Raw genomic sequence first — 288,358 nt, 5'->3', positions numbered from 1 at the left:
CTAGAGGACCACATTCCTAAAATTTCAGTGGCGCTCTGATCTCCACGGCAGCGGCGTCTTTATCTCCACCTTTCGTTTCTTGCGTTCGCATTCAGACGGGCGTTCGCTGCGTCCCCTCCGAAGGCCCAGAGCTGTGGAGGGGGACGTCGTGGGCGTCAGACAACAAAGGGAGCTTAACGTCCAGTCTGGGAGACAAGTCGAGGGAATAAACAAGGGAAAACACACATCCTTGGATTTTCCACCTTTAAATTGGTGCTAGAAGGACATTGACAAAGGACAAGTGAATACATTAAGGGTGGTTATATGGTTAATCCTCCGTGATGGAGGGGTTCATTACACTTTTAATAAAATTATGAAAAGATAAACTGAAATAGTAAGCACGTGAGTTTGCAATAGAGATTGAACTGATTCAAGTCAGAAATTATTTTTGATTTTAAGAAAAAGCTAAATTAATGAAAAGTAATAGCACTTCATAGTTTTCAGAATCCCTTCACATTCTTCATATCGTCTGATTCTAACAACCCTGTGAGGTGATCAGCACAGATATATTGGTCCCCATTTTACAGAAGAGGAAACTGAGGCTCAGAGTGGTACAGCTATTGAGTGGAGGGGTCAGAGCTAGAACTCAGATCAGCTGACAAGTTGCCCAGTGTTTTCTGCCTGCAGCTCATTGGTAATTTTATTGTGGAGTGTGATCTTTTTTAAAAGAATCAAAGCACATCTTAGCTCGCAGTCTGGCTGTAATCCTTCCCTGAGACTGAATCGTGCATCTAAGGGGCTGAGGTCGAGGCAGTTTAGCTCCCTGAAGAAATGAAGTCAGAGCCTGCAGAGAGTGGCCTTTGGGCCTTGGCGTCCAGGGTGACTGAAGCCCTCAGGTGGTTCCCGACAGACCAGGAGAAGCTGCTTCCAGCCCCTCCTCTGGCTTTCTAGGCTGTCAAAGGCACTGCCTCCAAAAAACAGCCTGGTGGTACCCCAAGTTCTGTTGGGCCAATTGCATACACCAGGTGGCTGAGGTGCAGGGGTGTTGGTAACCAGAGGGCAGCTGTAGGGATAATTAATTGGTATGTGTTGTTTCCCCTCTGACTGAGAATGCTTTTTATGTTAACTTCCCTAATATTAAATTGATCTCTATAATCACCGCCAAACAAAGATTGGCAGCATTTTCTTAAGCTCCTGCCCACACACTGTTAAGGGGTTTATGGCCTTGTTTTCCAAAGTTAATTCCCTCTGGGACTGCCCAGGTCCTCCTAATAGGTCCAGGTGAGGTTAGCTTTTATTTACTGTTTATTTCAGAAACTCGGGAGAAAAGCAGAAAAGACTTCAACAGCCACTGGTGAGGGCCCGGGGGAAACAGGGCAAAGCAGGACAAGGGGAGGTTGGGGCTTCCTTTGTGCAGGACATAAAGAGCTAGTCAGGACTATTGTGGGCACGGAGGAGGGTACTCCAAGCAATCAGCTGGGGGGCATTGTTAGGGGCTAATCTACATGTGTATTTCCCAAGAACTCGATTAGGGAAGATGAATGGACTCGGCCATGTCCCTAATTCTTCTAGCAAGAAGCTGCATTTTTCCAGCAGTTATGGCCCTTGCATAACAGCCCTGCTTCAGCAATAGCAAGGAGCCTGGCTTCTGAACCCCACCTCTGTTTAATTCATTAATTCATTGGATGGATCAAAGAAAACTCCCTCCTCCCACCCCCCACCTGCAGGCTGACCTTAGACTCAGCTAAAGCCCTACTAAACTTGGAATGGTTCAGAGAAACACATTTCCAGAAGTGAGGAAGTTGTACAGCTCCTTTATCTTGGATGCACGCAGGAGGTCTCATTCCTGGAAGCTTTCTAGATGAACTGTTTCACTTCCAACACTCTCAAGAGAAATGGACAACTATAGAGTGGGTCCCTGAGCATTAGCTGGGGAAAGGAGGGGATCCCAGTGACTTAAGGCCATTTGGCCACAGCCTCTAGTAATTTCACCTCTCTGCAGTGATTTATGTTTGGGTGAAAAATGTCTATTGACGGGCCTATAGGAAATCACTTCATAAAGTGTATAAAATCAACTTGATTGTTGGCATGAAGGTTATCCCCTTAGCAGGTATATTTTAATCCTGGAACAACTCCACCTGTGGCATATCATACTTGAGGACCAGGTCCTCCCACACTAGCTGATACATGTGCAAGGAAGGCAATTTATCTTTAGTTTTAGCCAGAACAAAACACAACTTATATAATCATTACACATACACACACACAAATACACACACAGTGACGTTCAAATTCAACTGTCAAGAGTTAAGGATATACATGCTAAGAGCTATTATTTATTGAATACTACCTAAATGCTAGCAGGTATATGCCATATTCTTTTGAGTACTTTACATGAATTATCTAATTTAGTTCATATGATAACCGTATGAGGTAGACATTATTATTATCCCCACTTTACAAATGAGGAAACTGAGACACAGAGAGGTTAAGCCACTTGTCCAAGGTCACATAGCTGATTTCAGGTGGAGCCAGGATTTGAACCCAGGTGTTTTATTCAGGAATGCATCCATCTAACCACCACGTGTGTTCCATTATGGTGTGTGTATACACATATGCACTGTTGATTCTCCAGAGGCTATAAGAGAACTAGCAGACAAATTAAAGCAAGAAAATTTAGGAGTCAAAGATAACAGGAACAATATAGTTCAGAGTGATGTGGCAGTGGGAAAGGTATGATGGATAGCTTATAATTTATTAACTCAGTTAAAATGATGACTGATCTACTTACAAAATAAATAAAGTACACCATTCAACTTTCCTAGGCTGTCTCATAAAGTTTAGGGAATTCTTCCTGTTCCCAGAGTTCCAAATCACTCTCAGTAGTTCATGAACAATATATTTTTAAACATCTAAAATACATGTTTAAGTGTCCACCCATGATGCTATGAATTCTCCCCTATATTGCATTATGTATTACATGTCATGAGCAAGTTGCTGACAATAGTTGCAAAAAAAAAAAAAAAAAATCAGTAGCTAAGCTCTCGCTTTAATACTGAAATGTGTTGTCCAGAGACAAAATGCTTGTTCATCTCTCCCTATCAAATTTTCCTAATTTGTGAAATACTTTCCTACTTGAAGCACCATGGAAGGTATATCAGAAAAGTGTTCTTAGAGGTGTTTATAAGAAACCCCATTTTTACAAGTAGGCAACTAATAAGGACTATCTTTGGCCACTTTCATAAATATATGACCTTGGCATGGAGGATAAATACACTTCCTATATATCAGTTGACTACTCAATGTGACAGTCTGAGTATTCTCTAGTATTTTCAAACTAAATTGAAACAAATGTTAATATAAGGATACTGTAATGAATAATAACCCCATCTCATAATTGTGACTAAAATACCATAAACCAATGAAGAGCTGGGCTTCATTTAGGCATTTCTGGCTCAGTTGAGAGCTCTCTCAGATGAGCATGTTGGAAGCAAACATCGCATCTCATCACAAGACGAAACGAAGGGCAGTTGGGAGCTGTTGTTTCCCAGCAATAATACCCTGTTTGAAAGGCTTCCTTTTATGTAAGAATAGAGACCACAGCTCTCTGCCCACCATTCAGCAATTAGCAAGAAGTCTGTCCTCCTTTGGCAGTCTCGTTGGTTCCCAATTACGATATTTTTGGAAACAATAACACTTCACACTAGTCTCCCATTTAGTCTCCTGTGATTTCAGAGGGTCATATGTTGAAGATTTAGAAGGGGAACCTTGGTGATTATCTGTTCTATTCCCTCATTTCCGGCCCCCACTTTTACTTGTTAGATGTGAAAATGTGTGGGCCCAGGGAAACTAAGTGATTTGCCCAAGGGGAGACAGAGTGTTTGTATCAGGGCTTGGACTAGAGGCCAGGCCCGGACTCCCAGGCTGTCCATGGGGCATTCTGGCTTTACCACCACCATGCTGAGCTCTTAGGCTCATACACTCAGATGTCCCATGCTTGTAGTTAGAGCGAGTGTGCCCAAATTCTGGAGGAATGTATTTGTTGTACAAACACAATGAAGTTAGTCCCCCATCATTTACCAACCCAAATATCTTGGTCCTGAGCTTGCTTTTACAACTGATAAAAGTCCAAGTAGCCTCTATGTAAGAGAAAAAATTCCCTGGGCAATAGATTTTTGGGGAGTTTTGGCAAATGAAGGATATTCCTATCCATTGGTGTGCTATTAATAGAAGCAGCTCCCATTGGCTTGTGAGAGCCATTGGTTAGCATCTCTTCCCAGCTCTGAGTTCAGTGTTTCACATCAGCAGCTTGAAATCAGTCATGGTGGGAGTACTTTCACAACAGAAATTAGCAAACACTAAAATTCAGCGCATCTTCCTCTCCACTAATTGTTTCTAAACATTTACTAGCACACCATTCCTCCTACCTTATTAAAGAATGAATACATCTGAAGGTAATTGTTTTTATTATTATTATTATTATTAAAATTAAGCTGGGCATGGTGGCTCACACCTGTAATCCCAGCACTTTGGGAGGCCAAGGCGGGAGGATTGCTTGAGGTCAGGAATTCGAGACCAGCTTGAGCAAGAGCAAGACCCTGTCTCTACAAAAAATAGAAAAATTAGCTGGGCATGGTGGTGCATGCCTGTAGTTCGAGCTACTTGGGAGGCTGAGGCAGGAGGATCGTTTGAGCCCATGAGCTTGAGGTTACAGTGAGCTATGATGGCACCACTGTACTCTAGTGAGAGCGACAAAGCAATACCTGTCTCAAAAAAAAAAAAAAAATCTAAAGAAAAACATGATCTATGGAGTAAGATAAGTCCACTTTTTTGCTAAAAAATGGAAATTTACATCATTGTCTCAGAATATGTAAATAAAAGAGGGAAACTTGGATTACTACCAAAGAAATGAATTTTTTTTGAGTTGTTAGGAGCAAAGCTATATTAAGATAATTCCTCTTTACTTGTTTTCTAATTAAACTAATTGAATTCAGAGTGTCTGGGGGAAGCACTAAAGACATTTATCTTGAGGGGATGATGGTCTTGAAGCTCACCAATCCTCTTAGAGCGCTAAGAACACAAAGCCCTGGAGGACCATTTGCAGCAGCCTCAGCCCAACCCCCACCGGCGTTTAGTGAGCTCCAGTATTCTTCTCTTCTCCTCTTCTTGAAAGGAGAGTTATTAGGGAGTCTATTCCATTCAAAAGCATGTATTGATCACCTGCACGCACCCAGCAAGGCAGTGTTCTATTCTACTAAAAATCCTTTGGCTTCCAGTTGTCCACAACCTCTGGTTTTCTTTCTAGCTCCTTCTCAGTGTCCTCCCTCGTGTCCTTGACCTCTCAAAGCTGGACCGCCCAGCCCAGTCCTGGTCCTGCTTCCTGTCTGTGCCCACTGCCTTGATGCCTCTTCTGCCTCACACGATCAACCGCCTGCCTGTAAGACATCTCCGCTTGCACAAGCACCTCCAGTTTGACATGCTGGGAACAGAACTTCTCCAGAGAATTTCCCTCCTGAACCTGTTCCACCTTCATTTTCCTCATATCTATAAAGGGCTATTTCATCCTTCGTGTTTCTCAGGCCAAAAACCCATACATTTCTCTTTCTCTCATCCAGCCTGTCGGAAAATCTAGTTGGCTCCAGTCTCCAAATATGCACAGATTCTGATGACTTTTCACCACCCCGGCCACCATTATGTCTCTACAGGGTGACTTGTTCCCCTTTGGTCTCTTCTCATTTGAAACACAGTAGACCATGTTAACCATGGTGATAACCCTTGCCCAAGCCTTTGCCGTGGCCCCCGTTTCCCTGAAGTCCTTTCGGTTGCTCTCAAGGCCCTTCAAGATCTGGTTACCCCCGACCTCGCCTCATCCTGCTCTCTTTCTTGCTTGATCAGTTTAAGCCACAAGGCGCTTCTTGCTGCTCCTGGAACATACCTCAGGGGCTATGCACTGGCTGCTTTTTCTGCCTGGAATGCACTTCCCCCAGGTTTTTGCATGGCTAACCACCTCACCTCCTTTCAAGCCTTTGTTCAAGTGTTGCCTTTGTAGGGACCAAGGCCCTTGGCCTACCTAAAGGTTCACTGAAAATCACTGACATAAGGCAGATTAATAAAAGGTATACAAATTTATTTAACGTGTATACACGAGAGCCTTCAGAATGAAGCCCAAACATACAGGGGAAAGTGTCCATTTTTATGCTTGGGTTCAACAGCTAGGCCTGTCTGTCTAGATTCTTCTTGGCCTTTGTGAGCATGCATTCCTTCCTTCTGGGTGTGGGGCAGGACCCTCGCTAGAATGGGGGTCTTATGACTTACAGTCAGACAAGGTAGGTCAGATAATTTCTTTATGGCCAGTTTTTACATAGAATAATTTTAGGTTTTATGGCTGGCTTTCGGGGAAAAGGGGGTTCTGGCTTTTATGACCTGCCTTGGGGAAGAGGGATTCCAGTTTCTGTGACTAGCCTCAGGGGAGAATGGAACTGAAAGGCAGGAAGACAGGAGAAGTCAGAGAAGAACTTTTGCTCCTGAGGCCTTCATTTTGGGGGACTATTTTCTGAGCCTCACACCTCTCAGTGAGGTCTACCCTGATGACCCCATTAACAACTGCACCCGGCCCTACCTGCTCAGAGTCCAGATTGCTTTTCTTTACTCTCTGCCTTAAAAAAAAAAATAGTACTTATCACTTTCTAACATGCTATACTATTTATTCATTTCTTGGATTTGTTGTTTATTGTCTTAATCCTCTACTCCCACTAGACTGTAAGCTCCATAAGAGCAGAGATTTTTGTCTATTTCATTTTTTGTTTTGTTCCATGCATATAAGCCAGAACAGAAGGGCTCTCATTCCTCTGGTGGCCAAGAGTGTTGGTGGCTGACTGCTCTCTGCAGAGTCCCTTCCAGGAATTGCCCTGAGTTGAAGAGTTGTCCCATCCATGGTCACCTCTTCTCCTGTGGTGGCCCATATCCAATGACTGGTCATTGCAGAAGGACAAGAGCCTGGCTATATTCCCTTGATTCGGGACTCTGCAGGGCCATTCCAGCTCCAGAGCTCCTTGAGATGGGCTGAGGCCTCTGTTGTGACTGCATCATAGCTCAGCTTCTCCCTCTGCTCAACCCTGCTTCCTTCTCTCCCGATAATAAGCCTCCTCCACAGAAGCTGAGAATCAAAATTTGTTTCCTGGGGAGTCTGATCTATGACAACTTCTCTTTCAATCCTTTGTTAAGTAAAAGAGAAAGCCATTCTGTTAATGGTCAGTTTGTAACGCTTTACTAAACATCTTTTTTTAACAAAGAGTGGGGGCTCAGACTCAGCCATCAGCCTGCAACGATAACCTGCTAGAGTTGAAAGAAGATTGTTTTGTGCCCATCATATTCAGGTTTAGAGTTACCATTTCATCAGGACATACGGGTTTTCCATTTATCCTAAAAGTCAAATACATTTAATTTAGAAAACAGATTTGATTCAAAGGGGAATATTAACTGTTCTAGAAGACTTACCCCTTTCCTACTTCCTAAACCTCCTCTTTTAACACCTCTGACCACTCTACCATCCTCCCCAACTTGCTCACTGAGCTGCAGCCACATTGGCCTTTTTTCCCCTCTTGAAATCCCCCAAGCTCCTTCCTGCCTCAGGACCTTTGCACTTACTATTCTCTCTGCCTGAAATGCCCTCCCTCACATATTCACATGACCTTTCTTGTCATTTTATTTTTTCCAGAGCACCTACTACTCTCCAAACCTACCTTCTTTGTTAGTCATCTGTTTGTTTACTGCCTGTCTCCCTCATTAGAATCTAAGCTACATGAGAATGGGGACCTTATCTGCTGGATCCCCAGCACCGAGAACATGTGTTACACAGAGTGGTGGCTGATTCAATGAATAACTACAAGGAACTCTTATTTTGCACATGAGGAAACAGCTAAGTAACTTGTCCAATTTCGCACAGCCATTAATTGGCACGAGGATACATTTTTTCATATTCTTATACTCAGACATCTGGAGTTTTTCTAAAATATTAATTATTTCCCATGTGTTTGGAAAATGTCAGAAATGTCAAACTGCTTTGCTTCCCTTCCCAAGTAGTCCGCAGAAATCATTTGATCACTTTCAAAAGGGATTTCAGTCCACTCCAGTCTTGTTAGCATCAGCGTTGGCTGGGGCTTCCTCCACTGCCTTTGAAGTGCGCGTTCATTACACAAGGAGGCAGGGGTTCCCATGCAGCCCATTGCGGTCTTGCACAGAGCCCACACCGTCTTAGGGAATGTCGTTCTTTTTCCAAAGTGGCTCCTGCAACTCTACTGTGGACGATTAGCTTCGGTATACTTTTACGGTTTACTGTGATTTTATGAACATTTGTTTGTTGATTTTTATTGTGCTTTTTCTTCTGACTCCTTAAGCTCTAAAAATGGTGACCCTGTAAGTCCTGACGAATTGAATTAGCCTCTGTTAGCCACCAGATACCTTCAACAGGGTTTTCAAGATGCTCCCCAGAACTGTCTTCATTCACAGGTCAGGAGCTTACCATGCTTACTGCAGGGTGTGTGCATTGTTAAGTTCAATGAATGAGCTTTAAAGAAATACAACTTGAAGATCTTTAAGGGTTTCTGAAATGAGTTAAGAAAATAAGCAAACATCATTTTGTACATATATGTTATCTTTCTATAGTTCCAGAAATTAGACACCATCTAAGAATGATGTCTTTAGTTTATAGATGAAACTGTGAAAATATATGTAATAGTTTTCCAAGAATAGCAGCACTTTAGAGTTGGGTAAAGAAGCTAAACTTTGGAACATGTAAGTTTATTATGCTCGTCTTTCTACTTTTGGTTAGGTTTGAAATTTTTCCATAATAAAAACTTTTTTTAAAAGGCACAAAAATACAAGATTTCTAAATTTGAATTTAATTTGTATGATTTCAAATTTATGAGTACATTCTCCAAGCATAAGTTTTGTGGTTCTCAAAACTGCTCTTTCTAATGTAGAAAAAAACCTAAAAATGGTTCAGTAATTCTACTTTCTGCACTTTCTGGGTATAGACCCAAAATAATTGAAAGAAAGGACTTGAGCAGATATTTGTACATCCGTGTTCACAGCGGCATTATTCTCAATAGCTACAAGCAAACCAAGTGTCTATCAATGGACAAATGGATAAGCAAAACATGTCATGTACATACAGCAGAGTATTATCTGTCCTTAATAAGGAAGGAAATTCCGACACATGCTACAAAACATAAACTTTGAAGACATTATGGTAAGTGAAATAAGCCAGGTACAAAAGGACAAATACTGTATGATTCCACTCATATGAGGTACTTTTAGAGTAGTCAAATTCATAGAGGCAGAAAATACAATGGTAGCTGCCAGGGATTGGGCGCGAAGGAGTAGTGGAGAGTTTAATGGGTACAGAGTTTCAGTTTGGGAAACCAAAAAAGTTCTTGAGATGGATGATGATGATGGTTTCACAACAATATGACTATATTTAATGCCACTGAAGCGTACACTTAAAACAAATGGTTAAAATGGTAGATTTTATGTTGTGTATATTTTGCCACAATTAAAAAATAGTAACAGAACTTCTTAAAAGGCAAAAATTAGAAAAACCGAAAAACCTAGGGAGAGTCTGAGTTCCACTGCAGTGAGTCTTCAAAGTCTGTTTACATTCTTTTTCTTTCTTTCTTCTTCTTCTTCCTTTTTTTTTTTTTTAGACAGAGTCTTACTCTTTTGCCCTGAGTAGAGTGCCATGACATCAGCCTAGCTCACAGCAACCTCAAACTCCTGGGCTCAAGCAATCCTTCCGCCTCAGCCTCCCAAGTAGCTGGGACTATAGTACACACCACGAAGCCTGGCTAATTTTTCTATTTTTAGTAGAGATGGGATCTTGCTTTTGTTCAGGCTGGTCTCGAACTCCTGAGCTCAAGCGATCCTCCCACCTCTGCCTCCCAGAGTGCTAGGTTTACGGGTGTGAGCCACCGCGCCCATCCTTCCTTCCTCCCTTTCTCTCTCTTTTTTTTTTTTTTTTTGTTACATTATGGCCTTGGGGAAGGAATTTCTTGTTGTGGTTTTCTGGGGATTTATGTTGTGATTGTATGGGAATACATTTTATATCTCTAACGTCTTCAGGGAGACATTTGGATGTAACGCCTGGTGATAGTGATTCTGATCAAAGCGTGGATTGGCCATGGATGTGAATAGGAGGGACACAGGAGCCTCCAGTAGCCCCATGTCCATGCCAGTGGAGCATCTGGGTTTAGCATGCACTGCATCTGAAAGTCCACACAAAGCACTCTTCTTGACTTGAACACTTGGGAGCACTAATCTTTTAAAACACTACAAGGATAACAGGATATATATTCTCCCTCCAGAATTCCTTTCATTACACAATATACTTATCTCATTTTAACTTTTATATTTTTACTTGCATTAAGAAATATGAAATTCTTATAGAAATTTGCATTTTTTGTAGGAATGATATTTATATACAGGGCAATGCTTCAAACTTCTAAATGAAAGTTCTCTACATGAACATTAAAATATGAAACATATCTATCCATTATCTGAACTATTGGGCAGAGGAGAAAATGAAAGCTTAAAATGCATAGATAATCTCATACTTCATTCCATCCTTTTGTTTCAGCCTCTCCTCTGATCATACCTTTTTCACCAGAGCTGCCAACAAGTTCATTTCACTCTTGTCATTTAATTAAAAAATATAAAACATTAATTGAGGCCGGGCGCGGTGGCTCACGCCTGTAATCCTAGCACTCTGGGAGGCCGAGGTGGGCGGATCGTTTGAGCTCAGGAGTTCGAGACCAGCCTGAGCAAGAGCGAGACCCCATCTCTACTAAAAATAGAAAGAAATTATATGGACAGCTAAAATATATATATATAAAAAAAAAAATTAGCCGGGCATGGTGGCGCATGCCTGTAGTCCCAGCTACTCGGGAGGCTGAGACAGGAGGATTGCTTGAGCTCAGGAGTTTGAGGTTGCTGTGAGCTAGGCTGATGCCACGGCACTCACTCTAGCCTGGGCAACAGAGTGAGACTCTGTCTCAAAAAAAAAAAAAAAAAAAAAAAAACATTAATTGAGAAAAATTTAAAACATGTAGTAGAGTTGAAAGGATTATAAACACCATGGACCCACCACCTAGATTCTAAAATGAATATTTTTCTATATTGTTTGATCACATCTACTTATTCATTGATCCATCTCTCTATTCATTGACCTATTGTATTTTTTGTGCCTTTTAAAATAAGTTGCAGACTTCAATGCATTTCACCTCCAAATGCATATCATTAGCTAGAGTTCAATATTTTTAAAGAATTCTAGCTTAGTATGTAAGTTTTATATGAAACTGCCAGAACTTTTCCCAACAATGTACAAGAATTTCAATTGTTTTGTATCTTCACCAACACTTGGTGTTGTCAGGCTTCTAAATTTTAACCATTCTAGTGGGTCTGTGGTGATATGTCATTCTGCAGTTGGTTTTAATTTTCATTTCCTGACAATTACATTGAGCACTTTTTCATATTCTTGGCCATTTGCATATCTTCCTTTGTTAAATGTTTGCTCAAATATTTTTCCCTTCTTTGTAAAACTTGTCTTGTAAAATTTACTACTAAGTTGTAAGGGTTTTTTAAAAATATGTATCTGAGATCCCAGTCCTTTGACAGATACACATTTTGCAAATATTTTCTCCTAGTTTGTAGTTTGTATGTGGCTTGGCTATTTTCTTAATGGTGCCTTTTGATAAGCAGGAGTTTTAAATTTTGATAAAAACTAATTTATCAATTTTTGCATTTTTCTGTGCTTTAAGAAAGCTTTGCTTATTCCAAGATTATAAGAATTTTCTCCTGTGTTTCTTTCTAGAAGTTTTACAATTTTAGCTTTATGTTTAAGTATAGGATGTTGGATTTTGACAAATGTCTTCTCTGTTGAAATAAATGAGCATATGAGGTTTCTCTTTTATTGTGTTAAAATGGTGAATTTTATATGAGTTTCCAATGTTAAACCAACCTTGCATTTGTGAGATAAACCTCACTTGTTCATCTTATTTATCCTTTTTCTGTATTACTAAATTTTATTTGCTATTAATTGTTAATGATGCTTTATCTATACCCAACAGGGATATTGACCTGCAATTCTCTTTTTTAATGATTTTTGTCAGGTTTTGGTGTCAGGGTTATACTTGCCTTCTAAAATGACTTAGGAACAAGTCATCAGGCTAATTAACTTCAAACATTGCACCAATATTCTCCCAGGAACTTTCAAGAAGAGCTAAACTTTGCCAAGAACCATACATTCTGGACCTCTAATAATTTATTTGCACATTTTCATAACATGAAACTTCTTGTACAACACATTTGGGAGCTCTGGATATAGAACACGTCAGCCCCTAACTTTTTGGTCTTAATTCCTTTTTCCTCTGATAGAGCAGTCCTTCTGGACAAAATTTGCCTTTAAGCATTATTCATTCTATGAACAGACTCGTTAAAAAGTCGGTATTTTGTCTTGGTTTGGTTGACTCTGGCTAAATAGAGGTAAATATTCTAAGTCTTTCGAATAAGTCCCTTTGCAAGAGCAGATGTTTGGAAAAAGAAATCAGTGTCTTCCTGGAAGCCTGTGGCACCGAATGACAGTGTGATTTATTAGACAGTAGTCCGAGACAGAGAGAGACTGATTTAACTTCTTGATGCTATTTGTCTACCTGTTTTGTTCCTGCTGCTGTTACCAAGTTCAAACAAGGGGAGTTAAGCTCAACTTGCAAATAATAGCCTCCCTCGTTGTCCCTCTGCCTCTAATTTTGCCTCCTCCAAGTCCACTCTTCCTGTGGCCCCATGATCTCCAACGCAAAGGGCTGCTGAAGTCTATTCTCTGTCTCCATTTCTCATCCTTTACCAAATCCCTGCTGCTGCCACTTGGCTGAGAAGTGTCCAAGTGCCAAACTTGATGAGAAGCATGCACAAGGTCAAGGCGCCGGGGGTGAGAGGTGGAGTGACCTTTGGTTGCCCTGGAGCCTGCAGCCTTGGCCCCAGGGGGGACCCTGATTCTCCACATCTCTCTCTGAAGGGACCCGACATCACAGTAATGGTCGGGCAGGGTGAGACCTGCCCTCTCAGGAAGAAAACTGGAGAGCAAACGCCATTTGCTTTTGCTTCTTCTCGGCTGTCCTCAAGATCTTTAAGCAGGTATGAGTTCGGCATCATTATTTACAGCTGAAATTTCATGGTCATACTTATAACTAAAAGGAAAGTATAACTGCAAGGTGCTAGCTAAATGCTCTGCCAGAAACATTTAGAACGATCAAATTGTTGTCTATGTGTTTGCAGAGAGCTTTATCACCGTGGTTTTCCTAGCTGTGTTCACTATGTTAAAATATACAACGCTCGAAACGCTCCACGGGAGAGTGGTCTCTTCTGCCCTGGTTCCCTCCCTCGCCCTCTGCGCCCCTCACATCACAGAACACTTCTGCTCCGCTGTCTGCTTGATTTCCGTGAAGGTGGCCTGGGCTTTTTCTTTTATGGTATCTAAGTCCATATTCTGGAGATTCTGTAACTGCCCAAGAATAGAATCCTTATCTTCCTCCTCTTCTTGGTCTTCATCTACCATTTTCCTGAGATCTTCCGGCACGTCCACATCATCTCCACCCAGCTGGATTTGAGTCTCGTCCATTTCACTCTATGTGAAAAACAAGCACAGAGATAGACAATAACTCTGAAATTAACCAACCAGCCAACTAGATCAATAAATAAAATCTTAAAAGCAGCAAGAAAACCAAGGTCTGTCAAGAATGAATGACATGCATGGCATGCTTGGCTGGTCCTGGTGGCCGTCTCAGAGGCCAGAGCTCCTGTTGGGAGGTCCCTCCTTCTTTGCCCTTTGGGTGGATCAGAACCTTCTAACTCAGTGGTTCTCTAGGCATGGCCCTGGACAAGCAGCATTAGCATCATCTAGGAGCCTGTTAGAAATACAGATTCTCCGGCCCCACCCCATACCTCCTGAATCAAACTCCAGGGGTGGGCCCAGCCATCTGGGTTTTAAGACGTGCTCCCTGTGATGCTGATGCAGGAGAAAGCTGGAGCACCACACCCCAGCTCCGCCTCAGAGCAGCTCTGCAAGTTTTGCAGAGTCTGTCAGCTCTGTGTCGCCAGCCTCACCCTGGAGGGTGGTGTTTGGGTTGCAGTGACTAGACAGTCACTCATCACACTTTAGTGGCAACTTCTGCTTGGCCATTGCTTTTCTTCTCCCTTCCACTAGACGGGGGGGCCCCCGTGGAGGCACAGAACGATGTCAAATTCAACCTTCCACCCTTAGCGCCTGCAGTGGAGTGTGGCACACGATGCATGTTTATTAAGGGAGTCATCGACGACACGGCCCCTACTGGGCGCACTGACAGCCCAGCCTTCTGTGTTGCTGATGCTGTCACCGCAGGCTGGCTTACACATTTTATTTTGTGATTCCAGGCATGACTGTCCCAGAATTTCTTAATGCATGCTGCCTGGTCTCTCAGATTCCTGTACCACTAGGCATAGAGCCTTTTGTTTCATAATGAGGGAGAAGATTCTAAAGAAAAACGTTCTCCAGGAAAGGTTAACAGTAGCTCACGTTCCCAGAGGGCTGCTATCAGGTAATTTCCGGAGGTCAGATTGTCACATGAGGTGAACTGGGTTTCCGGGGTACAGAAGACTAAAAAGAGGGTCAGAAAGGCTGATGTTGGAAACAATCTGTTAGGGCCACCTGAATCTGTTGGGACCAGCCTTGAATTTGTTACCAAAGCTCATGAAAAATCACAGAAGGATAAAATGATCACCTTAGTTTTCATCAGACCACCTTGATTTGATTTCAGAAAGATTTCTGCACGTGCTGACTTCACAGGTGAAGTCAAAGACAACACACCTAAAGGAAGATCTGAATTCCCCTCGCATGGGTAGAAACGATCAGAAAGAAACAGCTGTCTCTGGGTTCCAGGGTAACGTGTAAACTTTATTCTCTGTCTGTGAAGTGGGTTGGAGGGATCGGATGGGTGAGGTCTTTCTAACACGAATGCTTTTGGCCCCCTTCCTTGGAGAGACTGGAGCACGCCTGCCTTTCCCCAGAACTCTCCTCTTTGATTCAGTTCCCCAGACAGAGTGACAGATTTCTGATGCAAAGGAGATCAGTGCCTTTGGGAGGGACAGTCCTCTCCTAGGCCCTCTCTGGAGACCGCAGGGAGGAGAGCCACTCTCAGCGGCTCTCCCTGCATTTGGCCAGGGCCTTGGACCCTTCAAGTACTTAATGGATTAATTAGTTCCTCGTCAAACTGTTGTGGGATTAATTAGTTAGATAATCCCCGGGGGCTCCCAGCCAATCGTGCATTTGCACAACTCCAGCCGGGCCATTCTCGATTCCCGCAAATGCAGGGCGTCTGCCCTCTCTGATGCACCCCGAAATCATATGTAAATGATTTGAACAGACGTTCCTGGGTATTCCAGCACCTCCCCTTTGGTTGGTAGTAAGATCCCTCATATGTCACCAGGTTCAAACCTGGACAGAGTCACTGCTGTGGGCTTGGAGGGACAGGAAGCTGGAGGGGCCACAGGGCAGTGAGCCAGCTAGCCGGTGCTAAGAAAGACCCGACCCACTCATGAGGGCTCTCGGGATGGTGCTCTCCTGCTGCCCGTTTGCAGGAAAACTTCAGCAAGGTCACCTTGTATGGCCCTGCTACCTTTGAAGAAGCTTTGGAATAATTTCCTCCTTCAAGGGTGACTCTGGGGTTCATTTTATCCTCAAGCCACTTGCCCAGGGAGAGGAAAGCAGTGCGATTCCACTTTGGATCACAGAGAGGACCTTAATCGGTCTGACTTCTACCAAAGCAGTTCTCAAAGTAGCTTCTCTGGGCTAACAGCAGCAGCATCTCCCAGGACCTCGCTAGAAATGCACATTCTCAGGCCCTACTCAGACCTACCCATCCAGAAACTCAGGGGTGGGCCCAGGAATCTGTGCTCCAACCAGCCCTCCTGGTGATTCCGGTGCTTGCTAAAGCTCGAGAACCACTGCTAAACATTTCTTGAACACAGGGGCTGTGACTTACTCATCTTTATGTCTCAGAGTCCAGCAGGGCTTCTGGGATGTGGACACAAGGAATGAATGTTTATTGAATGATTCAAGGAGCCTATTTTCAGGGACTATAACAGCCTTATTAACACTTAAATTTGTAAGTCCTCTTTGTTGTGAAGAATTCCTTTTTGATAGCTACTGACTTCTCGTTATACTCCCGTTGGGCGGCACAGCCTAGCGGTGAAGGGCATTGGTTTCAGTCAAATTGCCAAGGGAGAGCGTGAGCTCTACCACCTACCGGACCTGTGGCCTGGGCGCCTTCCACAACTTCTCTGGGCTTTAGTTCCTTATCTATACATTGGGAATTGGATTATTTTCGTTAGAGCTGTGGCAGATTAATTAGGTGATAACTGAATTATTTAGAATCTATTAGGCACGCCCCCGGTGGTAGCTATTCATAGAGATAATAACCTTCAAAGGTGGGCGGAGGAATTGGCTCTGGGGAACCCTGCACGTGGGGCTCAGCCCCGTCCAGAGGTCTTGCTCGCTTTGCACCTCACCTCTGACCTAGCAATGATTCCTCCACGGGCCCGGTTTTCCTAATACGCCGGGCTTAGTCATTCCCTCTTGGCAGTAGGCCCTCAGTTCTAGGAGAAATCTACCTAGCCGGCCCAAGCTGCCCTCACCTCTGGCCAGCCGCCCCTGATATCTGTGGGTGGCAGAGGATGAGTACAGACAGAGGTCCCTGGCTCCCTCACGGCCTGGCCCTCTTGTTTCCCAGACCCTGGCTCCAGCCCTCACTGGTAAGGGCCTTAGTCCTTGTGTGTGGCCCATCCCCCACTCCTCAGGCCTCCCTGCCTGGCCAGCAGCTCAGCCCCTCTCAGGAGCACAGGCCTGCAGGGAAGGCCCGGGCAGCTCCGGATGTATTTAGGCAGGAGATTTGGGGGCCTGAGCAGCCACAGTATGGTCTAAGAGAGGGGTGTGGGCTCCGGGTAGACACGTCCCTTGGCCCTGCAGAGTCCTGCCCCCATGGGAGACTGTGGCTGCAGGAGGGATAACAAGAGCCCTCTCAAGTGTGGGGCCCAGGGCAGGTGGCCTCAGCTGTCCAGGTCTAAAGGCAGCATTGGGTGTGGCCGATGGCTGTGGTCAGAAAGTCCTACACTCATTGTTGTTCTAGAAGGTCATTGCTACTGAGCCTCTGTCAGCAGCACAGTTACTTCAGGTTGGAATCAATTGCCCTGGGCTGCAGCCTGTGCTGGGGACACCTCACAACCAAGGGTAGGACAACCAGACAGGGCCACTGGGTGGCTAAAGCACAAGATGAAGCCCTCTGGAACCAAACCTGGGCCTCTGGCCTCATTCACACTGGGTCCCAACTAACTGCACTACCCCAGACCTAGAATTGGCCAAGTGTTCAACTGTCTCATTTGTAAGAAGTTGCAGCCTTCCCGGACTGTTAGCCTGCAGAGGCAGCCTATGACAGCGCGAAGACTGCAGGATTTAGAGTTGGGAGACCTGAGTTCAAGGCCCAGATCTGTCATTCACCCAATGCATGACCTTGGGCAAGTCACCTTATGTTTCTGAGGCCCAGTGGGAGGGCCGCTCAGAGGATTACTGAGCAGATTGAATGAGACATGTTGTGAAACAGCCTCGTAAGCTTCTCAGCCGTGGACAAATGGTGGCAGTGGTTATTAATATTTTAGAGGAAAAGGGCGGCTCAGTGTCAAGATTGCTGCTGCAAGGACCCCGGGGATGAAGAAAGCACGGACAGTGAAACAGACAGTGGGAGAGTGTCTGCCCTTAAGAGAAAGGCCCGGGACGGAGCAGGCAATTAAGGAGCATAAATGGGATTTATACAGTGGACACTGGGCAGCCTTGTTTCCTCCTTTCCTAATGAACCGCCCTGCTGACAGGACCTTGTCTACAATTCAAACAATGAATGTCTTGTCCAGACTTTCTGCTGCCCATTGACAAATCTTAGGTTGGGGAGACCAGGAATATTTGGACACAGTTCACACTTCAAGGAAAGGCAGCGATGCCTCACTACAACCCCCAAGTACAAGCGCAGCTCCAGCCAGTGTGAAATCAGCATCAGCACAGCCGGAAGCAGCTCGGGGGGACTGGGGGGGGGGGGGGGCGTTGTGGCTGGGTAGGGGCAGGGAGGCCCTGGGCTGAGAACAGTGGCGTGAATGAATGAATGAATGAGCGGACGGAGCCAGCACCTAATTAGGGGACTTATAGGCTACACTTTGTTCTTAGAGGTTCCGTTTCAGAGGTCTCATTTCTAGAAATCTTATCAATTTGGGATATTGTTTAATGCAGTTAAGAGCTAATTAGTTTTATGCTGGCTGACCAGAATCTATTTTAATCTCTTGTTTTTAACCAGACTTACTATCTTCATTGCCAGAGCTGAAGGCCCCATTATTTAAATAGCCCCATATCCTGCCTTTGCCATTCCTTGTGACTGATGCCTGACCTCTCACCAGGGGGCAGGCATGACCTTGGATTTCAGATTTGCCACTCCCTAAACCTTGACAAACCCGGCTTCATCTTTTACCAAACTTGAGATGCAATGATAAATGATCTCAGATGGTTTTATCTTCAAAAAGCTGAGTGTTCACCGCTTGTTTGAATCTAGTCAATCAAGCTTGGTGTATGAGCAAATGCCAGGGTGACTGGTACTAGGCAGATTTCATTCTGGCTTTGGTTTATTTATTTTTTTGTCCACAGGATACCAGACAGCTAGACGAATGGACTTCTTTCACTTTGACGAGCTGTCCTAACATGTGATGTCGATGCATTTGTGAGGGTCGTGGACTTTTAGACGTCAGGCACTTCTGCTTATGAGCAAGGCTGCTGCCCTAAAAAGCTTCCGAGGTGACTCTACTGTGTGGCTGGTGTGGAGAGCCTGGTGTGGCTGTTCCTCATGCTACCCTCTGCTGCTGTTCTTCACCCTTTAGCTAAAGAGCCCTCAGCACACCCGGAGTAGGACAGATGGTGTGGATTTGTCTTCTCAAGTAGCAGGCGTCAGTTTCTAATGTTGATGGAGAGCGTGCGTGCGTTGGGCTCTATGTGGAACCAGAATGTCTAGATAGCAGCTGTGCACACGTCCTTCCTTTATGAAGACATTCCATAGAGACTCAAGAAGCTCCTAAAGGTCACTTATCCAAGCCTCTCATTTACAGATGAGGAAACCGAGGCCCTGAGAGGCGAAGATACTTGCAACAATGTCATTCTGCTTGTTAGGGGACGAGAACCCAGCACGGCTGCCAGAAGGTCTAGTAGGAAAACATGGCCCCTGGGGTCAGATCTGCTTGGAGTCGAATCTTGCTCTGCCATTTACTGGCTGTGTGGCCTTGGGAAGTTGCTTTCCCTCTCTGAGCCAGTGTTCTCATTTGTGAAGGGGAAGTGATATCCACCCATCTTCTGGGCAGTTGTGAGGATTGAGTGAGAAAACTGGTATGGCCAAGTATTGAAGTCCTGCTTCACCAGTGTCCAGCGACTTTCTTCCCGTCCCCACGTTCCCTGTGGACACTCAGTCCATTGCTCTTTCAAGAACATGAGTGGGAAGAGCAGCCAGAACTGGGGCAGGGTGGGAGGGAAGGAAGATATGGTGGCTTCTGGGGCCTCTGATGGCCTCCCTGCCGCCCAGCCACCAGACACAGCTGCTCGGAAGCAGGAGGTTTTGGTGTCTCGGACCCTGCTGGGCAGTCCCAAGAGCTCCTAATCTGAAGGAAGCTGGCAAAGAGGTTCACGGAATCATCTTTATTGTTTTTTAAGAGGCAAATTTTAAGTTCAATTCTAATGGAGTGTTCCATGTGACATGTTTAAAGACAACTCTCTTGATAGGGTTTTTTTCTATATTCATCTTTTAAAAAAATGAACGATGTCCTTAATACAGCAGACAAACACCAGGTGTACCTAAATCATATAGCTCAGCAGGAGCCACGACATTATTTTTCAATGACTAACCTAGATTGACAATTCTGTTAATAGGATTAGGGTTCATTGTGGAACTGTTTTCTCTTATTAATTTGGCTTGACTTACATATACATTTTAAATTGGCTAGGGAGAGGGGCACATTTGCTTCTAGAAAGAATCTTGTGGCTTTATTTAAAACGTATTACTTCCTCTATTTGAAGATGTATGACATTTTAATTATAATACAAAGAAACCTTTGTGTTTTATACAAAATTATAATGTCAAATCCAGACTTGTTCTTTTTATGAAAATTTATTCTATATTACATATGGCAGATAAATTCTTTCTGCTGTTTTTGATACTTTTGTTCTTTGGGGATTTTTTTTTTTCCGTTTCCTTTTTCCCAATAACATTCATTCATTCAGCAAACATTGTGTGTGTGTGTGTGTGTGTGTGTCTGTGTGTGTGTTGTGTGTATGCAACTTTTGTATGTCAGACACCACACTACACATTGAGGACAAAGATTAAAAAGTCAGCCCCTTTTGTTAAGGAGCACATAGTAGGCGCCAATATTCAGGGTTGAAAGATAATGTAGGGGACATGCACTCAAGGTGTTATGGGAATGTGGAAGAGGGTGACCCAATCCAGAATTAGTTAGGAGAGGGAGGTCATAGAGGGTTCTGGAAGAAGTGGCACTAGACCAAAGTCTTACAGAAAGGAAAGGGCCATAGGGAGCAGGGTGCAGGGGACAGAATGGGAGGAAGGTACAGTCTAGGCAGGGAGTGGCAAGAGTCATAGTAAGCCAATTTTTTTTTTGAAACAGGGAGGGAACCGGATCAAATTTGCATTTTGGAAACCTCAGTTTTGAGGGGAAGTCGAAAAGCTATGCAAGAGCTGTTGTAGGAACAGTGGGCAGAGGTGATATTTGCCTTGGGGATGAATTATTCAGGACGTGAATCAGAGTGGCCTGGTGATTTTCTGGGTTTGAGGTTGGAATGGGGAGGGAAGAGTCAAGGGTGAATTCTGGCTGCCCATCTGGGGGACAGGCTGGCCTGGGGAGCCCCCTGTGGAGGGGAAGCCTGCAGGAAGAGCAGGTTCAGGGGGATAATGAGTGAATTGGTTTTGGATATGAGCATGTTCTATGGGTAAGGTGTCTGCGTAAGGTAGATGCAGTTGAGAACTTTCAGGAGAAGGTGTGCGCTGCAGGTACAGGTGTGAGAGTCATCAACATGTAGGTAGTGACAGAAAGCAACAGCAAGATCAGCCATCCAGGGAGAATGTACAGACTTGAGCGAGAAAAAGAGTTCATCAAGGGAGCACCCTGGAATATCCCACAATTTAGGGGCAGACAGGGGAAGGGTAACTCATGAAAAGATGAAGACGAAACAGTTCAAGGAGAACAACAGAAGGGTGATGTCCAGAAGCTAAGGAGAGAAAGCGCTTCAAAGAGGAAGCAACCACGCATGTTAAATGAAAATGACAGAGCTCTCTACTATGTTTCTAGACAGATACTGACGGTCTGAAGGAAGGTGTCAGCAGAGCAGTGGGAACCGGAGCCATTTAAGGGAAGATACCTAGAAAGGCATGTCCACTCAGAAACTGCCATTTGATAGTTGGGAGAGATTTGACTTCCTTTATAAAGGAGAAGCTAGTAGGGAAGGAGAAACTGAAGATATGGGATTGGGAATAATTAGTGGAGTGTGATCCAAATCTAATGTGAGCACCGTGGATTACCTTGGGCATGTTAAGTCCTCTAATGAACTATAATTTGAGAACAAGAGGAAATCAACATAGGCTAATATGGGTCCATGAACATTATAATGACTGGTATAGATATACACATATCTACTGCAGACGACTGCACTTATTTGGTTACCTCTCTGATTACTTAATTAACAACGGTTATCAAAAAACCTCAGTACAACAAATAGTATTATCTTTAACAATTAATAATGAAGCTGGGACTCAAGACCTCTGTTTGTCTAGAGGGCTAAGGGCTAACGTTGTTCCTTTTCAAAGAGTCCAGATTTGCTTTCCCGGTCAGCAATAGAGTGAAACTCTTTTTCATAGGAAATACCAGCCAAATAATTTCTTTAGAAAATAGTGTTCTAATTCCAAAATGTGACACAGTTATCCTCATTAGACCTGACAGCTCCCGGGAAGACATTTTCTCAAATCTGCTCCCCGTTGGGCCCTGGTAAGGGAAGGGTCCCCAACTGAATCCTGCTGTTATGTAACCGCCATGGTGGGGACCCTGGGGAATTGTGAGTGGGGTGCCCTGGGGGTCATCCCTTGTTAGCTGGAGGACGTGTTAAATTCACCCTGTTCCCCATGGACTGTTAATACTCTTACTACAACTGCTTACCCAATATGGCTTTTATGGGACAGCACAAGGCTAGGTAGTTGGCAAACCTCCCAGGGAGGGCAGAGTTATTGGGAGCTCACTAAAGCCTGGTGACCCCTGCTTTCTGCCCAGTGCCATTTTCTTTGTTAGACGGTGTGTTGAGATTTCAAGTCTAACCCCATGAACGAGGCACAATTTAGAAGGGCTGTGGGGAAAATGGGGCACAAAAAAGTACTGGATGAGAATAAGGAAGCTCAAGCCCCCATCTGTCACACTAAGCTTTGTGACCTTTGGCCGTCCCTGCATTTACATGTCTTACCTTACCATTACGTGTTGGGTGCACAGCTATGGTGTGTGCTTTTCTGAATGTAACAAGTAAGTCCAATAAAAGAGAAACACCGTTCAGACACTGGAGTCTAGGAGTCATCCAGGACCCCAGACCTGTTCTAGGGAGAGAACTTAGAGGAGGGGTGGGGAGCCACGGTCGGCATGTTCCTCAGATGACCCCAGATTCCGAGCCCCATGGAGGGAGCCCATGTAATGACTCAGGAACCTAGGAGACAGAAGCCTACAACTCAGATTCCCACTGTGGCGTTCTGGTGGCATTCTGAAGGCTTCCTCTGCATGATCCAAGGAAGACCTCAGCGTTGCCCACTGGTCAGCAACGATCAGCAGCGCCAGCCACGCTGGGTAAGTAGGCTGAATTCAGTAGCATAATGAAAGCCTGGCATTCAAGGCCTGGGAAATGATTATGCCCCATATGCTTCCTTTCCCCAGTCACCTCCTCTCAAGCCCGAATATTCCAATTCCTTCAACTCATCCTCCATTGCTGTCATTTCAAAATCTCTCACCAGCCTGGTTATTGTGGCGACAGCTAATACCGGGTCGTTTGCTAGCTCTCTCTCCCAGTACACCATGGAGGGGGAGGGGAGGGAGGTCCGAAATGCACAATCTGGTCTTTAATAGCAAAATAATGGACTTTTTTTTAAAAAGTCATTTCCAGAACTTTATTTCTGCCCCGCTCTGCTCCTACTGCAGCTCACAGCGTGGGTTCTGCCCGATCCGCCGGGACGCCGGTGGCCATTGCGCCGGGGAACGCGAGGGGGCGCCTGGCGCCGGGGGACCTGGGGACAGCGCAGCAGGCGGTGGCCATTGCGCTCTGGGCTCGCGCCGGGCTCTGGCTGGGGCAGGCGCGGCTGCTCTGCACCTAGGGAGGAGTGTGTCGCTGCCGGAAACCTGTCTGTCCCCCAGAGCCTGTTTCTCGCCACGTGGACTATCAAAGGCCCGCTGCAACCAGAGACTCCTCGGTGGGTGGGGATGGGGGGGGGTGTCGGAAAGTAACACATGACAAATGAGAGCGGAGGGGGCTGAGGAGGCCACAGGGTGCGGCCGGACTGCAAGCGCACCGAGTGTGCAGCGATGGGAGGTTAGCCACATCTGGACTAAGTGGATTATGATTTGGCTGGCTTTTTATTGTATAGTTTCTATTAGGTATTATTTTTATGGAGACCTACACTGGATTAGAATTTCCATGTGCTTTACAAAAAGCAGGCAATTGTATTATTCGTATTTTTGGTATTTTTCACACCATAGGCAAATTCTTGAAACATTGTGTATAGAATCTATTTTTATTTACCAAATGCAACCAAATCTAAAAATGCCGGGGATAGGGGGTGTCTCCAACTGAAAGTAAACTTTGAAATGAACAATGAAGTGTGGAATACTTTCAAATGAAATTCTCATCTATCTGTTTGAATTGTATTTGGAATTTAGGCAGCCGCTCACAGGTGTCGGGTCCAACCATCAGACAACACAGGAGAAGGAAGAAGGTGCTCCCCCAGCTGCTGGGGGTGGCCCTCAGGGACACCTCCCTGAAAAAGTTCGGCAGTGCAGTTTGTCAAAATGTCTTGGGGCAGTTTCAAGCCATGTAGAGTTCAAAACTGCCCTTAAGTCTTTTGGGACAGCTCAACTATTAACAGTAGAAAGAGCAGGCCCCTTGGGGAGAGAGAGAGCTGTGTTCAAATCCTTTTGTGAGTTAAGTGGCTCTTTTTCATGGTTGGGAGGCCTGAGTTCCAATCTTGGTTCTGTTGCTCAGTAGGTGTGGGTTATTGCAAAGCTACTTAACCCTCCTGGGCTACGGTTTCCTCAGGTCTAAAATGAGGCAGTGGTAGAATGAGATTATTAGATGAACTCCAAGGTCTCTTTCAGTGTCCATGAAAAAAATCAGGTGAGATTCTCAAAGATATTATGTACATTTGAAACAGCTACAGAAAAGGGGGGTATGTGAGCATCGGGGAGTCATGCAATGAAAGATACTGGGCTCTGCTGTTAATTTATCAACTTTCTCTCTGTCTCCCCATCCCCCCAGCTGGCTTAGGGAGCAGTAGCTGGAGCAGATACAGTCACTATCATTCTCCAGGGAGGATGTGAATTTGCACATTTCATGGCTATAATTCTTTCCTCTGTCCGTAGTTTCTGTCGGAAAGGCTCTTATCCCAAAGGATGGCTTGGGATAGAGATTTGGGAATTATTTTTTCTCTGAAGAGCATCTAAACTTTGCCCATAAGCCTAAGAGTGTTCACCCTTGAGGATCTGAAAATGAGCAAGACCACCAACTCACCATGAGAAAAGCACCACAAATCTTGAAAAAATCGAAAGTTCAGTCTTCAAGTTCAGGGACCTCAAGTTGTTGCACTGATTACACACAAGTGTGTTTATGGTCCTCAAGACCTCTAGTGGTTATTAGTAAGAAATAAGACGTTTATGCACAGAGATCATAACAGCAATAACAAGAGCTGTCATCTATTGAGCTCTCGTCATTCGTCAGGCATTATACTAGGTCCTTTACATTGTATTATCTCAGACAAAGACCCTATGAAGTTAGGTACTGTTGCCTTCATTTTATAGAGAGGAAACTGAGGCTCAGGTATTTGTGAAAGCCATCTAAAGTTGCACCATGTTACAGAGACAGAGCCATAATTGAAACCCAATTCTTAGATCCCTATAAAAAATAAGTTGTCAAAAATAAATCCTTAGAAAGCCCAACTTTATGGAAGATGCATGCCCAACAAATCATGTATGTGTGTAGTGTGTGTGTGTGTGTGTGTGTGCACAAGTGTATTAAATTTCTGCTTCATCTGAAACAAGATTTGTGGTGCTTTAATCAGATGGAGCCATGGGGGGTGGGGGGGAAAGGGGCTTCAGTCCAGCAACACGAATCTGACTCGGGCTTCCTGCCTAGGGGGAGGCCACATTGCTAGACCGCCCATGACATCCCAGGGTGTTTCAGGAAATTCACCAGACAATGAAAGTAGAAAGGACAGTGTTTAGAACTGCTTCACTCTTCCAAAATACAAGCACAGTGGGAAAAAGTATTAAACCTGAAAGGGGAGTAGAGTAGGAAAAGCAAGGCATTCTTTTCCAAATTCATTGTTTGCAAATGAAAGTGAGTCTGTCCTCTCCTCACTGAGAGCAGAACCTAGGTTCCATGGGAGTCTTAGGGATCAACCTCTCCCACAGGTCAAGGATGTTTAACTCCTTGGTGATTTCAGCAGTGACCTTGCATGGCCAGTGGTCTCTCCCTTGGCCAGTGCTTGTAGTTTCTGAAATCAGCTTTTTTTGCAATCTGCAGAGGACTCATTGAAGGAATTGGTTTAGTGGCACTTTCTAGACCACCCAGACTTGGAGGTGGCTCTCATACTTGGGAGAGGATCATGTGCTTTGGAGGGATCTTTTCTTTGGTGTCTCCAGATGGAAGATGTTCTCTAGGGCATGGTGCATCTTTAGCATATGAAATTGATCAGCCAACCCAGAAGGGGAAGGTGGAGTTGGTTAGAGGATCTTGCAGTCCTGCAGGTAGTAGCGGGCAATGGGGACAGAAGAAATGAGTAGCAAAGTGCTGGGCCCTCTGTCACCACTGCATACAAGCCCTGGAACAGCACATCTGAGCCACATGCCGTAACATGTCAACGCATCCTCCTCCCACCACTAAACCACCTACCCACTCGACCAGAGCCTACAGACAGTCCTCCGCTCAGCCAGCACTGAGATGGACAAGGTGGTGCTAGGTGACAGCATCTCCCAAATTCAGCAATCAATCGTTCCTTTCAAATAGAGGCAGAATATCCCAGAATTTAAGACCCTGGGCTGTGGCTTTCCTGGCTGACTGCCTCTGGCGTGCTTACTTTCTTTATGCCTGCTTCCTCTACAGTAACACGGAGGTGATGACAGAACCTAAATGAACTGCATGCAAAGCACATTGCCTGGCACCTGGAAGGAGCTCGACAAACGTCAGCTGTGATTATTATCCCCACTGTGAATTTATATAGAGAAGTTCTATATTCATTAGATAAATTTATATAAAAATGTCATCTATAGGTATTAACTCCATTTTTGAGCAAAAATAGAAGTTTATAGAGATTAAGTTAAAAACTGGAATCAAATTTTTATGCACTCCTAGTTCAATGCTCTTTTCACTACATCAAACACCTCAATAAAGGTTAACACACACACATATATATCCATGAACATGATTCTTTGCTGATAAACATGCTCTGTCTTGTATTAAATAAGAGACGATTAGATGTTTACTGTGTTCAGTAACAGTCTTACCTTCGGGAGTCTGTACTTTTCTCTGAGATGAACTCTAAGGCACGCCCTCTCTGCTTTTTTTTGTGTAAATGCAGCATCTCTTTCCATCCTAAAAGTTAAAGGGTAAAATCAAGGATCAGAAGGACATAGACAGCTAAGGACGTTCCAACCACCGCTTGCTCAGAGGGGACGGACGCTGAGACATACCTTCTGAGTCCCCGCTGCCAGCAGACACCTAGCAAGTATGGGATTTTCCCCAAGCGCCTGCCTCTCTGTCCATACCCAACATCATAACTCAGTATAGACCCCTAAATCCCAAAGACAACTTGGTTCTGGGAATCTCTTTAGGATGCAAACCAGAAGAGGAGCAGGGTGATTATTCCTAAAGTAGAGCTTCCCGTGGCCTGTATGGCCGAGGCCTATTGCCTCAGAGTCAGCTGGGTGCTCCCTGGGCCTGATCCCAGTCTTGCTGCATTAGAATCCCGCATGCAGGTGAGGAAAATCTACGTTTTTAACAAGCTCCCTGAGTGATTCTTAGGGAAGCTGAAATAGGGTCATAGTACCGAGGACCAGGAGGTGCTTTGGAGGCCCATGCTATTTGGGAATATTCTATAAAGCTGTCTCCCTTCATTGTCCCCGGCTCCACACCCCAGTTTAGACACAGTTCTCCTCCCCCAGTTGGAAGGAGGTATCCCCAAACAAGGTAGGGTAGATTTCCATAATGCCAGACTGGGGTCCTGCTCTGTGGGTGACCTGATTGGATTTGTGATGATGCTGCTTGAAATGGACGTCCTTGCTCGATCCAGACAAAAGCAGACACCTTTGGGGATGTCTGCAAAACTTACAAGAACCACCTTCCTTCCCTGCTGCCACAAAACTGCTTCACTGGTGCCTACAGGTATACACATGGCCCTGCCCTCTGGCTATATTAGGTTGGACCATGCTGGGTAAACGAAATCGCTTCTTTGGGAATTTGGGATTAGGACTGAGAAAGACAGACACTTGCGGTGTGGCTAGAACTGGAACAGGTGAACTTGGAGGCCATTGGCTGTCGTTTTCCACCAGCTCTGTGGTCTGAGTAACAGAGAGAGCAAGCTGGCTGCTGAGAAGGAACAAAGCAGCATGAGCAGGTAGAAGCACCAGAAAGAGACGGAGAAAGAGTGCTCAGGGCTTCTCAGCAGCCTTCTGCTTCCTATAATAGTTTAGGCCTGTGTGAAGCCTGGTGGGATTTCTGCTCATAGATTTAGTGAAGCATCTTCGCAGAAAACATTATTTGCATTAAAATAAAATCCCCTTTTTCATTTTCAGGTGAAAACTGATTTCTATTTCTTTTTTATTTTGAGACACGGTCTCACTCTGTCACCCAGGGTGGAGTGCAGTGGCTCCATCACAGCTCACTGCAGCCTCTGCTTCCTGGGCTCAGGTGATCCTCCTGCCTTAGCCTCCTGAGTAGGTGGGACTACAGGTGCACATCACCACTCCTAGCTAATTTTAAAAAGTTTTTTATAGAGATGAGTGGGGTCTGGCTATGATGCCCAGGCTGGTCTCGAACTCCTGGCTGCAAGCAATCCTCCTGCCTCGTCCATCCTAAAGTGCTGTGATTACAGGCATGAGTCACCAGGCCCGGCGATTTCTATTTCTTGACTACAAACTTCGAAATAATCTTAACCATTACACAAAAGACTGAGAATAAGGAAGAGCTGGGTCTGAAGCAAAGCATCAGATTAAACTACTGGTCACAGGCTCCTGGGCTCAGGTGTTCTCTGAACTCATTTCCATTCACAGAATGTCAGGTCTGGAATAGGCGTGTGGGAGCATTGGGTTCAACCTTCTAGTTTGGCAGAAGTAGAATAAAGCGATCTGTCTATGAGATTAGCAACCTGCGGCATGAACAGGAAGCTGATCTTTATCCCCCCAAATTTTACTATGAAAACTTTCAGACATACAGAAAAGTTGGAAGAATTTTGCAGTGAAATCCATATACCCACCATCCAGATTCTACAATTTGCATCTCACTATATGTTTCATCACATATTTCTCCTTCTATCCATTCATTTATCCATTTTTATTTTTGATGCATTTCAAAGTTGCAGAAATTAGTACTTTCCCCCATACACTTCAACATGTCTATCATTTACTAGTGCAACATGTTTGTTTACAGTTATTTTTTTCTTGTGAAGCAAAATTTGCATGCAATTCAATGCACAAAACTTAAGCATACCATTTGGTGATCCCCCAAATGCACAGCCTTACCAAGCTAAAAACATTACTCTCACCTGGGGAAATTCCCTCCTCCTCATTCCCAATCAATGCCTGCGCCCACACTCCTAGCCAGTCCTAGAAGCAACCAGCATTCTTTTTCTACCATAGTTTGGTTTACTATTTCTAGACATTCATAAATATAAAACCATACACTTCATCTTCTTTTGTGTAAGCCCTTTCACTCAGAGTAAAAACTTTGAGATTCATCCATGTTGTTTTATCAGTAGTTTGTTCCTTGTTATTGCTGGGTAGTATTCTATTGTGTGTACAAATATATCACAGTTTTCCTAGTCATTCTCCTGTTGATGGATCCCTGAACTATTTCCTGCTTTGGGATACAGTGAATGAAGCTGCTATGAATATTGTTGCACTAGTTTCTTTCTGTGGACATAGATTTTCATTTCTCCTAGGTAAATATCCAGACATAGAATTGCTGAGTTCTAGGGTAACTTAGTTGAGTATGTTTAGTTTTATAAGAAATGGGCAGATCTTTTTCCAAAGTGGCTGTAGTATTTTATATCTTAACACCTGGAACAAGAGTTCTAGGGGTTTCACATTTTGGCCAACATTTGATATTTCTGGTCTTTTTAATTTTGGCTATCCTGGTGTGTATGTAGTGGTACCTTAGTATGATTTTAATTTTTTCCATTTCCAAGACAAGTAATGACTTAAGCAGCTTTTTCATGTACTAATTGGCTAACGTATATATCTTTCCAAAGTATTTGTTCAAATCTTTTGCCCATTTTTTTCTTTTATTATTGAATAGTAGTTCTTCATATATACTAGATCCCAGTCCTTTGTCAGATGTATGTTTTACAAATATCTTCTGTGGCTTGCCTATGCATTTTCTTAATGGCATCTTTTAATATACAGAAGTTTTTAATTTAGAGTCTAATTTATCATTTAAAAATTTTATGATGATTGTTTTCTTGGTCATGATAAAGAAACCTTTACCTATTTCCAAGTTGCAAAGATATTCTATGTTTTTTTCTAAAAGCTTTATAATTTTAGCTTTTATGTTTAGGTGTATGATGCATATCAAATTAATTTTTGTGTATAGAGGTAGGGGTCAAAGTTCAATTTTTTTAGTTGTTTCAGCATCATTTGTTGAAAAGACTTTCTTTTCCCTGATTATTTTGGCACCTCTGTGAAAAATCAAATAACTGTATAAACTCCATTGATCCACTTGGTGATCCTAATGCCACGCAGACTCAGCTTCCAGTCCTCCAGAGCCAGTCTACAAATCACTCAGAAAAACTGGTTGCTCTGTTTATAGTCACATGTAGCTCATCTCCCCAAAGCAAAGGGTAAATTCCTGCAGAAGAAAACCCATGTTTTCCATCTCAGTACATTCCTTGCAATGCCAGGCCCATAGTGGGGGTCCAAACAATTATTGAATAAAGCAAAGATCAGAGTCAAGTTACAAATGGTACCGTAGCAGTTATTGAACCATAACTAAGGAAAAGGGGTGTTATAATATAATAGGGAAAAATGGAGGGATAAACAGACTATCATTTTATTTCCTTTCCAAATATTCTATTTAGGTATAGACCTCTTTCAGTGCTCATGGTACAAGTAGTAAAAAAAAAAAAATTTGAACACAGAAGGAAAATAAAAATGAATGTGCGGTAGAGTACATTGTTAAGTAGCTTTTTGTGTATAATTAGTAGAGTCAAATCCGTTACTTTTCTAAAATGATGAGGACAGGTTTAGGAGGCTTTTATTTGCTAATATTCATTTTAATTACTATATATACTATACTATCTGTAACTCTCTCTGCATTTAATTTGTGATGAACCATTTTTGATGCCTCCTTCATGTTGCATTCTAGATGATGAAGCTCTTAAAAACTCAAGCAATGGACTGGAAGTCATCCCCCTTTGCTGTAGGGAAGCAGGCTGCCCCACTGTCCTGTTTTTAGTTCTTAAATTGGGTGATGACATAAATTTATAATATTCTTACACACACACAAAATTGAGTAGTTGGCAATGCAATCTACTGATTGACCGTACCATTTAACCATTTTGAGCTTTGATCTTTCTAGATATAAAATTTTTAAAAATTGGGATATTAATCAGATGCCATATCTGCGATCAGATGTATTGCTTGGACATATTAAGTGGTATTTTGCAGGATTATGTATATAGTCTACATTTCTGACCATTTTCACTAGTCTGCTTGAGCTGAGAACGTTTGGTGTTATTGTTCTACTTCTAGTTATTCACTATACAGTACTTATTTTTCTTTTACAGCTTTTTTTCTTTTACATGCCACAGGCAAAGCCAGCCAATATTCAAGGAATGCTGCTTCTTATGCTCAAGTCTTAGCACCAACATCATTTTCGTAGTGGCATCTACTTTTTTTTTTTTAACTGACTTTAATCTACTGCAGAGCCAAGCATAATACACTCTAGGTAGTTTATAAGCCACAATTTCTTTCAGAAAAATACAATAGACAAGGTTTCCACTAAACGTAGGCTTTGTACTTTCTTAGTTTCCTTCAGGTCGTTAACCTTTTCACCTATAATCATCTTAGCAATAGGACTTAGGCAACTATTATGTAATTGATCATTAGCAAAATAGCCGTGGTGGCAAAAAAGAAATACTTTTCTTTTGAGACATATGATGAACATTTAACCTCTAGATGGATGTTTCAATTCTTAGTTGATTATTAAAAGACTCAAGTTCATTCTACCTTAAACTTTTGAAAATTAGACATAGATTACACTTATTTAAGAATCAGTCTTCAAGTAGTGAAAAACTGTTGGTGGTATTCAGATTCTTCTATACCCACCTAAAATGTTGCTAATATCTTATATATTCTTGTTATATTTTATGTAGCCAGGAGAATGCCCTTATTTTTTGGAGGTAGATGGCTAAAGTATTTAGGGGTAAAGTATCATAACTGTAACTTACTTTGAAAATTATTAGCTATCATCCATTTAATATATCAGCAAATATGGCAAAATGTTAACTGTTGACTTTATGTCATATGTATATATGGGTATTTGTCATACTATTCTATTTTTCTTTATATTTAGAATTTTCATAATAAACAGTCCACAAATCTATTCATACTCTTTGATAAGCCAAATCTTATGACACAGTTGTTATGTTGTGCTTTCTGTTCTTTTTGCACACATAACATCAAGGAGTATACACTGTATGTTCTTTAGGGCCCCCTTCTAGGTATAAAGTCTGAATTCTTACAATTTGAGGACTTTCTACTTGCTAGGAGGGTAAATTTCAGAAAGGCTGTAAAGCTAGTTAGACTCACCAGTTTTCGTTTGAACAATTAAATTGAGGTCAATTAAAACGTGCCTAGACCAGAAAGTGTTAAACCGCTTTAAGAAGGACGTATAGATTCATTAATCGCTTTTCGTTTCCATCCATACATGTAGCATATAGAACAGAGTGGCCGCTGATGCTAGGGGAGGGTTCACTTGAGTGAAACAGCTTTTCTCGGGATACAGGTAAACAGTAAAAGGACAGGTGTCTTGAAAAGCAAAGAGAAATAAATCGGGGAACTGAAGAAGGCATGGCCAGAGCGAATTTCTTTTGCTTTTAAAGGGAAATGAAGTAGCATGTACTCACTTCTCCTCAATCATTTGCTTTTGATATTCCTCATATTCCTCTCTAGTCATCCCTTGAGCTGCGGCAGGATCGGATGTACCTCCTTCTTCTTTCTTTTCTTCAGACCCACCACCAAGTCCTAAATTCTTTATCTGGCTACTTATCATACTTTTCATAAAGAAAGCCATTGTCTCTGCCCCAGAAAAATAAAACCAAAACTCAAATAAAACCTCAAAAAACAAAGCAAACCCAAGAGAAAAACCTCCAAATATTCTCAACAGCAGCAATACGTTTAAGAGCAAAGGACTTTGCACAGCCTCATCTACTCAAGGGCATAATCATAGACAAGAGGGGTTTGTCGGCCGTAAGCTGGATTAAAGTGGTGAACTCCTTAGTATCTAGAGGCAGATGGTTCAGATTATTAAAGCATACAATCAGAGGCAACTGCCTACCTTCTGAATTAATACACTCAGCTAATTTCACAGAGGGGGAAAAAACCCCTTCACATTATCTATCCCTTTCTCCCTACCCATTTCTAAATTTGTAATTATAAGCACAGCAGGGCTTCAAGAGTCCTGTTTCAATTAAATTAATCAGAGCTGACTGATTATATAGCTGTTGTGGAATTTCCAAATTCCAGACCTTGAGTACAACATCCTGTTGAAAAACTGAGTCCAATGACACTTAAAACCCAGAATGCTTCATTAAGCAAAAATAATCCTTTTGATCCACCATTTTATCTCATTGGAGTCTAAGTACTATGTAAGGATTTGCTTTTTGGTTTGCTTGAATTTCATATTGCTTCAATGGTTACCGCGTCTCCCACGTAAATACACAACCAAAAGGCAAGTCCCAGGGGCGAGCTGGTGGGTCCTTCACTTATGTCTGGAAGATTATCTTAGCCTTCTCCTGCATGGAAATGTTACTCGTCTGCATGGAAATGATGTGCTTGATACTTCCGAGACTCTGATCCAGAAGGTAAGACCCTATGCGGGTCAAATCATCAATATGTAACAGGTCACTTTTTCCTCTTAGGTACAGCCCCGCTCCTGGGTGCTGTATTTGCACTCACGGGTATCCGTGGATGAAACTGACAATGTTTTCTAACGCAGAAGATTCTCTACCACTGTGGTTTTCCTCAGGACAAGGGAAGAATTGAGTATGGGTAAGACTTTAATCTATGCTAGTATCTTTCTAATTAAAGCACTCCAGGAGGGGGTGGGGCGGGAGGGAAGAGATGTAAGCCAGTTGTAATTGATGCTTGTTATTTTATCAGAAGGTGGGGCCCTCTCGGGACATAGGTGATTGTCCTCACACTGTATAGAATCATACAATCTGGATTTTTGCCTAAAATGCTTACTTTATATATTTTAAGGTCTGCCTTGTATATTTTAAGGTCTTCCCTTTCACTAACCTATTCTAAAATGCTGCTAAAGTAGTCTCAATACGAAAGACTAGCAGATAATTCAGGGTTAAATGTAAACTTAGTGCTGAGAATGTCCATTAATACTTGGCTCCACTTTAGTTTTTCAGTGGGTTGCTTGGAACTTAACACATTCAAACCATTATCTCTAAATTACCATTTATAATAAACAATATATCATCTCCATTGAGGAGTGTTACTAATTAATATGGTCTTACAGAACTTTTCGGACCATAAAAGCCAGAGCCTTATGTTTCTATTGTTTGTTTTCCAGTTGAACAACAGAAATTCTCCTTTAGAAAATACTAGACAGGTGTTTCATGACATTAAAAAACACCTTTATTTCCCAAAGAAAAGAACTGCTACCTGCTGTAAGCAGTTCCATCGTGCTGGAGAATAAATGGAACTGCTTACAGGTTCTCACCTAAACTACACCATTTCTCAACTTCTGAGCTTTTGTTGCTGTTATTTCATCTGTCTGGAATAAGTTCTCTTCCAGTCCCTCTTATTTGCATGCTAATCAATGCCTACACACAGTCAGCATATGGTTCAGATGACTCCTCCGATTCCCACCCCCCTCCCGCCCCACCCCTTAGACTCAGGATTCCTCAAATATGAGTGTCTGTGCATCAATTCTAAGAAATTCTCATGTTAGACCTTTGAACAGTTCCTCATGATGCTCCTTATTCCTTCTAGAATTCCTGCTACATGTATTAATACATTGAACCTTCTCACTGCCAATTTATTGTATTTTCCACCATTTTAATCTCTGTGCTGCGTTTTGGTAATACTCTTAGATCTATCTTCTAATTCAAAAATTTTTTCAGCCATGTCCAATCTGGTATCCAAATTTAATCCTTCCCTGCATATCTGTTGTCTGGGGTGGTTCTTGGGAATTCCAATTCTTTGATGTTTCAGTGTTCCATTCCTTCCTCATCATTTCTAGTCTTTTATAATCTCTTCTATCATTTTAAGTGTACATATTTGTTATCTTTTTCAGACTGTTCCATTATCTCCGATTTTTGGAGGTGCCAAGTTTCTTATTTTATTGTGCCTATTGTCACTTTTATAGTTTTCTGGTTTGGTTTGTAACTTTCAGAGCTCATTTCAGTTAGGACTGGCTGTTCTGTGGCTGTCTAATGTGCTTTGGTTGTGGAATTATTGCTAATGACAATTTTTCTTTTGCCTTTCTTCTGGGTTTTACCAGATCAGTACCAATTTACATATTGTTTTTGGCTTGGAGAATTCCACACCGTGCAGGTAAAGCATAAGCCTGGGGCTTCAATTTCTTACACGAAATGTGTTCCCCTGCCCAGAGCCCCAGGGAGAAGCTTCCCACACCTTCTCTTGATTTGGTGGGGTATGGGCAAGAGGCCCTTTTAGCCCATTTCCACTGAAGAAACAGCTCTTCCAGGGTCCTTGCTTTTTCCAAGTGTCTCAGTTCAAGCACTCTGGGTTTTCCAGGCCCAAAGCCATGTCCTTATTGCCCCAAATGAAGATGGTAATTGCCAACAATAGTGTCTAGGCAGGGCCTATATATAGTCTAGTTTCCGCCATGCCCTGCCACCAGCAGACTCCCTGTTCAGGTTTCACATTGTTTCCTTTCAAACTATCTGTGTATTTAACTCTTTTATTTTGTCCAGTATTTCTGTGTCTACCAACTTAATCTACTGTTCTTCAAAACCTCTTTAAAGAACTCTCTTTTATGATGCTAACAACCACATGAGATAAGTATTATGAGGAAACTGCAGGTCACCTCTACTAAGTGGCAGAGCCAAGATTCAAACCCAGATTTGTCTGACTCCAAATCCCTAGTCTTTTCTTTTTATACCACATTAACTTTTAGAATTGGAATTACTTGGTTAAATGGTACTTGCCCAAACGATTAAAAGATTTTTTAAACTGCCAGTAATTAGTAATGACTAAGAGTTCCAGCTTAATGACACTTTTTGCCAGCATTTGGTTATTAAAGGTGAAAACATTAAATACATTATTTTAATTAATTTGTATTTTTCATTACCAGCAAGGGTAATAAACATGTATCCATTATCATTTCTATGTTCTCTTGTTATGCTTCCACGTACAGACTGCAGGAGTCAGCCATCTAGGGCAGACAGCATGAAATCTGAGAAATGAAATACTATCACAGATCAGGGCCTACTTGGAAAATAGCTACTTATTACCTAAGATCAATGAAGGAAAAAGCAAATTTACTAAAATATTTCTTTATTTGAATAAGGTCAATGTCATTTCTTGAATTCCAGCTAGCATCAAATAACAATCAGAAAAAAAACTTGACAAAATGTTATCCAATTGAAATTGACAGTGGATAGAAAACCCTTTTAAACTTTAATATCACAAAAGAAATATATTAAACAGGAAACATATAGATCTAAAAAATTCCAAGTGTGGATTTACACTAGATCTCATAAATAAAAAAATCCTCAATAGTTTTTTTCACTATCTCCTTTTGATAACCACATGGACAGAGAAAGATAGTCACATCTTTTTTATTTATTTACTTATTTATTTTGAGACAGGGTCTCGCTCTGTTGCCCAGGCTGGAGTTAGTGGCATGATCGTAGCTCAACTGTGACCTCCAACTGCTAGGCTCAAGTGATCCTCTTGCCTCAGCCTCCCGAGTAGTTGGGACTACAGGCGCACACCACCACACCTGGCTAATTTTTCTTATTTTTTGTTGAGATGGATTCTCGCCTAGGCTGGTCTTGAACTCAGCCTCAATCAATCCTCCCCTCTTGGCCTCCCAAAGTGCTGGGATTATAGGTATGAGCCATCACGCCCAGCCCATATCTTAATATTTACAACTGTTATTTATGTTCTTTACAAAAATTCTATCTCTGCAATGCAGCAGGATAGGCAACCCCTAGTTCAAGTCATTTGTTTTCCCCAAGTTATCAAAAAGTACAACTGTCTGAGATACAATGTCACTATAATCATAATCAGGAAAGCAAAAAGACAACAGGCTTCAAGATGAGAGTTTTCATGGCTTGACCATAAACTGAAGATGATTTTGTAAGTTTAAAAGCCATCACCAAAGTACCAAAAGCTACAGGCAGTAATCTGGATTTAGTTTGCAGCTGCTAACAAACCAAGAGTTTTTCGGTAAAAGGAACATTAAGTAAACTGTAGGTATATAAGAATCAGTGCACATTTGCTAATGTCATTGACAATAAAAATATTATATTATGTTCTCAGCTCAGCTTTAAACCAACAAAACAAACACCTATTTTTTTCCCACTCCTCATTTTAGTGGTTCTCAAACATTAGTGTGCGCAGAATCACCCGAGGTGCCTATGGAACAATAATATCCCAAAGCCCCACCATTAAGTTTTGATTCAGGTGGTCTGAAATGAGGCCCTGGAATCTGTATTCTTAACAAGCATTCCATGATCCAGATGGTGCATGGACCATACTTGGAGAAACACTGATATCTCTTTAATACACAACAAAACATTGTTTATTGTTATTGACTTCAAGGTAAAGTTTCAAGCTGAATAACACATTCAATCAGAACACAAATAGGCACATTAAATAAGGGTATTAGCCATTATGTAATTGCATTTTCTTTTTGAAAGTGGTATCATAAACACATTGACTTACATTAAAATTTTAAAATCAATTTTGTTTGAATCCAAGGCACCTGTAAAATACTTGCTGGTGTGAAAGAAGTGAATAGATCCAATTATACAGAACAATGGAGAAATGAAGGAATCCTGGCAGTGACTGATTTTTTCCACAGAACAAACAGTTTTGTTCAGAAATGAGCTACTGAAAAGTCAATGATATTGAGGAAAACAAACCAAACTTCAAATAATACAATAAACATTCTGTGTGAACTGCTTTACTGGGCAATTTTCAAGCAAATTAAATTACTAAGTAAAAAAGAAAAAAGATTCATGCTCATGCTCTTTTATAATAGCCATCTCCACTTGTATTAGGAATGGTCAGAATGATTCCCCTTGAATTTTAGCCTGAAAAACGTATCCTGCATAGATCTGGTGTTCCTTTAATGTTCAGGCACAAGTGACCATGGACTTTGTAACACTGGATTTGGCAGCCTTTTATCTCAAGAGGATTTCCCAAGTTTCATGGTCTACAACTTAAACGTTCTTCTGAAGGTATTAATTTTTTTTCATGGAATAAGAGTAAATTCTGTGATGATGATGTCTCTGAAATATGAATTTCAAAATGTTAACACTACAAAGGAAAAACAGTGGAGAAGCATTTTCTATGTTGAAGTGACTGAAGTGGATAGAGTAAGTCAAATTAGCATATTCTCTTTCAGTGTTCTAGGATCAATGCCAACATAAAAAGCAATGCAAGACTGTTTGCACACACAGTACTAGAGTTCAGTATTGCTATGAAGCAGAGTTCTTCATAAGGTCTTTGTACAGATTTTTAGGTCACTAGCCCAATCTATAAATGACATTTGAGAGCAAACATAAGAAGGCTTGGAAGAATTTAATAGTATTATTTTATAAAACAGTATTGTTTTGGATTCTATGACAAACAAAAGATAACCACTTCAGCTACAAGAGGTAAGGGAGTATTCTGAAGACAGTAAAAGTCAGTCTACATCAGTCATGAAAACAAAATTAAATCTATATTTTAAAATGTCATTTATAGACTGTTTCTATAATACCTAGAACTATGCACAAGGCCTACATATAAAAACCCTTTCCAGTTTGACATTTCAAGTTAAGTTTACTAACAAGTTCTTCACAGTATTCTCAGTTATGGCATTAAAAGAAAGAAATCAGAAGTTTTGGCTTCAAAAACCTTAAAACAGCTTCTGCTACAACCTCATCGATTTAAAGACTATGCAAATAGTCAGGAAACCCCAGGTTGCATGGAGTAACGTAAACCAGAATGCACTGGTAGGTTTCATCAGCTTAAAATATCCTCAGATCATGCCATTTGAGCTGAAGTTACATGCTGTACAAAATGGTAATTTTCATAATATTGGCCTGACACCGTTGGAATGAAGACATTCAAGAATACAGGCAATCATGAAATGAATACATCACTGGGCAAAATACCCATAAACATCATTATCAGAGGAATGTTTTTCACCTAAATGTTTTTTTTGGGCAAAAACCAGCTCTTAATTTTCTCTAAAATTTCCATTAAAAGTGAAATATACTATTGATTATCAGAGGGAAAAAACACTTCAATTACCATTTTGAAGCCTATTATCCAGATTCTAAAGCTCTCAGACAAAATATTCTTTGATTTCAAAGGGAACTCTACTAAGATTAAAAGACTGCAAACCTGGGTCTTAGATTAGGAAATTCTGACCTCTACAAAAGATTTTAGTTACAAAATAAACATGACGGGAGCTCTTACTTAGACCTCCTATTTTGGGAGGCAGGAAGGCAAGTGTGTTTACATTAAATACAGAGAAACCTCCAATACTGGAGACTTGGGGGTAACACGCATATCCAGGGTTTGCCCCCACTTTCTATTATTTACCCTCTCACTGGTCAACATTCTGTTTGGTGGCTGCATTCTACTGACCAGAAAGTCACAGAAATTTAAACAGATTTATGGACTATGAACAAATTTAAATGTGGTTGCTTTTGCTTTAAGGTTTATTCTTACTGCAAATCAAATGTTTAAACAGTTATTTTATATAAAGTTTAATAATTTAGACTTTGAAACAATTTAAATACTTAAATTCCCTGAAAAAGACAACATGCTGTACATACATACATGGTGCACATTCGTGAAAATGGTGGTCAAAAGAATTTTTTGGCAGCTGCTTCTTGCTGAGTCCTAAGGAAAAAAAAAACACTGAAAGTTCTGCACACTTAACTTTAGAAACAGGATTGCTTAAAATTAAAATATCAATGCCTTTTGAAGTATAAAATACACTAATATAAGCACATATTCTATACATGCACTCCTATGTCAACTGACCTAGACTAGAAATCACATTTGCTCTGTATAAACCTAATTTTATAGGTAAAGTTATACAGATAACTTAGAAATATAGGGAACTGTGTGGAGTATTTCAAATTAAACAGATACAGAAAAATGTTGGGTTAAAGTTTATCAAGACACTTACCTATACATGATATAACCAATGAACAACACTGATTGTACCACTACGAATATAACAAAGTGGATCGTAGATAAACAGGATGGAAATGGCGGTAGTTCTGGGCATTTTGGTTTTTCATTTGATGGCTACAAGAGAAAGAACTTTCTATTACAATTAGATTATAAGTTTGGAAAAAGAAATAAATGGGAAATCTTTATAAACTTTAGATGGTTTACTATATGAACAAGGGTTTTCATTTATTTATCCCCACAAATATCTTCTATCCCTTTAACTTTTACTGACAATTTTTTGAAAGAGCAGTTGACATTGGAAGGCCTCCACCTCTTCACCAGCCAGTCACTCATGCCATCTGGCTCCTCTCTTCATGACTGTAATGATGATTTTAGTGTCCTTGAGGACACTGAGACTAGAGTCACCACAGACCACAATTCCCCCGCACACTCCCAGTTCACACGTGCTGTGCTAACAGGACCTCCTTCACTCTCAAAAGTGTTCCAGGTCAGACATTTTCATGGTTACCCTATCAATGAACTACCTGACAAATACAATGGCTTTTTCTCAGTCCTCATTCTTTCCAATCTCATAGCCTTCAACAGTGCTCATTAATGTTCTGAAAAATGTTTCTTTTCTTATTTATATGAGTATTCCTTTTATTTTTAAGGAGGTAATTAAATACCAGGAATAAAGATTTCATCGAGGTATCCAGACAGAATCGCTTCTAAGATTAGTTGTGCTCAACATGGTTACCTCTACGGGGTAAAGGCCTTCAGTACACATACACTACCACAACATCAACTTGGTCATTGCAACAAAGGCTAAAATTGGGGCAAAATAACCTCAAACAGAACTAACGGAATAGATAATAATGCTTTGGATGAGAGGTCATGGTCAATAAGAAAACTATTAAGCCATGTTTGAAAAAAATGCACATTCAAGGCATTTACATAGAAATGTAGTTAAGAAAGGCAGTGTCCAAAAATATAAAGGAAATAAGACTAGAAATTGAAGACTTAAGTTTTTCCTCTCTACTACTTACTAGCTAATGACCTTGGGAAAGTCAATTTTAACTTAACGTTATTATTAACATATTAATTCAACATATTTCCTAAAGGACATCAGCTGTTTTAGAAAGCTTTTAAAAATATCAAAACTGATAGGAAATATAAGAGATTGAGATTTCTGCTTTTGGTAAGGTAGAGTAGGAAATACGGACCAGCCATATTCTAAATAGATCTTGCAGAAGACAAGTAGCAGAGCTAGAAACAAATCCAATCCAATCTAATCCAAACACACAAAACCTGTCTGAAGGCAAATGAAACTAACAAGATAGCAAGAAATTATCAAATCAGAACCTTGGGGGAAAAAATAGGCCAAAGAAATACGCATGGATCAGAGAAAATATTAAAAGGAAATCAGATAATATTTTTCTTTCTTTCTTTTTTTTTTTTTTTTTGAGATAGGGGTTTCGCTACATTGCCCAGGCTGGTCTCAAACTCCTGGCCTCAAGCAATCTGCCTGCCTCAGCCTCCCCGGTAGCTGGGATTACAGGTCTGAGCCACTGTGCCTGGCTGGAAATATTCTCATTGAACAATAATATAGATACCATGTATACAAAGATCATGGGATAGGAGAAGCAACTCCTTAAAAATGAGCATTAGCATTTACTAAAAGGTTAAAACATTTTCAGTAGAATAATGTAGAATATGAGTTCTTCCTTTCTGATAATTATAAAAGGAGAAGGAAACCAAGTTACCATATTTCGCTGCATGAAGTTATCTATGTCCCTCTTTACTATGTGCAGGTGCTCTTTGATGTCAATGAAGTGCTGCGTTGTCTCATAGCCCCCGGCAGCACCAGGATGCTGTATTCCACTGACCAGTCGGACAGTTTCACTCATGGAATTCCTGAAACAAGGAAATCCCTTTATCCAATGAAATCACTATAAAGATGATTTTTTCAGTTATAGATTTCAAATGGTTACACTTTTTCAAACTCAATACACTAGATCATTTAAAAAAGCAGGTCAAGAAAATAAGTATTTAAAAATTAAATTGTCTTCAAAATTTGAAAATAGTTTATAAAACTACAAAATTATTCCTTTTCTTTTACTAAAGGTCATCTAAAAATAATTACAGACTACTACTAAATAATGTGTGTTAAAACCAATAGTATAAGCGGATACTGAGTAACAATAGATGACACTCTTAATGAAGTTAGTAAGAAATCTTTCTAGGTGTTCAATGTTGTACAGTAAAGGATTAACTCATCAGGCCTAGGATGTCCAAACCCTGCACAGTCCACAGGTTTTCAGAACTGGCCTTGACCAGCCCCTGGAGGATGACCTGTGAGCCCTTGGAATATCCTGCCTGACAAGAGTATCTTTGTATACCTGGGGCCATGGGTCCTTGTCAGCAATTTTATGCAAACGATGTGATTTATGTGAATGTCTGTTTTTGTTTGCCTAGGGTCTTAGGCTTTCACTGTATCAGCTAGACCTCTAGGGGGAATGCAAATTGAGTATTTATTTAAGGTCAGTCACATGGATGCTCCATAACTATGTGACTGACCTCCAACAAAACTCTTGGACACCAAGGCTTGGGTGAGCTTCTCTGGTCTGTAGCACTTTGCATGTGTTGTGACACGTTGCTTTTGGGAGACTAAAGTACTGTTTCTGAGACTTCACTGGGAGAGGATGACTGGAAGCTTGCTCCTGGTGTCTCCTGCACTCCACCCTAAGCAACTCACTTCTTTGCTGATTTTATTCTACATCTATTTTTCATTGTAATAAACCATAACCCTTGAGTTTAACAGCTTTTCGGAGTTCTATGAGTACTTCTAGCAAACCATAGAACCTAAGGGGTCTTGAGGACCCCAAACATTAATGTAATTCTATTCTCCTTGCAGTTCTCTCAGAAAGCTTCTACATACAAACCTGGTGCTTCAACGGGAGCCTAACCAAAGAAGCACCTATTTGTTTCAAACATGAAGCAAAAACTGGTTGTTTGGTATATTGAGGGTTAGCGTGATAATCCCCAATGTGGTATCTTTTTGAAGGAAAATTCTGACCTTATATAACATTTTACCTTATACACTGACTTTAGAATGTAATCTCCATACAACATGTGATTTTACTATTAATATCCAGATGTAAGATAAAGAGCTCTACCATGAGTATGCCCTTTGGATGACTCTGTAAGCATGGTACTAAGAGACTATAAATTTTTTTAACAATGGCAAAAATATAACAGGCTTATTTATTAATAAATAAAATAATAAATATGAATTTCAACTTACCTGAAAATACCAAGTTATTCTACCTAGGAGTACTTAAAAAGCTCTGTAAATGGCAAATAGTTTATGTATTAACATTTATATTATGAATTATCTTCAAGTCTGGGGATTTGTTGGTGAGGGAGGTAAAGTAAGATGGTACTCGCAAAATGTTCACATTCAGCAGCCAACTCATGGGTTTGCATAAGTTCACAGTACTAATCTCTCCACTTCTATGTATCACTAGTAATGAGATATACTGACACCATGAACAGTGATGCACTGCTGTAGTCTTGTCCAAAGGCAGAACCTTCCATCCAATCATGAGTAAATGCCAGACAAATCCAAATCAAAAGGCATCTGATCAAACAAGTGATTAGTGCTCATGCTAAGTGTTAAGGTCATGAAAGATAAGGAAAGATGAACTCTGTCAGATGGCAGAAGTCTAAAGAGAAATAATAACTAAATGCAATGTGTGATCATGGATAGGATTCTGTAACAGAAAAAAGGCCTTGATGGAAAAACTGGTGAAATTTGAATAGATGATTAGTTTAAGTTGATCAAACTATATCAATATTAATTTCACTACAGTTATGTAAGATGTTAACATGAGAGGAAGATGGGTGAGGGATATACAGAAACTTTCTGTACTATTTTTCCAGCTTTGAAGTCTAAAATTGGATCAAAATAAAAAGACTTTTTTAAATGTTATGTTACATGATCCAGGATTCTACTTAATTAGCATCATAAATATTTCAATCATGAGTTCACAATTTGAAGATTTTTTTAAAATGCTGAAGAGTTAAATTGAAGAAATACAAATTTGCAGTTACAAGTTAAGTGCCTTTAATCTCTAGATGTCAGCTATTATTATCTTCTGTTTAATTTAACCCTGTTTAATTTTCTAATTCTAAAGAGCTCAGGACATTCTTGTCAAGGGTTACATCAATTGGGACAGTGCTCTTAAGTTGTGCTTATCATAGACATGTGACACTTGGGCTTGTTTTCTCTGCTCCAGGCATTGAAAGCTGTTAATTATCTGTATAAGTGAATCATTCTCATTAGAAATTTATCACTCAGCATTCCAAGGACACATTATCTCCTCTCTGCTCCTTGTCCAGCTCTCTTAAAGTACAAGATGGAAATGAAAAAGAGGTAGTTATACATATTTCCTTCAAAATGGTTTCATTCTATCAAAACAATTTCCTGCATCAAGTCTGCTTGTATTATAGTCCTACAACGCTACACATGCTTATTCCCCTTGTATTTTTCATGCAATTGTTATATATTACTCCATATCCTTTTTGCATTTCATTAATCTAAGAACACACTTGACTCTGTCAAATAACTATGCAAACCTCTTATTCTTTTTAAAGATGCTAAAAGCATTTTTCCTTTCCCTGCTTCAAACAGTTTAAAAATTTAGACATGTTTGTAGTTTCTAAGTATTAAAGGTTGCTGTATTTATATTCCCCTATTTGTGAAAAGAATCCAGAATGTAATTCTTAACCTCATGCAGGAATCTTACAACAATACAGTGCTTGCACACCTAAAGAAGTCACAAATTTGGGATAAAGATGTCACATAACACTCAGACACTACTGTTATATACTTACTTCATTTCATTTACTTGTCTCAGAATCTCATGCTGAGTTTTCACAACAGTGTCCAGTTCTTGCTGAGTGATCTGGAGGAAAACATGACGACCAGCAAGCTCAGTAACCCACATCCTATGGGCACACAGCTCAGCAGCCTTTCTTTTCTGTTCCCCTCCATCTAAGGCCAGCTAAGACATACCTGCATATTTGGAAAGCTCACCTGCCCATGCTGCCCGGGGGCTCCTGCTCCTCTCTTAGAGATCTCCTCTGTCAGGGAAGAGACATATCTTCTCTGTTCGTCAAGAATCATATCTAACTGCCGGTTCAGTTGCTTGATTTCAAGATGAATACGATTCTGTCCTTCAAAGACTTGTCTTAGCTCACGATCTCCTATACTCTCAAATATTTCATCCGCTGAAGAGGAAATTACAAATTAAAATTATTAGGATCACCTATACATATGTAGTTTTCGAAATACCATAAGTGGCCAAAGTGCCAATATATACCAAAATTAGAACATTATCATCATAGTGGTATAATCTCCCAAATAGTAAACATGCAGATGATTAATTCAATCACAATTCAATTATTATTTGTTTTTGCCATTTCTGGTGATTGAACCACTTGTTATAAATTAGGTCTGATTTTTTTTCATTTAAAATAATTTTTCTCTTTTATATATACTATGTGATTCTATATATATGAATATGCAGAACCAATCTATGGTGATAGAAATCAAAATAGTGACGGCTCTGTGGAGCAGAGGATTGACTTGAAGGAGGCATGAAGGAACTTTCTGGGGTGATAGGATACTAATACAGAACTAATCTGTTCTCTATACTAATCTGGTTACACAGATCAGTGATGGTTAAACAGGTATACACATTTGTCAAAATTCACCAAACTATACTCTTTAACACTTAATACAATCAGCTTTAGAACATGCTCACAAATCACATGTGATGATGTTTAAAACAAATTTGAAAGAAGAATAACATTTATATTTCATTTTTAACTTCATTAAGTCTGAATAATACTGTTGATCATTAAGAGAACTGCATACTACACCCAGTGTTCAAATGCTAGACCCAGGCTTTATTAAGTACAGCTTTGATCATTTATGCTGATGGGGAATGATCCAGGTAAAAAAGCAAGTAAATAATATAAAGTCCCTCTACTTGGCCTTAATATGTTTTATTTTTGACATTAGCACTCTGAAGTTCTTAATTACATTGGCTTAGCCTAGTATTTTATAATTTTCAACCTTTACAGTCCAAGATTCTATTGAGTAGTAAGGGGAGGAGAAATAGCACTTCATATTACTCTCACAATAGTTTTGATAGTTTTCAAGTATTACTCCTATGTTGTAAGGTAACTGTGTGCCACTAAAAGCAGAAAGACCTTCAATGATTTCATTCACCAAATAATTACTGAGCTTCAGTACTAGGTCAGCACTGGTTTGGGTTTTGTTTTGTTTACGGTTAGGAGGCACAGCAGTGAATACAGCAAATAAGATCTCTGTTCTCACAGATCTTCCACTCTAGTGGTTTCCCTGTTCACCCACATAACCATGGTACTCTTTACTTGACACATCATTAAGCCACACTCTTACTGGTAAAAATGCCAATCTCCAGACCCTTAAAGACTAAAGATTTGCTCATAAATTGTTTCCAGAAATTACTGGTAATCTGACAGTTCAGAGAGCAGGGATAAGCCCAGCGGTCCCCAAACTTTTTGGTATCAGGGACTGGTTTCACGGAAGACAATTTTTTCACAAACCGAGGGGGGGTGGTGTTGTGGATGGGGGAGACGTGGTGTGGAGCTCAGGAAGTGATATGTGGCCATTTCCTGACAGGCCACAGACTGGTACTGGGCCTCGGCCCGGGGACTGGGGACCGCAGAGCTGGGCAACATACAGACACAATCATCCATGAGCCACCACCCCTGCTGCTGCCGCACTGCAACTGGCTTCGCCACAACTCACCAGGTTGCCCTTGGAGGTCAGGGTGGCCCTTCTGGAATTCCTCTTTTTTTTTATCCAATTCTTGTTGAAAGTGCTCAAATTCTTCCTGATACTTTTCTTTTTCTTTTTCTGAAATTTCTTTATCTGGTGTAGGCTTTTTTTGGAGTTTATGAATAGATCACAAAAAAGATAAGCAAACCAGTAAGATACCCCAAATATGTTCTTTTTCTCATTATAACTATTCTACCACTAGCTGAAAGGTTAATCAAAAAATGTTATTCCTTATTGATATCATAACCAATTTACTCTTGCTAATTTCCTCTTTTAACTTGTACACGGTCATACAGAAGTAACTGGCAGAAACAGGATCCAAACCTAAGTTAACCTTTCAAATTTCTGGCCACAGGGCAAAACCAGTAAACAGATAAACTTTTTGAAAAAAATGTGTCTACTTACCGGCTCTTTTCCAGGTTCAGTCAACTGGAAAGTCAGAAAAGAAAGGACATCATGGTCATCTACAAATTAAAAAAAAAAAGTCTGAAAAAGTTCCACAAAAGATTATTTTTATAGTTGTAAGTGTATTTTATATTTATTGTTTTAAAAAAACAATAATCAATAATGGAAATAGCAAATATTAGCTCTAATTTGGTAAAGGCAATTGTGTGCTTTGTGAGCTTGGAAACAATTCATCAGAAAGATTTACATTACATGTTTAAGCTGAAAGCAGGGACTCAGCACATCAAACCTCCTAACCCTGAACTAAGATACCAATCCTGGCTAGTCACATCTACAATGCAAGAGCAATTACTTTGAAGTATACAGCAATCTTTATGCTTTCTGCCATTCTTATGGAGATCTAGAGTTGGAGACAGGTTAAAAAAAGAAAATTATAATAATACAGTGTAGATTAGGTAACTTGAGGTAAACCTGTGGGCTAACATTACTGGCCATGCGATCTAGAGAAACTCCTTTCATCGAGGATTTGACAAATTCATCTAAAAATATAGAAAACACAATCTCTCCTCCTTCTCTCCCAGGATTGTAAAGAACAATCCATGTATTTGAAAATACTTAAAACTACAATGTACCATATAAACACAAAATGGTATTAATGCTGAATGACAACTTCATTTATCACTACATGTGGAAAAAAATGGTAACAATCAATGTATTTTTGTTTAAAGTTTAGTCCCCAAATAACATTTCCTCAGCTTGCCAAATTCATTGATATATGATGTGACAACTCTTGGGAGCCTAAAACACTTGGCAATTAACCTTTTATAGCCTCGACTTTAAATATGTCTCCTTCAGTAAATAAATAGCACCCAAACTGATGCTCTAATTACATACTTGTATGTAGCCCCAGCTAATTGCAAACCTGCAGAACAATGTAAATGGAAGATTAGCAGTCTCAACAGAACAAAAGATGGGCCCAGCGGATGAGTGGAAGGTTCCAACTAGTCTTAAAAGGTTAAAAGTAAACAAGTTTACATATTCCTAAAATATACCATTCCCAATAAAACTCAATTCATGAACTTTTAATATTAAAAGATATACCTGCAAGACCTCCAGTTGCAGCAGATATTCCAAAATGTCCTTGTGCAGGGATAATCATGTTTTCCACTTTGGCGCAAAATTCATAATCATTTTTGTCTGGTGTAAAGCCATTATTGATCATTACCTTGAAAGACATACCATAGCCATAACTTTTATAAAAACATTGATAATATGAATTTCCGTTATTCAATTTTATGACCAATATTATTCATTCTTGCTTCATTAATATAAAAATTTTAAATAACTTTACTGTCATTACACAAAATATTTTACTTAAGAAAATGTATTTTGCCCCTCTATGTGTCAAAGGCTTAAAAAGAGAAAATTTTGAAAACTTTCCATGAAAATAGACTATGGCTCACCTTCTCTCCAGAAAATTTAGGGGGTCCATGATTAATCTTTTTGAATGGTTCATACAGAAAAGGGATCAGACTTGCTCTGAAACCCCATTGATAAGAGCTAAAACCAAGAGGTTAAATGTACAATTTTATCTACAGCTGGCTGAGAATGAAACAGATTGCCTTAACAAGTAGTGAGTGCCTATTTATTAAATTAATGGGGTAACTGGACACTCATAGGTTAGCAGAGAGCCAAAATGGCAGAAGTCCTACTGACAAAAAAGGCAGAAAATGGAAAAACTAAAAAGACACGTAAATGTCTAACTCTGCAGAATGTATATGTGAAGTTATGACCCTCATTTCTGAATAGAATCTTGGGATTCTAAGAAAGCACAGGAATCCACCAGACACGTGAATACTTTTCTTATTATTATTCCCAGTCAAGCAGTAGGTTAGCCTCTTCAATACATCTCACTTCTAACAACCCAATCACTAACCCCATCCTAAATAAAAGTCACTGAGATACACAGTGGATGCAAAAGGAGTAGGTCCGTGGCACCAGAGTAAGAGCATTTTTATCACTACTTTCAGAGTGAAAGTTTTGGACAGTGAAGTCACACAGGTGAAATATTATAATACTCTGTCCAAATTTTCAGCAAGAGAATAAAGTAACTATCAATATGAAGAGTTAATCTCTATATAGTATAGGATGAAAACATGTGAACTAAAAATTAGTTTAAAACAATTAATAAGATCACCTATCATTTAGTTTATTTCCTCTAATTAGTAATATTCCTATTTCAGTTTATATCATTTACAACTGGTCCTCTACAGTCTTTCAAATTAGAATCAACAATCAGTAAGACATTTCCCTTTGAGTCTCAAAAAGAAGGTAAGTTAATCACATTCTAATTCTAACACTAAAAACTTTTAGGTGTTTGGTATATTTTTCCTGGAATTCTAACAAATTAAAAATCCATGAGGTGACTTTACTGTCTATTTCTAATTTATTTTTTAAAAAGGTCAAAACATAGTCATTGTGCTATGAGTTAGGACAAATGATAGGACTGCAAGGCCTGGATACAAAATGTCCACTGATTAAGGCCAGTAACACATCTTTATGGGGTCATCAGTAATTTTCCTTATTCACCTTACAGTTCCAACCCATTGTTAAATGCTACAATTGTGTTTGAAACCTCTTGTTTTGACTATGTTTCCTCCACTAACAGCACTTGTTGGTTCCAATTTCCCCTTACATTGCTTCTCACTCTAACGTGGAAACAACTGGGACAAGCTGAGGGTGCAAATATTAATTCAATAAACATTCGAGTACCTAATGTGGGTGTTGTAGCATTTACCACACAGCGTAGTAATGCTAGAAATAAGTCTCCTCCAATAGACTATAAGCTCTCTGGGGAGAGCAATCTTTGTTTTACTCATATTTGTATCCTGAAGGCTTGGAAATGTATATAACATGTGCTATACAGGAGGGTGCTTAAACATTCACTGACTAAATGGAAACCTACTGGCAAAGTTTTACAACAGATGACCACTTACAAAGTGACTCTGAAGCCACTTCTGTTCTCTTAGAGTAATACTGATAAGTACATGAGCAATATGCAAATTTAAATGCATTTAATTTCTATGAAGAATTCAGAACGAAACGCCATACTAGAATATTGTTTATTTGATTAGCTGTAAGTGCACATTACTTACTGTCAATGTTTTCTGGTAATAAATAATCTTTGCCCGGACAGGATAGGGTTTATTACGAAAGTCCCTCTGGCAACTTGCTAAAGCCTGATTAGCACCATCACTATTGTATGAGAGAAAGCAAAACAAGACATTTAGAAAGCTTTTCAATATTTAAAAGTTCAAGAAGATTAAAATAATACCAGCTCTGACAAAGTCTTGAGATATTCCAAGTCATTTATTCAGAAGACACAAAGTTTCTTCTGTCAGAACTCTGGGTAACACTAGAAAACAAAGTTAACCACCCACTAATGGCAGGGGAAAGTTATACTGTTTTACCTTAGACTAGGGCAGTGGATCTCTACCCTAGGGCAGAATCAGAATCACTCACTGAGCTTTCAAAGTGTAGATTCCACCCCAAATCAACAGAAGCAGAACCAAGAGGGGGCCTAGGCACCTGTATTTTAAGTAAACTCCACAGGGAGTTGTGATAAACTAAATGGCAGGAAATAGTAAACAGGAACATGGATAAGTAATTTTTCGTTCAGTTCACTGATTGGTTAAAAAGTAACTCCTCCACAACGAGCATGTGAAAATCAAAACTGTACATACCTAATTCATATATATTATACAGTCGTCCCTCAGTATCCGTAAGGCATTGGTTCCAGGACCCCTGCGGATACCAAAATCCTCGGATGCTGAAGTCCCTTATATAAAATGGTGTAGTATTTGCATATAACCTATGTACATCCGCCCATATACTTTAAATCATTGCTAGATTTAAATGTATAACACCTAATATAATGTAAATGCTATGTGAGTAGTTGTTACATTGTACAGATTTTTTTTCATTACTACTGTTATTGGTTTTTTCCCCAAATACTTTCGATCCATGGTTGGCTGAATCCACGGAAGTGGAACTCACAAATAGAACTGGCTGTTGTAAACACTGAGCAGCTTTGTAAACCACTGAGAGTCTTTAAATAAAGCAATATTAAGCTTGGATAAGGTGGCATAAATTGCTTACTCATCAGTCTGGTCAAGGTTCAACTTTATTTTCCAAAGATCCCTTTTAATAAAGATGAAAATGCATGACTAGTGGCATCACTGAAAGCCAAGAACAGTCTATAAACTTTCAAAACTATTATATACTTTTATGTTAAATAAAAATACATTTTGTGTTTGAAATATGAAGTGGTCAACAGAAAGAACTTTAAAACAGAACCAAATAAAATAAAACCTTTCCACCAAGTTATAAAATACAACTCAAGAAAAATAATAATCTTATTTCAGTTGCAAAGTGTTCAGATCTGATCTATTTTAATATATCTCAGTATATTTCATAAGGTTTCCAAAGAGAAGCTGAAATCAGGAATAATGTAAAAAACACTTACTTTTGATGGTCATAATGGATTTGTCCATTGTTGCCTATAATTACTATAGCAGGATTATTTTTCTAAAAATAAAGAAAATGTATTTGTTTTAATGCCCTTAATCAAAAAATTCTAGATCATTCTTGATGTGCTACAAGGGCTCTTATATATCTAAGATTCCAGGACTCAAAATCTTAAAATAACATGGCCTTGTCATTCAAGGAGTTATTAAAGTTCTCCTTTAAACTGCTGATAATAACCTCTGGATATCAGCACAGAAACAATCAGCTGGAGGCAAGATCTTCAATCTTACAGCTGCTAAACCCCAAGTTAATGTTTCCAATATATAAGTACATTTTGTGCTTAACTGTTTTAGGAGAGATAATCAGGAAAATTGGCCTGATCAAAACCAATGATTAACATGTGAAAAGATATAAATATGTCAGTTAGCAATAGTTGTGCACTCAGATGTTCTCATGACACTAAACTGTTACAGTCTTTTAAACACCATTGGTTTCACCACCTACATCTAAAGACTCATGCTTATCCATCAAAATTACTAAAGGCATATAAGGTGGTAGTGGTAGTGGGGTCACTGTTAAGTTCTCAGAGTCAGGGCTCCATTATGACCTTGGTGTATGAAAAATCGTGTACATGTAACTTTAAACTGATAAACTCCCAGCTATATAAAACTCATTACCATACGTACCATCTAGCTTGGGGAGTTTTCTACTATTAAACTAATGAAAATGTTAAATAAGCTGTATTTCTCAGAGCCTAACTCTGCTGGCAAATATATGAAGGTGGGTAACAGTCCTGACAATAAATATACCTTTCCATCATTGTCAAAAGAATCAAAAAATATTCCAACACCATTCCACATATCAGCTGATCCAAACACAGGGCCCTCCAAGCCTTGATTTTCTGTATACCAAATTGCCTGAAAATACATAATAGGGAACAGTTAGAGGCCAGTAGTATATGCATTTATGTACATTTTCTAAGTTAAAGAAATGATCATACCAGGCCATCAGCTCCAATTCGACCTCTTCCAGTCACTCGAAATGTCACCTCAACTTCCCAGTTCTCAAAGGCCGCCTTTGCCTTTGTCCACACTGACCCTCTTTGGCTTTTTAAAGATGGTGCTACTCGAATTTGATCTGAACTTGGAATAGCATCTAGAACAGAAATCAGGAAAGAAAAGCTTTAAGTTATGATTAGGTAAAACTCAAGAAATCATCTCCAAATTGCTACACATAACTACAGAGGTCAAATTTTAACTTAGTAACCTGTACAATAACTGTCAGGAAAAGGTTCCATGTTGACAGTTTCAACTTTAAAAGTTTAGGGCTAATACCTTCCTTATCTTTTGAACAGTGAAATATCTCTGCAATCAATCAAGCTGCAACCATACACTAAAAACTCCAGGGACAGGGGGCAGGAGGGAAAGAATTATGACTTAAAAGACAAACCTACTATTTGACTATGATAATATTCTTTTTTAAATATCTCAAAAACTTGTATTTTTAAAAACAGTATTTTGGTAAAAATGCATTTTTACCAATTTGCAAATGTTAGAAAGCTCAAACAGTGTGAAACGAACATACCACTAGGAATCAAGAGACTTGTTCCTAGTCTCAGTTCAGCTGTGTGACTTTGGACAAATAATTCTCTTACTCTCTTGGGTTCACCATATGTTCACTTGTAAAATGAAGGGGCTGTGCTCAATCACTTCCATAAATACCCTACAAGTTATATGCAAAATATTGTGCATATATATATTCTTCTAGGGAGAGGGTCAGCTGAATTTCAATTCAATAAGCAATTCTTCAGCTTCAGCAGATTCTCAGAGAAAATAGTAAATCCAAAATGGTGGTTAGCATGTCCAGGCTAGTTTCAAGTTCCTGCTCCCCTATTTACTAGCTGTTTGATCTTAGGCAATTACTCCATTTCTCTAACACGTTCATTGGTATATAAGTGCATATAAATGTTTCAATAAATGTTAGCTATTCTGCCTATTATTGGACTAACACTAGATAATTATTACAGCTCCTATGAAGCCTAAAATTTGAACAATTCCAGCACACTCTCTCGGATATTAACCAGTTCTGACATCCAATCTGGGAAATAAAACAACTGTAACTGTAATAACATTTTACAGGTAGAAAAAACTTGACAAAAATAAAGGTTGAGATATTTTAGTAGGATCAGTCACTGTCTCCACCACTTTCAAACACTCAAAAGGGGCAGGGGGCATCATGGGAAGAATACTAGACAAAGAATCAGAAGAACTAGATTTGGGTTCAATTTTATTGACATTTAGTACATAACCTTTTTCAAAAACCTTAACCTTTCTGAATATCAGTTCTCTCATCTATAAAACAGATAACACCTGCCTTACCTACTAAGGATCAAATCAGAGAATGAACTGAAAGAGAGCTACAAAGGGTTACAAACTTATCACGTTTTGCCCTTACAGACCTAAGGATGTGTACTCAAAGTACAAAAGGACATTAAAGGTAACAAAGACAAACACCATACATTTGGTCTTAATTTGGGGGTGAAGGTAAGTGGCTGTGTTTAAACTAGGTCTTAAATTTCTCGGTTTTAAAATTATTTTACATAATGGATCACAGGGCAATGAAAAGGGGAAAAGTGATCAATGTAGTTAAGAGAACAGTGAGACTAAAAATTACAGTGACAATGAAAGCAAGGGATATTCACAGCAGTGATTCCAGAGTCAGTAGCTAGATAAGTCATGGCTAAAATACTAATCCCATTATTTCAAATTCAGTCTAGCCACACAACTTTAATTCACTAAAGTACATTATCTGACATTTCTGCAGCAGACCAGATTAACTGGTTATGGCTCTCTAAAGAAAGTCAAGGTAACTAATTTGAGTAGTTGATTAATATTCCTAATTTGCTGATGTGGTGTATGTTAAGTGTGAGAAAAAGAGAAAGAACAGGCAGGCAAGGGAGAGGTGCAGAAGTGAAAAAGTATGAATAAATCCAACATCACTAATGAAAAATTCGTCATCATCCAAAAAATAAAAAAAATCCAAAAACTTGTAGTTGTATTATTTACATCACTTTTGTTTATTAAGAACAATGTCACCTTGATAACAAATGCCCAGCAATATACACTTGCTGTATGGGCACATAATAAATAACTGCTGAGTAACAAAGTACTTGCACTGTACTTCAAATACTTGATAACTGGTCATTATGTCAAATTGAAATTTATACCTTTTAATTACAAATTAATTTGAAGGAAATGGCGCTTCCTAAAAGTGTGCTTTCTATTCAGTTATTACTTTCTAGAAATGAAACATTTGTTTGAAGCACTACACAGTCTAAAATGATGTACACAAGCCTTGTATAAATAATTACACATAAAGATAGAATTCAAATTCCCAGAGCTCTCATCTCAGATAAAGGCATTTGCCACTTGTTGCAAAAACTGTATCTATCTGATGGTCACTGAACAGTTTATGACATGCCAAGTGCTACAGCTGATTCCTTAGTCAGCAGTGACACATCAGCACTAAAAAGTGCAGATAAGTTTCCTTTCACATATGCTCTAGCGAATGCTCTCTTATTTGTAAGAGTGCCTAACACGGAGAGTAAATAAAACATGAATCTGCATTCACGGAGAGTGAATAAAACATGAATCCGAGGTTATTTCAATTAAAACACTTTTTTTAAGGGCTTAAGATGTTCTAGTCTCAGGTACGGAAACAATCAATACCAAAAAATATACCCCCTCTCCTCAAGAGTTACATAATGTGTTAATACAGGAGAAAAGATCAAAGACCACACCAAGTCACTGAGAGGCAAATTTAAGGTGGAGTTTCAACAGTTTAGGAATGTCTTCTGACATAAAAAGGCGTAAAAATTACTCTAAGACCAGGATCTATCATCTCTGGAGCCATCAGGTACAAACCGCAGCATTAACCATAGTTAACACCAGACGAAAGAAAGCGGGAGTTGTGGGGAGCCAGAAAAGAAGCAGGGAGGCTGCCGGAACAGGTCTCAGGTTGGGATGGCTGGGGGTGGGGGACATTTTCCTTAGAGACGTGGCGTTAGGGTGAAACGTGATGCCTGGAAGAGAGTTTGAGTGCTTGGAAGTGTAGGAAGTAACAAAATACCTCTAGATCAAACGGAAAGTACCGACGAGATCAAAGAAGAAAAGACAGGAGGGGGGTGACAGTGAGTGGGGGGAAGACTCGGGGCCAGGCGGAGGGAACCTGGCGGGCCAGTGGGGACCCGGAGGAGGGGACTGCCGAGAGGGTCCCCTTCACAGTGCATACAGTTATGCAGCAGCTGGAATGGGACCCTCAGTACTCCAGGGTTTCGGCGAATAGAAGGTGAAGAGGAGACGGAAAGGGAGGAGGGACCCGGGCCCCCAGCGCTCTGCCCCGGCTTACTCCCCGCGTGGGCCCAGAAGGGCACGGTCCCGTCGCTCTGCACCAGGTGCGGTCCCTTGAAGCTGTATTTGTACTCGAAACGGCGATGTGGCTGCGCAGCCGGGGTGCCCACGGCGCCGGGGTCTCCTCCCACGCTGTCGCCCCCGATGAGGCGACTGAGCGACAATAGCAGGGCGCAGAAAAACGGCCGCGCTCTGGCCTGGGGACCCCTACGCCTGGATCCCGCCATCTTGGATTCTGGGACGCGGAGGCCGGCGGGAGAGGGAGGGGCGCAGGAGGCTGCGGACGGCCAACAGGGCGCTCGCTGATTGGTGGAGCCCGGGGGACCCCAAGGGCAAGGGGTGAGCCCCGCCCCCCAGCCTCCGGTATCCAGGAGGCCGCCAGACCCAGAGCATCTGGGAGCCGGGCCACGCGGAGGGGGCGGGTCTGGAGGCGGGGCTTCCCACTTGCCCCGCCTATCCCTCCCTTGGTGGGAGGGGGCTCCAAGTTTCCCTTCCCACGGAGTGCGCGAGCTGCGGCCTGGGGTCTTCTTGCAGCAGGCTTTCTCCTGCCTGTTAAAATACCCCAGAGGCGGATTGGCGAGTTCTAAGACCTGTGGAGCCGGGCCATAATAAAGGTTTGGAGTATTAGAAGAAAGGCATTCTTTTTGATGTGACACCAATTGTTCTGTGGCTGGTTTTCATAAGGTGAACTTTCCAGAACAAGGCACAATCAAGAATACTTATGGTCCCAGCCCACTGGGCTCCACCCACTCGTGCTACAGGTTCAAACTGGGAACCAGCGATCCACGAGGTCTTAGAGCCTTAGGATCTTTTAGTTGGTGTTGAAGAAGGGGGTTCAATGAATTTGTTAGTCAGCCTTCACTTCCCAAAATGTAATTCCGAGGGCGTTCTACATTTTGAAACCTTGGCAATAGTGCATTCAAATGAAACTGAGTTTTGGTGGTTTTGGAGAGAGTAATCATGGGCTCTGGACCAAGGCGTCAATAGAACCTGAACACTTTGAGGTAGGATTGGTCTTTGAGTCAATGAATAAATTTTGCATTTTAAAGGAAAATCTTCCTGCCCTTTCTTAGAAAAAAAATGTCAACATGGTCATCCAGAATTTTGTTTTTCATAAATGTGTCTTGTGACAAATTTTAAAAATCCAAGAAACAGCAGTATGATTTCTATTGTTTTTACACATAGCTCTTTATTTCCTTAGGTCTGTCGTGTGGACTATGAACACCCTACTAGCCTTAAAGACTGAATGTTTGTATTATTTTAACTAATTTTTCATTGACCTCCCAGTTTTCCATCTCCAGTTTCATGAACCATTACTTTGAATTTTTATAGCATTTTTTCTTCAGCACTGAGAGCTTTTCAGTTTGAATTTATCATTTTTACGAGTGTTGAAATTGAGAAACTGGGCCTGGCAAACTGAATTTCTATACCCTTGTCAAAGATCAGCATGGTTTTATTCTAGACAATCCTGTCTGTTTCAAAAGTCTTAGCAACTTTCCATATTTGCTTCAGATATTTAAAAATAAAGATATTAAAATGTTGGACCCTATTGAAGCCCCTTGGCAGGTTCAGTTTAAAAATGGCCACAAACAGCCCTGTGCGGTGACTCACACTTGCAATCCCAGCAACTTACAAGGCTGAGGTGGGAGGATCGGTGGAGCCCAGGAGTTTGAGACCAGCCTGGGCAACATAGTAAGACCTCGTCTCTAAAAAAAATGCAAAACAGCTGAAAGTGGTGGCTCATGCCTATAGTCCCAGCTACTCTGGAGACTGAGGCAGGAGGATCCCTTGAGCCCAGGAGTTTGAGGCTACAATGAGCTATCATGATGCCACTGCACTCTAGCCTGAGTGACAGGTGAGATTCTCATCTCAAAAAAAAAAAAAAAACCAAAGAAAACAAGACTACAAAGTGTATAATTTCACACTGTAAATATTTATCATATGTAACGTGGTAAAGCAATTGGGAACTGTTGATAAAGTCAGTGAGTTAGTTTTTTATTATCTGCTTCTCTAGGCACCCAGGACCCTAAATCATCCTTTCTCGCTGCATAAAAGGCCAGAAACCTACTCCATGCTGAGCTGTTAATGACCTAATATTTTTTTCTCCTCTGCAATTTTGAGTTCATATCTATTACAGGATTTCATTCATAGAGCTGGGATCCAAGCATCCCTGAGGTTTATGCAAGATTTCTTACTTTAAAGAGGTTAGCTCATCTGACGGCATCCTCATCTGTTTTAAATGACGTTCCAATGGGAGTGATTAAGGCCTATAACCAATGTGGGTGATATTAGTGGCCAATATAGAGAACCCAAATCAAATTGGCTTGAGCTCATATAAGTAAAAAAGACTAGAGGGAGGTTAGGCTTCAAGCACAGTTGGATCAAGTCTTTAGCCTCCTTTCCTCTAGGTGTCAGCTTCATCTTCAGGCTCACTCTCTGTTAATAGCAAAACGACTGTAGCACTTCCAGACTTGATATCTTTACCTTACACCATATACACCAAGAGAGCACAGCATTGTCTTAGCATTCCCTGAGAAGTTCTAAGCTTCATGCTTCATGGACTGCTTGATCATGTGCCTTTCCCTAAAATAACCATGGAGGCAGGGTAATAGAATGTGATGACTGACTTGGCCAAAGTTACTCGCTCCTTCCCTTGTTTAAGGTTAGTTTTAGACTTTGTTAACTTCATGGATCTCCAAATACCAACTAGGGGACTACTGGGAAGGAGAGTGAGATAGGCCTGCATTAGGCCCAGTAATGCCGTAAGAAACAACACCAAAGAGGGAAACTAAAGTGTAGCAGGTCTGGCTTTTTATGTTGGTACGTAAATCCTTGAGAGCTGGAGTGGTCCCTCCTCAGCCTGCAGCTCTGGGAATCTGCCCCTGTGAGACCTTCTGGCCAGTGCCATCTTCATTGTCAAAAGGCTGCATAGATTGCTGATGTTCAGGTCCGTGGATGAGGAACTCTGGGGGAACTGGGGAGCTGCACCCATTCATTTGCATTCTCACGTCCCTTGTGTATTCTTTGCACAACCTGTTGGACTGATAGTAAAGTGCAAGTTTTCATTCTCTCTCATCTCTAACCAGCACACTCTCTGTGGCTGGCCTAGCTCCAGGAGGATGATGGGGCTGGATGCTAGGGAGGTAACTAACTACAAGTGGCCACTGCAGTGACAAAATCTCAGTCTAGTTCTTTCCCAATAGAAACTTTGATTCCTTACAGAAACATTCCATGTTTTAAAAATCATTTCCTATCTTTCCTACATAGGCACTGAATGAGTTCAATATTTTAAAACTTCAGAATTAAGTTCAGGTAAATAAAACATTTTCTATTAAGGAAGGGTGGCAAAATATTGGAATAGGTTACACTAAGGGAGGTTACAGACTCTGCTTCTCTGGGAAAAAGTGAAAAATAGAAGAGCATGTTGACAATGATAATCTATTGACACATGGAAAAAATAGAGTAATTCTTAGAAAGCAGTATTCATGTTGATCTTTTATAGCATGAAAATTTCCCACATGACAAGTTGTGGCATAAAGTTCTCTTAACTTTTAATGAGCCTTTTACTATGAGCCAATCTAGGTGCTTTGGCTGCAAAGTTAAACAAGACTTGATTTCAGCTTTCAAGGAGGACACAATCTCGTAGAGACAGACAAATATGCAAACCAAAGTGTGCCTAAGGGGCTGTTGGTGCTCTGATGACAGTGCTCCTCAAAATAGTTCTTGGATCAGATTGATTCAGATCACATGAGAGTGCTTACTTAAAACCCTCCTGGATCCTGGTTCCCAACCCCAGACCCACTAAATCATCTTGGGGTGGGAAAAGGTGTTCAGGGATCTCATAAACAAGCTCCCAGGTGAATCTCTGCACACTGAAATTCAACTATTGGTATAGGATACAGTGAGGGCAGAAAAGGGAGGGAATGATCAATGCTGCCTTGGCAGGGGTGCAAATCAAGAATGGTTTTATCATGAATTTGACATTTGAATTGGGCTTTAAAAAGATGAGCTTGGATTCTAAAGACAGACATGGTCAGGAGGGGCCATCTAGAAAGGGAAACAGTGTGAGCAAAGGTAGTGAGGCAGAAAGAGCATCATCTATTTCTTGGAAGGAACATCACTCTCTCCCTTGTTCCTGGGAATGAGCTGGAGGAGGAGCAGGAAGAGATGATATATCAAAATCTGAGTGCTTACGAACACAAGGATGTACTTCTCATACATGTGACACGTGGATTGCAAGCCAGCCAGGCTCTGCTCCACATCTACCTCCTGGGACTCAAGTAAAGTAGGAGCCAAATGAAGTAGAAGAGCTGCTCAGGCAGAAGGGAGGAGAAAATGGCAGAACCACAGAGTAGCTGTTGCCCGCTGCACACATGTCACTTTTACTGGAAGTCTTTTGGCCAGAAGATGTCACATGACACCAATGGGGCAGGGACATATAATTCTGTCACAGGGAAGAAAGCAAATAGGCGGAATAATAATAATACAATGTCCCACAGGTAGGAGTTAGTAGAAATCACTGAATGAAAGGAAAGGTGTGGCCAGGTGTGGTGGCTCACACCTGTAAGCCTAGCACTCTGGGAGGCCAAGGCAGGAGGATCATTTGAGCTCAGCAGTTTGAGACCAGTCTGAGCAAGAGCAAGACCCTGTCTCTACTAAAATAGAAAAAATTAGCCAGGACTGGTGGCACATGTCTGTCGTCCCAGCTACTTGGGAGGCTGAGGCAGGAGAATCTCTTGAGCCCAGGAGCCTGAGGTGCATTGGTTATGGTGATACAGTGAGACTCGGTCTCAAAAAAAAAAAAAGGAGAGATGTAAACTATCAAAAATTGAATGAGGAGTTCAATAATCTTTAATGTTAGGTTTTAAGGGTGTGATAATGGGATATTTGATTCATTGATTTTTTTTAAATCAGTTGTATCTGCACCGATTAGCCAAAGCAGGCTAAGAAAAAGAAAAGGTGTTTCCCAAAGTGTGCTCCTTAGAACTTGCTAGTTCCAACAGATGCTATGAGGCATTATACTATGGAAACAGGAATTCTGTAAGTAAATAAGTTTACGAGACGTGGATTTTCATAATGCACATTTAAGAGTTAAAAGCTCATAAAAGTTGTATAGTGGTAAAGCCTAATTACATTATTTTATTAACTTTATTTTAACACAATATTTTCCAAGGTTATTTGGTCACATAATTCTTTTTGCATAACACTTCTTATAATAATATGCTGAAGGACTTCTGTCTTGTGGAATGTACTTCAGAAAATGCTGAATGAAACTATTTTAAAACACTGTCAAAGACAACTTCAGTCTTCCTTGGTAACCAGTCCAAGATTTACCAAACTTCCCTCTAAAAGAAATTCACTCTGATGCTAATCTAAGTATATCAGAGCCAACGTCACTTTTCTGGTGCTTCACATATGTAATTAAAATGTGAGCAAATATAAGAAAGTGATTTTCAAAGGACTTCTCGCTAATTTCTACGGAGACGACGGTAGTTCAACAAAACTGTATACACAATAGATGATTAAAGGTGGTACACAGTACCTATACATAAATATGCAAAAACTTGATATGTAATCAGTCAAGCATCCCGACTGAATAGTTTATAGCAATCTGCCAACAACCCCTTCCGAAATCTGAATGATTTGAGGTGTCAAATCATAAATGATGTTTATTTCTAACAAGACTTAGGTCAGTTTCCTAAACACTTTTTGGAAGGATGCATATGAGATTCCAAGGCTGTGAACTATTGTTAGTTTGATGCTTTAATGTTGATAACTCTTTATAATATTTTACATTTTATGGTAGTAGTTTTTTTGTTGTTGTTTTTTACTCCTGAAATGCTACTCAGTAGCTTCATTATAGTCTAGATGACTAAACATCTAGTGATGCTAAATTTATGACCCCTAATGATAATTCTCATTCAATACCTGCATTATTTACATGGTACTTACTTCCAAAAGGCATTTGAAGAGGCATCTCATTAGGTGCATTCTAAGAGTCCCTCTTTTCTGCTAATCTCTCTTTGACGCCTATAAAACGTTAGGGAGGACATGCTAGTGCCCAAACTTTTCTACCCAAAGTGTTTACTTTCTGTTTTTTAATAGTTTCTTCAGTCCCCTTGCTTGTCCCACATTGGTACATGAAACCTTCTAATTGCGTAAATGCGGAGTAAAAACCTGCAATTATGATACAAATATGTGCTTAAATTTAAAGCAGTTCGTTATCAAAGACAAATGGTGCAGGCTCCTGCACCAGAATGAATCTGCTCAATATTGACATAGTGAATTGTCCTGAGAAGATTAAACCACAACTCGAAAAGCAGGCAGAGGGACAGTGAGTGACAGGGGCTTTATGGGGGGGCCGTGCCTCCCGGGGGAGAGTTCATCTTCTTACTCAAAGAGACGCCTTCAGGGATCATGTAACTTGAATTCCCTGTGAATTCAGTGTCATCTTAGCTTGACCAGCTCTGGAAGAACATATTAACCTCCGCTTGTGATTTTCAGAAAACCATTCTAATTTAGCAAGTAATTAAGGGTCACATGTAGGACAAAGAGCTAGATAATCTTGGATTACCCACAGGAAGCTTTGTCTCCAAGGCAACCCCTGATGGAGGGGCTGTTAATGCGAAGGCCAGTCGGTTAATGAACTGGGAAAGGTAACTGGCTCCCAAACCTGTTAGAGCCAGGGAAATGGACATAACAATTATATTGCTATTGAATGATTCAGTGATAGAAAATAAATGCTTCAAAAAGCCAGTGGAGGCAAGACATTTAGAGAAAGGATATAATTGTCACTGCGCTGCCAGACCAAACCTACAGATGTAAAATTAGCCTATTGTGAGTTCAAGCCAGGACAATCTTTATGAATTTTAGCCTAGTTTCCAGCTGAATCCACTGGTTTCAGTGTTGCCCATGACCTAATTACCCCACAACCTGGTTTTTTCTGAGAGGCAGCCTCAGTTACCACGCTAGGCCCAGAGAGTGGCCCAAGGGACATTTGGAAGAGGAGACAAAAGACGTATTGTCCATCAGAGTCTTTGATACCCCATGCTGGACTAAAAACTAAGATAAGCGTGCACAGATAAGCACTTTAAGAGGATTTCAAACAGGTTGGTAGAGGCGGAAGAGAAGAGTACAGGCCACCTAACCAGGGAGATGCTATGATAGGATGAAAAGAAAAACAAAGGCATCCCCATGAGGAAACTTGAGAGGGACAGTGTGGAAAATTCAAGGGCCCTCGCTACTTCCTCAAAGCGTCTCTTGCTCTCTTTTCTCAATGGCCAAATTTAGGTCTTACATTCTCCATAAAACTCTCCAAAACTCCATGAGCATGTATTCCTTTCCTGTCTTTGAGCACTTACTAAACCACATTGCACACTTAACTGTACGTTCTCCTTCCATGTTATTTAACAGTCTCGCATGCCTGGGTTTTGTGTCTTGGCTTGGAAGGGAAGGGGTCATTGTATATTCATTCAGTGCTCTCTAAACATTACTAAGAATGCATCCTGAGGTGGGCAGTGTGCTGGATGCTGGAGATAGATCAGTAAATATGGTGTCTGCCCGCGGGAGCTCACAGACTGGGGGAGGAGGAGGCAGGTAAACCAGCAGAAAAGTGCAAGAAGCTCCGCGAGAGATGTAAGAGCAGCTGGATGTACATGTGGTACAATACGTTCTTGGATATTCAGTAAGAAAGAGAAGCCAGAAATTATGATTTATCACCAAGGCCAACGTGTGACTAAAACACAGGACTAGCAGAAAGGTGTTTAGGAAACACCGGCAGTGAAGATTTTTAGCCCATAATCACCCAATCAAGAAACAGATGAAAAACAGAGGGCGAGGAGCTTCTGGGTTAAGGCAGAAAAGGATAAGAGCAAAGAAAGCATTTGGCAAAGATTCGCTACAAACTCCTACCCAGGGAAATACGACCAGCATGGTGTGTTTTCAGCATCCGACAAGTGCACACCTTTATGAGCTAATTCTCGCATCAGGGCAGATTTGAGGGTGTAGGAAGGAAAGTGATCCAGAACTGCTCAGGTTTAAATTACAGGAAATGAAAAGAGACCATTCGCTTTAAACATGAAACTAAACTAGAAAATGACAGCTTTCACAGTCTTAGGGGACTGGTCTTAAAATTCTCCAAAACAGAGGTATAAAGGCTGAAGGGATCAACAAAAGTTCAGTCATTATTTAGGAAATTATTTTAGGAAATTATTTTAATGATAAAAGAATGAACACCCAATGTTGACAGAAAGTGGAAAAGACAGAAGGAAACCTACCTGATAGAATAAAGCTCAAAGTGCTCTGGGGAGTTGAAACCCAAATGAGACGACCGAAATGAGAAGCAGGCAGAGCCCCAGAGAAGGTCCAGAGAAATTCAGAGTCTTCAGGCCCGACAGTAAAAAGAGAAAATGAGATGCCAACTTTATCCAGGGAAATGGAAAGCACCTCCTGGCATAGGGAAGACACGACAAGACAGAAAAATGTGCCACCTATTCCATGAGGCAAGGAAAGCTCTTAGGACACGCATCTGCAATGCTCACAGAGCTCTGTTTACAAAGGGAAATGGAACTGGCAGAGGGAGAGGGAACATTGTATTTTCCTTTATCTGTAAACAGATACAAAAGCACTGACGGGAAAGGGGATGTGGGAGCAGAAACAATGAATAAGGCAAGTCAAGGTTGACATAAGCTGCAGGAGTTTATCTGAGGACTGTTTAAATGGCCTAGAAGTCTGTGGGAAGGTGCTCCATGCCTAAAATTCTGACAATAATTTATAAATTTTCTCTGGATTAAATTTTAGATGTGCCCGGCCGTATCTGCAAACCATGGAGATGTGCAAGAGGCAAGGCCTGAAACTGCAGTCAACTCACTAATTCATTAAATAAGCATTTATTGTGCACCATATGAACAATATCCAGCTCTGCTCCAAGCCTGAGGGATAGAGTAATGAATGAGAAAGAAGAGGTCTTGGCGGGGAGAGGTAGACAATAAAACTATTAACTAATTTTTGAAAAGAAAGTTTCAATTGGTGATATGCATAAGTGCTGTAAAAACAAACAGAAAGCAGCGAGATGAGATAGAGCCTGACCAGTGGGGTTGGGTGTGGGGAGAACTGGGTACTTTGGGAGCGGGCTCTGGGAAAGCCTCTCTGTAGGGAGACATCTGAGCTGAGGATTGAGGGATAAAGAGGGAGCCACGTGAAGTTCAGGGGGCAGAGAGTCCCAGGCAGAGGGGACAGCAAATACAAAGTCCCAGTGGCGGGAAAGCCATGGCATGTTCGAGGAGCAAAAGAGAAGCCCAGAATGACCGGAACGTGGTTAGAAGGGGGAGAATGGCCTGGAGGAGGCTGGAAGAGTCGGCCTTCTAAACATGGTAAGGAGTGTGGATTGTGTTCTAATCGCGGTGGGCCGACTGGAGGGTTTCAAGCAAGTGGCTGTTTACCAGCCCAGCAGCACCAGCATTCGCTGGCAGCTTGTTAGAGACGCAGCATCTCAGATCCCACTGACTGACTGCATCAGAATCTGTATTTTAATAAGATCCTCAAATGGTGCACGTGTACTTGAAACTTAGAGAAGCACTGCTAGAATCGTATTTGTGCTTTAAAAAGACTCTAAGTTACACCCACTAGGATGGTTATAGTTTTCTTTAAAAAAAGGGAAAATAACATGTGTTGGTGAGGATGTGGAGAAACTGGAACCTTCTCACATTGCTGGCTGCAGCCACTGTGGAAGGAGGTTGGCTGTTCTTCAATAATGTAAACATAGAGTTATGCATTTAGAGCAATTCCACTTCTGGGAATATACCCAGAAGAATTGAAAACAGATGTTCAAAGAAGAACTTGTACATGGATATTCATAGCAGCACTATTCACAATAAATGAAAGGTAGAAGCAACCTACATGTCCATTTACTGATGAAGGGATAAAAAATGTGGTATATCCATACAGTGGAATATTACTCAGACATAAAAGGAATGAAGTACTGATACATGCTACAACATGGGTGAACCTTGGAACATGCTAAGTGAACAAAGCGAGACACATTAGGTCACATGTTGTATGCTTCCATTTATATGAAATATTCAAAATAGGCAAATCCATAGAGACAGAAAGCAGATGGTTGCCCGGGAAGTGGGGAGGAGAGAACAGAGAGTGATTGCTTAATGGCGACAGAGTTTCTTTTTGGGATGATGGAAATGTTCTGGAACTAGATAGTGGTGATGGCCACACCACATTGTCAATGTACTAAATGTCACTAATGGTAAATTTCGTGTTATGTGTATTGTACTATAATTAAAAAAAAAAACAAAACACCACTGTAAAGAGAAAGGACAAAAGACACACCAAATGGTACTTCCCCACCGGCTGTTTTTGTGGGGTGGTTGCCAATCGCATTTTAATTTTGTAACATTTCAGTAATGATCTGGTTACTAAAGCTTTAAAATGCACATATAGTGCTCTGAGAAAACCCCAGGCTAATAAACAAAGTCTGCACCTTGCTGAAAGCTAAAACGAAAATGGACATGGCTGAGTGAGGTCAGAGTTGAGTGGAATGCAGGTCAGCAAGGTCAGGTGGAGGAACTGGACAGTTGCCAAGGGCAGGAAGGTGAAAAAAGGTACAGAGATAAAAACTGAGGAGTCAGGAGCACAGCCAGTGTGGATCCAGAAGGGAGCACTGCAGATGAAAAGTCAATTTTAGTAAATATATTCATATGCTAGTGAATCCCAGATCACATAGAAACAACTGGGTTCCTTTGCCTTTCCATTCAACGTCATTCAGACACATTCTCAAATTGTGCTTCCAACTCTGGGGTTTGTGCCTGGTAACTTGGAAAACAAGGAGAACCATGGATTGGTTAGATTACATATTAACCCCTATGAAGAGAAGTTACTGCTTATTGATTTGTTTTCCCCACCACTTCCTATGTTCCAACCCCATCCAATCTCCTGGTCACCTTCTCTGCTCTGTGTCCTCAGAGGCAGTGGAGAAGAGTGTTCAAGAGTACAAGCTCTGGGTCTAGAGTGGCCCTGAATCATGGCCTCTACCATTTATTGTGTGTGACACAGGGCATGTCACTTAGCCTTTTGTGCCTCTGTTTTCTCATCTGTAGAATGGGGATAAGGATTCAGAATTGTGAGAATTAACTGAGTCAGTACATGGCTTGGAACAATGCTTGGAACATAGGAATTACTCAATTCCATTAGCTGCTTATTATTAATATTAATCAATATTATGATTATCATTACTCTGTTGGGCACTGGGATTGTGGAAAAAGATGTTCTCCCTGTTATGGCAGAGTTCATGTCTGGTGGGGGATCCACTGCAATGCTGCCTAGAAAACCCAAAGGAAGTGAGGGGCACAAGAACGTCCCAGAAGGACTTTAATTCTACCCAGGAGGAAAGCTAAGGTTTCAAAGACCAGGGGACAACTGAGTAGCAGGAGAGGGATGACAATGATTGTAGGCAAAGGGAACAAAATATGTACAAAGATCAAAAGTATGCAAGAGCCTGGCTCCCTGGAGTAACTGATGGGTTTGGTTTTGCTGACACAGGGTGTGAGGGAGGGATCGCTTGCAGATGAGCTGGCAAGGCAGCTCCCTCGGCATCTGGTGATCGCCGGCAACCCCTGGCATTTCTTGGCTTGTGGATTCATCACTCCAACGTCTGCCTCTGTCTTCACATGGCCATCTTCCCTCTGTGTTTCTTGTCTAAATTTCCTTTTATAAGGATACCAGTCATTGACTAAGGTCTACCCTAATCCGGTATGACTCAACTTGATTACATCTGCAAAAACTGTTCCAAATGAGGTCACATTTATAGGTACTGCAGCTTAGGACTTGAACATATCTTTTGGGGAAAACACAATTCAACCCTCAACAGGGCCTGACCAGTTAGAGAAGGGGAGAGCTGCGGCCAGACATATTAATACATTTTACATAGATCTGCGGATGGTTTGAGGTGAGGAACCTGGAGGGCCGTGAGATGGTGGCGGCTTAGTTAGGAGTTTATTGCAAAAGAGCAAGTGAGAACAGCTGAGGCTCGGACAAAGGCCGTGTCTGTGAGAACGCTGAGCCACCAGAAGCACTGGCCAGCCCAGTTGGAAATTTTGGCAAGAACAGTTCACAGGCAGCAGGGAATGTGTTGCACTTCCAAGAGGAGGCGCATGATGTCTGGTTGTGAGCAGCTACTGATCGTCATTCTCTAGATCCATTATTTCATTAGGTTTGAAAAAATGGTGACATTCTAATTCTATCATTTCCTCTTCATTTATAGTGGGATGCTTCTAGAAAAAGAAATTTTGTCTCATTATTTATTTACTTTGACCTATAGTTTCTAAAGACAGGAAAATGCTGCTTTCCTTTTTTTAAAAAAAAAACAAAACCAGTTTTAAACTACAGAGTTGGTTTCTAGGCATCTTGCAAAAGCAACTTTTATGTTTTTGTTGTTGGCTGTCGTTGTTTTTCCTGTTTGTTTGGTATCATTTTGAACTCATGGATTTTAACATATTTGATGTGTTTTAGTCCACTTCAATGATTAGCCTTGATAATGCTCAACTCATTCCAGCACAAGCCTCTTTAAGTTGCCTCCTGAGTCCTGTTAACACAATCCCAGTAATCTTGGTACTTCATTTGCTTTTTTGAACTTTTCCAATATGAGGGGTGAGGATGGATATATTGGGTATTAAATTGCATTTCTTTTATTAGTAATGTGCAAGAGATTTCATATATTTGACTGGGTGTATCACAAGTTTGCAGCTGAGCAGTGCATGGGTAGGTAGCATGCTGTACTCATGCGTGCACTGAATTATACTCTCATCTTGCCATTGGCATGACCTAGAACAAAATCTTAAGCTAAAATGCTAAGATCTTAATTTCTGGCTCATACATGCCCCAGACCTCATATATATTTTTTCAATAGAGCAAATTGAATTATTGTATAACTAAGTTCAATTTAATTTTTGCCCGTGTGAGTTATTTTATCAAATTAATTTGTAAGGCAAAAATATTGTTAGATTACATGTTCTTTGTTATGATTATTTTAAAATATGGTCACTGAACTGATGAAGGCCACATGAATTAACCCTTCTGCTTGCTCTTTCAGAAGCTGCAGCCAACTGGCAAATAGCTTCCCCAGGCTCCTGCTGAAGCATCTGCTAATGCTCCACAGATTACTGTGTCCCCTCCACGCCCACCCCCAGTCACCCTCCATCCTGGGGCTGCTCATTAACTCATTAGAAGCTGCTTTCATAGCAGCTGGGGGAGGTTCTGCCGCCTGCTGACTGTAGCTCAGGCTTTTCCAAGCACCTGCTTCAGTGTCACCTGGAGTCTTTGGTAAATAGAAATGTTCGTCTACCCTGGCATTGCACACTGTGCCCAGGAATCAACATATTCCCTGTGTAAATCTCTGTGTAACGTCTGCTTCGTGCACTGGACAACGAGCTCTCCCAGGGTAGGCCGTGTCAGAGTTTGCTCACCTTCAAATCCCTGGCACTCGGTTCAGGGTACAATACTTTGTAGGCACCTCAATATTTGCTGGATGCTGGTTGCACGGGTGCAGAGTGACTGAGCTACCCAAACACACAGTGATTTTCCTCTTGATGTACAAATTGTCCATGTAAAGATTAAAGAAAGACTCCCCCCTTAATCTGGGGCTGACATGTAGGTCTGGGTGTCATTGGATGTGTGTAAACGTATGTAGATGTATGCAAATATATACAACGGGGGCTGTCCTGTTCTAGTCTAACATACTCAGAAACTTCAGCAGAGGAGGCAGCTGGCAAGTTCCTCATCCTGTGAGTCTGCATCCTATTAGGAAGAACAGCACTGACCTGGTAGGTTGAAGATTTAGAATCTGGTGTAGACTCGGCCACTCTGGGTGACCTGGGCGACTTTGAATCCATCACTTGGTGGTCCGGGGCCAGCACTCCTGTAAGGCTATTTCTGATACTGAGATCTTAAGGTTCTGTCCGTGAGCTGTGTTGTCTCACTGACCTAGAGCCCAGGTGCTAGCGGACTGTCTTCTCAGCCTACGAATGGCATAACCCATGTTCGTTCTAAATATCTCCCCCAAACAAAACTTTGCCTTAGACTTACAATTTTCAAAACCAAATGTTGCTCTCTTGCCTAGCACAATCATTTTAGGACGCTCTCTGCTTCTCAGGTTTCTCTCTCTCACTCTCAGTCACCTTGTGTCAGCTTTAATGACCCCTAACTGTGTGCCAGGCACTGTTCCAAGCACTTGACAGGTGTCTGTGCCAAGGATAAAATGCGATCCACTAGGTTTTGCACATGTCACGTGCTTGTATTTACAGGCTGTCTTGTATCATGTCCATTTCATATTTCTTTGGCTGATTGATATGCTCTAGGGTGGCTGGATTTTACATTAGGCAGCAAGAAAAAGGTAATTTAAGCATTTGGCTACTTAGGTGGGAATGGAAGACAAATTGCAGGGTCACTGCCCTAAAGTAGGTTATAGCGTGTCAGGAAATTAACTTTCAAGAAGTGTTTGACCACAATGTGAGATAATATATAAAGTACTAAATCCCTTGGCATATTTTGTAAATCGCCAGGATACTTTATAAATCCTACCAGAAGTCAGGGAATGGGGAGTTGAATGGGAGCCTGTGTAAGCCCAATGCTTGAAGCTTATCTCTGAATTTCCGTGTTGTCCGGATGCTCCACGCTCCGTGGGTCCTGTTACTCGGTAAGAGCAGACAAGCCCGGTGTGGTGCCCTTGAGAAGATGTTTCTGGAATCCCACTCTTCCACAGCACACCTCTCCTTCCTGCCCCACACTCCATTCTGGTTTCTTTGCTACTTAAAAACAATGAAAGTTACCTTGGATGAAGATATTGAAGTTTTTTTTTTTTTTGATGATAAAATCTCTCATTCGAGAGATTGGAAAACAGCATGAAGGAGAAGCCAAAAACCCCTTCCAGAGCAGAACACACCCAACTCTCACAGTTGCTGTTGCGAGTCAATTCTGTCTTCTTTTCCTGCATGCATATCCCTGGAAGACATTTCCAGCACCGTGTTTCACTCCACGCCTGTGGCCCAGAGAAAGGCCTGAGATCAAGAATCCTCTCCAAGCCAGAAGCAGCAGCAAATCACATCTAAAAGGCTCGAGAAAAACTGTCGTTCTGAGAAGAGCGCCAAAGGTTAGCAGGAGCATGCCTGTCCCCACACAATTTCTTCCTACAACTTTGGAGGGGAGCCAGAGGGAACAAAAAGGCTTTAGCCTGAACTCGGGCGAGATGAGAACCAAAGGGCAGGAACCACTGGACTAACCAGATGCTTCCTACTCTAGCTGCCCTTATGGGCATACTGGAAAGATTTTGAAATAAAACTATCTTGAGCTCAGTTTTCTCTCCCAGCCAACCTTCCCTTTCACCCCTCCCAGAGACCCACAAACCACAGCTTCATTTTTGTCCAGCTACACTACATAAGTTTTCTCTTTTTTCCTCCCTGTCTCATTAACTCCACTCCCTCAGCCTCCCTCGGTTTTTCAATGATTAAAGTAGTGGGCTTTTTAAAAAGGCCTCCAATTAGCACCTCATCAGCTTCAATTAGAGGAGACAAAAGCAGTGTAAAGATAACTCAATGAGAGGGGCGGGCACAACATCATGTAATCACTTAAGACAAGCATTGAGCATTCTCTTTGCGAACCACGCTGGGCCTATTCACCTTTCTTTCTTCCTTTTGGAAGCATTTAAGACTGTTTTGCTGGGAAGCCAGGCCTCCCAGGAGTCTCATAATTCCTCATTCAGGGGCTACCTGTTTACAGCTCACAGAGTCCAAGGACCTAAACAATCCTATATTGTACGCCCGGTGCCTCCTTCAACCCCGGCTCCCTAATGGTGTGTTTCTGTGGCCGGCGGAGTAAGTTAAAGGCTGGCTTTATACTCACAGAGTGTTCTCCTTGTACTGTCTTCTAATTACAAGGGAGGGCAACAATGTATTTTTTTCAATGAGAGTTCTTTGGAGCAGTTAATTTGGTGCCTGTACTAAATGCCCCCAAACATTAATTAGGGTGGAAGGAACCCTAATTTCCTCAGCAGTTTTCCCCTCCACTTACTTCCCTCGTTTTCACATAGGCCTGGATGAGTCTCCATAATGAAATTACCTCATTAATGCCTTTATTCTTCACAGTAACTCATTCAAAACCGACCATTTAGCTTTAATTTAATGCTGTCAAAAGGAAAAAGGTGCATTCATGGCTTTGATTAGCAAAAATTTTCCCCCCTAAGGGGAGGACAGATTTAAATTATGAAGATGGTAAGTAGTGAGTTATAATTGGACACAAGCAGCACTTCAGGAAAGCTTACATGCGTTCAAAGCCCAGGCGGGCCAGGCCGCGGACTATTAACTGTGTCCAGCGCCTTGTTCTCCGTGTTTGAATTGATGGCAACTTAACTATAAAAAAGAAAATGGGGTTTAATTTTTGTTTAATACACAGTGGGGTTCTATTTACCCACAGAGCAATAGCTTTTCAATGAGCTCAGGCTTTGTTCCCTTAATAATTTATTATCCATGCTTTCTAATATGAGTTTTGAAGGGCGCCATGCATGTCATGGTTTCTAGGGAAAAATAAAACCTTAAGTGCACAGATTGAGCAAGTGGGTGGTTGACCTAACACCTCGGTCATGGTAGCCCCTGACAGAGGAGCTCTAACATAGGATTCACAATCGTTGTTAAAGTTACAGTGCTCTGGGGATTTAGCCTTTAAAAAAACAAAAAAAAACTTCTCTTAACATTTTCTCATTTGAGGCAATAATTCTATGAAATAAGACTTAGATATTATGTGCCTGGTGAAAAAGCAGAGGCCCAGGGACTCAAACTCACGATGAGTGGCAAACACAGGACCAGAAGCCACTAGTGTAAGCCTGGGGTAAAGCACAATACTTTGAGTTTTGAGGGCAGAGCTGCTTTTTTGCAACATTCAGAGGGGCAAGTGGGTTTGCATTGGCTTAATCTTAGTCTGTGCATCAAGAAGACAGTTTACATCCCCAGGTAATGCTATCCCAGCTGCAATAACTATAGTAGATGTAAACCGATACAGCACATGGGTCATGGCATGTCAGTGAATCATGAAGGAATGGAATGGGTCTTTCTGAATCCAAAATGGTGTCCAATCGTTGAGCACAAGGAGAGGGAGAGAGAGGGAGAGGGAGAGGGCACCTTACATAAAAGACTGACAGAAGTGTGACTATTTCTAAACCTCAGGCTGGTTCAGGCAAGATACGATTTCCAGTGACAGGGTAAATACAGCAAAAATCAAATAAAACCATATTACTTATTCTTTCAAAACCAGAAACAACCATCCAGGCAGTGTGGAGGCTCAATGGAAAGAGTGTGGACTTGGAGTTGGATCTGCTTTAAAAATCCCACCTCTGCCATGATCAGGTCACCTCAATGTTCTCAGCCTCAGTTTCCTCTTTTGTTCAATGGGGACAGTAAAACCCATACATGAGGATGAAATGAGATACCACATGTACAGAGCAAACATACAAATCATGCCTTGCGAGTTTTAGAGAGTAAGGAAAGGAGGTATTATCAACCATTTATTCAGATATTAAGAATGGCATCAGAATATTCTGTACGTCTCTGAGCATAAAACACTCTATGCATTTCTGAGCAAAGATTATCATATTTTGGCCTCAAACATCAAATACAAGTAGCTCTAACCTTGTTAAAAATATCAGCAACGGGAAACAAATGTATTTTTCTATAAGTCATTGCAACTTTATCAGATATTTAACCTCTTCATCATTGTCAAAGTCAAGCATATTATTTGCAAAATTTTTTTCTTCAAGGCAAAATATCTCCATTAATTAATATAGTCTTAGTCCTTTTAGCAAATAATCCATCATGGCAACATGAGAACCAATATTTTTCTGGCCTTTGGTCGAAATTCGCTGGGCTTGGTCATTGTTGAAAGGGCCCTACGTATATTACTGATCAAGAGTTTTATTTTCTTGACTTAAAAACATGAAAACACATTCTGGTTTTGAATAGCCAGGAAACACTAGACCTCTACCTTTTCAGGGAAAGTTTCTTTTGTGTTGGCTGCTGAATTCCTTTACCTCGGTCAGCAGAGTGACCTGCTTCTTCCCTATTTATAGTTTTAGAGTGTGTGTGTATGTATGTGTGTGTTACTGAAAAAGGCTTGGTTTGTGAACCTTCCTGTCTTCCTGACATGACAAACACTGCAATGTGGACAACACACCCCATTAAATGCAGTATTATATGCAACAAGCTCATTACTGGAAGCCCCTCTCTCCCTTCCTTTATTCCAATGGCACAGTTTTTAGATAGGGCCTTGGGCTTTTGATACTAAGAGAGGAATTTGTGCAGAATCTAGTTATCTATTTCCTCTTAATTTAGAATTTTCTGCTGTTGCAACACTAATATCAATTCACTATTACACCGGTATGATTTAGTCTTAGAAATAGAAACATATTATATTATATGGACAATGTATTCTATATATGATTTCAAATTGCTTGAAGGGCATTGGAAAATAGATGTTGTTATGAGTTGATTTGTGTTCCCCCCAAAAGATATGTTGAAATCCAAACCTCAGTGCCCTGGAATGTGATCTTTTTGGAAATAGGGTTGTTGCAGATGTAATTACAGTAGTTAAAATTAGGTTATAATGGAATAGGGTGAGGCCTTAATCCAATATAATGGTGTCCTTACAAAAAGGGAAAATTTGGAAGAAAGGCAACATTTGGACAGAGGGACAGACATGCATGAAGGGAAGACGATGTGCAGATAGATACATGGGGAGAATTGGAGGGGCGAGGGGTGCAGCTGCAAGGCAAGGCACACCAAAGATTGCTGGCCAGCCACCAGGAGCTAGGAGAGAGGCTTAGAACGGATCCTTCTCTAGCATCTTCTGAGAAAGTATGGCCCTGCCAACATCTTGACTTTGGACTTCTAGCCTCCAGGACTGTGAGAGGATGACCTCTACAGAAAACAGTATGGAGATTTCTCAAAGAAATAAAAGTAGACCTATCATTCAATCCAGCAATCCCACTACTGGGAATTTACCCAAAGGAAAAAAGATTGTTTTATCAAAAAGACAGTTGTACTCAAATGTTTATTGCAGCACAATTCACAATTGCAAAGATGTGGAATCAATCCAAGTGCCCATCAATTTGTGAGTGGATTAACAAAATATTGTATATGTTGGCTGGGCATGGTGGCTCATGCCTGTATTTCTAGCACTCTGGGAGGCTGAGGAGGGAGGATCGCTTGAGGTCAGGAGTTTGAGACCAGCCTGAGCAAGAGCAAGACCGTGTCTCTACTGAAAATAGAAAAAATGAGCTGGGTGTGGTGGCAAGCACGGGTAGTCCCAGCTACTAGGGAGGCCGAGGCAGGAGCATCGCTTGAGCCTGGAATTTGAGGTTGCTGTAAGCTAGGCTGATGCCACGGCACTCTAGCCCAGGCAACAGAGCGAGACTCTGTCTCAAAAACAAACAAACAAAAAAATGTGGTATATGTATACTATGGAATACTATTCAGTCATGAAGAAGGATGAATTAAGGCCTTTTGCAATAATTTGGATGGAACTGGAGACTATTATCCTAAGTGAAGTATCTAAAGAATGGTAAAACAAACTCCACATGTACTCAATATTAAATTGGAACCGATGAGCACACATGTGCATGGAGGGAAGTAAAACTCCATGGAAATCAAGCAGGAGGGATGCGGGGGTGGAGAAGGGGATGGGTGAAAACCTACCTGATGAGTACAATGAATGCTATCTGGGTAATGGGCACACTTACAACCCTGACTCAAGTATGACAAAAGCGATCCATGTACCCAAAAACATTTGTACCCCCATAATATTTTAAAATAATTAAACAAACAAAAAGCAGAAAAAAAGAAATATCCATTTCCTTGGATCCCTTCTCCCCTTTACAGAAAGGGACCTTAAAATCAGTGTAATAGAAGCATGGAAGCAGACAGGTTGTACTCAAAGAGCTATGTGAAAGATGTTTAAAGCATTTTGTAAGTTCTTCAGACAAGTTTGAAATATACAATGTCAGCTGGCACGAGTGTGAGAGCCATGACCTTCATATAAGGCTTCAAGAAACGTAGCTTGGACATTCCCAGTGCTCTTGGATGTGACCTCTTCTAGCTATGCATACCCATGCCACCTTGTTCCTTTAAGCCCAGTGTGCCTTGTATACTACTTATTTGTGTCCACAAATTATCTCATCTTAATGGGCTGTAAGCTCTCAGAGGGCAGGCACCCCTTCTATCCATAGTTTGTTTTTCCTTTTTGGCTCATAATTATCTCACTTGGTATCCTGCCCGCAGTATTCTCATTCCTATCTTTTCTACACTGTTTACACGTCTCCCTTTGCCAATAAGATAGGAACTTCTCAAGGGCAAGTACAAACACACAGGTACAATTTATCACCACTTCCTGCTCTCGGGTGCTGGAAAAATTAATCTACATTTCAAAGCCACTCTTGTTTTTGGCAAAATCCTCCTGGACCTGTGCTGGTTTTCTTCCTTGGGTCAGGGCCAAGAATTTTAACTCTTACTCTGCATGACAGGTTTCCACAAGATAACTGAGCACTAGGTCTGTTGTAGGAGGTCAATAAAGAATCGTTGCATTAAAGAGGATCAGAATATGCTAACCCCAAATATGCCACTTGGGTGTAAGGACTGTTCTGAATTTATGGCAACTTGCTTTTTGCCCTTCCCATTTCTGTCAAAAAGCAGGGCATCAATTTCTCTTTGTAAAGGTAATCAATTGGACAGGTGTCTCACTCTTCCGCAACAGGAAGAAAACTACTCTGAGACAACTCTCATCTCCTGAGATGACTCTTATCTGCATAGCAAACCTTACTAAATGACCCTTAGTTATCATACATTTTTTGTCACCTTTCCATAGTTTAGCATTCTCCCCAAACCCCATATCCTCTTTCCTTTTTCGAGCCTTTCCTCCACACTTTTCCCATCCTTTGTTACGACAGTATAGAACTCCCACGTTTTAGCTACCTCTTTAAGTTATGCATCACTGAGTCCTCCAGCATGTCTGCGCACTGCATGCATAGACTGTTTTTTCTCCTGTTAATCTGCCTTTTGTTATTTTAAATTTGCAGAATGCCAGTCACTGAACATAAGAAAGAAGAAAGTTTTTCTTTCTTTGCAGTATGAATCACAGTTTAGCATATGATAGTTGAAAACTGTGCAATTTTCATAAAGGCCAGTTGGTATATGGAAAGAAATGGCATACAATCAGGGTGGGGGGTGATATTAATCAAGGGCAAGTGTGCTCACAGCTTTATTGTACTTCTTGGGTCCAGGTCTAAACAACAAAAATGGGAATGCCAGCCATCATTTCAAAAAACCATATTCATTTTACAGAGGATAGTTTCCCAATGAATAAATAAAACTGTGAGCCTTCAGGGGTACCCATCTCCTTTGATTCCTGACCCATTTGATTCATATTAGAGTAAGGGCCCATTCTGAAGAACGTGCAGTGTGTAATTGTGCCCTGGAAAAGTACACAATTTCACTTTCTTCACCATGGTTGCACGGAAGGAAAACTGAACACAAACCTCCTTCTAATCTCCCTTTCCTTCCTTGCCGCATCTGGTCAATTCCAAAAAACACCACTAATGACCAGGCTATATCGGCATTACATAGTCAAGTAGCTCATTCAATTTGTTCAAAGGAGCACAGACGTAATCAAGCATTTGGCTGAATGAACAATTCGCACTGAATAGGGCAAATATTTGGATTCAAGTATAGGTCAGCAGCAACCAATTGAAATATTGATAAAGGAAGCCTGTGGGAACTAAATGTACATAAAAGAAAGAAAGGAGGAAAGGAAAAAAGGGAGGTTCTCAAGGGGGGAGGCAGGGCAGAAAGACCACAGGGGGTGATTTGTCTCCTCCACAAGGAGAAGGTAGGTGGCTGGGCTGGGGAGGTCGGAAAAACCCGGGCTGACAGCCTGTTATCCCAGCTGCAGAAAGCAGTCTGTTCACACTGTTTTGTTTGCTTGCAAAGTAGAATTCATAATTTACTGCAAACATACCATGAAACTTTCTAATAGAAACTCCTCTGCCCCTGCCATCCAACTTTGCTGAAAAAGAGAATTAGGCTAAAGTCTCTCTCTCTCTCTCTCTCTTTTTTTAATGTTGTCCTTTTCAAGCATGCAATTTCACCAAGGTTGGTTCTGTTGACTTGAAAACAACTTGAGAGCACTGGAATTCCCTGGTAACCTCCTGGCCTCCACCCCACATCATTCACTCACCCGTGAGGCTCAGCAAATCCAGACCTCTGTCGCCCAAAGTAAATGTTTGCCACACTCACAGCCCATTTATAATGCCTTGCTTTATGGGTGGTTTAATTCTCAAGCATCTACTCTGCATGTGGGCATTAATGTGCCCCAGTGCCACACTCAGCCACATCCTCTTCCTCCTAAAAGAGTCAGAAATCCAAATCTCTGACTTAACCAGAATATTGAGCTTTCTTAGCATTTCCATTTCCATCACCCACAGACTCCTCTGCAGTCCTGCCAATGCCACCAAGGTCTTCCCTGAAAACCCTCAGTGAGCAGTGATTGGGCAAAAACCCTTCTGCTGTCCCCAGTTTTCCCAGGCTTGCTCCTGCCCTTGGAATCGCGGTGGCAGCCATCAGTGAGACATGGCAGCAGCTTGTGCCTCCAGCACTCAGAGTTTGGCTGAACTTGGGGGGTCGTGAACGATCATTTGGCACGCAGGGTTCACTCCTTGGAAATGAAGATTCTGCTGCCAGCATTCCACCTTGAGGACTGCAGTGTCCTTCAGAGAAGAGAGGATCGTGGGCTGTTCTGAACTTGCTCACAATACTCATCCTCAGGGAACATGCAGTCCCTGGGGGACAGTCCCCTGGGCAACAGAAGGCAGAAAGTTTTGTATCACTGTCATAAGAGATATAAGGCTGGAATATATGACAGAGAGACAAGTGACTTACTATGGGAGGACAGTCCCATGGGGAAAGGGCATGTCTTGGAGGGTGAGCAGTATTTGCATATGAGGAGATGGGTGGGAATGGGAAACAAGTATGCATGGGGACAGGAGAGGGGACACAGGCCAAACCAAGGCCTAGACGTGGAGAGTGGTCACCGCTGAAATGAACAGAAGCCAAAATAACATCAGAGCACTCAGATCCTGGGATGCATTCAACCCAGATTTCCTTGGCTCTCACAGCCTTATGAAGAAATTTATCTAAAACATCCTAGCTTCCCTCAATAGGTAAATAAATTTAAAAACAGTGCTTATCTATTAGAAATAAATACTTAAATATGCACAGATTAAATGGTATGTCTGGAGTATGCTTTAAAATATTTCAGGAAAGGAAAAAAAAAAAAAAGATTATGGGGAGACATATGAAACCAGATTGGTAAAATGGTATTTTCGAAGCTGGGTGATGCATACTTTGTGGGTATTTTATACCAGTCTTTCTACTTTTGTGCATTCTGGACAATCAATGTTCATAATGTAAATTTTAAAAAGAATCCACCTATGGGTTTATCATTTATTTATTAATCTAAAATCTTGGAATAAACTTGGTTTTCAGCTTTTATTAATACCATCTCTTAGGAAAGTGTTCCCAAAATATGTTTCCATGACCATCAGCAACACCTGGGAACTTGTAAAAAATAAGTAAATAAATAAAAAAGCAGCTTTCCAGCCTCCTAGCACTGGAATCTCTGGCAAGGGCTCAAGTGTCTGTTTATTTGTTATTATTACTTTTTAAATAGAGATGGGGTCTCATTATGTTGCCCAGGCTAGAGTGCAGTGGCTATTCACAGGTGAAATCATAGTACATTGCAGCCTCGAACTCCTGGCCTCAAGTGATCCTCCCTCCTGAGCTTCCCTAGTAGCTACGACCAGAGGCGCACACCACCATGCCTGGCCATGTCTGTTTTTTTTTTTTTTTTTAAAAAAGCTACTGGTGATTATGATTATTTGATAGCATCAGAGAACCACTGTCTGCCTTCAAGCAATGCATTTCATGAGTTTTCTAGACCCTGGGTAGTCCTAATTTGCCTTTCTGAAGCTTCAAGAGGGGCTCCCTAATCTTGAGATTTGTAGGATAAGTTCATGCTCACCGTAGGGATAACATTCTTTTTATATTTATCAGCCTCCTCTCCTTGCCCTGGGCTTTGTCTTTCCAAATTGCAAAGTCTTAACCTTTCAGCCTTGGCAGTCTCTCTTTCATTACTGCTGTGCACAGAGTCCTGCCCATCTGGACATTCTCCAGCCTCGCTATATGGCATGAGCTGCCATTGCTCACGCATAAGCCATGGATATAGATAAGGATGGGATGATGCTTTATATTTTGAATCTATTCTGCATGGTAATGAGTGTATATTTGTTGTTTTGGACGAAAGCAGTGCATTGACTCAGTTGATCCACCCATTCACAGTACTTACCATGCCAGGAGCTGCCCTGGTGCTAGAGATCCAAAGATGACCACCTTGTCTTCATGGAGATCACAGTGCAGGGGACACATGTGCAGAAGACGCATTATACCACCACACAAAGGGGAAACCGACTGCATGTTTGCCAAATCTCTGTGAGAAATCGTGTCCAGAAATACGCTCGTTTCCTGTCTCAAATGAGGAAAGAGAATTATGATCAGATATTACAATAGCTGATCATTTAAGCTCCAGCAGGGATTTAAAAAAGGGCGATAACATCTCCCCCGCACACTAGGGTGAGCCCATATAGTTCAGGGTGTCAGACAAACTCCTCATTGTTCCCCCTGCATGCATGATAAGTCAAAGAAATAACCTGGATTAGAGGTAGGCTGGTTGAATCAAATGTAAAACAAGGACCTTCAGCAGAGAGCTGAAATGTAATGTAGCGATAGCAGAATATTCCCCAGCAGAGCTTTTGTAGAGAATATTGGGGAAAGCAGAAAAACCCCTTGGTGTCAGTAACCACCTGGAGAACCTGATACTTTTAAGAATTCTACAAGGCAGCTAAAGGTCCTCTCCTGCTCTGTGGCCTTCCCTGACACTCCACACAGTGGTCCTCACCATGCTGCCTCCAGGGGTTGTTTAGGAAGTGTTATGTGTAGGAGGGGTTGTTGTCACAATAATCGGGGAGCCTAGAACATAACTCTGTTTTGCATATAAACACAACTTCTATGGCTTGAACCTGCAATAATTGTGGGTAAAGTAAGGAAAGACCATACTTACATTTGGTTGGAATTTTACTAAGAGTTATTCAATGCAGTGTGTGTACCTGAGTCACCAACACTTAGTCTGTGTGGCTGTCATATTTAAGGTGATTATATGAACAGGCACAAGCATCAGACTACTCATGCCTTCTAGTGCAATTGTGTCTGAGTACATACTGAAATACATATTCATTTATTGTAATGACTTAGCTTTCATTTATTTTTTTATCTTACTGTTGGGACATTAGAGTGATTAAAATATTATGTGTGTAGATAAGTTTTTGTATCTGTGCATTTCATTTTAGGATACTATAGGGGAAAGTTACATAATATTTTCTATGAAGGGGGCATTAGATCTGATAGGGTTGAGAAGTGCTGTTCACATTGAACTTGCAGCCCCCAGCAATTCTGCTATACGGGAATAATATGGAGAATCATTGTATTCTGGAATCTCTCTGCTATGGGCTCTGGCCTGGCCTGCTGTGGTGACTGCTCAAGGGCTGGACGTTCCGCTGTTGTAACACAGGCGTCCTGACCTAATCCTTCTCGTTTGTTGTTGGTCCAGCACTAACCCAGCTTCTTGGCGCCGAGCAGACCAGGTGATGCTTGAATCCTGGACTGTCTGGTGCTGAACTAAAGCTCATATAATTCTGGTGTTGAAAAAGTCCTGTATACAACCTAGGACATCAACTTTCTTCCCCTCAAACAGACCAAACAATGGAGAACCGACACATTCTCCTTGATTCCAAAAGCTAAACAATCATTATTAAATCTCGGTAATTAACAAAGTCTTCCTTAAAGACAGGATATTAATTTGATAAGAACTTGGCCTCTAAAGAAGTGCCTCTGAGGCACGCCCAAGAGGCTGCAGGAAAGCAACAGACACGTGGCGTAACTGTGTCATTGGACTCGCAAGCCGCAGACTTTGAGTCACCTCCAGGCAAGCGAGTGTTGATGCGAAACTTCGGTCCGCGCTGTAACACCGCTGTTGCCGCCGCCTGCAGGCTGTGCCTCACCTGCCTCGCATTCAAGGAGGAACGTAGGTTTGGCCCAAACGAAAGCGAAAGCCGCGTGGGGCAGCTGCCTGCAGCGGGTGTGACTCAGGTCAGCCCGGCTGAAGCTCACTGTGCGATTCAACTGCTCCACCTGCCGAGTCGGCTGGGAAATGCAGACGATGCCAGAGAAGGGAAGAGGGAAAAAAAAAGGAAGGGAAACAAAGATTGCCATGACAACTATTACGGTCCACATATTGAGCTTGTTGTTAATTACATTTATGACTCAGAGCAACCTGTATAAAGAAAATGTTATTCCCATTTCAAAGACAAGAAAACAGACTCGTAGAGGCTGAATCACTTTGCTCACGTTCACACATCTGTTAAGCGGCATGCTTGACTATGCAAGGCCTTCTAACTACGGTAGGGGAAGTGACTAATGGTGTTGATCAGGGACTATGTTGAGTAATTTCATGTTTAATGTCTTATTTAGTACACCCAGCCTTTGAAGTCGGTGCCATCCTGTGTTTTAGAAATGTGGAACCTGAAACTTAGAGACGCTGGGTAACTTATTTGAGGTCCCAAAGGCACTAAATGGCAGGGTTCTCTCTGGTTCCAAAGCTTGGCCCTCACAAAAGGAGAGTTGAGGGTGCACAGAGACAGACAGATAATATCATACTTAGAAATAAGGACCACAGCCTTATATTATTTAATTGTTTTGGATTTACTGCCACTCTCACCACTTTCTGACGAGCAGACATACTCTGCTTTACACAGCACACATAGCTGAGAAAACACGTACATAAGTAGAATCTTGGCAAACTGGACACTCTGTAAAAAACCTAGGGAACTCATGATTGATATAGAGTCTACTGGGAATTGAGTTGTTGCAGAAAATAAATCTTTAATTTAGCTTTTTTTGGTAAAAGATGGGCTTTCATACTTTGCTTGCAATTAAAAAGACAAATTTCACATTCGTTTTCTTTATACAAATACAAAAATTACAGATAAGAATAAAGCCATTTGACCGACTTTCTCAGCACTCCCCAGATGTAAATGGTGTGTATCTGTCTCGATCTTTTTCTATGTGTTTGCTTTTCTATCTTGAAAATATAAATGATTGTATTAAGGGTATCTTCACATAAACAACGCAAAGTCTTCAAATTGCTTTCTCCCCCATTGCCCCCCCACGTTTGACAATATGATTTAGAGTGCTTTCCAATGCAGAGCAGAAAGATCAGCCTATTTTTGAAAGTATTTCATAGAATGGATGTATCATAGTTTACATAATTGATTCCCTGTTAATGGCATTTGGTTTGTTTCTAGGTGTTTTCTTTTTGCTATGATAAACGATATTGTGTAGAACATCTTCGTGCATGCCTCTTAGTGCACACATGTAAGGTTCTTGAAGATAGAAAACATGATAGGAAATTGCCAGATATTAGGGCATTTGCCTTAAAAATATGAAAATATAGAGCCAAATTGCGCTTCCAAAGTGTATGTACTTACCACCAACATGTACCTATCCAATTGCCTTTGTCCACTTACCTGCTCAGCATGTTGTACTTTGGGTGTCCAGACTTTGGGTTAGGGCCTGATCCAATTTCCTCCCTTCCAGTGGTTCCTAGGGTTACTGTAACAAAGTACCACTTGGGCAGCTTAAAGAGCAGAAATTTATCATCTCACAGTTCTGGAGGCCAGAAGTCCACAATCAAGGTGCTGGCAGGGTTTATTCCTTCTGAGCGATGTTCCATGCCTCTTTCCCAGCTTCTGGAGGTTTGCTGGCCATCTCTGGTGTTCCTTGGTATGTAGAAGCATCATGCCGATCTCTGCCTTCATCTTCACATTTCGTTCTCCCTGTTAATGTGTGTGTGTCCAAATTTCTTCCTTTTCATGAGGACAACAGTCATATTGGATTAGGGCCCACCTTAATGACCTCATCTTAAATGAGCTGATTACATCTTCAATAACTGCATATCCAAATGAGGTCATATTCTCATGTCCTGGGGGCTATACTTCATATTAATTTTGGGGGGACACAATTTGATTCATAACACCCTTGTTTTGTCTCAGGCTTTGTTTCCAGGCCACATGTCCACACTGTCGATTAAAATGGAGGTTCCCAGTGACAAGGGACTAGCAGAGATCCAGGGGTAAATGCCAGCTCAAATTTCTCCTTGCCTCTCTGGATTTGGCATCTTTCACCTACAAATAATCTCCTTAGTTTCCCATCAGGTCAACCATGCATTTAAAAAAATGTTTTAAAAAATTTTATCCATTGTGTTAAGGTTCATAAGAAGAGTGGGTTTTTGGAATATTTAGTCCAAAATATACTTGGAAATGGGAACCCTTTTTGATGTAAAATGAATGCAGAAGCCTTACATGACTTCTCCTTGGAAAGAAATAAGAATTTCAAATTATTGGTTTACTGTAACCAACATTTTTGAGTAAATCTGTCAAATATTCCTCATTTTAAAATACCATGAGCTATGAAGGTGATGAAAACTAAACAAAATATAATCCTGGCAGGAACTCTATGTTTAGAAAAAGAAAATATTTAGCAGTACTGTGCATATTGCCTGAACTGGTGAGATGCTAATATAAATTTGGAAATATTAAAAAAGTTTGAAGTAATCCTCTAATAACTCTTTTTCCTACCAAGTAAACTGCAGGGCTCCAGAATGAAGACTATCTGCCCACACATCAGCTCTGACCATAATAACACATTTTCCTTAGTAGTTTGGTTTACTTAAGTAGTTTGATGCTCATAAAGTCTTGATGCATGTGCTAATTTTTCAAGTGGTACATTTTCCAGAGACGATTTTTGTTTGCTTCTGCTAAAACATAGCTTCACAATAACTCAGTTCTCAAATACTAGGAAGGAGAGTCACTGAACCATGCCATTTTTTAAAAATTGATTTTACATGTTTCCACCCATCTCTTTTACAACAGTGTAATAAAATCTTAGCTTCTTCCCCCAAACTCCTCCTTCCCCTCCCAGCCTCATGCCTTGCACTCACCAGGACTGCCCATGTCCCTCCTTGAAAGGATTGGTTTCCTCCCCGTTCTCAATGCTTTGTAAAAGGAGATGCACCCTACAGGATTCTTTTTCTTCAGTTCCACTTTGGGGTACAGTACATTGACCCATGTTAATTATTTTCGTCTGGTCACACTTTTCCCCTAGTCAAAAAGAAGACCGATAAAGGAGCCGCCTACATGTTATTTCTATTTGGAGTCTAATACAGAGGTTCTCAAGGTGTTGTTTATAGAACTTGTTTGAAATGCAAATGTTCCAGCTCTACCCCAGACCTACTAAATCTCAAACTGTGGGGATGGAGTGTGGCAATCTCTCCAGGTGACTCTGACAGGCACACTCAAGTTTGAGGCCCATAGGGCTAAAGTCTCCCTTTTCCATTTTGCTTTTCTTACTAGGCGAGTGTGCAGCTCCTCCTAGATTCCCCCGGAGGTGCTGACAAGCATCATGTCTCTTCTTACAAATGCTGGCGCTGGAGAAAGCATATTCCCAAAGGGAAAGCATGCAAGCATGTAAATTTTAGCATTTAACTGCCTCCTCCTGCAAGATTAGAGTTGTTGGATGGGAAGAAAAGCAAGTCTGAGACCAAGCAGCCATCTAACCCACTCAATGCCCCAAAGAAAGTCATATATCTCTAGTCCTTATCTTTTCAGAATTTATCTCACCAACCCTGGAATCTGTTGAGTGGCAAAGGGTGAGAGGATGATTGACGGTCTCATTTCCATTGAAACACATGATAGAATGTTTGCATCCCATCCCAGAACTGAGGCTGAGTTTTGGAAGGCTTCCTAATTGGGTCCAAGAACTTTGCTAACCTTCCCTTGCAGAGCATTTGTCTGCTGAAAGTTTTATCAGATTGGATTAGGTTTGACTGCATGTTACAGAAAACTCAGAGTGCCAGGAATTCCAGTGGTTAAAAGACATGGAAGTTCCTTTTTCTCTCACATACAGGGCCAGAGGTAGGCAGCCAATGATTGGTGTAATCTCTCCATGATTATCAGGGACCCTGGCTCTATTTTGTTTCTGCTCTGCCATCCTTAACAGGCCAATTCATGGCATAAAATAGTTGCTTGTCCCCTAAACATCACATCCGAATTCCCACCAGCAGGGAGGAGGAAGAGCTTTCTTTAAGGACAGGTTCTGGATGTTAAATATAACATTTTGCTTACATTCATTGACTGGTACCTAGTCACATGACCATTTCTAGTTGCAAGGGAGGCTGAGAAATGGTGTCTCTATTTTGGATGGCCATGAGCTCAGCTACAGACCAGGAATTTTATTACTACGGGAGAAAGCTAGGGACAATTAGCATTCTCCACCACAGAGGTCCAATTTGAAGGGCTATAGGTCACACCTACATTATTCCTGGCTTCCCAGGTCCACCTGAGTCTTTGGCTGAGTTTTGTGGACCAGTTCTTCTGAGAGATTTACCTCCCTTTCTCACTTCTAATTATATTCAACAACTACGATAAATCTTGTGGCTCATTTGTGTAGTGAGCAGGTTTAAAATTGCTTAATAATTCTTTACATTATTCCACGCAACCCACTTTGAAGACTTCTGAGGCTGCAGGTGATTCTCTGAAAGAGAGCACATTGTCACGTCTTTTGGATAGAACACGAAATCACTCTTTGCTGGGTGATACATATGTCCCAGGAATTTGGCATGGATTCCAGCCAACATCAAGTGTGTTCTAGGGAACTGAGGCAGTCCTACTGAAAAGCTCCTATGGTGTATGCCTTAAGCTCAAAAATAACTCAGTGTGAGGCCCTGTAAACTTCCATGTAGTGTCGCAGCACCACACTGTCCCTGAGCAGATCCCTTCTTAAAATGTTTGTGGGTATATTCTAACCACTACTTTTTTCCTGGATGATTATATCTCACAAATATTATGTCTCACACATTTCTCCATTTCTGATGGCAGGTAGCCCGTACTAGAAGTTCTAAAGACAGCTCAGCGATGCGTTCCACTGTTAATGATCACTCAGAAATGGGAGAGTGAGAACAACCAGGAAGTATGAATATGCAGCTTAACTTATGCTGCAGTCACAAGCAACTCCCACAGAAATCCAACTGAAACTGTTTTAGGCAGCAAGGGACGTCACTGGCTCACGTAACTGAAAAGCTCTGGGATAAGTCTGTCTTTGGCGTGTTCCAGGTGCTCAAACCATGTGGCTTATAAACAACAGAAATTTATTTTTCACAGTTCTGGAGGATGGGAAGTCCAAGATCAAGGTGCCAGCAGATTCAGTCTCTGGTGAGACCCACTTTGTGGTTCACAGGCAGATGTTTTCTCATTGTGTCCTCACATGGCGAAAGGACATGGCGGCTCTCTGGGGTCTCTCTTATAAGGGTATTAATCTCATTAGCCAGAGGCCCCACCTCCTAACACAATCATGGGAATTAGAATTTAAATGTGAGTTTTTTGGGGGACATGTATGTTCATAACGCAGCAATAACATCCATCCATGCACCCACCACCCAGCTTTCACAATTATCAACACACATACAATATTATCTATATTCCCACCCATTTCTCCTACCCCATGGGATTATTTTAAAGATGTCACATGATAGACCTCATACTTTTCTTTGAGAAAGTCTTGCTCTGTTGCCCCAGCTAGAGTGCAGTGGCATCATCATAGCTCACTGCAACTTCAAACTCCTGGGCTCAATCCGGGATCCTCCTGCCTCAGCCTCGTGAGTAACCAGGACTACAGATGCACGCCACTACACCTGGCTAATTTTCCTATTTTTCATAGAGACAGGGTCTCACTCTTGCTAAGTCTGGTCTCGAACTTCTGGCCTCAGTCAGGTAATCCTCTCGCCTCGGCCTCCCAAAGTGCTAGGATTACAGGCATGAGCCACTGCACCCAATCATCATCATATTTTAAATGATTATTTTTAAAAGATTCTAAAAATCATAAAATACATATAAAATGTTTTAATGGTGTCACGGACTGACCTCCACAAACTCACACATCAGAATTAGATAAAACCGGCCAAAAAAATCATTTTGTTTGTTTCCTTTCCATCCCTTTATCCACCTTCCCCCAAATGAGTCACCTCAATCAAGAATAATTACAGAGATATTTGGACATCTCCTATGCCAACGGCATAATTTGATTACTGGCCCGAGGTCAAAGAACTGTGAATCTCTGCACACCAATCCACACGTGTATGTATTTCTCCCTCCTATTTAGAAGCCAAATGACCCCAACATTTGGTTTGCCACGCACATTTTTCATTTTTCACTTTCCCCTGGCATTTGAAGGAAATCTTTGCCTATGTCTGGACTTCCTCACATGCATTCCCGGAGGGAACATCAGCTGTGAAATACCAGAATGGTGGCAGCAGAGATGTTTCTTCTGAAAACCCTGAGCAGAGTTCTGACGAATGGTGCTAACGGGGATACGATGCTGTATCTTAAAGAGACAAAGGAACGTGCTTAAAATTTCAGATCCACAGCTTCTCGGGCATTTGAACTGAACCCATGCAGACTTGAAAGATTAAAAAAAGACTATGTATAAATAAAAATAATTAAAGTAAAACCCCAAGTTACTATGAGGTGGACTTGAAAGTACTAGTTAAAAAATGGATCTCCTCTCTCACTGGCTTACTGAAAAGTCTCAATCAGCTGGCGATAGAAAATGTTTTTAACTTTAGTTGAATCCCCCCGTTTTTGGCTTCTTTCATAAAATCAAGCCTGCGGGAGGGATGCCTGGGTACCTCTCTGCAAAATAGGAGTGCGGGGGGGGCAGCACAGGAGCCCCCAGTCCCACCTGACCATGGATGAGACACTGAGGTGGGACTTCGAGTCCAGTAATCAGGGGACGCACAGAGGAAGACTTAGGCACGTTGTTGATCACTCAACAAAGAGTAAAAAAAACCATTCCCCTCCGCACAGATCACAGATTTTATCCTTGGTAGAAAGGCATCTGTGTAGCTGGGAAAACCAGTGTCTTGGGGGCTAATTTCACTTATTTGGAACACACAAATCCAATCTTATCAACCCAAAGACTTTCATCCCACCTCATGTGAATATTTACACACAAAGCATGTGTCGGTCTGGCTGGTGGCTTCGGGTCTCAGCAGCCAACAGCACCATAGAATAAGCCCTGGAAGAAAATGTATTTGGCTGCTGTTCTCGGAAAGCTCTTTTGAAGGGACCTCTTTTTGAAATGTTTTCCAGCTGTTATTTCCTTTCTGAATAATCTGAGCCTAATTCAATTTGTAGCACCTTTCTCTTTTCCAGGTTTTTTTTTTTCACACAGCAAATTACCCACATATGGCTCTCTATGGCCATACATGTGTTCCGCTGGTTCTGGCTGAGATTTTTACTGAATTGCATATAAATGCCCCCAGGAGTACACGGGAGAAGTATTCCTTCTACGTTGCATGGTCCTTCAGTGACACGGCATGATGGCAGTCTAGCGAGATGCTGTGTATTCTCTCCCGAGCACGAGGGGCAGAAGGTCCACAGCCACGTCCAAGGAGAGTCGGGGCAGGTCCAGCACATTACTGTGTTACAGTGTGGGAGACAGAGCCAAGAACGCCCACGGGTTACAGTTTAAAAACAAAACAAACTAACAAAACTTGACTTGGGAAACCGTTCCATCCTCATATATCACAGAAACCATTTATAAAGCAAAATACGACTCCATAGATATGACTTTCCCTCTGGTTTAATCATTTTCCCACCCAGCTCCCATTCCCAGTGTGGTTGGCAGTGATGCTAGAGATGGAAGAGGATAAAAAGCCACAGAAAACAGACGGGAGGAGAAGTGGGAATTCAGAAAATAAGTTGTCACCTCGCTGGGATGGACGAGAATCAGGAGTCCCCGAGTCGCCAGGGAGGGGATGCTGGTGAAAGCGACATCGTGCAGAATAGCTGGTGAATCAAGCTTGGCTGGGTCAGCAGGCTGCATGGACTTCCTTTCTGCCCTCCCATCCCTGGGAACTGGCCTCCAAGTATTATTACAGCAACTCGTGGCAAGGCCAGGGCTCAGGCTGGGGCAGGAGCCAGCAATAGGCGAGGCTTGTGTTCCCTTCAGCAGGCTATCAACTGGATTCCTGTTAAAATGCTAACGGAGAGGCAAGTTTTATTTGGTGGTATTTAAGATGTGCCATTTCCCAGGGAAACTATACTTTTAAACAGTGGCAGGCGTAAAGGATTGAATAACTGAGGTATAACAGCCATATGTGAATTCCTGACTCTTGTCAGAGCTCTCAATTAATCTAATTTTCTCCTGCTCCTGTCTGAAATCCAGAGCAGGTACTTTTGCAGGAGGGATGAGAGTCTTTGCTACTCACAGTGTGGTTCCCGGAACAGCAGCATGGACATCGCCTGGGAGCTTGCTAGAAGGCAAATCTCAGACCCCCCGAATCAGCATCTTCACTGTCAGAAAGTCCTCAAATGATTCATATGCACTAAAAACTTTGAGAAGTACTGATCCAAGCAAGTGGTTTTCAAACTGTGGGCTGCTACCCATTAGTAAGTCAATCATGAAGTTAGTGGTGGTGACCAGGATTTAAAAAAAAAAAAAAAAAAATTGCATAGAGAAAATATGAGGGTACATTCTATGTAGTAAAGGTAAATATTGTGAAATTTCTGTTTCAGTTATATATACTTATGTGTGAGTGATGGGTCATTGTGTAAAACGTATTTTCCCAATGGGTCATCATCAAAAACATTTGAAAACTGCAGATCTTATGACATGGCTGGTTACTTACTTATCAAGGCAGTCTATACTTTATCCTTTAATCAAGGTCACCCATCAGATCAATACTTGCAGCTCATTAACTTAATGCCTGTGCAAAGACACCTGCATTAAAACATGCCCTCACTGATCAACGCCCAAGAACACATATGGGAATAACATTAATCGGGTGTCGGGCAGATGAGGTGGGGGAACCCTGGTAGATACATATATTTCTGTCTCTCCTCCTGACCAGAAGAAGGTATGCTCCACAAGAGGACGGACTTTGTACCATTTACTACTCTGTCCTTGATCCTCAATAAATTTGTGTTGATTGAAGTGAATAAAATAAGAACTTCAGGTTGGGAAAAAAAATACTATTAAAGGAAATAAACAAGGTGATAAAATTCCCTTTTGTACTGTGTATAATGTTCTCCCCCCAAATTCATGTCTACTGGAGCCTCAGAACATGGCCTTATGTGGAAACAGAGTCTTGCAGATATAATTAAATTGAGATGAGGCCATACTGAAGTAGGGTGGCCCCTAATCCAATAACTAATGTCATTATAAGAAGAGCAAGTAGAGACACAGAAGACTCAGAGAACAACTGGAGACCATCGTGTGAAGCCATAGACACAGAGACCCGGGAGGACACAGCACCACGTGATGTGGGAGGTGGGGACGCCAAGAGAGTGGTCAGCCATCGAAAGCTGGTGAGAGGCATGAGAAGGTTTCTCCCTAAGAGCTCCCAGAAGGCTCCAACCCTGCCAGCATATTGATTTCAAACTCAGCCTCCAGAACTGTGAGGGGAATAAACTTTTGTTGTCTCAAGCCACCCAGTTTGTGGTGCTTTGTTACAGCAACTATGAAATGAACATACCCCTCAACCAGTTCCCCAGATCTTATGATCCGTCTGCAGCCAGCCACATATACTTGCAGAGTTCCCTTGTCCTTGTGGACAGCCCCGTGGCTGGGGGCGGCTTCCCCCTTGACCACCCTGGAACCTTGCATCCAGACGTGAGTGAGGCTGGGAACATCTGCACATGCAGCTGAGCTGGGGTGTTTCAAAAGCACAGCAAGCTTTTTCTAAACTTCAGTGTCCTGGTTGGGAAGAAACAAGCCTCAGATTTTGCTGGGAATAAGACCAGAGCATGTGATGTTAGCGACCAACTGCACAGTGAAGAGGCCGTGAGGGCAGGTGTTCACCCAGCTTTCGTTACACGAAGAGGACAGGAAACATTACATATGAAGCAGTCTCCCCTGTCTCCATCACCCACTGCTTCACCCACAGCACTTGTGAGGCTGGTCTCTGTGCGGGGCCCTGGGGTCTTGTGCAGCTGCTGTGGCTGCTCTGTGTGACCGGGGGGTGGGGGAGGTGGGCGCACAGGGGAGCCAAGGGCGGGTCCTGCTGGCACGAGCCTCATGGTTCTTGGAGCACCCAACGCTTTTCCTTCATGGAGCTTATCGCAGTTTGTAATTGCATATTTGTGTGATTAATTTATTTTGTCTGGGAGGATTCTTATCTGTTTTGCCAAAAATCCCCAGGAGGATGGGGATTATGATGTTTTTGCTCCCCATTGTGTCTGCGATGCATAGCACCCTGCCTGGCTTACAGCAGGCGCTCAAACATTGACTAAATGAAAGTGAGATGTACAGACATGCGTTAACTTCAAGACACAAAAGGCATCCTGCTAAGAACTGCTAAAGCCCCTTAGAAGTAACCGTCTCCCTTTTTGTTACATAACTCCATCTTCCCTTAGGGCCTGAGTGGTGAGACTTCTCTTTTTCTTCTCCTTAAACAGAGGACTTCAGCTCCCAACTCCTGGGGCTTCCTTCCCCCAGTCCTATTTAACTTTTTTTTTTTTTTTTTAAGGTAGTCAGTTTCCCCTCACCATCCCCAAAGGACATTTTTTTTTTTAAAAAAAACTGCTTTGACGAGAGGCAAACTGGCCCCTGGGGCTTCTGTCCTTTTTGGGGAAAGCACCACATTAAAAAAAAAAAAAAAAGTATTTTTAGAAACAGGGTCTTGCTATGTTGTCGGGCTGGCTTTGAACTCCAGAGCTCAAGTGATGCTCCTACCTCGGCCTCCTGAGTAGCTGGGGCTACAGGTGTGCAACATTGCGTGCCACTCCCCAACAAAGGAATTTTATGTGAAAGTCTAATCTAAAACAGAAAACCCATTGAAAACGGAGGCACTCTGGGTGCAGTGTTGGGGGTGGAGGGCACAGAAAATCCTCAGGCCTCTCCTTTGTGAGCTCTTGAGGCACCTCCAACAAGCCCCCGAGAGTTCCTGAAGTCCCACGCTTGGGGTCTCAGCTGGGAATTGGGCCTCTGAGACCCAGACTCAGTGGTATTTGAGTCTTCAAACCTTGATTTAGCCTCAAATGCTCAGGCCACACCCAGACCTCAGGAGGTGGCCGACCCAGAATGTAGAGCCAGCTAAGAGAAACGTGCCTCTGTATCTCCTTGCAGTCATCTGGTAAAAAGATGACCTGAAGCACAAAACTGAGTGTCAGGACAAAACACAGTAGAGCCACATAAGAAAAATAACTTTGTTATTAAGCATATACAATCATATCCAAAGCACTTCATAGCATCACATCCGTAACTGTTGGAATATTAATACTAGTTTGACTGTTAAAGGGACCTGGTATAAATAATGAACAACAGAGCTACTCTGATATATGACTAGTCACCGTGAAATAAACACAAACTCATGGCACACATGAAATTCCTCAGGGCACTCGCTTTAGGAATCTAACAAAGGATGCTGAGATCTCCTGGGGAGTAGAATGGTCCTTTTCTATGATTTCCCTAAAAAAGTAACATTTGTGGAAGGAGCATGTAAAGTCCAAGGTTTTATGCTTTAACAATTATGGTCATTGTGTGTTTTTTTTTCCAAATGGAAAATTATTTTTTGACTTGTTGTGAAACATACATGCTGACTGTGCCAGGAAAAATTTCATCTATTTCCCTGAATTCATTATTAATAACTTTAGATGGCTCTATTCTACTAGTTGTTTGGCCTGGGTCCTGCAAATAATTTTCCTTTTCAGGAAGGTTATCTGAAAGATGTTAAGTTTGCAGAATGAGGCTGCTATGGCTGTCTGTGGGACAGAGATGTGGGATGGAGGGAGAGAGGGAGGGGGGTAACACCCAAAATATGATGGGGAAGTTGTTGCCTAAAAGCCCAAGGTGATTCCTGGCCTGGAGAAGCTCTCCTGCGTGTCTGGGAACAGGGCTCCCAGGGCCCACAGTAGTTAGGAGCCTTGGAGAGGGAGCACGACCAGAGCCAAAGTTCTCTTCACCTGGTATTTGGTGGGGTAATACTCCCCCGTCCTTCCCCCGACACCAATGAGCATTTCTTAGTTACCTGTCAGGCTACAGACACATCTGTCTGAGTTTATACAGCAGAAATGACTTTGGCCAATTAATCCTGTGCCAGGTGTTGGGAATTAACTCAGAAGTCAAGAAAAGGTAGCAGCCTAAAACAGAGGCAACTTATGAAGTCCTACTCTAAGTCCTAGCCAGGAGGGTGCACAAAACTGAAGTCAACATTTCTACTAATGGGTCGAGGAAGAGAAACACAAAGGGACTTAGTCAAACTGCAGGAAATTTCACCCAAAGAATGGCTTTCCCATTAAGTTTTAAGCAGAAGTCTTGTTTAGACAGTGAAGCTTAGGTTTTCTATCCACAGCTAAAAAATACATTAGAAATAACAATGCCTTATGCTATCTTACCTTTGAAAAATGAATCTGGGCATACAGAGCACGTATTAGTCTTGTAATAGTCCACGTTTTGAAAATCTGAGGATTGATAATTATTTTCCAAATTGACCTGCTCCAGCAAACTGACATAAAATACAGACTGTTGTGTGATTTTGCTAGAGATTATCATCTAGAATAGTCTCATGAAATCCAGATATTACTACTTTCTTTAACATATTATCCTAGCCTATGACCAAACATGCAGTTGGGTTGCATTTTGTGAGCATTTGACAATGAGATCATATTTCTTGATAGAGTTCACTATCAAGAAAAAGAAAAGGTAATACAACTCCTCATTTTTTTTTTTAAAAAAAAAATCAAAGATGGACTTAATCATCTCTCATAGAGCCTGTGCATAGTGTTTTTTTTTTTTTTTTTTTTTTTAAGCATTCATCCATCCTCACCCTTTAAATACACTGCTCTACCAGCAGGCAAACATTCAAGACATTCCAGATGAGAATCAACAGCTGTTCAGTTCGTCTCTTCATAAACCCGTGGTTGGCGGGGCCCTCTGCTATGAATGTTGAATTCTGGAGAGACTGATGGGGCTGGGGAAGGATGCTAGAAAAAGAGCACTGAGAACGTGTTTGCTTCCACTTTTAAAACGTTAGGGGACAGTCACTGGGGGTTTTGCATAAGTAAGAAAGAGTGGAGCAAAGTGTGTGAGAAAGACACAGCCGTCCGCTGACTGACCCGAGTCCCGCGTTTCTGACGTGACATGAACGAGAAGGAAGGCTGCTGCCAGGTGACACCTGCAATCAGAGCTCCTTCCTGCCACTCTTTACAAAGACTGAAGAGTGACATCAAACATAGCAAGAGTGATTTTCCTTAAGCTTTCACAGTAGGGGAGTTACATGATGGAGATTAAAAGAAGACAGAAAAAAAAAAAAAAAAAAAAGCCAAAGACTTCTCAGAAATATAAAGGGACATCACAGGATGGAAAAATGGGAAACTCCAACATGAGCCAACATGAAGTTCAGTATAAGAGCGAAGGTCTCCTGAAAAGGTAGATAAAAAGCCATTTCGTGTGTCTGGTGAGAAGGCAGAGCTTAAGAAACACGTAAGCTGCCCGTTGAAACCGAGAGGCACCCAGCCCTCTCCCCCGATATTACAAAGGAGCAGATTCTCCTGCTGGTCTCTCGCTCCTGGTGCCTCTGAAGCCAGAGAAAGCCCCGCCAGGAACACGCTTCCCTCTGGGACCCAGAGGTGCTCTCAGAAAATGATCTGACTCAATGGAAGAAATGTACCCTTTTCGAAACTGCTTCTCACACTACTGAGAAAAGGAAATCAAGGAAAAAGCCTAGAAGAACTGGAACTTGGACTAATGAAAGAAAATTAAGGAAAAGTGGGAATCGCAGGAAGGAACTTTCTTCCAAACAAGGAAAACCACTGGCTTCTTTCCCCGCCCCATCCAAGATAACTTTCCATAGTGCATTATTCTCAATATGGTGGCAGGTTGGCTGGCCCTAGACAAGGACTTGTCACACTCAAGGGGGGCATATTTACCTGCTGCTGCCAATCTGGCTTCAGCGGAGTCCCTGCTCAAGGTCCCCCTTCCCGTTGGCCAGCAACCACCTTGCAGCCTCAAGTCCCACCATACAGTGATCCAGCCTGGATCATGGCCTAACGGGACCTTCTGGGCACGTGGTCAGAACCAGGACTTCTGCACCTCTCCCTAAGGGTCAGCCACCCTTATTTAACAAATCATCTGTGGTTTATGAAGAGGCCCCACTCTTTAGATCAAATAGCTTTAAAATGTCCTGGCAAACATGGAGCACGTTGTTCTAATGTGAATCAGGGCATTTCATTCCTTTACTGTTTTCCAAAAAGAGGATTTATTCTTCTCCTAATAGGATACTTACGGATAAGCATGGAATGAACCCTTAATCACCATATTTGAATTTTAAGATGTGGCAACCCGAATGACAGTAAATATATAGCTAATTCTTCTCCATCTTCTCTAATCTCCACTCCTTAATTTTCTCCTTTTTTTAAACCAAATTTGGGAAAACAAGGTTGGATAAAAGGACAGAATATTTAAAATCTACTAGATGGACAAGAAAAAAGAATTATCTACCAAGGTAAAGCTACACGATTGTCCTCCCCACTGCTTTTTAATTGAGGAGCCCTAATTTTGATACTAGAACAGTAACAGTCTATTTTGAACACACATCCATTGTTTTTTTTTGTTTTTAGAAATAGCCTCATGTTTTCTTACAGCTCACCTTGTTGCCATCTTTCCCTTTTTGGTATTCTGCCAAATTTTAAGACACTAAACTCAAATCCAGATGTTCCAGAAAAAATAAGATGTAGAAGAACAGTCCTAACGCGACCCACCCCGACTGACCCTCAGTGAGAAGCACGTGCATCAGCTATTCACTCCCTCATGTCTGCGGTAGGTCTCATGGGAGACTCTGAAAATAGTATTTGGAAAAACAGGAATAGGGAAAAAGTCTGGAAAAGATTAAAGAAATGTATCTTTTCTAGGTCTCCAGTGGTGTTTTTCTTCTCTTTAGATGATTTAACTGCAGGTGAAAATGCTCTTTCTTTCTTTGGCATGAAGATGTTGGGCTGCGCTATGGATAAAAATCTGTGGGGGCCCCCAAGTCTCTTGCCTCTGCTTTTCTTGGGTGGTCTTCTCCAGAGCCCAAGTCCATGGTTTCTGGGAAGCTGGAAAGTTCCTGAGGTAAAGGGAAGTCTTCTGCCGAGGAGTGAGTCCGGAGCCCAAACACCTTGTCCTGCAGCTCCGCGATGTCGTTGCGGATGTCGGCCAGCATAAGCAGCAGGAAGTCGAAAGAACCCGGGGGTCCCTGTGCACACAGGAGGAATCAAAGCTAGGATAGGACAGACAGCAACGGCCTGTTGGGCTCCATGATTTGCTAGTCCTGCTGCTTGCTGACAACTACTGTCCTGGTGACTCTGGGCCCCAGTGGAGTCGACATAAGGAGCTGCAGGGGCTTGGGGGAGCCACCGCAGGGTCTTCTAATCCCCCGTCACAAATGTGAGCTCTGGTGACATATGCACCTCTCCTCCCTCCTACCTCCAGGCTATATCAAACCTGATAGACAAAAAAATACGAGAATCACCCTCCTAGGTTACTTTCTGAAGGAATCTGGAAGATACTTATGCAGGCAGGAGAGTGGTGGTTAAGAGGTTGGGGTTCTGTGGGGTTTGGATCCCATCTCTGCCACTTCCTAGCTGTTTGGACTCGGACATGTTACTTAACTTCTTAGGGTTTCAGTTTCCCCATCTGTAAAACGGGGATAATAATACTTCATAGAGTTTCACAGGGTTCTAAGTGAGGATTTAAATGAGTTAATACCATAAATGTTCAAAAGTGTCCTGTTGTTTTTTAAAAACCAAATTATTAAGATGTTTATCAGATGGCTGACTTTAAGTGTAAACTTAATGAAATTGAGAGTATGTTGTAAAGATGTCAATTTCTTATTAACTTGGAAAAGTCCAAACCAAAGCTTCCTAATTTTTCTATGTATTGAATATCCTTTACCATCATATAGTATTTATTAAGTCTTAATTTCCATGTTGTGCTGTGCTGGGCATGGTAAAAAAAATATGGAAATATGCATGTTCTGGGCCTATCAAAGCATGTAGTAAAATCGTTATCCTCACACCACAACCACTGCTGTCCAGGCTACCACCTTAGAACAGCGGCTTACATGGTAAAGTGCGTAGAGAGGCACAGCACTTTGACATCATTTGACCTTCACGATAACCACCCGAGGCATGGCAGATCGGACTCCACTGCTGGCACTGTGTAGGTGGGGAAATGAATGCCCGGAGACGCTAAGCGACATGCCCAAGGTCAGAAAGTTAACAGGCAGAAGAGTTGAGATGGGAACCCGCACCTCCCACCTCCCGGAGCTCTTGGTCTTTCTTCAGAAATGACCCTGACTGCTTCAGAAGCAGTGGAGTTGCTTGCATTTTCTGTGCTTTTGGATACTAATTTTCATTTTTAATCTCCTAGATCTATGCATATATGCAATTTATTCTCAGGTCCCAAGCAGCCTTGCACATCTTTGCACTTATTGAAGGTGATAGTCACTTGGCCTGGTGGGTCACAGAGGCAGCTAAATTCTCAAGTGTTCAGAGTTATAACTTAATGCCAAAGATTTCTTTTCTCATCCTTTCAGGTGTTTTATGATACACTTGGAAAGAGACTCATGGCATATTGGGATTTTGAACCTTAAGAGAAGACATTGCAAATAAAGATCAGCCATGAAAAAAGAAAAAAAAAAATAACAACAGAAAACAAATTTAAAATAAATCCAAACTAGTTGCTAAGGCTTCTGTGGCTCTTCCTAACCACAGAGTTCAGTTCAGGCTGGCTGAGTAATGGCTGGAAGAGCCTTTTGCTTCTAAGACCAACTTACAGGCTCATCAGAACTGCATCCCTGAGAACATTCCCACTGGAAAGGCAGGACAGACAGTGCTACTTACTGGAGACCCCCGGGGCCCAGGTGCTCCTCTCTCCCCCTAAAAACACAAAGGCCAGGGTTAGCTTTCTGGGCCACATGGATGCCACCACCAAGGTCTCTATTTATGCACCCACTACAACCATTTCCATGCACAAAACAACAAATATTTTCCATAGAAAACACATGTAGGATTGAAGCTGGGATCACTTATTTGAACAGAACTGAACTGCTTGGGGCAGGTGTCTCTCAGTCTGATTTCCCCAGGAGCCATATATTTTCAAACCATATCTGACGAGAGGAATGTCTGTATTTCCAGGCAGCGTGTGGAATAACAACTCTCTACAGTAACTCACACCGACTTCTTTACGAGGCAAATAGCAGGCGGTGCTCAAAGTGAAACTACCCCCTCGCACAGAACTGAACTTCCCCGGCTCTTGAACATCACAAAGAAATGGGAACACACGAAAAACAACCCTATAAAGTAACACTGGTTAAAGAGAAAAACACATGTCACTTTCGCAATGCAGAGGCTTATTTAAAATTTATAGTGGTTGTTTTTCCCAGGAGCAGTTTTGGTGATTGTTTCTGTTTTTAGGGTTGGTTTCATACTTTAAGAAAACGGCTGTTTAGATTTTGTTCCTAGCTTTAGGGAAGAAAGTATATCTGTGCTTCAATTTTTGCTACATACAAAATGGGGATGGTAAACAGTGCTTGTTGAGCTTCCCGGATGTCCATGCAGCAGGTAGAAAGTGAGAAGCTATTGGCTTGCAAGGACCACTCACAAGACGTACCTTAGAACCGTCTCTTCCGGGTGCACCTGGCGGACCCTGCAAGACAAAAGGGTCTGATTTAACAGAAGGCAAAGAGCACGGGACAAAGACACACTTGCCCCAGAACAGTAAGTGGATATCCGATAAGATACTGACCACGGGGCCCCTCCGGCCCTGCTTAATGTGGGACAGATCAGGAGATGGTCCCATGGGTCCCATTGAGCCCCGGGGGCCGGGCTGCCCAGGAGGGCCTGGCATTCCGGGGAAGCCTGGGCTCCCCTTAGGTCCTGGTGAGCCTGTAATCAAAGAACACTTCATTAGCTCACAGTCCCTACGCAAGAAGGACAAAGGGCCCTGGCTGATGAGAGCCCAGGGCCCCTGCAGCTGTTTCCCTTGCACTCTGCCGTCTGCCTTCTGACAGCTCCATTGGGACGTCTCGCGGGCATTTGCAACATTTCACCATGGTCAAAAATGACTTCCCCCATCTTCCTCTCTTTTCATGGGCCAACAGTCACCCATCCACTCAAGCCAGGAACTTGAGGGTCTTCCTGTTTCTACCACCTCCTTATCCAGTGGCCGGTTCCTGTGCATTCTACCTTTTTAACATCTCATAACTGCCTACTCCCTGCCATCCCCTCAATCACAGCAGAGTAGTGGCCACCACGGCAGGGTAGGGGCTACCACAGCTGGACAGCAGCAAGAGTACAGGTCTTAGCATCAGAAAGACTTAGGCTTGAATCTTACATGAGGTACTTGAGTTACGTGAGCCTTAGTTTCTCATCTGTAAAGCTGGTCTAATAAAAATCTTCCTTACAGAGAAGTTGTATTAAATGAGATTTCAGACACACACACACACACACACCCCACTTAGTATAGTATTTCATACACAGTGAGTACTAAAATAAACATGAGGCCTTCCTTATATTTGCTTCATCTCTAGTCTCTTTGCCCCCTCTACCAGTCTTGTTCAATCCTCACCTACTCTTCACATTTATATGTGAACAATAAATCTAAAACAAGTCTTACTATGTAACTATCCAACTTACAACCCTTTGGTGCAAAAGTCTCAAGTCACTGGGGTGGATCAGCAAATTCTCTCTTGCAGACAGACCCTGGGCAAATATATGCTCCTGCTGTGGGAGCAGCAGGGAATGTGCTCCTGCCTGAGACTGGCCACAGATACAAGGCAGGCTGGGAGGTGTGGAGAGTAAGATCTCACCCCAAGGTCTGGATGCATGGATCATGCCTAGGATTGCAGCTGGAGCAAGAGAACAGAAAGGCCCCCTACCTCCACAACTCTGGTATAGAGTAATAAGCAACAGTAATCTACCCTCTCGGGAAGGGCAAGAGCATGAAGAGAGATCTGTGGCCCAGGTGAGCAGGGGCTACTGAAAGCTGAGAGTAGATCACAAACACTGAGAAAAACCCATTGGTATCCAAGGCCCCACTAAGCATAAGGTAACAGTATCCTACCATTGGAGGAATTTGAAAATCTGAAGATTGTGGAACACTAAAGGTAAATACAGTCACAAGAAAACCCAAACCCAGCTCAATTATTCATTAGATTGACACAGCGCCCCATGTCAGTGGCCCAACAAAAGAAGAGGGTGCCCATCTCCAGAACTAGTTACCATGTACCTCAGGTCTCTACTGTTCCTCTGCAAAAGTTGTCTGGCATACAATCCAAAATTTTAAGACACATTAAAAAAAGCAAAATCAAAACAAACAAAAACCACCGTCAGCAGAACCAGACTCAGAGGTGACCCTGATGTTGGAGTTATCAGACAGCGGCTCTAAAATAACAATAATTAATATGTTAAAGGTGTTAGCAGAAAAGATAGATAGCTTGCCTGAACAGATGGGGCATTTCAGCAGAGAGATATAAGAGAAAAAAGTCAAATGGAAATAAAAGACGCAATATTACAGATGGAAAAAGATTTCGATAGGCTTATCGGCAGACTGGTCACAACTGAAGAAAGAATCAGAGAACTTAAATATGACAAGCCAATAGTTATCCAAATGAAACACTAAGTAAAAAGCAAAACAGAACCTCCAGAAGTGGTGGGACAATATCAAACAGCCAAAAATAATTATAATTGAAGTCTGAGGAGGGGGAGAAGAAAACTCTACAGTGGCTCCCTTTGCATACAGAATAAAGTTCAAACTCCTAAGCACAGTACACTAGCTCATTCTCCTCTTCCTCTCCACATACCCTTTTTCACCCTTGCTTTCTTCCTAATCACCCCCAATAAATCTCTATAGAGGGTATCACAAACTCTAGATCAGAATTTCTCCATGCAAAGGTAGGGTCCATTGTAAAAGCTCACTCATCCTCAATCACACACTGCTCCATCAAGGACCCTGGACAGCTCAAACCATGTTAGAAACCAGATGGCAGAATTGGAGAAGCAAGCTGGCAAATCATCTATTAAGAAAAAAACCCCCAGTGGCTCCCCTGTTCCTGCAGCTGTCCTTGTTCTAGACATATGCAGACTAGCCTGTAGGTGACTTCCTCCAGGGGAACAAAGCACGAATATTCTCTTAGAGAAGGTTAGAGAACACTGCTAGAATCACTTTGTAAGGAGAGACCTCAGTCTATCTAGAAGTGAGGCATCTGCCGGAGGAATTTCCACCATGACCCAGAGCACCTCAAACCCAAGGAAGTCAACAAGATGATGAACCAAAGCCCTGGCTCAGTTCTTATTCTCTGTACAGACTGAGAGCCAGGCCTGTGTTTGATGGAAACCAAGAGATTAAGATGTAAGTGGGAAGAATTTACGAGAAGCAAGTAGAACCCAAATCCTTTGGGAAGTACTCTGAGCCTTTGTTCTTGCTGATCTTCCAAACTAAAACCTGCCCACGTCCTTCCTGCTTGGACAAATTCTACTAGTCTTCCATGTCCAGATCAAACCTCAGATCCCCCAACCACCGCAGGCTACCATGATCTCTCCCTTCTCTGGAAGGCAGCCAGATCCCTCCTATAACTAAATATTTTTACCTCCAGTAGCACAGAGGAAGGAAGCCTCTTGGGGGCATGTGGATACTGTTTTACTCTATTTGCCTTTGCTCTGTGTCTCTCATCTTCCCAATTAGAATGTCAGGAAGTTGTTCATAACACCTAGCACACCGCTAAGCAACCATAACCAGGGATAAGACACTCACTGGTTCAGAATCATTTGCTAACACGAATGTCATTTCTTTGGCTGGTGTGAAAAAAAATCAATCTATCTATCTATCTATCTATGGAGGGACTCAATATCAAACACCTCACAACTTTTTTTTTAAAGTTCTCATTATTTATTTCCTGATAAAATGATAGGACATTTGGGATTTTCTTCAAATTATTGAGGGCGAATCTTCAAAACAGTATGCTGACTAAAAGAAACCAGACAAAAAGAATAAATACTAAAAGATTGCATTGATAAGCAATTCTAGAACAGGTAAAACTGCAGTGAAAGAAAGCAGGTCAGTGGCTGCCTAGAGATGGGGGTGAGGAAGTAGACTGATTACAAATGGACACAAGGGACCCTTCTAGGGATGATGGAAATGTTCTATATCTTCTTGATATAGATATAAGTTCGTGGTTACATGGGTGAATACATTTATCAAAACTCACCCAACTGTAATTTAAATTAGTACATTACATATAATTTGTACCTCAATAAAGTTGATTTACAAAAAACATATAGCTAGGTATAAAAATATAGATGAAAGTATGTTAACAAACAATAAGGGAAGGTAGAAAGAAGATTGGGGAATAGCAGAAACAAGGCTGGCCCTGAGTGGTTAGAACTGTTATGAGCCCAGAGGGGTTCATAATACTGCTCTATTTTTGTATTTGTTACAGTTTTTCCAGAATAAAGTTAAAAAATAGTTTTCATTATGTTTCTTTGTTAACTTAAAATGATCTTTAGGAATTTTATCCAGTCCCAGGACAATGACCTTTTTCTCCCAAATTGCTGAGTTATGAGGCTTTTGGGCCCAATTTCCCAAGGCCCTCTCCACGCACAGGTGTGCGGCAGTTCCCTGGACACCTGCATTGGTTCTTCTTGATGGAAGCTGGAGAACACTGTGCAGCCCCCACTAAAAGCGAGCTTTTGGCAGGCCTTTGCTGGGGACTGTCACCCTCCTGTGCCTTTCTCCACACTCACCAGGAGGGCCCTGGCCCCCAGGCAGGCCAGGAGGTCCTGGAAGGTAGGCGTTTGAGGCCAGCACCTTGTCACCAGTGATGTACTTGCCCAGGTCAGCAGCATTGTTGGGGAGCAGGGCAATCTGCAAAGAGAGGAAACCTTGGTCAGAAGCAACAGCTCCACCCCAAGGAGAGTCTCTGCATTTGTGTTGTTTGCAGAAGGTGCAAAGTCTTTTTGGGATATATATACAAGTACACACACATAGGGTCATATATACACTTTTTTTTTTTTTTTTAATTAGGGCTACTTAGAGCCTAAAGGGACTGTGAAGAGCCTCTTTCTAAACCTTGAGGCTTCCTAGTGAAAACAGCTGGCATGAGATCACTCAGCTAGTTAGTGGGGGAACCTAGATAACCTCAGCTAGTTAGTGGGGGAACCTAGCTAGGCTCCAGATGGCCTAGACATCAGAACTAATACTGCCATGATTAACAGGATCTGTTTCGTACTCTCAATTTGTTAACTACTTTATGTCTCAAACATTTATTGGATAGCTAGAATGTGCCAGGCCCCATGGTTGGTTCTGTGGATACAATATGACTGAGACATGGTCTTAAAGAACTCTCAGCCTTGGGAACCAGACATGGTTGACAAGATATGGTGGACAATTCCCCCCCCTCCACCCCACTCAGGGCTGACCTTCAGTACAACTGGGCAATAGTGACTGTGGTGGTTTTAAAACCTGTCCACAAATTCTTGCACACTCCCCCCTTCAAAGGTGGAGATTAGTTTCCCATCCACTGAGCATGGGCTAGACTTGCTTCTCATGAATAAAATGGGAGAGAAGTGATGGTGAGTAGCTCCTGAGACTAGGACGAGGAGGCGCTGAGGCCCTGTCTGGGATCATGCATCCTAGGGAAAGCCTGAGGACTGCACAGATGAATGGCCTTTGCATTCCTTGACGTCAGGTAAATGCTGTGAATCCACGAAAACTTTGGTGAGGACTGAATCCTACAAACATCCATTTCCTCACTGGCAAAAGGGAACAATTTATCCGTCGAAGAGTCCAGGGCATTTGACATGTAGCGTTTTCTATAGTTGGAATTTTGCTGATTGTGTATCTGTTGGGCAGTTCAACATGCCTGCACACATTTTATAACGTGGAGTTGGCCACAGTATGGGACACCTGGTATCTACTTCTCGGGTAATGTTTATTTGGGCACATGTCCTACGTCCTTTTGTGAACAGATGGCATTAGCAGTAGCAAGACGACATTAAAGAATGATCCAAACATGTGCACAGGAGTGGAGGTGAGAAGAATAGGTTTTAGGTCTGCCCTCCTGGGCAATTACTTCACCTGAAAACATCATTTTTCTCACAGGGCTATGGTGCTAATTAAATATTCTGGATATAAAACTGCTTTATAAACCACAAACACATTCTAGAAGATATTTTAAAAAATGAATTGCTCTGCACAATGTTCCTTGAATGTCAGCATTAGCTCAGAATTGCCACAATGCATTTCTAGAAAGAATATGGTATAAGGTAGACCAATTCTAGTCCAACCCAACTGCATGAGAGTTATTGGAGTACTAAGATGACCTCATAGATTTTTATGTGGCTCTACAGCAGGGTCTTTGAGGGTGACAAGTACTGTGACACAAATTTTTCAGCTTCTGAATATTTCTTTTTTCACACATTATAAAAAATATTGTGGGTAGGCTAAGGGAAAGCCCACAAATTGACTGAGCAGCTGAATTTCTGAACAACTTGTGATATTTAGCTCTACTGTTCCTAAAGATCACCCTGGCTAGGAAGAACTTCCCTACAGCTTGTAATTATTTCCAGAGAAGGAAAGTGAACGTAGCTTCATGCCTTGAGACACTGACCAACTGCCTCCCCCAATCCCCAATCCTCTAGCCTATGAAAGGCAAACTTACTTTGTCCACGAATCCTTCTCTGGGTTTGCTCAATAAATATTAATACTAACATCAGTCTAAACTCAACCTAGGGATATCGGTGTGGGATGTGTTTTATTTTTATTTCTGTGTTTATACTGATACACATGCAAGGTTTTCTGCCTGGTTTCCCTGCCAGATCAAAGGTACTTAAGGTTAAATCTATGCTTTAGCTCATGATTGTATGTCAAGTAGATACACATCTTGCTAAAGTTGATCATGTCTTCAATGCACAAAAAAAGTCTACAAAGTCATTTCTCTTCTCAGCCTGCTGATGTGCTTGTTTAACTGGTAGCTGTGGTTTTCATTAGGGGCTGGCTGCATGTTTGCTGAATGTGGAAAAGAGACACTGTCTCATGCTTACCCTTTTGCCCTTCGGAATAGATGGATGCTGAAGTTAAACAGATTAGATACACCTCTTTGATGTACTAAGAGCCTCGAGTGGAAGCAAATAAACAAACCACAAAGTTTATGTTTTATCAGTATAGGAGCAATTTCTGAGTCACTGACAAACTAGCAAAGTGACTGGCCTTAGGTATATAATAAATACTGAGTCCAGGACAATTGTTCAAGAAGTCAGGTTGCCAGATCCACCCTAGGGGCATTACTCACAGCATAACAACATCACTGGAGATCCTATGTGCCACCAGGCACTCAGGGAGCATTTTATGAAGTGCATCAGTCCTCACTTTTGGTGACACAAGGTACCCAAAGGGCTGCCTTCCTAGGTGCAGGGAGCTGAGGCAGGCACGGGCTATAATTTTTAAATGTGAAAAATAAAGCTGCTGCAGAAACTCATCACCAGTTCATGGAAGTTTATAGACAAGATGTTCTCTATAAATAACACACACATGAAATATCAGATAAGATAGAATCACACAGGACCATGTGTCTGCATGTTCATTATCTAAGTAGTCATAATAGTCACAGCCGACTCTCCCTATAGCTTTACCACGTGTCCCTTACCTGGTGCCTATTTTAACCACCACCACCTCAATCCTTGCTGTCATCGTATTTTGTTGCCTTTAGATGGTCAGCTTTCAGGATGGCTGGGCAAAGCATCCCAAGTCCAAACCTCATTGGCATCAGCTGCACGAATGCTCGATGTGGATAATAATTTCCTTGTTATTCCTAAACATTCTTCCACTTTATCTCAGCCAGGCCCCCTTTTGCCACATGTCACTGTGCCCCCCACTCCCATCACCACGTACCTTTTGCTTCAGCTGCAGCACCGTCTGCTTCATCTGGTGGAACTCCTTGCACGTGGCACAGCAAATTCCGGCTTTCACGGCGTTCTCAGACTTCTCCTCGTGCCCTGAGAAAGGAGACGGGCTCGGTTCCATCTGGGAGGCTGGGTAAAGGCCAGGCCCAGAGAGGCACCATCAGGCAGGGGCCGTGGACAGTACAGCCAACGGCAGGACCTGCGCGGGCGAGCCGCTGGCGATTTCACAGTTCTCAGGGCCCAGCCAGCACGCCCCAGGGTCAGGGAAGAGAGAACAGAGGGAGGAGGGCCCTGCTACACTTTGGGCTCAGCTGTTCCTATTTAGACATCTCAGGAAGACTCTGGTCTTCCCCTTTCATGTGTGAAAACGTGCACACAGCCCTTCCATCAGTGCCGTTCCAGGAGACAGGCTCAGTAAATCCAACATGACTTGTACTCCCCTCAACGTTCACACCTCATAAATATCCCCCAAGCTCAAGCCATCAGCCTCCCAAAGCTGGTCTTGATCACCTGCTGATCCGGGTCTTCAGAGGGAGCACTGGGCCGGGTGGGGCTGTGTGGTCGTGGGCTGGGAGCTGACCTCACTGAGACATGAGGCCAGGATGGGAAACGCGCCCGGCACTCTGGACAGCCCCACCCAGGGCCGGCCAGGACAGCGATGGGGAAGGCATCTGGTCCCAAAGCCCTCTTGTAGAAAGAGCGTCGGGCGCTCCTTGGGCTTCATGCAATATCGCTTTTGGCTAAAGGAAAAATGGGCGAAGTAAACGATGCAGCCAAGAATCCAGCCAGTTCTTATCTTTCCAGCACTGGAACAGGGTACACAAGCCTGTGTGCCGGGGGGACTCGACACCGAGGTTGCCTTGCTACTGAGGACCAGGCACAGACTGCCAAGGTCTGTGCCAAAGGTGGCAGCAGTGTGGACCAGGAGCTGTAGGGGCTGTGCATTCTGTTGGGGGGGACAGGACAGTTTGACACCCAGGGAAGGTATAAACTCCCCTTGCTCAGAAGCTTTATGGTGTTGGGGCTGGCATGCTGTTTCTGTGACATAACCACTCCCACCTAGACTGTGGACCAGGGACAGTCAGGTAGTATGTCACCATCCCCTATGCTTCCTGGCCTACATATTTTCCTTCTAGTGTTCCTCTCTTCTGCAAAGCCCTGTCTTCTATTTTACTTGTTAAATCCCACAGGACCCAGATCCAATGCTCCAGGAGGCCCACTCTATCCACACACACACTGCAGTCCTCCGAAACCAGGCAGCGTTTACCATGGGGCCCACTCACAGGATGGGTCTTCCAGGCTTCCCTGGAGAGGGGCTCTTGGTGCACATGCCAGACCGTTCGCCACCGAAGAACTAGACCCCCTTCTTGGTATGTCATAGACGGACACTCAAATGGCCATCTGGCTGTTTTGGAGGGGTGCAGGCATGCAGCGAACCTGCTATTGGAAACTCTGTTGAGAACACTGGAAAGTTATCTGCCAACCGGGCTCCACGGAGGCAGCTGTGCCTAAGTGACTGCTGACATGAAGATGCCTGGCTGTTTTCTGGTCCTTTGTGGAATTAGCAGAACACAGAGAATCAAAAGTGATGTTGTCCAGAAGACTTGAAGCTCCCACTGGCACAGGAGCACACAGCATGGTAGCAGAAGTCTGGTGGAGTCAGATGATCGGAATTAGAATTTTGATGCTGCCACCAAATAGCTTTTAGGTTGGATGAGTCAGCTTCTGTGACTATCTGTTCCTTAAATGGTGGTAACACCTATCACCTGGTGTTGCTGAGCAAAGCCAGTAAGACATGTACGTTCCCAGAACAGTGCCTAGTCTACCACGAGTGAGCCATGCGTGGTACTCATCCTTATCGGCATCATTGTTTATGATTAGGCTCCCTACACAATTAGAGATGAGGGGTAGGGACCTTTGAATAGAGCTCTTTGAAGATAATTAAAGACTCAAGCCTCCTTTGCATGTATAGACCTGGAACACACCATCTACTGTGAATTGGGGTTAATCTACCTTGTACTTTGTCTACAGTAATGTCAGCGTGTGGCTACAATAATCTCACGTGTGCTACATGATCAGTTTATTTAGAAACCCAGGTAGATATATCTGACTGCATTTCTTCAGTTCTCTCAATTAATGCTGTGGTCACACGTCTAGGAGAAACATCTGGTGAGGTTATCGCTCAACATTTTTGCTTCCACTTGTTCAGATTTTAAAGGCGCAATATTATTGATTAGCCACATGGGGGCATGGAGCTCTAATTGTTCCTGAAGTTAAGCAAGAAGCATTAGAAATTACAATGCCTTAGACATATTAGTAACATCTAATAAACTTACAAAAACCAAAGAATGTTCACAACATATTTCATATGGGCAGTGTCCCAGATGAACAAAGTATGTTTGTTTTAAAAAGGTGATCGTGCAGAATTGTGCTCTGGCCGTAATGCTCAACCCTGGTGGCACATTATAATCACCTTGGGGGGCTTTAAAAATCTTACGGATTCTGTTGCACCCCACTCATCTGGGGAGAGCAAGGCAATAGTATCATCATTTTTTTTAAAGCTCCCAAGGTGATTCCAAAGTTGAGAACCACTGATCTATGGATTAGTAGAGCTTGAAAGTTATATGAAACACCTGGCGGTTTCTGACACTTTGAACCATAAGAAGTGATACCGGGGTCATGGTCATGTTATCAGAAAGTAAACAGAAGTTGAAAAATAAAGACCAGCAAGCTAATTACCATGGAGCCAACATTTCCCTCATTTGTCTCCCCATCGGTACTACACAGACTCCCTGGGGTGACTAAACTGGCTCCAGCTACATACTTTCAAAGAGAAACCCCAAATGGCTGCATGCCTGTTAGCCACAGGGCTGTTCCACCAGCCTGTGGGCTGCAATCTTTCAATCCTCAGAGGCCACAGCCCCTCCTCTCCCCCCGGATTCCTAATAACCAGTGGAGGCTGTGTTTGACTTTAAATGTCTGTAACATGACAGACACTGGACAATGCAAAGTTAAAAAATTAAATGAAACTGAGGAGGGGGGAGAAATGATTGTAGATCACATGCAGTTATGCTCAATAATTGTTATCTCATTAAAAAAAATGACCATGATGATCTATCAGGCTTATTCATTAGTCCCAACTGCTTAGCTGCCTCTGATGTTCCAGAATCCAGGGCTCTTTTGGCCCTTTACATTTCTTACTGCTGAGTCAAATTTTAGGTGTTGCAAGGGAAGTTCTCTGCTCCGAGGCTGTTGGGGCTGGGCATGTTTTTGAGTCTCGTTACTCACTTACACGGAGGACAAAGAAGCGAGGCCTGCACAGGAGTCCAGAGCTGGTGAGGCTTGTGTTATTTACACTAAATCCCATCAGATTTTGAAAAAGGTTTGCGAGTCCTCAAAGCTCATATAGTTCAACTTCTTGTCTAAAGATGGGGAAACTGAGGCCCAAAGATTTGCCCAAAGTCACTCAGCTAGTTGATGCTGAACCAGCTTTGGTTACCAGCTCTCCTAACTGCTAAGTCAAGGCACTTGCCACGGCATCACAGCTGTTACAGAAATGACTCCCTCCAGGCCCCCAGCCCCGCTGGGCCACACTGGCCACTTTGCTGGAGGGTGGACGCACTGGCCTTTTTTTTTTTCCAGATCAAATCCAGCCCCCACCTTCTCAGTGGTCCAATCACTTGAGTTATGACTTTAACATTCAGGACATACAATGTTCCTGCCCTTTCTCCCACATAATTTTAATTATATATATGAATTACTTCTCTCAGTCTCTACCCTCAAACATTTGTAGTTACTGGTGTTATGTTTTTCATAATAAAATATAAAACCATCCTCTGTGCATATGCGGTGAGTTCAGTGGAGACTAATTACGGACAAATATTGAGAAATTTTTTTAGAAGGCCACTGCTGGGAGAGTGATGTAGTAGACAGTGGTGTCATCAGGTTTTTTTTTTTTAAAAACTATTTGTAATTGATATATTTAGAGGAGAAGGAAGAGGGACGAGAAAGAAGAGAGGACCCCCAGCCTAGTCTAATCTCTGCAGTGAGTTTTGTATTACAACAAAGCTCAGTGGCATAACCACCAGATGGTTCTTTCTCGATTGAACAGGAGGACATCTCCCAGGAAAGCCACAGTAGGCAGGAATAAACTATCTCAACACTGAAGAGGACAGTGGTTGGAGAATGTAGGAATTACTGCAGCAGATGGAGACTGAGATCAAGGAACAAGTGAACTCAGCATATGAAATCTTACCCTAGTCTCCGCAAATTCCACCCAGCTTCCCTGCCTCCCGCAGACTGCTCTACCCCATCAGGCAAGAGCCCTGTGTGGGTGGGCCCAGGTCCTGTCAGTTCTGTGTCCCTAACACTGCATCTCAACCTGAGCCTCGGCAGTAGGTGTCTTGCTGCTGTTCCTGATGGTTAGGCTGTGGACCGAGTTGCTCATGGCTGCCTTTTATGCCCACATAAATGGCATTTCACCTGTGTATAAATGCGGGCCAAAGAGGCAACCGTACTTGCCAGGCTGGGCAGCCCACAGTGCATGGGCTACCTGGCTCAGAGCATAGCTGGAAATCTGATCCCCAAACGAAAAATTAGGAAGCTGCTTTCTTGTGACTATTAATAATTCTCAAGTAGGCCTAATAGATCAGTGGCTAAAAAGCTGCACCCTATTTTGCAGTGAGTTTCTTCCTTTCAATAAAGGACATATTCTAAGATGTAAGTAGTTACATGTGCCTCCCCCCACCCCCCGCCTTCTCCACCCTGGGACAAAACGCAGTGATTTTAATTTTGAATTAAAAAAGTGGCTTGTAAACGTTACTTTTCTCCAACCCTTATAATCAAAAAGACCACCCTCTGCTTTACGCACACCTCTGTGCAGGCAGGCTCCACATATTTCAGGCTTAATTCATTCAAATGCTCCCAAAACTGCCCAAGCCTCAGCTGCCCCCAGATAGGCATTTTGCATTTCCTTGCTCATGGCTCAGCCCGGTTGCTCCTCAGAACTTCACTTTGTAGTTTTCCCATGCCAGGCAGCTGGTCCCCAGCTGTGTGCTGTCAGCCGCTGGTGGCTGCCTTCCACCCCTGTGGCTACACCCAAGAATCACCACCTCCTGAGTGCCCGGACAGCTCTGGCTTTTTCATTTCCCTGCATTTCTTGGTCCATGTGATTTGCCTGGGAACCCCCTTCCCTCCCGGGGATGGCCCAGGCCCAGCTAACCTCTCCCAACAGCGTTCCAGCCATTTTCCCTTCCCCAGGGAAGTAGAGAGAGAGCTGAGCCAGGAAGATGACGGCAGCTTCCTGCACTGCAAGTGGTGGGCGCAGGAGCCCACAGTCGTGGGGGAGCCAGCCTCGGGACTTTCTCCCCAGGGAACTTGTCCCGCCAACTATTTTTGGTGGAATCCATTTTGCTCTAAAGGTCATCCTGGCTGGAAGGCTCCTGACATTGGTGCATATAGGCTAAAATCCACAATTTTAATGACTAGGCTGGCACGTACAGCTTGGCAGAGAGAGCAGAGCTGCTTCACAAGTGCACGTGGTGAGAGGTTGCCCGTCGAGGCATTCCCTGCAGTGTCGACATCAGTTTTGGGGCTCTCTTTCCCTTTCCCCCTCCCTTTACTTCTCTCCCCCTCATTCCTTTATCCTCCAAACTCAAATAAGGAAGCAACTCAACATTCAGGCCAATCATCTGCCTGAAAGACCAGACATCTCAGTTGAATCTAGTTGACATAATGCGAACAATTTCTCAACTCTGTGCTGAAGTTCCAGCTTTTAGAAGTTTTCCAATTGCTTGTGGACTGATACTTATGCAAAATAAAAAAATGAATTGCTAGAAAAATAAGATGTAAGATAAAAACATAAACTTCTGGATTTAAACAAAATTCCTCTGTCAAAGTGGTATAAAAAATTTCTAAACACTCTCAATTTCTGTTTTTATCCAATCATGAATCTTGCCTGTTCATAGACCATACTTTGAGTAGCACAGATGCAAACTGTTACCTTACATGGAAATGTTTCATATTTATATTTCAGCCTATTTTGAGTGAACACAGCATTTCTGGCCTCTTCTCTGCTCCTACTTTGTACAAACACATGACTAAGCTCTACTGATTTCTCCATGAGCTCAACGTGGTGGAGGGTTTTCCCCCAGTACACACCACTTCCAACCCTAATGCTAACGGACGCCACTCTCCTCTCTCTCTTTAGAAGGAGTTTGAACTTGTATTCTCTTACCCAGGTCTCATCCACCATATGGGCCCCTTCCTGCCCACTGTTCCCTGAGGAACCTAGTTGGGCTCTCAAGTGTCTATATATATGTGTGTTCTATAAGATACATATTATACATGTGCATTATATATTTACACAATTATACATTATAGGCACTTGGGAACCCTATTAAGATATATAACATGTATTAGATTATTTACACTACATTATAAACTTGTATAACATACTTATATAAATATATACTTACATAACATACACTTGTGTAACATATATACTTACATAACATACTTACATGTTTATATAACATAATTATAGATATAGAATTACATAACATACTTAAAGATATATATTCATATAATATGTAAGCCTCCAAATTGATTATATATATTATATAAATGTATATATAACTGGGCAGACAATTATACTTGCCCTACTTACCAGTGTCGTTGGGGTATTTGTCTCCCCTGGTGCACGTCCTCCCATCGTCCTCCAGCATGTAGCCCTCCCGGCACTCGCAGCGGAAGCTGCCCAAGGTGTTGACACAGGTGTGGGCACACAGCGTCTCATTGCTGGTGGCACACTCATCGATATCTGGTTTGAACGAAATGCAGAGAATACTCAGTTTCAGAGAATTCACTTACAACACAACAGACGACACTAGGCTTGGCCCTTCTGTTAATGTCTACAAAGGACACTTTGCCAGAGCTCGATCAGAGAAGCCTGGGACACATGAGGAAGCTGGAAATGAGGGCTACCCATGAAAGCAGCACTTTGGACCGTGTGACTGTGGTTACGGACTGGCCGGTGATGGGGCTCCTGGTCGTGGCTCTGCCACTGCCATGTCACGTGGCTTGGTGCAGGCACTGCCACCTTCAGGGATCCCACTTAGAAAACGATAATGAAGCTGCCCTAGATACTTCACAGGCTTCTCAGAAGAGAGAATGAGACACCCAGTGAACTCACACTTGGGGAAGCAAACGTTATAGAAGCGATTTTTCGCAAGGACCCTAGTGTGCTACGGGTTTTTAAGTTTCCCTTTATGGTTGTAAGTTCCAAACAGCGTGATGGTGGCCCGAGGGTCACTCAGGAATGGCTCCTTCCCAGTTAAGACACAGGATGGTACCTGGGAAAAGATACTTCTAATAAAAGAAAATAGTCATAATGGGTATCACAGGGAGTCTGTCACAGGAAATTTCTGCCTCATCAATGACCCCATCAGATGCCCCAGGAGCTGTGGAAATGAGCCATGAGACCCTCGAGCCAGTCACCACTAGGAGCCCATGTTAACTACACACATCACAGATTTTCTTCCCTGCTGTGTGGGGTGGAAACAAAAACATTTCCCACTCTGGCAAGGGAGGGAGGCCCAACTCCATTTCCTGTTTGCTGGCTGAAGACCCCAGGTGGCAGTCGGGGAGACCGTGGCATGCAGCCCCAGACTGTGTACACGTGCTGGGCAGACAGAGCCCAGCCAGTTCCTGGACAAGCTGCCAATGACCAGCTCTGGCAGGCCCCGAGGGGGCCGACGGGAGGGTGGTCATCTGGACTTTCCCCTGGCAGTATATACTACGTCGTCTACCAAACGGCTGTCACAGCTGAGTCCCCCTCTGTAGTTCCTCCAGGCTGCCTGCTTTTCTCCAGGTGTCCCTGCTCTGAACCTAAGTGCAAAGCTGCCTGTACTGCCCACAGAGACAGAGAGAGAGAGAGAGAGAGAGAGAGAGAGAGACAAGGTTGAAGGAGAGAGAGAGAGAAAGAGATGAAACCCTTAGTAGAATCCAAGTTCTTCTGGTCCCCAAGTCCCCCAGATGAGATGAATAGGGAGTGGTAGCTACCACTAACTGAAACAAGAGCCCCGTGCCTGGGACCTGGGTGGTACAGAATGGCCCATGCTCTCTGCAGAGGCGACCACAGATCCCAGCTCCATTCACCTGGTGTCTAGATCCCATTCCTTGTCAATGTGGGGCACCATTCCCAGATGCTGACGGGGAGAAGCCAGGGTACCTACAGTTAGAACTTCTCTTAAATGGTGCCCCTAGAGCCCCTGCTGGGCAAAGAGGGGCTGCTCATCACAGTTAGGTTATCATGCATTGGGGTCTATCTGCCAGTCTCCCCCGTGCACCCTCCAGCTGATTCTTCACCCTCACCACGCGTAGCAAGCCTCTGAGGCATTCAAGCACATACACATTTCTGGATCCACCCTCAGAGCTGCCATTCACTAGGTCTGGAGGGGAGGCCAGGATTTTTTTTTTAAAAAGCAAGGACTCCCGATGTTTCTCAGACAGATTAGCCACAAGCAGACCACACTTTGAAACGTGTGGTTCCAGGTTTAGCCATAAACCTGCTTCAGAACCTCAGGGAGTACAGGGCTGGAAAGCCCAGTCCATGAGGAGGAAGGAACAGGCTGGTGGCCACTGAGGGGGCCACCTCTGCTCAGCTGAAGCTTGGGGACTCACTCCGAGCCTGTCTGCCACGTGGACACGTCCTTTCTTCCCCAGTCGTCCTCTGTGAGAACGCTCATTCTTGTCTCATGCTTCCTGCGTGCTCACACTCTGGACCACTTACATCCTGTCATCCACAATTCTCGATCACACTTGGAGACGTTCCCTTTCTCTCGCTCTTTATCTCACTGCCACTTAGGATCTGCCTGCTACCAACTCCCTGCGGAATTCCTTGGGCACAGTGTGTTTTAATAATCGTGACGACAGGCAGTGAGCGACCCCTGGGACAGCACAAGCACAACTCCGACAACTATGAGAACGTAAGGGGAGAAATCACACTCGAGCAGCGCCTCTGATCCTCCCGCTGATGAAGCAGGTGCGACAGAGCAGACCCGCGTGGACAAGGCACCCCCTCAGCAGCCGGAAGACACGCGCGTCCCCCACACACCCAGGCAGTACGGCTTCTCCCGCTTCCGGTGTCTCTCGCGGTCGTAGCGGTATCCCGGGTAACAAGTGCACAGCACGCGGCCGAAGTTGTCCGTGCACTGCTGTTCGCAGGGAGCCTCGGCGCACACATCATAGTCTGGAAAAGAAAAGCGCGAGCTCCTATCAACCACGGGAGGCAGCGGGGTAACCGGGCTCTGGCCCAGAACGGACTTTCTGGGCTACGCTCTCGCTCAAGTGCAAGTGCAAAGCATGGACGGCTACGTTTGGAGGAGCGTTAACTCTTTCAGGCTGTGGGGCTCCTTCTAAGAGTACTGCAATGGGTAAATTAACGTGCAGCATCGCAGTGGTTAAAAGCAAACATCATTTGTGATTTTTTTCCCCCTAGTTCACCTCACTGTCCTTTGGCCTTTGTCACTCACCAGAGAGCAAAGATGCTCTAGCTGGCCATGCTCTGCAGCATTCGCGGGGGGGGGGGGGGGGGGGGGGGGGGAGCGGCGGGTATTTTGTCTTTTTCGCCAGCCGTTGTAGTGACAGGGAATTCCTTCCAGTGGCACATTAAAGAAAGGCCAAGCCTGGTATTGGGCATTGGTGTCATAGTGTAGGAGGAAGCGCTGGAAGTCAGGCAGGCTCGGAGAATACAAGAGAGGATTTGCAACAGAAATGTGTGCGTTGTTAGAGAGCTGGTGCTTGTGTGATATTGGAAGTGTACACACTGGGGGCCTGATTCTGTATGCCGAGGAGTTGGGTATGTTCAAAGGCTAGAGAGCTCTTTCCAGCCCTCAGCCTGTGCAAACTGGGACAGACACTCTACTACTCAAAGAATTAAGGCATCTGCTTCTCTCAGTTCTTACGAACTGATATTTAGCGAACCTGTGAAGGGACTTTGGTTCTAAGTCAGTAGGCTCAGGCTCAACACTGACTCCCAGACCAGACCCAGCATCTCATTAATCACTGCATTATATTTTCCCCAGGTGCTGACAGCCAAGCTGTCCTCGGACAGAGTGAGTCTGGGTCTGCTCTGCCACCTAGCAAGGTGAACGGGTAGGATGTCAGCCCCTGATGCAGGCTGGGTTGGTTCTATGAGCACCATGCCATTCCTCACAATGACCTGGGAAGCTGCCGCCCTTGCTAGATGCTCTTTCCCACAACTGTGATTCCTGATTGCTTTACCTGCCTGGTGTTCTGACCAACTCTACAAACTGTTTCTCACTAGATAGGTTTTTCTTAACTAAGCATCACCTCTAGGCAACCAATGCTCTGCGCTCCTTTTTGCTCAAGAGCACGATCTTTGAGTGACTGGCTAGGAGCTTCCCTGTCAGCAGTTGCCATCATTCAGCACAGCTGGGGAGAGGAAGAAACAGGCAGAAAGGCTGTCAAAGGCACTTGCGCTGATTGTGGTGCCCAACAGGGCTTGCTCCAAAACACAGCTGTTCCCTGTCCCCCCACCATTCCTGCTTCCCCATGGTACCACTTCCAGCTCTTCTAGCTGCATCTTTTTATATTTACCTCCACATCCCTAGCCAACTTGCATTGATTCTTCCTTTTATTTTTAAGTACTCTCTGCTGACTTGGAGCATCAGAAGAGATGCATGTAACTTTCTCATTGCCCCTCCACCACTAAGCACACCCACACTTCCTATTCCCTCCATCTGGCTCACATAGTTACGTTGAAATTTTGGTTTGATGATCTTTAGTATTGGCACTATAATGACAATATAAAAGCTATTCTTTACTGAACCTAGAAGCATACTCAAATTACTTACCCTTTCTTGAAGAGCTTTTTGTCTTCCTTGGAATTAAAAGAAATTATCTTCTATATTTTTTGGGTGCCAGTTATTGAGCTTTGTCTCTTAGCTTCAAATACCACCTCCTTTCTTCCATGAGCTACTTTGTGACTTGGACTCTGGAGACCACATTTCTCCTTTGCCAGTTGCTAGCCTATTAGGTACTGCTAACAGGTGGGGGGAGGGGCGGTGCACAGGGAGGGACAGACGATGGAAGAATAAGAAGGAAGATGCCCTTTTCTATTTTGTTTCCTGTGCATGACAGACTTATCTCAGCCTCCCTCCTCCATTTCACTAGCAGTAAATTGTTTCAATAATAGCAGCAAAATCCAGCTTCCCAACACTTGCAGAGTCAGCCTCATTATATCCCATTTCAGGGACACCAGCAGTCTGGTGAAACTGATCATTCATTGCCAGAGACTCCCCCGGTTTTGCAAATCTCTTCTTAAAATGCCCAAACACATGAGACATTTTATCAACTTAATCTCGAGGAAGTTTCCCAGAAACTTCCGACTTGCTCTAATCAGGACTCTGTAAAGTCTGCTGCACGGCTGCCTCTTGGAATGCCCCTTTACCACCATCCCAGGGATTCCCGCCAACTTCCTCTCCTATGTCGGATCCCTGTTTCCTGGATCCCATGTCTCCCTCCTTCTCCTCTGGTTTACTCCCTCACGTTAGTGGAGCATGTCCTCCAGTGGCTATCTGAGAAAGGTCACAAAAGAGGTGAAGGTTTTAAGTCAACCCTTATGATTACTGATACATTGTATACATAATTCTAGGTTGGAAAACTTTACCTGATTTCTGAAGACCTCTTCCATTGTCTTCTAGCTTTCAATGTTGCTATAGATAAGTCTTATGAGATTCTAATTCTTGATCTTTTGCATGACTCATTTTTCCTCTCTGAAAAGTTTTAGGACTTTTTGTCCCTAGTGTACCAAAATTTCACAATGATGTCTTTATGTGGGACTATGTCAATCCTTGGTGAGTCCTTTTTATCTAGGATTCATACTCTTCAATTCTGGAGAATTTTCTTGGATTATATCTTTAACAACTTCCTCTTCATTTCCTCTATGTGGAACCCTTAATTATTTGGATGCTATTAATACATCCCCTGGACTATTCCTCTAATATTCTTATTTTTCATTTTTTGATCTTTTGTACTAGCTCTTGGGAAATTTACTCAGTCTCCTCTTCCAACCCTTTTACTGTCTTCATTTTGTTGTCATGTTTTTAATTTCCAATAATTCTTTATTTCTTCTTTGAATGTTCCATTTTATTAACACCATGTTTTTGTTCCATATACACAGTATCATCTTTATAATCTGAGGTATAAATGGTAATTATTTTGAAGTTTTCTTCTGTGTAGTTTGTGGTTTTGCTAGGGTTCCTTTTTCCTGTATGTTTCTCCTTAAAGGCTTCCCTCTCATGTCCAGTGATCCTTGGATATCTGCTCTAGTTTATTTGTGGAATATTAAAAGGAGCTGCATAGAGCTCTTTGCATATGGTAGATTTTACAAACTCTGGGCTTCACTGGAAATCATTTGGTGGTGCATTCCAATGTCATCTTAAGATTTTTTTTTTCTTGAGTTGTCGAGAACGTCCAGGGAAGACATTTCAAAATCCTTGCCTGAGAGTAAAGTCATTCTGGAACTTAAGTGAAGGCAGAATATTTCATGTGTAGCATTTACAGAATCCCTCCATTTTCAGTATTGGGACCTTACTTTCTTCTCTGGCTGGTCTCCTCCAGTCTCAAAAGCCTCTGATTTCCTCTCTCAGAAAATATACCTTTGGTGTCTTCTGCCTGGTTGTGGAAGAGGCAATACTCTGTCTGTGTGGAGTAGAGGACGTGACCCGGGAGCCCGACATCTTCTCAAACAGACTTTTAGTCAATCCTTTTGTTTTTGACATCACTTTCACCCCTGTTTCTCGTTTATGTTTAGTTTTATTGATTCTTATTTGTTTTGGCATAAACTAGGTTACTGCCTGGTTTTCCCTGATGCTAAGGGTTCACCTTTCCTATTTTGCTAAGCTATTTTTACGACCTCCCCTGTCTGTCCTCCAGCTTCCCAGATCTTGTTGCTATTATCTTCTCTTCCTTGTTCTTTGTCCTTGTGGGTTTTATGCCTTTTGTGAATCTCTTTTTCCCCCTATTTTGTGTGGTTTCTGGAGGAGGCAAGGTTAATAAATTTATTCAATAGTTTTGATGCTTGTTTCCAAGAGCCTATCAGCTTTCAGTTATATAGCTTTTATCTTCACAATTTATTTTCTATCCTCTCTGTGCTATTTCTCTTGGCACCATTCTAACTCAGATCTTTAGAACCTCCCTTGTAAACAGGATCCTCATCCCAAGATTCTTACTCCTTAAATCCATCCTGCAGAACACTGCCAGGCTAACCTTCCCAAATCAGAGTTCTGTGTGTCATCTGTAAACTGTACCCTAATCAACATTAAATATAAATAGTTCACTCTTGAGTTTGAGGTCTGCATTATATCCCTTGAGACTTTTCCAAACTTAAGACTCATCTATGAGTTCTTTACACAAGTAAAGTAAAGTAAAGTAAACTCTCTTTTCCTTCATCGTTTATTATATCTGCACCTTCTTACCTCTGATTTTATAAGGTTTTCACCTGTTCTAATGTCCAACCAACTCCTCCATCCTTACTCTCAGGACTTTATAAATGCTGGTATCCTTTGCAGTGTTTCAAGTGCCAATGGAAATGCCATTCGTGATCTTCAAGAAGCCTTTCATGATCTCAACAGAGTTAGTTTGTCTATCTTATCAACACTCACAGGACTCTACGCCTCTTTTACTCACATGCTCTGCCTTATTTATCAAATGCCTATTCTGTGCCAGGCCCTATTCTAGGAGGCACGTAGCTTTATAGTGCAGAGCGCATGTTCTGGAGCCAACTCTCCCAACTCTGCCACTATCTGTGTTCTTGGGTTCTTTAAGCCCCAGTTTCCTCGCTGGTAACATAAGGATAACACTAACACCCAGTTCATGTTGCTTTCGTGAAGATTAGGCCGAATGATGCAGCAAGCACAGTGCCCCATGCACAGTGACACCCTTCCCTACTCTTCTGTTGCTAGTTCTTTTGATTGTTTGGCACCTGGCAAGGACTGTGTGTGTCCCCTGGAGTCACCAGTACTACTCCCTCCCTTCCCACAGTTTATGCTCAGTAATTACTGAACTAGAACAAGTCAGATCAACCTATCACCTGGCCAATCAAGACATCACTTATAGCAGGTATCGGCAAATTTTTCTGTAAAGGGGCCAGATAACATTTTGGCTTTGCAGATCTCTGTTGCAACTATCCAACTTCACTGCTGTAGTGCGAAAGAAACCAGAGACAATACTTAAATGAATAGCTATGGCTGTGTTTCAACACAATTTCATTTATAGAACCAGGCGGTGGGGCAGATTCAGCCCACAGACCACAGTTCACTGAGCCCTGACTTGAAGCAGTAAACATGAGGCAGTAACATTAAAAAAAAACTGCTGCTTCCATTCATCAGTTAACATATTTGTTTAGAAACTCTCCTCCCCTTTTTGCCTTCTGTGATGGTTAATATTATGTATCAACTTGGCTAGGCCATAGTACCCAGATATGTAATCTTGGGCAAGGTTCACCAGGAGGATGTATATGCTCTGAATCAATGTCCAATACATGGTGTGTTTTCTCCCATCACCAGGATTCACAGGTCCAGGAGTCAAGGGGTAGAAATGGGAGAGGCACCACTCACTGTTACCTCTAGTGATCCACCAGCAAGATTTGTGCTTCCTGTTCCTGTGACTTTATGCTCTGGGGCCTAAAGGTCTTAGTTCTAAAGGGAACAATGTTTCCAACAGGACAGACAACAGTGATCCCATTGAACTGAAAGTTAAAATGCCACCTAGACACTCTGGGCTCCTCACATCTCTCTATCAACCAGCAAAAAAGGCAGTTCCTGTTCTGGCTGGGAGGACTGATCCGAACTGCCAAGGTGAAGTCTATTGCGACTCCAACAATGGAGGTAAGGAAGAGTGTGTGGGGACTAGGAGAAACACCTTAGCGGTTGTCCCTTAGCATCGCCATGCCCTGTGATTAAAGCCAACAGAAAACTGCAACAACCCAATTCAGGCAGAACTAATGTCTCAGATCCTTCAGGAATGAAGGTTTGGGTCACCTTACCAGGTAAAGAACCAACTACAACCAGGCGAGAGGCTTACTGAGGGCAAAGGGAATGCAGCTAGGATAGCAGAAGGTGCTAGTTACAAATACCAGCTGTGACCATGTGACCAGTTACAGAAAAAAAGCACTGTAATTGTCATGAGTATTTCTTCCTTATTTTTTATGAATATATTATTCATAAAATTGTGTGTGTGCAAATCTTGGTTTTCTTCTCTCTTTCATCCCATTATCATGTGTCATAAGATGTACTGACTTTATATCATAGTATTGAAGTATTGTTAACTTGACATCACAGTATTTAAGTTACAGCACATCAAGGACTTTGTATATCTTCTTTTGGGGAAAGGGTTAGTGCATTTTTACCCAGGATAGTTGTCACTTCATGTCAGGTGGACGTATGACCTGTTTATTGTCTTTATTTGGACATTAAGTATAATTTAAGGAGACATATATGGATGCCAAATTAACAAGGTATAGATTCGTGATGGTTAATTTTATGTGACAACTTGACTAGGCTAAAGTATTCAGATATTTGGTTAAACATTCTAGATGTTTCCACAAAGGTATTTTAAAGATGAGATTAGTATTTAAATCAGTAGGCTTTGAGTAAAGCAGATGACGCCCCCCTCCCCGCCCCGCATAGTGTGGGTGGGCCTCATCTAATTAGGTGAAGGTCTTAATTAAAAAAAAAAAAAAAAAAAAAAAAAAGACCTGTCTCCCCCTAAGGCTTGCAGACTTGAATTGCAACTCTTCCCTGGGTCTCTAGCCTGTGGCCCACCCTCAAGATTTTGGCCTTGCACCTCCACAATCTGGTGAGTCAATCCCTTAAAAAAATCTCAACCTCTCACTCAGCCCACTCAATCTCTCCCCCCGCTACCCACCCTATTGGTTCTATTTCTCTGGAGAAACCTACTATGCAATCTTTTCTAAAATCCTGCATTCATATTTTGTATTCTTGGGTGATAGGAACCTTTTAAAACTAAAGATATCTTTAGTTAAACAAACAATCACTGACTCCTTACCGCAGATTGAAACAAATCAACTTTAAAAAGTGTTCTAGTGAAAGGCAATTGAGCAGTTAGTTATGGCAAAGCAATGCCCAGCACTTGTGATCACATTTCATGAAAATACTCAGTTCTAGGTTATGTTAATTACAGGTGCTGTGCTCTCACCTAAGGGTGAGGAAGACTAGTTTTGAGCCTAGACCCTTGAAACCATAATACCTAACATTTAAAGAAACTGTACGTATGTGGTATCCATGTCATGTGTTTTTAAATAGGTCAGACAAGGTCTTTAGTTAGGATCTTACATTGATTGACCTAAACCTGATTTTCTTTGGTATCTGCCAAAATGCAATAAAAAGGATGCAGCTGGTGACTGAGAAAAGCTGCCTATAAAAGAATGTGCAATTATTTTGACTTTTGTGGTTATTTCTACCATGCACTGACCAATGGAATAGGCTGGCAGAGAGAAATTCGGCATAGAGAGACCCAAGGCCACATCAACCAACATGCATGGGGTGATTTTCTAACCTTCCTTCCTATGGCAGCTTTCTCAAAGGTCACAGCTATGCTTTAATAAACTCTCCCATCCTTTCACAGAGCAATAAGCAGAAGGGACTCATCTATTTCTAACTGATAAAAAAAAATTATGCTCTATGAGATAATGCAATAGAATTAGCTTGTCTGGGCTCCAGATCCTCTGCAGAGACTTGGCTTCTTGGACAAGAGCGAAGAAAACTATTTCACATTTCCCACCCATCTCGCCCCACCCCACCGTGGCCCTGAGCACACCGATACCATGATCTTCAAACTGTCCTTAGTGCTTTCTGTGTCAGTGCTCTGTCCAGAACCCTCTGCGGCACTCTTCTTTCTGCTTATCAGCATCCTGGGCAGCCTTTCTTGATAATCTGGACTAAGTCTGCCCTCATGTCTGAGACCACCTCTGATTGCCCTGGTCCTCTGTGCTGTGTGTCTCCTTTGAACACTTGCTTCATTGACTGTCTCTATTGCACATACTGCAGTTATTATTAATAACAGCAGCAGCAATAACAACAGCCACCATTTATCAAGTACTTAATAAGAACCAGCCTCTGTTCCAAGAGCTTGACATGTAGCAAAATTCTTAAAGCAACCATATGTACTAACTCTTGCCTGTAAGAACTAAGGTTTAGAAAGTAACTTTTCCAAGGTCATAGCTAGCAGGACGTGGAAACATGATTAACATGATCCAGGTGTATTTGACTCCATAGGATCCACGTCCTGTCTCGAGTGTATGCACCTTGAGGGCTGGGTCCATGTCTATACCTTCACTCTATACCTTCAGAGCTGGGCTGAGCATTCAGGTAGTGTTTGCTGATGGTTACATAAAGGGGCTGAAAGTTCAGCACATGAAGAAAGAACAGGTGGAGAAAGCAGGTAGAGAGGTGAGGGAGGAGGGTTGTGTTCTAAATTGTATATGAAATGCCATTAGGGAGTTATAGCTTATTAACCATAAAGCATGAAATACTATATAATGACTCAATGTGCGTGCACACATCATGCAATGATTTAGACTGAGCCCGCTACATTTAACGAAATTGGTATAAGAATTTAATGCCAAAAAATAGAATTCTGCACACAGATAACACACCTACATTCCACGTACATCTAGACCTTATAGACTTCTAATGATTATTTGTGAATAAAGTGAGATATCATCTTTTATGTTACATACCTTCTGGGATACATTGTCCAAGAACAAATTTATACCCTTTGCAGCACTTTTTCCTAAGAGGCAAACAAACAAAAAACATTTTAAATGTTGTGTTAAGTTAAAATTAAAATTCTTTCCAGTTATTATTTTTGAATGAAATGATTTGTGCTTAGGAAAAACTAAAGCATAAAGCAAAGTAGGGGTGGAGTATTTTTAAGACAATTTGAGATTAAAAGGAAAAATATTATCAATAATACATGACTATATATCCTCAAACATCAGGATATCCTTTCTGCCACAGAATATAGGAAATCCCTTTGAATCCTATGAAGCAAATTAACTAACTCTGAGACTTCAAAATACTAATTAAAGGACTACAGAATGTAAATAAGACAAGGGCATTTAAGGCTGGCCGGGCCCCTCAATCCACAGGCCAAGAAGTGACATGACTTATTAATTATAACAACTATAATATAATAACTACATATATATAACTATAATAATGGGCTAAGTATAATGTAATGATTGCTAATTATAATGATAATTAGGTAGCCAACTATCATCAAGACTGGGACCCAAGCATTCTGATTCCCATTTGAGTGATTTTTTTTTAATACGTATATCATATAAGGGACGGAAAGGTACCTAAATGACATTAAAAAACAGCAAACACGCAATTTCTAACATAAATATTCAAGATTCCACCTGAGGTAGAGAAACGGTGCCATCAGGTCAAAATTCAAATCTCCACTGGAGGGATTACACCTGGTCTTGGGGTCTTAACTCCTAACAGACTGAGCTTCCTGCAGATATCAGCCATACACTCCAGACAAAACAGAAGAGAAGAGCTGCTTGAAGGCTCCAGAGAGGAAATAAAAGCAGGCAGATCTGGGAGAAGAGCTGAAATTTTGAACAAGGGACTGATACAGGGTGAGTTTTCTGCTCTTAGGGCTTCAGCCAGAAAGCAGATCACAGTAGCCATGTGTTGTGGGGAAGCTAAAACTCTGATAGAAAAATCAGTATTTTTTTGGCCTGAGCAGAGGACAAAGCCTGGGCAACCCTGACCATGAGAAATTGAGGGGAAACCTGGAAAGGAAGGAGCAGAGCTAAAGCACCTAGCTAAGGACAAAAGGGGGTGGCAGGGGGCTTGAGCTGCCCCTGTCACAGGGCAGTTTTCACTTTTAGTTTAACCAAATTAACTGCCGCTAGAAAGAAAACATCCCCACTCTGAATGAATACAGCTAGATGCAGGGTTCTCCACAACATAACATACACAAATGCAACCTGTTCTCAAGAAAGAAGATAACCAATGGTCACACTCTAAGATAACCCACATGTTGGAATTGTCAGACTTTAAAGTAGCTAGTTAACTATGTTCAATGACATAAAGGAAAATACATTTGTAATGAATTAAACAGGAAATCTCAGTGGAGAAACTATTAAAAGAACAAAATGAAAATTCTAGAACTAAAAGATATATCTAAAAAAATAAAAAACCTAATGGACATGTTTAACAGAAGAAAGGAGAGAAAATGAGGAGAGTGCAAGAAAGAACTGGTGAATCTGAAAATACATCAGTGGAAATTATCCAATCTGAGGAAGAGGGATAAAAAAAGAGAAAATGAACAAAGAGTCAGGGACTTGTGGGCCAATATCAAAGGTCTAGGTAGGGTATTGGGAGTTTCAGAAGGAGACGAGAGGATGGAGTAAAAAATATATATTTGAAGAAATGGTGTCTGAAAACTTCCCCAATTTAGTGAAAGACACAAATTTACTGATTAAGGAAGTGTAGCAAACCCCAAACAGGTTAAATGCCCACATGGACAAAATGCCTAGAGACATCCTGGTCACACTGAAATGTGTGACATCCTGGTCACATTTGAAAACTAAAGATAAAAGCCTGTAAGCAGAGGAAAATTACACATTATATACGGGGAAAGGATGATTTTAATGACCAGGGACTTCTCATCGAAAGATTACAGTAACCAGAAGATAGTGCTATGACATCTTTTAAGCGCTAAGAAAGCAAACTCGTTCAGCTCAAAAGCCTATATCCAGCAAAAACATCCTTCAAGAATGAAGGTAAAATAAAAAACATTTCAGATAAAAGAAAACTAAGAATTCATCTCCAGCAGACCTGTACTATACAAAACATGCTAAAGGGAGTTCTTAGGGTCAAAGGGAAATGACACCAGAGGGAAACATGAATCTTTAGGAAGAAACAAATGATAAATATCTGGTGCCATACAAAAGACTTTTTTTGCTCTTAATTTTTTTAAAGCAAAAATGATAGCATTGTCTCACAAGGCTTATAATGCACAGAGATGCAGTAAATCTGACAACTGTAGAAAAAAATGGCAGGGGGTAGATGGACTTGTATGGTTACTAAGTTTGTACGTGTTATGTAAAACAGTACAATACTGACATTTCCACTAGAGGTAACACTCCTTCTGTCTCTCCATGTCTCCTGCTTCCGTTTATTGCTTTTGCCTTCTCTCCCAGCTGGATTCCCTATGAACTTCCCATCACCGCTTTCAAATCATACATGCAAGGACTAGAATTAACTAGGGTTAGAATTTACTAGGGTTTAGTGAATCTGCAAATCTCAAGAATATACCCCAAGATATTTTGGAAAAAAAAATCGGATTCAAGGTTATTCCTATTGAAACATCATTCTCTTTTGTTTTGGGGCATGCTCTCTAGGAAGAAGAGAAACTCAGTTAAATACAGTCTACCAGCTGGCAACCACACATCACCTGCAGCCTGTCACATCACCCGTGGGAACACACCATTTGAATGTTGTACCAGAGAAAGGCGCCCAAACCACTGATTTGGGAAGTTAGGCATTATCTGTGATCATCAAATGGTCAGAACCCTCAACCAGGTTAGATAAGGCCTTCTAAGAATTTTGATACACTTAAATTTATATTTTCCATCACATTTTCATAAAACATAACTTACCACCCTCATTTTTTACTCTTTCAAATTAGTATAATCTAAATAGATTACAGGTTGAGTATCCCTTACCCAAAATGCTTGGGACCAGAAGTGTTTCAGATTTCACATTTTTTTTTTTTCATTCAGCAATATGTGAAGAATACTTACCAGTTAAGCATCCCTTAATCCAAAAACCTAAAATCGGAAATATTCCAATGAGCATTTCCTTTGAAAATGCTTTGGATTTTTGGATCAGGATGTTCAATATGTATTGGTCAAATCAATTTGTGTGCCTGGTCTGCTAGGTCAATTACCATTCTTAGGAGAAATTTTAAGCAATCTCGTCCCAAAATAAAATTTATAAAAACTTTATTAAATCCATAATTCATAAGTTTCATCTATTTAAAAAATTCATAAAATTTTTAAAAATCAGATTTGGTAAGAGAAAATTCTGAAGCCCTGTTGGGTACAGCAAAGCAACTTCATTCCTCCTGCTGCAACATGTCTCACGCGCAGCTCAGCTGTGAGTAGACATCTTACTGCAAAAGCAAAGAAGTGGACGTTACAAAAATAAATAAATAAAAATAAATAAAAAACCCAAACCAACCAGTGGCATTTGTGATGCTCCTGAAACAGACTTGAGTGAAATAGCTAAGGTTTCCCCTTCCCTCATTATTTTCTGCCTGCACTTGTCGTCCTAATATAGATTAATTTGACAGCACATTTTATGTTAGTAGGAAATGATCTATCCATCCATCCACTTTACTAAACAGATGATGCGTGGCAATGCCCAGAGTTTTCTTATTAGGCATAATTTCCCAACATCTACAACTAAATTATAATTTGACATGCCACGAAAAGCCCATGGGGGTATATACATCGATGATGACTGTTTTTAACAGAGGTACAGGATCTATCTTTACATTCCATGAAACTTAAACTCTGCCTAGTTTTCCATGGTTTAAAAAAGTCCAAGCTCCTAACTAGAAAGAAAACTGGCTTAATAGAGTATTAATTAAAATGTTATGGTTGTTACTTACTGTATTACTTGAGGCTGTCCTACAGAATGCTATAAGAGGAAGAGCATTACACTACATGATTTGAAACACAAGTGATTCATGAGAAAGTCAGATAGAGGGGGGAAAACATGTGTTTTTGATACTCAAGTCTACCACCACATTTAAACATTTGTTTCTATTTAAACGCTGCAGCTAAGGTATAACCCTCTGAGCTGTTCAATGGCATTTTAAAGTTCACACAAATGAATACGATCGTTATAATCTCTCTTGCCACATCGAAGACATTAAACTTGGGCACTTTGACCTTTTTGAGCATTTCAAGGGCTTAGGACTGGCCACACGGTAGAGCCAGAAGCAACCTGTTATTTGCCTTTTTATGAAATTAAATGATAATGAAGTGATTTGATAAGCTTTTGAAAGGCTATGGAATGCTGTCAAGAGAAGATCTGAGTTTCAGGATGGGCATGCCTCATTTAAATACCTGCTTAGCTAAGAATTAATTTCTCCTTTGGGTTTTTTCTTAATTGCATAACTGACCCCAGCTTTCTGCTCAAGAGAAACTCCTCAAGAGAAGGAGTTTGAGACTCCAGTGCATTGTTCTGTCGTCCCCAGAGTCCCTGGGAATACATTACTTTGCATGTTAAATACCCATCAATCATAAATCACCATTATAAATAAATAATGAAATACTCCAAAGTATAAAAAACAAACACTGGCTGCACATGTTATATCATTTCAAAGATTGCTGACAATGTAATTTATGTACAATGAAGTTGAGGCAGCCAAAGTGAAATCTTCTTGTTATGCAAGCACGGGCACTTGATAGACCAAACTACCAATACTGCTGTGTGGTTTTTATCTTTAAGAAAAACAAACTAAGATGAGAAAAGCCCATGTGGGTTCCGGGGAGGCCATTGTTCTTAATATGCTTCACGTGTCATAGCTTGGTTTCTCCAGATACAAATACTTTTCTCGTTTCTTGGCAAAAGGAAGTGGTGATCAGATGGTTGTTACTTAGAAAGGGTGACATCTGGTAATCCAGAAAGCCTGTGGAGGTCTCCCTTGGGTGCCCTGGAGTATTAAAGCACATTTAAAAAGTCATAAATAAAAATGGGATGGTGCAGCCAGAAACACACCCCACCAGCCAGGTGTGTGTGTGGGGGGCTTATGGAAGGAAAAACTACATCAGGAAAATGAACATAACAGAGATAGCATCAGACTGTCTGCTGATCGTTATATTAGAGTCTAGAAAAGAAATTTTTTAAACTGGCTACAGAGTTAGAGAACTAGAAAGGATCTTGAAATGTCAAATGAATTAGGAGACAAATATTTAAATACTTGCTGCAATGCAAGGGTAAATTTTCCTAAGATTTACTCGGGGTTTCCCTTGCATAGCTGCCTATTCATGTACCACTAATATTAGATTTTTTTAAAAAAATGAAAGAGGACTGCATTTTTTAGAATATTTTAGAGTTGTTGGTGTTATGTATTGTGGATGGAGCACTGGCTTTGGGGCCCAGCAAATCTGGTTGACAATTTTGGCTGTGACATTTAAAGAGCCAGGATATGACCTGTGACTCTCCTTCAACTTGCTGAGTTTCAGATTCCTCGTGGATATAACATGAATAAATAATACCTTGCTTAAAGAAAGGAGTATTGCCCGGATTACAGATAATATAATGAAGGTGCCCAGCACGGGGCCTGGTTCAGGGGCGGAATAGTGTTCTACCTGCAGCTTTATAAACACAGCAAGGAAATTCATCTTTCTTCTAGTTCCTATTCAATGGCAGACTTCTCTCTTCTTCTAAAAACACAATGGCAGGGGGAAGGGAAGGGAGGGGGAGAAACTTCTGATTTGAAGATGATGGAAAAGTCCTTTTATACCTTTCTTGTTTTACATGTTAACGTCAAGTAACGAAAACAAGAAATGAAAATGCAAACCCTACACTCCATGGATTTAGGAGACTTCCCTGACCCTGAACTACCATATATAAACATGGCAAGTGGATGGAAGGATGGGGAGTGACTCTGAGGAGTGGAGAAACTTCAACCCTAAGCGCCTCTAGAGGAGGTTACTGGGGAGAAGCAAGTCAGCCCCTCCGACAGAACCTCAGCAAGGCTTAGAAACTGGAGGCTCCAGCTAACGAGGAAAGTGGAGGCCCAAAGACAGCAGGATGATCTGGAAGTCTGGTGGGAAACAGGCAGCCCACACCCTTTGCCCACTGATGCAAGAAACAAGAGTTATATTCTTTTGAAAAGCTGTACCCAAGAAGTTGAAGACTCTGGGGCACCAAGCCAGAGAACTGAGTGGAACCTGCCCACCAGTAGAGAATCCCAGTCAGGTGCATAGATTTTCCAAATGTCTTTAAAGAGTCCCTTCAATTTAATATTTCATTCCAGACAGCGAACCCCTTCTGATGACAGCTCCTCAAGGCAAACTAGGCGGTGGCTTCCTCACATCTTCAACTACTCAGTCCTAAATGAAGACATACGGGGCTTAAAAACTGGAAAACCCAACTCGCATAACTTATTTTCATCATTCCAAGCCTACTGAGGCACGCCCGAGAAGGGGGTCCGTGAGAAACTGTTTCCAGGAAATACACAGAAGATGATGGTCCCTCAGGGCTAACTTAAAGGGCTGAGGCTTTAAAAGTGGTCCTCAATTTCTTCATAAAGTCCTTTAGAGACTCATTCCTCTCTTCCTTCTTCCCTTGCCGAAATCTTTATTGAGCTTTGCCTGACTTTGTGAGAGCTACTAGAATTCCTTTTACAATAGATGCCCTGAGAACAGAACTGAATAACTGAATAAAATGACTCACCTCCCATCTGGCTGTGCTTGGTTCCTGCCTGTTAGCCATAAAGAGTGCTCCTTCCAGGCTAATATAACACTATCATGTTTGCTGCAGCGGCCACTAAAAACAAAACCAAACCCCCTAAACCTACCAATAGGTTATTGATTCACATGTAAGCTTGTTAAGACCAAATCTCAGTGACAATATGAAGAGAATCGTAAGGAACATGTTAGGCGTAACTTGCCAGTGTTCACACAATTACTGGTGGTCAAGATCAAAGGAGGAAAATGGCATAGCAGTACCTCGAAAAATTAAACAGAATTACCATATGATCCAGTAATGCCACTACTGGATATGTATGCACAAGAATTGAGAGCAAGGACTCAAACAGGTATTTATACACCAGTGTTCATAGCAGCATTATTCAAAATAGCCAAAAGGTAGAAATAGCCCAAATGTCCATCAGTGGACGAATGGGTAAACAAAATGTGGATATACATACAATGGAATATACAGTTCAGCCTTAAAAAGGAAGGGAATTCTGACGCATGCTACAACCCGGCTCTACCTTGAAGACACTATGCTCAGTGAAATGAGCCAGACGCAAAAGGTCAGATACTGTACGATTCCGCTTATATGCTGCATCTAGAGCAGCTGAAGTCACAGAAACAGAAAATAGAATGTTGGCTGTCAGGGACTGGAGGGAAGAAGGGAGGAAATAGGAAGTTATTGTTTAATAGGTACAGAGCTTCAGTTTGGGAAGATGAAAAAGTTCTGGAGACAGATGGTGTTGATCATTGCAGAACAATGTGAATGCACTTGATGCCACTGAATTGTGCTCTTAATAGTGGCTAAAATGGTGAGAGAGAGACATATAATCTCCACACACAGAAACCACCACCAAATGAGAAAGTCATTCCTCTAATCATTAAAACCCCGATCATGGCATTATCTGGGTTCTAGCTGTTCAGATTACAGGAAAAAAATTAAAAAGTACGTGTGGAAGGTTATTCTTAGATGGGGTTAAGGTAATAACCAGAAGGTACATATTCCAACAAGGCTGTAAGAGACAATTTTGTCATTGAACAAATAGTTATCATATGCTTACTCAAAAGACAGAATAGCTGGAAGTTGGGGCCCTGGCCCTTAGGGATGTACTTCGAGGTTTGAATCCAGGCTCTGCTACTTCCCAGCTGCGGGCTTTAGATAATTGACACTCAGTCCCTCCTCTAACTCAGTTTCCTCAAATGTAGAATGGGAGAGTAAGAGTACCCACCCCACAGGCTTGGGGTGAGAGTTAAATGCATAAGGAACTTCTTACAGTAAGTGCTGGCATACAGCAAGTCCAGTGGAAAGTACACTAAGAGATCTGCTTTTCTGGCTGTGCGCCCACGTGAAGCCCCCCTCCAGGACACTGGGTGCCGCAGAGCTGGGGAGTCGGGAAGCAGGCAGCCCCCGCTGTGGCCGGACTCCCGTCAGGTCTGATTTTAAGCAGCAACCTGGAGTGTCAGGTCCTCACTGATAACAACACAGGGACCCGTGTCTCAACCATCTGTGTGTCCACGTCCAGTCCTGCTCAAAGACGATCTCATCAGCTGTAGAAGTGAAACCCTCTCAAGCTACTGAAGCATTCCCCCATCTTAGGATCAACACGATATCCATCTCAATGATTAAATGCATGCGACCGGGCCTCTGACTGTTTACTGAAAGCAGGCCCAGGAACTCGGAGGCCACGCCAACGCCAGCTCCCGCTGCCAGGCTGAGAACACATGTGGCCGCCTTCGCGTGCTGGCTCTGACGTCCTCTCTCTATCTGCCCGGCGTATCAATGCTTCAGACTCACGGGGTCAAGGTCCTCAGCAGACAGATGGCCAGAGTCCAGAAGGGCTTTGGAAACAAGAACCTTGGATTGATTAACTTCCTCTTTGCAGCTATGTCACTGCTATACACACCAGCTCTCCTCTAACCCATTATTCCCCTCCTTCCCTTCCCTCCCTAAATGAGATTTCTACTTCACCAACTGTCATTACATCTTGTTTGCTTGCTGCCTTTTCCATTTTCCCTACTTCGGATAAGATCAGCTCTGAAATGCAAGGAAAAAAAAAAAAACAAATTGAAAAAGTTAGGTTTGATATTATCTTCATAAAAAGTAAAATTGTATCTATGTATATACTTATATATACCTAAGTAGTGAGACATTTGTTTTTAGTTTAAAAGAGAAAAGATTAGGTTGGGTATTCACCACTGTGTTGACAAGTTGTTCTCTTTATGTGGATGAGATAAAAGATGTTCCTCATGTTCCCTGTGTGTTTTCTGATTTTTCTGTAATGAGCATGAATTGATTTTGTAATGAGAGAAAAAGGAAATAACAACAGAATCATTTTTCTCGGGCTGTTGGTACATTTCTAATGCCAGGCTTGGGAATGGCTTCAAAAACTTCTGGTTTCGAAAACAGTTAAGGAGTCATGTTCATGGCTGTTTAAGCATGACTGCACACCGTCATGGCTGCACACCCATCACGACTCACTCAGCCAACCTAGACACTGCGGATTTTCATTCTGGACAAAGTCGTCATTGTGACCAACTGGGTTTCAACCAAACTGCTTTTGACCAAGTCACCTGGAACCAGTACTTGGTAATCATTAAGAAATTGCTTTAGGAAACTGTGGTATCATTTACTAGGATGTTCATCATTCTTATTTTTTTCACCTCAAGTAACTGGATAGAGGTTTGCTTCAGATAAGGATTTAACAGGACAATTTCCCCCATTTGTAAATCATGTTTAAACCAACAAATCTCTGCTCACTTATTCCCACAGCTGCTAATTTTGGGAAGCACGAATAGCTGTGATTCTTACTCTGGGTCACTGTCCAGAGACCCAGTGTGTGGAGAAATGGAGACTATTCCCTGGGTGCAAATATGGTTCACTGTATGCAACACTGTTGGACACAGCGCCCAAGGTTCTGGGCATTTATTTATTTTGATTCTGTCCTTGACTCTCTAAGCATTCTGGAAATACTTGAATGGTTATTAGTAATGCTACAATAGCACTGATTGAGCAAATCATATCTTCAAGCGTTGCAGTGCACATGATAAACCAACCAATGGAACAGAAGTCATCCCCCATGGTCACCAAGCATTCCTGAGAGTTTCTTGGCTGTTCCTCTGGGGCCCTGTCCTCCCACTTGTGGGTTTTCTCTGCAGTTCAGCGTTGTTTCTTCACTCTTCTCCCCTCTTCAAAGGATGGATCCATTTTCAGGATTTCAACTCTCACCTTTCTGCTCATGACGCCTCAACCGCAAACATGTGGCCACTTTAATTGCCTTCGTTTGCTTGCCTGTATTTTCCAAGTGTTCTATGATTATCAGGTTATTACTTTTGGAATGAGAAAATGTTATATTTTAAAACTAATAGAAAAAAATTAACTTCTCACTGCCAAGGTAGAACAGAAAAGCATTCTTCTTGGAGCCAGAACTCTAAGGCAAATAACCCCACAACTTGTTTTTAAATATTGCCTTCAATTTTTTTTCCTCTGGTATAGACGCCCCAGATTACCCAGAGCAGCTGCATTTTCAGGTCACTTGTGTGGCAGAGACAGCTGTTCTCCTGTATCTACTCTCCCCCTTTTTCTTCTATAGTAACAGAAACCCAAATTACAGCTGTGGACATAGCACCCAGAATAAAGACAACATTTCCCAGCCTCTCCTCCCACCAGGTGGGGTCTGGTGAGTTAGAGTGGCCAAGAGGATGTGAGAGGCTGGGATGTGTGCAACTTCCAGGTGGCGCTCTGAAATGGAAGGGACACGCCTTCCCTTTTCACCTTCCCAGGAGTGGGAGTGTGAACATGGTGGTGGTCGGCCGTCTCCGACAATGTGAGGCCCACACCCCAGTGACAGGTGGGTCCACGTATAAGGAACCTGAGACCATGACACTGCCCAGTCACTGTGCTCACCACTGAGCTAAGGATCCCTGACAGTGTGCATAACAGAAAAAACTTCCATCTTGTTTAAGCTATTATTTTTGGTTGTAGTTATGGGAGCCTAATACACATCCAAAGCCAAGATGATGGAAGGACACAAATCCATGGACGAAAGGCTACTGACACGCGAGGTCAGTGAGCGGACAGAGGCCCAGAGAAGGTGCGGCCTTTGTTTTGCCCCAGTAACAATGGTGCCTGGAGTCCCTGGGCCTTATAACATGCTGATCCCGGACATGGGAATGTTTAGAATCTTCCTTGTAAATTATGCACAGCTAAAGGACGCTCTGCTTTGGCCGGGCTACTGTTCTTCTTTCTACCACACAGCGGGCAGTTCCACCGACACTCAGCCCCCTTTCTCTGCAGTTCACCCTATACAAAAGGCATTTCCAGAGAGATTTCAGACAATTTGTAAATACAATTTGCTCATTCAAATTTTTGCCCGCACCTCAGTCACTTATGAATTAAATGCAGTTGTCATAAAGTAAAGAGTTTCACCTGTGATGACCGAGAAGCTACAAAGTAGCGTCTCCTAGGTTGATTAATCATCATGTGACAGACCTCACTTCTCACATGCACAGAATCCTCCGGATAATGAAATATCATGGGCATTGATTCAGGCCTTAGTCACTGGAGGGAAAAATTCATGCACGGAAAGTAGGATTTCTACTTCTAAATCATCTGCAGATGAGAGCGGGGATCTTCTATTTGTTTTAAATTCTGAACTTTATAAATAATGACCTAATATCACAGGAAAAATTTCCATTCATTAGTTAAAAACTTAAAGTATTAAGTTTGACATAATTCAACACTTAACTGAGAGCTTACTATACGCCAAGATAAGCATTTTCTATAGATTACTTTAAAAAAAAGGTGGTTGTGAGAATTAACAGATAAGAAGATTGAAGTACAGAGTGCTTAAATAGCTTGTTCCAATTAGTAGCTAAGCTGGGACGTGAGCCCAGGCTGCTGGGCTCCAGAAGCCACCTCTTCTCTGAACTGAGTGTCACAGGAGACACAGATGAGTAAGATTTGCAGTCAGTCCTCAAAGACAATCAATGTGGGAGAAACAGATAACGCATCTAGGGATAACACGAGACAGAGCCACAAAAGCAGCGTACAGTGTGTTCTCCCAGCACAGCGGGAAGAGGATTAATATGATATCAGGAGCCACAGAAATACATGCCCACCATAGTTGCCCCTGCCCCAGCAAGATGTATCAGGCCGCACAGACGGGGCACTCATCCTCACTCACCACTATTTTCTGCCTCATGGGACTGAAGAAAATCCAACTTTATTTGGGGTAAATACTACACATTCTGCTGTCTGCAATGGGTAACTCAGGCAGTCCAGGTGAACCGTCCAAGATCCACAGTCCAGGGGCTGCTTGGCAACTTGGACACCCTTCCAGGCTAAGAAGCCGTCCTAGGACATTCATTTTGTATCCCTGCTAAGCAGTGACATAGGCCTCTATGTACAGGAGGCCTGACTGAATCAAAACCATTAACAAATACAAAATGTGGAGACACTGCATGGAATTGTGGTTACAAGTAACTGTTTTAAAGACAAGCAGAGGTGAGTTTAGGACTTGATTCTACCACTCGTTTAATGAAATCATGTTATTAATAATTATATATATAAGCTTACATCTTACAGTGTTTTCTCCTGCAAAATGGAACATCGATATGTGCTTTATACAGGATCTGAACATCAAATGAGATAAAGTTCCTAGTATAGTACATGCTCTATACTCAATGTCCAATAACAGGGAGTAATAATAGCAACAATAGGATATTATTGTTTATTCTTCTGTCTTCCCTCAGTATAAAGTATATGTTAAGTGACTGTAACAGTTACGATGAAGCGCTGTGACATACTGGAGCGCTCAAGACTAAACAGTGCATTAACTCATGCTGAATCAGCAGATGACAACTGAACGCTGACCCTGGGCGAGACACTGATGGAAGCCTTGGGGACATCTGTTATCACTGAGAACACAGGACAGAAGAAGTATTTAACAACATTGTGACCTTTAAAAATAACAAAACAACCAAGACACCAAAAAGCACCCAGTCTACCAACAATTGCCAAAGGACAGAGAATTCTTTGTGGAATGTGATTTAGATGTCACAGGATAAGGCCACGCAGGGCAGAGATAGGGCACATAGCAAAGCATGAAGATGTGATAGTTACCTTGGCCTAAAGACACAGCACCACTGGATATTTCTGTCACATCGGGGTAGACAGAAGTCAGTGCCTTATTAACTAGACTCTCTAGTTACCCAGACATCCCTTGCACCAGAGAGGTTAGTCGCTGTGCCTATGGTCCACCAGCCCTTTCTAAGGAAAGCTGCCCAGCTCGTGTTTCCTTGTGATTGGGTAGCTTGGAAGGTCTGACTTTGCACCATGAGGCCACGCCCCAGGACAAATCAAATGGCTGGACCAGTTGCACACTCTGGGCTCTCCACTACCAAAGGCCAAGAGATCAGGCGAGTCAGCCTCGGCAGTAGCATAGCTGGGGCTACAGCAGTTGAGAAAAGGTCTGGAAGGACCAGAATGACCTGACGTCCCGCGTGAGGGCAGGAAACTGCATGCTGGCACTGGTGAGGTCCCCAAGAGGAGAGAGGCTGTGAGGAAGAGGAGCAGCAGCCACTCCCAGGACCGCCTCACCGTCTGACAGTGTCTCAGCTCTAACCCCAGGCACCCTAATCGCCACTCCCTTTACTCTGGACTCACCTGGCATTTCTGTTCTTTGCAACCAGGGTCCCCCACTACCCCGAGTTATCCTAGCAATATTTAAAAGATCCAATTTTTGGAAATAATAGCATAAAGGCCTTTTGATTTGGGTGTTAATCACAGGTAGGCTTATCCATCAGGGCTGTGTGTTTTATCAAAAGCTCAGATTTCTCTTTCATGGACAGAAGTCATTCACAGACAGTTCAAATGTAAATGTTCTTATTTCCCTGTAGGTACAGCCCTTATCATATTGAGACTTGGATTCCATCAATAACAGTTAAATGTCTAGGTGTTTTATGGCATTTGTGAATTATTTACTCGTAAGCTTAAAAAAAAAGAATCGAAACTTGAGTTTAAACATAAAACCATCTGTAGCAAGCAAAGCAAGCAAAAGATTAAGAAAATATGTTTCATACACATGAGCTTGCCTTAAATAACATGGAAGTTCTAGAGTGCTGGGCAACTTTAGCACATAATTCATTCTTAGTGCCTTGCAGCTTTTTGTCTTCCATTTGGCTTTTTCTGGGGTCTGCTCCCAGCCCGCCCCCAAAAAATCCTTCTGTGGGTTCCATTAGAGAGAAGTGATAAGATTGATAAATAGATGCATTTCTGTTCATGCAGTTGACCATTCCTTTCTGTTGTATTATTAACTGACTCACCTCCCCCAGATCTTTGAAATGCTTTCTAATCTGGTCTCCTGATAAACCCCAAGCCCAAGTGGCTCTTGGAATTTGGAGACGACAGTTTTTCTTCCCTACCCCAACTACGGCATTTAAGATAAAGAGCAAATAGTGCCATGTGACTAAATGATGTATGTAACCTTGAGAACTTGCCGTAGTGATTTCACAGCACTGTGTACCCACACATCCTAAGCACTGTTAGAAAAGTCTAGTGATAAAAGATTCCCTTCATTTAATTCTAGGAAATAGTCAAGTGAGAGGCCACATGGAAGAATGGACACGACAAGAAGATACCACTGTTTTAGGCACTGACGACAAAAAAGATGGCTTTAAACTAAGAGGAGTCATTTCTTGATGGGAATCCCAGACATTGTGGTGGGAGTGATTCTTCTGTGGTGGGGGTGCTTTCAGAAGTCGAATGAATGTCCTCTGGTAAGCACTGTCTTCCCCAGGCAGACTGAGAAGATTGGGGGACCATTCCAGGGCCTGAGCGTGTTTGCGTACAGTGGATGGAGTCCAAGCGTGGGCAAGAAGGTCCTTCTACAGGAGCCACAGTTGCTACAGAAACTTCCCTCTTGGGCTACTATCTTCCTAGGGATTGGCACTCAGAGGACTTTGGACACCCTGGATAAGGCTGTCAGGGGTATATATAATGGAATCAGGGCCACTTCTTCTAAATGGTCCAGTTCTACAACCTAGGGCTAAGTCTTCCAGCAGGGCTGCCTGAGTCAAGAGATAAGTCCCCAGGGAACGTAGCCAGGCTGTCCTGAGGACCACTGAGAGCACATGCAGGTCCAAAGATACCCCATCAGTGCTGGCCAGAGGATGGTCCTCCCCTGAGACTGTGCTGATGGGCTATACGCTGACCAGCCAGACACAGAGCAGAATGCCTTCCCACAGATCCCGGGAGACCAGTCTCCCTCCTTGTGACTCAGCTCTGGGAGACCAATGTCAACAAAATCCCCCACCACCCTTTCTGTAATCACACTGTCACTGAGAAGAAGGCTGTCACAGCAGTGGGAACAAGGTCTTAGGGCTCACTGGTGTCTTTCTGCTGGAGTGAGTGCTAACTCTGGCTGGCCACCATCTCCTGGGTGTCCTCCTAGGAGACACCTCCCAGCAGGGCAGGCCTAGAGACAACAGCTGGCTTCAGCCAGAACCATCAATGACATCCCCTGAAGTCCCCATCCCGCTTTCCTAATGAGGCGGCTCTGCCCAGACCCACAGCTGATACAGCCTGGATGTCAGGCAGGGAGGGCCTTACCCTGGAAGGGCTGCCGTGGCGGGAACAGCACAACAGCAGCAGCAGCGTTTACCGCTCCCTTCCCGCGCACCTGACCTTGTACCATCGTGCCCGTCTGCAGAAAGCAGCCAGGCAGCCAAGGGGAAATTACGTACTCAGGTCCTGCCTGCTCCTCTTCCACAGAGGGCATTGCTCCTGCTGGCAGGTCTATCTTCCTCGTGACAGTGGGGATGTGGAGAAGGTGGGGAAGGGATTTGCTGCTGGTGGTCTCCCGGAGCTGAGTCGCAGGCAAGAAACTGCCACCTTATATGGAATTTCACTAAATCCTCACAACCACCAACATGCAGGTTCTGTGTACGGGGGAAGAAACAGAGTGTCAGACAGTTTAAGAATCTTGCCAAGGTCAGATGGTGAAGGAGGGCGAGACCGAGGATTTCAATCCCCCAAGTATGAAGCAGTGTCTGGCTCAGACAGCCACTCCGTGGAGAGATCTGAAGGAGAGGAAATGCCGGTGTGGACACGGTGATGCCATCCCCAGCACAGCCCGAGTGTGCGGCACAAGTGCCAGGGCTGCTGAGCTGGGCATCAAGGTGACGGTGCTTCTGGGGACCCTGTGCTGGGGCAGCTCCCTCCTCCCCTGGGGACAGCACACCTCCCTTCACCCCCATAGCTGCAGAGGAAGCCTGTGCTTATCGACCTGGAAAGAAAAGTGGATAAAGCCAGTTCATCCTTTCTGAGATGCAGGCCAGGATCATGGGCAGTTAACAAAACTGAGTGAGTCACCACGCTGAAAGTGAGAGTTGAACTGCTATAAAAACCTGATGAGCTGTGTGTGGAAAGGGAAACCCTCAAGTCCTCACCTGCCTGACTGCAAACACACCCAACCTACTCTGCCGGCTTCAGCTCAGCTTCCTCCTCCTCCAGGAAGCCTTCCTCGATTTCCTACCCACCAAAAAGGGAGCTCCACTGCCTGTGAACATCCACGTTTTCACTCTCTGTGCCAGTCTCAGGATATTTAGGAAAAACAAAATCAGTGGTTCTCAAACCCAGCTGTGTACTGGAATCCACTAGAGAAATACTTAAATAGTCAATGAAAAATACCTATGCCCAGGCCCAACCACAGAACAATTAAATCTCTGGGACTGGAACCAGAACTCAGCATTATAGATAGGCAGCCCAGATTGAGAATCTCGGCTGTCATGCCTTGGAAATTGAGCACGCTGCCCTCTTCTCCCATCCTGCTGGGCTGCTCGAGGGCAAGGCCCAGCCGTGGGTGGCGCCCCCTTTAGCCCCAAGTCTAGGATTGCACAGACAGTGCTCGAATGTTTGCAGAGCAACTGCACCCTCGCCCTGAAGTCTAAGTGATCTCCTGGTGGCATATGGGAGCATATTTTGCTTTTTATGTGAGGTAGGAGTCCTATGTGTTCTCCCCTGTTTTGGGCAACCCAAGAACACAACTTCCAAAGAAAATAATCTGCCCCCTTCCGCCCCCCCATTTAACATCCCAAAGGGGGAACAGGCTGTGTTGTTGGTTATCTCCTGCTTTCAATTAAGGCGGCTTCAGCCAGATTCCTTTCTGTGTCTCTAAGGCCCAGGCCTTATAAATGGCACACTTTCAATTATTTATCTAAACAAAGGTGAGCCAGAGGGCAGCACTAAACACTCGCCTGGTGAACTTGAGCCCAACCCTGAGCCCTTGGAATTCTTAAGCTTACATGACTTGGCTTTGTGGATCCAATTTCCTCAAAAAAAAAAAAAAAGGGGGGGGGGGGAAGATGGGCACATATCAGATACAAAGCCATAAATTCCATTTCAGAAACGAAAGGCACGCCAGAGTGGAGCTGTAAGAACGCCGTGCTTGCTGGCTGGTGGCGATGCTGTTGCTAGGCTGCCTAAATCAAACAGTCCCCACTCCCTGGCACGGAGACAGAGCCACTGAATCCCTTCCAGCTTTGTGCTGTCTCTCCCATCAAAGGACGCATGCATCCTATATTGCCAGTAAATAATAGGTTCCCCCACCGCAGTCTGTGGACACAGAGGACAGGCTGTCTCTCATGTGCAAGGACAGGCTTCCTGGCTTGTTGTCAGTCAAGTGTTCTAGACTATATTTCTTCTTTGTGGGGATGAGTTTGTGCCTATTCCCTTGAAGGACCAGCCCGTGATGTGCATATGACACAGCCCGCAGTGATATGGGTACAGCTGGCGGCCATAGAGGGAGCAGTGAGAACTGTCCATCAGGGAATCAAGTTCATGCTCACACACCATCAAGTGTCATCAGCGGTGAAAGAGAAATCTGGGGACAAACCAGCAGAGGTCGGGATACCTAGTGTAATACCAGCAGCAGTTAACAGCAGCTGTTACTTACTGAGTTGGATGCACGTTAGGCATCCAACCATCCTTCTCCCATCCACGTACTAACCAGGCCTGACCCTGCTTAGCTTCCAAGATCAGACAAGATCGGGCGCATTCAGGGTGGAACAGCCATAGATCCATCATCCTTCTGAGTGCTCTGAAATGCAGTACCACAGAGAGGCATCAGCCTTACTTTAGAGATCCGGAAACAGGCTGAGAGGGATTAAGCAACTTGCCAGGTCACACAAGTGACAGGGTTGAGATTTGTGCCCAGATCTGCCTGACTTTAAAGCCTGGGTTCCTAATCATGCTATTCCACAACCTCTTTAGTCCCAGGATTGACACTCGAAAATGCTTCTTTAATCCACCTCTCTTTCTCCCTCCCTGCTACCATCCACCTTAGTTCAGACCTTCAAATTGCTCACTCTCACCAACTTTTAGCTTCTTAATTCATTTTCCTGCCTCTGATCTTGTTCCCTATTCCATCAAGTGCAAATATTTTACAAGATATCTGTTTTATTGCCCTATGTAATATCATTTCTTGGCTCCCACTGTGTCCAAGTCAAGTCCAAATCCTTTGCAAAGCACAAGTGGCCCTTCTCCATCATTTCCCACTGGGATCCAGTCACAGCAAGTGTTCAGGTGTTCCGGACACCCCTCATCCTCACACCTTCCTCTACACCTACGGGCTCAACTCAGAATATCTCCCCTGTAAAACATTTCTGGCTCCTCCCTCAGCACGTGTTTGTTTACATGTTTATCTTTCCACCCAGACTGTGAGCTCCTAGGAGGTGAGAGGCTCATCTTTTTCATCTTTGTTATTTCCCCAGGATTCGGCAAAAGGTAAGTGCTAAACATACCTTACATCACCCACGCACTCACTAATTGAATGAACAAAATCTCAAAGTTAGAAAAAAAATGATCAAAGATCACTGAGTTTTTGACAAGTAAATATACAACATGAAGTCTTAGTGTAATCAATCTTAACAATTCCCATGCTATAGTTTACAGATTTTATGTATCTTTGTAATAATCCCAAAGAAATTAGATTTTGAATATTACATTCTAATTATATGCATGTTTTCTTGACATTGTAGTCTAGATTTATTCCACTCAAAAGTGTTTTCCTCAGTAAAGGTTTGCTACTATTAGTAGTAGTATCTGATCCTAACTTTTCCTTTCCTAGCCCAAATGCAATTTTCTTGATTAATGGAAGACTCTGGTTGACCACTACTGTCCTCACTTGTTTAAATGAAGAGCTTGTGCCTGGATTAAGTTGACTGGCAAGTTAAATTAGGTGTGCCTTAGAAGCACTAGACAGTAGCATTTTATAGGCCGACTCCATGACAAATACTCTCAAGTGTTAACCTGCTGGAGTCTGGGATGTTCTCCCGCCTTCTCCATGTGAAATGCAACTTATCTAAGCTCTTCCCCACACTTCAGAATTTTTCACGATTTCCTCTTCCTCTTTGACACCTTCCCTGTCTGTCAAAGCCACACAGGCACTGACCTCCTCTCCGCCTGAACTTGCTCTCTGTGCCATCCAGACCCTGTCAAGGTCGCAGGAAGCAAATCATAGTGGAGACGATGGCCACAAAAAGCAAAAATCCTGGCCCGCCAGCCCTGCTGTACCACGAATGCATCACAGGGCACTGGGAGGGGGATTCACCTCTCTGAGCCTGTTTCCTTACTGCAAAATGAGGGGGTTAGGCTAGTTGGGCTGGATGGCTTCTAAGCTTCCTTCCACCTCTAAAATTGTAACGAAAAATGCTTGGTATCTTGATAATATTGGAAAGTTCCCTAATGGGGTGGAAAGAGAAGCGGAAAAGTATAGAACTTTGAGCCACATTCCAACCATTAAGACTTGAAAACAATGATCTGGATGTTATGTCCCTCTTCACTTGCCAAAGGACCACACGATGGCATCCACAAATTAAACGTGAAACTAGGAGATGGCCCAGCAGATGACAGTTACCATCACTGAGCCCAATGCCATAGGTTGTGTTAACTGTGCCTCAAAACATCCATCACTATAAAGTTGGGTTATCGCGATTGTACACAAACCCAGAATTACCCACACGGGGAAAAACTACTTAAACATTCCTTTCAGTCATGATCAACCATTGTGAATTCAAGACATAATGCTTTAGAACAGCCACTGCACATCTTCCAACATGTAAAAAACAGATGCTAAAGTTTGATTCCTCCAAGGATGAGCTTTAAATTGCAGGCAATTTGGCAAGAGAAAGGGGAGACTTGGAGATTCAGCAGTTCTCTTACTAAGTTAAACAATTTTATATCTTCTAGAATAATTTATAAAGACATGTTAAAATGAAAACAAAAGTGTCATTCAGTATAAAATATAAGTAGAGTAGAAATGTAGGCTAAAGAGCTTCTACAGTTCAAAACTATTTTTAGAGCTAATTTTCCTGGCAGCTGAGCACAAAAAGGGAGATATAAGTTAGTTCTCACATAGTAAATAGCTTAACTCCTGTACAAACCTATTAATAAAAGGACGATCACCACTCAGAATCCCAATCAGAAATAGAAGTCACACTAAAATTAGAATAATCCAAGAGGGGTTGTTTACAAAGGGATTAAAGTACAAATAGGTGGGCAGGGTGTAGGGGAGGCATCAGGGCAGGTGTGGGGACTCAGGGCTGCCCACAGCAGAGCTGTGTGGGTTGAATAATGTCCTCTCCTGAAAATTCACATCTCCCCAGGAACCTCAGAACGTGATCTTTCTGGGGAGAGGATCTTTCAGAGGTAAATAAGGTAAGGATGGGGATGAATTCCCATTGGGTTTGGTGGACCCTAAGTCCAATGACAATGTCTTTATTAGAGACAAAAAAGGACACATAGAGACACAGAAGGCAGACACGTAAAGGTGGAGGCAGAGCTGGAGTGTTGCATCTACACGCCAAGAAGCGCCAAGGATGGCCATGACCGCCAGAACTTGGGAGAGAGACAAGGGAAAGTTTCTCCCTCAGACTCTCCAGAAGGAATCAACCCTGAGGAATGGGGATTGCAGACTTCCAGTCTCCTGAACTGTAAGAGAAAAAAGTTTTGTTGTTTTAAGTCGCCCATTTCGTGGCCATTTGTTATAGCAGCCAACTAAGACACCGCCCCCCTTCCTAAAGGGAGGAGGGAGGGAGAGGTAACCAAGCCCAAGAGAAGAAAACACCGTGCCGAGCAGACCACCTTTCAGTGGAATGATGACCTTCAATCAAAGGAGAGAGCCAACTGCAGCAGCCTTGCAAGGGAACAGCCAGAGGAACGTGTGTCCCCATCTCTTTCCTCCCTCTCTCCAGTCTCCACCTGGGGGTCACCCGCTGGCTACACCCCACAGGAAGCCAGGGGACCCCACTGCTGTGGCGCACACAGACCAGGCTCCCAGGCAGAGGGCAGGAAGCGGGAGAGTAGAAAGTGCACGTCTGGAGGGACAAACAAGAGACAACCATCACCTGTGGGGCCATAAAGCTGGAAAGCATCAACCTAAATCTTGGCTTCCTATAAAGTGACTATTACTCTCCCCAGAAATTAGAGATGTTGAAGACCTAGTGAGTCTCTTTCTCCTCTACCAGGTCCTCTTCCCCACCACCCTCCTTAGCTGAGCTTTGGTGAACGCAAGCCCCTCTCTCCAGCCCCTCTGCTCCTTCCTCCACGTCTCCACCCTCTCAGCCTTCGGCGTGGCACGTCCGGTCAGCTCCGATTCTCGCGTCAGCACCAGCAGCCCAAACTCTCACGCCAGCCCAACCTCCGTCTTCCAAAGACCCCAGGAAATCTTCACTGAGATGCCTCATAAAACATCTAAAACTCAACCGTATCTTCTTTCTGAAGCCAACATCCCTTTTGAAATTGCTCATCTCATTTCTCTAATCCATCCAGGCTTAAACCCTCCAATTCAGCCTGTTGATTTTAATGTGCTCCTTTCTCCCCATTTCTACAGCTGCCACTGCCTGTGTCCAGGCAGGCTGCATCCATCTACACCTGGGTAACGGCAAACAAGCTCTAAGCTGGCAGTCACATCCCGGGTCCCCAGCTCCTCCAACAGCCAGGGCAGTACTGTGTTCCTCCTATGCCCAGGGTCAATTCCTCAACGATCCCTCTCGCCTGCTTCGTGTTCCTCCTCCTCTGATCCATAACCCTCTCCTGGGTTCCGAGGATCTTCACATTCTGACTCTATTCTGCTTTTCCAACATGCGTCAACAAGAACCTTGCCGTGGTCGGCTGCCTCCTTCGCTGTCCTATCGTCATGCTGAGCTTATGTCCATCCCTTTATCACATGATGAGAGCGGCTTCCTAAACTCCCGATACCAGGGTCCTCCATGAATCCAACTGTAACCGAAGGCATTTGTCAAAACTCTGATCTTCCAACAAGATATGCAGTCAACCCTTCCTCTGTGATTGGCAGTAAATACACACCTGATCATACACCTTTACATCTTTCCCTACATTATTTTCAAGACTTATTTGCAAGTAATGTGTTATGGTAATTGGTGTTTCTCTGGGGCAAGGAAAATACAGCACAGTGACTAAGAGGTTAGGCTTTGCAGTCAATTCCAGGTGATCCATATGTTACCTGTGTGACCTCAGACGAGCTATTTACCTCTTCTCTGTGCCTCAGTTTTCTTGTCTGTTAAATGGCAATTTGAACCTTGTCTCAGTGTCATTGCAGAGGTGAGAAGAGATCATTTATGTCAAATGCTTAGCATAGTGCACGTATAAAGTTAGGCTTTTCATCATATGAAAATGAATGGAAAAGTCATGTAACTTAACTCCAGGCCAGTAAGTGAGTATGGCCCAGATATGAGCAGTCGGTTGCTGGGTTATGTCATATGGTTCCCACTCTCATTCACCGTGTCCTTAAAGCCGACGTTTTTCCTTAGCCATGCTGGGTCTGAGGACAAGCAGAGATAAGCTTCCAGACTGTTTTTTCTCAACAGCCAAACCCCAAATCAGTGTTCCTGCGGTTTGCAAACTGTCCTACGTCCCCAACAGATGCTCTCAGAAACTGGTCACGGTAGGTAGTGGCTATTCACGTTATTTCCACATTTCTCAACACTGACAGTTGCCTCTGGGCACTGCTCAACAGTCAATGTCAAAAGCTAACAAAAGGCCTATGTAAAGATACAAACATGAATGAAAAATTATGTATATGAGTAACTGAAATGGATAGCAATCTAGTCAGATCAAAAATTTTAATAGTATCTATAAGTTAATTGCTATCATTTAACACAAAGCAAAACACGGGGAATTGCATATTTTTGCTTACTGTGCTTTCATAGATGCATGATAAATACTAAGAAAATGCTAACATTTTTGTTTTGAATGTGATTAATACAAGGGGACACAAAAAAAAAAACTTGGTCCTTAACCAGCATTGCTCATAGACACACGCTGAAACAATGAGATCTTGGACACATTTTGGATCTAGCACATTGCTTAAGTCTGCAGCGGCACACCACACCAAAGAACAACTTCAGCGCCTGTGGAGACAAGCCACGTCCTTACAGGAGGGAATCAGAAGACAACTATTTCCTGTGTGCTCTCTACTAACCTTGCTTAAACCCTGCTGGTTTCTTCCCCCTGAAAACTATTTTTAGATGAGAACGATTTATTAAATGTCATTATTAATGAGCTGGGTGAGAAAACAAATAATTATTTAAGAGACTCAACATGTTTTTCAAAGCAACGGAACTGGGATGGCCTCAGGGGAAGATGGGGCAGCAGGGTGACCATGTGCTTTTCCTTGTACAAGGACGCCAGCCTGCGAGAGGCGAGAAGCCAGCCGGAGAATCAGTGGTGGGACAGGTGGCCAGCTCTGCGTTCCGTTAAGGGAACAGGGGAGTGGTCTGCTGGGTGGACAGTTCAGGTGGCAGAGAAAGCCTGTGAACCTGGAGGTGACACAGAAGACAGCCCCTGGTTACCCTGCAAGGTGGCAAAGGCTACGCTCAGAGAAAAAGGGAAAGTCCGGCAAGAGGTTAGACAGCCTTATCTCCCGCAGAGCTTTGTACCCCATGTCAGAGGTAAGGAAACAGAGTCAGCGCTGGAATCCATGACCGACTGGCTCCGAGCCTGTGCTCCTTCCGTCAGGCCACACTGTCTCCCAGGAAGCAGGGAGAGGGCAGGCCCCCACATGCCATGCTTGGGCCATGGGCTGGCAACTGGGGGAACAGGGGACGTGCACAGCCGGCAGCGACAGCAGTAACCATAACAAGAACGGTATCACCACTGTCTTGCGTGAGGCCACGACCTCATGATCCTCTCCAGTGAACTTTCACGTGCCGCACCGCTTGCCTATCCCAAATTTGTGAGATTAGTTTAATAAGCCCCTCAAGGGAGGGACCACTGCTGCATCTTTTACAGCATTTAGCTTTACAAGCCTTCTTGCCAACAGATTTATGTATCCCGTCTTAGAGATGAGGAAACGGGGGCTCAGAGGTGCTGAGGTTCCATCTTTGACAGCACCAGTAGGCTGACACTAGACAGCATGGTTCACGGCGACACTTAATAAGTGCTGACTACTATGCCGGGACGCCTCAATCCACACGTGGCCCTCCCAGTGAGTCACTTGAGAGCGGCTGTCACTCTGCTTTGATCTGGCACTTTGTTTTTGGGCAGCTCAGCCTTCGATGCGGCCAACACCAGCAACCTCACAGGCCAGTCCGACTTGGAAGGCCACCCTGACATTTCCCGCTGGCTCAGACCCCGAGGTTGGAGCCCGGTGCGTGAGGGTAGCCGCTGGCCAGGGCTGTGTTTTCTGTGGAATACAGACTTCCCTTGGGGGATTCAGGCATGTTTTCCTCTGTTTTTCTTCTTCCTTTTCTTTAAATAAAAAAAAAAAAAAGGCTATAACCCTAATCTAAGTGGCATCTGTGACTTTAAAGAACAAACACTTAATCTCTGCCCCAGAGCACCCTTGTCACGACACTGAAGGCCCTTTGGTTTCAATCACTAAAACAGGAAGGAAAACGCACCAGTTTTAGCAGACGTGTTTTTAGTTGTTTTGGCCACAGTTTCTTTGGTTTTTCTGTGGTCATCAATAAGTCTCTATAATTTCAATTTCTAACTCTCTTGATCCTAGCTCAATTGACGCCTGGAATTACAATAACCCGGGGGCCAGGTTCAGACACACATGGTTCTGCTTTTATGTTTGCAAAGCCAAGAAGCAGGAAGCCCTGATATTTATTTTCCTTTTTAAATTTATGCATGTTTAGCTATCTCCAAAGATGATTTCAGGTCGTGTAAAGTAATTCATAAAGTACAAAAGAAGTGTAGGAAGAAAAAGCAGAACCACAGAGAGACCCAGAGCAGAAAATATACAGTTGTCACACCCTATACACTGTCTGTGATGAGCCCACACGGTTGCCCCTGAAGTGTTCTAGCTGGCATCGAAGTCTGCAATTAGCAGCTATGGTTTATTTGAACACCAGTTTATTCAGGAATAAATATGACCCGGTCTTAAAGTCACACCTACTTAACAGATGATTACTACATGCCAGGTATGTGCTAACCACTTTGTCTACATACACGAGGGGGCTACTTAAGCTTGACCTGGAGCTGCGCTTTACCCAGAAATGCTATCATGTCCAAATCCGGGCAATTAAGATTCTCCTCTGCCCGTGTCTTCTCACAGCTACTATGTTCCAAGTTTCTGGGATGAGACACTCAATGGTGCTCTATTTTACCATCGAGCCATAGCTCATCGGGATCGTCAACACAAGTCCTTTTGAGAGACGGCCTACCGTGGACACAATGTGCGATTAAGAGACCAAGGTAATCTTGAATTTTTAAAATTAAATCATAAGAAAAATGATTCTTTGGGAATAAACACTACCTTAAAGATCGTGCTGGGTCTATGTTGCTCTCCTCTAACTCTCATAAAATCATCTTCGGAGGGCGGCAGTAGAGGTGAGAGGCTGAGGTGTCAGGCTATGGGGGTTCAGATCCTACCTCTGCAACTTCCCAGGTATGAATTAGACAAGTTACTCGCCCCAGCCTCAGTTTTCTCATCTGCACAATAGGAACAAGAGCAAGTACTTCACAGGTTGGAGGGGAGAGAGAAGCGGAGAACACAAGGAAAGCTTAAGCATGGTGCTGGCCCTGTCTTCCTGCTCAGTAAACGTTTGTGCTTTCTCTTCTGATTTAACTTCGCAGAACACAATTGCCCTTATTCATAGAAGCCACATTGCCAAGGAAAGGGGACAATGACACAGATTTTTCTTCTTCAGAAGAACCCCTACTTTTTCTCTTGCGAGGAATGCAAATATCTGCAACTCTTCCTAAGGCTGAGGGATGAGAAAGAGCCAGTGAGAATGAGAAGGGCCAGCAAACATGTCAAGTGGCCGATAGCAGCTGCCAGTGTTTGTTATTGCAACCGTGCCCCGTGGATGGACGCGAGTCATTAACATTCCTCTGATGGGGGTAAAACGATCTGCGCTGAAAAGGAGAGCTGGGGTCACCGTGGTTTATCTTTGTTTACCTCCTGTTACGACTCATGCTCAGGGTCTGTTTTTCTTCTCGCATGATCTGGCTCATGACCATGGACCTTCCTGGCTTGCTAACCAAATTTCTGTGTAATCAGTTTTCACGTTGTGACCTGGTTCCTGGGACTCCAGATGCTTTGGAAGCCAGTCAGTCCCCGGCCCTCCTCGGCAGGGCTACAGTGGAATGTGGCAGGAGCGCAGGATAACTTACGAGGTGGCCAGAATATCACAGGAAATGACGAGAAGCATTGGTGAGTGTCTACAATGGCCGTCCACCCCACTACAGGCCAGGGTAGAGTCTGTGTCCAAAACCAACTTTCTTCTGGGTCTTCCTTAGAAAGCAGTGTGACTTTCTTCCCTAACAATATCTCAGGTTCAGATCACCTTGAAATAAACCAAGTACTAATTAAGCTTCTTAGTGCCAGCCAGATTGCCCGAATGCTACTGTTTTCCCTGGCATTCTGCCTCGGATCTGTAAGGTTAAACTAAACAAGACAGAAGCAAACGGAGAATGCACTCTTTTCCTCAAAGCAGGTGGGACAGGTCAGGGCAGATGGACATGTTACTACACAAGTCGTTTAACTTCTATGCTTCTATTCTCTCATTTTTGCAAAAATGGGAGCAGATAAGATTGCTAAACTCTTTTGAGCAGACAAAGCTGAAAGAACAGGGTATAAAATTGGCTTTTATTACTGTGAGCTGATTTACTCATTAACCAACCCATGAACAAGTTGGTTCTTTTATATTGTTGCTATTTGTATGAAATCCTGGGCGTTTTGCATTCTTGGAATATTCAAGTTAGCTATACCCTGGGATTAAAGTTCCCTTTAATTGAGGGAGAAGGACTTTTCACCTGTTTTTACGTGTGTTGACAAAGATAAACCACAGTGATGGCTATTTTGGCTGTTTGAGGTAAAAAAGTGACTTATTAACATAAAAGATTTCATGCCATAGAGGCACTACAAATAACCTACATACACCCCAAACCAAAGCTCACCAGGTCCCCTATAATGCACACCACTATCTTATTTTTGATGTGTCAAGCATCATTGGGCCCTCAAGTCCTCTGGTCACATAGAAGTCCCAGTTTAAGATTGAGAGTGTCCATGAATTGATTTGGTGAAGCCACCTATCAGTTCTATTCCTTTCTTCCCAGACACATTTATAAACTCCGCTTAAAACCAGATGTGCCAAGAGCGAGGAAGCAAAGCAGCAAGTCCTCAGAGCGCCCAGGTTTTCCCCTGGCCATCAGCAGTTAGGCTGGCAGGGGGGTTAGAGCCACAGCCTCTGAAAGTCACGTTCCTTGGGTTTGGAAGACGTCACGAACATTTTCCTGACCATCTGACAGACGTGGTCATGGGGGTTGGAGAGTCCCAAAGATTAAAAGAGGGCTCTGTCACAGTATCAGCGTGTCCAAGACTGCTGGGCACAGGGGCGTGGCACCGCCTATGTCACTGTCCGTGGTTCTGAACCAGCAGGGCATTTCTCTGGGAAGCTGGGGGTGGAGGGAACTTGCGCCCGATACTAGGCCTTTGATCGGTGTCGTGAGAAAGGAGGAGACAGTATGCTGTGTGTTGGGCACAAAACAGTGTTTGTCATCACTTTGTTAGCCTCCACCCCATGGCAGGCACAGTATTCAGTCAGTCTCTACTAAAAATAGAAAGAAATTATATGGACAACTAAAAATATACAGAAAAAATTAGTCAGGCATGGTGGCACATGCCTGTAGCCCCAGCTACTCAGGAGGCTGAGCCCAGTAGTTGGAGGTTGCTGTGAGCTAGGCTGACGCCACGGCACTCTTGCCCAGGCAACAGAGTGAGACTCTGTCTCAAAAAAAAAAAAAAGAAAAAGAAAAAGATATGGAGAATATTTACCCATAATTCCACAACACAATATTAAACTTTTGGTAGTTATCCTTTCACTTTTTAATATACATTTGCTTTTGTAAAAATAGTTTGATATACCATTGAGTATGCTGCTTTTCACTACATTTCATTGCATATGCATTTTATCTTAAAATTGTTAATTTCTGATGGCTGCAAAAAATTCTTTTTCTATCTTTAGACCAAATTTTATTACTATGTCCTATGTTATATTTAACAGGTTTTCATAATCTATAGCCTCATCTTTAAGATTTCCTTGGATTCAGCTTTCTCCCTCTCCCTCCCTCAAAAAAAAGATTTCTTTAGATTCAATTACTTGATTCAGGTTTTTGGATATTTTTAAACCTTTCATATCATGGCAGAAAGTTTAAGTAACTAGAAAAACAGCTAATTCTCCACATTTCACTTTAAAGTAGCAGCACCTGAACTTGATGAACTTTTACCTAAAATTAATAGCTTTTACCAACTATAACCAGGAGAAATGGCTTTGTCAGGGAAGATTTTGATTCTTCCAAAGACATGTTCCACATTAGGTAGGGCGCACACCATTAGCAAATACATGCTGAATATAAACTTTGGCCCATCAACAGACACATTTTTAAGTGGAATTCAGCATAGGCTATGTTTACCTGCTTGGCTTGAGAACTAATCAAGAGCCATTTTAAAGTAAAAGACTTTCGCTAAGTGACTTCTTGGAACATGAGCAAATGAATGTCAAGGTAGCCACAGAGGTAAAGGTGTTGCAATTTTACACACAAACACACCCACAGCAGCTGACAAAACCCACAGAAGGAAACAAAATTGACTAAGATTCAGAATACTGTCTGATTTCATGTTTCTTAACAAGGTATCATCCATCAGAAGCATGTATATCCAATTTTCATGATGATTGAGTCTAGCAGAATTTGGCTAATTGCCAAGATGAGCATCATTTCCTTCTCCAAAACATGTTCTTTCAAAACCTTTAGATCCTGACATACTAAATACAAATATAAATTACTCCAATTTGGTACAATGCCTCTTAACTGCGGCAATGTACTTACTGGGTGTTTAGTTGAAATAGTGATTTTTTTTTTTTTAAAGTTAGAGTTTTGTTGGTTTTCATCAGTCACAAAAGGACCATAAAGCTATTTTTTTGGAATGATATTCTCTGAATGCTGAACGTCTCCAGTTACTCAATCCAGCTGTCCTCAACCCTCAGCCAGAAGTGCAGACTTTATAGTCCTAAGTAGAATCACTAACCCTCGCTGCCAGTAATCTCCTGTGTTGCATTTAAATTCAAATGTTGCTTCATACCAGTCACAATGACTATTTTAAGCAAATAAGAATTTTTACAAAGTTGGAAACCAAGAGCTAAATTCTAAAAAGCATTACGCATACAAAAATCCCCCAACTCTGACACTGAGCTGTACCAGAACTGAGTCATTTCATGATTTTGACACAACTGTGTTTTCAATACAGATTTCCCCGGTTCTTGGTCATGTGACAATGAAGAAATGTATTCATGAGTTATACGGACTTCAGATGAGTCTGGGTGGAACACACCCTTTGTGATTATTTTAATTCTCTTTTCAGGAAGCACTTCCCAAAACACTGGGGTGTCAGCATGGAATTCCAAGAGGACTTTGGGAAAACACATGGCCTTTGGAATCAGCAGTGGATCCAAGGCCTCTTCCATGGAATCGGTTCCTACTTCCCACCCACACATCTCTGGCCGCTCCTGCCAGCCACGGATTTTCTGTCTTCTGTGTTTACCTTGTTTGAAGCTCAGGTGAAAAACCAAATGACTTAAAAAGGAATCAGATATTGCCATTGGCCTTTTCTCCCAAACCACACCAAGACATCGTGCCACTTGATCTGTTTTCGTTTTGTTTTTTGTTTGCTTTTTTAATGTGGAGAAAATGTTACGGAAAATCTGTAGGCTTTGAAGAAAGAAAGTGGTGAGAAATTCTACTTTCAGGAGAGTAAATTCTGTTTTAAAAGGATGAAGTGAACATTTTGAGAAAAAAATTTAAATGCTTTTTTCCTCAATAATAAACTATTATACCATGATTATGTACATTTAGAAAATGTAAAGCATGAATAAATGAGATATTCCATAATCCTACTTCTCATATGTACTGTTTACATTTTGTTGCATCATGCATGTATACATATTAAAATTAAGACTGTTTTTTATACTATTTCTGGCTTTCAGATTATGTTACTAAATATTTTAGGAACACATGACATTTATTGCCTACATTGTATTCTATCAGTGGAATAAACTATGGTTTAACTTTTCTCCTTTATTGAGTATTTGTACAGTTTTGAGTTCTATGCTAATACACGTGATCCTTTCCTAGACATTGTTTACATGAACCTTAGTTATTTCCTTAGTATGTATTCCCAGATAGGACTTAAAGGCTCTTGATTGCCAAAGTACTCTCCAGAAAGTTCTATCAATGACTACTCTCGCCAGCATGATGTAAGAGTGTCCATCCTCCCTCACCTTCATCAGCACGGAGTACTGACTTTTAAAAACTGCCAGTCGAAGAGGTACGTATTGAGATTCATTTTGGTGCGGGAACAGGGGTGGGGAAAAGACACATTCCCAGCTTAGACACACTGCTTGGGCAGAGCCCAGTGGGGGACAAATGACTTCAGTAGAGAAGCCATGTGTGTGTACTGATAAGGACACAATCCTTGAAGTCAGACATTCTGGGTCAAAACCTGGGTCTGTTACTTACTGGCTGGGTGGTCTTAGACAAGTTACTTTATCCTTCCATACTCAATTTCTTCAACTATATAATGGGAATTGCAACAGTACTTATCATAAGGTCTGAAGTTTGAATTGGATAATGCAAGTAAGGTACTTAACACAGTGGCTCACAGCACCTACTCAATAAATAGCAGCTATCATTCTACTACTATGGTTGTTATTAAAATATAAGTTCTAATAATCAATCTTGTAACTAATTAGCATCTGATTGTCAAGGTGATTTCATGTATGTTTATTTCACTTTATTTTGAAGACAATCACGAATAGGAGATCAGCGTTGGATAGTGTTAAAACCCTCTTAGAGATGAAACTGAAGTTAAAATAAGCATCTATGCCACACAAATGGCAGGGCCAGGATAAAGTTTTGTATCCTGGGTCTCTTCCCCTGGGCTTTCTGTGTTGCACAATGTCGCAGGTTTGCACAGGACAGCCTTCTGCATTGGTGATGTGATGTTTTGGTAAACCTCAAAATACGTGCACTTCTAGATGCATATGATTTAAAGAAACTTTTCTGAGACTAAATGAAGTTCTTCACCCGTGAGTAAGGGAACAGCAGTCCTCTTGGCCACAGCAAGCCCTTATGGCCACAAACTCTACAAAAAAAACAAAACAAAACAAAACAAAAACCCTATTTAAAGGCTGTTTATATTTACTTTGCACTTTGTTTTGTGAAATTTGAAAAATAAAAACTTTTTTGTAATAAACATTTGCCAACTTCCCTACATAAACGTAAAAGAAATGTATATAAGTAACCTCTTAAAATTGTGGGTTTTCTAAATTGGTAGCATTTAAATTTCTGAAGTTTTTAGAGCTTAAAATCACATGGAAGCTTTGGGAAGAACTGTGCCCTCCTGGCTAATTTATACCGTCTTGAGCATATAGAGGCTCAGCCTGTGGTTCTCAAACATTAGGATGCATCAGGACCACTTGGGGGGCTCATTAAAACCAAGTGCTGGGCCCTAATCCTAGAGTTTGAGTCAGTGGGTATATAGTAAGAGACAAAAATTTGCATTTCTAAGAGGTTTCCAGGTGATGGTGATGCTGTTCTACTTTGAGAATCACAGCCACCCTTTCTCTTCTTGGCTTCTGTGTGGCTATGATCTGACAGACTGAGATGACTGGGCTAAGTGAGGTCCACTGGCAGGGAAGGGGTAGCAGGAGCCCAAAGAAGAAAGATCCATGGAGAGAGGGAGTCCGGACTCAAGGTGGGTGGTGGCAGCAGCCTGGACTTTCTGCTAATTATGGTTTATGGGTTCTTGATTAACTGGAAAAATGAAAAAAAGATGGTAAGATTTATACCCCTGACTTGTGAAGTAGGCTGTGCCGTTAACAATTCTTCTAATGTTTGCATTGCCTCCAAACCCCCGTGTCATTTTGGGTTGGCCACATCACGGCTCTACTGACACTTTTACACCCTTCTCTCACCTTGAGCCTCACTCTAAAGTTCACTTTCCATTCATTCGCTTTCAATTCCATGGAATCTACAGGACAGGCCCATGGATCTCGGAAATGATATGCTCTTTTGCTAAATTGATACAGTGATCTGCTTCATTTTATATGACCTCAACCATTTTGAGAAAGGCAAAGACATTCAAATATGACCATGTAAAGGTGTTAAAAAACATTAACATAGGTTCTGTAATTCTCTGGAAAATGGGGCACAAGCTATGATTTTTGGCATAAAACAGCAGAACAAAGAATGGCAACACTGATAAACACATACTAAGAAAAGAAAAATAAGTTTCCTTAACCACTTTCCCATTGTTCTAACATAGTTCTCAAAATACCTTATCAATCTAGTACTAGATACTATTGTTGTTACCGAAGAAAACAGATTTCCAAAGTATTTTGACATTATCTTAGTACTGGATCTGTTTTTAAAATTATCTATATTTGTTTTCTTAAACATGGTATTTTAATAGGATGCCTTATGAAAATGAGAAAATGCTTCCATTCGAAGTCAGCTAAGTTATAGCTCTGAATTGAGGGGTTCAAAACTGTTAAAGTAAAATACTAAAAACCCAGTTGGAGTGTCCTCTACAGAGGGCTGTCTTCTAAAACACATCTGAGTACGCAGTGTTCTTCCAACATAACAAGGGATCACAGGGTGAGCTGAATGATCTGATATCCCCCAAATCAACTTGTTGGCCATGAAATTACTGAACAAAATGAACTCCCAACATTAAGAAGAAATGACTCAGACACCGGAAGTACTGCCCCATCAGTGCCCCGAAGAGTGTGAAAGACAAGAAGAGACACATTCAAAATAACAACAAAACCATGTTTACTTTCAACCACATGTGATCTTTTCCCCTCTTCTCTCTCTCCAACAATCTCATGGGCTATCAAATCAGGCTTATTAGAATAAAAGAAAAACCAACTCAAGAGAGAACAGCAAAAAAAAAAAAAAATTTCATCCTCAGGAACAAAAAAAGTTATTAAAGACCTACTACATACTTAAGGAACGCTCTATAAGACAAGAAGGTGGTGCCCTCAAATGGCTACTCATTCAAGGACCCAACACACACACCATAAATTAAATAGGAGCCACTCAAGTTAGTATATAGCCAGTACAGTAGCGGAAAGCCTAAAAATGTTGCAGGCTTTCTGATAATAGGGAGATAACAGGGGCAGTAGCCAAGGAAGATTTACTGGAAGACATGGGATTAGAACTGGGTCTTGAATAATCAGTCAATTAGCCAAATGGATGACATTTCAGGAACAGAAAGTGGGTGAGCCAAGAAGTAAGTTCAGGTCTGTACAAAGTACGCCCAGAGCTTGGCTAGGGAAGGTTCATGCAGAAGAGAGGTGGAAGATATGACTAGACAGGTAGGGGCTGGGGTGCCCATGGTAGAACCACCTTTAGTACAACACTTAGGAAAGTTTGACACAGTATGTATATAGTAGTGTTAGTACTGGCAGTTAATACTCATTTTTCTTTTCTTTTAAAAATAACACTTCCATTATCACTCATGCTTTACGCTTTACCTTAGATCCACAGAACTTGTTCATCTTATAACTGAAAGATTGGACCTTTCGATCAACATTTCCCCATTTTCCCCATGCCTCAGCCCCTGACAACCACTGTGACAACCACTGTTCTATATGTGTTCGACTTTTTTAAATCCCACATAAGTGAAATCATACAGTATTTGTCTCATATTTAATTTAGCATAATGTCCTCTAGGTTTATCCATGTTGTCACGAATGGTGGGATTTCCTTTTTCATGGCTGATTAGAATTCCATTGTGTACATACAGACCACATTCTTATCCATTCACATGTCAACAGAAACTTAGCTTCTGTATCTTTTTTTTTTTTTTTTTTTTTTGAGACAGAGTCTTGCTTTGTTGCCCGGGCTAGAGTGAGTGCCGTGGCGTCAGCCTAGCTCACAGCAACCTCAAACTCCTGGGCTTAAGCGATCCTCCTGCCTCAGCCTCCCGAGTAGCTGGGACTACAGGCATGCGCCACTATGCCTGGTTAATTTTTTTTTTTTCTATGTATATTTTAGTTGGCCAGATAATTTCTTTCTATTTTTAGTAGAGATGGGGGTCTCGCTCTTGCTTAGGCTGGTCTCGAACTCCTGACCTTGAGCGATCCACCCGCCTCGGCCTCCCAGAGTGCTAGGATTACAGGCGTGAGCCACCGCGCCCGGCCAGCTTCTGTATCTTGACTATGGCAAATGATGCCGCAATGAACACAGGAGTGCAGATGTGAGATACTGATTTCATTTCGTTTGGATATACACCCAGAAGTAGGATTGCTGGGTAATATGGTAGTTTTATTTTTAACTTCTTGAAGAGCCTCTATACTGTTTTTCATAATGGCTGTACCAATTTACATTGCCACCAACAGTATACAAGAGTCCCCCTTTTTCCATATCCTTATGAACTCTTGTCTCCTTCCTTCTTGATAATAGGTGTGGGATAGTATCTCATGGTGGTTTTGATTTGCATTTCTGATTGCACTCATTTTCTTCATCATTAAAATTCTGTTTTGTCCTAAATAGGTCCCCAGAAATTAGTAAGTTAAATGAAGTGAGATACAAGCCTAACGAGAACCCTAAGGACAATGCAGTATAATGAAAAGAACACTGGAGTTCAAGTTAGGACTTGTAAGTTTCAGCCCCAGCTGTGTCACTGTTTGCACTCATGACTTGGGACAACTCACTCTGGCTCTCTGTTCACTGATTTCTTCATTAAGGAAATGTAGAGTCAGACATATGACCCCAAGGTCTTTCCCTTACAGTGTAACATGCAGGATTTCGTGAAATAGTAATACTTACCTCACAGGGTTTTTGTGAGGATAAAATGACTTAAAGCACGTCAAATACTTATCACAATACCTGACACATAATCATCACTCAAAAATGCCAACTGCTTTTGATGTAATATTTTAGCACTTGGTTGCTTCACACAATTATGTGACTCAACACAGAATTCAGTAGACTATTTGTCCATTTTGGGATCTGAGTAATAAACTCTAATGGTTAGGAGTCCCCCTAGAAAAAGTTCATGATAATACATGTCTCGTTTTAAAACTAGAGGATATTTTGCTTTACACATTCCAAGGTTTCCTTGTTATCACCTAACACCTGAGAAAAGTCCACGCATGTGAAACACTTCGAAGCCTGCCTGGAGCGTAGCAAGCACCAGAGTGCGTGCTACTATCCCGCGTGGTCACTGCTCAGACAGACGGCCCCACAGTTCATCATGGACGTGCTGCCTGTCTACAACAGAGACATGACATTTGATGGATCTTTGTGTTCTAACTGAAATGCAAACTACAAACACAAAACTCAGTGCCTTGGGAAGAAACTGAGGAAAGTAGGAAGGGCCCAGGACATCGTTCCTCTGAAGACCTCCACAGTCCTCAGCCTCCAGAATCATCATCCTTCCGAGAGTATTTTTAAAATACATACAAAAACACATATGCTGGGGGAAACGTATAGGTCATTCGTTCACTTAACTCTAGGGGATGCATTTATTCCACCAATAGGTACTGTGCCACGTGGTGAAATACCGAGAGTAAGAGAGTTCTGCCCACTAATGATGGGGTGGGGGAGGGGCTCAGGGAAAAAGGCACAGAAACAATCACTGCGCAGCCCAGCCCAGCCTGGCTTCGTAAAGGGACCCAGTGAAAGTGTCATCACTTCTCACCTTGGCCCCCCAAATGAGCATGTGGCGCAGTAGTTGAGCTCTCAACACCTATTTTCTTACAATGTCCATGTCTACCGAACACCAAATACACTCACGATCATCTACGTATCTCTTCATTTAACGTTCTTACGTTATCTTTTTATGTGGAGAGTGTCTGGAAGGCAGGATCTGGGTCAACAAACAAGGTTAGCCACACATTAATTTCATTCCTTCCCACGATGGCAGCAGGCAGTGTGGACCTGTCCCAACAGCCTGTCCCACCAGCCTGTCCCAACCAAACTGCTGGCCAGGAAAGCTGGTGGTGTTATGCTATCAAGACCAGTTTGGGCCAGAAAAACGTAGGAATTAGCATTCACTGACCATCAATAACTTGCCTCACATTTTCTCAGATGTTGTCTCCTGTCATCCTTAAAATCCTGCAATGGTACCCACTCCACAGACTGAAGAAACATTCTCCCAGATGTTACGGTTAATTTAAAACTGGATTCATTGTAACCTAGCCAGGAGTGGGAGGGAGGGAGTTTGTCGATCTGTCCGATTTCAAAGTTTAATGTTCTTTCCACCCTGTTGAAGCCACCTTAGAACCATTAGATAAGATTATCTAGGCCTTGTCCATTTTCACCAAATCCCATCAGTGGTTCACTAGACGGCTGCATCTGCAAGCTCCTGCCTGGCAGGTCACCAGGGCCACAGGCTTTAGAACACTTCAGGGAAGGTGGAGGGTGAGGAACCAGAACCAGAAGGTCAACATAAAAGGGAAGTATTGCATTGGGTTATTTCCTTTTCACAACATTTTGAAACCTTGATCCTAAGTTTTCTTCCCCCTCCCCAAGCTATTCTTGGCCTTCATTCCACTATATTTAACATATGCTCGAACAAAATTTTTAGAGACAAAACAAAGATTACAACTAGAAATTACATTTATTCGGAACACAGTGAGTTCAAAACTGAGTGCTAGAATTCTGTTAGGCTAAAATGAAATGCCAGTGATACCAGAAGAACATGCAAACAATTTTCCACCACTTCAGATTATGAGTATTTATCTTTTGAAATAGAAAATAAAAACTGAAACATAAACCAAGGTAAACTTTGTTAGAAAACTTAATAGCTTAACTAGGTTCTCCCATACAAGACCAATTACAAAAAGATTATAAAGAGAACACTATATCCTCATATTTTGGGTCCATACTTTTTAAATTTTATATGCACACATGCATATACATGAATATACTAACTTTAATTGAGTATGGATAACTCTTGTAAAGAAATGTTAGCAATATGGAAAGAAAATAATCTAAGTAGTTGTTTTTAACTTTATTCATACTTAAAGCATTTTATAGTGAAACATAAAATAGAAACCAGCATAAAGCCATATATTCATTGTAACATGTTTATTAAGAAAAACTCCGTGGGCTGGAGTGGTGGCTCACACCTGTAATCCCAGCACTTTCAGAGGCCAAGGCAGGAGGATCAGTTGAGGCCAGGAATTTGAGACCAGCCTGGGCAACATAGTGACACTTTATCTCTATAAAAAATAGAAAAAATTAGCTGGGTACAGTGGCACACATCTGTAGCCCCAGCTGCTCAAGAGGCTGAAGCAGAAGGAGTGCTCGAGCCCGGGAGTTTGAGGCTGCAGTGAGCTAGGATGATGCCACTGCACTTCTAGCCTGGGCAACAAAGCAAGACCCTGTCAAAAAAAAAAAAAAAAAAAAAACACCAAAAAAATCCCACACTGTATAAATATCAAAGGTTAAAAATACAGCCCTTTATCAGCACCCTAAAATTCTCCCCATACCATCTGTCCATTTACAATTGTTATTTTAGAACATAAGATTAGATTACTTTGATTGTAATGTCCAAGTTATTCAGGTGTTCCGATACATATATATGAATGTTATATTCAAATACATACATATTGGCAAAACCACATTTATCCATTTACATAGATAAGTCACAACCGCACTTCATTATGGCAATCACCAAGTATTTCCACTACCACATGCCCTGTGCATCCACAGGCCGTGGATGATCCATTTCATTGGGAGATTCCAAACAAAATTTGGTTTGGAGAATCATCGTAACCACCTTGTCCCTCCTTTTAAAAACTGTGATTCCTACTTCATAACCTACACATGGAAGGGATTCCTAAATACTGGCTGATGGTAAACTAATGTGTGACTATTATCATCTTAGAAACAGTCTGGCTAGTTTGGCTGGCCTCACATTCCTAAAGGTCTACCAACTTAAAGATAACACACTTGCAACATTAGTAAAATGCAAAAGATTCATACAGTATGAAGGAAACCAGAGTATCACACGCTTGTAACATTAGTGTCATGCACTGAAATCTTTGCTACAATTTTAGAAATTCAGATTCAAAATAAGAACCATCTGTTACAGAGTGAATCCCTAACCTGTGAGCCCCTGAGGTTTCACTGAGCTTTACTTAGTCTTGTGCTTAACTAAACACACATGCTTGAAGATAAGTGGGATGTGCTGAAAAGCATGACAATGGAAATCATCCATACACCTAGCCAGCCAGACCTTGGGATTGTAATATTACACAGCGACCCTACGTCTGGATTTCATCCTCAGTCTGAGGGGCCTTCCACGTCCAATATCTCCCCTACTTTGGGGTGAATTGCTCTAAAGCAGCAACTGTCAATGTATGGTCCCCTAGCACCAGCACCACCTGGGAACTTGTTAGAAATGCAAAAATTTTACCTCTACTCCAAGACCTATGGGATCAGGAACCCTGGAGGTGGGGCTGGCACTTTACATTTTAATAAGCTCTTCAGGAGACTCTGATGCCCACTAACACCTGAGAACCACGGCTATGGCAAATGGGGCTCTAGTTTGGTACCAGAAACCTCCCCATACTCCCTCGGGAAATGCCTCCCAACAGATCTTCTGGCCCCAGATCTGGAGCTGTATAACCTGGAGCTCACAGCATGTCCATATTCTCAGAGTCTCCAAATTGACCATGTCCACGGAAGTATTAGTTGAGCATAAGTGAGGAGGGAGGGAAGAAAATAATACCTAATGATGCCAAGCCTTAAGAAGGAAAAAAAAACCTCACCACTTGTTTTCCTCCATTTTTATTTCCAAATTTAAAAAGTTATTTCTAATTTTTAGAAGTAAAATGTTATACCAGTTTCTGTATCAGTTTCCCCAAATGATATCTTAAGTCCAAAGACTTACAAAAACTGCACTAAAATTTCTTTGATCTTAGGCGAGCAATTCAGCATGCTGTGGTTTTGCCTTCAGTAATGACGACATTGACAGCGTAAGTAAACCTCGATGCTGGAAAGGTAAACATTGAGGCTGTCAAAGTTGGCAAGTTGAGGCTGGGCTGAAGATTTGACAAGATGGCAATTAACAAAAACTGCAACCTCTTTTCTATAGGTTTTTCCTCGGTAGTAATTATGGAAATTCAAATTAAAAACACAATGAATTATTTCACACCTGGGCAGGCAGAAAGCTAAAAAGCCTGTCGTTACCAAGTGTTAATGAACATACACAGCAACTAGAATTCTTGTGCACTACTGTTATAGGAGAAAATTAGCAACACCACCATGCAGAGCAATATGGCACACTAGTCAAGTTGAAAGTGCATGTATTACACCAGCAGCCTGGCCTTAAGTATCCTGAGGATGGGAACACTGAGAAATTCAAGCACATGAGTCCAAGGGCATTGCAGCACTGATCTGAGTAGCTAAAAACTTTGGAAGCAACCCAAATGTTCATCAACAAGAGAATCAACATGCAAACTGTGGTTTACTTAAACAGAGAAACATTATGTGTATTAACAATGTAAAACACAAAAACGAGCTGTACAAGGATAGGTACAGTAGTGATACCATCTATGTCAAAGGTTACTACTTGAAAAATGATAGTAATTATTGCTAAGAAACACATATATGTATCAGGGTAAGAACATTTATAAGAAATAAGAGAATCCAAATTTGGGATGGCATATCTGTCTTTGAGGAGGAGAAGGAAATGGAGGCTTCGCTTGTGTCTGTAATGTTTTATTTTTTCAGGTGAATATAAAAAGTATTTTTATGATATTCTCTAACATTTGTAAAGGTGTGAAATAATTAAGAAATCATACTAGGCTTTGAATCCAGAGAGAGGAATCTCAATTCTAGCCCTTACCAGTAGCAGCACTTTGATCAGATTAGGCTCTGTAAGTTTCTGTTTTCTCATCTGGTGCACAGCCTGGCACACAGCAGGCACTCAGGACATCTGTGTGTCCCTTCCCTGGGCATCCTGTCTCCCTGCTCTCCCTCTCTTCTGCAACACAACCACCATCTCTAGCTCTTCCTTCTTGTCAACAAAAGACTCCCTCAAATTTTGCAGCATGTACAAGAATCTGGTCCATATTTGGAAATATCCAAGGTAATTAAAAAGAGATTTTACGTATGAAGGAATAGAAGACTGTCTTGGGCTGGAAAAAAAAATGTCAACTTTCCCAGAGAAGCGAAGGTAAGAATAACAAAGTGTCCGGAGCACCGCAACTTTGCAGTTGTCATAAAGCACAAGACAAACAGGAAGAATGACCGCACTTCCATGAAACAAAACTGTATTCAATGGGCATCCTCACTTCTTGACACTAAGTCAAGAAAGTAAAAATATCTTGGCGTTTTTCTTGTTTTTGCTAGCTTGCAAACTAGAAAAAGCCAAGTAATTGTTAGCATACAGCTCCTGGGTGTATCTGGGAGACGTAGGATCCCATCAGCTAAAGACTTAAAACCTGTCTTTTAGGTTGGGGTTTTCCAATAGTTAATCTCATTCAGTTTTATATTAGTTCTGATCCATTTTCAAGACTGCCATTTTCTAACCTTGTGTCTAGAGTTCAAGCTCAGGTTCTGGGGCACTATATGTCATAATTATAGTCTCTGTGGCACGATGCCCGTCAAACCAAGGTGACACACACTCAGAGTGCAGCTGCTAAGTTTCTTACTTTTGCAAGTTAATAAAGTACATAGCATTCCATGTGTCTACTCTAAAGGAATTTGACTAATCCTTCTGTTTAATACAATTTCCATCTCATTCATCAAGTCTGAACACATGATGTACCTTAATAGAATCTGAGTCACAGCTCCACGCCTTCCTAGCTACGTGCCCTTGAGCAAGCCACCTACCCTCTTGTACGGATGCCACTTTCCCCATTTGTAAAATGGAGATAATAGTGCTTACGTCTTGGGGTGTTACAGAAACTAAATGAATTATTTTAAAAAGCTTTGAATAGTACTTGGCACATAGTAAATTCAATATATATTTTTAATGAATATGGTTATAAACAAGCTACGCTGTCAAGACAAGGTGGTATTCAACAAAAGACATCTTGCTTTTCACTAAATGTCCAATAGATAATGAACTTAAAGATTCATGATCCCATAAACCAATGATGTCAAGAATAACATGAGTACATTTGAATCTATTATAGAATAGCTACAGTAAAAGCTATAAAATGGATGAGTTCACTCTCAAAAACTCCATAGTAAATTTCAGCTGTATCCCAAACTTCAAAGAACTTCAAAGAAATGTTCATCTTCGGTTGCCAAAATATACATGCACACTTGTTTTCTCTTAATTTCCATTCCTACATGTCTTTGATAAAGCTATTATTTTTCAGAACTAAGCTACATTAAACATAGTCATAAACAGTTTTGTATCTATTGTCAGGATGTTTTCAAAAGGACCAATGCCAAAAAAGCATGTATCTCAGCTGCTGTCTCCTGAACCTGCCTCTCCTGCCCTCTGCAAAACATACATGTCATATTAAATAAATTCCCAAAAGGACAGTTTAATGGCATTGAAATATTTGTACTTAATTGTGGGCACTAGCCAAAGAGCGTAACATGACACAATCAATGCCTAATGTACAGAGGAACAAGAGAAAAGAGACAAAAATTTGTCCTGTGTTGTAAAAATGCTAGTGACCTATACAAGCAACTTCTTTACTTAAGGATTGGATTAGCCTGATGGAAAAGAATTCAGAAGTCTGCAACAGGTAGACTTCTGTAATAACTAATGATTCTGGCTTACTGATATTTATGTCCTTTCGTAATCCCTTTCCTTGAAGGTAGTGACTTATTTCTAACCAATAGATATGGCAAAGGTGGCAGGAAGTTACTTCTGCGATTAGGTTATGAAAGACTGATCTCCTTCCTGCTGGCTGAACTCTCTCTGTGGCCTTGTGGCTTGCGTGTTCTGATGAAGCATATCGCCATTTAAAGAGGTCCATCTGGCAAGGAATTGAGGGTGGCCAGCCGTGCAAAAGTGAGACCCTTTGTCCAACATCCCACAAGAAACTGAATCCTGCCAACAACCACATCAGCTTAGAAGCAAATCCTTCCCTCAGTTGAACCTTGAAACAACTGTGGCTCAGCCGACATCTTACTATAACCTGTAAGAGACTGAAGTAGAGGACCCAGCTAAGCAGTACCAAAGTCCTCCAAGAGACTAAGATAAGAAACATGTATTGTTTAAAGCTGCTACCATTTGGGGTGTTTTGTTATGCAGCAATAGATAACTAACACAAAGCCCATCAACTAATGATAAAAACCAAGCAAGGCATAAAGCCATTTGCAATATTGTCACCCTAATTTTCTGGGGCTGAATGAATCCCACCTTAGCTTCTAGTTCCCCAAAACTTTATCAGTTTGGAAACTAAAATGAGATAATCCTGTTCTCCCAAAATTTATATTGTCTGAATAGGCTTCAAAACTCACATAACAGTCAACCATAATTTTCAATTTCTTTTAAGTCATATTTCACCAGACTGAGATTTTTGTTAAGCTTCACTTTCTATAGCTTGTATTTGGAATACAATAAGAATCTTTTTGTTTGCTTTTGAAATAAGTCTTTTAATAAACAGGTTTTTTTCCAATGCTGTATGTCCTTGCTACATGGGAAATTCTATACAGTAAATTCTTCCTACCCCCAACCTACAGATTCCTATTTAATGAATCAGTTTGGTTGATGACAAAGACCAGTGCATAATCTTGAACCCTTACGATTTTGAGTTGAGATAAGCCTTTCATTTCCCATGATGAATAAAATAGTGAAAACTAGGAAACATTTATAAGTGATTAGGGTATAACTTAATCCCCTACTACTATCTTTGAGACATTGAATTTATTGTAAGTACTCCTTGACATTTCCCTCCATTGGGGGAAAAAACAGGGAAGGCAGTTGAAAACACAGTTGGACTGCGTTTTTGTTTATTTTGGTATTCTTCATATTGAGTTTAATCCAAAGGAGACAATAGCTCAATTTTCACCTATTATCTGAGAAAATTATATAAAAGACTTAGAGGCAGTACAATTTAGGTCTCTTATAAATAAATTGAAATAATTCAGGGTCAGATATGTTCCAGTGAAGTAGAGCTGTTTCATGCTAAAGTTGGACTGTGGCCAACCTTGGTATTAAGTGTGGGTAGTAACAGGGAAGAGGATGTAGGGAGAAGGTGTTATCATTCCATTTCTTTGTTTGTTTTCTGATTCTTTTTGACTTCCTACAGTTTCAAACTGTAATGGTAAATTTAGTCCTCTTCTTCCCACTGATTTTCTTAACCTGACTGCTTCCACAAATGAACCCAATCTTTCTGTTGCAAGGTTTTTTCCTAAATGAATTCATGCTTGAAAACAAGTGTCAGCAAACTGGCCCTCTGCCTATTTTATTTGGAACACAGCCATGCCCTTCCTTTCCATATCATCTGGCTACTTTCAGGCTAGAGTAGCAGAGTTAAGTAGTAGCAACAGACTCCATGACCCATAAAGCCTAAAAAATTTAGTATCTGGTTTTTACTTAAAAAGTATGCCCATTCCTGTTCTAAAACAATCACAATAGAGACTTTAAGGAACAGATTAGTGTTTGTCCAGCCAGTGCTTTACAATAAGGTATTAGGGCTGCTAGAACAAGATCAAATTAAAGGCTTAGTCCTCTGTTCCCTAGAGGCAGGGCTGAATGTGGAATCACATTAGAATCTTTGCTTCATCCCTTTTCACATGGTAACTTGGGGCACTTCATGTAAGTTTCCTGAGATTTTTTTTTCCTCACTTACACAGTGAGACTAACATCTGACCAATCTGTTAGGGTTGCTATAATGACACGATAGCATTTATATTGGGTGATTTCTAAAGCAGTGGCCCCCAAACTTTTTGGCACCAGGGACTGGCTGGTTTCATGGAAGACAATTTTTCCACGGTGGGCAGGAGGCAGAGAGCAGGCAGTGATGAGAGCAATGGGGAGCGGCTGTAAGTACAGATGAAGCTTAGTCTGCCTGCCACGGCTCACCTCCTGCTGTGCCTCGGGTTCCCAAGTTTCATGGGAGACAAATTTTCCACGGTGGGGGGCGGGGGCGGTAGATGCACGACCTAGTTCCCAACAGGCCACAGTCTGGTACCGGTCCACGACCCAAGGGCTGGGGACCACAGTTCTAAAGCGTTCAACCTTTTTTCCCATTGTTTAGTAGTATGGTAGCTACTATTAAACTCGAATTAAGTACAATTATCTTGAGAGAACTTGTTCACTTTTATGTCAGAGAAGAAAGGAAAATCATGATGAATGTTCTGAAAAGAAACTGAACTTGTACTCCATTCATTTATACAAATTACAAAAATTAAACAAACAAAAATAAAAAAGAAGAAACTGAAAATAAGGACACAAAGGAGGTGAATTTCATAACCATAGGTCAGGCAGGTTTATAACAAACACAGGCAAAAAATTCTACATTAACTAATTTAAATGAAGCTTCGTAATAATGAGATAGAGATACAAGGACCATTTGGCATCATAACAGATTTACAAAGGACAAGCACTTCCAAATATCTTCAACTACCTTCTTGGAGAAGGTCGCTGGCCTGGTGGCTAATTCAGTAAATATGTGGTATCTAGAAGAGGGAGGTAACAGTCCTGGCTGGACGCTGTTGTTCAGATTCTCCGAGACAGGATTCAGTCCCTCGTGTCCACATTTAAGGGTCACTGATGACTGGAACCCTTCAGTGGGGATCAGGCGGGAGAATGAAGAAGCCGCCAAGAAACTGAGCCCCTGGAAGAAGAGCTGAAGGGGAGAGTTCAGAGATGGAAGCCTCAGAATGACACACTGTGTTCCCACGGGTGAAAGGATGTGCTAAGACAGATCACTCTTCTTCCAGCTGCGCTCACTCAACAAGGTCAAGAATTACAGACAAGATACTAGGGGGCAGATTTCTGATTCAAAAACCTTGCATACAATTAGAGTTGTCCTTTTTACAAGAACTGCACTTTCTTGGTGCATTCTGGGTGCCCTATTGCTGGAGATATTCCAGCAGAAACTGAATAATGTCTTGTATGTGCTGCTGTTGAAATCCTTGGGGAATTTAAGGGGTATGTGCATAGGATAAGATCTAACTACTTTTTTAAACGTGACATTTTAGAATTTCTGTGAACATGTCCACATGACTTGAGAAATTGTTTCTCACGCAAAGGCAGAATCGTTTCAATGTAAACCTCAAGCATCACAGAGATGAGAACTTATATAAATTGAAGACAATAGGTTTTAAGAAACCGATGTTTAACAATAATACCTGTAAAGGATAAGAAATGATACTATCAGCTTAATAGGGCTGATAAAGTCATTCTTAATGTTTGATTGCTCCAGCTCATCTGAAAAACTGAATACACCACAAGTAGCAAGCACCGTTTTACAGAATTTATTTAATAGTACTGGGAAACTAGTAGCGTTGCTCACACACATGCGCCAGGCCGAGAAAGTCTAAGAAAGTCCAGGATTGAGAGTGCTCTGCACTGGGGCGTCACCTCCCACACATCCCTTCCTCCCCTCGGCCAGTAATTCCAGCTCACTCCCCTCCTGGCGCCCCCAGGGCCACTGTGGAAGCGCCTCTTGTAACTGAGCCTCCCCTGAAGCTCTCGCCCGCCAACGTGTCTCTTCTCACGGCCACCCTTGGTTTCCCCCCTTACAGCTGAACTCTCGAACCCCGCTAGGGAGGAACACTGATCCCTCCAAGACCCTGCCACGCCCAGGCCACCCAGAAGTGGCCTCTTCCCTCTTTTTAAAAATTCTCTAAAATTTTAAGGAACAAGCCAGCAAGCATAACTAAGATTCTCCTCAGAGTTTTGGTTTCCTTCTCAGGAAGTCCTAGACTGTTCTAGTTGAATCCCAATGGTTTCATACTTCTTACTAAAAATGAACTGGGCAGTTGGTTAAAATGCAGCGTCCAAGGCCCTATCTTTGACTGGCAGGGGCCTAGGATCCTGCACGAAGTACCTGCCCCCAAACCTGATGCAGGTGGCAGGTGATCTGTGCATCGCACCTGGAGAAACCCTGCTACAGAATCTCGAACTCCGGGCCAGGCCTATGCAAACATTCAACATTCTGTCTCTTCGTCCTGTTGTCCCTGGAAGGGGATAGGATGGTTCTCTTTATACATAATTCTACATTCATTCCCAGCACGTACATCTATGATTGAAATGTCACTCAGTTTCCAATCCTAGTGGGCTGCTCCTTTTGCCAAGCGTGTACTCGAAGCCCAAGACAAAGCAAGAGACTTAGCGTATCGGTTTCAATGCAAAGGCAATAGAAAGAGGCAAGCTTCTGGCTTCCGACCAGAAGAAAACTATGGCTCTTTCTCGGTAACCAAGATGAGTATAAGCCAACTTTAAAGGTTCCCTCAGGCCAAGGAAGGGAAAACCATTCTGCAGACCAAGTTAGGAATGGCATTCTTGAGGGAGAGAAATGGGCTGCAACCTTCGTAAGAGCAAACAGCCACGAAGCACAGGCCCTGCAGTCCCAGCATCGGTGCAAGGGCACGGCCAGCTCTTCCTGTGGTTGTGTTCACTGCTCGGTAGCTGGATGTTGTCGCGAGAGCTGTTGGATTACAACTTAGCAATGGGCAGGACGCTCACCCCTGTGAAATAACCAGCCGATGGAAACCAGGCAAAGCATGACATGCTACTCGACAAACAAGAAGAAATTCAACCCACAGCAAAGTTCGGGAAGGCTGGAGGGAGTGAAATCTGAGCAGACAGATGGGGCAGAGAACATTGGAAGATATTTCAGACAAGGTGGCCACCATGAACAAAGGCACAGAAGCAATGACAAAGGATATTGATTTAGAAAATGAACTTGACCAGAATCATGTCTCTATACTGGACCATGAGTATGAAAACATCCGGGACCTTACAAAGTAAACGAGAGGTTTAGATTATTTGGGTTGCAATGAGAAACCCATGAAGATTTTTAAGCAGGAAAACTAAAGTAGGTTAAAATGCACTCAATAATGCAGGCTTATGGTAACGGGAAGAGCGTGGAAGAAAAGATGGCATGCTGCAGGAAAAGACGACGGAATTGGACCAGAAATGGTGAGTTATTAGAAAGGAGAGGGCAGGAGTAGTATAAATAAGACAGCAGTCGTATCTGAAGTTAGAGCTCACCTTGGACAGGATGGCAGAGTTCCTGGTAGAAATTAAAACTCGGAAGGGGATAAGATGAGGGGCTTGGTTTTCAAGATACCAGCTGGGAGGTGACATGTCCAGAAGGCAATACAGAAAGAAGACCAGCTCCAGAGAGAGGACAGGTCTGAAGATTCCGATTAGAGCATCACCAAACACAAGAACAGAGTAACTTAAATTAGCACGAGAAACGAAAGGTGACAGGACCAACATCTCACGGTACTTAAAGGCACTGCTGGGAAATGGATCACACACCTGATAAACATTTCAACACACAGAAAAATATTTGCTTCCAGCTGAAGACAATTCTGGTGTAATAAGTGCTGGTAACACTTCCGGCTATAATTCATGAAATGGGGCCCCGCTGCGTGTGGGCTGTCCAGAAACACGCCAACAGCAACTGTGCTCTAAGGGCTCTAAGGGCTCGCCCTGCTTGGGCTGCTGCGGCGGAAGAGACTGAGATCATCCTGCTCCCGCAGGGAAGGACAACACAACCGAAATACGAACACAGTGGCATCTCCGCCAGGACGTTGAAGGATGTTAACATACTGTAGTTTTATTCTCCCTGTGGTTAGAATGGAGAAATAAACACTCAGTGAAGTTAAGTGCTTTCATGAACTGAAAATGTCTTAGTCACGATGCCATCATGTGATGTCAACTATGTGTGGGGTCAAATGTTCAAGAGTGCTGGAGAGGACTTTGAGTTTATCCAAGACAGTCTCATCTCGTGAATGAGGAAAGGGAGACCCAAGGTCATGGCACTGGTTAGTGGTTTATCTGGGCCACGACTAAGCGCCTTCACTCTCTCAGCTGTCTTTCCTTTAAAAGATGTCCTGCTAGAGCAAGTGGGAACACGCGCTGACATGAAGACAGTAAAATTATATGGATGCTTCCAGATTGCTGTGCTTTCCACTACTCCAATGTCATGAGTTCCATCTAATGGAACACTTAGGAGGAAGGCTTTGATCTTCCCATCTAGGAAGGAGGTGGTGTAGGGTGGACAGAGATTGCAGGGCGTGGCTGGGTCACTGGGATTCCTTTCAGATCGGACAAGGAATGATTACATAAAAAAGAATTGTCACAGCAAATCAAATCATGGACTGAGAAACCATTTGCAGAAACCAAAGAAATATACTTTGCACCGTGAGGCTCTGCATTTCCCTCAGAAATATAGACCACGCTGCGTTTTCCATGTACTTTTTAAGTATAAAATAATCCACACTTCAAAATGGCAACATCCGATTCCAATGTGGCCATGTTCTAGAAATGTAACACTGGTAAAAAGAATGCATCATGGTCAGCACAGATTTTAGCTGAGCCATTCTTATACTACTGTCTCCAAAAGAATTCCAGCAAGGTAAGTCACACTACTCCAGTTGTTTGAAGGAGCAAACAACATAAATGAGCACACCACCAAGGGATACAGAGGAGTCCCAAAAAACAAGTTGAATTAAGAGCATGTAATATTTGATCTCCCCGATTGAGGGTGATTTTAAAAATAAACTCCATGTGGTGCGCCTGGGCCCGGGAAGGTAACTTGTCAATCAGCTGATTAAGCCCTTGGGAACAGCAGGCATCTCACCCCAACAAGCCCCACCGCCTTCTGTCACCTACTGAGCGACTGTCAGGAAGGAGATGATTAGATGATAAGCAAACAGCCCTGACGTCCACAGCGCTGCAGGGATATAGCACCCGGTTGGCAAATTAACTGTCCCCAGCAAAATTTGCAGGCAATCATGTACTTGAATCTCCTGCCGCTGTTCTCCACGTTGGGCAACACTAGCACTGAACTGGATTCTTCTCAAGGGGCCTGGGGGCACCAACGTGGCATAGGTAGCCCACCCGTCTCGCAGTCTGCTCCGCATTATCCTCCCCACGGTGCAGATCAGCAAGCCGAGGCTAGGAAAGGAAGGAACGTGCCCAAGGACAGGTGCCAGCGGGCCGTCTGCCTGCCCTTGGCTTTCTCAGGAGTTCACTGGGCAATGGTGCCAGCAGAAAAGGGGCTTCCAGGAATCATTAAAGCACCTCTCTCTCTGATCCTGTTTGGTGTGTTTACCCCCAGCTTCAGCCTGTTTACACAACAGCGACCTGGAGCAGGACCACAGGCTCTGGGACACAGCCTCTTAGCCGGCAGGTGTCCTCTAATTCAGGCACCGGCCAACTGTGACCCATGAACCCAATTCTGTTTTTATGAATAAAATTTATTAGAACACAGCCAGCCTCATTTGTTTACATATTACCTACGGCTGATTTTGAGCTACAACAACAGAGTTGAGTAGTTGTGACAGACCACACAGCCTGAAAAGCCTAGAATACTTACTGTCTGGGCCTTTAGAGAAAGTTTTCTGGATCCTGTCTGACTGGAGGCTCAGCTCCTCCAAAGGGCCCTCGCCCACGCCCCGAGACCTCACAAGTTTCGGAACACCACCCTCTGCAGCAGACCAACTCACTGGTAGGTCTTCTCCTTCACCAAGTGGATTAGACTAGGGAGCTTTATAGTTCCCCTAAGGAACAGCCTGTACCTCCTACAAGTGATGCCAGCCCAAGCCCTGCGATGTTACACAGCCAGCAGCTGGATCCTGTAAGTACAGACCCCAAAGAGCAGGTGTTTGGGGGAACATTTCCTAACGAATGGAGACAAAAAAAATACAGTCATGCATCACTTAACGACAGGGATGAGTTCTAAGAAATGCATCATTAGGTGATTTTGTCATCATGTGATCCGAGTGCACTTACACAAATCATCTGCTGTGACCGACTAGACACTTAGGCTACACAGTGCAGCTTATTGCTCCCAGGCCACAAACCCGCACAGCATTGTAGCTGCACTGAATACCACAGGCCAGTTACAACACGATGGTAAGTATCTGTGCATCTAAACACAGAAGAGGTACAATAAAAAGACAGTAATGAAGAGAAAGTGGCAAGGCTGTATAGGGCACTTACCGTGCATGGAGCTTGCAGAACTGGAAGTTGCCCTGGGTGAGTCAGCATGTGAATCACCAGTGAATGTGAAGGCCTAGGATGTTATTGTACACTACGTTCATCTTTATCAACACTGTACACTTACGCTACACTAAATTTTAAGTTATTGTACTATGATGTCACAATAGCTACAACAGAAGATTCCGAGTGATGGGGATTTTTTTAGCTATATTATAATCTTACAGGACCCACCATCATATATGCAGTCCATCCTTGACCAAAATGTCATTATGCAGTGCACGGCTGTAAACACTAAAAAAAAATGTCTTCATTACTCCTTATCACCATCTGTTTATAGGAGACAAGTCCTTTAAAAAACTATTCACATTTCCAGTGACTCAGGATGTTTTTATTGGAGCAGTTTTGACATGGACAAGCAAAGGGAATTGAAGTCAGATAGATCTAGTTCTAATCATGACCACCGCCTACTGCCTCGATAACCTGCAGGCAAGTTACTTAGGCTTTTTGATCCTCAGGTTCTTCTCCTGTAATACGGGGACACATATCATGTATCTACTGCTGTGTAACAAGTTACCCCAAAACTCAGTGGCTAAAAACCACCTCCATCCATTGGCCCATCGTTCTCCACTTGGGCTGGGCGCACTCACGTGGCCGTAGTCATTTAGCAGCTGGTGTGAGGCTGGAGGATGTACGACGGCCTCATCGGCACAGCTGGGGCCTGGGTGCTGGCTGCCATCTGGCTTTTCTCTCCACGGGGGCCTCTCCTCATCCAGTTGTCTGCAGCAGCATTCCAAGAGGGGAGGGCAGAAGCTGCAAGGTCTCTTGTGGCACAGGCTCTGGGGCTCAGACACCACTTCTGTCACACTGTGCTGGCAAAGGATGCCACAAGGGATGAAGAAATGGACTCCATCTCTTGATGAAAAGAGCTGCAAAATATTAGGGCCACATTTTTCCCAGGATATTCACGCCTTTGTGCTTATGGCGATTACAGAAGGAAGTAGCACACGCAGAGTGTTTCATTCAGACAGTCAGCTCCTGAACTATCTGGGGCACACAGACAGAACTTCTCTACTCTTCATGCAGTTTTCATCAAGAATCTACGCCTTAACAGAGACATTCCTCCTGCTAATGTGCATCCAGATCGTCGCAGCATCTGGAACCAACCCAGCATCTCCTTATGCCTCAGCTGTCCCAACCATCCACTTGCTCACTTAATATTTAAAAAAAAGTGTACGTCCAAGTTGGCAATAGTTTCAATGTAATTTTTCTATCAGGAAAGCTGCTTTGGAAAGATCACTTTACTATAGGAAGTTGTCTAAAGAAAAGGAAAACACCTGCTCAAATTCATTTATCACTTTGTTAAGTGACAAAGTGAGGAAAAGTGTTGGGAGTATTCCTACTTCCCTCTCCAGTGAAAGGACTGATGCAATCACTTTGGCAAAAGTCACTATACACCTCTGTCCTTGAGATGCATGTTTAGATTTGGTTAAGGGTGGAGTTTCCCCCTTGAACTGAAGCTAACCTTTCTCTGATCTATAGTGTAGCTGTCCCACATGTCCAGACACACAAAGACATAAAACAGCACATTGAGAAGATAAGGTGGAGAGGGGATGGTCATCTGTTCTGATCCCATGGCTACACTCACACCGTCTTTTGCAGACCACCTCCTCCCTGGGTCAGGATATAGCCCCCCTAGCCAAGTGCTCACCACGTGTGTACAATCAGGGGGTCTACCAGCCCACTCCTGACAGCACTAAGACAGCAAACCTCTGGCAAACTTCATGAGACACCATTTTAAGTAGCTCTTGTTCTACTCATCCAAAGCCAAACAGCCTAACTCAGGAAAGAGTCTCTCCCTAACCACGGTCATTACTTTGAGAAGGGACGATTATGTATTAGAGTACAATCAGCGCAACTCAGAATCTCATCCAAGCACAAGCACACGTAACACAGACCTCAGAAGCTAAGGGGATGCTTTTGTCTGGCAAATGAGGAAACTGAAGCGATTCTTACAGGCACGTACAAACAGAGACTGTTACACACACAACTGCTGCACAAGCCAGGCATATGCAACCCAGATGCAGTTGCAGCCCCGCCTTAGAAATCAACAGATGAGGTGCTGGGCCCTAAATGCATAAAACGAAGAGCTAGTGCCTCTCCAACAGCATCGTAAACTCAAGCCATTAAAATCCTTCCTGTTCTTGTGGTGGAGCAAAGAGGAGAAAGTTAGGGGCACAATCCAGCCACAGTGTCACTCCCATTTGGGAAAAGCACCCTTGCAGGCAGCCTCCTGCTACTGAGCCGAAAACTCTGAAAAGACAAGTGGTGCTGAAATGCCACTGCTGTTTCCAGCAACCTTGGTCAGCACAGATTCCGAAACATTCCTCCAACGTTGCCACCCGTGCTATCACTGTGGTGAGCTGGAGGCTGGGGGAAGGACAGTCCCTCTGACTCTAGAAGTGTAAACAAATAAGTTTGAATATTGTAAAGCATGGCCAGTGGTGGCGGAGCTTTCCATTCCCTTCCAGGCTTTGGACAAGGCACTGCCATGGACATCTACCATCTGGAAGGGAACTCTGATTACAATCGACGTCCAGGGAAAATAGAAAAATCAGTGTTCTGTTCAGGTCAGAAGCTTGTATCTGGAGTGAAGGCATCAGGGCAGGGAGCTGGCTCATCATTGTCATGATTTTCTTCTCTTATTTCTGATTTAAAAACCATATGCACCCTACATTACAGTCTCTCTACATTATTGTGTGGCTTACACCTTTTATCCAGCACAGATAAGGGGTTTCTTGATCTCCCCCGTGAGCCAGAGGTCCTCTGAGCAAAACAGCTCTACTGTATTGCCTGTGAAATTCCCACTCCTCCTCTGGTCACTGATCCCAAGAGGCAGGGAGGCCAGAGGACTTGACATAAGAGACCAGGTCTACTGCAGAGCATCAGGTCCAAATGGCTAACCCTTTCAGACTCAAGACTTAGACCTGTCAGATGCCCATGGGCTACTAGAGTTTCTTCTCTTCCTGTTACATGAGAGATTTTTTTACATGAGAAGGTGATGCAAAAGTGTCCCACGGTCCAGCAGGGGGCTGTTCTCATGTCTAGTCACCACCTGGAAATGTACTCAGACAGTCATACCACAGGTCTCCACCGCAGCACTCCACGGTCTGCAGAGAATAAAGCCGTGGGCCTGAACTAAGCCAGGCGCTGGTTTGGGCAGGTGGAGGACGTGATTTCTCAGATTCCTCTGATGTTCATCGTATTCTCCCCTGGACACCTTAATAGACAGACATGTGGGTGTTCTTCATATTTCAGATTGTAAGTTGAAAATGTGACCCATTCTACACTAATGAGGCATACAGTGGTAAATAAGTGATCTCAGAACTTGGAACACTTTTTGAAATGACATTTTAAAAATCCAACAAGAAGAAACATTGATTGCTCAGTACTCAAAGGACTAAGAGTTTAAAACAACATTTGGATTTTTAGCACTTTCTTTTGGGTGGGGGAGCTGAATATGATGACGAATTTTAATAGATACATTTTAGTCAAAGCTGTGAAACTGCCCCATGACCTACATCCTCGGTTTTTGCAGTTATGTCTGCGAACAGGTGGCAGGTTCAGTCTCTGCTCCACAAGTCCCGGTCCAGTGTCAGTGCAAGAATTTGATTGAAGCTCTGACTCAGGCGGGGCAAAGGCAACATGTGTAACCTGAACATCTGTACCCCATAATATATTGAAATAAAAAAAATTTTTTTTTTAAGAATTTGATTCTTGAGCTAGATCCTTGGATTTCCATTTCGGAAAATTAAACAGTGATCTGAAGCAGTCTGTGCAGTTTTCTTAGAAACGGTCATAGCGCCATCATACAGCACAAATCTTCAGTTCCACTCAGAACGTGTGAAAGTTTAACACGAATGCTGCCATGTCACGTAAGGATGCTGGCAACCCCGGAGTCTTCGCAGTGCATAAAGGAAGGTCCCTGTTACAGTTGTGCTTTGGACATGCTGAAGAAACAGACGAACTCCATTTGTCATGAGGTCCTGTCTTGGCAGTAAAACCACAGTTTAGGAGCCTGGGGGTGTCACAGAAAGCGCTGGAGGAAAGCTGTGACGCCTACAGCCTCGATAACAAAACACACTCTCTGCAGATCTCGGGGCTTTCAGCTACTTATGTTCAGGAAACCCTGAGAAGCAGGGTTTCCAGGTCTCAGCTACTCAAGCTCCCAGATCAGCCACAACGTGGGCCCAGGATCTGTCCCTCCTTCCTGGTACCAGCTGCTTCTGCCTGGTTCCCGCGCGAATGGCATCTCAGCAGACCTGCCTGCCATGGCGTTGGGCTGCTTTGGGAAATACATGAAATACAGACGAGGCATCTTGTCCTCAAAGAGCCCCTGAGATGTCAGATCTCAGCAGATCCAAATCCGAGCTGTGGGCAAATCCCCTGGGTGCTCAGGGTCCAGCTGTGTTTTGTCTTCCAGGAGTGATTAAAGTGGGGGGCCGTGATCGAGTGCTGAGTGTGAGCAGGGCTTCGAGCAGCAGGACAGGAGAAAGTGACCTGCAATAACATTCGCTGCCCCAGCATTCTTTCCTGGAGATGATTAATGGAAGCTCTGGGACTGACCTTAATCAGATGTGCTGTAATTACTCACTGAATGTGATCCAGCTGCAGAAGACAAAGGGTCACGCAATATTAAAGGCAGCTGGAAGCAGAGTCCCTGCGGCAGGGTACAAGTGGAAGGGCGGACAATGACCTTATATGTCAGAATTTAATTAAAAGGGCGCCTTTCTGCTCAGACAGCAGCCATTTTTAAGTAGGATGTAACCAGTTCTGAAATTAATAATTATTTGGAGAATCAACACATCATAATAACTCTTCCAACCCACATCAAGATTTTTTTCCCCACTGAAGTGGTCATGTCCAAAGAAAGAGGTATTCCATAAGTCAATTTTATGAATAGCTTAAAATAGCATAAAATAGACAAAGCTGTTTGAATCGCTTATGAGAGTATTTATACATCCTCAGATTCTGCTGCACTCATGCTGTATTGGCTCAGTTAAAATGGACCTATTTTTCAGAATTCCCAGCCCTGCGATGTTCCACGACAGTGCTGGCCACCAGGTGCGTCTCATGTGTGATTTGGAAGGTGCAGCAGCAGGCTGGTTTGCACACTCTCAAGGTCGGTGTAGCTCCTGGGCCTGCAGCTGGGTCCCCAGTTTCTCCAGCTCCACTATATTCTCCTGTAATTTCCCTGCATCCCGGGCCGGTGTGTACAGCTCCCCAGTAAAGGACTCTGGCTTCCTCTGCAGGTCACTGGCAATGTGGAAGTTGGAGCCCAGATGTGGTGGGTGCCAGGCAGAGATACGAGCTTGTCCTTATAGGTTCAAGCTCACCCTTGATTTTCTCCACCTTCATGTTTGTTTTCTTTCCCCAAATGCCAGCCCTGCTTATCTGAGGGTCAGCACCCACAATTGCATAAGGTTAAACCCCCTTATAATGGATCCCTAAACCAGGGATCTAGTACAGGCGTGGTGGATCACACCACACCTGTAATTCCACCATTTGGGGAGGATCACTTGAGGCCAGGAGTTCGAGACCAGCCTGGACAACATAGTGAGACCCTGGCTCTACAAAAAATAGAAAAATTAGCCAGACATGGTGGTACACACCTGTAGTCCCAGCTACTTGGGAGGCGGGAGGATTGCTTGAACTCAAGAGTTTGAGGTTGCTGTGAGCTATTGATGATGCCACCACACTCTAGCCTAAGTGACACAGCAAGATGCTATCTCAAAAATAGGTAAATAAATCCCTCACTACTCAGTTTCTGCTTCTCTAATTCCCTAACTGATACACACACACCTTTATTAAAGTATACATAGATATAAATGGAGCTTTGAGGACCACGTCATTGTCATTACCGCTCCTGCATGTCAAAAACAAGGCACGGTGAGTGTTAGGAAGAGAAACCCTCAAGACTTCCCCGAGGAGGAACTGAAGACGGCATATCATGTTTGGTGATTCAGGTATATCCCTTTCTAAGGGACTTGTAATGCCCCTCTCAACACCACTCCCAATTTGCCAGCTAAAGTCAACATGATCACCTGGTCTATGAAGTCACTAAACTTAATTTTACATAGACATTCAAATCCACTTTGTAATAAGGTATGAAAACAGTTTTCCTCAAGTCAGTGGTCCTGATTACTGGCAGTTTTGCAGCTGAGGTTGCTGATGGTCTGGCTTCAGAAGAACAGGACTCCTCGTACAGTGTTGTTGCTTCATAAAAAGCTACAAAGTTAAAGAATCCAGAGATGAGACTATTTTGAGATCTTTCACAGATTCACTCACGAATTCTTAGGTCTACAAAATACATAGGCAGAGAAGATAGATATGTTCAAGTCAAAGCCATGATTTGTGAACTTATTTATTGACTGCTTTAAGTAATACATACACATAAAATAATAGGTTAAAATAATGAAATTCTATCAAATCATCCACTATCCTCCCTTAGTCATGGTCTCTCATGTCCCTGTGCACATTTACAAACACGCGCTGACTGACGTAGATCAAACACCTGACCCACAGAAAACCAATCCATTGGAAAGCAAGGAACCCATCAGAACCTAGCTTTCTAGAATACTAACCAAGAAATTTAGAGGTGTGAGTCAGGTAGAGTTAAGGAGGAGGGTAGTCCTCTTCCACCATGGACACACTGATGCATTTTCAGACACAAGCAAGAGAACCACCCAGAAGCACAGAGAGAAGCCAAGATGGATGACTTCATGGCTGCAGAGAGACTGAGGCGTAGAAAGTGCAGGCCTGGTGCGTTACATTCCCACGTGACCCGGCCCATTTCCTGCACGCCGTTTCCATGATAGGCTCCTGATCTTTTCCATGATAAAACTGCTTTCTACCTGCGTTATTTTGAGTTTAAGATACATACGTAACCAAATGAACTCTGGGCAGGTGTGTTTCCCCATCCACACGGTAGACTATTTTGCTACCTGTCAGTCCCTGGCTGGTCCCAGCACTGGCCAGAGGGAAGAGTGTCCATTTCACCAGCTACCCACATGCCTCTCACCGAAAATTCCCTGAGAATCCTGCTGTTCCTGTTTCACTAGGCTTTACTCTGAGGGTGTCGAAAGCCACCTGGTGTGTTGTGGCCACACGTCTCCCTCTGCACCATCTTCTGTGGCATTGCCGAGCCTGTGGTCGCGTCTTACATGTTCCAATCCCATCTCGGCACCGTTGCTTCTGCCTCCCTAACTGAGCTGTTATGTCCAAGGAAAGGACAAATTGATTTTATGGATGGCTTAAACTTAAAACAGAAACAAAGCTGTAGGCATGCTTATGATCATATTTACATACGTTCATTCTCTGGTGGATCTGTATCCAGGATCAGGCCAGACTCGGTGGGGGTGGGGTGGGGGGTGGGGACAGTGCCCCCTCAACACCACGCAGTGAGTGAGCACCTAGAACCTCAAAGGACAACTGCAAAGGTGGATGCTCAGGCATGGACGGATCCAGAGATAACTGCCTTGTTTGCAGTATGAAACCTCAACCATGCTTGTCAAGGGGGAGAGAGCATTCAGAGGGAGGTAGAGGACCAATCTGCTACAATAAACACAATCATATGTCTGTTCTTTCCAATAATATTTGTTTGCTCCTTGTGCATTCATGTGGCCACCTGGCCAACCTTCGTAAACAGACTATCAGTAGCAAGCAACCAGGGTGTTTAAAAATGATAGAAAAATATAAAATAAAAATTCTGCCTTATTTTTTCTGTGTATCAGGAAAATATCACCACCCTTTGATTTTGGTTCTGGACATCCTCAGGCTGGTAGCAAAGGGCACCAGAGGCTGAGAAAGGCTGGATCTCACAGGGTGAGGCCTCTGCTGGTGGAAGTTAGCCGACTTCAGGGGATGTCTGGATGCTCAGCTCCATGGGCTTCGATTCCAGTCACCAAGTCCTTGCTGAACGCCTACTAGGAACACAGAATTCTCATGCTACTCAGGACACAGGATGATTAGAGCCCAGTTCTTACCAACACAGCTTGAAATGCAGAAGTCAGTAAAACATGTGCAACAGTTCCACAAAGGTACAAGGGTTGTTCATGATCATAACCCCAAATCACTGGTGACTCCGTGTTCAGGGAAGAGATAGCATTGGCTGGGCAGCCTGGGGTGGGGAATGTGATGGACAGAGGGTTTGAGTAAGTGAAGACGGGGAAGTGAGGTTTCTCAGAGAGGGAGAAGAGCACGAACAGTGGCACAAATGTGGGAATTGTGCTGGATGAGTGGAAAGTTCCAGAAGACTGAACAAGAAGAGGTGTGTGAGCAGCAAAAGCAAGATCTGAGATGGTTAGATGTTCTCCTCAAAGCAATCTGACTCTAGGAGCCACACAATAAAGACATTTGTAACAAACAGCAGGTCAGGTCTTAATTTCCTCTTTACTCTTTTAAAACTTTCCTTTTGAAAATGTTTCATTCTTATTTCAAAGCTTAATACAAAGTTATGCAAAATTCAAACTTTATAGACACATATAATGAATAAAGGGTAAATTCCCCTTTAATCCTATCCAGCAGACAATCACGATCATTTAATATGATTCTCCCACCAATACATAAACGAGATCATAAAAATGAGATATTTTATATACATGTACTCTTCTATGTTCTTTTCACTTAGTATACCTTGAATATTTGCCAATATCAGTATATACAGGCTGTATGGTGTTTCATTGTATGGCCAGATCATGGTCATTAACCTATTTCTACACAGATATATCTGGGTTGTTTCTAACTTCTCTCATTAAATGTGATAATGCTTCCAGCACTTCCTTTGCACCCTTCATAGGGTGTCTGTATTTCACTGATCTCATGGACTCCAGTATGAAGTCTCTGGGACCTGTCTGAAACATCTTTGTGTCCTCCACAGCCCTCAGCACATTTTCCTGGACAGAGGGCGAGTTCAAGTCCAGCAGGTCGAACGAAGGCAGTGAACACTGAGGCCAAATGAGGTTGACTGGGGATAGGAGAAACCAGAGACCATTGAGATAGGCTGAGCATTTGTTAATTCAAGGTCAAAGTGATGAAGGCCTGGGCTAGGTCAGTGATGTTGAAAGTAGAGCACAAAGAATAGATCTAGGAGGGATTCAAAGCTGACAACAGGGGGACTTCAAATGAAATGTTCAAGCAACAGTCACATGAATCACAGCTAAAACCCGTAAACACTATGGCTTAGGAAATCCAGCATGACCACTGTAACAGAACTGAGAACTCAGCTTTGTTGCCTTATTCATGATAGGCTTGGGCAGGTCCCTTCAGGAGAGAGGTGAGGACAATCTGTTGGGGGAGAACTAGCAGTCCATTCTAGAGTTGATCATGTTTATGGTCCCCTTGGGTGGACTCTGAGTATCAAATGTGGGGACGTGGGGAGAGAAGTGAGCAGGAAAGAAGGGCTGGGTCATAGTTCAGGGAAGTCTGTTTGGTTTGGAATAGGATTCCAGCCAGGTGTGCAGGCCTGGGGAGCAAGGTCTGGCTCCTAAGGAGAGTGTCTAAGAAGGGCGGTCAAGGGCTGCGCCAGGGTAGTTACGGTGAGAGCCAGGAACAGGGCTGTCATCAGGCTGGGTGACTCTGGGTGGTGAGGGGCAGGCTGAGCCACAGCGTCTAGAACTCACTCTGTACACCTGACCCTGCACCCGGCTACAGCAGCAAAACTGACTTCTGTCCCACAGAGGCCTATTACATGCCCTGTCAGGCCTAAAAACCAGGATTGGGCAGAGACTGGAGACAGGACCAGCTACACAATTTGCCAGGCCCAGTGCAAGATCAACTTGTGGGATCCCTCATTTAGTAAAAAAAAAAAAAAAAATTAAGAATTTAAGATGGCAACAGCAGAGCATAAAACTAAGCACAGGGCCCTTCTGAGCACTGGGCTCGGTGCAAAAACCCAGACCCTGCGGCTAAGGGGGGGAAATGGGTTGTCACCACTAGATTTGTTTGTCTTAAAACAGCATGAACAGCCTGTTAGCTTCTTCAACAGGTTACTGAATTTTCCAACTTTTCTTCCCAAACAAAACCAAGTGCAAAACCCAACCTTATGCATGAAACAGTCTAAAGTGAAGCTTTTCAGGCTGCTACTTCAGGGCTCCTGTCCACAACACTCTTGCTCCAAGATACACCACCAAGGACCCCTGAGCACTACTGGTGACCTTACAGCCCCAAAAGGTACAGATTTAAGACCACTGCAGTAGGCTCTACTATCCTGCATAACAGACAACAGGATAAGAAAAGCCACATTTGACGCTTGACACTGAAATACCCAGGACACACACTGCAACAGCAACTGTCGCCACTAGGATACCACAGAGGCAGGTCAGCCCATCTTCCAATCCAAGCATAGTTTCCATTGTAGGATGACTACAGGTAAATAAATATACAGTTTCAAATGGCTAGGAGAAGGATTCCAACACAAAGCTAGTTACCCTATCACTATACATTGTATGTATCTAAATATCACTATGTACTTGAGGAATATGTGCAATTATTTGTCCATTAAAAAATTAAATTTAAAAAATATGGTTTCCACATTATTCCACAGAAGTATAGTTTTTCTACCCACAGGGGAACACAGAATGCCTTTTCTAGGCCCATAACCTCCATTTTCATTATTAAAAAGGTCCCAGAATCAGTTACTTGTCTACTTTGATCATCTCTGAGAGGAAATTTCCAGGGGAGAAAAAACACTAATATTGCACAGGTTTGCTTAATAGGCTCATATGCAAAACTGACCAGTCACTCTAAGGAAAATTGTCTCTAGAAATGCTGTAAAAATTTAAGGAAAAAGAGAGAACCTAAGACGATGGAAGTACTGTGTCATTAAACAACTATTAATATAACTTTATTCAATAGCCAGTTAAATACAGGCTCTTTAGGCTTGTTTGGAGAAAGCACTGATAAAGTAGGAAAGAAACGTCTGACCGTCCTGAGAAAGGAACACAGCCGTTCCGTTCTGGTGTACGTTGCCAAGATCGTACTTGCGGACGCTGCTAATCTTATCTGAACATATTAATAAAATCCCTAAATCCTCCTATTAAGAAATACCACCACTGACATCGTGCCTGGCTAACATTTGCTTCCTAAGAAATGCTATCACTATCCACTCCTTACCCCCTACCAAGGGGAAAAAAATGATGGCTGCTTCCTGGAAAGTCTAGCTACTAAAAAATCCCGAAAGCTTCCCAAGACAGTAAGAACGAAGATGAAAGTCAGGCTGAAATGAACAATTAAGATAAACAAAGAACTTTTTAAAGACAAGCTTCACAAAGCTACCATGTTACTATACAAATCATCTTGCAAACTATTTCTTCTTTGTAAGTAAAGAGGTGAGAGAACTAGGTAATTTCTAAGGTTTGTCTTTGTTCTAATGCTCTGGATTTACTGAAAAAGATATTAGATGCATTCTTTCACTTATTCTATCTTATTTCATTAAACATTTCTTGCTCCTGTGCATCTTTGAGGATACAAACTCGTAAGTTAGCTAATGGGGAGATATGGGATGAGGAGAAGCCGTGATTGTCACCATCATTGTTCCTTGACTCCAGCCCAAGACCCACACTATGCTGCCACCCAAGTGGATCATGCTGTAATGCAGCAATTGTATCAGGGGACCAATGCCTCTGCTGGTCCCTCGTGCCACCCCCCCCTTCCATGTGTCACTTTTCAGGGCTGATATTATCTTATGCTCTGCCTAGAAGTGTCTGAAACTTTATTTGGGACTTGCCAACCACGTGACTTTTTGACTATTTACTTATCTACTTAGCAGGGTTTCAAGAGAATCTCTACTAACATAAGCCTTCCAATATCTCCCTTTCTTGAGCATGAAAACCAGGGAGATGGTGGCTAAACTGAAGCGACTCAGAGCTGGTCTTTTAAGAAAACAGGCAGGATCTGGTTAGTTCACCTGCACAGGATAAAAACACCAGTAAGCGGCCCAGCCCTGCAGAATCCCATCGGACGAGCATGTTTCTACTGCCAACTGCTGGCCTCAGCGTCTCAGGAAGGAGTTCCCTGAGCCCACGGGGCCCTACGGACGGGCACCTGCACACCTTTGCTCACCTGTGGAAGGTGAACAGGGTGCGCGCGCTTTGGCAGGCTGCAGTCCCACAGTAAGCAGATTCGCACACAGGACATGGGCAGGACATGAATTCTCTCCAGTGACATCCTCACCAACTAAACCTCCCACTCGCCACCTCCACGCCCACCTGTGTGTGCTCTCACCCACTTTATCCACGAACCTCCGCCATTTACTGGCTGTTTCCCCTCACTTTCAAACTGCTTCCCTTTCAAGCTCCCTCTCTGCAGACAGGTTCATCTCGGGTTGTCTCTGAACAAGGTGTGATTCCACTTTTGCCTTTTATGCGGCATGCAATTCTCCTCCACGCTCACCTGGCTCCTTCCAGCGCCCCTTCTAGAAAGCTGCAGAATCTGCCTCACAGAAAGGTCTGGCTTGGCTGTGCCCCATCGGAAAGATACTAAGCACTTTGCTGCACCAGCTTGCCAGAAGTTCAAGACCCTCTTCAGTTTCTTCATTGCTTCACCTTATGTCAATTTTACTAGCGTTTTATTCTAAAATGGTACATCTGACAATGTAACACCAAAAAGCAGATATTGCTTTCTAAGCATCTACTATAGTTCAGGTGCCAATGAACTGTACATTCGTAGATTTATCTTTTGCATCTATTCACTGATTCCTTTAATTTTTACAATACCACTGCAAGTTAGGTAAGTCCCACTTTACAGATAATAGACTATCAAAGTGACCATGAATTAACTGAAATCACACAGCTAGTAAATAAGAGTCAAAATGAGGCAAAAAGCCCAAATTCTTATTCACAGTATGTTGTAAATAGGTGTTGGGTTTTTTTGGTTTTTTGTTTTTTTTTTTTAAAGTAATTCAGCTCCCTCTTCTTGGGCAGAAATCACTACAAGAATAATGCCAGAGTCTAAACCCCCTTCTCTCATTCTTAGACTAGGCAAGGTCATTTTCTACTTTTTAAAACCTGTTGCTATTCATTTGTTCTGTCATTTAAACAAGTTCTTACTCAACACCTACAGCAAGCTCTAGGTTGTGTCAGGTGTGGTGGGAAACACCAAAGGGCAAAGTAATCATTTCCCTTGCGAGCTCAGGCTCTAACTGGAGGGGGAACTTCCCCTGGATCCCTTGAATGCAGAGTTCAGGGGGAAGCTGTGTGGGGCTGCCCATCCCTGCAATCAAGTGCAACTCCGAAGGGAGAGGGAACAACAGGGTATGCTAGAGGACATCAACCCAAAGGAGGGACAAAATGTTCACTGAGGTCAACAGAGCCACCCTCAGAAAGAGGGACCATTTGCTCCATGCCAGAGGGCTTAGAAAGCCAAGCCTCAAAACCAGTACTTCAACTAGCCATGGGTTTTTGATCAGGGGGAGCCAATGGCGCTTAAGAACAGTGCCTGGCCTGGACTGCTGGCTGTAACATTTCTGGCTTCTTCAAGGCTTTGCATACATTCTTTTGGACTTGTCTTGAGTCCCAGACAGCTGTGAGCAAGACTAGTTATCAGGGTCCCCGAGATCACAGCCGGGAAGGGAGAGTCCTGTGTGACATGGCAAGGGCAGTGACCTCCCAGAAATGAAAGGGAAGTCATCCTCAGGGACATGCTGGGGGACCTCAGGACCTCCCAAGGGCCCAGGCAGCTCATTAACATGATATTAAAAACTGCTCTGTGTGTGAGGCTTTCAGGAAGGACAAAGGGCAGAACTGCTGCTGGGCCGTGGGGAATCTAGGCACACTGGCTCCCAGAGAGCCCCAGGCTGCCCATCCAAGCAGGATGAAAACCAAAGCTTCAGAACCTCTGTCACTCTCTTGGTCCCCTAGCAGCACCCTGGGCCTGGATTCCACAAAGCCAGTCCCTTCATCTGGGAGCCACAGTGCTTCAATTTCATGCTCTATCAAAAGAGTAAGTCAACTGCTGAATTATAACATAGGAGCTTCAGCCGGAAATTCACCCTAGCACTTCTGCTTACAATAATAAGAGCCCCCAAAAGTGCAATGTGCTTTTTTCTTGGCCAGGATTAACTCAGTTCCTTTTAGAGGTCGGCTTGCTAATAGCATCAGGAACAGCTGACACATTTGACACATCATATTATTGCTTTGTATTATTATGTAATCATTCCTTATGTGTTTTTTATTCTTTTTAAGAGATTGTAAGACTTTGATAACCATCATTCTGTCTCTAACTATACAGTAGTCCCACTAAATACTAAAATGAATGGAATCAACAGATGGGTGCAACACAGAATCAGTAGAAATATGTAGGGATTATGAGATCGATTTTACTTCCTAATGTATTTTATCTCTAGTACACATAGAAGAATGGTTCTCTCAACTATGGCCCTGACTTGGGAATTTACTAGAAATGCAAATTCTGAAGCCTCACTCCAGACCTACTGAATCTGAAACCCTAAAGGTAGTGCCCAGCAGTCTGGGATTTTAACAGGCTGGTTACAAACGTCGTCTGGGCACTGAATACAGCTCACTCTTTAGACTACTAGAGATTCCAATCTCGTCTGGTCTCTAAGTCACTGAAGAAACCCAGCGACACCCTACATTCTTTTCAGAAGGATCAAAAGATTGACACCAAAACGGGACTTTGCAGGGGTTGTTTTGGCAGAGGTGGTATCTGGGGAAGAAAACAAAAATGAGAAGAATTTATTACTTGGCATCACGTTGGCATTTGCTGGCATTTTCGTAGTTACTGAGCATGAAAAGAAACCATAAATCCCGTAACAGTGAATGAATGTGTTTTTTCAAAGGTCTTGCAGCATCAAATCAATCCCCTGATCAGCTTGCTATTGAGTGTAATCTAGCCAAGGCAGTATTGTTGTAGCTGTCACATATTTTATGGGTTTTTTCCCTTGCCCTGTGAAGCTGGAACCAATTGTGTATAAAGAGACTAAATAAAAGAGGTCCTGGATTTCCTGTTATTACAGATCAATTTTTTGAGATACTAGGACAATATATGGGTTTTTTGTAACATAATTGAATCCACGTGCAATGGCACAGCATAGACTTTACCACAGATTGATCTGACAATGCTTCCAAATGAAATATTTCAGGGAGGAAAGTCACTACATAATAGTTTTCTTTCTTAACATCCTCTATCATGGTTTCACATCACACTGTGAAAAAAAATGCTTTATGAGTAATGTCAAAACGTGCAGGTCAGTCAGGATAATTTATATTCCTTGGTTGGATTAACCTTATTCCCTTTCAGTCCAGCAAATAGAGATGTATTTGCTGCACATAGAGGCAGGACAATCCACGGCTCTGGGGCAGCCTTCAGTGAGCAGGCAGCTGAAGCTGATCCCAGCACCATCTTCGCAATAATGAACTATGACCTTTCTGAATGTTCGTGCTTCATCCAGGACGCGACGTCTTGAAGATATTGAAAAGTACACTTACATGTGCCTCTGAGATGGTTAATTTTATGTGTCAACCTGGTCAGAATATGGTGTCCAGCTGTTTGGACAAATACTAGTCTAGATGTTCTGCAGACGTGTTTTAAGGTGAGATTAATCTCTAGGATCAGTAGACTTTGGCTACAGTAGCTTAGCTCTAGGAATGTGGGATACGGCTTATTCAAATCAGCTGAGGACTTTAAGAGCAAAGGCTGAGGTTTACAGGATAAGGAATTCTACCTCCATATTCCAACACAAGAATCTGCCTATATTTCCAGCCTTTGGACTCAAGACTGCGACATCAGCTCTTACCTCAATCTCCAGCTTCCCCGCCCCCATAATTGCATGAGCCAATTTCTTAAATGTCTCTCTCTAGATATATTATCCTATTGGTTCTGTTTCTCTGAGGAACCCTGACCAATACATAGCTCCAAAAACCTAACTTTGACTCATACTCTCCATACATTTATACTCTTCTATTCTCACCATTTCAGTTGAAATAACTTGGTCGAAACTGCAGGGGGTGGGGAGGAGAAATCAAGGAACTTCCAAAAGCTATTTTTAAATATGAATGTCACACCTTCACAAGGTAGAAAACGAGGCTACTGCTGTACCATTACTACCAATTAGAATAAGTGCCATAAATACCTGGACTCCTACAGAACTTCGTCTACACTTCCACTGTTTCATTTACTAGGTGATGTCATTCATCATTTACATACCTAGCTTTCCCATTTCATTGCGAGCATCTCAAAGACAGGGAATATCTGAATTTTTTAAAACTTCATGTAATAGGCATTAAATATATTTTTTGCTAGATGAATGGTCAAAATTTCCAAAATAATTACCATTCTAACACTCTTCTGGTCCTTCACAGCTTTTCCCATCTCCAGTTGGACATGCTCTACCTGTGCTACTAGGCACAAATGGAACAGCAGCGGGGACTAAAAAGGCTGCACAGGTGCCAAGTTACTCCTGACTTGCCAGGGCTTAACCCCTGGTTCACACCAGTACCACCTATGCGATCTGATTATAGTAATGTTAGATGGCTTTTCAGGGAGTCTAGATTAGATCAGTGTTTCTGAGACTGGCCGAGGTGCAATGCTTTCAAACAATGTAGAGCATAGTGATTTGCCCAAAGTCTCTTTACTGTAGAACTTCCAGAACCTCAAAATAAACTGAAGATCTGAAATGGAAGCTCACAGGTGCACCATAATGTATCTCCTTATTCAATGAATCACGCTTACAGAAGATGAACTGTCAGTGTTGTGTGTTACCGAAACAGGGCTGTATCTAAAATACCATAGTAGGAATTCTATTGCCCAACAGGGCTTACTAAAAATTGAGTCAAAACCAACTAACAGATTTCACAGACTTCCTCCCAAAAAGTTATTTCATCTTAACTCTACACATAGAATCCACAAAAGTGTACCTTTAAATTTCTATGCTCTATTTTTGCAGAAGAAACAACAAATCAACAGTTTGCTTATTGATGTAACTTTCATAAAATAGATGGACGGTGATATTCCCTATTATACTACAGCCTGGCAAGGTGTTTAACTTTGTTGCATAGGTCTTGAGCCATTCCTGTGTTTGCCTGGGGGTGAGGAGAGACTTTTCAGCTTATACCTCTAGGTAGCTGACTCTTCCTCCCGCTTAAAAGAACATACTCTGTCATAGGTTGAATTGTGTCCCCTGAAAATTCATATGTGAAAGTCCAAAACCCCAGTAACTCAGAATGTAACTTTAGACAATACGGTTGAGGCAGATGTAATTAGTTAAGATGAGGTCAGGCTGGAGTAGGTAGGTCCCTCATCCACTATGACTTGTGTCCTTTTAAAAAGGGGAAATTTGGATGCAGAGACACACACAGAGGGAGAATGGCATGTGAAGGAAGAGATCAGGGAGCGGCTTTTACACACCACGGCACACCACACTTAGCCAGCAAACCTCCAGAAGCCAGGAGAGAGGCATGGAACGGAATCTCCCACACAGCCTCAGAAGGTGCCAACCACCCTGCTGATGCCTTCATCCCAGACTTCCAGCCTCTCCAACTATGAGATACATTTCTCTTGTATGAGCCACCCAGTATGCAGTAATTTGTCACAATGGCCATAGCAAACTAACCCAGACTCCTATCTGCCATAGAATTCACGCAAAACATGCAAAGGGCCAGACAGTACAGACCACAGGGCAAAAGGTGAAAGAGCAGAACAAGGTCAAGGAGAGAGTGCACACCCCCTCCCCCGGGTTATTCACAAAGCCAGCGGCCAGTGTTTGGGAGAACAAACCTAGAGGAATAATGATTACAAATTTTTATAAAAGTGACCTCAGAGACTGAGAATGTTCAACAAATTATAATCAGGATTTTGATACAGAAATGTCTAATTACAGACTAGCACAATGTGATCAATGTTGACAAAGACTAGCAGAATTTGAAAGAGGAGAACGGGAATGAAGACCAGATGCCCCTTGTAGAGTCTCGTATGTGTTATGCTCAAATTAGCTGTTTACTTCTCATCTCGTTCAGGTATCTGTATTTTAACCAATCCTCTAGTTAGTCATTCACGCAGTCCTAAGTTACAGTGGTTAGAGGGAATCGTCTGGAAGACTGGACCCAATCCTCTTTGGCAGCTACAATTCTGGTGCCCAGAGTAGGTGATACTGGGGAGAGTCCCCCTCCTCACACAGGCGGGGCTCTGCAAGATTTCGTAAGTGCATACAGTCAGTAGCTACCACGACAATCTAGACACAGAACAGCTCCGCCACCCTAACCTCCCCAGGGCCCCCTTAGGTGACCCCTTCCCAGCCAGCACAGGCAACCATTGATTTCTTTTCCCTTCCTGTACTTCCTCCTTTGTGAGAATATCACATAAATGGAATCATATAGTCGGGTGGTAGCCTTTATGCAATTCACTGTATTCATTTTGAGATCCAGTCATGTTCTCGTATGTATGCTCGTTCCTTTTCTTTTTTTTTTTTTTTTACTTGCTGAGCAGTATTCCATGGTACGCATATACCACAGCTTTATGTATTTGCCAGATGAAAGGCATTTGTCTTGTTTCCAGTTTTTGGAGATTACAAATAAATCTGCTATAGACACCTGCATGCAGGTTTTTCCTGTGGACACAGGTTTTCATTTCCCTTGGGAAAATACTCAGGAGTGAAATGGCTGGGTCATGTGATGAGTGTATATTTAACTTCATAAGAAAAATGCCAAGATGTGCCATTCAAATGGCTGTTTTTAAAGCAGTGGTTTTTTTTTTATACACAACATGGGCTCCATATTACATTTGACATTCAGGAAAATATTGAAGTCAGTAAATATTTTTGTCAATGAGTGACTTCATTAGAAATATCAATGTTAAATGGGAACGATGCCTAAGACTTATTAAAAACCTAGATATTTATAACTAAGCCAAAAAACAAGTGGAGAAAAGCTGTAGGACAACAGGGGTCCCGAACCTATGGTGAGTTGTATAATTATTTCACTATATAATATTATAACAACAAATAAAGTGAACAACAAATATAATGCGCTTGAATCATCCTGAAACCATCCCCCTTGGAAAAATTGTCTTCCATGAAAACAGTTCCTGAAGCCAAAAAGGTTGGGGACCGCTGCTAGGAGATATAGGCATAAACAAGACCAGAAGCTGCCTCTTTCTGCCTTTATTTTGCTTCTGATTAAATGTGGGACTAAAATCGCTTGTGCTGTCTCCCCTGCAGTGAGTGGATGTGGTGTTGTTACCCTGCCGCACCCTGTCTACTCACTCTGCTACGTGCTGCTCCCTCCGCAGCCTCTGCTTGTGCCAAATGATCACTTCCAAAAGCACAGAGGAGTTGAAATGCATCCAGATGTAAGAATCCATGCGTATCTCACCCAGACTGCACCTTCTCCAAGATCTGTTCACTACTGAACCGAGAATACCAGCAAGTCTGCAGAGTGGGTTTTGCCTACCTGAAAGAGGTTTTTTCTGACTCTTCCCTCATCCCCCCTTCTCTCTAAACTTTACTCCAGTCGTGGATGTGCCTCTACGCTGAGGACAAAAGAAATGCTAGTAGTAAGCCAAAGGCCAGCTGCCTGGCACATAAAAGAAACCCAACACTCTAGCTCCTTCTCAGAAGGGTCCTCGTGTGAACTTGTGTTCATGGTTTGCAGCACGTGTGTGTCTGAGAGTATTTAGCTATCCTGGGTCTGGAAGAAGATGGGAAAGGAAGGGTGAAGTTTGAGAGAAAAGCATGAGCATTAAGTGCACATTTGCGGCCAACACACACTGAGGGAAAGAAGCATTTCCAGGGTCCCCAGACATGGCAGCTCAATCTGGGAGGCTGCTCTAAGTCTGGGGGCAGCAGCTCCAGCTGGAGTTGGTTTTCTCTGCAACAAAAGCAAATCTGGGAGTTCAGCAGGGGTCTGAAGATTAATTTAATAAAAGGAAAGCCCCCTGGAAAGACATGCGGGACCTGCTTAAGCTGCTCTCGATTGACGGCACTTCTGCTATTCCCCAGTTTCTCGTAGCAAAGTCTACTCCAAACATTTTAGATCACATTTGATGAAAATATGCTCAGATTTGTTTGCCAGTGGAAAGAAGTGTTAATAAGAATTTGTGGATTTTTAAGAATCAAGTCCATATACATCTATGAATAAATGAGCACCCAGATATCTAACAGGAGCCTGCATGCGTAGGCAGACACACGCCCCATGTATGTCATTGGGACGACACAAATGCAGCAGTTGTGGTCTTACTGTATTAAATCAATTCTGAACAGGCGTAAATAGAAAACAGGTCAATGACATGATTTGACTGAAATGAACTGGTCACAAAGAGCCGTCTATAGAGCTAAGACAGTTTAAAGAGCCGATAACTTGTTTCTATCATCAGGAACATGAAGACATAGAAGCCACAGTACAAACATGAACGTTTGTCATGATGTCCCGCTTAAGGACAGATTAACTTCAGCCTCACTGACTGAAGTCTAAATCACTGAATCTTAGGATCTCAGAGACAGAACATCAGACAATTTCTTATCCAGCTTCTCTTCAAACACAAGAAGCCCCGTCGACAAAGCCCTGAGTCATCTTTTCTGATGACTGCTATAATTGTGCATTTGACATACACACTTGTCAGCCTCTAGATTTGTTAAAATTAACTAGAAAAACAGAAATACAACAGGAAGATGAAATAAGCAACAGCATACAGTTCCACAGATGTACAAACAGGACACGGATCACACACCTGACAGACGATGCCTAAGAACAGCTATTCTCAACTTCACCTGGACTCTGGAATCATGGGAATCCTCCAAGACCAGATTCCTGGGTCCCAGATCCAGAGATTCTCATTTAAATGCTGCTATGTCCCCTGGGCACTGGGTGCTTAAACAGCTCTTCACTTAACGTGCAGCCAACCTTGTTATTCTGGTTCCAACTGAGGACAATTTTAAGTGAACTTCCCTTTGTAATGCATTAGTCCACATTCATGACCAAAAACAGTTCCACCTCAGAAAACATATGATTCCAGAGGACCCAAGTTATTCCCCACGTGGCTTGTGGTGGCAGCCACCCGTCTGGAACATGCCAACAGCAGGAAACGTTTGGGCTGTTACTACGCTCGTATCCTTGTCAGTGAGACGTGCCCAAGACCGTCCCTGAAGAGCAGCAATCTATTCCTTGTCCAGGGCTTATGTAATTGTCTTAACCAGGTCACAGTGACCTGACTTTCCCGTTACCACACAACTACCAGCGCCAGCCATCTCCACCTTTACCCTTAGAGAAGGGGTGACGTTGAGCACGTGGAAGACGAAAAAATGCTTCTGGGATCTTAATAACATCGTCAGGAAGATTCATCCTGAAGACCCTTTATTTTCTGTCCTTCGGGAGAGCAAATCACATTTGATAAGAATTTGTTTTCTGTGCAAGCCAAACGAGAAAAACTCTATTGAGAGTCTAAGAAGGTAATGCCAGTTGTTGCTCTATCATAGAAAGCCTTAGGGTTTGACACTCTTGGAACAAATCTAGTTCAACATTCGGTGAGATGAGGCAATGGCGTCCCCGAAATGCAAAGTGACTCATCCAAGGTAAGAGCCAGTCGCTGGCCCAGGACGGGGGTGGGGCCTCCTCTCACTGGGTTCCCTGCTTCTACCACTGGACTATTTACTGAGTAAAAATCTTAAAAAGCAAAGAAAGAAAGGGAAGATCCCTGGGGGAAGAAAGGCTCCAGTCCTTGCTGTGACGCCCCGTGTCGTTGAGGGCCTAGCGCACACTGACGGGTCCATTCCACGCTGGCCAGACCGGGGGCCGACTGTGGTTAGTCCACCCCCGCGTGCTTTCCATTAGGAGCCGCCTGTCTCTCCGGTGGACGAGAAAAGGCACTCGAGCTCTGTGCTATTTGCTTTGGTTAGTTTTATTTATTTCCTTTAATTTGAGCAACAGTTGCCAACACATTTGAAATTGAAGTGACAACTTTTCATACTGCTTAACACTGAGAGGAAGCCAAGTAGAGTATATGCTGACAGGAGAAATATAAACTTATCTGACAGGCTTTTTATTTCTTATGGAAAATGTTCAAGGCATTCTCACTCATGTGTCCTCAACGTTCTTGAAAAGCCCCAAAGTAACAGATACCGGATACTGGGAGCAGGAGTTCGCCCAAGGGCAAGTAGCAGCCCCTAGAGCTTGGAAATACCCAGACTCACTGGGTAACGGCACAGTCTTGCCTTCCTGTGCTAGAAATAGCACACGAAGCTAACGTTTTTGATAAACTAGGGAAAAGAGGAACAAAAGGGGGCTTTTCTGGTCCCTCCAAATACACCAGCCACAAGAATACTCTCGACCTCAGTACTCTATTGACATGTGGGGCCAGATACTTCTTTATTGGGGTTGGCGGGGCTGTCCCATGCACTGTAGGCTGTGTAGCCGAATCCCTGGCCTCCGCCCACCAAATGCCAGCAGCATTTAGTTGTGACAACCAAGATCGTCTCAGACGTCATCAAAGCCCCTACCGTCCTGGTTGAGAACACCACATTCAAGTGTCTCACCCACCCATCTGCAGTTCCACGTAGCACCCGGGGTTCTCTCGCCTTGTCTTGTTGCCGATGATACTAACCCTCCTCCTTGTCACACAGGTTAAGTGTGAAGATTGGCAGCTGCCATCTGCCCCTAACACACCTTCCAGGCACAGAGCTCCGGTTCCTCCCACAAAACCTCTGTCGCCACTTGCCTGGCCCGCCTCTGCTCTCATGCTGGGACACTCCTCTTCCTTCTGGAAATCCCTCTCCTCCTTTGGCTTCCCCAGGCTAGATCTTACCCCTTCTTCAAGGTTCAAGTCAAAAACAACTTGTCCCATGAAGCCTTTCTTTACCATCTTTCCCTCTAACTTTGTTATACTTTCTGCTCCACTCACATATTTGTGAAGAACAAAAAAGAAAACTGCATGGTGACTCAAGACTACTCAGGCTCCACTGATTTTTTATTACAGGGTCTTAGATTCTTGGACCTCAGAGGTGATGTTGTCCAAGCCTGAGGCTTTCCTGAGCTGAGCAGGTACCAGCCTTATTGTAATCACCAGACCACCCTGTGAATGCCAAGTACTTGATAAGAAAAAGCTGTGATTTCAGTATGTTTTGTGCAAACAGTCTTTGAGAGTATTTGGAGACTAACTCTCAACAGAAAGGGAGGCAAGAGAGATGCCTGGCTTGAGAAGTTGGGCTCTTCAGCTCAGCAGCACGTGTTCCCTGAAACAGCGAGAGAGGGGGGCAGCAGGGGGTCCCCAAGGCAGCAGGATCAGCCCCCACAGCCCAGGGGTGGCGAGCAGCACCCCCACATCCACACTCCAGGGTCCTTTCCATCCTGTTCTAAACCCATTTCAGGGTTACTTTCTAGTCTGTTCATGAGACAAAGTGAATTCTCTTTTACAACCAGGTAAAAACGAGTACTTTCTTGCTAGCTGTGAAGTGGTTATGTGTTTTCATAAAGGAAAAGAAGCTAACACTGAAGCAGGAGAGTGATCAAATCAAACTTGTCTTTTGGATGGATCTCTCCGGCTACGTACAAAGGCCTTGAGTTTAAGGGTAAAAGAGAATGAGGACACTTATTACCAAAACACTGGTGACTGGATGGGTTCTCCCAAGTAAACATTTTTACTAAATTGAAACTTATGCTTTCCACTCTGATTATAAGCCCGTGGTGGGGAGGAAAACACATGAACAACTTTTCCTAAACGCTATTGAATTAGGATTCTCATGGACGAAAGGGAACTTCAAGGCAATTCTCCACCTGTGCATTTTAATGCTATTTCTGAAATTTCTTCCATCTTTCCACCATAACTTATCTTCTATGGGGTAGAGGGCAAAACTGTCCCCAGATGAGAACCACAGGGAGATGACAATGTGCTCTGTCCTTAGGCTTTAGCTTTTCGTTATCAAACAGCAACGCCCTTCTTTCTAAAGGGCCAAATGACAAGTTTCCCTTGAGACTTACCATTGGAGGAAAAAAGTTTCTCCCCATATGTAACAGCAAAAGGCCTTGCTCCACCACTCTGTGTGTCTTAGACTGTAAGAGATCTTCCCGCACAGAGAGGAAACATTTTTGGTACTAAGTGTCCTCATTGTCTTTTGGACCCCTTAAACTCAAGGCCTTTGTACGTAGCCTGAGAGATCCATTCAAAAGACAAGTTTGATCTGTCATTTTCCTGCTTAAGATCAGCAAGTTAATGGTTTGCTGTTAACGTGAGGCAAAGGATCCAAACTCAACACACACATTCTGCCCTTTCCCTGTCTTGCAAGATGCATTGCAGCCCATGCCCCTCCTGGCGAGCTGAGTTTGAGCTGCACTGGCCTTCTTTAGCTTTGGCAGCACGTCACGTTTCTTCCAGCCACCAGGTCTGGCCCTCCAGAGTCCACCCTGTTTGTTCACCCTTCATCTCTCAACTATCACTTGCTCCAGGAAACCTTCTTCTCTGATGCCCACTCCATGCCCAAAGTACCCAGGTCCTCTGTTATAAACCCTCTCATTCCCACGTAATCTCCTTCATAGTGTTCAACGTGATTTGAAATAACAATGGCAATTTTACACTTACTGGGTGATCGTTTGATTATCTGCCTCTCCACCAAGTCTGTAGGCTCCTGAAAACAAGGACCATGTGTGTGGGGCCACCACTAGACTCTCAAAACTAAGCTCAGGATTTGATGTGCCACAGAAGTTCAGAAAATAATTGGATGAGGAATACTGAATCAAATCCTTTAGGGTTTGCCGAGAACCACAAACTCTAGCATCTTCAGTCAGAGGTAGAAGACTGCCAAGATGTCTTATTTTGTTGAGTATCAGCAAAAATCACTTTTTAGTTATCATAAACCCATGTGGAGGGAAAATTATAAACAGATGAAGATGTCTGGCCCCTAATCCACTCCTCGCCTAGTACTGCATTCCTTATTATGCATGTCACAGACATGCATAATATTAAGTTTGTACAAACAGCTTAAACTACACATGTAGGCATTAATAGTTTTTAAAAATTAAGGCAAGAGAAGCCACTTAGTACAGATGGCACAGTCTATTTAGATGGTTACATTTTTTTTTAATTGCACATGTACTTCAACTACTACGTCTAAACTCACTGCCATGATCTTAAATGCACAGCAAATAAGGTTTTAGATAAAAGGAGTAAATGTCATGTCTTTAAAAGTATTTGCTACAAAGTTGTTATCTAACTGGAGGAATCTCAATATGGGCCTTTTAGTAATAGTTTCACTAGAATTTCATATGCTATTCTACATGTAAAATGGCACACAAAACTAATTTCTTGGGAATGAGAAGTGCTAAATCTGGAGTAACATTCTACTGTAATCATAAGAGGTAAGAGGTTTCTCATCGCATTTATGAGTCCAATAAAGCAGCAGGAAGTTTTAAAAAGAAAAGTCACATGATACTCACTGGGAAGAAGACAATGTAAACTCCTGAATTATCTTCCTTCCATTTCAAACACAGGGAGGCTAGTAGCCTATAAATATTGAGGGGAATCAAATCTACATAAGGCATACTTGAAAACAAGAAAATCTCCACGTCTGGGGACAGAGAGAAAAGTACAATGGTGAGTGGCTGAAGCCTTCTGGTGCATGGGAAGTGGCCCCACTGTGTTTAGGAAATGCCACCAAGTGTGCCCCAACAGCTTGTGTCCCTCGTGTTTTGGGACACAACCAGAACCAAGCTCCCTGGAAGAAGTAATGAGCTAAGAGAAGGCTCACATTAGGCCTAAAATACCTCTGCATCAACTCTTAGGGATGTTCAGAAATGTAATGTTCTCCTGTGGCCAAGGAAGAAAGAGCACCAGCCATGAGAATGAGAACGTGGCCATGGTGCAGCCTGGCGCCCACCTGAACAATGGAGCCCACACTTCAGACGTGTAGGACCCACCCACTGCCGTGCAACCCAACAGCACAGGCTGAGGCAACCAGGAAAACACCCGAGTTCACATAAAATTTATAAAGCTCAACAGGAAACCCAGTAAGACACACTTGACAGACAACAAATGAGAAAATTCATTTGATGCAACCTGATGAAGAAATAAAGCATTCTGAGAAGTACCTAATGTATTCTTTATTCTTAAAGAGAGAAGGAACATTTAACTTCCAGTGAGTGTGGAGCTAGAAAACAAAAGGTAGGTATGAAACAAATCAAATGGAAACCATGAACATGGAAATAAAAGCTTTAAAGAAAAAGAATAGATATTTATTTCCTTAGAAATAGAAACTGGTGAATTTGAAGATGACTTCACTGGCAAATTTTATCAATTGTGGACAAAATAATTCCGACTTTACAGAAAACTCTTACAGAGAATTAAGACATACTTCCAGTTGCTTTATAAACCTTAACAAAGCCTAGCAAAGAAATTATGAGAAAAGAAGCCAATCTCAGTCATGAACATCAATGTTAGATGATGTTAAAGAAAATATTAACATTCTGAACCCAGCAAATAGAATAACATTATGACCAGTCTGGGTTTATTTCAAGAATGGAAGTTTGTTTTAACATTGAAAACAATGAATATAATTTGCCATATTATTAAAGAATAAAAATCATAGTCATTTCAATGGATGCCAAAAACATTTGATAGATTTCACCACTCAAGTATGATAAAATCTTTTTAGCAAACTAGGAACAGAATTTTGTTTTAATCTGATTGTAATAGGACAGAATATGCTATAGGAACAGATGGAATTTTCAGTAGCTTCACATGTAAAAGTTTATTTCTAGCTTACACAAACCCTGCTATGGTCTACAGGCATTTCAGAGTAGCTCTTGTCCAAGAAGTGACCCAGATCTAGGATGGATCAGTCTTACACCTCCTATCATCAACTTCTATGTAGCATTTTTCTGGAAGTCTTAGCTACTGAGTTAGGCAAGAAAAAGAAAAGATGTGATGATTGAAAAACAAAACTACTGCCCAGGTGCGGTGGCTCTCACCTGTAATCCTAGCACTCTGGGAAGCCAAGGTGGGAGGATTGCTTGAGGTCAGGAGTTTGAGACCAACCTGAGCAAAAGCAAGACCCCATCTCTACAAAAAACAATTAGCCAGGTGTAGTGACACTTGCCCAAGAGTTTGAGGTTGCAGTGAGCTCTAATGACACCACTGCACTCTAGCTGGGGCAACAGAGCAAGACTCTGTCTTAAAAAAAAAAAAAAAAAAATCTTTTAATCACAAATAAGATCATAAAACAAAATCCAAAAGACTCTGGAGACCAATTACTAATGAGAAAGCTTATCAAGTTTTCTAGATACAAATTTATACTTGAAATTAATTGTACTTTTTGTAAAGAGGCAACAAACAAAAATAATTTTTTTAAAGGTACTATCTTGAACAGCAAGTAACTAGCAATAAATTGGAAAAAAGAAAATATAAAACTTCTGCAATATGTTGAGAAGGCTAAAAAGAAATTGAGGAGCTCATAATAATGCACTGGAAGACTTGCATTATACAGACATCAGTTCTCAAATTCATCTATAGATGTAATGAAATCCTAATAGATTTTTCTGGTGGAATTTGACATTGATTCTAAAATTTACATAGATCAAAGGGCCAAGAATAGCCAAGATTAACTTTTTTTGAAGTATGACACATATATAGCAAATACTATAATTTGCATTAACCAGAGCATACAGCATTATTTTCTACAAACGTGGAGACCACATAACCACTCAGACTAAGCTGTAAACACATTTCCAACACTCTGTAAAGTTCCCTTATGCCTTTTCCAGATTATAAACCCTGATCAAGAGGCAACCGCTACTGATTTTGACCACTAACGATTAGCTTTGCCTCATTTTGACCCTCATCGTTGGAACTGTGTAGTGTGTACCTCTCTTTGACTGGTTTAAGACACCTACACAACAAGGCAATTTTTCTACCAGAGAGCAAGAAGCTTCTTGGCTCTGGTGTGCCCCGCTTGCTAGGCTAACTCGGCCCATGGCGTCTCTAGCCATGGCGTGTACAACTTCCCCAGTATCTGGTTCCTGCGGTGAACTCTTCTCACAGCACCAAGCCCCTGCACCACCAAGTGACCAGCAATGCTCGGCATTCACCAGCTTTCTGCAGCACACCGCCCACTCCACCTTAAGCAGCTGTGCAGTGGAAAGCCACCTGTGAGACATGTCACATATGCTTCCCCGAGACCTCCTCAGGAGCTTTGCAGCAGACTGCTGCCGGCAAGGAGCCATCCCATGAATAGCTTCCCCAGGAACCCCTTGGGGAGCTTCACAGTGATTTTTAAAGCTGTGGTACTTCCCAATGGATGACCACAAGGGAGAATTTCCAGCAAGTTCTACTGGCACAGCATCTTAGCAGCTTGTCCACTACCCACTTTCCAGCCACAGCAAGGTCTGAAGCTCACCGGTGGGGAGCCCTGGGTACAGAGAAGGAGGAGTGGGTCTCTCTCCATCTGAGCCCTAGGGATAGTGTATCTGCTTCCTGTAGTGTCAATTCACAAACCTATAGGAAATGTATAATTTCCTAGGAAAGTACAGTTTAACATTGACCACATTAGCGATAGAAAGCTTAAACAAACCAATTTCATGTAAGAAAGAGAGAAAGTTACCTCTCACAAAAGCACCAGGTTCATATGGTTTTACTGAGTATCCTACAAAACTGTCAAAGACAGACCAGATAAATCCAATGTTACATAAACACAGTATCACTCTGATAGCACTGGAAAGGAGTATTACAACCACTTTCACAAAATCAGTATTAAACTCCATCAGACAACAATAATCTAATCTCATCAAAAATCTAATGTGCTGTGACCAACTACAACGTACTCCAGGAATGTATGTTTTGTTCAATGGTAGGAAATATAACAATATAACATACCATATTAATAGATCTAGCAAGAAGAACCGTAAGATTTCCATAATGCTAAAAAAAGCCTTCAAAATTCAACACCAATTTCTTGATTAAAAGACATACACCAAGAAAATAGGAATTGGTGGATATATACCTTAGTCCTAAAGTCAGCATCTTATTAAACTTACTTACCTTTCTTAATTAATGGTGAAATGCTAGGGAAATTTCAACTATCATCAGGAACAAAACACGGATGCTATCTCCACTATTATTGAACATTATACTACCTAACATTAACATTCTATTTAGCCAATTCACACAAGATAAATCAAGAAGACGCATAAGAATTAGAAAAGTAAAACTATCTTTACAGGCAAATGATATGATGGCATACCTAAAAAAAGCCAAGAAACAATGAACAAAATATTTCTACAGTAAAAAAATTTAGTAAGGTACCATATATAATAAAATACAATGATAATGCTTGGGAATCATCTTAAGAAATTTGCAAAATCTGTATGAAGAATATTTTAAAACACTCTTGAAAAGCAAAAAAAAAAAAAGTAGACTAAAGACCTCCTTTGTTCTTGGATAGAATGACTCAACATCATGAAGGTGTCAGTTCTCTTTAATTTATAAATTCCAACAAAATTACTAACTCCAATAAAAACATCAACAGACGTTTTGTTTTTTATGAAGCTAGGCATGATGATACCAAACTTCATATGGAAAAACAAACATGCAAGAATAGTTCAGAAAAGACTGAAGAAAAGCCACAGGGGGAACAGTCCTGCCAGGTATTAAAATAAACCCCAAGGTCTTCTTAAATTAAAACAGGGTGGTCCTGCTCGTGAAGATGACAGGGAGACCAACAGATGAGAAAATGCAGTAGACCTAACTACTGTGGAAATTTCACATATGAAATGTGGTATTTCAAGTCACTGGGGCAAAGATGGACTCTTCAATAAGTTGTACTAGGACAAGTGGATAGTCACTTGCGAAAAGATAAAATTAGATCTGGACCTACTCCTTATACAACAAACTTCACGTGGATCCAAGATGTAAATGTAAAAACTTAAACTACAAAAATGCTAGAAGAAAACATGGGGGATTCCTCTACAACCTGGTATAAAAAGCAGCTTTCTAAATATGAGCAAATTCCATACACAATTTTTAAAAAGATTAATGAAGTTGACTACTTAAAAAAACCTTTCCACAGTGAAAAAATACCACAAGTCAAAGGACAAATGAAAAGCTGGGAGAAAATGTTTGTATCACATACCACGAATAAAAGGCTGATATCCCTAATACATTAATAACTACATATATTATATATACACACAAACATATATAAACTCATATTGGAGGGATGCCAAAAGCCCAATAGAAAAATGAACAAAATTCATGGACAATTCATAAGATAGAAAGGATCCTTGAATGCATTAAAAGATGTCCAAGATTATTCATAAGAACAGAAAAGCAAATTAAAGTTATACTGAGATACCATCTCTTATCAGATTGGCAGAAATTAAAGAGCTTAGAAACACTGATGCTAAGGATGTGGAGAAATAAGCACATTCATCCATCGCTGGTGGGCAAACTGGTGTAACCTATGGAGGGGAATCTGGCAATAACTAAACAGACAAAAACCTGCAAATATCCACTTACTTATCTCTTGACCCCAGCAGTCCCACTTTTAGGAATGCACGCTTACAGGTAAAATGAAAATATACATGCACAAGGCTATTCATTGCAGGATTATGTATAATTACAAAATATTGGAAACAAATACACAGGTTGAGCATCCCTAACCCAAAATCCAAAATGCCCCCAAATCTGAAGCTTTTTGAGTGCTGACGTGACACCACAAGTGAAAAGTTCCCACCTGACTTCATGTGACAGGTCACAGTCAAAATGCAGTCAGAACTTTATTTTAGTCACAATTTAAAATATTGTATAAAATTACTTTCAGACTATGTGTTCTATGACACAAATGAATTTCACGTTTAGACATTAGTCCCAGCCCCAAGATCTCTCATATGTATGCAAATTCTCCAAAATCTAAAAACAAAATCTGAAATCTGGTCCCAAGCATGTTAGGTAAGGGACATTCAACCTGTATGTAGAGACAAGTTTAATAAACTATGACATAATATTGTACAGCTGCAAAAAAATAAAGATATTTATAAACTGATATAAAGTGATCTCTAGAATATACTAATAAGCAAAGCACAGAAGAACATATATTGTATGCTAACTTTATTATGTATAAGGAGAGAACTACATACAGATATTACATATGCATCTAATTTATGCAAAAGGAAACACGGGAAGGATAAACTAATGAGACTGACAGGTAGAAATAGAATAAAGGGATTTGAGTGGGGAGTGACACTTCTTAGTATACTTTTTTTGTACAGATTTGCCTCCTGGACCCATGTTAATGCTTCATGAACTCAAAAATCATCTCCATGAGAGTGAGCATACAATCTGCAAAATTCACGCTTTCAGAAACTACAGACCAAATGGCCAGGATCTTTAACAGACAAACTGTAAAGGGGAAAAAAGGGTGGAAGGAAACTGGTAGATTCAAAAAGATTTAGAAGACATTTTGAGTTTAAAATAGGCAAATTCTAGGGGCCAGGGATACACACATGGGCGATAAAACTGAAGAACTGTAAGAAAGTGCTAGTCAGGATAGTGGTTAATTTGGGAGACGTGGAAGGTTTGTGTTTTAGGACATGGTACATGGAGAGAGATCTAAGACTGCTGACAAAGTTATACTTCTTGACCTAGGTGTTAACTACAAAGGTGTCTAACTTACATTAATATTAAGCTGCACAGTTGTTTTGCGTGGCATTCTAGATCTGTTTCATTTTACAGTGAAAAACTATTTGAAAAAGACTAGGTACCTGTCTGTTTCTCAGTTGTCATGCAATGCTCATCTGCAGGCATCCTTGAGTCTTTAGCTCACATTTTTCTGCCACTCAGTACCATTCCGTAACACGCTCCTTCCATTAGATGGTGCGTGATCAGAGAACCAACTCTAATTTTCAGATTAGCTTAAGAAAACAGGGACAGGAGGTTTTAAGTATTGCCAACAACAACTTTTGCGATGCATTCCAGTACCAAGTATAAATTCTCAATTGTGTCTGCTCTCCGCTGTTTTAGATCATCTGCACTGCCATCCTCCTTCAGTAGCACAATGAAAATATAACCCCATTTTCTTAAGGAAAAACTATAAAAAGGTACCATAGTGTTCTTACCATAAGATAAGGCCTGAAATTTTGTTAACTCCCTTGGACACATTTATTATAATCCTGGCTGCAGACAGTTCTGGCGTGAGTTTTCAAGATTCATGATTCGTGCTGACTCTTGAACACTGAAAACATTGTGGGGGGAGAAAAAAGCAAAAATCAAGGCCGTTCACATTGTCCAACTTCTTTCAGTCAGTTGTACAAACTGTAACTGATTAAGTCTGGTACATGAGCTGACAGCCCAATTTATCACTGGAAGCAGCAGCCTCTGGTCTAGAAAAAGGAGCCACATGACTTAGTGGGTACCTACATGGTTACCATTTCCCAAGCGGGGCCCTTCCCATTCCAAAGGCAGTGCCATATTCATTCTCACCTCACTCATTCAAGAACCATGATCCTCTCCCCAAATCCAGGCAGGACTCTGGTCTCCCTCTAAGGTCAAAGTCCCCAGAAGTCTGGATGAAAAGTACAAGAAATGTTTGCTGCACCAGCAACCCAGGGAACATCATAAAAAATACCAAGTTCTCTCCCTTCTGTGGTTCTCGCCACCGCAGAGACCCAAACAAAGGCAAGTTTGATTCCTTATCTTCCTCCTTAAAAGGTAAGATAGCCATTTAAACATGATCCCAATGCCTTCCCTACATCTGTCTTCTACTTCTGTAAATGAAGACCCTACAGATGAGTTGCCAAAAATTGAAGTGTTAAATGCTAAGAAGTACAGAGAGATCCAGTTACAATATTTAAAAGAACATGACAGGACTAGTCAAATATCAGAGAGACAAAACAGGATGGTGGTTGCCAGGGGCTGGGGAGGGAGGGGAAGGGGGAGGTGTTTAATGGGTACAGAGTTTCAGTTTGGGAAGAGGAAACAGTTCTGGAGATGGATGGTGGGGATGGTGGCACAATATTAATGGGCTCAATGCCCACAAACTGCTCACTCAGTGGTTAAAACGGTAAGTTTTATGTTACATATGCTTTTCCACAATCAAAAAAAAAAAGAGAGAGATGAAGGGTATCCTTGGGCAAAACAAAGTTGTTTTGTGAAGTCCATAATCATCTTTTATTTCTGTTTAGAAAGCCTGTGATTTCTTAAAGGGGAAAAGACCTTTAACAAGCCAGCCCGACAGACAGTCATTCCTCTGGGCCGCTCGTCGGCCAGCAGTAAATCTTAACCCGAATCTGCACCTGTGCCGGCCTGGGAGGTGGTGCGATCCCAGAGACGGCCATGAGAGTTTCAGTTCTCAAAGGTGGCTAACCAGGAAGCATAAGGAAGCTGAAGCTTCAGGGTCCTTCTCTTGCACAGGCCTGGCCACTGCCCAGTTTTTTTTTTTCTTAACAAGGACCCACCCCTTCTCCCAGACAATTGTGTAAGCTTCCACAAAATTTAGACCCACCCTTGTGGGCCCCAGCATTACACAGACCGGATTTTGATTCCATCCCTGTTCCTTAACAGGTCAGTTACAAAGCATTGTTTCTTTGCCTCAGTTTCCTCATCTGAGAAATGGTAACAATGGTAATGCCAACTCACTGTGTCATTATAAGAATTAACTACAATAATCCAAGAACATCGCTTAGCCCTCGGCCTGCTCATTATGAATTCTCAATAAATGTCTTCTATTTTTATCACCATCATTACCCGAGTCCCTCTGGAAACCAGGGCAAGTTCTTTCAACCAAAACTATCTTTCCTATTCTCTTGGCTGTGTTGCCTTAAATTCCTACCACTAGTGACTATCATTGACTCTCAAATTTTATGGAATTAAAGAATAACTTCAAAAGATAAATACATATGATACAGTATAATCGATTTGCAAACATTGAACTATTTTTCATGCTTCAGTGTAACTGAACACACTAGTTCTTTGGCAGGGAGAACGAATGTACTGCAAAGATCAGGTCCGTCACATTTAACACCAGCACGGAGGAAGTAAGACCTTACAAAGTGGGTCCCGCAGTGGCAATGCTCCCCATCAGATACCCCAAGGACTCTGCTGCCTCCCAGAAGCGACTGAAATGTCAAATGTGGGTGCAAGACCAACTGTAGACTTCCTGCAAATATTTTTAAAAACTTACAATTTTTAAACTAAAAAAAAATCTGCAAGGTGCTCTACATGGTAGTACCTGTTCCCTAGGACTTTTAATTCTATAACAAATCCCCCCATGAACACTTTGCTTAAAATAAATGGCAAAAGATGTCATACATAAACAAGAGGTGTCATTAGAGCAGCTATCTGCCCTGTAGCTTTTTTCCCATCCCTAAAAAGGAAGCAAAGTTTCCTTTTCAAAAGTAAAGCTCAGGCCAGGCATGGTGGCTCATGCCTATAATCCTAGCACTCTGGGGGGCTGAGGCAGGAGGATCACTTGAGGTCAGGAGTTCAAGATTAGCCTGAGCAAGCGTAAGACCCCATCTCTACTAAAAAACAAAAAATTAGCTGGGTGTGGTGGTGAATACCTGCAGTCTCATCTACTTGGGAGGCTGAGGCAGGAGGATCGCTTGAGCCCAGGAGTGTGAGGTTGCTGTGAGCTAGGCTGATGCCACGGCACTCTAGCCCAGGCAACAGAGTGAGACTCTGTCTCAAAAAAAAAAAAAAAAAAAAAAAGACTTTTAGGTGAAAAAAAAATGGAGCATTTCAGAAGCATGCTAGGTCTGTGGTCCCCAACACCTAGGCTGCAGACCAGTACTGGTCTGTGGCCTATTAGGAACCGGGCTGCACAGCAGGAGGTGAGCAGCAGATGAGAGAGTGAAGCCTCATCTGCATTTACAGCGGCTCCATGTCACTCACCATCCCTAAACATTACTAAAGGAGATAATGTTTGAACCACACTCATACAGTCCCAGGACCAGAAAACTCAATTTGTTAGCTATTATTGCACACAGAAGACTAATAGGACAAAATTGTTAAACTATCCTTGAAAAACTCCAGAGTGTGTATCCACCATAGCCAAAAGCTAGCCATTCGTTCAGAAGACACTGGAATGACCACTGGAAAAAAAAGAATCTGTGACTCCCACAGCCTCAAATATCAGGCACAGAATTTGGTCCCTGAGGCTGGAAACTCTTCTTTAAGTAACTGAAGGAATGAGAGATGCTAAGTGTTGCAAAGATTCATGAATTAATATCAGCGAGGCCGTTCAGGTCCTTGGTGAAAGGTTTTCATAAATAAAGTTTTTATTATTATTATTTCTAAAACAATCATTCCTCTACCCCTGTGGGGCGGCAGAATTTGGCCTTTAGAGATAAAAATGGCTCATCTCTCTGTAAAACATCTGATTTAAATACAGTTTCTGGCCTTCTGCAAGGCGGATAGCGCTCTGTCAGAACCTTTCACATCCTGGGTCATGTTCAAGTTTTTGCTCATCTTTAAGTAATTACAGAATTATCCACTAATTATGTTCCTATGTTGTTATTAAATCCAACAAGAACACAGAATGAAATTAGCATTCTCTTCCTACAAAGTTGTTGTTCTTTCTCCCATCCCAGAAAACGCTCCCTTATCTTTGGTAAAGAAACACATCAATTTTGTTTTAGGAGAAACATCATCTCTTATCCTTGTTAAAATACTGGAGACTGAGCAACTACCAGAGAAGAAAAAGAGAGAAAAAGCAGTTTGTTATTAAGAGGATCAGAGGTAGCACCTAGTGCCCCAGGTGGACATTCTGAAGCTCAGTCCTGGCTTCCTCAGGCTGAAAGGTTTCAGTCCCTTCATGCAAGAGGCATGACTTTGCAGTGCAGCTGTAAGAACAAAGCGGAGAGCCCAACACTCAGTACACGTGATCACTAACACGATCTAGTGCCTTTTTTTTTTTTTTTTTCAAATGGGAAGTTGGAAAGGGTCTCTCCAATTTCTCTTTAGTACTTTATCTCTTCTCAGGCGAGCAAATGAGGAAAGATCCAATGGTGAAAGTAGGCAGAAGAAACTAAAACACTTATCTAACTTGGGCCCCTCTTTACCCCATTAGTCCTTCACTGCTAGGGGGTCACACAAGGCCAGGAGAGTTATGGATAGAGGCCCTACGCCAGCCCATGAGGAACATGCTACTCCTTCTTAGGGCTGGGAGCGGGAGGGCACCTAGAAATACTTACCTAGTAAATAAGCAAAACAAGGGTCTCAAACTGTCCACACTACTGGACAAATAGGACAGCCACATTTTATGATTCCCTGGATGTAAGCTAACACAATAAGTAACTAGCTATAGTCACCTATACTTAAAAGAAGAGCTGATTTCTCTTCATCTACTTTTGTAACAGAAAAATGTTGGTTAAACAAGCAGATATGGGATTCTTAGTAAAGAAAATTTCCACTGAGTTTGCTTCCATAGGCATTTGCTTCGATGTCCAATCTGAACTACTGTCCATAAGGGTAATTGGGTTGCACTAGACCAGGGATGTCTGATTCTTAGGAACTGACCTGTTCACTTTCTAGTTTTGTCAGCTTAGCATTGAAAGTATTTTTAAGATACACGCCCGTCTTTCAAAACATCACTCGCTCTTGGTTAGCTATTGCTCAGACGCTTGATAGGGCCAGATTGGGAGCAAGATGCCCGTTTTCCCCAGTGCCCAGTGTGGCATCTGGCAGCTCCAGACCTGCTCAACCTGCAGATGCAGGCTGGGTTTCCAGGGTCACTGTCGCCTCCACTGTGCTCATCCTGCCCGAGGATGAAGGCAATGTCCTCATGAAAGCAGCAGTGAAAACGTGTTCTGGCCTGACCTGATCTCAAAGGCCAGGAGAAGCGTCCACTGCAGGATCTTCAGCTGCAGTGCAGGAGCTGGTGGACTTACACCAGCAGAGCTTCTGCCCCTCGTAAGGGGAAATGGAGAAAGGAGGAGGAGGAGCCTGGCAGCTATGTGAACTTTGGTCTTTTTCAGAAAACATCTTCTGGAACAAGTTATAGCTAAAAGCTAAACTCTTTAGGAATAAAGCCTAATCACTCCTCCATTTGCCAAAAGCCACTGTGCCAGGCACCTGATTACCAAGTTCTATCCTTAAAGGTAACAGGTGTGTCGGCAGTTGGACTAGGGTAGGTACTGGGGTCTACCCCAGACCAAGGGGAGCATCTCACTCTGCCAGGAAAAGGGCTTTTTGGCAGAGGCATCGCTCAAACTGAGCCTTGAAGACAGAACAGTCCAGGTGGATAACCCTTCCGTTGGCCAGCATCCCCATTCAGTCATTGTGGATTATTAGTAGCTATTTCCCGATTGCCTCATATGCTAAGACTTTGCTGGGAAACCAGGGGCCCTAAAGATGACACAGAGCCTCTCTGACCTCTACACAGCCTGCACAGCTGCCTACCTAGAGCTTGCGGGGGACCCTGCGTCTGCCTCTCACTTCTCCAGAGAAAACATTCCTAGGTGGATAAGACCCCTCATTCCCAGCAAATCCTCAAACCAAGTCTGAAGATGTACTTGGGTTGTTACCGGGGAACGGCCGGAAGAAGGCTCCAGAGCCACGGGGACCGCTCACTTGGGATGACCTATCCTCCCTCTGTCAGTGTTTGGGGGGAAGAGTGAAGGCAGAAGTGAGCTGCTGCAGTGGACGACGGCCCCGGCCAGGCCCCAGCTGGAAATCTGCCACCAGTTAGCATCAGGATGCTGGAACTTCTGCCCGAGCACTTACGGCTCTCAAGCAACCGTGATGAGCTCAACTCCCACCGTGCTTTGGGATTAAACTCCTCCTTACCTCGAAATCTAATGATTGTTATATGAGTATAGTTTTCTTAGCAATATAAGCTTAATTCTTAACTGTCCATTAATTGTTTCAGAAAAATCCTTCGGATGAGGGCAGAGATCACGCTTGTGTACCTTTTGCACACTCCATGACAGAGCTCAGAGGCGTTAGAACCCCCAGAAATTGATTTTTTACTTCCTTATTAAGGAATTCCTCAGATGTGACAGAGGGTCCCAGTGACCCTTTCAGCAAAGCAGAAAGGCATCTGTGACAGAGAAAACATCCACAGGGCAAACCACAGAGTGCACGTGTGACGGGCTGACTTCCTATGTACCTTTTCGCCCTGTTTTTGTTTATAACTCAGTCTCTGTTTCCATTATCTACATACTTAACAAGTCTGTTATGACATCGCATTATAAACTGTCTTCAAATAAAATAGTAAACATAACTTTACTCTACAAAGACAAAATCTGCATGTGGATCCCTGCCCTGGCTGGGCCACGTCTTGGAGCATGTGGAGCATTTACAAATCGAAATCTCCACTGACCACAGGGTGACATAAACAGACGTTGGAGGGATGTCAAGAAACAACAAAAATCATCTCTGGAGGCTGTATTTTAATCTTGGATCTTTTGTTACTCCTGCTATTTTAGAATGAAAAAAACCAGTAAGTCTTTTTATCTGAGAAATCTGACTTCGAGCATGACTGCTTTGTTAATCAAAACGAGTTCAGCTTACATTTGCAACATGAATGCTATTTCTCTCACTTTACATTTTACCACTCTGAATGAAAAGCACACTCATCGCATTAGTCAGATTGATGGGAAAGTGTGGTACTTGCTCTTGAATACAAAGGTTAACCCAGAAGTCTTGTTCGGTACACCTGGGACTGTGTAGTACCCTTGCAATTGCAGATTTAGTTTTCTAATTCTGCATGCTTTTGGCTGACATTTAGATAAGCAAGCACCAATCAGCACTGCAGAAGATGGCCCACAAGTTCATGCATGACATGAAAGCCTTCTCAGACCCCAGAATCTGATAATTGGGGGACCAGCTCCAAAGGATGGATTCTTACAGATTCAGATGAGCTGGACTGCAGACATAACCACCATTTACAATATGGTTGCAGTTGCAGAATCATTGTAAACTTTAAACAATAGACAAAAAATGGGCTATGGGGCACAACTCACTCATTAGTTGGAGATTGATTCTAAAGACCAAACTGTGCGACATCACTATATAGTCTTCTAGATCGGTGGTCCCCAACATTTTTGGCACCAGGGACTAGGTTCATGCAAGACTATTTTTTGCAAGTGACGGGGAGTGGCTGTAAATACAGATGAAGCTTCGCTTGCTTACCTTCCTCTCACCTTCTGCTGTGCCCTACATAACTCCCTTGTGACCATCTGTTTCTCCTAGGCTCAATCGAATCTAATGAAGGAGCCATCTGCACTTGTCATCTTTTTTCCCTGCTTATCCAGTGTTCTCTCATCCATGATCTAGCTTCTACCCCTAACCTTTCACTGACACAGCTCCTGAAGGTCACCAACATCCTCTCTGATGCTAAAACCAATGGGGTTCTCTGAGTTCTTGCCTTACTTGACCTGTCACATTTGGTTCTGTTGACCAATCCCTCTGTCTTCAGGACAGCAATTTTCTCCCTCCTTTTTGTGTCTAATACCCCTCACACTCATTTCTGAACTCCTCTCAGTGTTCTGATGGGTGCTGTCTTCAGCCATCCTCCCGTCTCATGGTACATGCTTCTTCTTGAAGCATCATCTATTTCCTTGGCTTCAACTACCGTTCCTATGCAGTGACCCTCAAAAGTCTGTCTCCAGCTCACAAATCTGTGCCCTGGATTCACAAATGCAGTTGCATACTGGACAGCTCCTCTCACATCTCTTACAGAAGTCTTTAACTTAATAAGACCAAATCTACATCAATCATCTTAACCTCCACCCTCACCACCAGTAAGCTCCTTCTTAGGTATTCCACATGCCAGCGAGAAGTTCCACCACCCACTCAGTACTCAACGCCAGACAAGGGGCATTCTTGGAAACTCCTTTACCTTCAGTTTCCACATCTGACTCACCAAATGCTACAGGTTCTATATTTCTTAAGTCTTTATATTTCTTCCAATCCCTACTGCTACTGTTTAGTCAAGGACTTCATTCTTTAGGCCTAGTTCACTCTAAAAGTATCTTTACCTCAACAGTTTTACCCTCCTCCAATCCATTCTTCATGTGCCATATTTAATTCTGTAAGCCAATATGCAAAAGCATTTTCTATAGAGGGTCTTACTCCTCTAATAAAAAAATAAACCTTACCAAAGCATAAATTTTTCAAATCTTAAAATATACCAGAAAACCTACCCATACAGGCAATGACCCCAGTTATTTCAAGATGATTGGGTGAGTGTTGGCAGACAGCATTTCAATGTGATTGGGCAAGAGAGATCTCCATTTGCTTCTGTATCAATAAATAATGCTCTTCTGACTTCAGCATAGTCATGCGAAGGGATATTATGGAAAAGTGAAAGTGAGTTAAAATTAGATATGTCTATATGGATGTAGCACACAAACCTGATATTAATTTTAAAAGGTCATATAAAAAAACCAAAATATTTCATTTATAAGAAGGTTAAAACTGTGAAAAATACTGTCACTTAGGTGTACACATATAAGTAAAAAAGAAAATATATGGAAATGATAAATATCAAATTTAGGATCGTCGTTAAATCTGGCTGGACTGAGAGGGCTGAAACCAGGCAGGGGTGACCAAGGGCATATGTTAACTTTATTGAAATGTGTCCTATCTTAAGCCGAGTGTTGGCTACAGGGGTATTTATTGTAAGTTTCCTTATACCTTTTTGTATATATTACTTAATACATTGTTTCAAAAGTAATTTCCAAGAAGAGATTTTTATATAAGGACCATTTAACACCATTCTAAGTTCTATCGACCCCTCACCCCTCTCTCTCCTAAACAGCCACCGTGTAGTCATGTGACCGACCGATACACCATTAGAACAGAAAAGGTTGCTGAACTCCAGTAAGAGGAACTCTTAGCCTCAAGCCATATCTGATAGAACAAAGCTTCCAAACAATAAAAGATTTTGGAATCCTCCAGAATATAATGTGTTGCATTCAACCACACCGAGTGTTCATTTTCAGAAGGGCTTTTGTCTCGCACGCCTTGCATAACTGCACTGGTCTGACCTTTCATCGGTGCCTGCAGCCACTTCCTGGGTGGGCTCCAAAGCTCACACTCACCAGCCCCCCAGTGGATGCATGAGCAGAGCCTCAGACAGAGGCCAGAGGTGAAACAGCGTGTTCTCTGCAGAGCCGGTTAGCAACGCCGACACAGCTCCTGCTGTCTCTACCAAAGCCCTGGGGACTCATGGGCTGTCGACGGGAGAGCAGCAAGTGTTCAACGTGGGCACAACCCAAAACCCCTCCTCATGCACAACAGTCAACCTCCGAGACTCCCAAAGCCAAGTGCGCTCAGCTTCCTGAATTGCTTTCCCTGCACAGGACCCCAAGCTTCAGCACAAAGAAAGTGAGGAAATGAAACCGTCTGAATAGCATGCTTATTTTCAAAGGACTGGAAGCTCCACACACCTGAATGGTGTGGAGACAGGATCTCGGCTCTGGCTCTTTTAACGTGAGCACAACGGTTGCAGTTCTGCCCTTTGTGATTTATCAGGCATCGCTTAGCTGCAACGCTTGGCATTTTCACTTGCTTCTGTCAGAGGGCTGGCAAGAGTGCCCGTCAGGACCAGAAAGAGTAGGAAAGGAAAGGCCTCCCGGGACACACGTGCAGGGCAGCCTTCCTTTCTGAGCACCACTCACAAGGCACGGCACAGCAACCACAAGTTTTCAGAAAGTAAAATGAGCATGATTCAAAACTCTCTTTAGGAGTCCACACTTAGGCAAAGCAGAGGATTGCCAAAAAGCCTTTCCATTCATTGAGTGCAGAAAAAAGGCATTCATGACATCAGGCTAAAAGCTTCAAAATAGCCTGAGGCTGGAGCATAAAGTTTGGGTTTATTGATTGAGGTATGTAATCACTGAGAAAACAGATGTCCACCAACTCTCAGGAACAGGGCAAAGTCTACTGTTTGCTGCTTTAAAGCTATTCTATCTGCATGCTTGGAGTCCTGGTTAGAAATGACAGGCTGCGGGGCTCTCCGTGACGACTGGCACCCCCCCCCCCGCCCCCTCTCCCCGGCCAGTAGACATCTCTGCTAAAAGTTCCTGGAATTCACAAGTCTAAGCAGAAAACCTTACACTTCAGAAAACCTGAAGTGTGGGCTTCAAGGATGGTGTTTTTGTCAGCAAGTCTTTGCACACCTTTGAACAGGCTACGTGATTAGGGCAAGTCTCAAGCGTCAAATAAAATCTTAGTTCTTTGGCAGAAGCACTGGTTCTTCACAATTTCTAGGTGTCATGGTGGCAGCTGAGCACAGTGTGCTCTGGAGGGCCCCAACCTCCTACCTCCTCCAGGGCAGCGAAAGGACAAGGACAATTCCAGGGCTATAACAGAGGGCCCATGTGCCCCGCTGCTGCCCCCGCCTCCTCCCCTCTGGCCTGCCTGGGACAGGACCATCCCTAGCTGGAGACTGTGTCATTTTCTTCCCTAGAAAGTAGAAGCTTTGTGGACAGCTTGCTTTGCCAGTGACAATGAATATTTATGCAGCTTTATCATTTGCCAGGCACTGGGCGGCAGATCCTGAGACTTGGACAGCTGAAATCAGTTAGCCAAGATCACACAGCTGATGAGTGATGGAGCCAAGATGTGGCCCAAGGTATTGTGAAGCCTAAGGGCTGTGCTGTGCCGTGGGAGCCATGCCAGGCAGATGATTCTTAAAGTGCACCTCATGCGACTTTCTCTCACCTAAGGTGGCTACAGAAAAGAACTCAAAACAGTCAAGCTCAAGGGTTTGTTGTTTTTTTTTTTTTTTACCCATATCTATTAGATGGCTAGCTGGACCCAAGATATAAAGAATAAAGAATTCCTGGTCTGGCTGGAAGACTTACACACACTGAAAGAATTAGAGACTGCAATGAGAGGGCATATCATTAAGTGCTTAATTGCAAGGTATGGACTTTAAAGGAATTCAAAGACAGAGCTCAAGGAAGCTCTCTGACCAGGGGCTTGAGATGGGGGCGGGGTGGGGGACGGCAAAGACTAGTACTTGGGGGAAATGACTAGATTTAAAATAGGAAGTTCATGGACACAGCTCGTACAGTGCACGTAGTAGGCACTCGATATTTGTAGAGAAGGGAACAAGAACACTGAAAGCACGCAGGCTCTTTTAGGAAAGAGGACCCTCACCAGGGGGACTATTATCAGACATAGGTGACTTTAAAAAAAACCTCACCGCCATGTCCATATTGGGATCAAGAGGAAAGTCTGAAGGTGTCACAAGAGGCTCAGCAACCACAGAGCTCTGCTGTGGTCCCAGAACAAGTCACAGATCCCACGGAACAGGCCGCCCAGCCTCTCCCATCTCGCACGTGCTCGGGGCGTCCCTCCCACCCCAGGACCTGCTTGGGAGCCAGCAGGAGACAAGCTCTCCAGAGCCCTGCAGAGGGCGCAGCCTTCTCATGCCCACGCAGGCTGCGGCGGGGTCTGTGCGGGGGACTCTGTGGTACTGGGCACAGGGAGGGACAGAGATCAAGAGATGACAGATTTGGAAAATGCTTATCCCAAATGAAAAGTTGCCAAAATGGAGATATAAAAGAGGGAGTCAGAGCAAGTCCTGAAAAACGATGGTTCAGTGATCTATGGGAAACTCCAAATACGGTTAATGCAAACTCCAAAGAAGTTTCAGGTTAAGTGTCATTCTCCATAATATTTAGAAAGTTAAGTCAGCTTCAAATGTAGATACTGAGGACATGGGCAGCTAAAGACAGACAGCCTGCCTCCCCGGGGAGGAAGGTTTCCCCGCCTAGAGGGAGGCAGTGCCACCCTGGCTGGAACCGGTCTCTTGGGCAACTCCCTCCGAGGCTTGGCGCCAAACCCATTCCTCAGTCCCGGCTCTTCCACGGGCCGAGTCACCGTCATCCCTCTCCCTCCCAGCACTCGAGTCTGGTGCACAGAAGAGTCTGTTAAGGTTGGACAGGTTCCAGGATTCAACGAGTTGCACTGAGTTTCCCAGAAATGGATTCATAATGTAATAACCAAAGAATTTCACACAATGGCCACAATGTGATCAATGCACTGCCAGACTTAATTTCAAAGCCTACTTGGATGGAGGCTTTTGTTTCTCATCCTAACCCTGCCCCTGACCGACTGTGTAATGTCAGGCGAGGTGGTTCATCACTCTAGGATGCAGCTGCCGGAGCTGTGAAATGGGAAGGATACTGCCTGTCACAAGGTTGCTGTGAAGCTACTGATTTGACCTTGGCCGTACAAATCTAGTGATCGGGTTTCACCCCAGACCAGTTACACCAGGACCTTTGGGACTGGAACCCAAGCATTAGCTGCCATAAACATTGCCCAGGTGATTCAAATTAGCAGACAAAGCAGGCAGCCACTGCACCATACCCGTCTACTATATGACAATGACGGCAATAATGACCAAGATCATCACTGGATGGTGGCTTCGTGTGATCTGGAGGTTGAAAGAATTATTCTGGAATCTTAGGAGCACGAACCATATTTCTTTTGCATTTCCCATCATTACCTGCAAACTTTAGGCACTCGGCAACTCCTTTGATGGCAAATGGAAGTTGGAAATGCTTCCAAATCTTACTCTGAGATCCTTTGTGCAGCAAAAGTGTCTTTGACGATGGCATCTGCATGACCATGGGCCCAGCCTATGGCAAAGCCGTCATCTTAAAACTAGCCTAAAGGTCAGCTTCAGAGAAAGAAAAATGGGAAATATGAGAAAAGTGACTTTACTTAAAATGAAGAAAAATGCAATTTTCCATCGGGGAGGTGACTGCCTGTCTTTGTCCAGCTAAGAGCAGGTCACAGGGCAGGAGGTGGGATGAAAGGCAGACGCAGACACTGCTTGGGGCTACTTTTTCAGAGATTTTCCCTGATTGTTAAAAGCAGTGCCTGTGTGGCCCTGGCTGGCCTTTGACTCAGATTGACACCCTTTCCTGGAGGATTTTACCACACAGCCTTTTAGTTTTAGGCTTAATAAAGCACCTGAATTAGTAGAAACATGCTTCAAGACAGTTCTTCTAACCTGGGGATTAGTAAAGAGAGACGTGAGCTGTATTTATCACATACCTCTGCCTCTGAAAATGCTACTACTGGATCCGCCACCACTGCAGGCTAAAAAGGACAAGGCACAGTGCCTGAACTCATCCAGCCAGCAAGTAACCTCCACGTCATGCCCCATTAATCACACGTTCCATAAATTAACTGATGGATCATGCCACTCACCTCCAACATCTAAGTAAGTGGGTTCATTTGTTCTAACCACACTTGATTATGTTTCAAAGTTCAGTGTCCCCCATAGATAGCTATGGATTAATTTTATATACGAATTGTATGGCAGTGTGCATGCAATTTAAAGGTGTAAAATTTGGAATAGCCACTGTTACTCTCAAAAGTCTAACTGTACAACCTTCAGACATATACATCTAAAATATCCTTAGAAAAGTCCTTCTTTGCAACTCAACCTCGAGGGCCGTTGAAAGGTATCTAGGATGAAAGAGAGTGCTCAGAGTTTATTATGTACGTGTCTGTGGACTACAGAATTTTTTTAATGCTATAGTTTAATTATTTGATTCGAAACTGAGAAACTTTATATAACTATATTTTACCTCATAGTGATGGAGAGAATGAATATCTGCTACCCAGATACTGCATAAAATACAGTCATTGAATTTCAATGTCATGTCAGGATTGCTAAATGTTCATAGTTATAGAATATCTAATAAGTTTTCATACTGGTTTTTGGCACTTAGAAATTAAGACTTTTCTAATATAAAATTATAAAATAGAAAATAACTAGAAAACTTTAGTATGTATTAGGCCCAAGCTATCTGTTTACCTCAAAGGCATAAATGATTTAAATAATGGAAATGAGGCCACCATCATGTATTACATATTTACCTAAATCCAAAAATAAAATTAAGATTCTTGTTTTAATCTCTAGTTACTTGGACTATCATGTGAGGAAGGGTACTAAATATTTTTTTTTCCCAAATTGAAAGCCAGTTTTTGTTTGTGTAAGAGATAGGGTCTCACTATGTTGCCCAGGCTGGAGTGCAATGGATATTCACGGGCATGATCATGGTGCACTGCAGCCTCGAACTCCTGGCCTCAAGCGGTCCTCCTGCCTCAGTCACCCAAGCAGCTGGGACTACAGGTGTGCACCACTGCAGCTATCAGAAAGCCAGTTGTTCCAAATCTACATATTAAATAATTGTTCCTTCTTCATTAGTGTGTGATATCTGCTCTATTATACATTAAAGTCTCAGATGTAAAGTTCTATGATTTATTCTGTTCCACTTAACTGTGCTTTTTGCTTTTTTTGGCCAACAGACTTAATTTTACAGAGTGATTTTAGTGGATTATTATTTTTTTTTAATCTGGTCAGAACAGCCACATCTCATTCTCCTCATTTGGAATTTTCTTCTCATTGGTTTATGGTCCCCAAAGTGAATTTTAGATGTTTTTAAACTCATAGATTTTCTTAAAACTCCCCTTATTTTGTTGAGGGGGAGAGATCCTTAAACTATTCCAGCTGGATTTATATCTAACTCCACTTCTGATGGAACAGTTTTCATGAACTCCTAGTGCCCTGCATCACTGAGGAAAGGAGACCTCAATTCTTTCAACACGAGACAGCCCAGCAGGTGGGGAGTTTATGGCAGAGAGCCGGACAAGAAGGGGCGCGTACTCCCAGTGTTATTATTCCACATTTCTAAGGCTTTGGTCTTCATCCATCACTGGGGGCCAAGGTGGGAGGGGAGGGAGAGACTCACGTGCAGACAAAGAGACACGTACTTTTTCCCCCACATTATGACAGTGTCTCTTGGGGCACCCTCCTAGGTGGCCTAGAAAGTTTTCTCTTCACCTCTGATCTCAATTCTTCTTCATCCCTTACTCTCTTCCAGTGTGCTGGAGAGATCACCCTGGCTAAATATAAGAACACCACTTCTTCTAGGACGGAATTCCTGGGAGCATTTACCTGGTTGAAAGAAAAGGACTTTGGAGCAGGTGAAAAGGGGGCAACTTGCAGGGCCAGAATTCTCCCCACGGCAGCGTAGCCACCACCCTGTAGCTTTCAAAAGAAAAAGCTGAGCCCCTTATTACTTTAGGTGAGTTATTGCTAACCTGCATGGGACTGTATGAATCCTAGGTCAGTTGCCAAACGGAAAGGGTTTCCAGAATAACATCCCTGCACTGGTCAGGGCTGCCCGGGCAACTGGACTTCAGTCTGCTGTAGGGGACACCACGGAGAGTAAAGCAGGTAGGACCACAGGAGGAGGAAGTGACAGAGCCCAGGGGAGTCCAACTTGGCATCTAAAGTCCTGGCAGAGGTGTAACATGCATTGAAGGATCTGAAAGACCACATCTCTCTTAGAGGGGCTTCCCAAGGATTTGGAGCAAGGCAGAGGCTGCCAGGAAATGGTACATCACTCACTGGTGGACCCAGCTATGCATGAAACAGCTAAAAAACCAACCTTGTGCACAAAGACCAAGGAGCTGTAACAGAGGGTGCCTGTTGTAGGCACCCATGCCTGCCCTGAGCGTGTGCAGATGGACATCCAGCAGGCAAGATGAGCTGGCCCCTCATTCCTCTTGGACTTGGGCCTGAACTCATCACGCTCATCTTTCCAGGTATCTCCACTGCCTGATAATCTGCTTTGGGGCCGCTGGAGTCACTGGTTTTGTTTGCAAATCCACTCAGTGTTTGCTCACAGACAGATGAGATCACTGAGCCTTCCCTCCCTTGTATACGAAAGCAGCAGACATATGAATAAATAAACCTAAACAATGATTTCCACGATTTACTATGCATCTACTCATGCCTCACGTTACAAAGGCTGTAACCAAATCCCAAAACCACCCTCCAAGAAACACAGCACTACCCCCATTTCACAGGTGAGCAAAAGGAGGCTCAGAGAGGTGAGACTGACCTTCCCAGACCACACCGTAGCAAATGAACTCAGATATCCCTGACTTGGAGGCCCCTCTACCCTGCTGTCGCTCACACAGCCAGAGCTCCAGATGAAAGGAAGGGGCCACAGCCATGGTCTCTTTATTTTTTGCCTTAATATCAGGAATCAAACTTTGCAATATCAGCTTAACTCCACACGGGAAACCTGCTGCACAGTGATAACAGTAGGCAACTTACAGATGTCACCCCTGGTTACTGAGTCCATGGACTTACCCTCACATCCCATCCAAGTGTGACTCCGGCACTGTCACCCTTCTTTATGCAAAGAAGTCTGCCTGAATGTGTCCCCCAAGACTGTCCTTGCACTGGGTCATTCAAAGTCTGCTTTCCTCAGCATCTTCCCACCTTTCCTGCATCTGCTCCCCAAGTTCTTTCCTCTTCCCTGGTGACCTCCTCCCAAGGGTGGTCCTGCGAGTTGCAGAAGCATTCAACAGGGCCTTTGTTTGCAAGGCCCACATAAGGCTGCCCCCTCCTAAGTCCTGCACAGATGAAATAACGTGCACTGCCCTTTAGACTGACCTGTCCAAACCAGCAGCCTGCCCTTCCAAGTAGAAACTTCTAGTAATTGCATCTCATGTCAACAATCCTACCATTTCTCAGAAACTATGGGAAACTCATCTGTTGGTATTTTCACAGTCTGCAACGTATTCTTCTAAATAGTCTCAGGAGTAGCAACTCTCAGATTTGTTTAGATTTTTGCTAAGAGTCAAACATTATTCAGGGTCAAATCTGATGAAAAAAATGAGTGAAAAAAACAACACTGAGATTTAAAAGGTGGTATGTAAAGGCTATCTATTGTACAGGTCCAACCACATGACATTCTGGAAAAGGCAACACTATGGAATCAGGATAACTATCAGTAGATGTCAGGGCTGGAAGGGAGAGGAGGAGGAACAGAGCACAGGATTCTTAGGACAGGGAAAATGCTCTGGATGACACTGTCGTAGTGGATATGTGCCATGATGCTTGTCCAAAGCCACAGAATGACAACTCCAAGAGTGAACCTTAATGTAAACTATGGGCTCCAGGGGACAATGATGTATCCATGTAGGTTGACTGATTATAACGCTGTATATACCACTCCGGGGGGATGTCGGTAATGGGGGAGGCTGTCCGTGCGTGTGTGGAGTCAGGGGCATGTGGGAAATCTGTTACCTTCCCCTCAATCTTGCTGCAAACCTAAAACTGCTCTAAAAAATAAAACCTTAAAAAAAAGTAGGAGCTACAGGATGAGACGGGCTCACAGTTGTCACTGGTCACTGCTTCTGCCCACCCCCAGTTAACAGCTACCATTCTGTGAGTGTCTATACCAAGTCCTTTGGAAACATTTTTTTCCTACTCTTGAATCAACCAGGTACACTCTACCATTGTCTCCCATTTCAGTAGAGGGAACCGAGGCACGGCGTGTGGTCAGGGCATTGGCCCAGACACAGAATGCTGAGTTGGCAGAGCAAATACTCAAACCGGGCGCTCCTCACCCACCGGCTTACTGTGTGCGCTTGGCCACCCTGCCTCTTACTGAGCAAGGTCCACACGAGGACAGGGTGTTGTGCTGGATAATTACTTGGAAGGAACACATTCACATAACACACAAACCCAGGTAATACAGAAATGGCCATGGGATTGTTTTAAAACTCGAAAAAGTCTCATCCTATACATGGCAAGAAACCCTTGCTACAGAGCCGCCCTTTGGGGGCTGCCCCTACATCTTCAAGCCCAGGCGGTGACGGGAGGGGACATTCTGTTTACAGGTGATCATTTTCTCCACTTTGAAGGATAAATGAGTCCACCAACAGCCCCAAAGAGGGGAGAGTTTGCACTATTGAAAACGTGGCTGGTTTGTTTTTAAGACCGGACACACATGAATTCAAAGGAATGCCTGATTTTGCAATCAAAACACACAAACTGAAAATAGAAGAAAGTCAGTCACGAGCAGCTCCTCACTTTGGGAGAGATGGGCCAAGGCTGTCAAAATGAATTGTGTGGTTTTTATTAAACACGTTCCCCCGTGCACAAAGACCCAGACCGCAAGACCACTAGGAATAACCCATTCCAAATGATCGGGGAGTGACTGAGCTTAGCAGCAGAATCACCTTTCTCTATAAAAAGGAGGGTGGTCTGCCTGGGCCACGGCGCAGGCAGAAATGCAATTTAAGATGATGTGCAGCCACCTGCCTGCTCTGCAGAGCTTCTGGAAAAGCAGTGCTTTTCCACACTAGCTGCTCTTGTGCATTGCAAGGCCCCCAGGCTGGAAGGGAACGTTACTGGCGTTTCCTTCTCAATTGCCAGACCTTCGCATTTCAACCTCAAGTTCCCTCTGGCCTGTGGTATAACCATTCCAAGGCTATGACAGAACGTTTGGGACCCAGCTGCAAACAAGAGCATCTTTAGGGCTGCGATGCACAGACAGGTGGGGGTGGAAGGTAGTGGAGAGGGAACGGAGGTGTCACTACTGAGACATGCAGTAGTGACTTGTAGATTTGTTTTTTAAAGTTCTAAAAATATATTTGCAATTGTTGGAACTACCAATATCTTGTGAACATAACTTTCCAACCTCACTGTACTCCAAGGACTCAGACAACAAAATACAGAGTTAGGCTTCCTGCCGCTGAAGCAGCGGTCACAATGGAGTTTGTGACCACAATACATCCTACCATGGAGGTGGTGCCCACAAAACAGGATGACCCAGGTCCAGGGGGAGCCTCAGCTTCCTGTTAGTACCAGCATGGTTGTTTCAAGTGTGAAGCTTCTTGATACAGCAAGAAAAGTAATAAGAGGAGGTTCGGATGAGCTCAAACTTTCGCCACCGGCCGCTGTGGTGACACTGGTCGGGTGACATGACTATCTCACCAGCTTCATCGGTGTTTACCAAATCTCAGGCATTCCTGTAACCCCCCTGGGCTATTTTTTTCCCCCTCTTTGATTTACTGACCTTAAAAAAAGCAAACATATCACAGATAAAGAAAATAGTAAATCATGATTGTAAGTTGATGGTACTCAACCATGGCTGTACATTGGTATCAACCAGGCAGTTAAAAATTCACACAGCTAAATCTCTGGTGGGTACAGGGGATCCAAGGTATTCATGTCTTTAAAAGCTCCTCAGGTGTTTCTAAGATGCTACCAAGTTCGAACACCAGTGTCATGAATGGAAACCGAACTCCCCTGCTATAAAGAGAAGGCGAGGTCAACACAATGGTATAAAAATTGCCGCCATATACTGATGCCTGCAGGGACTTTGAGATTCACTGCCTCATTCCAAAGGGAGATGTGTTAGGAAAGTATTAAAAACAAGCACCAAACTGGACCTTTACCAAGTAATCAAGGAGACTGATTACCTTCTGAAAAAGGGAACCACTTTCTAACACAGCGTATGTTCAACTAATTGATTGTGCTTGTATGCATCTCTCTCCCCTTTAGAGGATAAATACTATAACCACTGTATTTATGTCTGTTTCATTGGTGAACATATGCCCAGAACACTGCCCAGCATAGAACAAGCTCCATGAAGACTTAAGTGAGGAGGGAGGGGCGAGAGGGAGTCATATCGTATCAACACTTACATTCCAGCAAGTAATCACTTGCTTTTGGTTGAGAAGTCAGGAATAGAAAACAGCGCAATATTCTCAGAGTGGTCTCAGGGAGCCCCAGCTTGGACATTGCTTCCTGAGGAGGAGAACGAGTTCTTAAACATGTGTACGTGCATGTGTGCCTGGCTGTTCCGAACAGCTTGTGAGGGGCAGGGGGAATGGTGCCTTCGGGTGGAGGGGAGGAGGCCATTAGGGCCTACGGAGGATGTGTGTAGGCTGAATCTTCAGGCCAATCACAAACTTCACCCTGGCTCTCTCCCTGCCCAGTTATTAACAAGGCTAAAATAGGAGGGAAAAAAATGAAACAATTTCCAGAAAGGGAGTCTACTTTCTCTTTTGCAATACCACTGACAAAACACATTCTACTGGCATGCCAAGATCCATGAGGAAGCAAAAGTTCTCCAGTCCCCGGGGACCTGTCAGCCAGCTGCCATGTGCACCAAAGCTGTGACAAGCAAGTAAGGCTTTGGCCTCTGCCTCTTGCTCGTGCTGCACCAGGGCTCCCCAAGATAAAAGGGGGCAGCTCGCCAACAAGCTGCTGGCAGGAAGAAGACAAATTTATTATTTGAAAGCCTTTTGGGAAAAAAAGCCATTTAATCTTTCTTCATAAACAGCTCTTTTTATAGCACATTTGTGTTGAGATCATAGCCAAAGTAATTTGAAATATATTTGGTCTCTACTTTCTCATTAAGGTGTTGAAGAGATGTAAGTTTGCTCCAGTTATCTAGTACTGGATAATGAACTACCCCCAAAGTTTAGTGGCTTAGAATTACCACCATTTTAATCACAGCTGATGCTTTTGTGGGTCAGGGATTCAGACAGGGCTCAGCTGGGTGGTTCTTCTGTTTGGTGCGCCTGACAAAGGTCTCATGGTGTCACTCAGCTAGTGCCTGGACTGGAGAATCTAAGCCAGCTCAACTCTAATGTCTGGCACTTTTTTAAGGACAGCTGAAGGCCTGACTCAGCTGGGACTGTCCACCAGAGCACCTACAGTGGCCTCTCCAGCCTGGTGGGCTTATGTTGAGCTTCCTACACCATGGATCTAGACACCAGTATCAAGGGTCCCAACAAACAAGACTGCATGGTCTTTCATGATCTCTCCTCAGAAACTGTGTGGTGTCACTTCTGTTATATCCCATTGGTTGAAGCAGTCATAAGCCCACCCCGATGAAAAGGGAGGGAACACAGATGCCACCTCTCAATGGGAAGAGCTTTGAAGTATTTGAACCTATGTTTTAAAACCACCAACCACAGAGTTGTTACTAGGTTCACCCACACAATGTGTCTGATTTTCTACCCTCTCTCAGGTACCCAGTGGCCTTGAAGTGCTCACTGGGCCCCTTTCCCACCAACTCCTCAATCTCTTGGTCATTAATTATTAAGCCCATTTAGATATCTAGTAGTGTGCAAACACTGGCAGATATCAAAGGAAATGGCACGCTGCCTGTGGTGGGTTGACACACATAATGGCCAAGATCATCAACATCTGTTGTTTTTGCTTGTTCAGCACCCAAAGCCTCCCTGTTTTGAAAAGGGTACATCCATTTGGGGGAGACTGATCTCTTTCCTTCTTTCATTTCACATGATTGGGGTGGGCACGTGACCTAGACTCGGGCGACTGGGCACAACTTACTCTCCTGCCCCACCATGGCCACTGGATCCAGGATTGGCATGCAGCCCAACAAGAGTAAGTCCCAGGACTCTTCCATGATTTGGAGAAGGCATAATGTAAGCATGAGGGGTTGGGGGAGAGGGGAACCAAGTGAAAAGGGAGCACCGAGAAGTAAACCCAGGGGCAGAACCAGGAGAAAAAGTTAAAGAGGCTGAATCCTGATATGGTTTGCAACATGCCCAGGGCCAGCCTACCCCTAGGAATTCCAGTTACGTGAGCCAATAAACTCCCTTTGCTGGCTTTCAACAAGTCCGAGTTGGGTTTCTTTCACTTGCTACTGAGAGTCCTGACTTACGTCCAGTGGACAATGTAACACTGCGAATGGATACACTGCAGAAGATACAAAGGCACTTAGGGAATAAACCTCTAACACTAGACACAAAAGGCCACTGGGACAAGAACCTCGGAACAGTAGAGTCCAGACCGGCAGCCTTCATGTCACACCACGCGGTTTGTAGCCCACTCTACTGTGCGTGAAAGCAGCACAGCTCAAGTCATTTTGCTGCAACTCACTCCAAAATACCCACTTCTCGGCCTCGAATTAAACCAAAGAACGTGGTAACGGAACATGGGCACTAAAAACTTGTAGTTGCCACTTTTTCCCACTAGGTGGCACCGCTGCACCAGGGAGGCAGAAATTTGGGGGTTAACAAGTAAACTGACCAAAATTAAGACCCTTAAACACTAAGCGTTAGTGGTTTGGATGAGGATCTTAGAGCGAGAAGATAACAGGAAATATAAGACACCAAAAACCTGGGACAGCCACTGTTTGTTTAGTACCTACTCTGTATGTAGCACCAGACTGTTTTGTCCTACGGATTCAAACACAATCTGACATGGATATCCATAAAAATTTTAAAATCTCATTAAGGAGCCAAGACCAATCTGCAATAGCTTTAAGGCCCAATACAAGAGAAGGAATAACTAAGCTCTGAATTTTGTGCCATAGGCAAAAAGGCCCGCAGGGATCCCCACAGACTCAGTGTTAGGTCATTCCAAGCCATTCATTCCACTGACGAGGAAACCAAGGCCCTAAAAAGTTGCACAATGACCTCAGGAAAACAAGAGAATTGAGAGTTGGGCAGCCTACCCCTGGGAATTCCAGTTGCATAGGCCAATAAACTCCCTTTGCCGGCTTTAAGCAAGTCCGAGTTGGGTTTCCTGTCACTTGCTGCTGACAGTAGCCTCATTGGAAGGGACCACCTTAGGCTGAGGCTCCGGGCTGTGACCTGACAACTGGAAATGGTCTTACAAACTGGAAGCACACGGGGCGAACAAAGGGAAGGACCCCAAGGGACAAGTCAGGCATTCACTCCTGAGACTGTCTCTTTTTTTGAAATCACCTTTAAGCACTCTGTGCTCATGTGACTTCATTAGTAAGAGGGGGACGATCCAAACAGCCCCCTCCTTCCCTGGGCACCTCTCAGTCATTCACACTCCAGGAGCTCAGAGGGAGAATGTCTTGTAAAACCCAGCACGTGACAGACATAACCTGCGGCGATGGATATAAAAAAGCAGTTTCAAAGCAGTAAAGCACTAGTACAAGTATTTATGCTGTCATACAAGGATGACGATATTTTTTCATTAATAAGAGGTTAAAATTTCCCTGCTCCCTGCTGCTAAGCTTATGACCCATCCGCTGGAAAGAAACCACGTGTGGTTCTCCATCCCCTTCTCTCACATGTCCTCTCTGGTCTAGTTCCCCCTCCGGAGTCACTGCTCTGAGAACCACTGCAGATCTTTTTTCCAAAGGCACTTGAGTTTCCTCTAGTCCGAGTTCAGGCGTATGTTTTCATTACTTACTGCCAATAGCCTTCGTTTCTCCTCTTGCTCTTGCACTCGGCCTCCCCTGAGACCAGAACATGCCCCTCCCTCAGCATCGGCTCCACATTTCATCAAGCTGCGTTTCCGGGCGACTGTGGATCTCCATGCAGTCACTGAAGGACACCCAGCCAGCAGCAGCCCTGGAGGCACAGCACTGAGAGCACTGTCTGAATTGCTTGGAGGGGAAGTAGCCAGGAGAACGAAGGCAGCCAACCCACCCGCAGACAGGCAGCTTCTTCCTATGTTAAACACATGTACACACTCTTCCACAACTTAAGTTTTTTTAAAAAAAGAATCTATGCATAAAATTTTATAGTGAAATATAAGATTTCTCTTATAGTATCAACATTCCACTTGACGTGGGACCCAAACACAAATGATATATTTTATAATCGCCAAACACCAAAACAAAGGGTTGTATCTTGAATGAACATAGGAAAATGTTTTATCAAATTATGGATAAATGTCTGTGACCCCAAGGGAGATATCGCCAATACAGGAAACAAGACAGGCCAGGCAGATGTGACTACAAAGCTGTAGGAATTGCATTAAATGTATGCGGAAAATATGAAGGACTTCTGAGCAACAGCCTAAACACACTAGGGACCTGAATCCAACTGGGAAGAAAAATATGGAACAAACATCATATGCTAAACTTCGAACTGAAGTCAAATATAGTCATTTTTCAAAACGGAAACAAGGCCCTCAAAGAACTACACTTGCAATGAAAGGATGGGGAGAAACTCCAAAACCCTGCTGGACAGCAAGGGGAAGCGACAGGGAAACTTACCTGTTTGGGCCTCGGCTACCATAGAGAGAAAAGGTCTCCCCACTGTGAATCCATAATCACAGACCTGTGTCCACACAGCTTCAGGGTTTGTACTAATCCTAAATGCGTAACCTGGGATTTTCTAAGCTACAAAATTAACCAAAGACTGTCCCAATTTGAAGGCACTTCAGGGTATCTGGCAGAAGTAAACAAATCTCACTGGAGCCCGCCCTCAAGCCAGGCCCTCGGGCAAACCCCCAGCATTTGATGGCTCAACATGAGCTCCCAACAGAAGCTGCAAATACTGAGGAAACAAAACACCTGGAGCTAGAGTTGGCAAAAACAAACAGCAAAATAGGCAGTCAGAATACCCGAGGACATCAGATGGGAATCTTCAAATGTATAGTATAAAACCAAATTAGAAATGTCATTTCTTAAAAGAAATAATGGTTGAAACCAAGACATGAGCAAGGAACAAAAAAAGTTAAATGACCAGGGAGATTTTAAAAAGAACTTCCAGATAGGCAAAGTATCTAATCACTAATATCAAAAACTCAAAAATGGATCAAATAACTTAGACATAGTGGAAGAATGAATGAATTATTTGGGGAAAACATCCCCGTACGCAGCAGAGAGAGGAAAAAAAGGAAGAGAAATTAAGAGACAGGGGATAGAACAAGAAGTTTTAACGTTATGGCTAATTAGAAATCCAAAAGACGGAAAAGAAACGGGCAGCGCTGGAAAAGGTACGAGCTGAGCATTCCGCAGAATTGATGAAAGACAAAACCCCTCAGATTCTGAGAGCACAGCAAATTCTAGTTAGGGAAGGAAAGGACCTGGACACAAGGCAGAGAGAAGAGACAGATTACTTCAAAGCCATGACAATCTGATATCAGACTTTAGCAGCCACAAATGGAGGCCAGATGACAATGAAATAACAACTTCAAAGTGCCACTAGGAAGTAACCATCAATCTAGAACTGTGGACACTGCTAAACTGGCACTCAGGAAGTAAGACTGAATAGTAATTTTAGCAAACAAAAAGAGAAAGTTAGGTAAGAACAGAACCAGATTCAAAGGAATTGCTTACTTCTTCGAAAGGACAATTATCTCAAAGGGAGATCTCAGATGAAATAAGGAAAAACCAGCAAAGAAACTAATAGACATGGAGAAATCCAAAAGATCATCAACTGGAAAAAAAAAAAAAAAAAAAAAAGTTTGGGGAATTGAAACAAAGATGTCTAAAATATTGACTTAAATATAATGGAAAAGTGTGATCAGAGTTAAAAATATTCTAATAGTGTATTACTCAAGAGAAGAAAAAGATATTTATTAACAATAGACTCAAAGGCAGGTGGGCATGTTAAAATTTTAAGAGTAAACCACTAATGACTGGAAATGGAATGTCTAATTTCCAAAAAAAGTAGAATTTTTAAAATGAAAAATCCAAAGGTGAAGATAGGAAAGTAAAATAAAAAGAAGGCAACAGCCTACAAAAGAAAAGAAAATGAAGAAAGCACAAAATAACATAGTAGAAATAATTTATCAGGAATGACAGTTTTAGAAGTGAGTCAGATTAAACTTAAAAACTAAACTCTAGCAATGTACATCTTACAAAAGACATTTAAAATACAGAATAAACATAGAAGAGGGGGGTGGAAGAAGGAAAAGCTAAGGTAAAAAGCATGTAGGATAAAAGTCATTTACATCTCAGCACTACATAGGGAAGAGAAAAAAGCACTTTGTGAATTTTAAGCACAGCCTTGTCCTCAAATGGGTTTGTACGAAACGCACACAGCAATAAATTTTAAAGTGGTCCCAGCTCTAGGCATCTGGAGATGAAATCAGAAATTCTCTCTGAAGGAAACAACTTTATCCCAGGCCTTAAGAATCCCTACAGATAAAGGGGACAAGAGCTCACAGTCCAAAGTCACAAAACACAAAAGGAACCCAGAGTAAGATTTGTCGCACATTTAATGTTTCAAGATGTGAGGCCTCTTTCAAAAGTACAATAAAATATGAACATTTATAGAGATATAGACCAATGTTTATCATCAACAGATGCTCATACTAAATGCATGTCTAGAAGTCACACCTGGAACATTATCCCTTATAAAAGGTCCGAGAAAGAAGATGAACTAATAAGCAAAAAATCTGTTTATATGTGGATACAGCTAAGCAAATATTGTAATTATCTAACTTGGGGGGGAAAGAATAAGATACTTAAAATACTGGATAAACAATATCATTTACATTGGGAAGTGGATATCTTTAAATTATTTCAGAATAAAGAAATTGTCTTTATAGTGTCTTTAAATGCAAATAATCATCATTAATCTTTGGTGTGACTTCTAATAAACTAATGATGTTTCTGAGCAAATGCCTCAGGGTAAAATTCTACAATTCAAAGTCTTTTGAAACAGAACTGTCAATGAATGCTAGAACTAAATAATCATGGGTAGTGTTCTTTTATAGGTAAGAAATGATCAAAAACAGGTTAAGTAATCTGCACACATAACTCAAAAGGTTAAATCCCAGCAGCATATTTAGAATTTATACACACAGTTATCAGGTTCACTTTGTTTTATAAGCACATGAACTAATCTTAATTTTTCATGATCTTTAGTATTTCTACCTTTGGTGCCATTTCTTCTTTCACATAAGCCTCTCACATTTTAATGTTTAATGGAATTATAATTTTTTGATCCAATGAAATTAAAATTAGAGCTTCCATAAAAATAAAACAGAACTAGAAATGATAATACTTGTTAACTGATTTATCAATTACTGAGAGGTGTGTTCAAAGAAAAACAGGAGGGGAATAAAAAAAAAAAAAAAAGCAAACCAGCCTACATATATAAACCAAAGAAGCAGAATGAAGAAAAATTAAGGAGTACAAAGGAATGAAAGAAAATTTTTAAGTTCAACAAAGTTTGTTCTTTGGAAAGACAAAACAGGCAAACCTCTAGATACATTAATGAAAAAAAAAACAAGAAAATAGAAAATACAAACTATATTAAGAATGAAAATCAGGGCATAACTTTAGAGGCAGAGACTTAAAATATGAACTTCATGCCTATAAATTTTGAAACTAATTAAAAAAGCCGTGGAAACAGATAAATTCCTAGCAAAATACAACTGAAGTGATTCAAGATGAAATGGAATATCTGAATATTTCTTAACTATTCAAAAAACTGAGTTCAATTAAACAAAACCCAGGCCTGGATCACTTCTAGGCACATTCTATCAAGCATGCAAGGAACAGATAATTCCAATTTATACAAGATCTTCCAAAATATAGACAAAGAGGGAGCAATTTCTGATTTTGAGGTTGTCATGACCTAACAAGTACATCATGAGGAAAGCAAACAAGTACATAACCAAAACCAAACAAGTACATCATGAGGAAAGAAAATTACAGGAAAATCTTACCCATGGGCATAGATGCAAAATCATTAGCAAACTGAATCTCACAATGTATTAATAAAGGTAAGAGATCATGAATGAGATGGGTTTGTCTAAAATTAGAAAGTTTGTAATGTAAAGACAGAAAAATCATGTTATCTAAAAAAAAAAATGAGGCAATGGTTACCAATAAAATTCAATATCAATTAATTTCAAAATAACACACTCTTAGCAAATAAAAAAATTATAGTTCTATTCCTTAACAGAGAGAACCTTCACGCACACATACAGGTCAACAGTACTTGCAAATAAACTTTATGGTGAAATGTCTAAAGCATTTCTTTTAAGATCAGTGCAAGATAAAAATATTAGTATCTACTTTCACCAGTTCCACTGCACAGGGTACTAGAGCAATGGTTCTTGAAGTGTGTTCCTAGACCAGCAGCATCAGTAACACCAGAAAACATAAATATAAATGCACGTTCTCTGGCTTTACCCCAGACCCACTGATTCAAACTCTGGGAGGGAAGCCCTCTCCGAGTGATGCACAATGAAGTTTGAGAACCACTCTGCTAGAGATTTTAAGTAGACTAATGAGACAAGAAATATACAACATATCAAGTTCGGAAAGGAAAAAATGAAACTCATGATTTGTGGATAAAATTGTTCTTGTAGAAACCCAGAACAATCTATAAGTTATCACAGCTGCAGGCTACAAAAAAATCCATGTACAAATACCTCCAAGAAATAGAAAATACAACTTGTGAAAAGGATGCTATTTTTAACAGCATAAATATGAGGTTTTTAAAGTCTAGCAAGAGGCCTACCAGCTTTTCACAGAAAAAAAAATGTTTTATAAAGAACTCCTTAAGGAGTAAATATACTATATTCATAGATACAAAGAATCCTTAATTTGGGAATAACTGATTTTATTTTAATCTTTAGATTCAATTACATTTGGTACAACTTTTGATGGAACTTGACAGACTGATTCTATGATTTAAAAGCACAAATGGCCAAGAGTAGCCAAAATACTCCTGAAAATCAAGGTGAGCATCACTTTCTACCAGATGTCAAGATACATAAACATATAGTAATCAAAGCAGTTTACTGTCGGTGCAGAGATAGACAAGTAGGTGAATGGAACAAAATCAAAAGCCCAAAAACAGATAACACACACACATGATTGAGTGAAGGCATGGAAGGACAGATAAAGTATTAAATCAGTAAGGTGTGGACTTTAGTTTTCTGTAAGAGAAAAAAAATGCAGTTGGATTCTGGTATCACACCATACATTTTTTTAAAAAAAATCAATTCTATGTGGATTTGAGAAGACAAGATTATAAAACTTTAGGGCACAATTCAGATAGATATTAAGAAAAAAGTATAAACCATTAAGGGAAAAGACTGAAACTCAATTTCATTAAAATTATAAATGTCTTATCACAAAACACCTTAAAGAAGTCTCTGTAGCATATAAACTGACAAAGCATTAGTATTAAAGTCCATAATGAATCCATCAGTAAGGAAAACAATCTGATGGGGAAATGGGGAAAAGGCATTTCACTGTGGAAGAAACACAATGGTCCAATAACTCAGATGTTCAACCTCATTAAGAACCAGAGAAACGCAAATTCAAACCACAAAGATACCATTTTACACCCACATGACAAAAACTTGTCAGACTGCCAATTGTCTAGAAGGTGTGAAATAATGGAAGCCCTCATCCACCGGTAGGAGTGAAAACTGACACCAACGCTGAAGAAAACAGACATTCTCTAGCCACATAGGCCATCTTCCCTCCTTGGGGACATCCTCCAGTGAGACTTACACATGCACACCAGGAAACACCTGTAAGGAAGTTCGTAGCAGCAGTGTTGTAAAAGCAGAAGCCTGGGAACATTGCCAGTGTCTACCAACAGAATAAACCATTTGCATGCAGTGGAATACCACGCTGCGGTGAAAATCAGTCAACTACATCCGAAGAATGATTCTGAAAAGCAATGTTGAAGGAAGAAAAAGCATGTCAAAGGGGGAGAGGGGTACTGAATATAAAATATAGGAAAAATGGATATTGTTTTAAAAATTAATGCATGAACAGGATGGTAGCGGTCCGGACTGTGATAACTTACCACCAATTGCTTTCCTTTCTGCCTCCTCCCAAATGTCCTTTATTTGCTATTCGACACAAATACACGTCTCAACTGTACATGTTGTTATCCCAATCTACTGTTATTCATCTATTTTAGAATCAGACGTTACACATCTGACTCTTTAATTTTCAAGCTGACCCTCACGGTAAAGAAAATAAGCCCCCCCCCTGCCCCGAGGCTATTTGAGCAAATGCTCTATTGGTTTGAGGGCAATTTCGCTGGAGTTTGAAAAGCATTTTTGAGAAGCAGGTGTTTTGGAAGGAGTTTACAATCTCCCAGAGAGTGAGACACGCAATACCCCAAAGGCACAAGTCCTAATACTTAGGGTGGAAGGTGTCCTTTGGTCAAGTAATTTAAGGCAACACTTCTTTAATTCAGTTAAACAAGTTTCTAAATAAGTCTTCCCAGAACCTTTAATACGCGAATGTCTACTGTGAAAGCCCAAGCCAGGGACACAAGCAGTGCTTCCCGAAGGTATTTGGCCACATAGACCCTCCCTCTCCCCCTCTGGAGCATCCCACAGGGAAGGTGGTCTGTGGGACACAGCGAGGCATGCTGGCTTGGATCATCTCTCTCATGCGTCTCTATCGGTTGAACGCGTAAGTTCTGCTGTTCCCGTGTTCCTTAGCTGTACAACGCACTCCTCCCAGACCCCATCCTAGCAAGCAGCTTTAACCTGTCCTCAGTAAGCTGCATGCTCCAAAATCACAATTGCTCCAAAATCACACTTGTTCCCAGTCACAATCATCATTATCATTACTTCAGAACCACCCTCCTCAGGAGAACGATTACCCATTTGAATGCTCCAGTAGTTAATCCTTTCACAGACTATTTGCCACTTAAGAGAACTTGATAAATAAAAATTTATCTCTAACTGGTACAATGTGTGGGGGAATGTTTCTGTGTATAGATGCCTCCCTAATGCCTTCTCCTCCTCCCCCCATATTATCACTAGCTCCCAGCCTCGGGGAGGACGGGGACAGATGCGACACTCACACCCCCACCCCCAACATAATATCCTTGCCGATTCCTAAATAAAAGTATCATTTAACAAGCAAATTAAAGCCCAAAGAAATTTTCCTCTTTCCCACAAGGCATCAGTGAAAAAAAAATCTCACAAGTTTTTGCTTTCACTACTCCACTTTTTCTGTTAGACATAAATAACGAAAAAAAGTTACACCCATTGTATCAAAATACTAGTTACTCCCAATTTAAGTCATCTGTTGGTTTAGAGATCCTAAGGATACCACAAGTCCACATATGGCTTGTGAAAACCAGGACTTCACACCTGACACCTTCGGTATGGCAGGTAATGGAAAATGTCACACTGAAGCCGGACAGGTCCCTCCTGCTTCTCAGGGATAGAGGAGCAAGGTTTCCAACCACCTGTCTCCTTTCACAATCCGTCCTGTGGAAGCCCGCGCATGTCTGCAGCACGTCCTCCCAGTTTGAAGCCACGCCCTCCTACATCCCATCCCACTGAGCAGTCTCTACTCTCAGCCATGCAAAGAGAAATCTGTGTTAAAATGGGATACTTTCTGTGTCAGGTTTTCCCGAGGCATCAAAAACTAGGAAACAATAAGCTATAGCAAGGACCACCCCCCCACCCCATATTCCAAGGAAGCTATAGTCTACTTATACAAAATATACCAGTGGTTTTGAAACCAACTCAGCCAGGCTATCCCAAGACAGCAGTTAAAAGAGGTTCAGAGAATTTCTTTGGTGGAGGTTAATGGGGTCCTCCCTCCCCCACATTTGCTTCAAACCAAGTTAGAGGGGCTCCAGGGGACAACTTGAAGTTGCAGCGTCCACTGGCGTTTGCAGGGCATAGCAAACTGTGCTGGAATCCCAAGCAAACACCTAAAAGGCTACCAGGATGGACAGTCACTGTCGGCATTTGTGGAGCCAAGAAAGTGAGTTTTCCTGTGGGCCAGATACGGACCTAGGCATGGGAGCAGGCCTGGACTCTCCTGAGAGGGACCCCACCCAAGAGGAAAGGCAGGGTGGGCCAAGAACTAGCTGCTGAAAAGGGAATCTGCATGGCCAGTGCTCAGAAGTGCTGGGGAGAGGGGAGAGGGTTGAGGGTCTCGGGCTGGGATACGGCTTAGAGCACCTAACACAAGTCTACAACTTGGCAGTAAGCTTGGGCTTCAAGGGGACCACAAACCCTGCAACATCAATGCAGACTGTCACGTGTATGCGACCAGCTGTTCAGACTCAGAAACGGCTCTGTGACCTAACGTGATTAAGAACAGCTGCCCTACAGGAACAACTATCCCCCCATAAAACCTCAGCAGAGATTTGACAGGTCTCATGTAGCAATGATTTCAAAACTGCACTTCCTGATGAGGGCCTGGCGTGCAGCCCGGCCGCTGCTGATGAGGTGCTGACCCATCTGCTTTAGCCGTCAGCCAACCTGTGAACGGGACCACCAGTGTCACACGAACAAGGGATCTAAGATGACAAACATGTCCCTGCAGCATTTCCTCCCTGATAGTCATTTAAAGTCCATGTTGACCCCTAATCAAACACTGGGGACCACCAGCCTTTGCAAAACCATGCAACGGGCTCTGATCGTTCTGGGAGCCCAAGGATGGCAGTGTAAGTTCCAGAAGGAATTCGCTGAGTTGATTTCATCTAATAATAGAAATAGTGACTCAAGCAAAAGGCGGATGCTAGACTGCAAAGAAAACCTTGGTAAGAGTTTCCCAGACTTTTTTCTTTAATCCCTATTTACATTTGGTTTCATTTCTGCCTAAAAATACCCACTGTACATTCAATAACAAATTCAGCCTTAAGATGCTCAGCAATAAAATACAGTTTACTGAAAGTAGCCTCCAAATATAATCGTTCCATATTTAAGGGCTCTGTAATTAGTGACATGGGAAATGTCCACGTTATGTGAACATGTGGCCGCGTGATCTCAATAAGCAAGCTGCACACACACAAATAGAACGGAAGGATATGCACTAAAACATCAATAATACTATGTCTGATGCAGCTATGGTTGGATTATTTTTATACTTTGTAGTTTCTATGTTTTCCAGATTTTTTTTTTTTTTTTTTTTTTTTGCTACTTTTTCATCAGACTTTGTAATTACCCGGCTTACTCTGCAAGGCTTGTTCCTAACAACGGGGTTGGCAAAAAACTGTTCATCTCTCTAAAAACATTCTGTCCAGTTCATATGATTGAGCCCAGAATTATAAAAGAAAATGCACTCATCGTCCTAGAGAACTATCCCTCCACCTGTGAATGATTGCCTCCAATTTATTAAAATATGCAATTTTCAACTAGGTACTTATGAGGAAGAAAGGCCAGAATTTTCATTCTTCAATTATCTGGTACACATTTCAATACTTTTGATGGAATAAAAATTCAGTTCTGAATAAGAGAACAAGGCTTTCAACTCTAGAGTTTTAAGTAAAAAGTTACTCTAAGAAGCGTTCACACATTGTGATTCTGCATGGAGACACAGTGAATTAGGGACTCTATTGGGTTACCCCCCAAACGACAAAATATTGTGGATTTTTTACATACCATCGTCCAGACAGTGAAGAAATCCCTACATCAAACTATGTGGCAGAACATAGGTGAATGAAGGTCAAAATGAGAACGTATGAAAACAGAAAAAAAAAAATCCAGATTGCCCTGGGTCAGGTCTCCCCACATAGCACAGGGAGCCGTGGCTCTGAACAAGAACAGCTTGCTGGGCAGAGCCACAAGTCAGAAGGCCACTCAGTAAGCGTGAGGCAGCTAGAACATTCCTGTCACCACACATACACACACCCCCGCTCCCTTTTGCTCTCAGTTCAATGGCGGAGAAAAGAGAGGAACTAAATTGGCTTAAAGACCTGGATATATGAATGCTTGAGGAACCAGGTGGCTGGGCTTCACCCTGTGAAAGATTACCCAAGCTCAGATCTTTCTGGGACCCCTGGGGTGATGGTTTTATAAACCCAGGTATCAGCACCTGGAAGAGGACAACTTTCAGTTCCCATGATGAACCAAGTCAGCCAGTGATGAGGGAACCCCCACACAGCCCAGACCCTGGCTGCACACAGGACGCAGCTCGTCAAACCCTGTCTAGCATCCTTTCCTCTTCCATCTCCTTGTAATTCCTTAACCGAGTTTAGCCCCTCTCAGAGATGCCCAGTTTAGAGCAGTGAGAACCTAATACTGTCAGGTTATTAAGTATGAAATGTCCAATTTCCTTAAGTACTAAGTTTGACAGTCGATATCTCTGACATTTCACTTTGACACTTCTTGTTTTATGTTTATATTGTGAAGGTACATCCTCAGTCTTTCAAATGCACATTTTGGCTTGTGATTATCTTTCACATTTTTTAAGAGCAATTTTTGTGAAACCAAGGAAAAGTAAAAAATTCATGTTATTTTCAAACATGAGTTCTGTTGTGGAACCAATGCAGTGCAGACAGCTCTAAATACTGACAAAGTGTTTGGGAAGGATGTGACTAATGAACACACAGTATGTCGATGGTTTGAGAAGTTCTGTTCTGGTGGTTTTAATCTTAAAAATGAGCCACGTGGGTGACCTGAGAGCAAGGTGGATAATGAGCTGAAAGCTATGGTGGAAGCAAATCCATGTCAACCTACGTGTCAATTAGCAGCAAGGTTTGATGTTATTATTCCAACAATATTGGACCATTTGAAACAAATCAGCAAGGTAAAGAAGCTGGATAGATGGGTACTGCATAAATTAAATGAGTGTCAGAAGAGAAATCGTGTCAGTGCTTGCCTTCACTGTCATGACATAAAGGTGAACCATTTCTACACTGTATTGTTACGTGTAATGAAAAACAGATTCTTTTTGACAATCCCAAGTGTTCGGCACAATGGTTGGATAAAGATGAAGTGCCAAAACACAGTCCAAAATCAAATATTCATCAAAAAAAAGCTACTGGTGTCTATTTGGTGATCCAGTGCTGATATTATCCACTACAGCTTCATGAAACCTGGTCTATTGATTACAGCGATGTCTACTGCAACCAGTTGGTTGGAATCATGAGGATGCTTGTGATTAAGCAGACAAGATCGGTCAATAGAGACAGGCCAATCCTCTTGCAAGACAACACTCGACCACATGTTGCACAAACAACACTGCTCAAACTACAGCAGCTGGACTTGGAAACTCTGTCATCCACTGTATTCACCAGACCTTGCACCAACTGACTACCACTTCTCCCAGGCTTTGGACCATTCCTCGCAAGGAAAAATACTCAATTCTCAACAAGCTGTGAAAAATGCCTTTCTCAATTTCATCACCATTCGCTCTGCAGGCTTCTTCGTTGATGGCATAAACAAGCTACTGTTAAGATGGTAAAACTGTGTCAGTAGTTTAGGCACATACTTTGTACTGCTTCTTGTTTGAGATATAATGAACTAAACTTTTGATTCAAAATCGGACATTTCATATTTAACGACCTAAATAATTGCTATCATTTGCTGATAACTGCTTAAATCTACATCTGATCCCTAATGACACATACTTCAAATTCAGCACAGGAATTTTAACACAGGGAAAGGGGGGGGCGGGTGTGCCTAAGGAGTGGACAATTCAAAGTGGCCCATTCAAGACTTTTTGCAAAGCTCAATACATATTTTCTAAGAGTGGACAGAAGCAGCCCTTAAGAATCTAGCACACGATTACTGTTTAGTTATTAAGACACAGAAAACTTCCAACCCTCCCTGTATCTCCTAGAGAACAGTGGCTGTCAGGAGATCCACACACTGCCCCTTTGAGCCAGGTGGTCGTACCTCTGGGCTCGGCACCCCCAGCCCTCCCCACAAGGGCTTCCTCAGGCAGCTCTGTGACCCCAGCATGTCCCACACATTGAACACCCCAAGCAGTCAACAGTTGATGCAGACTGAAATGCAAGATGAAAACCCACACCCAGCCCCACTCCTTAAGTTTACCAAAATCAAAGTCCTTCCTAAGCTAAGGCTTCATGTGTAATAGCGGCTATTGTTGATAGAGCACTATAATGAAACATGACAGGCATTCACACGCATTAGCTTATTTTATCCTCATAGCAGTCATCTTGCAGATGGGGAAACTGAGCTGCAGAGAGGTTAAGAAAGGGCCCCACTGCCTATAATTACCAAGGGACAGAACCTGGATGCCCACCCTCATTCTTTCTAAATCTAAAGCCTGTGCTCTTTCCATCATGGTATCCTGCCAGCTCAGGCTGCTGTTGGATTTTAACGGTAACATACCCCTTTCCATTCCTTTCTCACAACAGGAAAAAAGTGGGGGTGGACAGGTGCAAGTGGCTCACCTACTTCAGCACCCAGAGCACCTGCGGCAGGCATTGGCCAGCCCAGTCTAGGCGCCGACACTCCAGGAGTGTCCAAGGCCAAGGCTCCACCCCCGAGCACAGAGCTTTGTGGTCCCGGGGGCTGGCAATGACCACGAGAGGGTAACTTTAAGGGGCATGTGGGAAAGGAGGGGAGGCATCTCAGACAGGTGTAGGTAACAGTCTTCAGCGGTGGGGAGTGTCTCTACCTGCTGGCGAGCATCCTCCACAGCCCACCTGCCCTCCCCTCTGTGTGGGGTTCAGCTTCAGGGCCACAGGGGTGACCTGAAGTACAGCAGCACCCACAAACAGAACTAGGTCTCAGAGAAAGGCTTGGCCCACAGAACCATACTAATTCTTAAGGACTTGGCTTTTTTTTTTATTAATAAAACACACGCACAGCAGTCGAGGTTAGTTCCCAGTCTCCACCTCTGCCCAGATCCCTACCCAGTGGAGTGGGACAAGAGGGGCCGAGCCCAGCCGCACACAGAGCAGAGAGCGAGCTTCCCACTCAAAGCAAGCCGAGGGCTCCAAAGCTCTAGAGCACCCCGTTCCTCCCCAGGTTCCTACATGAGCGTGACACTTAACCTCTCGTTCCCATCAGCTGTTCATCATCCCATGGGAAACCTCCTAACATGATTGGGTTCAGCAAGTCCCCAACATGTTAAAGATGCCTAATCCTTTTAAGTGTAAGGGATAATCGTGTCAGAGAAGACTTCGGCACCAGCTTACACTAAAGGGCAATTTCCTCTGAAGTTATTATCCCAGCTGGAATTTGAATTGGAAAGCACTTCTGATGCCCTGGGAAAGTTCCCCAGACATTACAGAACCACACTTCTCCCTCTGACACGCTCTGTGCAGGTTACAGCCACCTCTGCAGGCTCCCGGGCATCTGCATTTGTTATGCGCTGTCCACTCTCGCTGCCTTGCAGGTTTCACACGGAAACATTCCCACCTGCCCCCACTAACCTGTACCTGGAAAAGTGGCTCTGAAGATGGACACGGGGTTAGTCCTCAGTGGTCAAAAAGCAGCAGGAACGGATGAGTTATAAGGAAATGAAGAGTCCTCTCCTGTGCATGTGCCAGGAATAGTGCAGGGAACACCCTCCACAGGATCTTAAAAAAGAAAAAGGCTGTAGTGTTAGCCTGAGAAACTAACACATAAGGGTCAAGGTGAATTTTCTGGAGAGTTTATTAAGAACAAACTGTTTCCAGGTTGTGTCCAGCAAATGATTCTGGATGTAGAGTGGGATTTCTTAATATCACCCAAAACTGTAATGACTTTTTAACCCTATTCCCTTCCCCTAAAGATATAAACAGCCCGTCCGGGCTACAGAAAAAAAAAAAAATGAACCTCGGATCCCATCAATTACATGTTCCAGAAGAAATGTTCCAGCTGCTTAGGAAATGCTCCTTTGGACACTGAGGCAAATGGAGGAATGGGAATTGTAGGCTCTGGGGTTTCCTAGAGGTGTTCAAAAATGAGTGCACATACCACCTGGGCTAGGCAACAAAACCAGGCAATTCTGCATGAAAAACCACAACCTTCTCAGGACAGGGTTTTAACCAAGAGTGCATGCCAAATGCTGGTTCATTGCTTCAGACCAAGTTTAGGGTCTTTCTCTGTAAGAGATTAGATTAGGCTGGCAGTCATTCACAGAACTAAATCAAGATTTTTCTGCACTATTAATCTTCTGAGAATCAAAGAATGTGTTAGCTCTGGCTCAGGATACCTTAGCAACCATCCTCTCAGAGACGGAGAGTGATTGACGGGGACAGACTTAATCTTCTGTAGCTCTAAATATGAGATTTTTCTAGCCAAGACCCTAAGAGAAAAAGAAGCACTCAATTTACTACTAAAGTAGAGCTAGTGACACAGTGGTGTATCTTCAAACTCAAGAGAAAGGTACAGGGCCCCATCCTGCAATTCATCTAAACTTCAGTCCTGGAGAAACGGTGAAAAGCCACAGTGCTATCACGTACATGATATACCCTCTACCCTTTCCCAAAAGTTTCAGCCTTTGAATCAGAGTCAAGGAAAATTCGGCCAGTTCCCATCACTGATGGGTTTTAACACGCTGAGGATCCCAGCTGCGTCTCTGTCGATAGGTGCTGCCAATCAGCTGCAGTGATGGGTCTTTTCCTGCCACTGAGGCAGGGACCTGGCCTGAGCCCAAAGGACACTGGGGTGAATTCCTCAGGCTTCGTCTGCATCCCTTGCTTCTAGGACCAGTAAAGGTAGCACAACTGATTCCCTTTTGACTTTTAATATGCAATCTATATCCCAGAATAAAATGCTATAATTTTCAAGACGACTTGGGTCTATAAAAATAACACTTTATAACAATAAAGAGGAAGAAAGGAGAAGCTACCATGGCAGTGAGAACGCAAATTCCCACTCTAACTCAGAACCAGGTGAGAAAGACATTTCTCCTGTTGCAGAAAGGAATTTCAGTTCCAGTAGAGTTCGATGGCAGCCCCATATTAACCAAAACAAAAACAAACAAAAAAAAAAACAAAACAAAACAAAAAAAAACTTACTTTTATAGAAAACTCTCTGAAAAAGCAGCAGCACTGGACTGTTCTAACCATTTCATTTCTCAGCTCCTTTCTCTGTTCCAAAAAAAATCATCATGTGTATGTGTGGCATAAGCCTGGATAAAATATCCCCACTGGTATCTTCCCCTTCCTTCCAGCTCTCTCCAAGGACGAGGTTGTCTTGCCTCCTATGCCACAGAGCTGGCAAACATCCCTCCCTCCCCAGGGGCCTGGTGAGAACCAAGCCAGGCCTTTCAATGACTCCTGAACTCAGCTGATGATCCTTCCTCCTTCAAGAAGGGAGACATCAAAATTCTTCACGCCCATTTAAGGGTAAACTTAATCTGGTCTTTTTTTTTTTAATCCACTTGCCTAACAAACCCCTACATTTGAAGATTTTTCACTTATCTAGATAAAAACCATAAACAAATCACATAGCTTACAGGCTGCTACTCTGTGCCAAGCAGCACTCTGTGGTTTTCATGTATCCTGCCAATTTTCTTCTCACGACAACACTGAGATTAGTACCCATTATTTCCACTCCATAGATGAGGAAATTAAAGCTCAAAGAAAAATACTGCCCAGGGTAATCCAGTAGATCCCAAAATCCACTCCATCAATGCTGTTCTGTGCCTCTCACTACAGTAAAAAGATCCCATGCTGACACCCAGGGGTTAATTCAGAATGAGGCACAGAACTGCTTTTTACTGGGATATAATTCAAACCCAAATATAAGTTTAAATATTAGTTAAAATTCAATTTAATATTGATGCCTCTGATGAGAATAGGAAATCAGAAATGGAGTATTTGATGACTGACGATGGCATGTTAAATTTAAACGCTTATGATGGGCACGTCATAAACAAACATGTCAGCTTAATCAGGAACATTGACACAAACTATTGATTCTAGAGGTTGTATAGATAGCTAAAAGGCTTTTACACACTGCTGAAATATCACAATAGAAACAAAGAAGTTCAGTGTGTTAAAACTAGGTTGATAAAAAGGTTGGCATTATAATTACTGACAGGAAGAGCCGAACATTTTACAGTTTGATGTCCAAGTACTGACTGTACAAACCGTAAAGAAGGAAAACACCACTGCGTATATCCAGGACTTTTGCTTTGTCTTCTGAGCACAAATCATTTCTCTGTGGCCAACCTGGTATAAAGTCATGCATGGCAGAAATAAAAAAGAAAACTTTCACCGTGAAACAAAAGCTTGCCCAGAACATATGTTGTTTGGGCATGTGCGGATGTGAGGCAGTGATATGGTGTCATAGAAGGAACCGAGAAGAAAGTCAAGAGGCAGAGGAGACCCTGACATCTATTACCTGACCATGTGACCACGGGGAGTTCCTCAGCATCCTCACCTAAATGAGAGAGCTCGGCCGTGAATGGCTAGATCTTTCCTGGCTCTAAAATTGTTTCACACTTTTAGGTAACGTTAGTTTGTGACTGCAGCATCGATGTGCTCCATTCAACATGGCAGTCCAAGGACACAGCCAAACCATGGATGAGCAGGAGTCAGCCCCCGAACACAGCTCTGCAAGACCGCTCACCACTGGGGACAATGTGAGGGGAACGTCAAGGAGATAAAGACTGAGCAGAAAGGCGGCACAGTCATAGGGAGACAAGAGACAGTTTTCAAGGACCTGTTCTAAAGCAACTGGACATGGCTTCTCTCAGCAAGTTTCAGAGAGTAAGTCTTTTGGGCTTTACAAGCCCTAAGGTCTCTGTTGCAACTGTCCAACCATGACATCGCAGCAGGAATGCAGCCACAGACAACATGTACAGAAATGGGTGTGACCATGTCCCAAGAAAACTTTATTTACAAAAAACAGTCAGCAGCCAGATGCAGCTGATGAGCTGATTTTGCTGACCCCTGAGATAGAGGATGGATCCCTCTAGGTAAGAACATGCCCCCAAAAGCAGGCAGGGCTGGGAGAACCCACTGACAACAGCTGTTGGCCAAAGCCTTCTGCACACAAGGTTGCCGTACGCATGCTCCTGAGGACTGCCACTTGCCCATCAGACATCGAAGCCCCATCTGAACATGCCAGAAACAAACACACCACCATTTGGAAAGCAAAGAGCGTATCATATTCTCTTTTTATGAAGCCTGATAGCAAGTCTGCGATGTTTTCACAAACCTGTAAATAACCTGGTCTGGTGATTTCTTCCAAATGTTGACTCTACGGTGAATGTGGTGACTAAGTTTACCAAAACATGAGGGAGTGGTAGGAGGAAAAGGCAGGGAAAATGAGGTAACTTCAATTTAATTTCTGCTTTTGAGTCTTTCAAAATGACTCATGACTATTCCCAAGAAGGTGAACTTGCATGCTATAATTTTACAATTAGATTTTCAAAAAAGCCAGGTCCACTTCATGTGAGTCAGAGAAGAGCATTCATTTAAATAGGACAGGGTGGGATTTCTAAAGGTACCATACTTGACCAAAATTTCCAATATTTAATGAAAAAAGAAAGTCGCATACTTTGTACTACTTATAAACAGCAGAGCAGAATTTCTGAAAGCCCTACAAAGCATTCATGGTTGTGGCTTATTTCACTGCAGAACATTTGAAGTATTTTGAGTTATATCTAAGAGAGCAACTAACTACTTGAACACTGAATTATTTGCTTGGGTATTTGGTAATTGCTAGTTTGCAATATATTTAAAATGAGAGGATGTTAATTTACCTTCCAGAGAGCCACTGCTTTAAATTGGTCTTAAAGGAAGAATTTAAGGACACCACTCTGAGGACATGAATTCTGGGTCATTAGTTTTAGTTCCTGATGGCCAGTAACACCATCTGGGCCTAATTACCTGCATGTGCATCTAGTGAGCAATTCTCGGCTAATTAATATATTTTAAGAGGTCAGCATTTTTTAGTGATGGAGTTGTAAACACAAGACTTATTATTTTGCCTAAACAGCAAATGCTAGTTTTGTAGGCTTCCTCTACTACAGAAACTATTCACTATGAGTTTATACTAATGTGACCATAAATTTTGGTTACAGAGTATAAAGAGGGCCAAAAACACCTATCTTGGGGTGCTTCAGCACCTAGAGACCACCATTGTAATCTGCGATTAGCTAAGCCCAGAGACCCAAAAAGGCAGAAAAAAACTACAACTAAGAAGAATATAGGGTCTCAGATGCAGTTTACTGGCTCCATAGATTGTGCCCTTGGAGCTATGGAACGAACAGGCCAAGATCCCAACATGTCCCCACCCCTTGTTTTTCACAGCCTACAATTCTGCCTTGACCTTTCCATCTCCTTGGCCCCATCATCTCTAGAAGTCCTTTGTAATAGTTAAATTACCCCTGAAAGCCACCAAACACATGCCCACACTACAACACAGGTTGGTTCAGATGTAGCCAAGCCACCCGGAAAAGCATCCAGGCATGTTCGTGAGCAGAGGGGAGGATGTCAAAGCTTTCAGGTCCACCCAGGACAGAGAGGCAGCTCTGTAGTGCGAAACGCTGAACAGCCAGGGAACACCAGGAAGGGGCCTGGGCTAAGAAACACTGACGGGGAAAGGCGAACAGAGAACCTAGAGGCCAACTGGCCTCCATCTGTGTCTCCTGACCAGGGCAGGGCTCTACATGGGAGTCTCCTTCACACACAAGGTACAATGAACTCTCAGAATCCCAGGTGCTTTTTGACAAGGATTGCTTTCATTGATCCTTCTGTTAAGACTGTTGATGACACCAATCTTTAGGCTTAACAACATAATTTACTTAAAAAAAAAAAAAGTCTGATGAAGTAAAAGGTAGATAATTAAAGGCTCTTTATGATTCAGTTAGTTGTAAGGAGGGTGCAGCTACCGGAGGCAGCGCATCCAAGCAGCAGGCTGAGTGTGGCTGTGAAAGCAGATGGCCCAATTTTGAAACTACCAAGCAATGTGACCTTAGGCAGGGTACCCACCTTCTGTGTCAGCTTACTCATCTGGGAGTGGTAGATAGCAGTATTGCCCACCTCACATGGCTACTGTGAGGACTGAGTTAAGACACAAATCATTCAATGGTACCCGGCACCTAAGCACTCGATGTTATTGGATACTATTAACCTTTATTGTAAGTCGTTATGTGCCATGAGATGGGATGTGATGCTCAGGTCTGTATCATCAGAAAGGCTCAACTAATTAGTGTTTCCATCAGCACCATATCCCCACAAATCATCGTCATTAAAAATGGAAAAGAATGGCAGCCCAAGCATGCCACACGTTCCTTTGTGTGGCCTGAGTTGTCAGGGGTCATGAAATAATGACAAAAGTATCCTGACCTCCTTGGAGAAAGGTCCCATGTAAATACCGAGGGTATGTTACTGGAGAAATTTTACATAGAAATGAAGCCTCCCACACTGAAGTTGGGCCACATTCTATAAATGCTCTTAATATCTTAGATTAGAAGAATTTATATTTTATGTATCTTTATAAGAATGAGTTTTAGATTTTAGAAGCCAGTATAGACGCTGTTACATCCAACAATATGTGTGTCTTACATTGTTTTCTAACAATCAACTATTTCTTAGAAGTGCTGCTTTATGCCTTCTCTCAGGCATTAGAAGGTGGAGCGATAAACAGGCAGAAATCAACTCCAGGCATTTCTAGGAGTTTACAAGAAGTGATCTGGTTGCAATTTTAGCTCACTCATTGCATGCCAAACTGAGGAAAGAAACAAAATCCATCAAGTCTATCTGATGTGTAGCCAGAAAAGACCATGCCAGGGAGGTCTCTGATCACAACATCAGGATTTCTAGAGAGCCTGGGTCTCAGGGAATCATAGCTGAGCCTGGCCACGAGGCCCACGGACACATGGCTGTGTCATATGTATGTAGAGGAAATGATGAAGTCCATTCTGAGTGGGCTGAAGCAGAAACTTTTCCCACTGCCAGCAACGAGCTGCGTGATCAAGCACGTGGGGATGAAAGCCTCCGGGACCACTGTTTGCTCATCTGTAAAATGAGAGTAGATAGACAAAGCAGAGCTCAGAGGTTCCCCGAGTTATAAGTGTCTGTGTCACTGAGTCCCTTTATCCCTAGCCCCTCCCTACGTGACTCTTCCCTCTTCTCTAGCTGTGTCCTTAAAGCCAGGTCACAGACAATGTGTAAGTTTATCAGAACCCACGTATAGATCTCCAGACTCCCACTTCAGTGTCCTCTCCAGAGCGCAGGACTTCTGTACACAGTTGTATAGTTTTGCCCTACACGTGGGCACCCACCTGAGGGAACCAAAAGGGGCAGAAATCCAGCCTGGATCCCCACTCTACCCCGAAATCAGCCTAGAGGAAGGGAAGCCTTTTCCCAGGTCAAACAAAAGCATCATATGTACCAGCTGCAGCCCCGTTTGGAAACATGAACCTTTTCACAAACACAAGAAGTGTAAAACTATCTAAGTAAATAAGCACTTATTCAGTCCAACACATGAGTAAAATAATTTAAATGCCCTTTAAATAGAAACCGACTTCTTAGAGAGTCCAACTCTTCCCATTTTACACCAGTTACAGTCTTGTGTCCCAGGGAAAATAGGAGTTTAAATACTTCATTCTCAGTAGACTATTCCAGTTTCCAAACACTAATTTTAGTTGCTCTTTTCAGAATATTCCTCTTGTGCTATTCTGGGTACATTTGTGTAGAAGGAAAAGCTTTTTTGAGCCTCTGCTTAAGCATTTGGTGGAAATATAAATTACTTAAACTATGCTGTCTAAATACTGCCCAAGTTATCAACTTTGACACCGTGGGGTGTTCTTCTAACTGCCCCCTTCATACGGAAATTTATATACGTAACACCCACCAAAGGCAAGGATTCTGTCCCCGTTTTCTGCCTCACAAAAGCTCAACACAATCTTTTCTAAAGAAGACAGGAAGTAAAAAAAATTAACCCCTGAAGTGCTTAGAAAATAATTCCAAGTAGTAATCAGCTGGAACTATTCTTTCACTGGAATAATCATAATTCCATAGGCAGAAGGTCAACCACAGATCTACAAATGTCCTTCTTTGGTCCACACATATCAACACCTGGTGGGACTTTGGGACGCAGGGGAAATGTATAAACAAACACATCCCTGTAAACTATATCCTCCCATAACTACTTGATCATGGATTGTTTTTTTCTTTTTCTTTTTGACATGCGTTTTCCCTCCTTGGCCAAAGCTATTTTCCCTGGAGATGTTCCAACAATATACTGCTAACATACTCCCATTGTGGAATTCATCTGGAAAATTTTGCAACTTAAGAAAACATCTCAGCCATCTAGCAGGCATCTCTATGGACCTACAGATTGGAGACCAAAAAAAACACACAGTAAATATTTTTGGTCTCGTACAAAAAGAGCTTGGTGATTTGTGCAACTGAGCTTGTTTATAATAATTTACTGAAGAAGTCAGGACACTGTTCACATGCATTTGGTTTAGAGGCTAAGGATCCAGAGGGTCAAATGTACACAGTGCCTGACTCAAAGTAGAGGCTCAATAAATATTTGTGGAACAAAAGTTTCAAGTCTTGTACTCATTCGTCAACTGTGCTGATACAAGACATTTAAAGTCTTGGAGCTTTCATTTCCACGGTTAAAGAAATGGTGCTAATTCAATTCTCATCATGTCAATTCTCGGTAGTTATGTTCTATGAGGTTGTCGCAGACACTAGATTAGCAGATGGTGAGCCACCGCCCCTGGGGAGATACAGGCGGGAGTTCCTGTAGTAAGTCTCTGGTCACAGCATTTTCAACCAAGCAACACATAACCTTGTTTTATGTGTTTTTCTGTTTAAAGACACTTTATTTGAATTTGTTGATTCATTAACATTGAAGTCACAGCTAATAGCACCGTAACTCATATGCTTCAACAAAGCTTATCCAGTACTTGTACTTTTTCTGTAGGGCATATCCCAGCCTTCCTGCACTCAGGAACTCCAGACAGCAGCTCAGCACTGTGCTTGGGGTCAGTGAAACCATCACCACCACCACGACCACACACACACACACACACACACACACACACACCATGCACACTCAAACACCGAGAGAACATATGTTCTTATTTGCCCTGGACAGTACCGTGTTTGTCCATTGTACCAGTGTGACTGTTAGTAATGGCCTTCTCATTGTCAAAAGCATCCCAATTTGGATCACAAATTCCTCTCTGATGGTGCAGAGTTCTGTGAGGCTGGGAGAGGGGAGGATGGAGAGCTGGAGTTAAGGGTTGGTGGCAGTGGGCGGGCCAAGCTAAGAGGATGCCTCTGTGCAACACACAGCCACTCAGAGCTGGACCTGCCCAGGCTCCAGTCTTAGGAAGGTGACCATCAGCGAGGTGGGAGTGTCAGGAGGAACACAATTGAGAGGCTGTGACCAGAGGGCATTTATATAGGGCACGACATAAGCTGAACAGCGATGGGGATGGACAGCAAAGACCTAACTCGTGAGACTCATGAGGCAGAGTGACAGGCTTTGGTGATCTAGTGCATGGCCACAGAGCAGTGTGAAAGCAGGGAAGAAACGGACAACTCCCGGGATTCCAGTCTGGGAGACCGGGAAGTTGGAGAAGCCACTAACCAAGATCTAGAACACAAGAATGGAGTGGGAACAGCAGTAGGAAAAGTTAAGTTCTGCTTTGGATGGACTGTCTGGAGTCTGCAGGGCTGTCTCGGTCTCTTCGGGCTGCTCTCTAACGAAGTACCACAAACTGGGCAGCTCATAAACAGAAACTTCTCACAGCTCCCCGAAGCTGGGAAGCTCAAGATCAGGGTGCCAGCGTGGTAGGGTCCCCTGAGAACCTCTTCCAGGTTGCAGACTGCTGGCTTATCATATCCTCACTTGGGAGGAGGGCCAAGGCAGCTCTCTGGAGATCTCTTATGAGGGCATTAATCCCACTTGTGGGGGTTCTGCCACATGACCTAATCACCTCCCAAAGCCGCCACCTCCTAATACCATCACCTCGGGGATCAGATTTCAACATACGAATTTGGGGGGCAAACATTCAGACCATAGCAAGGGCCTCCAAAGAGAAGTGCAGCAGGTGACCGGAGCTTCAGAGAAAGGACAGTCCACATGCATATGGCAGCAGAGGAGTAAATGGGAGCAGAGATCACACAGGGGTGGGGGAGCATAGACAGAAGAGACCCACTGTAAGAACCTCAGCGCTAACCCACCCCTCCAAGACAGGCCCAGCATACACTCAGCCCTCAGTGAAAAGAATGGGCCACGACGTGCACACAGCTTCAGCTACCTCCCAGCCCTTATAAACCAGGCTGCCACGATTAAGTACCTCATCTTAGTTAAGAGCTGCTGACCTCCTACTGATCTGAGAAACACCAACATTTAAGGGGTGAGCTGGGGCAGAAATAAAGACCTAACAGGTAGAGGAGAGTCCACCTTCTTAAATACCCTTCCACCGGCTTCCTCTCAGGAAGTGCATTTCCTCCTCTAAGCCCAGTACCAAAAGGCAGCTTGGTCTTATTGGCCTTGACATCTATTAATACGCCATTGTAATTTTGTCTTCATTTGCACGGGAGTAGCCACACAGAAAGGCCAAAGTGCTTACACATGTGGGCTGGCATTCTTCGTAGTGCCCATGTGCCCACCTGCAAAGCCCAGACCTGCTCTGCAGAGGCCCAGCCTGTACCCCGCTTCTCAACCCCCACTTCTCAACCCCCGGACAGCTCACACAAAAGGACACAGGCAAAAAGCTGCTTCCAAGCTAATAACTTCAGCTTCAGGTGGCAGAGAGAGTTCCCTGCCTCAGCATTTTAACCTGATCGTACCGGTTATGGCACAGCAAGTATATTGACTTCTGCACTGTTCATTCGCAGTGACAGCCCCTAAGTTCAACAGCCAGACAAGATGGCTGGGGACTGTGGGGAAAGGAAGGAATCCACAGGAATATTTTATCCCATTTAAAATAAGTGTTGGATAATCATTGTTGAGCTTACTAGATGAAGCAATTTAATGCGGAAATTCTTCAGCAAGTAGGGGTAGACCACATTTTAACCACCAATTTACATGGCTATGTTCATACTTTACAGATCCAACTGCAACACCTCAGTGCCCACGGAAATAGTCGGGTATCACTTCACTGTGTGTGGACAGGAAAATGTGCTATTCTGAAGGCAAAATAAAAGCTAACCCCTAACGTCAGGAAGCATTAAACTAAAGAGCAGCAATGTTTACAGATCTGAGTTGACACATATACCCCAGGCCAGGCCCTTCCTGGTTAAGTGTTCCCCACTGAAAAGCCCACTGCTCACCAGCAGGCACTGCCAACGGGGCTGTCAGCGTCTGTTTGCTCTGCGGCTGTTACTGTCAGCCGAGGAGCTTGGCTTTAACCCAGCAGGAACGCTATGGAGGCCGGGCTAATCCATCAGTTCACCAACATGTGCAGGATCCATCATGAGCAAACCGCTGTCGTTGACAGACTGAGGGGGATACTGAAGGAACAGGGAGTGAGTGACCCAGTCTACCCGCAGGGGGATGCCAGTCTCTTTGGAAACAGCAAGAGCACTAATACTTCAATGGCTTGTTGATCAAAGTTCCCTCTTTTGGTGACAGCCAGGAACAAATGACATTCTACGTGAGGGTACAGCCAGGCAACATGAGCCAGCAACCGCGATCGCTCAAGTAGGAGAAGTATCACACAGGGCCTGTGGAAACTGCCATGTCATACACACGGACAGAGTTTGCTGCTGTCGTGAAGGTTCCAACAAAGCTCCAAGGCCCACTTTTAGATTTGCAAGGCACATATATTTCCTAAGCGACGTATGCTCATTGCAGAAAAGTTAGAGACTAGATGTGTTCCTGCTCCAGGGCCCAGGAGGAAAGTCCTGGGATGGAGCTGCTGCCAGAACCGTGCGCAGGGTCAGGGAAGCCAACCCAAGATGGGAAGCACCCACAGCCTGGATGGGGGAAGCTGTTACCCCATCGGCCTGAAGGAAAACAAAAAAAAAAAAAAAAAGTGCAACTAAAGTCATTTGTAAAGATTAAAGTACCTTTTTAGTTGCACATTTTCTAATATATTATTGCCAAGACCCTCCCCTCCCACACTCCCTCCCAGATAATGTTTATAAACACTAAGAGACTCGGAGGATACTCTGGAATATCCTGGCCACCTGCCCCCTGCCCCCCAGGCTGATGCTGCCTGTGCCCGCACCATCCTCCCGTCTTCTCCACCGGCCGTCTCATTGTCCTTCCCCTGAGAGCAGAGCATGCTCCCTGACGGTCCCAGACCTGGAACCGGCAGGATATCCTGGCTGTGACCACAGCATGGGAAGGTGAGAAGAGTGAGTATCTCTTGGCGGAGAGGGGAGTCAGGGTCCAGGGAGGGGCGATTTGGGAACAAAAGGGCATCGCTTCTCAGGACCTGTGTGTGCCACCCAGCTCTGGGTGGGTCCCTGCAGCTGCAGGAAAGCTGGGGTTGGAGGAGGGGAAGGCACGTGCTCCCAGAGGCTAAGGCAGGAGGAAAACCTCCAGTGACCTTGTGACTGTGGCCCCAGACATCAGGAAGTGCTGGTAAGATCAGTCTGGGCACCGCTTTAAGTTCCCTCAAGTCTCTCCACAAACTTCTGGAGGGGCTTGGGAGTCAGGCTGGGACAATGAAAAGTACCCAAAACCGGGGTCAGGCTCACCTCCCAGTTGTGGGACCTGAGGCAAGTTAATCAGCTACATCCAGTTTTGTCTCCTTAAAGATGCGGGAAATGATCACTAACGCTGTGAGTTGTGCAAACACACCCAGCAGTATATGCAGCACTGAAGAGGCACTTGAGTGGCAGCCATAATAGTTATTATTACTGACGCTATATTCATTTAAATATTTATTTGGCTGCTACAAAGTCGATAACATTGACTTAAGACTGATGTTTATTTCTGTCGCTTGGTACCATGCGCGTAGACAGCACAGGGCTGACATGACGGACGGCTGCTTCTTGCTCCCCATCTTCAACACGTGCCTCTACTTTCGCTCCCACTCCACATCCGTGTTTCAGACAGCAGGAAAGGGAAGAGTGTAATGTACGATTTTTTAAGAGGGCAAGACCCAGAAATATTACGATTATAGTATTATAATTTAGTTTTTTTTTAACCCACAACTAAAGAAATAAACACTTTCACGTAAGAATGATTTGAAAAAATATATACACATGATAACTGATTCCTCTTCAAAGAGGGGGAAGCAGTGAAGCAGGGTAGCTGATGTCAGAGGCAGCACGGGGTTAGGGCAAAAAGGATGATTCTAAGGGAAGGTGTGTGAGGCTGGGGAGGTTATCAGCTTCCTTCATGATTGGGACCTGTCTCAGAGTCATGCACACGTGTGCCCGGCAACAGGGTGGCTTGTATCTTACATAACTCCAGATGTGTAACCACCCCCATAGGAACGCTTTTGCAGAGTAGACCTCTCTCTCTTCCTAAGTGATTTCTATCAAGCACTCCACCACCCCGACAATCTTCCTAAGTATTTTCAATCCTATCACTCCATTGCACAAGGTATTTTAGAAACTCAAAGCTAAACCCAAAGACATTCAATGCTATACAACAACGTGGCTCCAAGCAGAGCTCTGCAGAAGGCAGTTGAATACACTTTAACGATTATATTTGGGGAGATTCATTTAAATATCACTGAGTTTGGGAGAAGCAGGCAGTAGCTGCTGACAGTTCCTGCAGGCTAGGAAAGCTGTTAGTCGGGGATGCTCTTGGAGAGGGAAGTGATAGAACATAGGTTTCATTAACAGTATTTCCTGAAGACCAGCAATGCAGGAAGAACAGAGCGGAGTAGGAGGAGATAAGGCAGGGAGGGTGGTCTCCGTGAACAACTGTGTTAAGTGAGGGATGAGGTGAGACAAGCCTGAACATGAGCAGTGACGGGAAGAGAAAAGTGCACATTCAAAGGCTATGATGTGTTGGATTAGATAAAGGAAAGGATGGTGGGAAGGTAAGAAAGGAACCAGTATTCCCTCCAAGAGAGCAGGTTTAATGAGCTAGGAGAATGCTGGCCTTATTAGCAAGAATGAGAAGATTGGCAGGATGCTAGTTTGGAGATAAGATGTAACGAATTCTGCAAGGACAAACTTGTACGACATTCAAAAGGACAGAAGAAAGTAGCAAGGACTTTAGCCATAGATGTGGAGACTGTCTTTATTCACACAGAATTCTAAGTGGATTACTGTAGGTACAATAAGACGGGAACTTAGAGCCAAGGGCTCTAAACTATTATGTACAGATATTTTTAAAGAGGAATAAAAGATGCAGTAAAAAATGTGGTTAGAGTGGCTGCTTGGGAAAATCAGAGTAACCCCATGAGACTGCAAGAGAAAAAAAAAAGATGTCATATGAAAGTTTATGGTCCACGGGGTGGTGTTCAGAGACCAACAGTGCAGACAACAGTGGAAGCCTGTATCCAATAAGCCGCGACAATCCTCCCCTTCCTGTGCACAGGCTGCCCCCTCCCACACCTGGACTGGACCGGTCACTTGCTATGATCAATAGTATGCGATGCAAGTAGCCTATGCTAGCTCCAGTCTTCAGTATTTATGCCTTAAGAGCTTCTACCTCTGACTGCTTCCTTATCTGCATTTGGAACTGTACCACCATGAAAGGAAGCCCAGCCTAGACTACTGAATGATGAGGGACCAGGTGGAGAGGGGTCAGTTGGAGGGGAACTAAGGCGATTCACCTGGCAGCCACAACCAAGGCCTCAGACATATGAATGAGGCCACCTTAGCTCTGCTAGCACTAAGCCACCCCAGCCTACACCACGTGGAACAGAGCCAGACCATCCCCACTGAGCCCTGCCCACACTGCAAACCCACAAAATTGTGAGCAAGAGAGTTGTCACTAAGCATTAGGGTGGTTTTTTACACTACAAGAGATGACTATAGAATAAAACCGTATTGAAAATGACTAAGGAATGAGTAAAGAATGAACTGTGAAGTTGGAAACACGGCTGCATTACTTGTATGCTATGTGACTTTGAGCAAGTTGCTTAATAAATCTAGGCCTCAACTCTCTCTGTAAAAAGGGGATCAAAAATCATTTGTTGAGATGGTCGGGAAGGTTAAAGAAAATAATATACATTAACACAGTGATCAGAACATACTACTTACAATTATTTAAAAAAAAGATCAATAAGAATATGTGAGTACAACCAAAATTAACAAAAGTTATTAAGTGCTTATTTGGCATTGTCCAAAAAAAGTTTAACAAGCACAATCTCTTCTGCTTTTATACAGTGTCTGCACTTCTAAGAAATCTTGTATAATCACCAACTGTTATAAAAATAATTGCTCTCATAGGGAAAAGGGGTTTAGGGTCTATAAAGTTTCAGATTTACAATAGAAATTTTCTGCAGGAATTTAATAAATAGCTTTTAGCTGTAAGACCTAAACAATCCCTGGGCAAATCCAGCATTTTAATCATATCCAGGTTTTGCTCAAAAGGCATTTCTTCTGCCTCTACCAAGACTATCATTTGCACTTTCCTGTACACATTCTTATCTTTATCACCCAGGGCTTTCTATAAAGCACAAAATGGAAATAGGATAGTTAACAGAACACTCAAAGTTTAAATAACTTGTAGCTTGGATAAGAATGTTCAAAGAACCCAAAGCCAATCAGCTGCCCAAATAAAGTGTCACCAGCAACTTTGGTTCCTGTGAGTGGTTCTAATGCCCCTGTGATAGAAGCTTCATTACCATCAGTGAGCTGTGATGCAAACAGTGCTCTCTAATCTGCATTATATTCCACTTGTCGCACAAAAGCTGATTCTGCAGGAGGAATTTCTGTGTTGTGTCCCAACCATGGTGTGAAATAAGTTCTGTGAGTCCTGCGTGTCTTCTGTAATAATGATTGGTGTGGTCAACGACTAGTTGCACTTGGAGTGATACATGGGGAAAACCAAGTGACGACAACTAAAAGCTATAGCAACTTACTTCCCACCCCACAACTACTGAACCGTCATAAAGGACATGAAGGTTTCTGCTTCTCTGAGCAGGCTGACTCTAAGTGGACAGCTCCCATATTAAAAGACTTTTCCACAAAACTAAGGGATAAAACTTCCATCTCTTAACTCCATTCTCTTGAGAATCACCGGTGATTGAACATGCAAGCATCACTGAGTTAAAGGAAAGCCTCACAACATTCAGGAGACAAGAAAATCATGTATTAAAGAGCAGAGAAAGTTGGTCCATCCAGAGTTCAGAAAGTTATCAAATATGAAACTAAGGAAGGTTCAGGCATTCTCAAAATACTGTCTGGGAGTCTCACACCTTTTATACTGGAAGACAGATGCTGTTAGAGGAAGTATACACCAGACTCAGGATTGGGATAGAAGGAATTAACAGTAAAGTCCGGAAAGAAAGAAGCAGGATCTCCAAGATGTTCTACAGAAGCAAAGAAAGGTAAACAATGCAATCTTAAAAGTCAGCAGTATTTGCTTAGGACAAACAGAAGAAGCTACAAATAAGGTTTAAAGCTTTTTTTAAAAAAAAAAAAAAAAAAAGGCAAGATGTGCACCCTCCCTGTCCCCAGCCATGTAGGTAATCTCTTAAAGCAGGCAGTGGTGTAAACAGCAACTATCCTACTATCAAACAGCACAGATAGCCTGGATGCCCTATAAATCAGCCAGAACCAAACTATACTTGGCAGGACAGCAGCAGTCCACACTTGAAGATTATAAATTTCACAATTCCTGTGAAATTTGCCATATCTATTATAGGGATGATCTTCATCACAATATATTAAAATATATATATATATATATATATTTATTTATTTTTTACAGTGACCCTCGGATAAAGCTTATCTTTGGTCTTACTATGAAGACTAGCTGTAGTTCTCCTGGGCACTGTTCTGTCTTTACCACATGGACTCGTGTAACTGATCTTTTCTCACTGGCTGCGAGATGAGTTCAGAGCCAAATGGCCCACGCACAGCAAGTCTACAGCTCTTTACTGTACACATTCGTAGCCTCCATCCTGGCTCTGTTTCTTAAGTTTCCTGTCTTGGTTATCTTTCTGCCCCGTCTTTTAATTTATGCTCTCTTCTTATGTTGTATGTATTATAAACTGCCTTACATATGTAATAAATCCAAATGTAAATTTAAATCTACAAATAATAAACATGGCTCTGTTTCAGAGGACAACCTTACCACACAGTAACCACACGTATTCATTCTTTCACAAATATGTACAATCAGGCACTGTGCTAGGCACAGGAGGTACAAAAATGAGACAGACATAGCCACTGCCCTGACATTTAGTCAGGAAAGGACATGTAAAATAAATTACAAGTTATTTATAGTACTATAACGAAATAAAACAAAAAGCTAAAAGTGGAGAAGGGATAGAAGGATGTACTAGTGGGCTGGGAGTTTGAGGAGGAGACATTGTCATTAAATTCTGAAAAAATAGGAACTGGGATTAGGATTTCTTTTTTTAAGTGGGGAAAGACCTTTTGTCCAGGAACAATGGATAATAGCTTGGATAAATGACAGGGAAGAGCCTGTTATTCAAAGAAATGAAAAGATTGAGCTAAACTGAGGCAGGACAGTATAGGACAAGTGACAGGCAATGGCCACACCACTCAGGTCTTGCAGGCCAGGGTAAAGAGTACAGATTTTGTTTCCAAGGCAATGAGAAGCCACTGAAGGATTTTAAGCCTGGGTCAGACAAACTGTTTCAAGATTCAAGATCTCCCTTTCTGCTACGTGGGAATAGATTGCAAGACAGGAAAAAGACAAGTTGCAATATTCCAGGCCAAAGAGGATGGCAGCTTGGACCAGAACAATGCAGGGGAGGAGAAAGCCTCAGACTGGATACATCTGATACGATATAAGATGCAGGGGTGTGTAAAATGGAATGCTCTAAACCTGCTTCTGGACTTACGGGGATGGGGGGTGGAGCAAGGAGAAATCACAATCCCTATTGGACCTGTCATCTTCTGAATGCCTTGAAGACTTCCAAGGAAAGGTCAAGTAGGCAACTGGATATGTGAGTTGCTGAAGCTCAGGAAACACAGCTTCTGAAATCCTTTCTCAGGAAAGTACTAGTCTGCACACTCCACCAAAAGTCTATGCACCCCACCAAAATAAAGGAATGAGTCAGGAAAGGGGAAACACTGTGGGATCCAGGAAATGCAGACTCTAACATCAGAGAGAAACAGACTCCCGAAGACACTCAGGAGGCTGAGATAGGAGGATCGCTTGAGCCCAGTTCAAGGCCAGCCTGGGCAACATAATAAGACCTTGTCTTACAAATAAAAGAAAGAAAAGAAAAAAAAAAGATTCCCCAGGATGACAGTGAAGGGAGATCCAGAGGCCACAGCTGGATTAGCAAGAAACCAACCAGATCAGTGCAGGGCTCAAGGCTCTGGACCGAATTTAGGCAGCTGAAATGACAGAACATCTAGTGAGTCTGACTATACTAAGAGGAACTTTATATCAGGAAGGGTGAATTGGGAGTTGGTTCGTGATTAGGTGTGTATGAAAAAGCAGGAAAAAATTAAATTCTTAACTACAGGAAAGGTAAGATACAGTAGAAGAAGGGAAAAGCAGTCATAGTGTACAGCAGGGCTTAGATTCAACAGCATTGCCACAGTCGTAACATTGACACTGAGAACTGATCTGTCCCAACTGTAACAGCTACACAGGGGGCGTGCAAAGACGGGAAGTGAGCATGTGTACAGCGGTTGATGACAGCAGAATTCTCTCCAGGAAGTCAGAAGACTCAAACTGAAGTTCGAAGTAATACAAGTTTCTTAGAGCTATGGAGGTAAAAATCAAAAGAATAAGCTAAAAAGTTAGCAAGCAGTTGCCATGGTGAGGATAGGATGGGCTGGGGGTGTTGAGAGTACAGTGTCTCACCACCTGTGGAGTTGATTCTAACCTCTGATTTGAATATTTAAAACTAAGCAAAATAGCCCTGACTTAAGCATTATAAAGACTATCCATATAACACTTATACCCCCATAACAATTTTTTAAAAAACTAAAGTGTAAGACATTAAAAATACAGAGTAAATCATTGACTTGACTCCAAATATTATAAAATGTTGAAAAATACAAGAATAGATGACATCAGAATATTAAAAATAGAGACTATGGAGACCTTTCACTTCAGAATATTTAAGCTGCTTTTTGTTTATGTTAGAGAAGCTAATGCACTGAGTGAATTGAATGAACCCAATTTTGCTACAAAAAGTGAAAATAAAAGCCTGTTTATTTGGGTTTTAAAAGGCTCCAGGCATAAGAGTAAAATATAAATACAAATACAGATATAAAAATAAATGTTAGCTTCCCTTTATAAGCTACATGTTTATCTGATAAGAACACACCTCCTCCACCCTATGGCATTATCTTTGGGGTCAAAGATATAGAACTGCCTTGGAGGTGAAATAATCTTTTATTTAAGTACTTTTGAAACCAAAGCAATTAACTATCCTCATACAGAAATCTGCTCTACCACTAAGTGCCACAGTGTAACATTCCAAGGAATAGTTCAGTATTTCTATTCTAGAAACTTGCTCAGAATTATGCACACCTGTTAAAATGTTTAAAAAATTTGCTCATTGGTGATAGAAATACCATTCATCTATTACTTTTTTTTTTTTTTTTTTGAGAAAGTCTTGCTCTGTCACCCCAGGTAGAGTGCAGTGGCATCATCATAGCTCACTGCAACCTCAAACTCCTGAGAGCTCAAGAGATCCTCCTGCCTCAGCCTCCCGAGTAGCTGGGACCACAGGTGCATGCCATCATGCCCAGCTACTTTTTTTTTTTTTTTTTTTTTTGGTAGAGATGGGATCTCACTCTTGTTCAGGGTATTCATCTACTACTTAAGAAAAATAGCTCCACAAAACAAACCATTTCATCTGGGAGAAAAAAATGTTTAAAAATAGTTTATATCAGGTTGTTGTGTGTGTGATAATGACAATTTTGTTAACATATGAAAATCATATTTTTTAGAGATGAATACTGAAATACGTAGTGGTAAAATGACATGTCCGGGATTTGCTTTGCTTTAGAATACTTCAGAGCAAAGAAGAAAAGGGGCAGAGAAAGCACACGTAGCAAAATCTTGGTGTTGAGAATGTAGAAAATTCATTACATTCTTCTCCTTACTTTGGCATATTTGAAATTTTTCTCATTAAAAGCAACATTCCAAAAGAAAGTCTAGTCAGCTTTTCTTTGCCCCCAAAATGTGTGTGTTTGTTTGTTACGATTATGACGCATGTAAAGAACAATGAAAAAGCAAAAGCTGCAGTGGAGACTCACTGTTGTCTATCAGATTACAGCCCCAGCCTCCCCCACATTCCTTCCGAAGGAGAAGGGGCGCAGGTTGAAGTGGAGACAAGGCGGGCTAACTTGCGAGGAAGAGAAAGGTAGAAAGAATCAAGCCTCAAAGTAATGAGCAGCCTGTTGATTGAATGAGCAGAACCCAAGGAGGGGACACCTTTTTGTTCAACAGACTACCCAAACATGGAAAAGGATGTTAAGAAGAAAGAAAACCTGGTCATCCTCTGTGTTATTCAAGAGAAGCCTCACGCTTTTATGTAGGTAATTTGGCTGAGAAAGCAAGCAAGCTGTGTGGTTTTTAAACACAGCTAGATTATGCAGCTAACTGTCTCATTTTACCATCTCGCTGGGCATCTCTAAACAGAGCCAAATATGGAACCAGAACAGCAAAACGGTAACAGCAGTGACTGCAACAGGCAAATCTGCACACGAAGTTTTTACAAGGGCCCTTCGAGACTGCTGAACAGAATTGCTTTGGTCCATAAAATAAATAGATTCGAAAGGAGATAACACATGTTGAAGTGTAAGTCTGTAATAAAAACTTGAGTAAACATAAGAGGCACGTTAAGCCCAGTACGTCAGGGTAAGACGTGAAAGCAGCTTCGTAAGGAAGCTCGTCTGATGTCACCTTTTCTTCCCACTTTATTAGCATGAGCCTCCCGACGGAGATTTGATTTCTCCTTTTTAGGCAGGGAAAGGTCGCCATAGCTCTTCACCAACTGAGGAAAGCGATACTCCACCCCTCCGTTCTGCCATCGGGGGTGCAGCACGTCTTGAGAGAAAGCAGAAGAGAAGCCAGCCGGTGGCGAGACAGGGGCCCTTAACGCTTCCCAGAGCGAGGTGACAGGCTCCTGTACTCCACGTGCACGCGGCAAAGAGACGTGCCTGCTTTAAAGCAGATAGCTAGAAAGTAAAGAGACTTTCCCCCCCTTTTCTCGAAGTAAAAAATTGGAGTAAGAAACTATCAAAGACATCCAAGAGCAAATCGACAGCTCATGATGGCAGCCTGTTTTTAAGGCTTTTTGCAGTACCCCAGGGTCTCCACGGTTATTCCCCAGTCAAGATGTTCACCCTTCTGTCAAGCAAATCCCTTGGGCTGTAAACTAAGCCTGCTTCCGTTTGCTCTGCTCTTGGTGAAGCAGGGAGTGATCACAGCCAGACTGTCAGACCTCCAAGGACCTTGATCAAAGCCCCGTCCTCCCTCCACTGAGGTTCAGAAGGAGCCAGAGGCTTCTGGGGGACCCAGCAGGGAAGGTAGCAAGAGGGTGGTATATTCAAAGGACATGTCTCACAAGTTCCAGACCAGTATGCTATGTCTGGTTAGACTAGATCATCATCATCTGATTCATTTTGGTAAAACTTGATATACTTGAAATTATTAACAGCATCTTAGGTATAAAACCTGAATGTACCAAAACAGAGGGCCCCCTTAGCATCTGCTAATTTCCTTACCAAGAGCTCTCAAATGAGTAATGAATTACGATGCATCCATTCAATGAAATGCCATGCTGTAAGAGAAATATCATGCTATAAAAATGGATTAGCACCCTATGTAGTGATGAGTGTTGTTTAAGTGAAAAAAAGCAGTTGCAGAATAAAGCAATTTCTGTAAGTGATAACTCTAAGTATGTCCTTATATATGCACAGAAAGGTCAGGGAATATACTCTAACCCCTCAGATAGCTGTTATACTAAAGGGCTGAGATTAGGAAAGACCCTAAGTTCTAAGTCATTAATTGCTATAGGGTACAACATGCAAGGAGCAAATATTGCCATCATCACAAAAAGGGTAAATAAAGTCTCCCTCCCAAAAAAGAGGAAGTTTCCACTACAGAGTTCCTCTTGTGCCCCCTTGCCTGGAGGAACTACAAAGTAGAGACTTGAAATTTACCTTAATCATATAAGCCCTTAATCTTCCTTTTTCCAAACCTGAGAATGTCCATCCTCATAGAGGATGGTTGGGAAGGTCATCTGGGATGGTAGAATGAGTGATGATCCCCTTTGTGTACTTTCCTAAGAGAATAAAGGTGCCTTCCCCTCATCATTAAGGCAATTTCTTTTGGGATCCAAGCCCCTCAATTTTAAAGTCCTAAGAAGTGTGAATGAAACCCTCATCTGCTCGAGGTATAGGGAGTTAGATATGATCCTAATGCCCTGAGCTTCACAAAATGAAGGCAGACATCACCACAAAGGTACACACAGGAGCACACACGTAACAAATGTACTAGCACATTCAATAGCGAGTTGAGCTGTAAGGGGCAGACACATGTCACATCCTAAGATCATACAAATCATGTTTTAAAGGCTCAACAGTGGGAAACTTTCCTTTATTTAAAAAGGAAATTCAGCTGGGCAAGGGTGGCTCATGCCTGTAATCCTAGCACTTGGGGAAGCTGAGGCAGGAGGATTGCTTGGGGTCAGGAGTTCTAGGCAAGCCTGAGCAAGAGTGAGACCCCATCCCTACAAAAAGTAACAGCCAGGCATCATGGCATGGGCCTGTAGTCCTAGCAACTCAGGAAGCTGAGGCAGGAGGGTCACTTGAGCCCAGGAGCATAAAGTTGCAGTAAGCTACGGAGCTATGGTGACACCATTGCTCTTCTAGACTAGGCAACAGAGCAAGACCCTAAGGAAGTGGGGAGGGGGTAAAGGAAAAGGAGGAAATGAAACCGGACCAGACCAGATTGGACCAGACAAGAAAGAGAAGAGGAGACAAGACTGGACAAGGAAGAGGAGACCAGAACAGACCAGACCAGATGAGACCAGATGAGGAAGAGGAAACAAGAGGAGACCGGATGAGGAAGAAGAGACCAGACCAGAGGAGGAAGAGAAAAGAGAGACAGAAAGGGAAAAAGAGAGAGAGAAAGAAAGACATACATACTCACCCAACACGTTTAAGGAAAGATCACTGAAGAGGCAGGACTTGGAAGCAAAGCTTGAATAACTTGAATGGTTGAGAGCTGCAAAGTAGGGTAATCCATGCTGGAGTATCTTAGTCAGTGTGCACAAACTCCCTTCTTACCCCACACAGCAGTGAAATGGCCCAGAAATGGCCCCAAGCGTTCCAAGACGTCAATCTTCTCCTGCCCTAGGACCACCAGAGCCCCCAGGGCCAGGCATCTCCAGGCTTGAGCACCCTTTTTCATTGCCCTTAATGTGGTCTCCACCAATTATACTTCATATATGTTCCATGACCAGAACACATGCTTTCCAAACACTGGGGGTCTCTGGGAAATTACAGAATCTAACGGGGACAGCAGAGACACCAAGTAGGTCATCAGGAGCCCACCTGGATTCTCTGACGCCTTCAATTTAAATACTCATTCCTATGAGATTCTCTGTCCTACGGTGTCATGCTCACTAGGACTGTCAGACTCTGAGGTTGTATTAACTCAGGTCACTTATGAACCACTTCATATCTTACCAGCCTCAAATTCAAAAAAATCCCTCATTAAGAACCTCAGGGGCACCTCTATACACAAAATGCAATTGCATTTATTTCTTGATTTATAATCCTTTTCCATTTCTGTGGTTTAATAAGCATAATTGCTGTTCTACTACTCAAGATAAATCATATGTACAGAACTATGCATTATATATAGACATTTGGGGACTGCCTGGTTTAAGGCCATATAGTAAATACAGGGCTTGAGTTATAACTATCCAAACCACAGAAAGCATCATTTTGTGTTACATAAAGTTAACTCAAGCCCATAACAAGCCTTGTGTTTGCTGGGGTGAGGGTGGTTTGAGAAGTTCAGTTATCAGAAGGGAAGACTGGAGAGTAAAGAGGCATACAGACGGGTAGGAGGAGAATCCCGGCCAGCATGTAGATTTCCTACCATACTATGTGAAAAAGCAGTGTGTTTGTGTTTGATGCTCACAAGGAAAGAAAAACACAGCTTGACACTGAAAAGCTTTCATTTATAATATGCTGAGCCATGTTTATGTCTTGGGAGAAGGTTCATGCAGTGCAGCAACAAAGCAAAATATTGAAAAAAAATGCAAAGGTTGCTCAGTAGCTCCAGACACCAAGCTGAGAGCCTGCAACATAAAATGAAAAGTGATGGAATTTGCACCATGGGATTTGGAACCGATCAGCTTAAGAAACTCCTGAACTCATGAGGAATGTCCTATCCTTCTTAATCCACCTTGGTCTACTGCATTGCTCCCCAACTACCCTCAAATCAACCCACGTGGAGCCGAAAGGAGCTGCTAGGAGAAAGCAGGATCTAAGAGACGAGGCATGGGAGACACCAGACGTGTTGACGGTTCACCAACACTGGCTTTAGCTATGAACTCCCACTGAGGGATCTGGACCTGCAGCAATCGCCGAAGACATGAAAAGGACCTAGGCTTAGTGGCCATGGAAGTAAGAAACAGAGGCCATTTACCCAGCTTCTGACAAAGGACTAGGCTGCTTTCTCTTCAAGTCTCAGGCAGTGGTTTTCAACCTTTGCCACATACTGGAATCACGTGAGCAGCTTTACAAATTCCTGGTGCCTGGCACCCACCTCGGGAGTTTCTGATGTGACTGGTCTGTGGGGGCAGTCTGAACGGTGGGATTTCTTTAAAAAGTTCCTCAAATGATTCTAATGTGCAGTCAAGGCTGAGAATCATGACCTACCGCCTTGCAAGGAGGAAACACATAATCAAGTGAGCGCGTGCTCTGGAATGAGGCAGTGATGATTAGCACAGTACTTCTCAAAATTTAATGTTCAGAGGAAACACCTAGGGACCTTGTCAAAATGCAGATTCTGATTCCATAGGTCTGGGATGAGGCCCAAGCATCTGCTTTGTAACAGCGGCGTCTTGCTGGAAGTTGTTAGAATCGTCTCCAACATCTGGCACCATCCTGGAGAGAGGTTCCCACAGAAGCGAAACTTACAAGTTAACATTATGGTTTATGCTGTTTTAGATAAAATTTAATCCTTTTTCTTCAGTGATATTGCTGAAGCTAATTTAATCACACAGGATAACTCAGGGTAACCATATTGGACAGTGAAACATGCACAATAACACATCTTTCACTGAATAGTGCCAGTGAGTGCTGGTTCTTTTGCGGGGAACGGGCGGTTCCCAGGATTGCTTTCGATGACTTGTCCAACTTTTGTTTTTACCAGTAAAATCGATGCCCTTGTTTCCAGCAGGCCTCCTTTCTTCTTCTAAATGCCTCTTTAATTTGCAGTTGGCAAAAAAGCAAAGAAACCACAATCGTCAGGCCTTCAAGAAGAGCCCAGTGGTTAGGAACAACACAGGCTCCGGAGTCAGGCTGCCTGGCTTAGAATCCTGGCCCAGCCACGTACCTGCACGTGGCCGTGACGTGTACCTGGCCACTCTACATGAGAGCTCGTATAAGGTAAAGACAAGCTAGGATGGCTTCTGGCAGAACGAGTCCTCATACAGGGCAATCTGAGGTACTCAAAGAAAGCACATGATGTTTTTGATATCTATTTTTGGTTACTCAAAGCCTTTTGTGATATCACCAGAAATAAATATCTGCTTTGGTATTCAAAGTTCCTCTTCCTCCTCATCCCTCTCCTCCTCCTCCTTTATTTCATCCTTGTTCCAGATAGAAATTGTTGCGAGACATAAGCATGGGGTTACTTATTGTACATAGTTCTCTCACTATGTCCACCCAACTAGGCTAGAATATGCAAGGATAATCTGCAGAAATTGACATATGCAAGTTATTACCAAAAAAAAAAAAATCAATTTCACAGAATTTTTAAAAATCCTTGAAACTTCCTCGGATAAAAGCCCATTCATATAACATTATAAGTTCTACTCATTCAGATTCTGCCAGGACTCAACTCTGTGCATTTTTGTTTTAAGACGACCTTGCCTTCCAAGGGCGCTGCGGTCTAGCTCTCGCACAACCTGCAGTTGGCTTAACAATCTCTGTGGTCTTGGTGGGTTCCTAGGAAGGCAGCTTCTGCTCTGCCATGCAATTTCTCACCACAAAAATGGTGAGCCACTTCTCTGTAGGAAAATTCCAAAAGGAAGCATGGGCACGTTACCTAGAGCAACCCTAAACAAAAGCAAAGGGAGGTAACAATTGGAGAAAAAGCCACAGCGTGATCTCTGTGCTTTTAGATGGCCTCCGTCCTCTGAAAAAAATAGAGCTAGAAACGCGTGGGTTACAAAACTTATGTTTGTAAAATCCATGAACCTTTCTCAGTCTGCCTTTATCTTAACCTCTATTAGGAAAAATAAGTTAAAATATGTTACCAAGGTCAGAAGCTGCCACATGACTTGAATATAAACATCTCTTCCCCCAACACACAGCTTCATCTCCATAGGATCCGTTCTATTCCTGAGCACGCTCTGTGCCTGTATTTCTTCTCCATTTCACAGCATTCCCTCACCTTCCCATTACAGCAAGTGATGAAGTCCAACCATTTCCTACTTTTCCCTTCTTTGCCAAAATACCATCATCAGACTTTGCTTCTCCCCTCAGAATATCTTTCGAAGAATTCTTTAGTCTCTGCTGCTCTCTCCTCCACACTCACTGTTCCAAGTTATTATTTAGGGGTCTCTCCATGAGCTTTATGGAACAGTTGGCTTTATTAAAAGTTCAAAAGTCTAGTGACCATTATTTTGCATAGCGTAACTATACAGTGGGATAATACTTTTTTTAGCTATAGGACTAAAATATACAAGTTAAAAATCTGATTTGGAGCACTCTTCATTGAAAGCGGCTGTTTTTCTACATGTGTATTCCTCTAGAAACACCATCATTTGATTTTTGAAAGTTTTCTACCACACAAATTCAAAATGTGTCAAAGCGTACAGAAAGGTAGCTTTCAGTCAAAGTCTATGAAAATTAATACGTAAGTCAATAATGGAGGAAGCGGAAAGCCGGCCAAAGCAATTCGAGGATTACTGAACTGGCAGGGGAAGGCTTGTCTTGGAAACACGCACAAAGGCAGAAGCTAGTGCTCAACTACTTGCAATTAAGTCAGCTTCTTAGACGCTGACAAGTTATACTCATTTAGATCATTTAGGGATAATCACTTGAAAGAAGTCCCTGCTCAACAAAAATTATGATTCCTGGAGATCAGGAAACCAAGTCACAACTGAAGGTGCTTGGCCAAGAAATTCAAATACAATAAATGAGGCAATACACAGGTGAATGACCCAAAGATGAAGCTGAGTAAATGACTGCGTCCAAAGTCACCTCCTTGAGGACTGAGAGACATGTGGATGAAGTGTGTATGTAGACGGAAAACCCCACTCCTGGTCTTTGTATTAACATGAATCTATAGGATGAAGTTTTTTCTCTAAGGGGCCAGAGAGTAAGTATCTGACGCTTTGGGGGCCAAATAAGGACTCCATTGTATGGTTTTACTCTTTCATACCACCTTTTAAAGATGTAAAAGCTGTTCTTAGGCTACCAGTAGTACCAAAACAAGCCACAGGCCCTACTTTGCCCATCTCTGCTCTACGCGAACCTCCCAGAGCCAGGTCAGCCTGGCACGGGGCCTCCTGTATCCTATAGGTTCTCTGCAGCCACAGCCCCCATGGAGCAGCCGGCAGGGCTGACATCTGCCCCTGCCACTCCCAGAGGACTAAAGACAGCAACCTTTACTCCAGATGAACCACAGAATCTCCCACAGAGAGTAGTTAAGAGGAGAGGGCTGAAAACGGATGTGGTCCAAGTTTCTGAAATCACAAAGGATCTAGTGCATGTTCTACCACAATGAATAAGGCAGCAACGTACATATTTACCCAAGCTCACACATGCTCTCGGCATGCATGGATCAGACACCGAAGCTGGAAAGAGGAGGCCACTCTTGGCTCAATGGGGATTAAATGTGTAGCCATAACCACTACCTCACCTTCTATAGGTGTTTCGGGATGGAAATAGAAATGGGACAAAAAGGTTCAGACACATGTACGAACATATACAACAGATCTGTGTGTCAAGAGGAGAGTCAAGGAATGTCAGAGGGGTGCACCTTCTTAAAACACTCTACTCAAGTTACCGTCAGAAAACGTGAGGCTGGCCTAGGCTGGGGTGAACTGGGCTGGGGCATTTGTCCCTAGTGGGGCAATTCTGATGCTGCCATCCACCTCACAGTCACACGGCAAGGGAACTTGCCTCCTCTTTGTAATGCTTTCACATTCCAATACGTCTCAGAAGAAACCTGTGGCAGGAGCTAAGTTCTTGCTAGCGCCTCTGCAGAAAAAACTTTGGTTATCACCATCCCTGTGTTTGTGTGTCCCTGCTTGGAGCTGTGGGGTTTCTTTTGCTGAAAGGATACAGCTGGGCTACAGGAAATTAAGATCGTAGCTCCCAAAGATGTGACATTAATCAGATTTACACCATACATAACTATCTTAAAAATGTCCCAAAGGACATCCTTAGTTCAAAGTTTCTCCACTGAAAAACAAATTCAATTAAAATCCACAAATTCCATGAGGACAGAGGGGTTTTTTTTTGGGGGGGGGGGAGGTTTGCTTGTTTTATTCAGATACATTTTTAGTGCCTTGACTGAATGAATGAATGAGAGTTGTTAGTAAGACTTTAAAGTTAGTAAACGGCTTCATGGAAAAAGGGCCTAGCTTGGCAGAAGCTGAACTGCAGATGTTATAGCTATTTACTTTTTCATCACCCAAATACAAGCAATAATCTAAAACAGAATGAGATCTTTGTTCTGCAGATACTCGGCAATGCTCTGAATGCAAGCAGACCCCTAAACTCACAAAAGCAGCTTGGGTCTTGCTGAGCAGGAGGGTAGCAGGTTTTGGGAAGCTGAACAGCACTGACATGGAAACTGCTGATTGAAATGCAAACCTTCTCCTGAGAAGATAGAATACCTAGAATAAAGAAACAGAGCGCTTGGTTTTTCCGGGTGCACCCACGACCCCCCCAGCTTCACTTACAAAAGATGAAGTTAACCATAGGAAGTCAGGAAGCATCAACAACTGAGTAGCAACTGGATCAGATCTCAAAGGACACAAGAGTGAAAGTGCAGCCTTTTGTGGCTAGTGAGTTCAATTGTTAGTTGTTTCCAATGGCTTTGTATTGTTTCTCTGAGAGAGAGAGAAGTGACACAGAACCTTGCCTTGGCCAACACTCTCCACCCTCCCTCCTTCCTCTAACACCTGTTCTTGTGGGAGGGAGGGGGAAACCCCTTTAAAACTGATCCTCCACTTCAAAGCCAGTGTCTTTGGCACAATTAACACACGGGCAGGAACCCACACGTCCTCTTCAGGTGTTATTTAAAATGGCAAGTTCACAGAGTCAGCTATGGCTGCTGAGCACCTGTAACACATTAGCAATTAAAGTCAAGCAGGTCTCGCTGGGAACCAATGACAGTAACGGCAGCATCTGAGAGGTACAGTTGATCTCTGGTTTCTATGAGAGCCTTTCCATCCCAGCTTTTAAAGGAAGCTTATTTGGATAGCAACAAAGTTCCAGAAGGCCTAAAAGATTTAGGTCAAATCTCATCATTATTTACATTTAACATTAACATATTCACTTACTCAAATGTGTATGGAACCACCACTCTGTCCAGGCATAGAGCTGGCCTCAAAGGAGACAGTCATGAATGAGAGGACAGATGGTCCATGCCCTTAGAGCATCAGAAACCCATGTTAGAGATGGCCTCACATAGGGGAGAAGCCTGCCTGCCTTCACAGCATGTATGATTTAGGCAGTTCTGCAAAAAAAAAAAAAAAAACGGCCGGGCGCGGTGGCTCACGCCTGTAATCCTAGCACTCTGGGAGGCCGAGGCGGGTGGATTGCTCAAGGTCAGGAGTTCGAGACCAGCCCGAGCGAGACCCCGTCTCTACTAAAAATAGAAAGACATTATATGGACACCTAAAAATCTATATAGAAAAAATTAGCCGGGCATAGTGGCGCATGCCTGTAGTCCCAGCTACTCGGGAGGCTGAGGCAGTAGGATCGCTTAAGCCCAGGAGTTTGAGGTTGCTGTGAGCTAAGCTGACGCCACGGCACTCACTCTAGCCTGGGCAACAAAGTGAGACTCTGTCTCAACAAAACAAAACAAAAAAAAAAAAAAAAAAAAAAAAAAAACCACCTCCACCCACCCCCGTTCTTTACAACTTTCGTATTCTTTCCTCCTTGGCGATGGGATATTTGGATGGTTGTTGCAAACACAACAGTGATTTCTGAAAGGGGAACCACATGCCCTGCATGAGCCAACAATTCTTCAGAGCTGCCCTTAGTGCCTGTCCTCAGTTACGTTGGCCCTGGGACAGAGAGGCAGCAGAGGAGAGAGAAACCAGAACCGGGCTGAGGATCTAGTCTTGTTTCTGCCAATAAGATCCTTCCTTCATGGCCCTGGGCAAGGAGCAAACCTCTCTGATCCTCCGTAAAATGAGGTAACTTCATGTTCTTACAGGTTGCACCTTCCATCTGCTCATATGGTCATGAATAGTGTACCATGTGTAGGCAGGAAGCAGAGATATTCTGTAATTTTCCCAAAGAAACTTTCTAGGCTATCCTACATTTGATACTATCCTGCTAGATTTCTGGGCAATCTTACATTTGGAAAAGCATCTAGGAACAAGTGACATATCTTGCTGTGGTCTGAATTCAAACTTTTAAAAATATTATAAAGGTCAATAAAACTCATAAAAATCAAATATCCCTTAAGCACCTACTACATACATTCAACATGCCAGATTCAGCGGACGCAATGATGACAATGAGCACTTATCCAGCACTTCCTGAGTCTCAAGCTTTGCAAAGCACTTTACAGACATCAACTTACTTAATCCTCACAGCATCCCTGTAATTTCAACACTAATATGATGCTCATTTTGCAAAGGAGAAAACTGAAGCACAGAGATTAAGAAACTTTTCAAGGTCATAAAACTACTAAGCAGCAGAGCTGAGATTCAAACCAGAGCAAAGAGTTTTATTGTATGTGTTTTGACATCAGAGCCCTCCGTGGAAACTCAGCAACTTCCCAGAGCAGTGCATTCTACAGCCTTTCCTCACTGTATCCTTAGCTAGAGCTCAGTGTCATCAATCTTACAGTGCTGCTCCAATTAAGAGGACCTTGCTCTACAAACTTCAAGTAAACACCCTTGCAGAAATCACGTTACTTTCCACATTCTCAGAGGACTTGGCAACACTGTTGCATTATCTCAAAGAAGAGTGAGAATTTTTATATACCCTATGTCACTATCTCCCACGGGAACATGAGCCACCCTAAGCAAGAACACTGCCTACTGAGACACCACTGACCGGACGGATGTAGGAGTACGGGCAAGACTGAGGGTGTCTGGGGCACCCATACCACTCAGCCTCCATTTAGAGGTCCGGGAACCTCAAAGCCCAAAGTCATAGCCAATGTAGTTTAGGAAAACACCTAACACGCTCTATGTTAAAGAGCCACCTTGAAGAACAAAGTCTCCTTTTGCTCAAAAAAGCCATTTCTAGCTGTTTATTCCCTCCCTATCCCCGATAAACATATGAACTACATGACTTTGAACTCAATCATATACCATTGTGTACTGGTCACAGTTTCAAAGGCATTGTCTAAGATCAAGTCTGTGAGACCAGGGACTATATCTTATTGTTTTATACTTAAACATTTTCTAGAATTATTCTAAGCTCATAATAGATGTTCGATAAGTCCTCAATTAAGGAATCAAAAAGGTTAATTAGGATGTTTATTCAATAGCCTCAAACTATATTTTATTGATGTTTCCTATATACAAGCATGTTCCTCATTTCTTATTTAATGAAAGCCTTTAACATGTCATTTTATTGCTGTAACCCAATAAAAGAAAGGTAAACACAAACCTTTTGTTTGAACTACATGTTTTGAGAAAGATAGGGAGGAAAAAAAGTCAACTTGTGGGAAAAACTTCAATAGCCACGGGAGGGTAATGTCATAGTAACTTTATGCACCTGGTTTTATATGTTTAGTTTGGGTGTAATAAATTCATTTCAGACAAATCACACCCCAACTCTGATACCTTAACTACTAGTAAGAATATGCTCTATGTTGGATTATAATGCTAGGCAAATATGTACTCTTTAAACTTGTTAAGCTGTCCCTAGCATTCATTCAAAAAGTGTTTATTCAACTTTGGGTACTGGGCACAATTGGGGATAGAGAATCTATGAAGACATTGACTGATTAAGATGAAATCCAACAAGGAAGGAAAGCTCTACATGTATGAACCAATTGTGTGTACATGTAAAGTCAATTCTCTAAGACCTTAAGGACAATGATCATTCAAAAAGACCACTATGACAATGGATGTTGGTGTTTCCATGAAAGCCTTTGAAATTTATAGCCATCTGGATTTATAGTCTTCTTCACTTACATCCCAGGATCTGGAACATTCAGCCCCATTTGAGGGCACCTGTGGGATGATGAAAGGGCCCAGGCTTTGAAGTCAGACAAACCTGAATTTGAATCTTGACTCTTTACACATATTAGCTTTGTGATCTTAGCCATGTTATTTAATCCCTCTGAGCTTTGGTTCTTTCCTCCATGAAGCTGAGATAACACAAATGCTACAGAGTCGATCTCGGATTAGAAATGATACGTGTAAAGTATGTACGACAGTGCTGAACACAAAGTCCTCGGCAAGACAGAATTGAGGTGAGGAGGTAGGTCCAAGACACAGGATATTCTGAATCCATCTTTTCTTCTCCAAATCACTTAGGTCTCCATATACCATTGAGTATAATGGCAGATCAGATTTATTATGTCTACCACGTTCATTTTTGTATTAAACCTATCCTCCATATTAATGGCTTTAAAAAAAATCACTTAAACACTTGAAGTTCAGAAATGGCTTCCAAAGTTCTTTCACTTGGCTGAAAACCATTTGCCAAAAGACCCCTTGGTAAAGAGTGGGCGTCTACTCAGAACATTCCCCAGCCATAATGCTACATGACTTACCGACAGCTTAATTAAAAGTAACCCTTGTAGAATCTGGTTTCCTAGAAGACTAGTTCTTTGTCTCATTTTAGGTTAAGGTGGTAGAAAAGCTAACTGCTCATCTGAGGATCTGTCTAAACCGGCTCACACGTGTCCCTGGGGGTGAGGACGCTGGTTTCTACAGCAGTGCTTCAAGATCTAATGCACATCTCACTAAGATGCAGATTCTGATTCAAGAGGTCTGGGGAGAGGCCTGAGATTCCAACAAGTGCCCAGATGATGCTGTGCGGCAGATTTCCAGACCACGCCTGAAGCAGCTAGGGTCTACAAGGCTAGGACAATCAACTCACAAACTAAGGAACACATGGCATTCCTCCATTCGTGGGGTTCAAAAGCAAAAGAGGGGCAGAGACTACCAACTGACTTTGTCTTTAAGTGATTAGTAAGTTACGGAAATAGTGTAAGACCACTAGAGTACACACAAAACTCTTAACTTTCATAAACAAAAAACTTTTCATATACACAGGAATCAACACCACTTTTGAGCTGAAGACATCTTGTCCCATTCCTTAAAACAGAGTTCTTTGCTCTTTTCCTTAAAATTTCCTTTTTGCTAGATCTCACAGCTGTTTCTTTGGGTAGCTGTTAGTGAAAACAAATGCCAAGACACTGCTAGTGTCTCTTGTTCAATGTAAAAGAAACACCACACTGCTTTAAAAAGTCTGAAAAAGATGATAGTAACAACCACAACAGAATACTCGGGCACTGATGGCTTCTGAAAATCTGACATGCATTCTTTAACTGTCACTGATTTATGTGAAGTCTGACCTTCAGGAACTGAACATATGAGCAAACCATCTCAGGGACACTTTCCATGTTAAATTAGAAGCTTTATACTGCAGTGATAGAAAAACAACGTGTCCTAAGAAATACTGTGTCATGTGGATGAAACACAGGGCTGGAACCAGGCAGGCAGTCCTGCTGCCAACACCACCAAGTCATTTTACCAGCCGGGTGACCTTGCTTGCTCACCCGGTTAACCTCTTAAAATCTTTACCTGCCAATTGAACACAGTCCTTTCTCCTTTGTCACATTTTGTTCAGCGTTCATCCCCCTAGAGAAGGCAGCCCTTCCCAAGCCCGAGGAATGACTGTTGATTCACTTAAGTGATCATTGTCATTCCATCGCCCACGACAGATTTAGAAGTATGAGTACACAACGTAACTAACTGATGGTGCCTTTGACAGCCCTGGAACCACTTGTATCTGAATCTTTGCATATGTGAAATAAAGTTGCTTGGAACATTGTGACCAATTCACAGGCTACAACATTATGAACAGTGAAACTTCCTTTTAAGTTCATTTCTGGGGATTGCTATGTTACCTCCTGGCACCCCGAACAGAGCGCGCATGAGCCTCAGAGACACAGTCTGTTGTGGGCATGTGACCACAGTACCTTTAAAAAGCAGATATCCAATAAATGTTTGTGGGCGTGTGCCTCCTCCAACCAGTGAGAGCATGGGAACAGAAGCCAAGAATTCATAGTGAAAAAGCTAAGTCACCCCTCACCTCCAAAAGGCTGCCAGCAGGGAACGGTGGTTCTCTCCTGTTGGGGAGAAGAACCACCTGCTCTTATCTCCTGTTGGGGATCAGAACCACCTGGGGAGCATTTTTGTCACTACAGCTTCCCTAGCCCTGTCCACCCTAGTTTGAACAAGCGCCCTGGTGACTAACACACACCCCAGGTGGATCTGTGGCCCACATTTTCAGAAACACACTGTTCCTTTTCCTGTGTCCCAACAATCTTGATGTTTTCACTCCACACAACCACAACTACCCGCAATCTCCCCCCTTTCTGTCCAGAGGCCATAACAGTCATCCATTCTGTCCCAACAGAAGGTCAAAAAGACAGCCAAGTGCCAAGTATTTCCGTATTGTTGACTTTGTATTTTCAAAACAAAACGCAAATATAAAAGCAGCCTTTCATCTTTTGCTATGCCCCGCTGTTTACACCCAAATTCCAATACACTCCTCCAAAAACTTGCAACCTCTTCCCTTTTAACTCCCACCACGCAAGTATCTCAGGGAGCGGCGGAGTCTCAGGATCTGAGGCACACACTCAAGGTGCAAACGCAGTCGCCCGGTGTTGCTCTGGCCCATGACCAACCAGCACAAAGGGCGGCACCGAGGAGCGCACATCCAGCACGTCCCAGCTACCCGGGCCCCTGGTCACGGAACGCCACTCCACACCCCTCGTTGGCGGCGGCGCTTCCCCATGCAGCCGGGGCGCGCAGTGGCTGCCACTCCGCAGAGTCCCCTAGGCTTACCTGTAGCACGTGGTGAGCTCGCCTGAAGCCTTCAGACACGGGTATTTAGTCGTTGCGATCTTGTTTTCTGAACAGATTTCTCTGTGAAAAAGTAGCAGAGGAAACGTGTGACTGTCCGCTGGAGAGCGGAGGGCGGCGCGCGCGCTGGGGGACCTCTAGCGCGCCAGGCGCGCGGGGCAGGCGCTGGTCCCCGAGCGCGTCTGTGGAGCTGACTCCGGGAACAGGGACGCGCCAGGCGAGGGCCACAAGGGAGCGAGCCCAGTCCCAGGAGAAAGGAGAAGCTAAGGAAGCGGGGCTCAGGAGCCATGCCCGCCGGTGTGGCACGGGAAGGAGGCAGGAACGCGGGGCGGAGGATATTCCAGAGCCCCGATCCACGGACGGCGGCAGCTCAGGCTGACGGCGCGGAAGCTGGTGCCCGGCTGCAGAGTTAAGTGTCGCCCAGGACAGCTGAGCACCCTGCCCGTGGCCGGAGGAGCTAGGCCGTGCGGATCGCTGCGGGAGTGGACGGTCAGGGGGACCGCCCGCACCCCGGGAGCAGAGCGCGCACCAAGCAGGAGCTCGCCCTCCGCTGGGGCTGGCAGCGCTTACCTGTCGCCGTCCTCGGGCTCCTCTCGGTAGGTCCACGTGTGTCCCAGCGCCAGGAGCAGCAGCAGCGGACCCAGGCTCCTGGCCAGCTGCCTCCTGACTGCTCCTCCCCGGCTCGGAGGAGGCGGCGGCACCATCAGGGAAGCTCCCGGCTTTTTCCCGGCGCCCGAGCTCTGTCCCAGCCTCGCGCCCTGCTCCTCCGCGGCCGCCGCCTTCCCTCTTCCCGGCAGGGGGCGCCGGAGAGCAGGGGCGTTTGCACCACCTGCACGAGGCGCAGGGTCCCGGGATGTCCTGGGGCTGGGGGTCAGGCCAGGGGCTGGGGTGCTGTATGCCAATTCAGCCAGGTAAACCTGGTGCTTGCGGTGTCAGGCCAGCGCCAGGGCCCTGGTCGTCTCGTCGGGACGTTCACGCCCGATTGACAGACTTGCTCGACTGGGCTTGGGGCTGTGCCCGCTCCTCTTCCCTCTTCCTCCTCTGGGAGAGAAGTGCAGGGTGGGGAAGGCAGGCAGTTGTTTGCATTTTGCTCCAGGGTCGCACGACCAGGAGGAGGAGGAGGAGCCGGTTCTCACCCGGGAAAAGGGAGGAGGAGGAGAGGGGTTAATAAGCTTCCTTCCTGTTGTCAGTTGATTTCTTAAGCCCAGGGTCAGGCCGATGTTTGCCTTTCCCCCTTAAGGACCTACTGCTGTTTCCAACTGTCTTCTTTTCTCTAAGCAGAATATGGGAGGAAGGAGGAATTGAAGGGCTACTACGGGTCTCCCAAATTGCCTTATTTCAGACCTGAAATTGCACTGTTTATAAGGTGCCGTCTTCATTAAGAAACCCTTATGAGACAGTCCTCTGCTCGTTTCATTTATCCGTGAACTATACCGCTATTTTCTTCATAACTAAAGCTCTGAACAAGCAAGGAGCTCCGGCTGGGTCTTTCTGGCAGTCTTGTCTTAACGTCCCTTGCCCCGAGCTGCATTAATAGTCTCCACGCCACGCACAACTTCAGAGCTGGGAACGCCTCACCGATCAGGTGAGATTACTGGAGTCCCCGGCCTTGCTGCCTGCTAGTTTATGAAGCCGTGTTTATGGGCAATGTGAAAACGGGGGTGGGTGAGGGGAAGAGATGGTAAATCAGCTCACTTGGTGGCGATCCTAATAGTAATTCGTGTAAGTCAGCATCTTAACATTTTGTTGCACTTCAGGAGTTTTCTGAGCTTATCAAAGAGAAACTCGTGACATAGCCATGAACTACAGAGCCAAGCAAGTGATGTGGCCCAGAAATAAGTTGGAAAGCAAGGGATTTTAATGCCTAAACTCTAAGAGGTGAAACTGTAGCTTGTTCACACTTACCAGCGTGCAAATTGGTTAGGTAAGCAAGTATTTTGATTTACAAAAATATTCTGATCACCTGAGAAGTATTACACTTATCACATTGACATTGACATTTTTAACAGTAATGACATCCTCATTCCTCTGTAGAATGTAATGCATTTTTCAAAGATTTTTCCACTTTCATGATTTTATTTGATTTTCACATTATCTTTTCAACCTAAGCATCTGATTTCTTAGTTGTATGCGGTCAGTTTTTTCCTACAAAACTTACAGAGATGGAAAACCACACACTTGATATTAAAATATGACACTGCTAGTTAACACAAAAGTTAATTTGTATGTGATAATTCAGAGGACATTTCAGAATCTTGCAAAACTGGAGATAGACTACCGTGGGGTCAGGAAAAAAAAAAAAAAAATCTAGATTCAAACTCAGGTGGTGTGGTTTCTTAGGCGAATGACCTTAGGCAAGTTACTTAACCTTTCTAACACTGTTTCTCATCTGTAAAATGGGGGAATATCCCTCATAAATTTTTATGAGTATTAAATAAAGTAATGCATATAAAACACTTTGCACAATGCCAGGCATATATTGAGTGCTCAGTAATCATTATGATTACTTGTAACATAAATTGTATTGCACAGCTCTTTGTTTTAGCTTTCTAGCTTCTCACTTTCTAGATAAATAAAAGTCTATTTCACAATTGTTGGGGTTCCTAAGGAGAGACCTCACTAAGCACATGAAAAATAAACACATCCTAGATCTTAAGAAAATTACATCACTTCAGATTGTGCCACAAAAGTGTTTGATGTCCATCTTGGAAGGAAAAGGCCATTCTGCAGGAGGTTCTATTTTTAGTTTCTTACTGATTACTCTATTTTGATAATTTGCTATCTTTTTTCCTCATCTTTACTCATTTTTTCTACTGTTGCATTGTGGATGGTAGTTCTGCAAATAATCGAGCATGGTATAGGAGATTAGTTACCAGCTTCATTATATGGTTACTAAGCCACACGTGTAGACAAACAGCTTTTTTGACAAACAGCTGCAAAAAGATAAAGGCAAAACCACGTCTATTATACGCAGTGGTGTGGCAGAAGATTGCCGTCAGAGCCAATTTTGCCACCTTCGCATTTTCGGCCCCCTATGCTGAGTTCCTTAGAGAATGAAGGGTTAGGGAAGGTGTGCAGGCCTAACAAACAGCCTAGATTTGCCTGGGGAGGAAACCCGAGGGGGTGCTCAGAGCATTTCAGCAAGAGGTGAACAAGAGCTGAAACTTCTTGAAATTAAACCTTTGCCTGAAGGCTTGGAATTCCAACCCATTGGCAGCTACTGGCCACACAACCTTTAGTGTTGAGCTCCGGAAGGCGGAAGGCGAAAGGCGATATGGATGGCCATCTAAGAATACAGTCCCTGAAAAGTTAAACAGTCCTATAAAAGACAAAACCTGCATTTGCTCAGGCTGCAGCCTACACGGGAGCTGTCAGTACTGAGGTTGCGTGGGAGAGGGACCTCAAGGGTGTTGGATTTTCCCTCCTCATACCCTTACTCCCTCCCAGACCATGCATAACCCCTGGCCTGCCCCATCCCCTCATCTACAAAACACTAGCATGAGAGAACTTGCCCCCTGCCTCTTCCATAGGAGTGTTACAAAGATTAATGATGTGGACCTAAGTGCTCCTTAGGAGAGGCTCACTGTGATTATTTCTTTTCGGCAAACCACTCTCTGCAATGTTTTCCATATAGACATGTCAGCTTCCGTGAGACAAACCAGAATGGATAGTTATACAATTTACCATGTCCGGGGGACATGGGGCTGTACCTGGCTGGGGCTTCTTAGTGCAGGCTGTGCTGTAGGTTAGATTCCCTGTGGACCAGGTATTGTTAAGTAGAACTGCTGTGTGTTGCCTGGGGGCAGGCGGGGGGCGGGGGGGGGGGGGTGGTGACTGGCTGGAAAAGGGAGAGAGAACAGCACACAAAAGTAAAGTGAAAGGGAAAAGACAAGTAAAAACTAGGCCACAGGGCAGAGTCCCCTCTAAATAAGACCAACCGAGAGTCTCTCCTACTCAGGTTTAAGGGACTCCAATATCTTATTTGGAGAAAATTAGCATAGTATTAGAAAAGAAAGAGCAATATGAAAGAACAGAGCACTACCAATCTGGACAATTCATTTCGCTATTATTTGTTTAAACTTTTTCTTATAAAAAGGATTTATGGTGGCTGACAAATATAGTGTGTAAATATATATAGTATACGGGAAAATTAGATAAAGCAATTAAAGCAAAGGAAAAATCAGGATCCAATAATAAAATAAAGCTGAAGAAACGTTAATTGGCAGGACTATGTAAGAAGTCCTGTGCTATAGTTAAAGCAGATCACAAATCAGTTCTCAAATTCTCAGAAGTCAATTCAGAATAATTACATGATCAGTTCCAAGATTCAAGGTGACCCTAAAGGAAAAGCCTATAAATTGCTTAGAAAAAAATGACAGATTTTTTTTCTGGCTGATCTCCCTGAAATATAGCAACAGTCACCTAACTGTAAGGTAAAGGCCTTTGCATAGAAACAAAACTCAACAAGTGTGAGTATAGTTCATACTGTACTGTGAGTGATAGACCTACACTAAGATAGCCCTGAAATAAACAGGTTGCCCTGATAGATTTCCTTTAGTTTCAGTTTTGATTGACATAAGGTCAGGTGTGCTTAGAGAATTAGTGTTAAGTCTTGAAAGGTGTCAAAGTGCACCAGTCTCCAAGCCATTGTGAGAGACTGCCTGAGGCAAGAAGAATCAAAAATGTTTTTAATACAGTGAATGGGTATTAAAGTTCTGGTTTGGGGGTGTGTATGTTATCTTTACACTAAGCCTACCTTAGTTTTAACTTGCACAAATTCTGAAAGCATACTGAAGCTGTAGGTCTCTGGAATTTTCTCCCAAGGCAGGAAGCAATGTTTGATTCCCCTGTCCATAGCAAAGAGTCACAATTTTTGCCCAATTTTGAAATAAAAGCAATTTTAAAAGATCAGTTAACTTTATGCGTGGGTAAGCCACTAAAAACAAAAACAAAGCAAACAATATAAAAAGAGATGCTACTTGATTGAATGTCTCCAAAAATAGTGATGTCATATTTATTCTTGAAAGTTCTAACACATACATTGGGTCCCAGTCTAGGGCTTCTCCCAAAGCAGGATCTCTTTGAGACAGTAGGAGTTGGTCTCCTTGACTCATCAGGGCTATAGGATCAACCCCGGGGTTTGGGGGTGGAGAAGTGTATTCTAACACTACTCAATTCTGTAGCTCCTTTTGCGACAAATGGAGGCTTTCGGAGATGTGGCTGAGATAGCCCTGTCGCTTGCAGTCCCCACAGGTGGGAACAATGAAGGAGAAGAGGCCAGCAAGGGCGGTGGGGGCACTGGCCCATCCTGCGAAGTCTCTGATCTAGAAAATGGCATTAGAATTATCCCAGGATTTATGAGCTGACTCCTTTGCGTGCCGGTCATTCCAATACGAACAACGTCTCTGCTTTATTTTTATAGTGCTAACCCTGTTTATATCGCTTGACTCTATGAGGGTAAGAGTTATTGAATGTTTATTAAGAACTGGGAGATTCTCAGCTCGGCAGTATGGTATCAAGCCAATTTGACAGGTAATGAGAATGCTGACTTTAAAAGTGTTCCAGTCTGAACCAAGGTATCTTTTAGGGTGGATTAAATATAATTGTAATACCCATCCCAGCAGAGGATGCTAATTAAAAATAGTTTTTCCTCTGGATATAAGGTTGACCTCAGTTCCCTTCTTTAAAAAATGGACATAGAGAAATAGCATTGGGAAATGGGAAGAAACTGGACTTAAAAATAAGATTTACATAGGTTCGAAATTCAGTTCTACCAACTAATACCTCTGTGACCCTGATAAAATTGATCTTCCTGGGACTCAGTTTATCCATAAATAAAATAGGAATAACAATATCTGTCTCATATGATTGTTGTAAAGAGTAAATGAGATATATAAGTCTGTCACATCAGTGATAATAAATGATACCTAATATTTTAATTTTTTATTCAGTAGTTTGGATGCAATTATGCTGGACCATGCACCCTGTTTTATCTCCTAATTTGCTATTCGTAAGAGATACTTTTTGAAATAGATGGTTAAGGATAGAGACATCTTGTCATAGGACAGCCTAAAGTAAGTAGAATTGCAACTGATGTCATTAACATTGTGCTTTAATCGATGTTAGGGAGTAACTAAGGCTTTGAGTCAAATTCAATAGCAGCTTCTAGAAAATAGAATGCATATACTTCCCTGTAGAGAATAGCTGTGCTTCTGATTACCATGTCTGTCCAGCTTTCACATATTTTAACTCAAATCATGGTTTAAATGTGTTTGACGAGCTGGCTAGTTAAAACCCAGCTGTGATCAATTCTAGAGTGGTGAAAACACTCTCTTCGACTCTATCCATGAGTGAGAGTATGTTATTTTCTATTAAGCTTTTCTAATTGGGTGACACCTGAGAGTTTGCAACAGTGTAAGGGGCTTCCGCCCAAGGAGCCCACAACCTTCCTGCAGACCAGTTATGTTTAAAGAAAACATACCAGTCCATACTATGTACAAAAATCTTAGAGTTCAGAATAAAGGTTTTTAGATTCTAGTAGAACACTGGGTATATTTCTTCACCAAAATGGAGGCCTGTTCACAATATAATACCAAGAAAGCTACATTCCTGTAAGCTTTTAATGGATGATGATAATTTTCCAAGGATTTGGCACAACAAATAAAACATAATAAGGACAAATACATAATGACTGCTGGGTACACATGGACACTGCTCTAAGCACTTTACAGGTATTATTGCATTTAATCCTTATTGCAGTCTTCCGTCTCTGGTTCTTTTACTGTCTGCATTTTAGAGATGAAAAACATGAGGCAGTGATTTTAACTAAATACCTAAGGTAGTTATGAGGATATTTTTGGCCCCAAAGCCCATGTTCTCTTCACTGCACTAAACTGCCCTTTGGAGAAGTGCGGATCTGGGCAGTTTTCTCCTGAGAGACAGACCACATGCAGTATGTTTGCCCAGGGGTGTAACGAAAACCAGGGAAGGCCCAACGTGCACCCCTATAACCGGCAACCCTGAGACTCCGCCATAGCTCGTACTCAGGCACAATCCTCTTTCTGCAGCTCTGTGTCAACCAGCTGGCTCGCGTGTTCTCACCTTTGTATGTTAGCTGACCTCTCTCTGCAGCAAAGCTGAGCTGTAGCCATTGGACCTGTCCTCGTGGAGACAAACAGTCTGCTGGTTTATGTGGGAATGCTGGCACGAGAAGAACGAGATTAGGTTTCACAACTCTTAGAGTTCTGGCACTTTTGCAAACTGTCCTTCCCGTTCTGTCCCTGGACCTGAAACAGGTCTTTATCAGACCTAGAACTCTCAGAGATTATGAAAACACTCAGAGCATTTTTTTCAGTCACCACAAAGAAATACCTAGACAAAATGTTCTGAAAATTTCAGAGTACAGCATTGTCCTCTCACCTCTTCCATCCCTGCAACACACAAACACAGCTCTCAGAGATTGTTGGCTGGTCTGCAGTGGATGATTTAAGATCAGCATGCTTTTGCATTCTTTAGTCCTAATCTTTACCAACAATGCAGAATCCCGAAAGAATGCCAGATAAAATAAGCTGACTTGGTTTAGTTTCACTTAATGGGCGTGCATCCCTTCTTGTTTGTGGTGGATCAGGGCAATTGCTTACTTTCTTTCTGCTTGATCAGTGAGGTTTAGGCCTGAATATATCTTTTAGTGATGTTTATTTGATTGGAAACCTCTGAAGAGCATCACGATAATTAATCAGAAAGTGAGCTGAGACCTTTCAAAGCTGCTTCCATTTCATTTGTCTGTAGTATAATAATGAGCCTGAAAGTCATGTGCATGCAGTTTGACAGGTAGTTGGCTCTCACTCGCATCTTCACGTCCAGATAGAAGACTAATGGGCCCTGACCCTGCGTGTCAGTAACCTGTCATTAAACCCTCCGAGAAACCCTCTTTGAAGTCAATTCCCTCTCAGGATAGCGTCACTCCTTGGACAGTCATCTCCAATTTCCTTTGGGGTCTTTCCTCCTACTTTCTGCTTTTCGGGTCTTCCTGTCTGTTCCCTCCTTCATCCATCATTTTTGCTGTCATTCCTCCTGTGGTCAGATTCTTTAACCTACCAGCTTGCACTTTCCTCTGGCTTTACTATCTCTTCTCTGCTGTTTTCTTTCTGCTACTCTGTTCTTCCTTAAAGTATATCCCTACTCCTTCTCCAATCCTAATTCCTCCTCTAAACCAGGGGTCTCCAACCTTTTTGGCACCAGGGACCTGTTCCATGGAAGACAGTTTTTCCACAGACAGGGCAGGGGAATGGTTTTGGGGTGATTCAAGCACATTACATCTATTGTGCAGTCAATAAATGTGATGGTGGGGTGAGCAGCTGTCACTGACCACAGATGGCATCGGGGAGAAGACTTGATAGGGAGAACTTCTTCAGTGGTGAAGAAAATCTATAGACAGGCCACAGGGCCTTTAGGATCTCTCCTACTTGGTGTGTTTTTATCTGGAAATCCACTGTCAGGTGTCATTTCCAGTCAAAGCAAGTGGTCCTGTGAGGAGTTTCTTTTTAAGCCATACCTGTCATTGTCAGCTTATTAAGGCACAAGGATCTGGGAGCAGGTCTTGGGAGGGGGAAGAAAGGAACAAACCAGGAAGCTTATTCATTTCCCTTAAAGCCTTGAGGGCAGAGCTTGTTGATTAATATTTGCAGGCAATCTCTGTTGAATGGATGAATGAATGAATGAACGAACAAATGAATGAATGGTGAGCTGCCCTTCCATGGACAGGGTACAGCACAGCAAGGACCAAGGATTCTGAGGTTGCCACTCATCAGTTTCATTTCAGCTGCTCCTTGAATCTAAGGACCCCTCTTTTGCAGATGAATGAACTGAGAAGTGAAGC

At 42.8% G+C, this 288,358-nt stretch overlaps 3 protein-coding genes across 3 annotated transcripts; all 3 read right to left on the bottom strand.

Moving 5' to 3' along the window:
* Positions 1 to 13,426: 13,426 nt before the first annotated feature.
* CPLX4 (complexin 4) lies at positions 13,427 to 32,890 on the bottom strand. Its single transcript, XM_069467937.1, has 3 exons — positions 32,724 to 32,890; positions 26,890 to 26,977; positions 13,427 to 13,654 (listed from the first exon to the last, which is right to left on the bottom strand). Exons 1-3 carry the CDS (start codon positions 32,888 to 32,890, stop codon positions 13,427 to 13,429), a joined length of 483 nt encoding a protein of 160 aa, XP_069324038.1.
* A 5,164-nt stretch (positions 32,891 to 38,054) lies between these two features.
* LMAN1 (lectin, mannose binding 1) lies at positions 38,055 to 56,690 on the bottom strand. Its single transcript, XM_069468356.1, has 14 exons — positions 56,432 to 56,690; positions 53,025 to 53,179; positions 52,834 to 52,941; positions 52,023 to 52,084; positions 50,653 to 50,752; positions 48,599 to 48,722; positions 47,498 to 47,556; positions 47,063 to 47,195; positions 45,299 to 45,492; positions 45,097 to 45,167; positions 41,964 to 42,114; positions 40,214 to 40,335; positions 39,859 to 39,921; positions 38,055 to 38,315 (listed from the first exon to the last, which is right to left on the bottom strand). The coding sequence occupies exons 1-13, from the start codon at positions 56,658 to 56,660 to the stop codon at positions 39,885 to 39,887; spliced, it is 1,545 nt and encodes a 514-aa protein (XP_069324457.1). The 5' UTR covers positions 56,661 to 56,690; the 3' UTR covers positions 38,055 to 38,315; positions 39,859 to 39,884.
* A 40,543-nt stretch (positions 56,691 to 97,233) lies between these two features.
* On the bottom strand, positions 97,234 to 280,278 carry CCBE1 (collagen and calcium binding EGF domains 1). Its single transcript, XM_069467936.1, has 11 exons — positions 280,051 to 280,278; positions 279,463 to 279,543; positions 125,415 to 125,467; positions 116,745 to 116,879; positions 114,297 to 114,449; positions 107,619 to 107,722; positions 104,474 to 104,594; positions 100,479 to 100,618; positions 100,344 to 100,379; positions 99,575 to 99,610; positions 97,234 to 97,926 (listed from the first exon to the last, which is right to left on the bottom strand). Exons 1-11 carry the CDS (start codon positions 280,182 to 280,184, stop codon positions 97,693 to 97,695), a joined length of 1,227 nt encoding a protein of 408 aa, XP_069324037.1. The 5' UTR covers positions 280,185 to 280,278; the 3' UTR covers positions 97,234 to 97,692.
* Positions 280,279 to 288,358: the final 8,080 nt, after the last annotated feature.

The sequence above is a fragment of the Eulemur rufifrons genome, chromosome 5 (genome assembly GCF_041146395.1).
Source record: "Eulemur rufifrons isolate Redbay chromosome 5, OSU_ERuf_1, whole genome shotgun sequence".
In the NCBI taxonomy this organism is placed as follows: domain Eukaryota; kingdom Metazoa; phylum Chordata; class Mammalia; order Primates; family Lemuridae; genus Eulemur; species Eulemur rufifrons.
This window is presented reverse-complemented; position numbering and strand designations above follow the sequence as displayed.

Bases quoted from the DNA above. Each gene is read 5' to 3' on its own strand.
- CCBE1 (XM_069467936.1), bottom strand. From the start codon at position 280,184: ATGGTGCCGCCGCCTCCTCCGAGCCGGGGAGGAGCAGTCAGGAGGCAG. The intron at 125,468-279,462 runs GTAAGCCTAGGG...TTTGCCTCTTAG, and splicing joins GAGCTCACCACGTGCTACAG to GAAAAAGTGCTGCAAAGGGT. The intron at 104,595-107,618 runs GTACGTGGTGAT...CTCTCTTTGCAG, and splicing joins TGCTGCAGCTGAAGCAAAAG to ATTGCCCTGCTCCCCAACAA.
- CPLX4 (XM_069467937.1), bottom strand. From the start codon at position 32,890: ATGGCTTTCTTTATGAAAAGTATGATAAGTAGCCAGATAAAGAATTTA. The intron at 26,978-32,723 runs GTGAGTACATGC...TTTAACTTTTAG, and splicing joins AAGCAAATGATTGAGGAGAA to GATGGAAAGAGATGCTGCAT. The intron at 13,655-26,889 runs GTAAGACTGTTA...TTTTTCACATAG, and splicing joins AAAAGTACAGACTCCCGAAG to AGTGAAATGGACGAGACTCA.
- LMAN1 (XM_069468356.1), bottom strand. From the start codon at position 56,660: ATGGCGGGATCCAGGCGTAGGGGTCCCCAGGCCAGAGCGCGGCCGTTT. The intron at 45,168-45,298 runs GTGAGCTTTCCA...GTTTTCCTCCAG, and splicing joins CCCCCGGGCAGCATGGGCAG to ATCACTCAGCAAGAACTGGA. The intron at 40,336-41,963 runs GTAACTTGGTTT...TTTCTCTTGTAG, and splicing joins ACTTCATGCAGCGAAATATG to CCATCAAATGAAAAACCAAA.